Raw genomic sequence first — 262,405 nt, forward strand, 5'->3', positions numbered from 1 at the left:
TGAACATCAACTGAACTAATGAGATAGATTCAACAATAAAAATACAGAAATCAATTTTGCAAGAGTTTCAATCACAACGTTGTGTACCTCAGGTTTGAGTTTGGCGCCGCCATCTTCATCGCCTGGGGCGGCTCCCTCCTAGACGTCCTGGGCGGAGCCATGTTGGCCGCCTCCTGTCCACGCAAGAAACAGGTGTCCAAGTACCCGTCCATGGTGACCAGTTCCCGCTCCGGTCCGCCGAGCAGCACTAAAGAATACGTCTGAGAATGTGCCCCCCTACGGCTCAGGACACCAACAGAAGCTGACAAAGAAGGAGTAAACCTGAAGGTGTGAATCATAGAGGCAAAGAATTACTGACTTTTCCTTTTTCTTCAGGCAGACCTTTGATAACCCCTTTGATTATCATGCAGCACTGTCAGTTGTTTCATGAATGATGTCTCTCACCCCGTCCACACATTCCACATTTGTTTACAAGTGATCTCTCGCAAATACATTATAATTGGATCCCCTGACTTAATAGACAAGCCCCTCGGGGTGTAACCTGTTGAATTGTACCCTAAATGGTGGATTATAGCCAACACTTGCACCTCCACGTTAGAACCAGCATCTATTAGTATTTGCCATGTAATTGAAAGTAATCAATTCGGTGTCTAGGCTGCGACTCAGGGGCTCCGTACAACAGAGACACAGGGTGACAATACGGTGTTTTATATTAACTGTTGGTGGTCCGAAAATAGATGTTTCGATGAGCAGGGTGTGACTTCACACACAGGGCTCACTGTGTAGGGTGGCCCGCAACACACAGGCCTTTTACTACAGCACTCACTACAGGCTCTTCATACCAGTCTGTTACAAACCCTGCTCAGATATGAAATACTTTATCATGTAGTCACCGTGCCGTTATCACTCTAATAGCTTCCATATCAGCCACTATGAGATTAAGCTGCCTCTATTTATTTTGACACAATGTAGGATGAAGTTTTGGCTCCTGTGTAGGTTTTTTATGTAAGAGGTAGATCACTGTGGCTCAGTAGCTTTCAGACATTATAAAGTTTCTATTAAGGTGTTTTATGCTCTGAACGGTGTTTTTTTAAATGTCATAGTTTTATAAATGTGGCTCATTTAGCAGGTAAAACAGTTTTTAACATGTCCAATTGTACTTAAATAATAAAGATATTACAACTTTGGTAATTGTGTGGTGGTCATAGGAGCTGATTATATAGTATTTTCTCTTCATTGTTAGACACAAAGAGCCCAGTTTCTCTCAAAGACAGAACTGTAAAATCCTCACTCAAGACAGCAAATAGAAAAACAACCTTATTTTTCATCAAATCATAACTTTACAGTTTCTCAGTGGTGATAAACAAAAGAGAAAATAAATTGTATTTTGCTTATTGTTACTTACTTGCATGTTTGAGCCTGACACGACGCAAGACGGTTGTTTTCACATTCATCTGCTGAAGGAGTAAAGTTTCTAGTATTAACATGCTAAATTTTATACATAATATAAACAAATACATACAAAAAAATAAATAAATAAAATAAAAACAATACAAATTTTCGCATCACCTTATCTTGAATAGCTGAACCAGCAATTTTGAAGAGATGTATGTTTGATAAATAATTTTTCATATTGTTTTTGTAAATCTGTTTTATACATGTGTTATTGAAAACATATACACATGTTAAATACTTTATAAATGAGACCAAATACATGCATTAATGCAGAGTTAACAGGCTTTTCCTCTCATCAGTAAAACAAACCGAATGTACGCTAGCCTTACATATTAGTAGATACGAACATTTAGGCTCCCTCATGTGGCTTAAAGGTGTACTGCAGATATACATGTAAATAATACTATGGAATATTTTTGGATTTTTAAATGAGGTTGTGCTCTCTAGATGTAATTTTAAGAATTTTTCCATCAAATCAGACATAAATTATTATTCAAAGCAGACTATGTTTGTATGTCTGAAGGGGATATTTACAGTAATTCAGTTAAATAAATGTCTGTTAAGTCACTATCTATCATTAGGAGGTAACACAATGGTGATTGAGCCTATGGCCGAGTGATGAAAGCCCTTACATTTGCAGTATAACGAAATGGGTATCTTGTGGCGACATTCCAGGGAAAAATCACAAGCAGCGCACACTTTTTTTGTCTGGATCTCTGGGAAGTGAGATCCAAAAACACACCAGCAATTACCGCTTATCCCCAAAGGTGCCGCCAAAGAGAACCAAACAGAGATCTTCCGAGATTGTAACTTTAAGCACAAAGTATTTAAGTCTGTTTACTGCTCAATATCTTGCCTGTAATTTGCATTAGGCCACATCACACTACCGTAACATTAAGCTTAAAAATGCCTTACGACTGCCGTGGTGTCATCACAGGTAAGTTAGACCACTGAAAAACTCTTGATGTTTTGGATGGAGCCTCTCCTGAACTGTTTTTTCTACTTTACATTTGAATTTCACCTACATCTTAAATGCATTTCTTATTGTCTTCGCTTCTGTTTTTGTTTTTACATATAACTGTATACTGTCAAACGTACCTCTGCATATGTCCACACAATGAATGAGTCACCACAACAGAAAAAAAAATTCCATTGGGAATACAACATGTGAAAGTTGTGTTAAAGTTAAAAGAAATGTGTGGGAAAAAAACAGAAAGCATTAAAGGGATAGTTCGGGTGTTTTGAAGTGTGGTTGTATGAGGTACTTCAATAGTCAGTGTATTACCTACAGTAGATGACGGTCGGTATGCCTCCAGTTTGTAGAAGCAGACAAGAGTACCAGCACGGGAGCAAAGTAATGTACTGCTGTGGACGGGGGCAGCAGCAAAATGTATTTTAGACACCTAAAAAAATCAATATCAGTTTAAGTGTACACTATATTTAGAATATTGTCACCGCTTTACATGGCCGCCAGACAGCCCTTTCTGACGGGGAACTGAGACCGCTATCTATGCTCTCTTCAAAGCCACCAGACTCCATTGACAAAAACATTAATTTTACCTCGCAGAACACAGGAGTTGCTGGTCTACCGCTGCCTCGATCGGTTAGTTTGTTTGTGTTATTGTATGAATTTGGTGTTTTAAATGGTTAGTTCAGATTCACCAAAGTCACACAATAACACAACAAACTAACCGATCGAGGCAGCGGTAGACCAGCAACTTCTGTGTTCTGTGAGATAAAATTACTGTTTTTGTCAATGGAGTCTGGTGATTTTGAAGACAGCATAGATGGATATAACAGCTTCAGTTCCCCCGTTGGAAAGAGCTGTCTGACGGCAAAGTATAGCAGTGAAAATATTCGAAATATAACATACACATATACCGTATCCCTTTTTACTGCTGCCTTCGTCCACAGCAGCACTTTGCTTTGCTCCTGAGCTGGTATTCCTGTCTGTTTCTCTAAACTGGAGGCGTGCCGACCCTCATCTACTGTAGGTAATACCCTGACTATAGATGAATACCTCATACAACCCCACTTCAAAACACCTAATCTATCCCTTTAACAGTTATCTGAATGCATTTGAATTTTTACAACACAATTAGCAACAAGTGCATCAAAACAACAGATCTCCACAAAGACTCCACAAAGATTCATCTTTAATTTCCCGAGATGCATTATGAAAAGTCGACCATTTCCATGCAAATGGTATAGCCACAACCAACAATCTTTGAGTCAGAGAACGGGCTGTGAAATGCAGTGCTTTTCATGACGAAAGAAAAAAAAAAAAAAAAAGTGACTATAGTAACAATTTCACAGCCAGCTAAGTAACATGACATCAGCATGAGCCTCAATAGCATGTCATTTCAAGGTCCACTGCAATCTTTAAAAAACCTCTAAACGACCTCCACAAAAACATCAGTGTTAAGATTGTCTCAGCGGTGAGAGCTGCTTGTTTTCATTATCTCATACTGTAATTGTAAAGTAAAGGTTATCTTCTGAAAGACACTATGACGCCATCTGGGTGTAGCTTAAGCAGATTACTGCTGTAAATATTAATACAAAGTAAGTGTTCATTACGACATATCTGTGTGCCAATCCATTTAAATTATCAATCTGATACAGCGTCAAATATCATTTTGATTTCTGTCTTTTATCAGTTGTCTGGCCAACTGGGAAACCCGAACAAAACCCTCCATAAATCTGTTGTTGTTTTATTTAACTGCTGAGTCTGCAGCCCGAGCCAACAATGAGCTTAGGAAAATGTCGACTCGGCGTGATCTAAAGAGCATAACGGCGCCGTGGTTTGAAATACTACTACATTAGCCCTTAATAACGGGATACCAGTTACGCGTTTTTGATGCTTCAACAGACTCCATGCATAGAATTCTGCAACATGTCACTGCACATAACAGGCATTCCCACAAAAGTGCACCATTTTGGAAACATAATAAATCTCAGTTACAGTTGACTGAAGCGATTTTCCATTCAGAAACAAGTAAAAAACATGTAGAAGCCATAACAACACAACAAAGTGTTTTTCATTTTTTTTTTTTTAAAACAATAAATAATTAGCAGTAGTTTTTCTTCAGTAAATAGCGAGCGTTCATCCACTGGATATTAGTACACCACTGTGTGTGAGAGTAGAGAATGATAGTCATTGCACAACCAAAAAGCTTAACATTTCACCTGTGTGTTACACATTAAACAGGCGCGTGTTCCCTCACACAACCGACCCACGGACAATCAGAAAACCCTCACCGGAAAACAGGCAGGCGAGAGGCTGCTTTTCATCGAACCGTTTTGCTCAGTGCAACTTTAGAAATGTAGCCCTTGTTAAGAAGCGCTGAAAAATATAGACACTTCCTCCTCTCGAGTCCTGATAATCTACTACTGCCTACCGAGGTATAGAGTAGAGAGCGATGCAATACAATCCATTCACAGTCTGACCAAAGGTGAGTTAAATAAACACTATGTACAATCAATCAGGGCCTAGGCTTCAGCTGCCGCTAAATGAGGCGGGCTTTTTTTGTGCCTGGTTGAGCCGTCAGAAGCTTCAGTCGGACACATGACAGGATCAAGGCCAAGATCTCTGACAGGGAGGTTTGGCGTCCTGGGGGATTTTTTTTTTTTTGGCACTTCTTGGTGAAGTTTAGGAGATGGGCGACAGGGATACAGGACACTGGCCGTTGTTGTTCATGATGTCATCCAGGTCTTCGTCGTCCAAGTCCACTGAGGAGGAAAGAGTCAAAGGTCAGGAATGTGTGCCTCTTAAGTGAAGAATGCATTGAAATAAACATCTATTTTGTCCGTTTAGAGAGATGGATCAGTTCTCTTTAAGGTATAATATGTGACTTAATAAATGATAATGTACAGCGAGCCGGTCATTGTTGTGAAAGAAACCTTGACAGGGCGACCTGAAGGGGATTCTTTCATCACAGCAATGACCGACTAGCTGTACATTATCCCGCTTATTACACGGCTACTTACTGAAGAAATCAATAATTTGACACAAAAAAGGGTCCACCAGAGTCCGACATCAGAACTGCGCCCATAGCAACAGTCTGCTATACATAGCAACGGTCTGTTATACATAGCAACGGTCTGGTATACATAGCAACGGTCTGTAATACATAGCAACGGTCTGTTATATATATAGCACCGGTCTGTTATACACAGCACTGGTCTGGTATACATAGCAACGGTCTGTTACACATAGCAACGGTCTGTTACACATAGCAACGGTCTGTTATACATAGCAACGGTCTGTTACACATAGCAATGGTCTGTTACACATAGCAACGGTCTGTTACACATAGCAACGGTCACACATAGCAACGGTCTGTTACACATAGCAGCAGTCTGTTACACATAGCAATGGTCTGTTAAACATAGCAACGGTCTGTTACACATAGCAGCGGTCTGTTACACATAGCAATGGTCTGTTAAACATAGCAACGGTCTGTTCCACATAGCAACGGTCTGTTAAACATAGCAACGGTCTGTTCCATATAGCAACGGTTTGTTACACATAGCAACGGTCTCTTATACATAGCAACGGTCTGTTAAAATGGTCTAAAAACGTCTGTTATATACTTTGTTGAAATGTTTCCGACAATTTTCAAACCTAGAAAAAAATATATTTTTAATAAAGGTAAAGGTACGTTTCATTTGTTCAATGGTGTAATATCCCCTTTGCACATGCATCAGCGTTGTGTTTGTCTGTCATAAATTTAATTTTTTATTCTGTTTTAAGCCACATTTTTACGATATACTTTTTACATCTTGGTCATTTTTAACTCTATATTTTAGCCGGATAAAGTATTTTAGTCATTGGATGTCTTAATCGTATAAGAATAGTTTGAAGTGGGGTTGTATGAGGTACTTATCTTGTCAGTGTATTATCTACAGTAGATGACGGTCGGCGTTCCCCCAGACTCAAGAAACAGGCAGGAGTAACGACACCGGAGCAAAGCAATATAGTGTTGTGGACGGGGGAACTGAACTGAAAGTGAAACTTATCTATGATCTCTCCAAAGCCAGCAGGCTCAGATGACAAAAGCAGGATAGATATGTTTCACTTTCAGTTCAGTTCGCCGTTGGAAAATATTCTAAATATAGCGTACACTTAAACAGATATTGGAGCCTTTCTTTTAGGTGTCTAAAATACATTTTTCTGCCGTCCCCGTCCACAGTACTGTATTGCTTTGCTACAGTGTCGGTACTTCTGCCTGTTTCTCCAAACTGGGGGCGTGCCGACCGTCATCTACTGCAGGTAATACACTGACTATGGACCTCATACAACACACACTTCAAAAAATCGGAGCTATCCCTTTAAATTATCAGAGAAACAAGCTGAGTGTCTGCCAAACACCATTGGAGAAACACCGATTTTTAAGTGAAACTGCTTTGTTCAGTGTTTTTACTGGTTTTTAATCACGGGGTCTGTTTGTTTTGGAGAGCAGGAGAGATCTACAGATAATTCGGCTCTCGGTAAAAACCTCCTGACCGATGAACACTGAGGGAATCCTAACTAATCCTAAGAAGCTGACTGCAATGACTGTGATGGTGGTGAAGACAACAACTTCCATGATCCCACGCTACTTCACGACGTCACCAAACACGCGGCAGAAAATTACATATTATGCATTTAATGGAGTAGTTTGACATTTTAGGAAAGTTGCTCATTCGCTTAGTCAGGCTAGCTGTTTCCTCTCCCATGAACAAAATAGTCATACATTATGTCATTGTGTTACTTATGGATGGAGTTATAATGAAATTAAATTATGCCCCTTTTACCGGGGACCCACTGGAACCCTCTTAAGGATCCCTGCGGGTCCCCAGACCCCACTTTGAAAACCACTAGCTGTATATGAAGCGGATAAACGTGACAGTGGTATCAATCCTGTTGTCTAATTCTCTTTAAAACAACAAATAAGCACATTTCCCAAAATGTCAAACTATTCCTTTGAGATTAGCATCCCTGCTTCAGAGCCTTGCTGACATTTAGGGCTGCAACTATCAGCTACGTTTTGAAAAATCAACTGAATAATCTTCAAAAAAATCCCAATCAAAGTTTGTCTTCTTGCTTTCTGAGGATAAGCAAAGAAAGGAGGTAATACAAAGTGGTGTTATTATTAAATCGTAGAAGTGGTGTTATTGCTCTCCAAATGATTAGATCATCACTGCAGCACCTATAAACCGTGCATGTGCCAAAAATGAGTAACGATTGTGTGCATTAGTAATTCCTGCGTGGTACGAGGAGATTTTAGATTTCTTTATTGTCCCAGAGGGAGGTTTGTTTTCACAGCCAGTAGCCTACAACATGGTGCACAGGTATTCATGGTTTGTTCTAATTATTGGCGTTTTTCAATAACAAAAGTATAAACTGTTTCCTTGCTGGACAGGGGTTCACATTATTGTACATCGTAGACCATCACTCCCATTTATAAAACCTGCTTTAGGGGTCCCTGAACATGCATTATAATAAGAAGATTGATTTTTCTCCCTTTGTGTATTTCAACCCAAAAAAACTACAAATGATATCTGCTCTGAAGAGCCCTGCTGGCACCAATGTGTGAGCCACTTGATGTTAAAAGCAGATCACTGTATCCATTACTTGTATTTATCTAAAATATGTTAATGACGAACCTCTTCTAGACTCGAAACAGAAACGAAACGTACCGTCATATGTTGATGTAGAAATAGCATTTCACTCCCTCGACAGATCGAAAATAGTCTATCTAGTTTAAGAATATTACTGAAAAAGCATCGTCCGAAAAGAAACTTCAAATTTAGTTTTTGCCCTTTTACATTTTGTCTTTATAATAACTGATTTATAGAGTAGCTAGGGCTGGAGAAAATCAAATATCACGAGATTTTTTGACCAAATACCTGTAGGGTTGACTATTGGTGCTTTCAGAAAATGACATAAATGTACTGTGATGCAGCCTTTATTACGATATCTAGTCTCATATCACAATATGGTAACACTTCATTTTACAGGTCTGCAAAGTTCATGGTAATTTGGTGATAACTAGCAAGTAACCTATTTGAAATTTCTCTGGAATTACTGCCAAATTACCCCAATATTTACCTCAAAATTTATCCAAAATGACTTTATTATAAACAAAAAAATAGGGCCCGTAGGCTTGAGAAGCGGCTGCTCTTCATCGGAGGTGGAAAACTAATAGCAGACACTTCTGATCAGGCACAAATGTCACCATTGTGTGACTTATTGTCTACACAAATGTAACCTGGTAGCTAATGTCATGATTCAGGGAGTTTGTTTTATACAGAAATTTCAATTAATGCTAATTATTATCTATTTACCAGCAGACATGGAAATAAAGCATATTAATTAGCTTTGCATTCATTTCCCGGAAACGTATTAAATAAATTACCAGCTATTGGGACATAGCGGAATATAATTATTAAATAATGTTTATAATAATAACAATAAATCTTGAGGTAAATATCGGGGTGATTTGAAGTGTTACCCACAATATAGATATATAGGCCGGCCCTAATAGTACTTCATTTTCCACAGTTTGTGTCTATTTTCTCGAGTTTTAATTGGATATAATGTCCTTCTAGTGAATGAAGGTAGTGTTTATATGGGTGCAGCTGTTGTTAATGACATGTAATTGATCCAATTAAACAAACATAACCTAGAACAACATGTTCTCAACATGTCCAACTCGTCACATACTGCCGCTTTGATACCGGATACCAGGTACCCAGGTACCCCCAGCATAACCCATGTGGGGCCCATCATAACCATGTTGACTTGATAGTAATATACTGTACGTTCTTTGCCACATTTATGAGAAGTCGGTGTTACAAACTGAGGCTCTAAGGAGTTGTGGAGGAAAATGTGGGCACTGAGCAGTCAGGACGGGTCTACAGAGAAAGTGGTACCGGTCGTCTCATGTGAAATGCTTTGGACTAAAAGTCAGAATATCTCACTTCTGCAGCACCCTATTACTTCATGGAACTACACTAAAATATGGTAGTTAATGTTTGCATTTCTACATATCATCCTTAGACTGTCTATAACACCATGCTACTGACATGTTAAAGAAGAAAACTGCTGCTGAGCTGATGAGAATGTGTGGATGCTGGATACCGGTATCTGGTTTTGGCACCAAACCCACTATAGTTAAGTAGTTACCAGTCAGTCACATGTTTAAAGGTAGATAGTGCATGTTTAAAGGCAGATAGTGCATGTTTAAAGGCAGATAGTGCATGTTAAAGGCAGATAGTGCATGTTTAAAGGCATGTTTAAAGGCTGATAGTGCATGTTTAAAGGCAGATAGTGCATGTTTAAAGGCCGATAGTGCATGTTTAAAGGCCGATAGTGCATGTTTAAAGTTCTTAAAGTCATAGTTAGTAGGTAGTTACCAGTCAGTCACATGTTTAAAGGCAGCTAGTGCATGTTTAAAGGCATGTTTAAAGGCAGATAGTGCATGTTCAAAGGCAGATAGTGCATGTTTAAAGGCAGCTAGTGCATGTTTAAAGGCAGCTAGTGCATGTTTAAAGGCATGTTTAAAGGCCGATAGTGCATGTTTAAAGGCCGATAGTGCATGTTTAAATGCAGATAATGCATGTTTAAAGGCACGTTTAAAGGCAGATAGTGCATGTTTAAAGGCCGATAGTGCATGTTTAAAGGCAGATAGTGCATGTTTAAAGGCATGTTTAAAGGCAGATAGTGCATGTTTAAAGGCATGTTTAAAGGCAGATAGTGCATGTTTAAAGGCATGTTTAAAGGCAGATAGTGCATGTTTAAAGGCATGTTTAAAGGCAGATAGTGCATGTTTAAAGGCATGTTTAAAAGGCAGATAGTGCATGTTTAAAGGCACGTTTAAAGGCCGATAGTGCATGTTTAAAGGCAGATAGTGCATGTTTAAAGGCATGTTTAAAGGCAGATAGTGCATGTTTAAAGGCATGTTTAAAGGCAGATAGTGCATGTTTAAAGGCATGTTTAAAGGCAGATAGTGCATGTTTAAAGGCATGTTTAAAAGGCAGATAGTGCATGTTTAAAGGCACGTTTAAAGGCAGATAGTGCATGTTTAAAAGGTAGATAGTGCATGTTTAAAGGCACGTTTAAAGGCAGATAGTGCATGTTTAAAAGGTAGATAGTGCATGTTTAAAGGTAGATAGTGCATGTTTAAAGTTCTTAAAGTCATAGTTAGTAGGTAGTTACCAGTCAGTCACTCACCTTTCTTGGTTCGACCGATCGCTCCCAGTTTGGGTGCCCTTTGGCCGAGTCTCTGCGGGTTGGCCCCTCCGTCGCCCCCATTGACCTGGGGGTGTCCCGGGTTGTACTGGCCCTCCGGACCGGCCTGCCTGGGCGGCCCAGTGGGCGGTATGAGCTCTGGGATGCCTGAAGCTCCGTACATCTCCAGAGAGTCCAGATCCAGCAGATGAGAGGAGGTGCACTTCTCCTGATCAACCACTAGATGTCCGCACTGCCCAAAGCTCTGCTCTGTGCTCTGTGTCTGAAAGCTGCTGCTCACTTCCGCAATGGCATTCAACACAATGAATGTATGAAACGACACACAGAATGCTTTGGAAATAATGACAAGAGAGAAAGTCCTGGTAGCCTGTGAAAGAAAGTAAATACACTGTGCGTCAAAAATAGCTCTCATGCGTCAGAGCGCGTCTGGCTTTTGGCAAAGTGCGCACAAACACTTCTCGGCTGTTTATACTAGAAATAAGCTTCCTATTCGTGTGTTTGTTACTATACTAGTAGCTTAATGCCTTCCTGGAAATCACAATAGCTGAGCAGCACAATAACGTGGCTTCCTTTTGGTGTCCTCGCTGTAATAAACTGCCTGCTTCTAAAAAAATCAACATTTAACAGGTCGATTTCCTCTTCAATCCTCCAGGAATCTGGTTAAATATGATGATTAATATCTCACCACTTCTTCAGCTTAGCCGCAGTAAAGAGATGAATCCGGTAAAAGCAGCTTCTGAGAAGAAGAATCGTGTTGTTGTTTATCAGAGCTCTCTCTCTCTCTTCGTCTCTCTCTTCGTGTCTCTCCCTCTCTCTCTCTCTCTTGGAGAGGAAGCGTGGATTTAAAGGGGCCTCTCGTCGTTTTCTCAGCCTTGGGGATTTCCTCGTATTGTGTCTTGACTCATAGCAGCATGTGGACGTCATATAAGGGACAGTTGCTGCTGACACTTCGGATTATACAGCGAGGAGGTGTTGCCTTCAGTGCGTAATTACGCACCTTTGGTAATGAGAGCGTGACTCAGGCAGCCAGACAATGACAGACAGACTCGGCTCAGTAATCCCCCATGCAGAAAACACATGTAATGCTTTTATGTCAGAGGCAACAGGTCACGTCAGCTCACTTAAGTGCAGCTCTTGTTGTCCATAAACATCAATATGTTAGACAGAAAAACAATAATAAATATATAGAGAGTATAGAAAAATCAGTTCAGTGTGGTGGTGTATATGATCTAAAAGCTTCTAGTCGTAAATCTGAAAAAAAAAATATTAAAATAAATTGTGAAAGTGTATAAGGGTTTAGAACATGATGATAGAAGTTTATGATGGTCATCCCCATGCTCTATTATGTCTCTGTTTTTTGGGTTGATACCATTTGTTAAACAGATTTGGTGCTAAATTTAACCATTTTGTATCACTCGAGAATTGATAAAAAATGATCAAAATCCTTCCAAGATACCACATTAAAGGGGAACTATACTTTTCACAATTCATACATGTTATTCCTATGGTCTAAGACAGTACATAAAATAATAATAGACATGAACAACTCTCTCCTAAATCCAAAAACTAGAGTGCTAAAACTCAAACTTGTGATGTCATAGGGTATAAAGTGTGGAGCTGCTCCATAGACAATGAATAGGGAGAGATGTTGTAGATGACACTAAGAGCACCCAGAGGAATGTTCTGAGAATATGGGAACATTTTCTGTTTCACAACTGAGAACACTACAATATAATACAGCTCATTTGGGTATAAAAAAGACAATTCATCGTCTATGGAGCAGCTCCAGACTTTATACCCTGTGACATCACAAGTTTGAGACTTACTCCTTTGGTTTCTGGCTTTGAGAGAGAGGATCTCGTGTATTGAATTGGATTGACTATTGACTGAACTTTCCTAGGCCATGGAAATAACATATTCAAATTCTTAATTAATGCTGTGGATTTGGTATCAAAAACTTTTGACATTTAGAGATTTCTGTAAGAATTGCATTTTTCGGCGATTGGATGACGAGCACTTCTGCTCTGGAAACTGCTCAGAAACCCCCTTATCGTCAATCTAGGTAGGAAAGCCATCCATCCTCTGAATGCTCTAGGTCTCTAGTTTGTGGCTGTAAAGTTTCATAAGGCTGTGATTATCCTAGAGGTCACCACAGGTCATTTTATACAGTGAGGTCAAATTTCAAAAAATGGTCCCGCTACAATGAAATGTCTCCTATGGGGACTAACATCATCACACATGAATACAGTTGGGCTCATTGGATCTACAAGAGTCTCAGCTTTACAGTGATACCCAATTTATGTGATTCAAGACTGTTTAGGGACCCCAGTATGCAGAAATATTCAAATACACCATTTTAGAATAGGCAACAATTTGTACTGCATTCAAAAAACTGCATGTGATTATCATAAAGTGGGCATGTCTTTAAAGGTTAGAACCTATTTTCATTCACATATCTTGAGGTCAGAGGTCAAGGGACCCCTTTGAAAATGGCCATGCCAGTTTTTCCTCGCTAAAATTGAGCCTAACTTTGGAGCGTTATTTAGCTAGCTCTAAAACGGAGCCTGCTACTGAGGGACAGTAAAGTCGGCCGGGGCCGCCCTCAAGGAGTTGAAGAGGTTAAGTCGTTCAGTGCTCAGTGATTTATTGACTAGATTATTTGCTCAGTTAGTTCTTTGTCAACAACTGCAGCTTGTTAGTTTGAACTCAGTGATTTTGAATCCGTGTCAAAGTCTGTTTCCTCATTGATTTGAGTTTCCCCTTACCTCAGCCTGAACCTTACCCTAACGGTTTGGGTAAGTGTTGCAGAAATGAGTGTTTTTTCTCGTTGCAGTTCCTGGTTTGACTTTTCCCTGTAATTATGATGCAAATAGTGTCAAAATGATCCAAAATTAGTCAACTCTGGTATTAGGCATAGGGCTAGCAAACCCTTCAACCTAATGGACACTTTTAAACGTATGCTGTTCAGCCAATCAAACCTACAGCACTTTGAATTTCTATTGGAGATCCAAAAGCTTTCAACGATGCCAAAGATTTCAGGCTGAGTTTGGGGGAAATGTACACACAATACATTGTATAGCTTCAAGGAAGAATAAGCTAATACATAAGTGGCTACTGAAAAACTGTAAAAAGCCAGGACTGTTTATAAAGCAGCGATTTCCAGTCCGGGTGCATGTACTCCAGAGCGTACCTCTGCAATTATCAGGGGGGACCTGAAATTTTTTTTGAGTAATTCAGCTAATTTGAAAAAAAATATATTATGATTTGGTAAAAAAAATACAAGCATAGTCATATTTTTGTGTCCAGGAGGGAAATAAACAGCCAAATAGTATTATAAATTGGTGATTTTAGTACATTTTATTGTCACTAAAACCAGTAACCTTCCACCTACAATAAACCAACTGCACAGGACAACATCTTGGTTAAAAGTTCAACCCATATTTTTGTCCTTTTGTTCATTGCCGTCTGTAGGAATGTTATCTCTATTATTCATCACTGTAAGGATGAATCCATGCACAGTTGAAAGATTACCCCATAAAATCCCCCCTTAAGTCTTGCCAAGACTGATCTGCCCGAAGATCAAACTCTGATGACCCACATGGACGTGAACGGGGTTGGTATATAATTGTCAGAGTTTCTCTTTTCCTGTAGAACGATCGAACACTTTGTCGTGAACGGAGCAGAAACACACTGCCATCATGTCCAGGATCATAAGTGTTGCTCTCCTGCTCATCGTTCTGGTTGACACCTTCTACGACAGCAGCGCAGGTAAAATACAAAGAGAACCGTTTCTGCATTATGCGTCTTATGATCTCACCAACACTGGAAAATGTTATTCGCCGGTTGATGGGTAATATATTATTGTTTCACACAAATGATTTCTTTCTTTTTTTCCACTGTGTGCAGCTTCACATGCTGGATTTCATGTGTCCAAAGTGCACATCCGCGAGTGCAGGTGCAGAGGTGAGTGTCCGTTGGTCATTCATACATTTTGGTTAAAGATTTGCACAGAGAAAGAGCCTGATCAACGGGGCTGTTATGACAGTATTGGGTCTCCGATTGGCCAAAAAGATCGGTGTTCTCCAGACTCTACAATACTACAGTCTGTTGTCAGGTAAAGCAGACAATAAAGGCATTGAAAGTGGTGATAATCGGAGTTTCTATGGTGTGAATTTCAATGACCACCTCTGCTCTCTTCGCAGTTTTTCCCAGCGGAAAGATAAAGTGTCGCTACCCACTGTTTCCCAAAAACCACGTAGAGAAACAGAATCTGATCAAATGCTTCTGCAGCAAAACAAACCAACACAGTGAGTGAACTGTGACATTGTATATGTGGGTGTGAGATAGATGGAGAGATGTTTCTCTTTTCTGTGCTAATATTCACAGTAAAGATGATTAATTTGTTTTTCTCTTAATTTTTTGTAGAGTTTCCAGAGTTCAAGACAGCCTGCAGTACGTGGCGTCCTGATTTTCCAATCTCCCTGGTATGAAGGAGTGGAATTATACAGACAGAAGGACCTTGAACACGGCTCATTATTAATCATATCATATCACACAAGATGATCACATGATGTTAACCATTACATTCTATAATGTCATGTCACACAACAGTCACAACATGACATCACATTATGAATCACATTGTTCTTGTAATATACTATGGATGTTTGTCATACATTGTAAATAAAGACATTTTCTATTACAGACACTTTGTTTTTCTTCTTTGTGTATATTTGAATTTAAGCGGAGCTCAGCAATAGTTTGCCGTTCTGGGAAATATGCAAATTCACTTTCTTGGTGAGAGTTAGATGAGAAGATCGATACCACACTAATGTGTGAGATTGTATCAATCTTCTTCTCGTGTATAATATTATATAAAGTTCTGATAGCGTTTTTTATATTTATTGTCAAGTAGCCAAATAAAGGCATTGTCAGTTATTTCTATATATTTCTATATTAGGGCTGTCAAAGTTAACATGATAATAACGTGTTAACATAAATTTGTTTTAACGCCACTAATTTCTTTAACGCATTAATGCAACTTGCAATTTCTGAGGTTTTAGTGGGCTCAATTCAGCTAAAATTTTGGCGAGGAAAAACTGACATGGTGATTTTCAAAGGGGTCCCTTGACCTCTGACCTCCAGATATGTGAATGAAAATGTGTTCTATGGGTACCCACGAGTCTCCCCTTTACAGACATGCCCACTTTATGATAATCACATGCAGTTTTGGGGCAAGTCATAGTCAAGTCAGCACACTGACACACTGACAGCTGTTGTTGCCTGTTGGGCTGCAGTTTGCCATGTTATGATTTGAGCATATATATTTATGTTAAATGCAGTACCTGTGAGGGGTTCTGGACAATATTTATCATTGTTTTGTGTTGTTAATTGATTTCCAATAATAAATATATACATACATTTACATAAAGCAAACATATGTGTCCACTCCCATGTTTATAAGAGTATTAAATACTTTTGAACTGAATGAAATATGCGATTAATTTGTGATTAAATCACGATTAAGGATGGACAATCATCAATCATGCCATATATATATATATGTATATATATACGTATATATATACACACACGTATATTATAAATTCCCTATAATTTACTTGATTTCCTCCTTTCTTTTATCTCCTCCTACATACAGTATACTGTAGAAAATAAATTGTCGTTGTCAGTTTTGACTGTGAATCATCAGGTTCTGTATTTTTTGGTTGATTCTCACCCACCATGAATGTCACCTTTGTTAATCCTCTGTATGATCATCGGTGTCAGCTGCAGCCCTTATGGAAGAGGAGACCGGTTTCGTTTGATAGGGGTGGGATTCACTCCACTGGACCTTTCCTGTTTCACACAGTGCAACGAGAAATCAGATATTACATTAGAGGCATTTTTTATGTTGCGCTGCTTCAAAGAAAAAACCTTAAACATGGTGCAATTTCATATGGTGGCTTGTGTACATGTTGTAATGTATACTGAGGAGAGTACTGAAAATAGGAATTGTAATGAACATTAGCATATCTCACTTTTCAAAACACACAAAAACCCCCCCAGAAAAAACAATGGTCTTTGTAATTCATGTTATTACTAAATGATATGACGCACTGTTGTATAATAGTGCTCTGTGATGACATTTTGTGATTTCTTGAGCCTCTTACTCAACTGATACAGATCAGGAGTGCCTGGTGGTGTAACTCTAACTAAACCAAAACACTCTTCTTTTCCATGGGGGCAATAACTGATAAAGTGGACTTGACCTTGAACACATGTAATTCCACTGACTAGTGAACTAAAATTCATAGTTTCTGGACATCCTTTTAGACATCTCTCACTGAGGTTTCAAAGGGTCAGCTGAGTTAACTGTCATGGGAGCTTTGTGCCTTGTTTACCCACCTTATCTGGCAGTTTCATATTTACACCAAAACACTGCAGTCAAGCAAAGAGCACACACACAAGAGAGAGAAAAAGTCCCACAGCCATAACAAAACTGTAACCGGTACTTCTGGGATTTTGATAACTAAACTCTCAGACAGGTAAGTCATCTATTATTTATTTTCAGTGATACTGATGTAAATCATTGTTTAGAGTACAGCAGGTTGGCTCTGAGTCACGCATGTTCCAGGAAAAGGGAGCTAAGGAGCAGAGCTAAACAATAACTCGAGTCAGGAGACAGCGGTGTTAAATCCTTAGTGAGTGAGGGGCGTGGACGTTTGTTCTGAGCGAACACCTCGCTGGTTTGTTCAGCTTATCTTTTGACTGAGATAATGGTTTCCTGTGGTCAATATTATGGATCACAGATACAAAGTTTACTGCTTTGTATCCTCTTTTTTCTAACTGGTGTTAATGTGTAGAGGTGATAGATCGCATGATGCATCAATCAGTTCTTCAAGTAAAGTTTCCTTCAGATGCAAACTAGTAGATCAAACAGTAACTTAGTCTCTTATTAGTAGTATTTACTACTTATCTGTTTTGCCAGATGTGTTTTTTCGAGGAACTGCTTTCTAGATTCCTTGCAACTTCAAAATCAGGAAGTGCTGACATCAAACAATCTCAGTGGCGGTTTGTAAATGCTGTACTTTTTGTACAATTTTGAGGTATTTGTGCTCAACTCACGTATATCAATTTTATGCCACTTTATATTTCTACTCCATTACATTTCACTCCATTACTTTACAAATTTAACATAGCCTACAAAGCATATCATCAGTGATACATTGTTTTAATTCTAACTACCCAACTTTATAATTAGTTAAAAATAGCTCTGTCTTGATCAGATGCCATATTAAAATGATCCTTGTATGCTCCAGTAACAATAAACCTATATTATGATATATAATAACTTATTATAATAACCATTCGGATGCACAATGACTACTTTTACTTTTGATACTTTAAGTAAATTTTACTGATAATAATTCTTTACTTTTATTTCAGTAACATTTTGAATGCAGGGCTTATAGTAGGTGATTCTAAAATGATGGTATTGCTATTATACCTAATTAAAGGGTCTGAATACTTCTTCCATCACTGGACAATCTTTCTCTAACCTTAACCAAATACTTTGAGAAGTCTAAAGATAACCAATATAAAACATTCATGATGCTGAACAAAACATATTTGCTAATGTAAACTAGATGTATATGCAGGGTTGCATGATTAAAAAGGCACATAACAAGCCTCCATCATTCAATTTTCTTTAAATTAGAAATTCCAATTCAATGCATGCTGGGAAAATTTTTTGTCCATGAACATATTGAACATATAGCATGAAGAGCATCAAAACCATAATGTAACCTCACCTCTCCTTCATGGATGTATAGAGGGCCAGCTCAGCAATGTATCAACAGGTGGTCCAGGTCCAACCGGAGAGCAGGATTCAGGAGTTCAATGGTCAATGGAGTACTGGCCTGTGTGAGTGCTATAAAGACATGGGAGACTGTAAGTGTCCAAGCATGATACACAATATGATACAAATTGTAGTATTTTTGCTGAATGCAAAAAAATGCTGAAATCATGAAACATATCATGTTTTTGTGTGTTGTGAGTTTATCCTATACATGTTAATGTGTGTGTGTGTGTGTGTTTGTGTGTGTGTGTGTGTGTGTGTGTGTGCAGGCTGCTTTGCCCTGTGCTGCCTCCCAGTGTTTACCTGTAAGGTGACCAGTGCAGTGGGCGCCTGTCCCTGCCTGCCTCTGCTGGATTGTATCGGCTGCGTATCGCCGGCCTCTCTTGCCATGAGGGCGTCTGTCAGGGAACGATACGGCATACCAGTAAGATTATAAAAACATCATGTAGTATTTTACATGTTGTGAGATTGTGGTGTGATATACAGTAGATAAAACTTTGCTTTCTTTCTGTTCAAAGTATAATTCCACAAAATTATGCAGTGTGAGCATCCACGTGATGATTGATCGATCAATCCGCCTGTCAAGTTGCAGTTTACATCCATGTTTGTCCAAAATGTCATCACTGCATCATTTTATCCTGTTAAACATTTGTGTGAAATTGTCATAATTAACAAATGAATTCTTGAGTTATGGCCAAGAATGTGTTTTGTGAGGTCACAGTAAACTTTGACCACCAAAATCTAATCAGTTCAGCCTTGAGTCCAATTAGACGTTTGTACCAAATTAGAAGAAATTCCCTCCAGGCGTTCCTGAGATATTGAGTTCACAAGAATGGACCTGACATATGGACGGACAACCTGAAAACATAATGTCTCTGACCGCGGCTGTCGCCGTCTGCGGAGGCATAAAAACAGCAAAGAGAGTCACAGCATGTTGCCTACATTGAGTGGACAGTATGTATTTTTAAAGGGTCTTGGACTTTGGATTATCTTTGGAACATTTAAGTTGTCTTCTATTGACTTCCATTGTTTTGGGTTTACCTTTACAATACATTCATACTAATGGGAAATATTAGAGGTGCTTACACTAAGGTTTGCATCCGAAATTCCATATGAACATGCCATTTAGTATGCTGAAACAGTATGTGAGATATTTTAGTATGTCTGAAACCTTAAGCCAATAGTACGCAAATTGCATACTATTTACGGTGAAATATTACAGTATGCAACGCTGGACACTATGGCGGCATAAATATCCCACAATGCAATGCAGTAGTGACGACTATGTTCATAACAGACAGCTCTGTAACATCAATAACGCTTCAATTCAAGTGTAAGTATAAAATTTCAATTTGCTAGGCGTCACATATATTTTAAGTTAATTCAGACTTTGATTCTCACAAACCGTCGTTTTGGTCACATGAGGTTGATACAGGTTACCATGGTTACACGATACCAACCGGTAAGGAGGCTTTTAGGAAGTGACGACGTAAATTACAGCTCAGTGCATCCGAAAACATAGATGATACTGTTTATATACACAAAAGTATGTTGAACGATAGTACACCTGTTGAGTATGTAGTGCATAGCATGTGATTTCGGATGTCACTGTGTTCTGATATCATTTCAACACTACTAATTAAAGTAATTGGTTTGACTACTTTGACAGATAACTAACATTTGATAGCTAACTTGACAGCTTTGGTCATGTAGCTTTATCATTTTGTTTCAGAAGAAGAAGTGACCGTGAATAATCCAGAGTTTCCCTGAGACGTTTACCTAGCTGGGGTTGGGAATGCGAGAGATATAAATGTGTGATTAAATTCTCTCAGTCTGGAGTGGCCCCTGTCGTTGTGATGTGGTGAACAATGCAGCTGATTGCGTACCACACTGTGTCCCCAGCTCAATTACACCGAGCTGCTGGAGCTCTGGGTAATTATGATTGCCGCTGAGACGATGGAGACGTTTTAGTGATGAAACACAATAACAGCACACGGGGGAAATAGCTGCAACATCACGTAGGTGTGCCTAATGACACAGGTTATTACTTTAGCAATGCAAACAATGTTTTCAGTCTGTGCAGTGACATCAGATGAAGCTTAGATATATGCTGAGGATGCAGTGAAATCAGGCCACGTTTATTAAATTAATAAATCTGCACTAGAGCCATAAATAACTTAATGAATAAACAACTAGCTGTTAGTGCCTTTAAGATACAGCAATCTGCTCAGGCTGCCCACCCACCGCTTCGGTGTTTGTCCACACTTAACACTCCGCACACCTGCGTGCACGTCTCAACAGACATCAGGTCACTGATCAGTGCACGTAACCAATACGAAACAGATGTTCGACATGCAAACAGCACATGCCGGGGCCAAGTTGTGCGAACTTGATGTTGGATAAGCCGGTCGTTTCTGGGACAGTGAAGAGAAGGAGAGATAAGGCAGGAGGTGGGAGTGGTTGGAGGCCAGGCAGGCAGAAGCTGGAGCGCTGCCATCGGAGAGAAGGAGGTGGTTGGTAATGTTGGCTTCTCTGGAGGTGGAGTGGGCCGTGGATCGCTGTCAATACTGCAGAGCATGAGCTAGGGAAGGTGCCAGAAGTTCTTATGAAAACAAGTCCCAGCATGTAGGTTGTTTGTAAAGCAAACTCTCTCATGGGTGCGTAACATTGTGTATCATGAGACTTAAACTGTGGATTCAGGTTGATTACTTCAGCCATTTGGATATGCATTCAAAGTTCTGGATCATCTTTCTGTGTATGAAGTAGTTTTCTAGTCTACATCTCCTGAAAATATAGTGACTTTAGTATACTAAGCCTAGCGGCATGGCTCTAGGGATGGCAGCATTGGTTGGTCGGTCCACCACTTTGGTCCAGACCCAAATATCTCAACAGCTATTAGATGGATTGCCTTAAAATCTTCTACAGACATTTATGGTCCCCAGGTGTCTGTCTGAAACGTCTCAACAACTATTGGATGGATTACCGAGAACTTTGGTACGCATTCATGTTCCTCTTGGGATGATTTGTAGCCATAGACTGTATATTAGAAGTAGACGTAGTCATCGGCATATAGAAGTAAAGAGACGAAACTCTGGTGTTTCTTTGACAACAGCTGCTGCTGCCATTTTGGCCTGGACTTATTATATTTATAATATTTTATTGCTCAACAACGGCCATCTCGGTAGAATATGACAATAGAAGAGAAATAATTTTGTTTTACTTTCGTGCAGCACTTTTTAGGCGGACGTTTTACTGGTGTCCGGTAGTCGCCTTCAGTCCAAAGTGGCGAAAGCGTAGCTCTGCTGCTTGGCGCTGATGGTGCAATGGAACGAACAATTGACTTTCACTTCTTGGCAATTACATTCTTTGCTGTCACAATCTTGTTTTTTTGCCACCAGAAGTGACACGAGAGGGTGGAGCTAAGTACAACCAAACGCTGAATAAGATATTTTCAGGCGACCAAAAATGTTATAATTAACTTTCATGAAGTGAAAACACACCGTGAAAGGGTTAAAGTTCTAAGACGAAAACACGGACAACTCCCAGACCGGACAACGTCGTGGTTTTCATATGCATGTAAACTTTAAATCCCACAGTTGCATGTTGGATTCAGACCTGTAATGATGTTTGGGGGCGTAGCGATAATTTTAGTTGTGAATGTCACCCTCCCACATTGAATTCACAAGGGAGGCGGCGCAGCACGGGGAAAGTGTGCTACTGAGCAGCAGATCTCAGGTCTGTTGCTCAAGAAAGACAAGCGTGTAAATCTTAAGATTGTTTTTGCTGCTCACCAGCACTTATAACACAGTAATATCAGCATCAAAAAGTTGTATTCAGATCCTGTAAAGAAGCTTGTGGGTGGAGAGATTACTTTGTTGGTTATATCACCTCCAACATTAAATTCACAGATTGTAATGTTGGTGTTACTGCTCCACGACTACTATAATATGTCGATAAAGGTCACCACTGCATTATGATCCAGCTGTTTCGACTTGACAACGATGAAGTAATTGATTAAAACTGGTCATCGGGCTCTAAATTACAGCGCTAACTCAGTATCATGAAGGAGAACTCACATGCTCAGGCTGCACATGCAACAATAGGAGCTGGTGTTTCTCAGACTATATTGATTTATCAGATCTCACCCGCCCAACATTTCCATCTTGACATTACTGACAAGCTCTTTATCCTGGTTGCTGTTGCTAAGAGCAAAGACTTGGCTGCAAGAAACTCGCTGTCCTCAGAGGGAGGATATTTATTGAAGCAGAAGAGCACGATTATTACTGTTACACTAACAAATGCACAAATGCCAGCTCTTCACTTCAAGCAGCCGCATTACTGTACATTTTTTGTTTGCTCCTTGATTAATGGTGTGCTTATTTGATCTTTTGTAACATAGAAAAGGAAGGTGATAAAACTAGGACAATTGAACTGTAGATTCTATACTTAAAGTCTGTTGATTACAATGGTCATGAGTTACTAGATTACAACAGGCAAATGAATCACAGATCTGCTGCATTGTACATCAGTAAAAATGTATTTTTTTTGTGCACCTAAATGCAAATGTTCACCTTTTGTTCGAGCCTCCCACCTGTGTTCAGGCCTCTCTCTCTCCGTGCATCTTACAGGGGAGTGTGTGGAGCGACTGCCTGTACGGGTGCTGCTGCTATCCGCTATCTTGGCTCCAGATCTCCAGAGAGCTGAAGAGAAGAGCAGCATCCCACGCCTCCTCCTCCTCGTCTTCCTCCTCCTCCTCCTCCTCAGCCAGATACACTGCTCTGACCTCCCTGCAGGAGGCGCACTTGGTCTAGACACACGTGTGGCACTCCTGGTCCTCTGGCGGCAGCCTGCCCTCCAGTGTACTGGAGTTGATTTAATCACACTTCCCGGTTACCTCTGAGGATTCTGCAGCATCTGTCCCACAGAGAGGACAGCTCAGTTTGTCACAAGATGAATGAGGAAGTACGATAAGAGTTGAATATTAGAGCAGAGGTAATGTTGCATGCAGAATAAACATAATGTATTATATTCTTTCAGTGGTGGAAAGTAACTTCAAGTACTGTACAAGTTGCAAGTGCAGCTTTGAGGTACTTCACTTGGGCATTTCAATTGTATGTTACTTTATACTTCTACTGCACATTTCAGAGGGAAATACTGTACTTTTACTCCACTACTCTGTCTGACAGCCATAGTTACTAGGAACCATTCAGATTAAGATTTTACTCACAGAAAAAACAAACAATTTAACCCTTTCTTGAATGAATTATGATAACCTCTGTCAGTATTTTTATTCCTCTGTAGGCATAAAAAAACCCAACTTTTTTTAAACGTGCATTTTTCAAGTTTTTCACGTGTATTAGTTTTCAACTAAAGAAATATGTATTTAGCAAATCAATGAATAAAATGATATATTCTGTGAAAACCATTAAATAATGTGTCTGTAATTAATCTTAAACCAGTGTGTTCACATATTTTAAACATATTCTAAGCTGGTTCCTAAGTCCTCAGTCTCTCCCCTCTCTCTTACTCCTGTCCTCCTCCTCCCTCCCTCATTCAGCTCCTCGCTCTCGACTCCTCTAAATATTTTTAATGAACATTTTCTACAAAAATAATAGAAAAATATTGTAAAATATAGTTTTTTGTTACAAAAAACTTCAAGTTGCAGTCTAATAATATAAATCAATTGATTTACAGCCCAAAAAAGTTACTGCAGATTGGGTTTTTAGTCGCAGTAATAAGTCCCGTTTCCACCGCAGGAACTTTCCCCGGAACTAAGAGGAACTCATTGAGTTTCAACAGCAGGGACCAGGGTCTAAATTAAGTTTTGGGGACATTTTACGGGGTCTTCCCCCCCCCAAAAAAGACCCTGGTCGGGGGGTAGGACTTTCTGAAAGTACTGGAACAGTGGGCAAATATTGGAAACCAATCAACAACACAAAACAATGACAAACGTTGTCCAGAAACCCTCACAGGTACTGCATTTAGCATAGAAAATATGCTCAAATCATAACATGGCAAACTGCAGCCCAACAGGCAACAACAACTGTCAGTGTGTCAGTGTGCTGACTTGACTATAACTTTCCCCAAACTGAATGTGATTATCATAAAGTGGGCATGTCTGTAAAGGGGAGACTCGTGGGTACTCATAGAACCCATTTTCATTCACATATCTAGAGGTCAGAGGTCAAGGGACCCCTTTGAAAATGGCCATGCCAGTTTTTCCTCGCCAAGAATTTAGCCTAACTTTGGAGCGTTATTTAGACTCCTTCTCAACAAACTAGTATGACATGGTTGGGACCAATGGATTCATTAGGTTTTGTAGTTTCATATGATGCCAGTATCTTCAATCTAGCTTTAAAACTCCAAATCTAAAAATCGCAAGTTGCGTTAATGCGTTTGACAAATTTGTGTTAACGCCTTAAACATATGATTTAACGTCATTGTAACATTCAAACAAAGGCATAGAGCCACATGTCAGGATAAGCATAGCACAAGATGTTCTCTTGTCTTATCATCACATACCTCTGTCTAAGAACACAGCAGCACACTTTAAATATGAGGTAATGGGCATTTTGTAGTACAATGACGTCTGAGATTTAAAAGGATACGAGACAGTCAGATAGTCTGATGTCTGACTGTCAAAAGGTGTTGACACATGTCAGACTGGACGGACCAGTCAGTGACATGCATCCCGTACTGTCCTGTCACATTCACCTCTCTGCTGCAAGTTTATAAAATGCAACGCTGCCCTGCAAATCCATCACTTCACTGAACTCCGCTCACAGTAAGGTAGGATCGACCAAACACCACTGAGGGATTGCAGCGATGACAGGTATATAGAAATATGGACAGCATGCATGAGAAGACACATCACATGAATTCAAATTAATTCTGAATTGTATTGTATTTTATCAAATGGTAGAGCTATTCCTTATAATAATTTGCGTTTTGAATCTAATTTCTTATTGGCATATGAGCATATGAGATTTCCAGGTGAGTAACTTCAGGTGAAGGATAGCGTGACCTCGTAGCTGTTAGCAGGAAATTCTGCAACTTGTGGATTTGTGAAACCTTTCAAAAGCAAGTTGAACTCTAACCTACAGACCTGTTCACCTGCTATCAAGTCTGCTTATCTTGTTTTCTGAAATGTCAAAGATACGAGGTGTTCGCTCGATAACGGTCATGACACCGGAGAGTTCAGTGTACTTCTGAGTGAGCACTTCTCTTTCCTAAAACAGAAAACCTCAGCTTTACATCGGTGACATCACCAGGATCTAAAATCTGGCACTGCCCAGTGCACCACATTAATTTCTTGCAACTCGCAACTTGTGATTTTTAGGTCGTAGTGGGCTCAGTTTTAAAGCTAGAGTGAAGATACTGGCATCATATAAAAATGTATTGTCTAAGAGGTAGAGGGCAAAACATTAGTTCAGTCACTGTAGAGCTGCTGTATATGGATTTCACTAGATAGAGAGGATGCAAAGACGGATTATGTGGCAGTTTTTTTCATATCCAATGAGAATATTCTTATCAAAAATGCATGAGATAGCATAGACATAATGGGGGGAAAGACATTTCACTAACCTACTCTCCTGATCTTGTTATCATGCCAAAATAGTAATGTCAGTGTTGTATCATTTACCACAATACACTGACATTACTATTTTGGCAAGAAAAGCCAGCAAAGATGTTGTCTTGACAGTTACTTTAATCTGTGTTTTTTGTCAGAATACACGCAGGAAACTATGGTTGTAAACCAACCGAGGCCCTTCATCAGGACCTCCGTATCCAACGAGTGGTCCTCTAACATCTGTGATTGCACCGAAGACCTGCCCCAGTGTAAGTGCACTTATGCGATTTGACCAACAGGTATAAATATTTTACAGGTGAATGATAAGGTGGTGTAATTTTTAGTACACATGTTGAGACAACAACTCATCCACCATCCATCTAAATCAACCCTCTCGTGCAAGTCGAAAACTTCATTCACGATGATCTGGGTTCAGAAATGCCAACAGATGGCAGATTGGAGATCAGTGGGTGTAGTGGCGTATTTTTAACACCATTCTTGATGCTCCATATGATAACGCAACCCAGCAGCAGCGATGAAACAAGATATTAAATCTCAAAACTGAAGCTCTGAAACATTCTGACTTGTTTACTATTTTTTCTGAGTGCAACATTAATGTGTGAAACCTACTGTTAATGGATGTGATGTGATTTCAGGCTGCCTCGCCTTATGGTGTCTTCCCTGCTTCACCTGTAAGACATCACACGAGGCCGGGGAGTGTCTATGTTTACCTCTGCTGGACGCTTTTGGATGCATCCCTCCGATGACCACAGCCCTCAGGGTGTCAGTACGCACACGATTTGGCATTGAGGTACTATGCTTTCCTAACCTGGTGTAAATAAAGTGCAACTGCGTTAGTACTTACAAACAGAGTTTTTACCCGCATAAAAGTCAGTGTTGCCTTCACTGTTTATCTGATCTCTGATTAGTCTTTAACCTGTTAAGCCTTTCGTCAGTGTGTCTTTACATTCCTAGGCAACATCCAGCAATTTATGTAATATGGTCATCAAAGGGCCACTATGTTCCTTTTTTGCAGCCGATTTGTTTAGGTAGACTTCGATAATGATTAATGTCTGTCACAAAAAAAAAACGGTTGTTTGGCCCCCGAAAAGTGCTGCTTGCAGCGTTGTCGTGGACCGCTCATCGCTCGTTGACTCCAGGGAAGTGAAAAATAAATCAGTTGTACGTTAGTATATCCAGCATGGTTGTGTCTAGAAGGTAATCCACAATTTGGGAAACTCTCGCAAGATAGTTAAGGTTAGGCATTGGCCTCGAATGGTTAAGGTTAGGATAGGTTGTCGGGCAGCGAGTCTTGCGAGAGTGTTTGCATGCAATTTGTGAGCTCCTTTCTAGACACGACCATCCAGCATCAAGCAGCAAAGGTGAACCGCGGGTCAATGAGCCGCGGCCTGTAAAGCCCTGAAACCCCACCCCCGCTGCTGCTCAGAGCGCGATCGCTTATTTACTCAAAGTTTTTTAATATTTATTGCATCCAAATTGCACCAAATTCGACAATGCACATCCTTGGGTCCCAAGCAACGAATCCTCCAAGTGTGAAGAAGATCAGATGAACGGTTCTCGAGATATGAGGAGGACACACACACACACACGCACATAAAAAAGCCTCTTTTTTTTTTCATTAATTGTTGCATGTCTAACATGTCTAACTTATTTCCTCGCCCAACTACACCTAACTGTCTCTGTCTTCACAGGACACAGTTTGCAATGACTGTGTGTACGGCTGCTGCTGCGGGCCCTGCACCTGGTGTCAAATAGCGAGAGAGATCAAAAAGAGGAAGAATACCATTACCTTCATCAACATGTCGTCCCGATAAGAACAAAATGCTGAAGTCACCACAGCATCATCGTCGCTTGTTATCGGTTTCGAGCATGTCTGCCTCTGAGGAATGTCGCTGAGCAACTGATTGACGATCAGCACATGAGGGGTCATAATTGTTGCATCACTTGATGACAGGAAGAAGAGATAAGCACGCACTCGGCCTCTATGACCTCCACTAACAGATAGTAATGAGAACCAGCCTGTGACGGTAAAGTGATGTACCGATGATAATTCTGGGTGAACTGAACTGTATTATATACAGTTTTTTGGGGGGTTACTGACATTGCACACAGAGATCTTTCAAATTTAATTGGGGATGTTTTTTTGTACTAGTTTTTTTTCTATTCCAATTTGTTTTATATGTTAATTTGGATAATTGATTGCTTTGTTCCTAGTATTGGTTGTTATCTTTTAGAAGTATCTATATCTTTATACATGGGCTCATTTTAACTTGTCATATAAAAAGCCACAGTTGTTCATTGTATTGAAACAGCTATTCATTAGATTGTTGTAATCGATTTCTTGTCAACTAATAAATTAATCGCCAACTAACTTGATAATCGATTGATCGGTTTGATAATTTTTTTAATGAAAAAAAAATAAAATTCTCTGATTCCAGCTTCTTCAATGTGAATATTTTCTGGTTTCTTTTCTCCTTTATGACACTAAACAGAATATATTTAAGTTGTGGACAAAACAAGACATTTGAGGACGTCATCTTTGGGAAACACTCATAGATTTTTTTTCCACCATTTTCTGACATTTTATAGACCAACAACTAATCGATTAATTGAGAAAATAATCGACAGATTAATCGACAATGAAAAATAAGCGTTAGTTGCAACCTTAATTGAGTGTATGGAAATTAAAGTACTGAAAATGATATAGTAATGTAATGAGTAACGTAAGTTATAACGTTTGATATCAAGTAATAAGTAAAGTAACATTATTACTTTTTAAAGAAATAAAAAGTAACTTTTTACACTTCCTGAGTAACATTCCCAACACTGCTTTTTTTGTATTGTATTTTAATACGTTTAGTGATATAATACTTTAGTTATGACCAAATACTTGCAAAAGGTATGACATTCCCATTAGCCTAAGCTGTACTTTGTGTTTAGTGCAAATGTTGGCATGTTAACATGCTAAACTACAATGGTGAACATGGTAAACATTACCTGCTAAACATCAGCCTGTTAGCATTGTCACTGTGAGCCATGGATGTATAATAAGACCTGGTTACAGACAATTTGTTCCAGTGGCCACTCCAGGTCTTATTGCAGCAAAAAAAACACCCCGGCTCAAAAAACATTTTCCTCACACACCACCATTGAAAAATAGAAGTCTGTAAAACTGTTGACAGAACACTTTGAACCGCAAAAAAGGTAGATTATGACTCTTTCTATTCTGAATTTTTGATCCATGGAGGTTTCATAATTGTTTTCGTAGAGCCGAGAAAATCGATTTAAACATCTATGATGTCATCACAATGTAAAGTCGAGTGGGAACTATTTTATTCCAACTAGAATACACTGTGATTGTTAATTAGAGGAAGTTGTACTACAGACGTATTTGTGATAAAACATTCATCATTTTTATTATACATTTATGTTCCTGAATTCTTCAGTCTGTTCAAGTATTTTGCAAGACATGAGTCCTCTTGAACACGGCAAAAAAACTCAAAGCCTGTCTGAAGTTCAATACAGTTAACCTCAGTGTATCCTATCCTATGCAAACCACACTTGCAAATCTGCCAAGGTTAAATCATGCCTTCAAGTGTTAAATACCAGCCTTTGCTCCATGTGATCAAACCGATGTCCTACATCAGTTAAGTGTTTATTAAAATAAAGTTAAAAAAGGTAAACTCTGTAGCATACAAAAATCTACAAACAATAGTCTTGTAGATGAGGCGGATGTTTTGATTAATAGCGATAGTACACGCTAGGCATGTGAGTAAATGGTTTGAACGCTGTCAAGGGGATTGAAATGAGCCATATCATGACTCAGAACAATTGAAGGAAGGAAAGGTTTTGAACCAGCGAGCGTCCCCGGGAGCTTTGTTCAGATATTTGGGCTTGAGGTCAACTTTGAAAAGGTGCAATGAATGTAGAAAGACTCCCATGAGAATAAAACGGTAATACATGTTTTCATTCTCAGGCCTTTTTTTCCTTATTTGAGTGATCACCATGGCAACACCACCTCTGAGTTTAGAGAGTGTTTCTGTCTCCCCCTGCTGGACATGCTGTGGGACAAACTTCAGATGGTGTTTGTCCAATGATGAACTCCACCTGTTTCCATGTCCATGAGGGTTTCAGCTGCTTCTCAGGGTTTCCTGACCTCTGGGGTCATGTGACTCCTGGTTCTCTTAAAACCTGCTGATTTTTATTTTATTTCTTTGCCTCTACATGTTATCAGACAATCTATAAACAGCAATACATCTGGGCCCAAAATATCTAATCTGTAAAATCAGTCCTAACCAGCCCAGAACTCCCATAGTGATGCATATTTGGGTCAACTTTTAGACTTAGATGTAAAAGAATACTGTGTCAACTGGCGTGACCAAAGTTTTAATAGTTTTAGACAACATATAATTCATGCCTTGATGCACATACATGATGCAATGTTTGTAATTCATTTCACTTTACCTGTATCAGATCAAATATGAGCCTGAAGGTGTTTAATCTACTCCTGATAAAAGCTAAAAGACGTCGTGATTAATATGATTTCATGTTACTGTGATGCCTTTTCTTTCTCAAATGAAATCTTCTACTGCTCGTTGGGAGGGTGCGTAGGAAGCTTCAGAAATAGCACTGATGTCCAGCTCTGAGGTAGGACTATTTTTAACTCTTGTTCGAAATGTAAAAATAAAATGATAAATATGGGTACTCAGTTGTTTTGTCAGCTCTGAAACTGGCAACTTCTACTGTTTGGTCAGCTGGTCAGCCCAGTTGTTTTAAGACCAATTGGTCTTAAAACAACTGGGCTCCTGTTTATCTAACTCAGTGTGGAATTTTGAACTGAAGTGAAAAAAGTAAAACATTTTCACTTTAAAGCTAGGGTTGGTAATTTTAAGAAACTAGCAAGGGTACGCTAGATGTTAAAAATGATCCAACTGAAAAAACGAGCCCAGTGTTGCCAACTCTTTTCCAATGAATGTAGCAAACAGCACTAGCTCGAAAAGTCCCTAAATCTATAGAGAAAGTCACCAAGTCGTCAACACTGACGGTCCGTCCCTTCAGGCCTCCCTCCAAAGACACTCCCCCCAAAATTATCAGTATGAATGTAAACAACGAACTTGGCTATTGTTGAGTCAGAGCATTTGATTTATTGATTGCTATCAGGATGTAATGAGAATTTCAACAAATATAAGATTACCTACTCTAGATTTAACTATAGAAGCTATTTAGGCTATCAAAATTATTTTGACTCTTTATTTAAGAAAGGTCTCTTATGTTGGTGAAGAGTCGTCTGTAGGGTCCCACGTGGCTTTGGGATGGACACAGAGTCAATCCCTCATTTCTGATTTTGGAATGACGTTCAAGGTGCAATCTATCATTGGTCATGATGAACACTATATCTGAAGAAATATGTTTAAATAATTCAATATAATAGTTTTATCGTACCAGTTGCAGCTGCTCATTCTTCATTCTTGTAAGTTGTCAAATACACTTCTGAAAGGATGTTGTTTTTTTGCATTTTTGCAAGAATAAAGCTGGCATTGATTTTCTTTAGCCTGCAATCTGACAACTAATGCAACAAAATTGTCTTCTGTACTTGTAAATTTGATGCAAACGTTCCCTTTATTATATGTTTTCTTCTCTACTAGCAGCAGACTTTCCTCCCTGCCCCAGTCTACGTTCTTTATAATGTCACTCAATTGAACAATCAAACTCAAAATTTACTTTAATAAGTTTAATCATACAGGCTGAGATGTTTTACAGAATGAACTGTCGATGAAATGCTTGTCTCTGATTGGCTGCTCTGAGCACATGCGTGATTAACTTACAAAAAGCTGTTCTTAAAGGTCACTGCTAGACTTCACTGTAAGTATGAGTGACATGCTTGTTATTGTGTTTTTTTACTTTACTTTAGACGAAGAACTCCTATGATCGCTCTTTCGAGGATTCTTGAGGGTAATTAAATAGTGATTCATACGAGCCCTGATCTTCTTGTGACTTGTAAACTCTTGAACTAAGCTGCATGTCTTTACATCTCTGCTGTTACCTCGAGCTGACTGTTGTTGCCTGGCTCAGGTTTATATAACTCCACAGAGGCAGAGGAGAGGAGGGGAAGGCTGCGGCTCACTGATATGACTGTTGAACACCGACTCGTGCTGTTATTGTAATCACCAATGCTCACTTTATTTTCCCTCCGCTGTGTGACCTTGCTGCTTCCTCCTTCCCTCGTTCCCTGCCACTCCCGTCTCACACACTCTGACTGTGTCCCTGTTTGGATTCTTCCCCTGTTCTCCCTGAGGTTTCCTCAACACGCAGATTGAAAAGTCCGCGCACTGAACTTGCCTGTGGGTACTCAAATATAGGAATCCATAAGAAATGAAAACTGTCATCCAAAGATGTGAAATGAGCAGCAATTTGGAGCTGGGCGGGAGATATATGCTACTGATGAGTAACTTGTTGAGACAAAATATTGTTTGGGCAAAAAACAGCCATTCAGCATTCACCTAAATCCATCTGATAACTGTATCTTGCACAGATTTTTCTTAAACTGCCACAACTGCTATGATCCCATTTGATTTATTTTTTTGAATTCTTTGCAATGGGAGTGCCAAAGTTTCATATGATGCTACAAGCGGCAGAAGCACGACGAGATGCTGAGCGTCTATTCTGCGCTGAGTGCTACCCATATGGTGTTTTTTTTCTGGTTGCCAAGAGTTGAAAATGTTCAACTTCGGGTAAAACTCCACAGAGACCAACCATCACATCCTACATGTACGCCACAAGTGTTAACAATGTGTCTTCATCATTGCAACCAGACGCAATCAAAGCGCCTCAACTGAAAAAAACGCTGCGAACTAATGCCCTTCTGTGTTCTGCATTTAACAATAAATAAGTGTTTAATTCGATTTGAAATTGTCATCTGTCATTTAAAAAGCAGCAATATACCAATAAAGCTTATGTATACAGCACTAAAATCAGGATATGTAAAGCTGTTTGCAAAAAAATAATGGGTTTATTCGTTCTGTAACAGCCACAGAGACCAGATTTTTATTTTATTTTTGTCAGAGCATTTGATTTATTGATTGCTGTCGGGATGCAATGAGAATTTCAATAAATATAACAAAAAAATGCACTCTACCGTACTTACATCATGCATGTAACATCGACCTTTGCCTCTTAATTACAGTGCACATAACTTTGTGAGTTACTTATAACCCACAAACGGGACTTTGACCTGGTTGAATGCGTGTAAAAGCTGCATGGAAACACATATCACATAATATCCTTGCTCACTCACTCAGAACCTGCAGCTCAAACCAAACTTCTGGATACAACAAGAACCAGGTGAGGCTTTTGATTCACTTTTAATTTTACTATTTACATAAAAAAAACATTTTAACTAAACACATTTTATGCCAATGCCACGGAACTATAAAGTATTTCATACAGTAAAATTAACAAGTTTCAGTGCCCAATCCCTGTTTTTAACACTTACAGGTATCTTAACACTTGACAGTTTAACAACCAGCAGCTGATAAGCGAGCCATCAGAGGAGGAATGTAAGCTACAGTACGCCAAAGTAGAATATACTGTAGGCTGCTACAATATATTTATATCTCACCAAACAGTAGAAGATCCACATGCATATGGTGTTGAAACAGCCTCCAGCGCCTTGTGACCCCGTCCAGTATAAGAGGCTTAGTAAATACTACAGATAGTCCACATGTAGCAGTAGTAGTAGCAGACCACATGGAGAGTTGCATGGGTAAAATACAGGACTTTCACTCAGGAGACCGCTGTTCATGTCCCGAGTGAAACTAAAAGTCAATATTGACTTACTTTGTCCGCAATTAGTCACGTGAATCGTTAGTCAGTCATGTTAATGTCAACCACAATCTTTTCCTAACCCGAACTAAGTAGTTTTGTTGCCTTAACCTAACTTGTAAAGATGGAAGTTTATTTTGAAATGACACTATTCACGTCATGACAAGCGTATATTGACACGCCGTCCCTGACACGTCCAAAACTGACGCTAGAGGCGTACCTAGTGCGCAGGCTTGGGGAGTAACGGATCACATGCGTTATTTAATTAGGATACAAAACCGTCGGCTTGGTGCGTCAGGGCCTTTAAAGTTACTGGGTTCTAATCAGTCTAATAATTTCTGTATGTTTCTCGCAGGAAATGTCCGGCATGATCCCTCTATTCCTGACAGGGCTCTGCTTCCTGTTGCTCGGTCCCACTTGTTGCAGCGGCAGCAGGATCCTGGTCGTGCCCGTTGACGGCAGCCACTGGATCAACATGGAGGTGATCCTCCGAGAGCTGCACTCCAGAGGCCACAACATCACGGTGCTGCGCTCTGCCAAGAGCTGGTACATCCCCAGTACCTCTTCCATTTATACCTCTATTAACGTGACCATGCTGGAGGACGAGTCGGACCTGAGCTACTACAATAAAATGCTACAGGATGTTATGGAATGCCGCAGGTCGGCGACCTTTATACGCACCTTCTGCCAACAGCGCCTGATCACAGCCATGTTGGCAAAGGGCCATGAGATCCTTGCCAGAGCAGCTGCTACAATGTTAGATGATCCTGTTTTTATGAAGAAGCTGCAGGATGCCGAGTTTGATTTAATATTAACGGATCCTGCTCTGACTCTCGGGGTTCTTCTGGGTAGCTATCTCAAGCTGCCGATGGTTTTCAACGTGCGCTGGATTAATAACGGGGAGGGCCATTTCACCATAGCTCCCTCTCCTGTCTCCTACGTCCCCGTGTCAGGAAGTGAACTGCACGATCGGATGGATATTCTGGACCGAACCAAGAATATGTTGCATTATCTCTATAGTTTTGTTGAAATCCACTTCTACATTAACCCAGCCTACTCAGATCTGCTCCAGCGACATTTCCCTCCTGGAACCGACCTGCTGTCTTTGGAGCATGCAGCTGCTATCTGGCTGGTGAGGACGGATTTTGTCTTTGAGTTCCCTCGCCCCACCATGCCCAACGTGGTCTACATAGGGGGGTTCCAGTGCAAAAAGGCCCGTCCCCTCACTGATGAGCTGGAGGCCTTCATGCAGAGCTCCGGGGAGCACGGGGTGGTGGTCATGTCTCTGGGGACGCTGGTGTCGGCGCTGCCTCGTGAGGCCACAGAGGCCATCGCTGCTGCTTTCGCTCAGCTGCCTCAGAAGGTGGTGTGGAGGTTTGTGGGTGAAAAGCCTTCATCCCTGGGGAACAACACCCTGCTGGTGGACTGGCTGCCTCAGAGAGACCTCCTGGGACACCCCAAGACTCGTGCCTTTGTAGCCCACGGAGGCACCAACGGCATGTACGAGGCCATTTACCACGGCGTTCCCGTTCTGGGCCTGCCCCTCCTCTTTGACCAGTTCGACAACCTACTCCGGCTGAAGGTACGCGGGGCGGCTCGGGTGGTGGAGGCCAAATCGCTCACCAAAGAAGACTTCCTGGAGGCTATAAAGGACATCCTGGAGACTCCCTCGTACCGTGAGAACATACAGCGTCTCTCACTGCTACACCGCGACCGGCTAATGGATCCCATGGACACCGCTATCTTTTGGATTGAGTACGTCATCCGGAACAAAGGAGCAGCCCATCTACAGTCAGTAGGTTTTAGTCTGCCCTGGTACTCCTACTATAGCCTGGATGTGGCTCTTTTTATTACGGCTCTCATTGGAGTCTTTGTCTGGGCTTCAGTCTTAGTCTGTAAGAGTCTCTGCTGCCGAAGGACCCGGAGAAAGACGAAAGCAGAGTAACGGATTCAAACATGCTTAGTGACTGCCCAGTGGAGTTTACCAGAGACTGACTCTCATTTACCTTTTGAATAAATAAAAGTCTTAATCATTGTGGAAATTGTTGCAAAATGTTTATTCTAATGCAAACAATCTAGTGATAGAAATGTTAAAATAAGTTATGGGTTGTTTCACCCCAAGGAGGTTTGTCAGTTTGGGGAAATACTATCACATGTCATATACCGGTAGTCCTACAGGCTTTAAAGGGGACATATCATGCTCATTTTCAGGTTCATACTTGTATTTTTGGTTTCTACTAGAACATGTTTACATGCTTTAATGTTCAAAAAACACATTATTTTTCTCATACTGTCTGTCTGAATATACCTGTATTCACCCTCTGTCTGAAACGCTCAGTTTTAGCGCATGTCTCTTTAAGACGCCCTGATTTGCTGCTCTGATTGGCTTGTTGAGCCCACAAAAATGGGCAATATATCTATATTATATACATCTATATCTATATATCGTGATGTGATATTAGATATCATCTTAGATTTTGGATATCGTAATATCGTGATATGGCGTAAGTGTTGTCTTTTCCTGGTTTTAAAGGCTATATTACAATAAAGTGATGTAATTTTCTGAACTTACCAGACTGTTGTAGCTGTTCTATTATTTGTCTTTTACACTTAGTCATTACATCAACATTACTAATGATTATTTATCAAAAATCTCATTGTGTAAATATTTTGTGAAAGCACCAATAGTCAACCCTACAATATCATCGCAATATCAATAGAGGTACTTGGTCAAAACTATTGTGATATTCGATTTTCTCCATATCGCCCAGCCCTAGTTGGTAGGCGCTCCAGATACTCAAATGTATATTAACAAGCACTGAAAAAGTGAGTTTTTTATGATATGTCCCCTTTAAAAGACATCCTCTGGAACTGTTTTGATATTATATCAAACCTTTATCATATTCGGCTCTTTTCAAGCTTCCTAGACATAGAAAATAATGTGCTTTTTTAAGCTTGTTTCCATCGTTGTAGTTCTATTTTGTTACTTGTTTTCATCACAATGTGCTCTGACCTGAGAATAAACATGGTGGTAGATGGTACATGTTGTCCAAACAGTAGTTTGCATCATAGGATTTGTTTACCTACATACTCTACGTATATCATCATATAATTCAAAGTTGTTTATCATAGATCTCACAGACAGAAATGGTGACCGTCTCTGACTGCTGGATCACAGTGAGATTATTATTAGTTCCACCCACTTCCTGTATGACACAAACTCTTTGCATGAAGAGAAACCCTCTGAGAGCTCACATGCACTGTGGAGACAAAATCTAAAACCTCAATCATTTATCCTTTTCATCCTTTATGTCTGCACAGCTCTTGCTTAACAAAATGCTGACAAATGTATGTATGTTATGCAATAATATTGGCCGAGTAGTTATAACAAACACTGCTATTATACCAACATTAGGGCCAATCGATTCAAATATTTAATCACGATTAATTGCATGATTCTCAAAAGTTAATCATGATTAATTGAAAGTTAATCATATTGTTTATCTGTTCAAAAGGTACCTTAAAGGGAGATTTGACAAGCATTTAATACTCTTATCAACATGGGAGTGGGCAAATTGAAGTCAGAGGTCAATGGACCCCTTTGAAAATGACCATGCCAGGTTTTCCTCGCCAAACTTTAGTGCAATTTCGAAGCATTATTTAGCCTCCTTTGTGACAAGCTAGTATAACATAGTTGGTACCAATGGATTCATTAGGTTTTGTAGTTTCATATGATGCCAGTATCTTTACTCTATCTTTAAAAATGAGCCCGCTACATTCTCCGAAAGATCAACCACAGCCCTTGATTTTTAAGAGGTTAATTAAAAATTGCAAGTTGCGTTAAAGCGTGCATAATAATGTCAACGACAATAATTTGTCATCAATCTAGTAATGTGAAAGGCATGTATGATGGGAAATGTCACACTATATGAATGCTATACTGCGCCTTTAAACAGACTGTAATTGCAAACACAAATGGAGTCTTATCATGAGAACACTTCAATGCACACCACAAACAAATGTGAGATTGTGGTGTACACGATTGTTTTTGTAGCTGCTAAATTTGGAAAAGAACCTCAGACCAGGTCAAGCAGAGGGCTCAAGAACTGAGGAGAAAAAAAGTACTGTGGTCACTAGACTGTAGCAGAAGGGAAAATGTTTCACAGTACTACGGTAAAATGTTTTTACAAGCCCGTTTACAATTTTATCTCAGCTGCGCAGATACAGACAGAAATAAAAAGGAAAACTAATGTTTCTGTTCAGTGATTGGGCAATGTATGGCTGTGATTCAGAGGAAAGATAAGAGCAAGAGCTGACGAAATGACATGGGAAATGGGTTGCATAATAACATATGTAGTACATACACAGCACATATTGCATTTCACACCTTTTTCACAGAGCCACCTACAGAGGGGACATGCCTTTATCTCCTACAGCTTCCAGGAGCTGAACAAGTAGATATTAGGAGAAAGAACATGATGTTTTTTAAATCCTGTCACCAGTACACTGACTTTTGAGTGGCAGAAAGATGTCGCAATAAGGTTGCTTCAGCTTCCTTTATGATTTTCATTTTGCAGAACTCTGTAGTTGTGTAAATTTGTCAAGTATTTTATACTCTCATCAACATGGGAGTAGACAAATATGCTTGCTTTATGCAAATGTCTTTATTATTGGACGTTATCATAAATTATCATTGCTCACTATCACTATCATAATAAAGTGGGCATGTCTGTAAAGGGGAGACTCGTGGGTACCCATAGTACCCATTTTCATTCACATGTCTTGAGGTCAGAGGTCAAGGGACCCCTTTCAAAATGGCTGTGACAGTTTTTCCTCGCCAACATTTAGCGCAAGTTTGGAGCTTTATTTAGCCTCCTTCGCGTCAAACTAGTATGACATGGTTGGTACCGATAGATTCTTTAGGTTTTTCTAGTTTCATACGATGCCAGTATCTTCACTCTAGCTTTAGAGCCCGCTACAACCTCCGAAAGATCGGTGGCCTGTCGTATTTTAAGAGGTTGATTAAAAATGTAAAGTTGCTTTAATGCGTTAAAGAAATTAGTGGCGTTAAAACATGTAACATGTTCTAACCCAAAATACAAGTATGAACCTGAAAATGAACACGATATGTCCCCTTTAAGCTTTGACCTTGATTGGCTCAGTGTTCACTATTGGGGTTCTAATAACCAAGTGCCTCCGATTGCCAGTGGTCAATGCCGACGAAGCTCATGTGGCAATGGCTTCATCCCAATCTTTCTATGTGCGTATAGTATGTACGACTCCCTATTCCATGACTAGATGAAATTCCAGCAGAAACCATCCTGCAGCCAGGCTGCTGCAGGCCCTACTGTACTTATCATGATGCCTCTCAACTGGGATCTTCTTCAGGGACACTGGAGGTGATTTAGTATCTATGCAGTGTATCTGTCTCTCCATGTCCAATGTAGTCTCTACAGGCCTACAGGGGGCATGGTGACCTTAATTCAGAGCTCTGGAGAGCACAGAGTGGTAGTAATGTCTCAGGGGACTAGTCGGTTTATTAGTAACAATCTTGGATTGTTCAATAACTCAGACATTGTTGACATTTTAAAGGAAACAAAGTGAGTGATTAGACCCTCCTCCCTTTGAAACCATGTGGTAAAAATACTGCCCAACACCCATTGTCTCAACAGACCCATTCTTCCCCAAAACAATTTCAATTGTGTACGATTTTTTTTTCTCCCAGTGGTCCGCGAGCAAAGTTCACCCTGGGTAAACCAAAATAAAACAAACTTCTCTATACAATAATGGAAAAACTAATCAAAATCTGCTAAATTCACAGTAAAAACAATATTAATGTGTGTTGAAAAGCATGTTTTAAAGACAGCATAGCAGAGGGGTTAATGTGTTTAATGGCACGTGGCCAACAGCCGACAATCTAAAGGGCATTAGTGGACACCCTACATCAGTTCCTTCCCCCACAGCTCCTGTCCACCTCAATCATCCTGTCTGCTACTGGAGCAAGAGAGCCGGAGACAGAGGGAAAGAGAGAGTATATGTTTTTGTTCTGGGGGAGAAAGGCGGGCTCCTGCTTCAGGATGTTGCCTTTAAAGCCAAAGAAGTGGGTTTCCTGTGGAGGAAACGATCACAGAATAGACGAGGCTTTGGTCGAGACACCGTGTTCCCAGCATTTCTTGAGCACAGGTCACCCAGCTGCAGAGCGGGAAGCAGACTTTTGTGGAACACAGTCGGACTCGCAGACTTGAGAGGTGAGTGGAAACGTCTTGGTTAGAGTTGTATGGTTTGCACCTGCTGATACTAAACCATCTAAGAATGCTCTTCTCTCTGCTTTGCAGGTCTCTCGATGGATCCTGGATGCTTTGGACACTGGTTGACTGACAGCACGTAAATCTGAGTTGGACCTTTTCCACAGGACAATGCATTTATAAATATTACGCAATGGAAAAATAAGTGGATGCATCAAACTGATAAGAGACTTTTGCTTTGTGTGAATGAATGGGTATAACTCATCATCCTGCAAGTATCGATCCATATCTGAGTAAGGTCACGTCTAGTTTCTCATGTCAGGCGCTTGACCAACAGAGACATGTCCAATGACAGCTGCAACCTCCCGTTGGACACGGACACGTTTGGCCTGACCTGTATCTATGGTCTGATCTTCTCTTTGGGTCTCCCCAGCAACCTGCTGTCTCTCTGGGGACTGTACCACCTGGGCCGCTCCGGTGGAGGAGGCTGCCAGCTGGTCTACATCCTCAACCTACTGCTGTCAGACCTCCTCCAGCTGCTCACCCTGCCACTGTGGATCCTCTATCTCCAAGGCGGGCACCGCTGGCCCTACGGCCAGCTAACGTGTGAGCTGGTGGGCTACGTGTTTTACGTAAACGTCTACGCCAGCGTCATGTTCCTGTGCCTGATAGCGCTGGACCGCTTCCTGGCCATTGTGTACCCGCTGAGCAGCCGCAGGGTGCGGACTGTTAGGGTGGCGGCGGTGTCCGGCGTTGCAGTTTGGACCCTAACTTTCCTGTTCTGCCTGAGCGGGCTGCTGCCGTCAGTGTTTGACTCTGACAGCCTGCTATGTCTGGAGCAGTACCCCGTCAGCCCCAAATACGCCCACTTCAAGATCACCACAGTGGCCCTGGGCTTCCTGCTGCCATGCTCCATACTCGGGTGAGTTAACACAAAGGTCCAAGTCCTGCATGTTGGGTTTCCAAAATTACAAATGAAAAAATTACTAATTTCTTTAATGCATTAAAGCAATCGATCTTTGGGCGGTTGTAGCGGGCTCAGTTTTAAAGCGAGAGTGAAGATATCACATGAAACTAGAAAGCCTAAAGAAACCATTGGTACCAATCATGTCATACTAGCTTGTCGCAAGAGATGTTAAATAACCCTCCAAACTTACTCTCAAATTTGCAGAGGAAAAAATGGCATGGCGACTTTCAGAGGGGTCCCTTGACCTCTGACCTCAAGATATGTGAATGAAAATGGGTTCTATGGGTACACACAAGTCTTTTGGGCAAGTCATAGTCAAGTCAGCACACTGACACACTGACAGCTGTTGTTGCTTGTTGGGCTGCAGTTGGCCATGTTATGATTTGAGCATATTTTTGATGCTAAATGTAGTACCTGTGAGGGTTTCTGGACAATATCTGTCATTGTTTTGTGTTGTTAATTGATTTCCATTAATAAATATATACATACATTTGCTTAAAACAAGCATATTTGTCCACTCCCATGTTGATAAGATTATTAAATACTTGACAAATCTCCCTTTAAGGTACATTTTGAACAGATAAAAATATAGATAAAGATAAAAATGTGTGATTAATCACGATTAAACATTTTAATCGATTGACAGCCCTAGTCTAATTAATTCAAGTTGTCAAATTTGTGCTACAGCAAAAGGGAAGCAGACTATTTACCAACCACAAATTGAAATAATCCCCAAAATCTTTTTGGAGATTATTGCAACAAACTAAAATGAAGGTTAAAACTGAAAAAAAAAAAAAAAAAAAAAAAAATTCAGGGAGCCCCTTGTGCCACTGAGCTAGTTTAAAGAGGACATATCATGCTCATACTTGTATTTGGGGTTTCTACTAGAACATGTTAGTTAGTTAGTTTTCCTCAGTCATCGCTCTTCACCACGGTTGAATTTCAGCCTACATGCATGTTTTCTCAGCTCAACATTGTTGAATCAGAGCAGCTAATATGGGTAGTGAGAGCAACAAGCTAGCTGACTGCGGAGTGCCGTCTCTCAGCGCACACAGACAGACTGTGTCCAAAGCTCAGTCTCCTTCCTCTGTGACACCCATGGGTGACACAGCGATCGGACGAGAGAGAGCGGAGAGAGGGAAAAAAAGTAAATGACAATAAAACCGTATTTTTGTAGATTACAGCACACTCTAATACACTGCAGAAGGATTTAGAACTTATTGAAATGATTATGTACCGAGGTGGGTCACACAGATACTGATATTGAAAAGATGCAGCTTTTTATATTGTAGACTGTTTTTTGAAACACTTTCTAAATTAAAAGGAACAATTTGAAAGTTTAAATGACAGTTGTCAGGGCATAAAACCAATGATCTGTTGATCTTTATGAATCAAGACTCCATAGTCTAACAACGCCATGTTTAAATCGAAAAATCAAGTCCATTCATGGCTTTAAAATCTAAAGTCAAATCGAATCGTGGATTTGGAGAATCCCGACACCCCTAGTAGGTATTATGCAAATGTTTTACTTGGTGACATCACCAAGTTACAGAAGAAAAGGCAGGACTTTAAGCAGGCATTTCAGGCAGTTGAGGAGCAGTGTTTCTGTGGGGGAGAGTAACTACCTTTGGCGTGGACTTTGTAACTTTGCAGACCTTTTACATTCACAATAAAATATATAAAACACTGAAGGAAAGAAAAAAGCACAAAAGCATACAAGTTCCTCTTTAACAAAAGAGAAATGGTGTAATGTCCTTAGGAGACATTATATAATTTAGTATAATGTGACGGCTGACAGGCTGAGTTCTCATGTGCAACTCTGCTTCCTCCCTTAGCTACACCTCAGCCCACATCGGGGTAACACTCCGACGATCTCCTTCCCTCTCCGACCACGAGCGGCGCAAAATCGTGGGCATCCTAGTCGTGATCACCGTCAACTTCATTGTCGTGTTTGGACCCTACCACCTCGTGGGCGGATACAGATTTGTGTCCTTGCTGCTGACTGACGAGCCGTGCGGGTTGGAGCGTTCCATTTTCCTCGTCTATCGCCTGTGCTACGGTCTGACCAGCCTCAACACCCTGCTGGATCCACTCTTCTACATCTTCCTGTGCCCTGACGCCCGGCTAGAGCTGCAGAGATCCCTGCCCTGTGTGGGAAGGGGGCAAAACGCCCGCAAAAAGATCGCCCTCAGCGCCAAAGCTTCCTCGGACAACCAGAGGGAGAGTGTATCTGGACATATTGATCTCCTAGCAATATAACTTGGATTTGACCACAGAGCTGGTATTTAGTCAAAGCAAGTGTGCCACCCAGTGGAAACGCATGTGTACAGTGTGTTTCAACTCTCACTGAATACATTCATCTTCCACTTCCACTAGCACACAGATCTCAAAGTGCAAAGACCTGAACTGTTGCTGACATAAACGCAACGCTATATAATTTAGTGCAAATATGTCAAATTCACTTTTTTTATATCAATATCCATAACCATTGTAGCCTTAAATGAAACATATACAACCCAAAGAAATACAATTCATCTGATTCATCTGTTTACTAGATCTGTTTTCTGACTAGTGTATGGAAATGTTCAGTCACACTTTTTTTTACCGTCATGTTTACGATTAAAAATTCATGTGTCATCACGTGTTTGCTGTCGGTAATTTTAAAGATAGAAAGGGTGTGAAGTAATGGGGGAAACACAGGCATGACTGTGAATGTCGTTGGGTGGCAAGTGTCATAAAAGTTTCAACACCAGAATACTTTCTCTTATGGTTTATTAATGTTTAGAAATGTCACAGCATTAAGACATATAGACATTACTGGAATGGAATGCAATAATGGACATTTAAGACATTTATTCTCTATTATAAGCAAAATGGGCGAATATATAAACATAACAAGAACATAATGTATCTTCAAAATGTTACTTGTGTCAGCTCCTGCAGCTACTGATAATATATAGTGAGTCATGTATGTGGACTTCAGAGTCCAAACTCTTTTTTTTTTTTTTTTTACAAAGCCATAAACGAGGTAGCAAAAAGCAATGTATGGGTCATTCCACAAAATATACCCATCAACCAAGCATCCAAGTCAAAAATAAGAAAATCATGCAAAATGTTGTATGTTGAATAAGAGTACACAGTGTAGAGTAATGTTGATTAAATCATTGAATGCTATTGGGAACAATGTATGCTACAGTGGTATCATAATTTATAAAATGCAAGCCAGTATAGCAGGGGGCATGGCTAGCTCAAACAAAACCCTGTCGCAAACAAAAAGAAAAGTAGAAAATAGAAAAGTCGAACATTGAGGAAGGATTGAATGATTTATAATCTAAAAACTCAGATGGTAAATTTAGCATAATGTACATTTCAACACCACTAATTCCATCAGTACAACAGTGCAGTGGATTTTCCTCTTCCATCTTTTGAAAAGGATTAAGTTTCCATCAATAAAATGTAATAATTCCTGCCCAAATTAAAAAGCCTACTCAAACAATGGTATTCGGGACGGCCCTAGACTGATGAGAGTGATAAAAGCTTGGCCGTTATTAGAAAATGTACCGTACGTTTTTGTTTAGCTCTGAGTCGGGTCAGCAAGACTTTTATCCTGCTCTCCTTTCAGATACAAGATTGTAACAGAATCCTTCCGCTTCTCAGTCTCGTTGGTGCTGAAAGAGGGGCGAGCGGTGCTGCGGCGTCGGGACAGCTCTGCCAGATCCTCAGCCAGAACGCTCTCCATCACCGCACCCACAGAATGTCTTATCTTCTTGCACAGGTCAGGGCAGCTGAACACGTACAGAACGGGGTTAAGGACGCTGTTGAGGAAGCCGATGGTTGCTGAGATTGGGAGGGCCTTGCGTGCAAATTCATGCGCTGGAAGCCCACTGGGAGCCATCACCTCTATGATGAAGAACAAGTGGTACGGGGCCCAGCAGAGTATGAAGCTCACCACCACGGCCACTACGAGCCGAACGAAACGGAAGGGTCGTCGGCAGCCTCTGCGAGCCAAGCTGTTATTCACGGCGGCATAGCTGAGGATGATGATCAGTAGAGGGATCAGGAAGGATACGAAGAGCTTCAAGAAGGCCAACGCCTCCTTGCGTTGCTTACATAAAGCTTCCCGGTCGAAGGGTTCAGCGGGGAGGAGTTGAGCATAATTGTAGTAACAGTGGATCTTGCCGTCAGGTGCGGTTATGGTGTCACGGAATATGAAGTAGGGGATAGTGAAGACCACAGCCAAGGCCCAAATCCCGCCACATATCCTCCCAACTAGCCTGACGTTCCTGTAGTTCTGGGCCCAGACAGGTCTCAGCACCACCAGGCAGCGGTCAATAGAAATGGCCGCCAGCAGGAAGCCACTGACAAACATGTTGAGAAAGAAGATGGAGGAATGGATGCGGCAGAAGGTCGTGCCCAAGGTCCAGGTGTTTCCGCGGGCCATGTAGAGGGTGAAGAAGGGCAGGGAAGAGGTGGCCAGCAGGTCAGAGAACGCCAGGTTCAGGATCCAGATGCTGATGACGGAGCGACGGACATGGAAGCCCACTACTCCGAGGATGAGGAGGTTTTCTATGATGCCGATCGAAGAGAACAAGCCGTGGAGGGAAATGGTGAACATAGTCAAAGAACTCATCTTGTCAGTTTGGTTTGATGGGTGATAAATGCTGATATTTGCCCTCGGGGTGACAGGACCGTACACCATCTTGGAGGGGGAACGTCTTGATGTCGTACTGAGCTGATGTCCTTTAACTTAGCCTTTTGCTTCACACTGCTGCGATCTACAACAGAGATTAGAACATGTAAAACAAAACAGACAATTCAGGGCTCAGAAGGAGGTTTTAGCTTATTTTTCTCTATGGCCATTGAGTCTCCCCTTTACAGAAATACCCACTTTATGATAATCACATGCAGTTTTGGGGCAAGTCATAGTCAAGTCAGCACACTGACACACTGACAGCTGTTGTTGCCTGTTGGGCTGCAGTTTGCCATGTTATGATTTGAGCATATTTTCTATGCTAAATGCAGTACCTGTCATAGTTTTGTGTTGTTAATTGATTTCCAGTAATAAATATATACATACATTTGCATAAAGCAGCATATTTGCCCACTCCCATGTTGATAAGAGTATTAAATACTTGACAAATCTCCCTTTAAGGTTAATTTTGAACCGATAAAAAAACTGAGATTACTTTTAACTATGGACAATCATGCGATTAATCGTGATTAAATATTTTAATCGATTGACAACCCCAATTTTAATCCTTTGTACAACCTTTAAAATTAATACTTTAAAAATCTTTAAAAGCTATATGTAATGGTGAATAAACTATTTATCAAGGCTTCACAGATCAGTAATAAGCATTTAATTAGAAAAACTTTTGGGTCGTCAGGTTGTGAAAAATCTCCGTCCAGCCAAAGGGATTTTTCGCAACCTGGAAATCCAAATGTTGATCTTCTTGGCTTTAAGGCATTAATAAGTAATTCATTAACAACTAAAAAACAACAGCATTAGTTACAACAAATTTTCCCGAGGAAAGAGGGCACCAACATTAGGTCCATCAGTTTATGACACCCCAAAAAACACCTTATTGCTAAAACCAAACTACCTCCAGTCAAGTAAAGTCAAGACTAAAGCAAATGCTCGATGCAACCAAACTATAAATAAAACATAGGCTATATGATTGGACACAAGTTAGCTCACGTTTAGACACCATTACTATCTTTCCGATGTGGTCAGCCTGCAATATGATAATGAGATGAAACAAGCGCCACAATGTCTCCCATTAACCTTATTGTACAATACGTGAATTAATAGACAGCTGTCCAAAATGCAGCGAGCAGACCTTGAGACAATTGTGTTTCATTGTAAAACTCCAATTTACTTGTTATACTGTATGTGAACCTTACGTTAAAGAACAACATTTTGGTCTGTTTCAAAGCTGCTGAAAGAGGAATTTATCTTTCTGTTTGCAGACTTTGCGGTGCCCGTGTGTCTTTGCAGTCTTATCTTTCACGTTGACCACATCCTCTCTATAATTCTGTTTGTGTAACGGTTAGCCCAACATTACAAGCAACTTGCTAAGTATCTCTGCATGTTAATAAGTTTTAACATACAGTAATAAACTCAAACGCTCAATAATTTCTGAATAAAATTTTTTGATAAGTATAATGCATGTGGCTTATATTTAAATGCTTGAACTGGAAATGCGCTCAGGACGAAAACCTGAGGCGTTCACATTTGAAATAAAAAGTGTAAAACTGAAAACAACTCAAAGTGAAAGCAAAGAAACACACACAAATAGAATTTTAAGTCTTGCGTTATATTTTAAAATTGACCTTTTGCTAAAAAAAAGAAATAATCAAATGACGTTTCACCTATTTCCGATGCATTCATTTGATTTGTAATATGCAAAAAAGTGGATTTATCTGTCTCATTGCAAGATTCTACCTTGTGAAAACAATGGCCTCTCTCTTAACCACGGCGCTAACCCCCTTGTGCAAAGCACTCACACTTTATCCACGCAAAAAAAAATCACTCACCTGTTCCTCCGTCTCCGGCAGGTCTGAAGAGATCTGTCATGTTAACGTATGGCACGGTACCCAGCACTAGCTTCGTAGGCGTGTACATGCAGAAATAGGAAGTCACAAACCACAAAAGGAACCTAAACTTGTTAGGGGATGTAGAGCTGAAGTGTGCAATCAACACGATATGACTCAACCTCTAAGAATCAGACCCTTGATATTAATAAAGTGTGCTTGGTCAACTGGTTTGTGAAAAGCAACTGCGGGAGGAAATGAATAATTGAAAGAGCTTCATGTACTATGATTGGAGTTGATAACAATGTCTAAATGCACAAAGATATTTATGGGTTATTATTTCATAAACATTTCATTTCCTGTTAGTCTAATCTGTTGATCTAAAACTTTTTTTTGAATGTTCTACTTTAGTTTTTGCTGAGCACATGTTGTTGGCATCATACAAGTGTCTGATGACATTTCACTAAAATCACTTCAATGACAGCAGTAGGAACATCAAAGGATGCCAATATGAACAGAACACACTGACCTGGATATGCTGAAATAACAGGAAGACAATTGTGACCATGCAGCATATATTGAAGATAAAAAATGTAGTTGTTTCAGTTAATCGGTTTAACTCAAACTCGAACTTGGCTCCAACAGGAAAAAGACGGAGAAATTCAAATAATAAGTGCTAGAAAATACTCTTCTTTATGAAGTGGAAACTTCACTCCCTGGACCACCAAATTACACTCAAATATAAAATGTTGGTAAACAGGTTGAGTTGGTTGAGTTGAACCGCCATTATGTGTTACTGTGTGACTTTGGTGATTTAAAAGGTTAGTTCGGATTCACCAAAGTCACACAATAACACAGACAAACTAACCGATCGAGGCAGCGGTAGACCAGCAACTCCTGTGTGCTGTGAGGTCAAATGATTGTTTTTGTCAATGGAGTCTGGTGGCTTTGAAGACAGCATAGATAACGGCTTCAGTTCCCCGTCAGGAAGGGCTGTCTGACGGCAAGGTAAAGCGGTGAAAATATTCTAAATATAGCCTACACTTAAACTAATGTTGATTTACCTCAACATTGCTGGTACTTCTGTCTGTTTCTCCAAACAGGGGGCGTGCTGACCGTCGTCGACTAGGGGTGTCATGATCCTCCAAATCCACGATTTGATTTGACTTTCGATTTTAAGGTCACTAATCGATTTGATTTAAACATGTCATTGTTAGAGTATGGAGTCTTGATTCGTAAAGATCAGCAGATCATTGGTTTTAGGCCCTGACAACTGTCATTTACACTTCCAAATTGTTCTTTAAAAAGAGAACTGAACTCCTTTTTTATTTAGAAAGTGTTTCAAAATTTAGACTACAACAGTCTACAATATAAAAAGCTGCATCTTTTCAATATCAGTATCTGTGTGACCCACCTCAGTACAGAATCATTGCAAAAACAAAACAGAAATCCTTCTGCAGTGTATTACAAGTGTGCTATCTGTGCTCATCTACAGTCGTCCGTCTATCTGTTATCTGTGCTAATCTACACTCGTCTGTCTGTCGGGCTTGTTTCTCTCTGCACAGAGCTGAGAGACGGCACTCGGCAATCCGCTAACTTGTAGCTCTCACTACCCATATCAGGTGCTCTGACTCAACAATGATGAGCTGATAAAAAATTGCATGTAGGCTTATATTCAACCGTGGTGTTGTTCTGTCTGGAGATGCAGTTACTTAATGTTAAACCAAGTAAGAGTAGAAGAGCAATGCTAGCTAACTAACTAACTAACTAACTAACGCTAGGCTAATTCATGTAATGTAAATGTCACAGATATACATGAAGTGTTACTGTATTGCACTGTACAGAAAATACAGTCTATTACAATTACTTCCTGTAAGTCTCTCTCCGAAATTGGCCTCCATTGTTGTGCACACCAAAGAGCAAACCTGAAACCTATTTATCAGGTTCAAGCTCTGACTTCTAAGTGATATACTTGGTTACAGGTGTTTTCACAGGTGCATTCTGGGTGCAGGGGATTGATAATTGAGTGTGGTGTTTCATTGTCAGTGTTTAGCAAACAACACACGCAGGCTTTTACAGTTATTTTTACAATTCCTAACAAGAGTTTACCTATACATGAGATACTTCTTCTAAACTCTTAACACAGCAACACACCATCACACAATAAGCCTGTTCAAAACGATGTTTTGTTCATTAAATATCAACTCTACATTTCAAAATGCAAAGTTCTCTACATACACTATGTCAAAACACGGCAAACGTGACTCATTGTCAAATCAGTTCTTTAAAAACACTCGCACGTTTTCTACCCAAGAGGAACATGACCGTGACTTTCAAAATACTAACAGCTGATGACATTACAAAAACTGCATTCATTTTCAGGTTTCAGTTCTATCTGCGTAAAATAGACAACATGAAATCCATTGTTTTTTACTGTAATGGTATGGTCCGCAACAGACGGATGTTGTGCTAATCGTGTTTAGAGTAATAGTGCCAAATGTACCAGTCTTTGTGTCTTGTCAATTGCAAAAAAAGACTATAATAGCTTACTTTGCATTTTGTAAGTGCAAGATTTAGTTAAGAAGGTGCTTCACTCCTGTAAGCACCATAAGAGAAAACACAATGTGTTTTAATAACACTAAAGACCTTAAGAAAAGAGAAAGCAAGCTGAGCAGAAGTTACCAAACACAGGAGCGAGCGAGCGAGGCTGTCTCATGGTGACACATGAGAGGGCATGTGCTAATTCCTCTTTTACATCAGTACCAAACGTTTGTGTAAATGCTACCTGCTGTGAGGATGTAAATGTCCGTGATGTGTCAGCACAGAGCAAATACAACCCTCAGGTTTGATGGTGTTGTGTTCTAGGTTTACACTGACACCTGCTGACTCTCTGGGGCGTTGACACATTTAGTTTTCTCAAAACGTTTTCTGGCAGTACCTCGTTGTGAGAAGCCATCAAAGCTTTAAGTTTCTCTTATTCTGTGTTGACGTAATACAAACGATGTCACCATGACTACAGGACAGACTTATAAACAATGTTCATACAGTGATTAAGCAAAAGATAAAGCGACATGCACTTACTTCTGCTTTTTGTCTCACTGTTAGATAGATATAGACAGTATGTCTGCATGTAATACTCAGACAGTGACAGGGCAAACAATCATGCAATCTCTGTTGATTTTGTAATGTTTAAACTTGCAACTCATTCACTTGCAGTTCAGTCACATGCCAAAACCACCAAACTGTTTGTCCTTGACACTAAAGAGCAAAATAATAGAGTAAAAATCACTTTCCTTAGCAAATATGAAATACTTGGAATATGACACGAATACAAATAATCAATACATCCATCCAAGCAGGGTCTGAAATGAGCTTTTTCTGCTGCCTGCCTTTCACATCTCTGCGCTAAATGAAGAAATCACATTTTATATCTGACATCTCATTCTGTAAAAAGGATGCCGTGTTGTTGGCGCCCCCTTCAGACAAATTAGTATAATGTTTAAATAAAGGAAGACAGTTATGTGAAGCATCATTTGCATGCATGAAAGCATGCAGACTATTAGTGCACACAAGACTGGTACACTTGTCTAAACCCGCAAAAACAATGTTCAGTCAAAAGCAGCAGAGGATGTTCTAGAAAGATTTTGGGTTAGTTATAGGGTCAACAGGCCAATCATCAAAGCTGCTGGAAAATCAGAGCTTCTCACTTCCTTCAGTAGGGGTGTTACCAGCCACAAAATCTGCACCACCTGGGTCACGCACAGACATTTTTCCGTTGACGGTGTTGCTTTTGTCGTCGACCCCTTTCACTGAAACCGCCATCACACTGGCAGAGTCTGAACAACGGAGATGTTCAAGTTTTACGTGCTCATGTTTCCCATCTTTAGAGCCTGTAAGTCAGTGCCAACAGTATTTTCTATGCTGAAGACGGTGCGATTCCAAAGCCTGCCAAGAGATTTTTTAAACTTTTAACATTTGTAAAGGGATATTTGCATTCACTGGTCATTAATGTATCTCTATTTGTGTTTCAGATGGCGCTCTGCTCTACGCTAACCCCGGACAAAATGTGATTTTACCGTGTTTCTACGCCTCTGACACCAAATATCTGTGTTGGTACAAGCAGGTTGCAGGGGAGCATCCTCAAATAATAACCTCTTTCTACAAACATTCACGAGACAAGAGCATCTTCCACAACCAGTTTAAAGACAACAAACGCTTTTCAGTTCATACTGGATTGGGGTACTACCATTTGAACATCTCTAATGTCCAGGACTCGGATTCAGCTATGTACTACTGTGGACATACCAGTATTACAGTCAGTGAATTTGATAATGGAACATTTTTGGTTTTAAAAGGTATTTTGTTTTGGATTTTTTACATACAAAACTATTCTCCACATTTGATTTTCCATTTTATAACCCTTTCTGAACATGTTTATTTCTCAGAGTCCAGTCGCAAGTCTTTCCTCCAGCAGCCGGCGTCCGACTCGGTGCAGCCAGGAGGCTCTGTGACACTGAACTGCACAGTGCACACTGGAACCAGTGACACAGAACACAGCGTTTACTGGTTTAAAAAGGAGGATTCAAGAAACTCACACTTGGGAATCATGTACGTCCACACACACAGGAGCAGTCAGTGTGTACGGAGCCTGGAGTCTCCTGCACAGAGCTGTGTGTACAGTCTATCGAAGAGGAATGTGAACCAGTCGGATGCTGGGACGTACTACTGTGCTGTGGCTTCATGTGGAGAGATACTGTTTGGGAATGGAACACGACTGGAGGTTGGAGGTGAGCAGCAATATTTAAAAAAAACAACTAAATTAAAGCCACTTCTTTTTCTTCTTTTTGCACATCTACATTGCTTTTTGTTTTCACAGGGAAACAGGATGACATTTTCCCTCTTTGGATGCAATGCGTGCTTGCAGCTCTCCTCGTGTCTGTTATCTTGAACATCATCCTAATCGGTATCCTCTGCAAAATGTCCAGAAGAAAACATCTACATTCTGGAGGTACAATTAATTTATAATTACCAGAGAAGAAGTCTGACATTCTGTCTGTTGTTTTGATGAAAACACGAGGAAAGATTCACACTAATTTCACTATTGTAGCCACGCAGATAGTTTTGATTTTATCTGACTCTTGTCTCCGCCTGGAATCTTATTTTTTGCCTTTGCTAGCATTTAAAAAAAAAAAAAGGGCTGACAAAGTTAACATGATAATAAAGCGTTAACGCAAATAAGTTTTAACGCCGCAAATTTCTTTAAATTTTTTTTAGCATTAACGCAACTTGCGAGTTTTAGGTTGTAGCGGGCTTAGTTTTAAAGCTAGAGTGAAGATACTGGCATCATATGAAACTAGAAAACCTAAGGAATTAAATATTTTATTTGATTGACAGCCCTTAAAAACATTTATTTAAAGTAGGGCTGTCTATTCATTAAAATATTTAATCACGATTAATCTCAAATTAATCACACATTTTTTTATCTTTTCAAAATGTACCTTAAAGGGAGATTTGTCAAGTATTTAATACTCTTATCAACATGGGAGTGAACAAATATGCTGCTTTATGCAAATGTATGTATATATTTATTATTGGAAATCAATTAACAATACAAGATAATGACAAATATTGTCCAGAAACCCTCACAGGTACTGCATTTACCCCGTTGAAAATGGCCATGCCAGTTTTCGCCTCGCCATAATTTAGCTGAAGTTTGGAGTTCTTTAGCCTCCTTATTTGGTACCAATGGATTCATTAGGTTTTTCTAGTTTCATATGATACCAGTATCTTCACTCTAGCTTTAAAACTGAGCCCGCTACAACCTAAAATTCACAAGTTGCGTGAATGCATTTAAGATATTAGTGGTGCAAAAATTAATTTGCGTTAATGCATTATTATTGGGTAAACTTTGACAGCAGCCTTAATTTAAAGGGGATATGTTGTGCTGATTTGGGGTTTCTACTAGAACATGTTTACATGCTTTAATGTTCATAAAAACACTTTATTTTTTCTCATACTGCCTGTCTGAATATACCTGTATTCACCCTCTGTCTGAACGCTCCATTTTAGCGCCTGTATCTTTAAGACCTCCTCCTGAAAAAGCCCAGTCTGCTCTGATTGGCTTGCAAAAAAAAAAAAATGATGCATCTTTGCAAAGGTAGTTCTCAAGTGTGACAAATGACTGGAAGGCAATGACTATAAAATCAGATGCTTTCATTATAGGGCCGCACGTCCACTCGAGTGTCCCAGAATACACCGCTAACAGTCAGGTAAGCTCACAAAATGTTCCCATCTTTTGGTTTATAGACACATTGCATATCTAACAAGTTTAGCATCTGGTAATAATAACTTAGCTTTCTTATTTCCTACAGAATGAGGAATCTGAAGCTTTGCAGTACGTAGCTCTGGACTTCAAAAAGAAGCAAGGCAAGGGCAGGAGACAGAGGAGCACAGAGGAGGGGACGATTTACTCTGGAGTTAGACTGTCAGTCCTGAAGTGACCAAAGTTTCTCCACCTCCCACTAACTCCTGTAATTTCAATTATTATTATATTAACTTCCAGCAACACTGGATCCTACATTTCACATAATGCAATTCTGCTGACATTGTCAGGGTTCGTTTTTCAGACTTTAGAAAGCTCCAGAGTCACAGGAGCCCATTTCCAAGTAGCTCTCTCCTGAAACTAAACTTCATACGTGAACTCGGTGGGGTGCTCCTTTAAATTCAGCCTCAGGCCTCGCTTCTATTCAGTAAGCTGTGTGCAGTTGAGCTCTCTGTCGGTAGGGAGCAGCAGTCCACCTACAGTCACATGTTTTACCTTTTTAAAATGATCAACACATTTTGTGAACAGACCACAGAGGCGGAGCATTTGAACATTTCAAAGACACTTGTGAGGTGTGTCCTGTTCGTTTCGAGGTAATGTTGTGGTCGACTGACATACAGTAAATATCTCGCCTCTGCCCCATTTTCAGAGACCTGGCGCACTGCCAGTATCATGACAGCAACATGTTACATCATTATGTTATCAGAAATGCTCAGTTTTATGGTTTCCAGCAGATGAGTTGGTTAAAATATACATTTATTTTGAAATTGTGGATTTTCAACTTTCCTCACTGAGTAGTTCAGCTTTTAATCATCTCAACTATGTATTATTATCATTTTTAATATTAAATATGTTCACTATGACAAATGTGTTTTTCCCATTCCTCCTCATCCTAAATCCAGTTGAGAACTACGTACATATCAAAGGTTGAGTGTTTTGTTCAACTTTTGACTTGTTCCTCTCAAACACTCATAAAGACAGTGATGTCTTTTCAAGTCCTGCAGCCGACTGACTTATAAGAAAAGAAAAAAACCTCTCGCTTCTGAGTTCCCGCTCTGGTCAAGGTCGCTCGCATTGAGTTCAACTCAAGTGGTTTTGTCGCCCTCCCCCCCCCCCCTGCCCTCCCGCCTTGACAGGATGTCTATGTGGTCTTATTTGTGATGCTGTTTGTTTGTTCCAGTCGCTTCACAATAACGCCTCCGCTTTTTCACTCCTCAATCTCATGCATATAGTAAAACTAAATAAATAAACTTATATGCAAATTAGCAGGTTAAAAGACAATAATGTCCCACTTCATATAAACAAAAATGTAGTAATTAAAAGGCATCAATGCAGCTGACTTGAAGCTGTGAGGAAGAAGGAGGAGTAGGAGGAGTGGGAGGAGGAGGAGGAGGAGCATTATGACAAGGTTATTCGGGGTCGAACATTGCTTTCTCTTCACTGAAACCGCATGTTTTTTTTATTCTAGCTAAAGCTTGTTTCTGTTTTTGAGACTTATTAAAGTTGTAAATAGTAAAATGCAGAAATGTGTTTTTTGTGTTTGTGCAAAACTACAGAGGAAGTACTGTACATCCACCTCTAACTGACCTGATTTACTTCTTTATTCCAAAGAAATCCAGTATTGCCACACAATGCATCTGCTGCCCAAGATGGTGCTCTGGTAGCCACACGGAGTAGTGGTAGTCACAGTGTTTCTGACCTATTTTCAACAGTTATGACAAACAAATTGATTACAGCATGCATAAATATTGACCCCTATAATGTCGAGTGTCTACGTTTTGGTGCAAAACAAGCATCAAGATACTAGATAAGATCATTTGGTATGAAGAGTGGAAATTGTGAAAATGAGATTAGATTGAAGCAGATGCTATTAACACTCAGGCGTCAGTAGCCAGCAATACTATTTACTAGGGCTGGGACGATAGATCTATCTACCGATTCAATACTATCATGATACTTGGGTGCCGATTCAATATGTATTGCTATATTTAAGTATTGCGATTTTACAACTTTTTTAACACAAGACCATGGGAAAAAGTTGAATCATACACTTCTAGGGACTTTTACTTTGGAGAGTATCTACATTGATAAAGTAAAAATATTTGATTTTCAGCATGTATGTATGTATGTATTTAGCCTCCTTCGTGACAAGATAGTATGACATAGTTGGTACCAATGGATTCCATTCATATGCTCAACCTGACAAAAACACAGTAAGCAATTTTTCTCCTTTTTCTATTCAATACATATGTTATTTAAGTAAAGGCTTTTAACATGCAGCACTTCTTCCTCTTTTCGTCGTCCGCCAAATGGTCTGACTCACATTCTCTTGAAACAAGAAAAGGGAGGATCTATTTTCCATTTTAGCTTTGACTCGTTTGAGAAACAGCGAGACATTAGGGCCGTCCCACCGTCGCTTTGCAAGACGCAGGAAGGGTGGGTTAAAGTGAGAGGAGTGTTGGTCAGTAGTGCCTCGTCTCTACCGAGTCAACAACCGTACAGCTTTCACCACAGCGAATGAACAGAATGAACATGCAGACCACAAACATCAAAAGACACATTTGAGTCACACGCAGTAGCCTGCTTCTGCTTCGTAAAGTCTATTGCATGAGTTGACAGTGCTGTTACTTCTATGTAGTGGCGTATTATGGTAGGCTTTGTGTATTGTGTGATGTGCATTATATTGTATTTCCGTATTTGTATTGTATTACGGTGTTATGATACTGAAAGCTGTATATTTTAATGACAAAGTACAGCATTACTGGGGACAGTAGCTATAAACTCTGCAGCACATCGGTTTCCTGCTCTGTGTTGGAACTATGTTAAATAGCATTGTTCCTATCAAATTGAATAAATTCAATTCAATGTATGTATGTTAAGAAATAGAGTAAAGTGTTATGTTCACTATGGTGGATTATGTGTTTTCTGAGGATTGCAAGTTGATTGTACCATACTGAAATGAAGTGAAACTAACAGCTGTGTGGGCAGTAACAATACATCGGTCACTCTAAAATGGTATGCTCCAGGAAATGGCTATAAAAGTTTGATTTGTAGTAGGCATAAGACATATTTTTATCACTTTATCCCATGTTATAGTGGTAAAACCAGCTTCCTCAGTGTGACTGACAAAATATAAGTTACAGTAACAATGGCTGTGTCCGAAATCACTCACTACTCACTATATAGTGAGTTCGCCGTTTTGTAGTGCTGTCTGAATTATTATACCTTTATATAGTGGACTCAAAGTATCCCACAATGCATCATGAAAAGTAGTGGTCACTATCCAAGAACTATATACCATCATGCATTGCGCTGAAGGAAAAATGGCAGACGAACGAGAGGAAATTGAGACAATTAGTGGACAGAAATTGCTGCAGCCATTGCAATCCCCAACGAGTATGCTATATATAGCTAGCTAACCATTGTCCCAAACGGAGCTACTTGCAAACTAACGTTAGCTACTGGAATGTTTGCTATTAGCCTACGAGCTAACCATACATTTCAGCTGAAGATTGCTGGCTTCAATCATATAAATCTGGCTGCAGTACTCGCGCCCTCTTTTTCGCTCATACATACATACACGTGTGTATTGATTTATATGATTGAAGCTATCAATCTTCAGCGGAAACATACAGTTAGCTCGTAGGTTAATGGCAAACATTCCAGTAGCTAGCGTTTGCTTGCAAGTATCTCCATTCGGAGCAGTGGTTAGTTATAGCTATAGCATACTTACTAGGGATTTTGAGGATTTTGCAGCAATTTCTGTACACTTTTTTCTCCAGTTTCTATTCTTGTAAATTTCCACCTGGAACAGGATGTGACATCATCTCAAAAGGAATCTAATTGTAGTAAATAGTGAGCCTGCAAAATCACCTGTCTTTGCAAAATGTTAAAGTCTGTGACTAAATCTCTGTGACTTAAGAGACATTGCCTTTAGATGTGAGAGGGTGTCAAACTTGCATCATGACTGAAGAATACAGCAAGTTTTTCCAGAATGAAAAAAGTCCCTTCTAAGCACTGTGCATGTTGTGGAGAAAAAACACTGACATACACCGACCTCTACGCCTCCATTCAAAATAATTTCCTTTTCATGGTATACAAACATTTCACACTTACTGTCTAACAAGGATGCAACCAAAGAGACTCAATCAACCCCAATTACACCTCTGGTCACCTGATCAGATTCATCTTTTGCAAAAGGACAAATCGCAAGTCTCACTGTAAACCAAACCAGTCAGCTTAGCCAATCACAAACTGCCTTCGTCTCCTATAAGAGTTGGGTGCGTCCGTCGACAGAAAGGATACACACTGCAGAGCTTCAGGGATGATGCCACTTTGCGTTTTTGTTGTGCTTCTCAGTCAAATCTGTGAGTATTTTACACCCTTTTACATTATTTCTATGTGCATGAATATCATTTTGAGTGGGGGAGGGATGTGGTTTTAAAAGCATAATACAATTTGATGCATTTCTCTTATGCAGGTCAGGTGCCAGCTGTTAACAAGACCTCAGGTATAACTCAGGATAGTGGGCTCAAAACCGCTAAAGTTGGGGAGACTGTGACTTTGAAATGCTTTTGTGGGGATGATGGTACAACTTTCCTCTCTTGGTACCAGCAAAGCTTGGGAGGCAAACCTCTCATCATATCAAATCGGCTGAAGTACAACACACAAGGGTCCATCTCCCCCATGTATGAAGAGAGGTTTCAAGTCCTGGCACAAGGAGATCAAAAATGCATCAACCATCTCATAATCAAAGATCTCCGCCTGTCGGATTCAGCAACATATTACTGTGGGATTTTAGAATTCAACGCAATTGAATTTGGACAGGGAGCTTTCCTTCATGTCAAAACATCACAGTCCGAAATCCACGCTGTCGTTCATCAGCCGGCGTTGGAGCTACTTCGGCCGGGAGACTCTGTGAATTTGAGCTGCACAGTGTACTCTGAACCGTGTGCGGGGGAGCAGAGCCTCTACTGGTTCAGACATGGTGCGGCTCAGCCGGCAATTGTGTACCACAGTGCGGGACAGTGCAAAAATCTCTCCACTGAAGAGCCTCACTTGAGAAACTGCACTTCAAGCCTCGCTTTAAAGTCCGTGAGCTCCCCTGATGCAGGGATGTACTACTGTGCTCTGGCCTCCTGCGGGGAGATTATGTTTGGAAGTGGAACGAGAGTGGAGATTGTGGGTAGGTGATAAAATCTGATGCACATGGTAGTTAAAAAATAGCCATTAAATTAACCATGTTTATGTATATTAGGGCTGTCAATTGATTAAAATATTTAATCTCGATTAATCGTATGATTGTTCATAGTTACTCGCGATTAATTGCACATTTTGTATCTGTTCTAAATGTACCTTAAAGGGAGATTTGTCAAGTATTTAATACTCTTATCAACATGGGAGTTGGCAAATATGCTGCTTTATGCAAATGTATGTATATATTTTCTTATTGTCTGTAAAGGGGAGACTTGTGGGTACCTATAGAACCCATTTTCATTCACATATCTTGAGGTCAGAGGTCAAGGGACCCCTTTAAAAATTACCATGCCAGTTTTTCCTCGCCAAAATGTAGCATAACTATGGAGTGTTATTTAGCCTCTTTTGCGACCAGCTAGTATGTGATGGTTGGTACCAATGGATTAGATTTTGTAGTTTCATATGATGCCAGTATCTTCACTTTAGCTTTAAAACTGAGCCCGCCACAACTTAAAAATCACTAGTTGCGTTAATGCGTTAAAGAAATAGTAGCGTTAAAATGAATTTGCGTTAACTTTGACAGCCCTAATGTATATCAATCAATATAAATATATAGAAGGGATTTGATATAATGTTTTCTCTCGCCTGCATGTTAGGAGGTTCTACTAAAGTCCCCCCTCTCCTGGTGTATTGCCTGATTGTGGCTTTGGCAGTATCCATTATCGTGCTCCTTGTCTTGGCTTTCATCATGTACAAGTTGAAAAAAAAGTTATGCTCTGACTGCAAAGGTAAGACTTTCAGAATAAAAGTATTTAAAAAAAAAAATTCTGTATTGACCCAGCTTGATCATTCTTGTGTCATTCATTGATTTTCAGGAACTGTTTCTCATCTCGCATGTTCTGCAGCTTCTGATGTCATGGTAGGTGAAATAACTGTATCATAAAAGTCATTGTGCGTTTCTGCAAGCGTGATACGAGGTATTTACGAAACCTTTTTTTGGGTTCAGAAACGTCAACATTTAACGTGTCCGTGGTTTGCAGAAACGTAAAGTGCCCAATTTTGTTTCTGGCGACTGGCTTGACATTTTATTAACAGCTATTATATCTATATACATCTATATTTCTCACATAATTTGCCATTGCTATTTTGTCATTACCAGAGCCAAGATGCAGACGGCCTCCATTATGCTGCTCTGAATGTGAACAGAACCAGCGAGCGTCATACTCAAGAGGACAACGTGGAGAGCGTTTGTGTATACTCTAGAGTAAAGACCAGGAAAGAGTGAAGTGGGACTTTACCTTCTCAACATATTATCTCACTTTCCTGTCAATCACTTGCAAGAAAACAACACTTTATCTGACTTAATGTACAATATAAAATAAAATATTTTCATCTGCAATATGTTTAATGTAAAATATGTTCCAAGAGTGTGCCACAGTCATATGTAGGGTTGTTAACGGTCAAGGTCAAGGGAACCCTTTGAAAATGGACATGCCAGTTTTTCCTTGCCAAACTTTTAATGTAACTTTGGAGCGTTATTTAAGCAAGAAGCTAGTATGACATGTTTGGTATCAATGGATCCCTTAGGTTCTAGGTTCAATCTTCACTTTAGCTTTAAAACTGAGGCGTGTCGTTAAAATTAATTTGTGTTAACACATTATTATCTACAACTCCTCAAGACCTAAGCCAAGTTACCGTGTCTTGCTTGTCACCTGCTGATTAAAGTGAAGGGGGTTAGCCCCGAAGTTAGCAACAACTTCAGCTCAGACTCACTTAAGGTGGGCTGTTATTGCTATTCAGCAACATACATTGGCTCCTATACAAGACTCCTCTGTATTTACATGTATGTCAATTGTCAGGCTCATTGCAATGACTCAAATGCAACACAGAAGATAGACTGGGTGTGTGTGTATCTGTGTGTGAGTGAGAGACTAATAATGATAAGAAGAATAAGAAGAAGAAGAAGAATGTAACTGATACACAGTTACATTATTATTATTATTATTATTCAGTACTTTTGAACATTTTAACAATAATAATACTGATAACCATGATCATTTTGGTCACTATCATTGTGATATGAAATTTTTAACCGGTTCATCATTCGTACATACTGGATACAGATATAGACAAAGCACGACCATGAAAATCCCCCACGATCTATTAATATCTTCTTTGGCCAGATACGTAAGCGCAGGTCGCACCTTTCAGTCTATAGTCGGTTCTCACCATTTGCCTTCTCACTCCTGTGGTGAAAGTGGTGTGAACTACAGTGTAAGTTTCCATTAGTGGAAACACAAGTCCTAGCAGAGCTTAAACACAGGAAGGCCACAGCGCCTTGCGCCTTGCACCTTACATCTCACTGAACTTTGTGCAACAAGCATCACGTCTTAGATGCAGAAAACATACTGTGCATATGATAAGAATAACAGCAGTATTTTGTCATTTGTCATATTTTGTCAAGAATTTTTACATACCCACAACTCCAACAGTCGCTCGTGCAAAGACTGGTCTGAGTGAAGCTTTTGATTCAGTCGATCAAATTATGTTTTAGTCATCAGCAACAGTTTAAGTTTCACAATTTCAGTTCCCTAAAACTCATATGTCCAAATGTGACCTAGAGTTAAGCTTTTTCTTAGAAAAATGCATCAAAATGACATGCCCACAACTCTAAGAAATATGTGTCACTTAAAACTGAATTTGATTCACATAATTTTAATTTGCATTGTTTAACTTGAATAATTGCATTGGAAAACTGAATCTGAAGAGCATGATTTGAAATTGAATTTTATTAGTTTGGAAGTGAGTTCCAATAAACTTGAAACTGAATGTAATATTATGAAACTGAATTCAGTTGCTCTGAAACTCTATTTGATCCTCACTGAAAAGTGAGACACGCATCCTGTCGTCGAGGAAGAGCAATCGAGTGCAGATTCACAGAACTCCGTACGTTTTGATAGTTTGTTTATTGATCAAATCCTGAATCCAAAGTGGCAGAAGGGAATGTCCATTTCCATGAAATATGACCGCTGCAGTAGCTTGGAAAATAGTGATAAGAGGGAATGAATTTGATGAATTTGATACTATGTGGTGTATTTATTAACCTGATGCATGTGTAATATGTGTCTTTTTGTCAGTAAGAAACAATAGGTCTAGATATACAAAACAGTAATGGGAGCAAGGTGAAGAGGAGGGGTATTTATGGTCTGAGTTCCTCCTCTTCACAACACATTCAAACCACAACCATTTTTTACAGTGTCATCTTAAAGGTGCAGTGTGTAGAATTTGGTGTCATCTAGTAGTGTAGTTGCAGATTGCAACCAACTGAGTACCCCTCTGCTCACTGCTCTCTTTCCAAGACTGCGATAACTTGGGCCGCCGAGTGCAAATCCGAGGTAACGCTGCTCGCTTTGCACTCTGTGGTTAACGTTACTGCAGTTTCACAAGCGTGTCGGAGAACTACGGGGACCTTCAAGTATTGTAAAAACCAAAGGCTGTAAAGAAGAAATGGATGTAGTCACCGTAACGTCACTCATTGGTTTGTGGACTGCCATTTTGAAGCCTTGAGTTTTGCATTTTGGCCGTCTCCATCTTGGGTTTTGGCCGTCGCCATCTTAGTACAAACGAACACTGAATAAGATATTTTCAGGCAACCTAAAGGGTTATAATTAACTTTCATGAACTAAACACACAATGTGAAAGGGTTAAAGTTCTAAGTCGAAAACACAAACAACTCCCAGACTGGACAACGCCATGGTAGCGACCTGTCAATCACAAGGTAGCCCCGCCCTAAAGCATCCCCTGCTTTATGGTCTATTAGACTCTAAATGGGACCGTAATTTACTAAATGAACATCATGCTGTATTGAAGAACACTTGAAACTAGTGATTGAGACCATAAACTCATGTTTACAATGTTTACTGAGGTAATAAATCAAGTGAAAAGTAGGCTCATTTTCTCATAGACTTCTATGCAATCAGACTTCTTTTTGCAACCAGAGGAGTCGCCCCTGCTGGTTATTAGAAAGAATGCAGGTTTAAGGCACTTCAGCTTTGGCTTCACTTCTCAGACCTGTAGGTAACCCACTGGTATAAAACACGAAACAATTGTACTTAAAGGGCTAGTGTGTATGATTTGACAACATCTAATGATCAGGTTCTGGGCCACTGTAGAAAACATGGCAGAGCAACATGGCATATTCCTTGAAGAGGACCCGCTCCCTATGTAGACATGAAAGACTCATTCCAAGCGATCAAAAACACGATTCTTACTTTCGGGTGATTATACACTAATGAAAACATAGCTTGAATCTTATATTCCATTTCTGCTAATAGATCCCCCATAATGCTACACACTTGCCCTTTAAGAGACATTTCAGAGTCTTCTAATTTTGGGCATTTAACACTGCTAAAGGTTATAAGGCCCACATTATACATTTTGTGTCCAATTTCCAAAATGAGTCCTCATAAGCTGCCAAATATTTTCAAATTCTGCTTGGATTTCCGTGAAAATTCTTTCTCAAAAGGCCAAAATCAAGGGACACCGACCATGTGATCATTCAGAGTCATCTCTGATTGGCCAATCAAACACAGTCTTGTCTCTGAAAAGCAGAAGACGTATAGAGATCCTCTCAAGTGTCCACGGCAATATCAACAAGATGACACCTCCAATGTTTGCTTTGTATTTGTCATGTCTGCTCTTGAGAACAATGGGTAAGTTGTAGCTCTTGTTAAGTGCATTTTGTCACTTTTTCTTCTGATGTTTTTGCAATACTTTTTGTGTGCTACAATATTCTCCCAGTCATGGTATAAAGTTAATTGTGTTGTTTCCATTTTCTCCTCAGCTGATACGACGGCTCCTAAACCATCATCACCTTTACGATTAGTATCGGTCAGCATCGGTGAAAACGTGACTTTGGAATGTTTCTATGAAGATACTGTAGCTGTGATGTTTTACTGGTATAAACAAGCTTTCGGACAGAAACCGCAGTTGGTGTCTAAAATCTACAAGCATGACAAAGATGCCACTTTGACTGGTGAATTTAAGAACGATCGACGCTTTGAAGTGGAAGCCAGCACTGGTAAAAATCACTTGAAGATCTTATATGTGCAACTTTCAGACTCTGCTAATTACTACTGCGCAATTAGTCATTCATACAAGTTTGAATTCATGGAGGGCTTTTTAGTCAGTGTGCAGGGTTCAGGTCTGAACGTCCCAGCTTTGGTCCAGCAGTCAGCATCTGAGACCGTCCAGCCAGGAGGCTCTGTGACTCTGAACTGTACAGTACACACTGGGACCTGTGATGGAGAACACAGTGTTTACTGGTACAGAAACTCTGAAGAATCTCGTCCAGGACTCATTTACACCCATGGAGGCAGGAATGATCAGTGTGAGAAGAAACCCAACACACAAACACACACCTGTGTCTACAACCTGCCAGTGGATAGCCTGAACCAGTCTCATGCTGGTACCTACTACTGTGCTGTTGCCTCATGTGGACACATACTGTTTGGGGATGGGACCAAGCTGGACTTTAAAGGTGAGTAACATTTTAGTAAATATTATCTCCTTTGTTAAATAGTGATGGATACTTTCTGATCAAATTTGATGAAAAAAAAGCTCTGTGTCCTCATGTTCATCTGCAGATGAGGAAGACTCTCTTGTCTTGGTGTATTTCTTGAGTGGAGCTTTGGCATTCACCACCATCCTGGTTGTTTTCCTGGCTTGCAAAACATATACAATGTACAAGACAAACAGCTGCCAATGCACAGGTAGGCTAAAGTGATATTTACTAGGGATGTAAATCGATTAAAATATTTAATCGCAATTAATAGCATGATTGTCCATAGTTAATCGTGATTAATCACGGATTAATCAAATTTTGTATCTGTTCAAAATGTACCTTAAAGGGAGATTTGTCAAGTATTTAATACTCTTATCAACATGGGAGTGGGCACATATGCTGCTTTATGCAAATGTATGTATAAATGTATTATTGGAAATCAATTAACAACACAACACAATGACAAATATTGTCCAGAAACCCTCAGAGGTACTGCATTTAGCATAATAGTCACATATCTTGAGGTCAGAGGTCAAGGGACCCCTTTGAAAATGGCCATGCCAGTTTTTCCTCGCTAAAATTTAGCGTAACTTTGGAGCCTTATTTAACCTCCTTCTCGACAAGCTAGTTTGACATGGTTGCTACCGATGGATTCACTCTTGGATAGATCTTCACTCTAGCTTTAAAGCTGACCTTGCTTACAACTTAATGCATTGAAGAAATCAGTGGCGTTAAAACAAATTTGCGTTAACGCATTAGTATCGCGTTGACTTTGACAGCCCTAGTATTTACATTTGATTCAATGTATACAATAATAAAGAAGGCAGAAACGAAGTGAATGAGAATTGGCCTTCTCACCATAGTGCATTTTAAAGAAGTTTTTCTGTTTTGTTTTTTCACAACCAGAATCTCAGGCCAGATCTCCAGCTGCTTCGGCTCCCAATGCAGAGGTGAGTGATTCAAAGCCAGAAAACAGAGATGAGGATGAGAGAGTATCACCTGTAAAATATCCGGTTCAATATATTGCAATAAAAACTACATACCCTTGTGAGGACTGATTGAAGATTGTGAAGCGGTGACCAATGGTCATCGCGCAAGACTGAAGTTGGTGCTATTGTTGTTTTGGATTGCATTATTTTTGGGCGTGTTTCTGTTATTTTGTCCACCGCTTGACATAAAAAAATATAATAAAATAGTAGAAAATTATTTTTGCATTTTAATTAGACTGTACAGATGTTAGTGATGCTGTTTTCAATACTTTTAAGTCATGAGACGTATACTATAATGGCAATTAACTATTTAATACTTTGTTACCAGGGTTGCCAAGATGCAGACAGCCTCCATTATGCTGCTATAAGGGTGAACAGGGCCACCAGATCAACGAGACAGAGAGACGACACCTGGAGTGAATGTGTGTACTCCGGTATAAAGCAGTAGAACTGGACATGTTTCATTTGTGTTACTAGAAGTGAAAATTTAGTCAAATTTCACCTCCATGTACTGAATGTAAAGATTTACCTTGCAAAGCACCAATTAAACACGTTCCCTCAGCTACAGTTAAACCAGGTCTCTTTGATGTGATTTCCACTCACGCTATACTTGTAGTCAACAATGCACAAACACACAACCACACACAAGTGATGTCTGTGGCGCCTGTGAGCTCAGATAAGAGAGAGAGAAAGTAAGTTTCCACTTTCACACAACACGCGTTATTTGGTTCTTGTTTGTGGTTACTTAAGCACATCAAACTCTCAGCAACACTATCTCAGAGTCAGTGGGACACAATCGGTACGGCATTACAAACACCCAGCATGTCTGACTCCTTCAAGCAGTGGTAGCGTGATCAGAAACATTAGAGCCAGGGTGACAACAAGATCCGCCAATGTGATAAATACTACTCCAGTGTATTGGCCCACTTGGCCCTTATGTCAAACGTAACTGTAGGAACCTTGCTGTTAAATTTGACCCTCAATTGAAATTCGAACACCAGGTCAATAAATTGGTTCAATCCACCACATGGCCTAGCTCCTGCCTACATTGCCAAGCTACTAAACCCTTACACCACTGAGATGCCACTCCACCAAAACCTTTTGGCTATACGACATGCTAACCAAAGGTGACTGCACTTTTGGTGTCCCAGCATCACAGATTTTGGAAAAATCTCCCACCTTCCATCAGATCAGCTGAGTATGTTGATTTTCAAAAAACATCTAAAAACCATCTTCTTTAAAGGAGCAGTGTGTAGGATCTGGCGGTATCTAGCGGTGAGGTTGCAGATTGCAACCGACTGAAGCCTCTCTGGAAGGTCAAATAGGACGTTAGTTCTTTAAGAAGTTAATTAAAAATCTATACAGTGTTTTGGAGAATCAATACAGTATCGCACAACATAATATCGCGATACTCATGTGTATCAATATTTTCATACACCCCTATTGTCAAATAGTAGGTTGCAATGACCGTGTGCAGCATCAAAAAACTTGTCCTGTTGGGCTGCCAGTTTCGAGCACCAACATCGAATATGACCCAGGAGGTTCTTGGAGGTACGGCTGACTAGTTTGCTAGCTAATATGACACGTAAATAAGACAGTTTAGGGGTTGTTAGAAGACTAGCTGTTTCCCCTTGCTTCCAGCATTTATGCTAAGCTAGGCTATAATGTTGCTAGACTTAACATAGAGAGATGAAAGAGACATGGATCTTCTCTGCAGTCCCAGTCATTTTTGTCACAGTGTTTTCAGAATAGGCCAGTTGACCAGGTCTTGGTGAGGTATGTTGGGAATGTCAAAGAACAGGGCGGAGTAATCAGGCTTTGCTTCCTGTGCCCAAGTTGGACAAAGCCTTATATGAAATAGCATGGTAAATTTAGTCACCATGTTTAACTGGCATTTTGTCTCTGTGTTCTGCTGTTAACGCAGAGATGAAGCCGTCATTTTACTGAGACCTGTTGACCTTTATCCCCATGCTTTCGCTGTGCATCTCTTTCATTGCAGCAGCGTTGGTGGTTTCCAGCAGGATGTAGAGGTGTTTGTAGAATGCGTTTTTGACTCAGCTCTGCCAGCGTCTTTAAGCATCTTCATAGTAAAAGTCTGACCTCGAAACACCTTCTTATACACCTTGACTAGGACTGTGTAACTGGGAGAACCATTATTAAAGTTACTGTTTTAGAAAGTTTGAGCCTGAGTTCTGCCCAAATCCACTGGTGGCAGTGGTGTAGTGGTGTCTTGGTAGGCGGATATACTGTAGCCCCAAGATGAAGTCAACATGCTTTGCTCTGTGTAGCTTATATCTAGTGTAGTTAAATATCTGGACAGGGGGACTCCAGCTACGAGCTACAGCCAATGAGAACGCAAGACACGGGTTGAGGGGAAACCTGGAGGAGGAGCGGTTGCCTGTAATAATAGGAACTTACTGTATGTGTTGCATTTGCAACCGGTGGTAACAGACTATTTTGTGAACACGTGCCAAAGACAACATCAGCAATGTGTCTTGCGTATCGTATCACATCATTTACCGTCTGTGTCCGAAATTAACTTTGACTCACCGGCCAAGGGGACTGGTAGATGAAAAAATCCACCTTCAAATAGGGATGTGACGGTGAGAAAATTTTCCCACTGGTTAATAAACTCGTGACAACACCGGTGTTACCGATTAGACCGGACATTTTACAAGAAAAGATGACGGTCATAACATGTAGCGCGTTTACTTTGATCTTTACCGTCGGGTGGCTGTGCGTCTCCCCGGTCCAGCTTTTGCTGCAGAGCAGCGCAGGTTTCCACCTGGAAGCAGGTTTCCACCTGGAAGCAGGTTTCCACCTGGAAGCAGGTTTCCACCTTGAAACCTGCGGGTTGCGCACGTTATAACGTGCATAACAACATAACGTTCCCTTATAGCATTCGGTTTAAATCTGAAAGATTTAGCAATAAACAACAAAAGATCGAAATTCAGTTTGTTCAGTTCCTTCCGCTGAAAGATCTTGTAGTGTGAAAACCACAACAACTTAAAGACTCCAGATTACAAGACAGCAAGTTAGTTACAGTGAAGAGTACAGCAATCTGACAACTTTGAAAATCTTGTAGTATGAAATAGGCACTAGTGCATGTCAGTCCCAGTGTGTGTGCCCCACTAGATCATATGGCAGTTACAGCTGATAAAGTCGTCCCGACCCACAGCTTTATCATGGAAGCGTAGTGTCCAACCTCTGGTTCCCCCCCAAGGTTAACACTGTTAGCACTGCTAAAGGTTACAATGCCCATATTATACATTTTGTATCCAATTTCCAAAATGAGTCCTGATAACCTGCCATTATTCATGAAAATTCTTTCTCAAAAGCAAAAAATCAAGGGACACCGACCATGTGATCATTCAGAGTCATCTCTGATTGGCCAATCAAACACAGTCTTGTCTCTGAAAAGCAGACGACATATAGAGATCCTCTCAAGTGTCCACGGCAATTTCAACGAGATGACACCTCCAATGTTTGCTTTGTATTTGTCATGTCTGCTCTTGAGAACAATGGGTAAGTTGTAGCTTTGGTTAAGTGCATTTTGTCGCTTTTTCTTCGAATGTGTTTGCAATACTTTTTGTGTGCTACAATATTCTCCCAGTCATGGTATTAAGTTAATTGTGTTATTTCCTTCTTTTCCTCAGCTGATACGACAGCTCCTAAACTATCATCACCTTTACGTTTCGTATCTGTCAGCATCGGTGAGGACGTGACTTTGGAATGTTTCTATGTAGATAGTGTAGCGGTGATGTTTTACTGGTATAAACAAGCTTTCGGACAAAAACCGCAGCTGGTGTCTAAATTCTACAAGCATGATAAAAATGCCACTTTGAATGGTGAATTTAAGAACGATCCACGCTTTGAAGTGGAAGCCGGCACTGGTAAAAATCACTTGAAGATCTTATATGTGCAACTTTCAGACTCCGCTACTTACTACTGCATAATTGGCTATTCACACGAGTATGAATTTGCGGAGGGCGCTATTGTCCACGTAAAGGGTTCAGGTCTGAACGTCCCAGCTTTGGTCCAGCAGTCAGCATCTGAGACCATCCAACCAGGAGGCTCTGTGACTCTGAACTGTACAGTACACACTGGAATCTGTGATGGACAACACAGTGTTTATTGGTTGAGAAACTCTGAAGAATCTCATGCAGGACTCATTTACACCCAAGGAGGCAGGAATGATCAGTGTGAGAAGAAATACAACACACAAACACACACCTGTGTCTACAACCTGCCAATAAAGAGCCTGAACCAGTCTGATGCTGGGACCTACTACTGTGCTGTTGCCTCATGTGGACACATACTGTTTGGAAACGGGACCAAGCTGGACTTTAAAGGTGAGGAACATACCTTTGTTAAATAGTGATGGATACTTCCTGATCAAATTTGATGAAAAAAAACTCTGAAAGCTCTGTGTCCTCCTGTTCATCTGCAGATGAAGAATACTCTCTTGTCTTGGTGAATTTCTTGAGTGGAGCTTTGGCATTCACCACCATCCTGGTTGTTTTCCTGGCTTGCACAATATATAAAATGTACAAGACAAACAGCTGCCAATGCACAGGTAGGCTAAACTGATATTTACTAGGGCTGTCAATCGAATCAAATATTTAATCGCAATTAATAGCATGATTGTTCATAGTTAATTGTGATTAATCGCAAATTAATCAAATTTTGTATCTGTTCAAAATGTACCTTAAAGGGAGATTTGTCAAGTATTTAATACTCTTATCAACATGGAAGTGGGCAAATATGCTGCTTTATGCAAATGTATGTATATATTTATTATTGGAAATCAATTAACAACACAACACAATGACAAATATTGTCCAGAAACCCTCAGAGGTACTGCATTTAGCATAATAGTCACATATCTTGAGGTCAGAGGTTAAGGGACCCCTTTGAAAATGGCCATGCCAGTTTTTCCTCGCTAAAATTTAGCGTAACTTTGGAGCCTTATTTAACCTCCTTCTCGACAAGCTAGTTTGACATGGTTGCTACCGATGGATTCACTCTTGGATGGATCTTCACTCTTGCTTTAAAGCTGACCTTGCTTACAACTTAATGCATTGAAGAAATCAGTGGCGTTAAAACAAATTTGCGTTAACGCATTAGTATCGCGTTGACTTTGACAGCCCTAGTATTTACATTTGATTCAATGTATACAATAATAAAGAAGGCAGAAACGAAGTGAATGAGAATTGGCCTTCTCACCATAGTGCATTTTAAAGAAGTTTTTCTGTTTTGTTTTTTCACAACCAGACTCTCAGGCCAGATCTCCAGCTGCTTCGGCTCCCAATGCAGAGGTGAGTGATTCAAAGCCAGAAAACAGAGATGAGGATGAGAGAGTATCACCTGTAAAATATCCAGTTCAATATATTGCAATAAGAACTACATACCCTTGTGAGGACTAATTGAAGATTGTGAAGCGCTGACCGATGGTCATCGCGCAAGACTGAAGTTGGTGCTATTGTTGTTTTGCATTGCATTATTTTTGGGCGTGTTTCTGTTATTTTGTCCACCGCTTGACATAAAAAAATATAATAAAATAGTAGAAAATTATTTTTGCATTTTAATTAGACTGTACAGATGTTAGTGATGCTGTTTTCAATACTTTTAAGTCATGAGACGTATACTATTATGGCAATTAACTATTTAATACTTTGTTACCAGGGTTGCCAAGATGCAGAAAGCCTCCATTATGCTGCTGTAAGGGTGAACAGGGCCACCAGATCAACGAGACAGACCGACAACAACGGGAGTGAATGTGTGTACTCCGGTATAAAGCAGTAGAACTGGACATGTTTCATTTGTGTTACTAGAAGTGAGATAGTCAGATTTCACCTCCATGTACTGAATGTAAAGATTTACCTTGCAAAGCACCAATTAAACACGTTCCCTCAGCTACAGTTAAACCAGGTCTCTTTGATGTGATTTCCACTCACGCTATACTTGTAGTCAACAATGCACAAACACACAACCACACACAAGTGATGTCTGTGGCGCCTGTGAGCTCAGATAAGAGAGAGAGAGAAAGTAAGTTTCCCCCCTCACACAACACGCGTTATTTGGTTCTTGTTTGTGGTTACTTAAGCACATCAAACTCTCAGTGGTAGCGTGCTCAGAAACATTAGAGCCAGGGTGACAAGAAGACCCGCCAATGTGGTAAATACTAATCCAGTGTATTTGGCCCACTTGGCCCTTATGTCAAACGTAACTGTAGGAACCTTGCTGTTAAAGTTGACCCTCAATTGAAATTCGAACACCAGGTCAATAAATGAGTTCAATCCACCACATGGCCTAGCTCCTGCCTACATTTCCGAGCTACTAAGCCGTTACACCACTGATATGCCACTCCACCAAAACCTTTTGGCTATACAACATGCTAACCAAAGGTGACTGCACTTTTGGTGTCCCAGCATCACAGATTTTGGAAAAATCTCCAACCTCCCATTAGATCAGCTGAGTATGTTGATTTCCAAAAAACATCTAAAAAAACCCACTTCTTTAAAGGAGCAGTGTGTAGGATCTGGCAGTGAGGTTGCAGATTGCAACCGACTGAAGCCTCTCTGGAAGGTCAAATAGGCCGTTAGTTTTTTAAGAAGTTAATTAAAAATCAATGCAGTGTTTTGGAGAATCAATACAGTATCTCACAACATAATATCGCGATACTCATGTGTATCAATATTTTCTTACACCCCTATTGTCAAATAGCAGGTTGCAATGACCGTGTGCAGCATCAAAAAACTCGTCCTGTTGGGTTTGCCAGTTTCAAGCACCAACATCGAATATGACCAGTGGTTCTTGGAGGTACGGCTGACAGTATGGATGTAGCTTGCCAGCTAATATGACACGTAAATAGAACAGTTTAAGGATTGTTGGAAGACTAGCTGTTTCCCCTTGCTTTCAGCATTTATGCTAAGCTAGGCTATAATGTTGCTAGACTTAACATAGAGAGATGAAAGAGACATGGATCTTCTCTGCAGTCCCAGTCATTTTTGTCACAGAGTTGTCAGAATAGTCCACTTCACCAGGTCTTGGTGAGGTATGTTGGGAATGTCAAAGAACAGGGCGGAGTAATCAGGCTTTGCTTCCTGTGCCTAAGTCGGACAAAGCCTTATATGAAATAGCATGGTAAATGAAGTCAGCATGTGTAACTGGCATTTTGGGCTGTGTTCTGCTGTTAACGCAGAGATGAAGCCGCCATTTTACTGAGACCTGTTGACCTTTATCCCCATGCTTTCACTGTGCATCTCTTTCATTGCAGCAGCGTTGGTGGTTTCCAGCAGGATGTAGAGGTGTTTGTAGAATGTATTTTTGACTCAGCTCTGCCAGCGTCTTTAAGCATCTTCATAGTAAAAGTCTGACCTCTAACACCTTCATATACACCTTGACTAGGACTATGTAACTGGGACAACTATTATTAAAGTTACTGTTTTAGAAAGTTTGAGCCTGAGTTCTGCCCAAATCCGCTGGTGGCAGTGGTGTAGTGGTGTCTTGGTAGGTGGGTATACTGTGGGCCCAAGATGAAGTCAACATGCTTTGCTCTGTGTAGCCTATATCTAGCGTAGTTAAATATCTGGACAGGGGGACTCCAGCTATGAGCTACAGCCAATGAGAACGCAAGACACGGGTTGAGGTGAAACCTGGGGGAGGAGGGGTCGCCTGCAATAATAGGAACTAACTGTATGTGATGCATTTGCAACCGGTAGTAACAGGCTATTTTGTGAACACGTGCCAAAGACAACATCAGCAATGTGTCTTGCGTATCGTATCACATCATTTACCGTCCGTGTCCGAAATTAACTTTGACTCACCGGCCAAGGGAACTGGTAGATGAAAAAATCCACCGTCCAATAGGGATGTGACGGTGAGGAACTTTTCCCAGCGGTTAATAAACTCGTGACAACACCGATGTTATCGATTAGATTGGACATTTTACAAGAAAAGGTGACGGTCATTACATGTAGCGCATTTACTGTGATCTTTACCGTCGGGTGGCTGTGAGTCTCCCCGGTCCAGCTTTTGCTGCGGAGCAGTGCTGGTTTCCACCCAGCGCACCTGCGGAGCAGCGCAGGTTTCCACCTTGAAACCTGCGGGTTGCGTACGTTATAACGTGCATAACAACATAACGTTCCCTTATAGCATTGGGTTTAAATCTGAAAGATTTAGCAATAAACAAAAAATGATCGAAATTCAGTTTGTTCAGTTCACTTCAGTTTTTCAGTTCCGTCCGCTGAAAGATCTTGTAGTGTGTGACCCCCTGTCGCTGGTAAGACATGTAGTGTGAAAACCACAACAACTTAAAGACTCCCGATTACAAGACAGCAAGTTAGTTACAGTGAAGAGTACAGCAATCTGACGACTTTGAAAATCTTGTAGTGTGAAATAGGCACTAGTGCATGTGAGTCCCAGTGTGTGTGCCCCACTAACTCATACTGTATGGCAGTTACAGCTGATAACGCCGTCCCAACCCACAGCTTCATCATGGAAGCGTAGTGCCCAACCTCTGGTGCCCCCCCAGGTTAACACTGTCAGCACTGCTAAAGGTTACAATGCTCACATTATACATTTTGTATCCAATTTCCAAAATGAGTCCCGATAACCTGCCATTTTTCATGAAAATTCTTTCTCAAAAGCCAAAAATCAAGGGACATCGACCATGTGATCATTCAGAGTCATCTCTGATTGGCCAATCAAACACAGTCTTGTCTCTGAAAAGCAGAGGACGAATAGAGTCCCTCTCAAGTGTCCACGGCAATATCAACAAGATGACACCTCCAATGTTTGCTTTGTATTTGTCATGTCTGCTCTTGAGAACAATGGGTAAGTTGTAGCTTTTGTTAAGTGCATTTTGTCGCTTTTTCTTCGAATGTGTTTGCAATACTTTTTGTGTGCTACAATATTCTACCAGTCATGGTATTAAGTTAATTTTGTTGTTTCCATTTTCTCCTCAGCTGACACGACGGCTCCTAAATCACCTTTACGTTTCGTATCTGTCAGCATCGGTGAGGACGTGACTTTGGAATGTTTCTATGAAGATACTGTAGCGGTGATGTTTTCCTGGTATAAACAAGCTTTCGGACAAAAACCGCAGCTGTTGTCTAAATTCTACAAGCATGATAAAGATGCTACTTTGAATGGTGAATTTAAGGACGATCAACGCTTTGAAGTGGAAACCAGCTCTGGTAAAACTCACTTGAAGATCTTATATGTGCAACTTTCAGACTCCGCTACTTACTACTGCGCAAATACAAATTCATACAAGTTTGAATTCATGGAGGGCTTTTTAGTCAGTGTGCAGGGTTCAGGTCTGAACGTCCCAGCTTTGGTCCAGCAGTCAGCATCTGAGACCGTCCAGACAGGAGGCTCTGTGACTCTGAACTGTACAGTACACACTGGGACCTGTGATGGACAACACAGTGTTTACTGGTTCAGAAACTCTGAAGAATCTCATCCAGGACTCATCTACACCCATGGAGGCAGGAATGATCAGTGTGAGAAGAAACCCAACACACAAACACACACCTGTGTCTACAACCTGCCAGTGGATAGCCTGAACCAGTCTCATGCTGGGACCTACTACTGTGCTGTTGCCTCATGTGGACATATACTGTTTGGAGACGGGACCAAGCTGGACTTTAAAGGTGAGGAACATTTTAGTAAATATTATCTCCTTTCTTAAATAGTGAAATTCAAATTTGATAAAAAAAAAAACCCTGAAAGCTCTGTGTCCTCATGTTCATTTGCAGATGAGGAAGACTCTCCTGTCTTGGTGTATTTCTTGAGTGGAGCTTTGGCATTCACCACCATCCTGGTTGTTTTCCTGGCTTGCACAATATATAAAATGTACAAGACAAACAGCTGCCAATGCACAGGTAGGCTAAACTGATATTTACTAGGGCTGTCAATCGATTAAAATATTTAATCGCAATTAATAGCATGATTGTCCATAGTTAACCGTGATTAATCGCAAATTAATCAAATTTTGTATCTGTTCAAAATGTACCTTAAAAGGGAGATTTGTCAAGTATTTAATACTCTTATCAACATGGGAGTGGGCACATATGCTGCTTTATGCAAATGTATGTATATATTTATTATTGGAAATCAATTAACAACACAAAACAATGACAAATATTGTTCAGAAACCCTCACAGGTACTACATTTAGCGTAATAGTCAGTGTGTCAGTTTGCTGACTTGACTATGACTTGCCCCAAACTGTATGCGATTATCATAAAGTGGGCATGTCTGTAAAGGAGAGACTCGTGGGTACCCATATAACCCATTTTCATTCACATATTCTTGAGGTCAGAGGTCAAGGGACCCATTTGAAAATGGCCATGCCAGTTTTTCCTCGCCAAAATTTAGCGCAACTTTGGGGCCTTATTTAACCTCCTTCTCGACAAGATAATTTTACATGGTTGGTACCGATGGATTCCTTAGTTTTTTTTAGTTTCATATGATGCCTACCTAATCCTGACTCTAGCTTTAAACCTGACCTCGCTTACAACTTAATGCATTAAAGAATTCAGCGGCGTTAAAACAAATTTGCGTTAACGCATTAGTATCGCGTTAACTTTGACAGCTCTAGTATTTATATTTGATAGTGTTCAATGTATGCGATATTGAAGAGAGCAGGAAAGAAGTGAATGAGAATTGGCCTTCTTACCATAGTGAATTTTAAAAAAGGTTTTTCTGTTTTGTTTTTTCACAACTAGACTCTCAGGCCAGATCTCCAGCTGCCTCGGCTCCCAATGCAGAGGTGAGTGATTCAAAGCCAGAAAACAGAGATGAGGATGAGAGATTATCACCTGTAAAATATCCAATTCAATAAATAAGAACTATATACCCTTATGAGGATTGATTGAAGATTGTTCAGAAAAGACTGAAGTTGGTGCTATTGTTGTTTTGGATTGCATTATTTTTGGGCGTGTTTCTGTTATTTTGTCCACCACTTGAAAACAAAAAAAATACAAAATCGTAGGAATTATTTTTGCATTTGAATTAGACTGTACAGATGTTAGTGATGCTGTTTTCAATACTTTCAAGTCATGAGACGTATACTATTATGGCAGTTAACTATTTCATACTTTGTTACCAGGGTTTCCAAGATGCAGAAAGCCTCCATTATGCTGCTGTAAGGGTGAACAGGGCCACCAGATCAACGAGACAGACCGACGACAACGGGAGTGAATGTGTGTACTCCGGTATAAAGCAGTAGAACTGGACATGTTTCATTTGTGTTACTAGAAGTGAAAATTTTGTCAGATTTCACCTCCATGTACTGAATGTAAAGATTTACCTTGCAAAGCACCAATTAAACACGTTCCCTCAGCTACAGTTAAACCAGGTGTCTCTGATGTGATTTCCACTCATGCTATACTTGTAGTCAACAATGCACAACCACACACAAGTGATGTCTGTGGCGCCTGTGAGCTCAGATAAGAGAGAGAGAAAGTAAGTTTCCACTTTCACACAACACGCGTTATTTGGTTCTTGTTTGTGGTAACTTAAGCACATCAAACTCTCAGCAACACTATCTCAGAGTCAGTGGGACACAATCGGTACGGCATTACAAACACCCAGCATGTCTGGCTCCTTCCATCAGTGGAAGCATTCTCAGAAACATTAGAGCCAGGGTGACAACAAGACCCGCCAATGTGGTAAATACTACTCCAGTGTATTGGCCCACTTTGCCCTTATGTCAAACGGAACTTTAGGAACCTTGCTGTTAAATTTGACCCTCAAGTATTCGAACACCAGGTCAATAAATTAGTTCAATCCACTACATGGCCTAGCTCCTGCCTACATTTCCGAGCTACAAAACCGTTACACCACTGAAAGGCCACTCCACCAAAACCTTTTGGCTATACGACAAGGCTAACCAAAGGTGACTGCACTTTTGTTGTCCCAGCATCCCAGATTTTGGAAAAATCTCCCATCTCCCATTAGATCAGCTGAGTATGTTGATTTTCAAAAAACATCTAAAAAAACACTTCTTTAAAGGAGCAGTGTGTAGGATCTGGCGGTATCTAGCGGTGAGGTTGCAGATAGCAAACAACTGAAGCCTCTCTGGAAGGTCAAATAGGCCGTTAGTTCTTTAAGAAGTTAATTAAAAATCTATACAGTGTTTTCGAGAATCAATACAGTATCGCACAACATAATATCGCGATACTCATGTGTATCAATATTTTCATACACCCCTATTGTCAAATAGCAGGTTGCAATGACCGTGAGCAGCATCAAAAAACTCGTCCTGTTGGGTTTGCCAGCTTCGAGCACCAACATCGAATATGACCAGTGGTTCTTGGAGGTAAGAGTGACAGTATGGATGTAGCTTGCTAGCTAATATGACACGTAAATAGAACAGTTTAAGGATTGTTGGAAGACTAGCTGTTTTCCCCTTGCTTCCAGCATTTATGCTAAGCTAGGCTATAATGTTGCTGGACTTAACATAGAGAGATGAAAGAGACATGGATCTTCTCTGCAGTCCCAGTCATTTTTGTCACAGTGTTGTCAGAATAGGCCTGTTGACCAACCGAGTTGGACAAAGCCTTCTTTAAAATAGTATGGTCAATTTAGTCACCATGTTTAACTGGCCTCTTGTTTCTGCTTCTGCTGTTAACGCAGAGATGAAGCCGTCATTTTACTGAGACCTGTTGACCTTTATCCCCATGCTTTCGCTGTGCATCTCTTTCATTGCAGCAGTGTTGGTGGTTTCCAGCAGGATGTAGAGGTGTTTGTAGAATGTATTTTTGACTCAGCTCTGCCAGCGTCTTTAAGCATCTTCATAGTACAACACTGACCTCGAATACCTTCTTATACACCTTGACTAGAACTGTGTAACTGTGAGAACCATTATTAAAGTTACTGTTTTAGAAAGTTTGAGCCTGAGTTCTGCCCAAATCCGCTGGTGGCAGTGGTGTAATGGTGTCTTGGTAGGCGGGTATACTGTGGCCCCAAGATGAAGTCAACATGCTTTGCTCTGTGTAGCCTATATCTAGCGTAGTTAAATATCTGGACAGGGGGACTCCAGCTATGAGCTACAGCCAATGAGAACGCAAGACACGGGTTGAGGGTAAACCTGGGGGAGGAGGGGTCGCCTGTAATAATAGGAACTTACTGTATGTGTTGCATTTGCAACCATTGGTAAAAAGCTATTTTGTGAACATGTGCCAAAGACAACATCATCAATGTGTCTTGCGTATCGTATCACATCATTTACCGTCCGTGTCCGAAATTAACTTTGACTCACCGGCCAAGGGAAATGGTAGATGAAAAAATCCACCGTCCAATAGGGATGTGACGGTGAGGAACTTTTCCCACCGGTTAATAAACTCGTGACAACACCGGTGTTATCGATTAGATTGGACATTTTACAAGAAAAGATGACGTCAATACATGTAGCGCATGTACTTTGATCTTTACCGTCGGGTGGCTGTGTGTCTCCCCAGTCCAGCTTTTGTTGCGGAGCAGCGCAGGGAGATTTGTCAAGTATTTAATACTCTTATCAACATGGGAGTGGGCAAATATGCTGCTTTATGCAAATGTATGTATATATTTATTATTGGAAATCAATTAACAACACAACACAATGACAAATATTGTTCAGAAACCCTCACAGGTACTGCATTTAGCATAATAGTCAGTGTGTCAGTGTGCTGACTTGACTATGACTTGCCCCAAACTGCATGTGATTATCATAAAGTGGGCATGTGTGTAAAGGGGAGACTCGTGGGTACCCATAGAACCCATTTTCATTCACATATCTTGAGGTCAGAGGTCAAGGGACCCCTTTGAAAACGGCCATGCCAGTTTTTCCTCGCTAAAATTTAGCCCAACTTTGGAGCCTTATTCAACCTCCTTCTCGACAAGCTAGTTTGACATGGTTGGTAATGATGGATTCTTTAGGTTTTCAAGTTTCATATAATGCCATCCTAATCCTGACTCTAATTTTAAAACTGAGCCCGCTAAGACTAAACACATTAAAGAAATCAGCAGCGTTAAAACAGATTTGCATTAAAGCATTAGTATCTCGTTAACTTTGACAGCCCTAGTATTTACATTTGATAGTGTTCAATGTATGCGATATTGGAGAGAGCAGAAAAGAAGTGAATGAGAATTGGCCTTCTCACCATAGTGAATTTTAAAGAAGTTTTTCTGTTTTGTTTTTTCACAACCAGACTCTCAGGCCAGATCTCCAGCTGCCTCGGCTCCCAATGCAGAGGTGAGTGATTCAAAGCCAGAAAACAGAGATGAGGAAGAGAGAGTATCACCTGTAAAATATCCGGTTCAATATATTGCAATAAGAACTACATACCCTTGTGAGGACTGATTGAAGATTGTGAAGCGGTGACCGATGGTCATCGCGCAAGACTGAAGTTGGTGCTATTGTTGTTTTGGATTGCATTATTTTTGGGCGTGTTTCTGTTATTTTGTCCACCGCTTGACATAAAAAAATACAAAAAAATCGTAGAAATTATTTTTGCATTTTAATTAGACTGTACAGATGTTAGTGATGCTGTTTTCAATACTTTCAAGTCATGAGACGTATACTATTATGGCAATTAACTATTTCATACTTTGTTACCAGGGTTGCCAAGATGCAGACAGCCTCCATTATGCTGCTATAAGGGTGAACAGGGCCACCAGATCAACGAGACAGACCGACGACAACGGGAGTGAATGTGTGTACTCCGGTATAAAGCAGTAGAACTGGACATGTTTCATTTGTGTTACTAGAAGTGAAAATTTAGTCAAATTTCACCTCCATGTACTGAATGTAAAGATTTACCTTGCAAAGCACCAATTAAACACGTTCCCTCAGCTACAGTTAAACCAGGTCTCTTTCATGTGATTTCCACTCACGCTATACTTGTAGTCAACAATGCACAAACACACAACCACACACAAGTGATGTCTGTGGCGCCTGTGAGCTCAGATAAGAGAGAGAGAAAGTAAGTTTCCACTTTCACACAACACGCGTTATTTGGTTCTTGTTTGTGGTAACTTAAGCACATCAAACTCTCAGCAACACTATCTCAGAGTCAGTGGGACACAATCGGTACGGCATTACAAACACCCAGCATGTCTGACTCCTTCCATCAGTGGAAGCATGCTCAGAAACATTAGAGCCAGGGTGACAACAAGACCCGCCAATGTGGTAAATACTACTCCAGTGTATTGGCCCACTTGGCCCTTATGTCAAACGTAACTGTAGGAACCTTGCTGTTAAATTTGACCCTCAATTGAAATTCGAACACCAGGTCAATAAATTGGTTCAATCCACCACATGGCCTAGCTCCTGCCTACATTTCCGAGCTACTAAACCGTTACACCACTGAGAGGCCACTCCACCAAAACCTTTTGTCTATACGACATGCTAACCAAAGGTGACTGCACTTTTGGTGTCCCAGCATCCCAGATTTTGGAAAAATCTCCCACCTCCCCTTAGATCAGCTGAGTATGTTGATTTTCAAAAAACATCTAAAAACCCACTTCTTTAAAGGACCGGTGTGTAGGATCTGGCGGTATCTAGCGGTGAGGTTGCAGATTGCAACCAACCGAAGCCTCTCTGGAAGGTCAAATAGGCCGTTAGTTTTTTAAGAAGTTAATTAAAAATCAATTCAGTGTTTTGGAGAATCAATACAGTATCGCACAACATAATATCGCGATACTCATGTGTATCAATATTTTCTTACACCCCTATTGTCAAATAGCAGGTTGCAATGACCGTGTGCAGCATCAAAAAACTCGTCCTGTTGGGTTTGCCAGTTTCAAGCACCAACATCGAATATGACCAGTGGTTCTTGGAGGTACGGCTGACTAGTTTGCTAGCTAATATGACACGTAAAAAAAACAGTTTAGGGGTTGTTGGAAGACTAGCTGTTTCCCCTTGCTTCCAGCATTTATGCTAAGCTAGGCTATAATGTTGCTAGACTTAACATAGAGAGATGAAAGAGACATGGATCTTCTCTTAAGGCAGCAAACAAAAGGATTTCCAAAAAAAGAAATCCTGCAATCATCACTTTAGCTGAGAAAATGCAGTCATTTTTGTCACAGCGTTGTCAGAATAGGCCAGTTGACCAGGTCTTGGTGAGGTATGTTGGGAATGTCAAAGAACAGGGCGGAGTAATCAGGCTTTGCTTCCTGTGCCTAAGTCGGACAAAGCCTTATATGAAATAGCATGGTCAATTTAGTCACCATGTTTAACTGGCATTTTGGCTCTGTGATCTGCTGTTAACGCAGAGATGAAGCCGTCATTTTACTGAGACCTGTTGACCTTTATCCCCATGCTTTCGCTGTGCATTTCTTTCATTGCAGCAGCGTTGGTGGTTTCCAGCAGGATGTAGAGGTGTTTGTAGAATGTATTTTTGACTCAGCTCTGCCAGCGTCTTTAAGCATCTTCATAGTACAACACTGACCTCGAATACCTTCATATACGCTTTGACTAGGACTGTGTAACTGTGAGAACCATTATTAAAGTTACTGTTTTAGAAAGTTTGAGCCTGAGTTCTGCTCAAATCTGCTGGTGTAGTGGTGTCCTGGTAGGTGGGTATACTGTGGCCCCAAGATGAAGTCAACATGCTTTGCTCTGTGTAGCTTATATCTAGCATAGCTAAATATCTGGTAAGGGGGACTCCGGCCACGAGCTACAGCCAATGAGAACGCAAGACACGGGTTGAGGGTAAACCTGGGGGAGGAGGGGTCGCCTGTAATAATAGGAACTCACTGTATGTGTTGCATTTGCAACCGGTGGTAACAGGCTATTTGTGAACACGTGCCAAAGATAACATCAGCAATGTGTCTTGCGTATCGTATCACATCATTTACCGTCCGTGTCCGAAATTAACTTTGACTCACCGGCCAAGGGGTCTGGGAGATGAAAAAATCCACCGGCCAATAGGGATGTGACGGTGAGGAAATTTTCCCACCGGCTAATAAACTCGTGACAACACCGGTGTTATCGATTACGCCGGACATTTTACAAGAAAAGATGACGTCAATACATGTAGCGCGTTTACTTTGATCTTTACTGTCGGGTGGCTGTGAGTCTCCCCGGTCCAGCTTTTGCTGCGGAGCAGCGCAGGTTTCCACCTGGAAGCAGGTTTCCACCTTGAAACCTGCGGCTTCGCACGTTATAACGTGCATAACAACATAACGTTCCCTTATAGCATTGGGTTTAAATCTGAAAGATTAGCAATAAACAACAAACGATCGAAATTCAGTTTGTTCAGTTCACTTCAGTTTGTTCAGTTCCGTCCGCTGAAAGATCTGGTAGTGTGTGACCCCCTGTCGCTGGTAAGACATGTAGTGTGAAAACCACAACAACTTAAAGACTCCCGATTACAAGACAGCAAGTTAGTTACAGTGAAGAGTACAGCAATCTGACGACTTTGAAAATCTTGTAGTGTGGAATAGGCACTAGTGCATGTGAGTCCCAGTGTGTGTGCCCCACTAGCTCATACTTTATGGCAGTTACAGCTGACAAAGCCGTCCCGACCCACAGCTTCATCGTGGGAGTGTAGTGCCCAACCTCTGGTGCCCCCCCAGGTTAACACTGTCAGCACTGCTAAAGGTTACAATGCCCACATTATACATTTTGTATCCAATTTCCAAAATAAGTCCTGATAACCTGCCATTTTTCATGAAAATTCTTTCTCAAAAGCCAAAAATCAAGGGACATCGACCATGTGATCATTCAGTCATCTCTGATTGGCCAATCAAACACAGTCTTGTCTCTGAAAAGCAGAGGACGTATAGAGTCCCTCTCAAGTGTCCACGGCAATATCAACAAGATGACACCTCCAATGTTTGCTTTGTATTTGTCATGTCTGCTCTTGAGAACAATGGGTAAGTTGTAGCTTTTGTTAAGTGCATTTATGTCGCTTTTCCTTCTGATGTTTTTGCAATATTTATTGTGTGCTACAATATTCTCCCAATCGTGGTATCAATTTAATTGTGTTGTTTCTATTTTCTCCTCAGCTGATACGACAGCTCCTAAACTATCATCACCTTTACGTTTCGTATCGGTCAGCATCGGTGAAAACGTGACTTTGGAATGTTTCTATGTAGATAGTGTAGCGGTGATGTTTTACTGGTATAAACAAGCTTTCGGACAAAAACCGCAGCTGTTGTCTAAATTCTACAAGCATGACAAAGATGCCACTTTGAATGGTGAATTTAAGAACGATCCACGCTTTAAAGTGGAAGCCGGCACTGGTAAAAATCACTTGAAGATCTTATATGTGCAACTTTCAGACTCCGCTACCTACTTCTGCATAAGTGGCTATTCATACCAGTATGAATTTGCGGAGGGCGCTATTGTCCACGTAAAGGGTTCAGGTCTGAACGTCCCAGCTTTGGTCCAGCAGTCAGCATCTGAGACCGTCCAGCCAGGAGGCTCTGTGACTCTGAACTGTACAGTACACACTAGGACCTGTGATGGACAACACAGTGTTTACTGGTTCAGAAACTCTGAAGAATCTCATCCAGGACTCATCTACACCCATGGAGGCAGGAATGATCAGTGTGAGAAGAAATCCAACACACAAACACACACCTGTGTGTTCAACCTGCCAATAAAGAGCCTGAACCAGTCTCATGTTGGGACCTACTACTGTGCTGTTGCCTCATGTGGACACATACTGTTTGGGGATGGGACCAAGCTGGGCTTTAAAGGTGAGTAACATTTTAGTAAAGATTATCTCCTTTCTTAAATAGTGATGGATAGTTTCTGATCAAATTTTATGAAAAAAAAAAAACTGAAAGCTCTGTGTCCTCATGTTCATCTGCAGATGACGAAGACTCTCTTGTCTTGGTGTATTTCTTGAGTGGAGCTTTGGCATTCACCACCATCCTGGTTGTTTTCCTGGCTTGCAAAACATATACAATGTACAAGACAAACAGCCGCCAATGCACAGGTAGGCTAAATTGATATTTGCTAGGGATGTCAATCGATTCAAATAGTTAATCGTGATTAATCGCAAATTAATCACAATTTTTTTTTTCTGTTCAAAATGTACCTTAAAGGGAGATTTGTCAAATATTTAATATTCTTATCAACATGGGAGTGGGTAAATATGCTGCTTTATGCAAATGTTTGTATTTATTTATTATTGGAAATCAATTAACAACACAAAACAATTACAAATAATTGTAATAATTTTCAGAAACCCTCACAATCAGTTTCATACTGACTTAGTAGAGAAGTGTTAATATTACTGTGATGTGCTGAGAGTGGTTAATTATATTGGGGATATGTTTGTTCACATTTAGCATAATAGTCAGTGTGTCAGTGTGCTGACTTGACTTTGACTTGCCCCAAATTGCATGGGGTTATCATAAAGTGTGCATGTCTGTAAAGGGGAGACTCGTGGGTACCCATAGAACCCATTTTCATTCACATATCTTGAGGTCAGAGGTCAAGGGACCCCTTTGAAAACGGCCATGCCAGTTTTTCCTCGCTAAAATTTAGCCCAAGTTTGGAGCGTTATTTAACCTCCTTCTCGACAAGCTAGTTTGACATGGTTGGTAATGATGGATTCTTTAGGTTTTCAAGTTTCATATAATGCCATCCTAATCCTGACTCTAATTTTAAAACTGAGCCCGCTAAGACTAAACACATTAAAGAAATCAGCGGCGTTAAAACAGATTTGCATTAAAGCATTAGTATCTCGTTAACTTTGACAGCCCTAGTATTTACATTTGATCGTGTTCAATGTATGCGATATTGGAGAGAGCAGAAAAGAAGTGAATGAGAATTGGCCTTCTCACCATAGTGAATTTTAAAGAAGTTTTTCTGTTTTGTTTTGTCACAACCAGACTCTCAGGCCAGATCTCCAGCTGCCTCGGCTCCCAATGCAGAGGTGAGTGATTCAAAGCCAGAAAACAGAGATGAGGATGAGAGAGTATCACCTGTAAAATATCCGGTTCAATATATTGCAATAAGAACTATATGCCCTTGTGAGGACTGATGATCATCGCTCAAGACTGAAGTTGGTGCTGTTGTTGTTTTGTATTGCATTATTTTTGGGCGTGTTTCTGTTATTTTGTCCACCGCTTGACATAAAAAAAATAAATAAAAAATCGTAGAAATTATTTTTGCATTTGAATTAGACAGTACAGATGTTAGTGATGCTGTTTTCAATACTTTCAAGTCATGAGACGTATACTATTATGGCAATTAACTATTTAATACTTTGTTACCAGGGTTGCCAAGATGCAGACAGCCTCCATTATGCTGCTATAAGGGTGAACAGGGCCACCAGATCAACGAGACAGACCGACGACAACGGGAGTGAATGTGTGTACTCCGGTATAAAGCAGTAGAACTGGACATGTTTCATTTGTGTTACTAGAAGTGAGATAGTCAGATTTCACCTCCATGTACTGAATGTAAAGATTTACCTTGCAAAACACCAATTAAACACGTTCCCTCAGCTACAGTTAAACCAGGTCTCTTTCATGTGATTTCCACTCATGCTATACTTGTAGTCAACAATGCACAAACACACAACCACACACAAGTGATGTCTGTGGCGCCTGTGAGCTCAGATACGAGGGAGAGAGAGTAAGTTTCCCCCCTCACACAACACGCGTTATTTGGTTCTTGTTTGTGGTTACTTAAGCACATCAAACTCTCAGCAACACTATCTCAGAGTCAGTGGGACACAATCGGTACGGCATTACAAACACCCAGCATGTCTGACTCCTTCAAGCAGTGGTAGCGTGATCAGAAACATTAGAGCCAGGGTGACAACAAGACCCGCCAATGTGGTTAATACTACTCCAGTGTTTCGGCCCACTTGGCCCTTATGTCAAACGGAACTGTAGGAATCTTGGCGCTCCCTATGTTGATATAAACGTCTCATTCTAATGTAACAAAAACACAACAATTCTTATTTTCACGTGATTATACACTAAAGAAAAAATATTTATTAATATTATATTCCATTTCTGACAATAGATCCCCCTAATTGTTACACACTGGTCCTTTAATTTGGCTTTTCTATCATTTCAAGGGTTAATCTGGGTGGTTGCTGTATGCTTTCTGTGTTCACAAGTGTGTTGCACTGTGTTCGTATGTATTTCAGATTTTTTTTTTCTCCTTTATGCACTTTGCGCTTGTACGCTTTCTGTACTGATGTTGATGTAAAGCACTTTGTAACCTGTATTAAAAAAAGGTGCCATATGAATAAAGTTTTACTTACTTACAATGTGATTTATATAATACACGTTGCCTGCAGCATTAACTGATCTGTGAGCGCCCGCCCTGAGTGTATCGACAACGCCTGTTGTTCTTAACAGGTTGTTTACTGACTGTAAATGAGCCGATTTCACACCTCTAACCCAGAGATGGAAGGATCTTTTTTAAGCCTCGGTGTGGTCGGCAGTCAAAGATTGGCTCTCAATACACTTCGGTCGTGCACTTCTCTAGGACCCTCTGCTCTCTTTGGGGTTTCATACAGGAAGTCTCTGCAGTGTTTTCATGCACAGCAGCCACACAGTATAACTCTAATGCCCAGACTATTGTAAGAAGATCAGAAGATCAGAGGATTATTTTAGCAATCTAACTAATATATTAATTTGTAAATATTTACCGACCAGCATTTCGACGTACAGACAGTTGATGATAACACACATGCATTCCATTTTTCGGTTGTGTCAACCAAAGAGTGGTAATGATGTGTGTGCTTTGGGAGGGAGCGAGTGAGTCAATCAACATCACTATATAACAAGTTACTCAGCAAAATAAGCAACATGTGTTGGCCTGTGTTTAAGCATCACAAAATCCGGAAACATTATATTCACCACTCCTCTATTCCACTCCATTCCTCTTATTTAGCCTCCGACAAGCTAGGACATGCTTGGTACCAATGGGATCCTCAGGTTTTCTAGTTTCACATGATGCCACTTCACTGTAGATTTAAAACTGAGCCCGCTACGACCTCTGGAAGGTCAAATAGGCTGTTTGTTTTTTAATAAGTTTTAACATAGAGAGAACATAGATTTAACATAGAGAGATGAAAGAGACATGGATCTTCTCTAAGGAGGCAAACAAAAGGATTTCCAAAAAAAAGAAATCCTGCAATCATCACTTTAACTGAGAAAATGCAGTCCCAGTTATTTAGTGTTGTCAGAATAGGCCAGTTGACCAGGTCTTGGTGAGGTATGCTGGGAATGTCAAAGAACAGGGCGGAGTAATCAGGCTTTGCTCCGTGTGCCTAAGTTGGACAAAGCCTTCTATAAAATAGCATGGTCAATTTAGTCACCATGTTTAACTGGCATTTTGGCTCTGTGTTCTGCTGTTAACGCAGAGATGAAGCCATCATTTCACTGAGACCTGTTGACCTATATCCCCATGCTTTCGCTGTGCATCTCTTTCATTGCAGCAGCGTTGGTGGTTTCCAGCAGGATGTAGAGGGTGTTTGTAGCATGCATTTTTGACTCAGCTCTGCCAGCGTCTTTAAGCATCTTCATAGTACACGACTGACCTCTAACACCTTCATATAAACCTTGACTAGGACTATGTAACTGGGAGAACCATTATTAAAGTTACTGTTTTAGAAAGTTTGAGCCTGAGTTCTGCCCAAATCCGCTGGTGCAGTGGTGTCTTGGTAGGTGGGTATACTGTGGCCCCAAGATGAAGTTAACATGCTTTGCTCTGTGTTGCTTTTAAGACAGAGTTTTGCATGGCAAAATGTTTTGGCACTGCCTCTCCTATGAATGCAGAAAAGAGACATTTTAACATTTACCCCGTGCTTTAGCTGTGTATCTCTGTCAGTGCAGCAGCTATTGTGGTTTTCAGCAGGATGTTGACGCGACTGCACTCCCACATAGATGTCCCTTAAGCCAGAGACCACTAAAATACCCCAGAGCAGTGGAGGGCTTAAAAATCTAATACTAACACTAATACCAGTAATACTAATACTAGTAATACCATTAATGGAAATTATTAGAACATTACTTGTTGAAATACTATTTAGAGTACTACTACATATAATGGATAGAATATACTAGTTGCATATGCATTTTGAAGCATCAGAACGTCAGAAACCGACATTTGAAATTGACCATTATCAATATTATTGTTATTAATGTTTAATGTGCTAAATTAAATATTCAGAGCATTAATATAGCAGCAAACAACTATGTGCTAAGTAAAGATATAGAGGAGTAATGTCTACCTGAGCAGAGAATGAAGTCGATCTCCCTCTGTGTGTGATGTAATCCGAGCTTGTTTACATAGCCGGTTCGGCCGCTAGGTCTGCACGATTGGTCGAATATTAATCGCGATTGTAAGTCTTGTAGTGTGAAATAGACACTAGTGCATGTGAGTCCCAGTGTGTGCCCTACGAGCTAGCTAATCGCCACCGCTCTGCACTGGGATCATATGGTTGGGCGCTACGCTTCCACGATAACCCACAGCGTCTTGGTGGAAGCATAGCGCCCAACCTCTGGTTCCCCCCCAGGTTAACACTGTCAGCACTGTTGTCGTTGTTTGCACTGTTAGTGCTGGCGGTGGGTCAGTCGTCGCCATCTGAAGAGCTGCGTGGAGGCAATCCCTCAATCATACTGTAGATATGCTGTGAATTTGGAATTCAGCACCTTTCGCACCATAAGAATAATAATAAAAATAAGATCTAAGCTCGTAGAAAGGTGATTTAAAGTATTTTAAACTTTCTCTAAAACCATATAGGGATAGATATTTAGATATTCAGAGTCAGCACTTCAGGACGATGCATCAACTCGGTCTATAGATATTTTTCATTTTTATAAAAACACATTACTATTACTGATGCTTTTTATTGGCAGGTAAATGATCAGACCTGCATTTGACTGTATATGTAGTGTATGTGAACCAAAACTTGGCTCTGTAAGTGACAGTAAAACTGTGATCAGGTTTCCTAAGTATGACATACAGTGTCACATCAGGTCGGCCAATCAAACGCAGTCTTGTCTCTTAAGAGTGGAGAAAGCATCTACGTTCTTTTCACTCAACACAGAAATTTGAACACGATGGCATCTCTAAAGTTTGTCTTCTATCTCACATGTTTGCTCTTGGGGAAAATGGGTGAGTTGTGTTTTTGTGACTGCAGTTTCTATCTTTTCTTTAGCAACTCTTCATAGAAATGCTTCTAATATATATTTATTATGTAATAATTATGCTGAATTCCATCAGATTTAATAATTAACTGTGAATTTATTTTGTCTCTCATTTCACTTCAGCTCATGTGACCGGTCTGATTTCTTCCTCGTCTGTTCGTCAACAGAGAGGTTTTGTATCAGCTAATGTTGGAAACGGTGTGACTTTGCAATGTTTCTATGAAGGTAGTGAGCCAGCATCGCTTTACTGGTACAAGCAAACACTGGGACAGAAACCACGACTGATCTCTTCCTCATATGTGTATGATACAACAGAAACTTTTTATCATGAATTCAACAATCCACGCTTCACACTGGATAGGGAAAACAGTAACAATCATTTGACAATTTTTGATTTGCGCATTTCAGACTCAGCTATTTACTACTGCGCAGCTGGTGCGTCAGCTCTCTTGTATTTTGCGGAGGGCACTCTAGTCAGTGTGCAGGGTTCAGGTCTGAACGTCCCAGCTTTGGTCCAGCAGTCAGCATCTGAGAACGTACAGACAGGAGGCTCTGTGACTCTGAACTGTACAGTACACACTGGGACCTGTGATGGACAACACAGTGTTTACTGGTACAGAAACTCTGAAGAATCTCATCCAGGACTCATCTACACTCATGGAGGCAGGAATGATCAGTGTGAGAAGAAACCCAACACACAAACACACACCTGCATCTACAACCTGCCAATAAAGAGCCTGTATCCGTCTCATGCTGGGACCTACTACTGTGCTGTTGCCTCATGTGGACACATACTGTTTGGAGACGGGACCAAACTTGACTTTAAAGGTGAGTAACATTCTAGCTCTAGTATACTTATTTATGGTTACTTTCCAATCAAACTGAACATGAACACCAGGGGTGGGGAAAAGATTAATTCACTTATGTATCGCAATTTCTTTTTTTACGATTTTGAACTAGATTTTTTTAGGTGTATCGTCTCAGCACTAATGAACACAGTGATAAAAGCTCTGTTTCTGGTGTCTGACTCTCTATAGATGAGGAAGACGCTCTTGTCTTGGTGTATTTCTTGAGTGGAGCTTTGGCATTCACCACCATCCTGGTTGTTATACTGGCTCTCTCAGTGTACAAGGTGAACAAGAGAAACAGCTGTCAATGTGCAGGTAAGTGTTACTGTTTGTATCTGATAGCTTGTACTCACTAAATATAACTTTTGAATAAAGAAGCATTTTCTGTGTTTCACATCCAGAGTCTCGCGGAAGATTATCAGCTCCCTCCACAGAAAATGCAGAGGTGACATCTATCTTAATAATCCACCTTTTTATTTCTCAACAACCAATTGTTTTGTGAATATTTCAATTTTGATATCATAATCCACTTCTATATATTGTGTTACCAGGGTTACAGAGACGCAGACAGCCTCCATTATGCTGCTTTACGTGTCAACCTGCCCAACAGATCACGGAGACCGAGGAACAACACCAATGATGAGTGCGTGTACTCCAGTGTAAAGCAATAGATCTGGACAGGTTTCATTTATACTTTTACAATAAAACCAGATTTAGTCGTATTTCAAGTGTTGTGTAGATTTAGAGGTAGATTATGAGATGTATGTGTATATCTTCCCTGTGGTCTGCAGTCAAAAGTTGCAGCTCAGTGTGCCTAGGAATTATGTTCATATTTACATCTCACGGTTTACGCTCGATGCCAACATTCAGTGCCAATGCAGGAAGAAGTGTGCACTTTACGTAGTGAGGCGGAGAGTACGGTGTGCGTCTAGGCTACAGTAGTGCATCAGACGTTAGTGCACAACACCGGAATTCACATCTATCCACAGACTAAATCTTATTAAGATCCGTACTGAACTGGGAAAAAGAGCATTTAAGTATGCGCTGCTTCCTCTTCTTCGAATCAGTTACAAATTGACCTGAATCTTTGAGAGCTGGTCTCACTGAATGTCTTTAAAGTGCTTCTAAAAGACTTGGAAGCGAGCACATCTGGCTGTAGAAATTTTGACTGCTGATGAATGTGTTTTCGATACCTTGTGATTCTGTAATTTGCTCTTTGTCTTTGTTTTGAATTGTTATGTGTGTTTTATGTCTGCAACCTTGTAACTGTGCTGCTGCCTATCGGCACTCTTGAAAAAGAGATGTTTAATCTCAAGGGCACTTTACTTCTGGTTGAATAAAGGTTAAATAAAATAAAATAATATAAAGACTTGTTGGTAATATTGTCCTTTTTTATTCAATCCACAAGCTTTCCTTAACCTCTTTTTATGTTTTGCATAACCAGGATCTTTCCTTAATATGAATTACACCATAGTTTCCATGCACACATACAGTATTGTAGAAAGCGAGTGCAGAGCTTTGATGTCCCTCCTACTCTTCATGGAAATCGAATAGATACAGTATAGCATTATAAGTACGGTAACACTTCATTTTACAGGTCCGCAAATTTCAAGGAAATTAGGTGATAATTAGCAAGTAACCTATTTGAAATTTGAAATTACTGCCAAATTACCCCAATATTATATAACACGAATAACAGTAATACAAATACTAATACTGGTAATACTATTAATGGAAATTCTCGGAACATTACTTAGTTGAAATACTATCTAGAGTACTGCTGCATATAATGGATAGAATATACTAGTTGCATATGCATTTTGAAACATCAGAACATTAGAAACCGATGGAAAGTCTTGTAGTGTGAAACAGGCACTAGTGCATGTGAGTCCCAGTGTGTGTGCCCTATGAGCTAGCTAATCTCCACGGCTCCGCACTGGGCTCATATGGTTGGGCGCTTCCACGATAACCCACAGTGTCTTGGTGGAAGCACAGCACCCAACCTCTGGTTCCCCCCCCCAGTTTAACGCTGTCAGCACTGTTGCCGTTGTTTGCACTGTTAATGCTGTTAGCATCGTTAGCTGCTAGCCGGTGAATCAGTTGTTGCCATTGGAAGAGCCGCGTGGAGGCAATCCCTCAATCATAGCTATGCTGTGAATTTGGAATTCAGCACCTATCATAATAATAATAATAAAAATAAGATCTAAGCTTATAGGCAGGTGATTTAAAGTCTTTTAAACTTCAGTTCAGAAAAATTCTCTAAAACCATATAGGGATAGATATTTAGATATTCAGAGACAGCACTTCAGGATGATGCATCAACTCGGTCTTTAGATATTCTTCACTTTTATAAATACACATTACTATTACTCATGCTTTTTATTGGCAGGTAAATGATCAGACCTGCATGTGACTGTATATGTACTGCATGTGAACCACAACTTGGCTCTATAAGTGACACTAAACATGTGATCAGGTTTCCTGAATAGGACATACAGTGTCACATCAGGTCGGCCAATCAAACGCAGTCTTGTCTCTGAAGAGTGGAGAAAGCATCTACGTTCTTTTCACTCAACACAGAAATCTGAACACGATGGCATCTCCAAAGTTTGTCTTCTATCTCACATGTTTGCTCTTGGGGAAAATGGGTGAGTTGTGTTTTTGTGAATGCAGTTTCTATCTTTTCTTTAGCAACTCTTCATGGAAATGCTTCTGATATATATTTATTATGTAATAATTATGCTGAATTCCATCAGATTAAATTATTAACTGTGTATTTGTTTCGTCTCTCATTTCAATTCAGCTCATGTGACCGGTCTGATTTCTTCCTCATCTGTTCGTCAACAGAGAGGTATTGTATCAGCTAATGTTGGAAACAGTGTGACTTTGCAATGTTTCTATGAAGATAGTGAGCCAGCATGGCTTTACTGGTACAAACAAACACTGGGACAGGAACCACGGCTGATCTCTTCCACATATATGCATACAACAGTCACTTTTCATCATGAATTCAAGAACAATTCCCGCTTCACAGTGGATAAGGAAAACAGTAACAATCACTTGACAATTTTTGTTTTGCGCATTTCAGACTCAGCTATTTACTACTGCGCAGCTAGTGAGTCAGTTACCTTCTATTTTGCGGAGGGCACTCTAGTCAGTGTACAGGGTTCAGGTCTGAACATCCCAGCTTTGGTCCAGCAGTCAGCATCTGAGACCGTCCAGCCAGGAGGCTCTGTGACTCTGAACTGTACAGTACACACTGGGACTTGTGATGGACAACACAGTGTTTACTGGTTCAGAAACTCTGAAAAATCTCATCCAGGACTCATCTACACCCATGGAGGTAGGGATGATCAGTGTGAGAAGAAACCCAACACACAAACACACACCTGTGTCTACAACCTGCCAATGAACAGCCTGAACCGGTCTCATGCTGGGACCTACTACTGTGCTGTTGCCTCATGTGGACACATACTGTTTGGAGACGGGACCAAGCTGGACATTGACGGTGAGTTTTTTTTCTAGCCAAGTTGTTGCATCTGATAAGTACTTCCTAAACAAACTTAGGATAAAAACCTGCTGAAAGCTACATGTTTCTGAAGTCCGTCTCTCTGCAGATGGGGTGGACTCTACTGTCTTGGTGTATTTCTTGAGTGGAACTTCGACATTCGCCTCCATCCTGAGTGTTTTACTGGCTTTCTCCGTGTGCATGATGAGCAAGAGAAGCAGCTGCCAATCTACAGGTAACTATTGTTTGTATTTGACAGCTCGTCTTCACTGAATTTGGCTTTTGAATAAAAGAGCTTTTTCCTGTTTCCCAACCAGAGTCTCAATCAAGACTTTCAGCTTCCGCCACAACAAATGCAAAGGTGAATAAAAACTGTTAAATTACCATTTTATGCACAATGCATTGTTTCCTGGATATTGTTTTCATTTCTGTCAAGCACTAAATAACGATCAACTGGTATATATTTTGTTACCAGGGTTACCAACACGCAGAAACACTCTACAACGCTGCTTTAAGTGTCAACCTGCACAACAGATCAAGAAGACAGAGGGATCCGACCTGGAGTGAATGTGTGTACTACAGCGTCAAGCAGTAGAACCGGGCATATTGTATTTGTACTTTTGAGTAAGACAGGGTTTTCTTCATGCCTCTTTTAAAGTGTAATATAGATGCATATCTAAGTTTGAAATAAATATGCTTTTAAAGCTTCTTTGTGGTCCTCAAGCAAAAAATAAATCACTCTTCTTTGCTAATGTGCTTATTTAGGATACAGAATTTTCTTTGTCTCCACAACGTTCTTGCAAATACACCATGAATCTAAAATGATCCTTTAATTATTAATTAATTTCATTAAGATTATTTTTAGTAAATATGAATACATGTTTTTTATGACTTACCCAGTGTATTAAGAAGCTCAGATTCATCGATGCTGTAAAAGTCACTCACATGCTTTTTGGATAGAGATTATTCTATACTTTTTCCTTATCCTCATTGTTTTTTTAACCAAATCATATGTGTGTTTTTGTATGTGAAATTTATATTTTTTGTGATCAAATAAACAATCAAAATTTGGAGCACTCTTGAGTTTGAAACAATATGCGTGTGCATGTTCATTCCAGCGGCTTCAACACACACAAGTGGCACATCGATCCTCAAACAACAGCTTGTATGATGTCTTACAAAAAGTTATTCCTCATTTTTCGTGCATTCTCCTACTAATGTCAAGCGTCAATTTCCGCACGTTACATGCATACAGTCTTTTCAAAATAAATTTCCGTCTTCACAGGAAACAACTTAGGTTTAGGCACAGGGTCTGAAATTCTCAGAAATTATATCTGCCACTTTTGAAATCTTTGCGCTAAATGAAGGAATAACATTTTAGATCTGATTTCATTCAATGTTCTATATATTTAACATAAAAAACATATGCATGGCAAATTGCAGTATTTGAATTACACTGCAGCTTTTACGGGGAGCCTTATTTTAGGGGGAGGGAGGGTGCTGTACACTGTACTGTACTGTACTTTGCTATTGTCATCTATAGTGGTTATTTACATTAAAACACACAGTTCAAATGATTATGATTATTTAAATATTTGCTTTGATTAAAAAAATCTTGGCAAGCTGTTAAGAAGTTAAACAGGTCATAAAGCTTTCACTAATATCTATTTTATATTATGATTACATTGATTAAATATGCAATCACAGTGCATTACTTTTCGTAGGTATAGCTCCGATTGGTGAATGAGAAAAGCCTGGGTTGCACCATGTTTATCAGAGAATGTGGCTGGCCTCACCCACCCCAATAAATGGCGAAACTCAATTGTTCTGGTGCTTAAAAGGGACTGTTTGTAACTTTTTAAGCGTATAAATGTACCAGGTTGGAACGCATGCGCACTCGCGTGTGGCTGAAGTCTCTGCTCCTCTGCCTGCTTGCCTTCACTCACAACGCGCGCGTTATCGCTCCACCTCTAGATGTGCATGCACGCTCACTCCACCCTGCAGAAGAGTTAGTTTCACTCTGAGAATATCTAGTGAATGTACAGTGGACATTTGTGCAGAAATAAATGCTGCAGCTCCTCCAGACCAACAGAGGTCTCCCGTGTCTTGTGAAGTGACGGGGCTCCGCAGAGAGAAACGTTATCACCGGCACCCGGTTGGAGGCGATAACGTTTCTCTTCCTGCTTCAGCCTCAAAGCCAACACTAGTATCAGCTTGGATTCATGGAGAGACCTTCGTCTGGTCAGCTAACATTACTGCCAAGCAGCTGAAATATAGTGATATTGTGGTTTTAGCTGACGTCTGTCGCCTCACTGTTTTGAGCGATGCTCGTTCAGGTATATTTAGAGCGAGCAAGCACGAGCCCGGTGCTGACTTTCGTTGACTTAACGGCTACAGGTGTCGCTGTTAACAAGTATTTCTGAAAGTTACAAATAGTCCCTTTAAGTAAGGTTTTTTTTATTGACCTAAAAGCATGATGCTCTACTAGTTTGCAATGTTAAGTTAAAAATTGTTAGTAATACACAGCTTACCTGTAGCCTCAGCCCCAAAACATTCAGGCCCAGTCAAGTTATCTTTATTGTCCCACAAGAGGAAATTATTTTCGCAGCAAGTCAGCATAAAACATAATTATGTAAACTAGGAATGGGTCATGATTTTTCGAATAGTTGTTAGATTATAAAAAATCAAATAGTTTATGCGACTACTCGTCCATTCTTCCACGATAACCGAAAGTGCATCGTGGAAGCCCAACCTCTGGTTCCCCCCCAGGTTAACACTGTCAGCACTGTTGCCGTTGTTTGCACTGTTAGTGCTGGCGGCGGCTCAGTCATCGCCATCTGAAGAGCCGTGTAGGGACCCACCATTACTGGTGGCAAAGACAATGAACTACGCTTCTCAGGATCCTTGAGTCATGCAGCCATTGGCTGTGGACCCAGCTCAGTAGCCATTGGCTACTGTAGAATTCACACATAGGTGTGAAATTCAACCAGGACAAAACCAGAGGAATCTCTTTGTTCCTCCTCTTTCTGTTCTTCATCTCCCTTCTCACCTCTCCTGACCTGTGGAGGTGAGCTGCTGCTCTCCAGACCGGAAGCAGCTCTGCTCTCTGATCTATGGCCTGTTAGGAAACAGACATAGGAACACAAGGAACCTCTAAGCAGAGGACGCGAGAGCCTGCCTTTTGACCAACTAACTTCAAGCAACAGCCGCAAGGAAGTTAGCACCAAGCTATCAAGCTGCTGGGAAGAAGTATTGGAGCGATCAGCTTCCTCCAATCTGCACATCTGGATTTGAGCACAGCAAAGACAACATCTTTGACTTGGAACCACAACTTAAACACATGGAATTACAAACCCCTTTTCTTCCATGGATTGGAAACGTACTGGGCTTACCTTAGCAGTAGCAATTGCACATGGCTGAGCAAGACTGTTCAACTTTGATTTCTAGAATGTACTTGTATTGATTTGGTTTAATGTTATTCATTGAGTTTGACGGTTGTGATATTATTTGCAGTTATGATATTCGGGTAGGTGGCTTCGCCACATCTGATGTGTTTAGTTTATGCTTCACATAGACAAGGTCTTGCATGCAAACTAACCATCTTTTCTAACCCATTGCATATCTGACACACATAAAGATCACATACAGAAACTGTGAATTAGTTAAACATAAACATACAGCTTCAGATAATTTTAACCCCACATCACCCCCCTCTCTGTCCTTCCTGAGCACACGTGCTCTGAAGAACAAAGAGGCCGTGCGGTGACATGTTGGCGGCCATCTTTGATCCCGCCATCTTTGTAGTTTTACAGTGCTCGCCCCTTTTTGTCTGTAGGCAGACATCTTGAGACAAGAAGCCATCTTGTCTCTCTCTCTCTCTCTCTCTCTCTCACACACACACACACACATGCATGCTTACACACTTGGTGTGGTTTGTTTGGTTTAGTTATTTAGTTAGATTAATATTGTGTTTTAAACCTTTATTATCTTGTAAATAAATGTTTGTGGAATATACATGCTGGTCTCTTTAATGTTGTACAAGAGTGAATAATGCCAACCTCTGCTATGTCAAGAACTCCGATATCCTTCAACCTTTACTATCTATTTTGGTTATAGTTATTAATTTAATTATTAATCAACGTTCCAAATTGACAGTTTAGTATATTTAATTAGACTATGTTAACGTTTTGGTTATTGGTCCCTGATTCCAGGGTGGTGCCCCGTTTATTATTAATGTGTATTGATAATTTTTATTATTATTAATAATTCTATTATTATTTATTAATAATTTGTTAATAACCAAACCTGTTACTGCCAAATCCCTAAAGCCGCGTGGAGGCAATCCCTCAATCATAGATATGCTCTGAATTTGGAATTCAGCACCTTTCATAATGATAACAATAAAAATAAAAATAAGAACTAAGGTTGTAGGCAGGTGATTTAAAGTATTTTAAACTTCAGTTCAGAAAAATTCTCTAAAACCATATAGGGATGGTGCATCAACCCGGTCTATAGATATTCTTAATTTTTATAAATACACATTACTATTAGTGATGATTTTTATTGGCAGGTAAATTATCAGACCTGCATGTGACTGTATGTGTACTGTATGTGAACCAAACTTGGCTCTACAAATGGCAGTAAACATGTGATCAGGTTTCCTGAATAGGACATACAGTGTCACATCAGGTCGGCCAATCAAACGCAGTCTTGTCTCTGAAGAGTGGAAAAAGCATCTACGTTCTTTTCACTCAACACAGAAATTTGAACACGATGGCATCTCCAAAGTTTGTCTTCTATCTGTCATGTTTTCTCTTGGGGGAAATGGGTGAGTTGTGTTTTTGTGACTGCAGTTTCTGTCTTTTCTTTAGCAACTCTTCATGGAAATGCTTCTAATATATATTTTTATGTAATAATTATGCTGAATTCCATCAGATTTAATAATTAACTGTGTATTTCTTTTGTGTCTCATTTCACTTCAGCTCATGTGATCGGTCTGAATATTTCTGTTCGTCAACAGAGAGATTTCGTATCAGCTAATGTTGGAGAAAGTGTGACTTTGCAATGTTTCTATGAAGGTAGTGAAATAGCATGGCTTTACTGGTACAAGCAAACACTGGGACAGGAACTACGGCTGATCTCTTCCTCATATAGTTATGATGCAGGAGTCACTTTTTATCATGAATTCAAGAACAATCCACGCTTCACAGTGGATAAGGAAAACAGTAACCATCACTTGAAAATTTGTGATTTGCACATTTCAGAATCAGCTATTTACTACTGCGCAGCTGGTGCGTCAGCTCTCTTGTATTTTGAGCAGGGCACTTCAGTCAGTGTACAGGGTTCAGGTCTGAACGTCCCGGCTTCGGTCCAGCAGTCAGCATCTGAGACCGTCCAGAGAGGAGGCTCTGTGACTCTGAACTGTACAGTACACACTGGGACCTGTGATGGAGAACACAGTGTTTACTGGTACAGAAACTCTGAAGAATCTCATCCAGGACTCATCTACACCCATGGAGGCAGGAAAGATCAGTGTGAGAAGAAACACAACAACAAAACACACACCTGTGTCTACAACCTGCCAATAAACAGCCTGAACCGGTCTCATGCTGGGACCTACTACTGTGCTGTTGCCTCATGTGGACACATACTGTTTGGAGACGGGACCATGCTGGACTTTAAAGGTGAGTAACATTCGAGCTCTAATATAGTTATTTATGGTTATTTTCCAATCAAACTGAACATGAACACCAGGGGTGGGGAAAAAGATCATTCACTTATGTATCGCGATTTCTTTTGTTACGATTTTGAAATAGATTTTTTTAATGCCAGAACTGGCGGAGGGTCCGCATGGATACGACCTGCACCCTCACATTTTATATCCAACGTGGTAAACTCCACTTTGGGTTTCAAACATTGCAGAAAAAGCAGAGCTAGACATCATCGTTAAAGCTGCATGCTAACTCTGTCATGGACAGGAAATGTTATTGTATTACGGTAATGTGCGGTCAAGCCAGCCGTCACTTCATGTTCAAATTAGCCAACGCTACAACTGTAGAGCACCCATATACTAACATTTATGTTAAATGCATTCAAACGGCCCCGATGAAAACATTTTTTTTTAAATAATGACAATGACTGATATATCTGACTTCAGGACATTTTTCACTACATACACGCTGAAAATAAAACATTTTTACAGTATCAATTTAGAGATTTTCCAAAGTAAAAGTCCTTAGAAGTGTCTGATTCATCCGTTTGTCATGGTCTAGTGTTAAAAAAGTTAACAAAAATCACTTGAAGAATCACAATACTTATCGAATCAGCACCCAAGTATCATGATAGTATGGAATCGGTAGATAGGTGTACCGTCCCAGCTCTAATGAACACAGCGATAAAAGCTCTGTTTCTGGTGTCTGACTCTCTATAGATGAGGGAGCCTCTCTTGTCTTGGTGTATTTCTTGAGTGGAGCTTTGGCATTCACCACCATCCTGGTTGTTATACTGGCTCTCTCAGTGTACAAGGTGAACAAGAGAAACAGCTGCCAATGTGCAGGTAAGTGGTACCGTTTGTATCTGATAGCTTGTACTCACTAAATATAACTTTTGAATAAAGAAGCATTTTCTGTGTTTCACATCCAGAGTCTCAAGCAAGATTATCAGCTCCCTCCACAGCAAATGCAGAGGTGACATTTATCTTAATAATCCACCTTTTTATTTCACAACAACCAATTGTTTTGAGAATATTTCAATTTTGATATCCTAATCCACTTCTACATATTGTGTTACCAGGGTTACAGAGACGCAGACAGCCTCCATTATGCTGCTTTAAGTGTCAACCTGCCCAACAGATCACGGAGACCGAGGAACAACACCAATGATGAATGCGTGTACTCCAGTGTAAAGCAATAGATCTGGACAGGTTTCATTTATACTTTTACAATAAAACCAGATTTAGTCGTATTTCAAGTGTTGTGTAGATTTAGAGGTAGATTTTGAGATGTATGTGTATATCTTCCCTGTGGTCTGCAGTCAAAAGTTGCAGCTCAGTGTGCCTAGGAATTCTGTTCATATTTACATCTCACGGATTACGCCCGATGCCAACATTCAGTGCCAATGCAGGAAGAAGTGTGCACTTTACGTAGTGAGGCAGAGAGTACGGTGTGCGTCTAGGCTACAGTAGTGCATCGGACTTTTGTGCACAACACCGGAGTTCACATCTATTCACAGACTAAATCCTATTAAAAGTCTGCACTGAACTGGGAAAAAGGGCATTTAAGTATACGCTGCTTCCTGTTTTTGGAATCAGTTACAAAATGACCTGAATCTTTGAGAGCTGGTCTCACTGAATGTCTTTAAAGTGCTTCTAAAAGACTTGGAAGCGAGCACATCTGGCTGTAGATGTTTTGAATGCTGATGAATGTTTTTCGATACCTTATGATTCTGTAATTTGCTCTTTGTCTTCGTTTTAAATTGTTATGTTTGTTTTATGTCTGCAACCTTGTAACTGTGCTGCTGCCTATCGACACTCGTGAAAAAGAGATTTTTAATCTCAATGAGTCTTTACTTCTGGTTGAATAAAGGTTAAATAAAATAAAATAATATAAAGACATGTTGGTAATATTGTCCATTTTTAATCAATCCACAAGCTTTCCTTAACCTCTTTTTATGTTTTGCATAACCAAGATCTTTCCTTAATATTAATCACACCATAGTTTCCATGCACACATACAGTATTGTAGAAAGCAAGGGCAGAGCTTTGATGTCCCTCCTACTCTTCATGGAAATCGAATAGATACAGTATAGCATTATAAGTACGGTAACACTTCATTTAACAGGTCCGCAAATTTCAAGGAAATTAGGTGATAATTAGCAAGTAACCTATTTGAAATTTGAAATTTCTGCCATATTACCCCAATATTATATAACACGAATACCAGTAATACAAATACTAATACTGGTAATACTATTAACGTAAATTCTCGGAACATTGTAGTGTGAAATAGGCACTAGTGCATGTGAGTCCCAGTGTGTGCCCTACGAGCTAGCTAATCGCCACCGCTCTGCACTGGGCTCATATGGTTGGGCGCTACGCTTCCATGATAACCCACAGCGTCTTGGTGGAAGCATAGCGCCCAACCTCTGGTTCCCCCCCAGGTTAACACTGTCAGCACTGTTGCCGTTGTTTGCACTGTTAGTGCTGGCGGTGGCTCAGTCGTCGCCATCTGAAGAGCCACGTGGAGGCAATCCCTCAATCATACTGTAGATATGCTCTGAATTTGGAATTCAGTACCTTTCATAATAATAATAATAATACAAATAAGATCTAAGCTCATAGGCAGGTGATTTAAAGTCTTTTAAACTTTAGTTCAGAAAGATTATCTAAAATCACATAGGGATAGATATTTAGATATTCAGAGTCAGCACTTCAGGACGATGCACCAACTCGGTCTTTAGATATTCTTCATTTTTATAAATACACATTACTATTACTGATGCTTTTTATTGGCAGGTAAATTATCAGACCTGCATGTGACTGTATATGTACTGTATGTGAAACAAAACTTGGCTCTATAAATGGCAGTAAACATGTGATCAGGTTTCCTGAATAGGACATACAGTGTCACATCAGGTCGGCCAATCAAAAGCAGTCTTGTCTCTGAAGAGTGGAAAAAGCATCTAGGTTTGTTTCACTCAACACAGAAATTTGAACACGATGGCATCTCCAAAGTTTGTCTTCTATCTCACATGTTTGCTCTTGGGGAAAATGGGTGAGTTGTGCTTTTGTGACTGCAGTTTCTATCTTTTCTTTAGCAACTTTTCATGGAAATGCTTCTAATATATATATTTTTATGTAATAATTATGCTGAATTCCGTCAGATTAAATTAATAACTGTGTATTTGTTTTGTCTCTCATTTCACTTCAGCTCATGTGACTGGTCTGAATATTTCTGTTCGTCAACAGAGAGGTTTTGTATCAGCTAATGTTAGAAACATTGTGACTTTGCAATGTTTCTATGAAGGTAGTGAGCCAGCAGCATGGCTTTACTGGTACAAACAAACACCAGGACAGAAACCACGGCTGATCTCTTCCTCACATGTGTATAATACAAGAGTCACTTTTGATCATGACTTCAACAATCCACGTTTCACACTGGATAGGGAAAACAATAACAATCATTTGACAATTTTTGATTTGTGCATTTCAGACTCAGCTATTTACTACTGCGCAGCTAGTGCGTCAGGTCTCTTGTATTTTGCGGAGGGCACTTTAGTCAGTGTACAGGGTTCAGGTCTGAACATCACAGCTTTGGTCCAGCAGTCAGCATCTGAGACCGTCCAGACAGGAGGCTCTGTGACTCTGAACTGTACAGTACACACTGGGACCTGTGATGGACAACACAGTGTTTACTGGTACAGAAACTCTGAAGAATCTCATCCAGGACTCATCTACACTCATGGAGGCAGGAATGATCAGTGTGACAAGAAACTCAACAACAAAACACACACCTGTGTCTACAACCTGCCAATAAAGAGCCTGAACCGGTCTCATGCTGGGACCTACTACTGTGCTGTTGCCTCATGTGGACACATACTGTTTGGAGACGGGACCAGGCTGGACTTTAAAGGTGAGTAACATTCTAGCTCTAGTATAGTTATTTATGGTTACTTTCCAATCAAACTGAACATGAACACCAGGGGTGGGGGAAAAGATCATTCACTTATGTATCGCAATTTCTTTTTTTACGATTTTGAACTAGATTTTTTTAATGCCAGAACCGGCAGAGGGTCCGCATGGATACGACCTGCACCCTCACATTTTAAATCCAACATGGTAAACTCCACTTTGGGTTTCAAACATTGCAGGAAAAGCAGAGCTAGACATCACGGCTAAAGCTGCATGCTAACTCTGTCATGGACAGGAAACGTTATCGTATTGCGGTAACGTGCGGTCAAGCCAGCCGTCACTCTCATGGCCAAATTAGTCAACGATATAACTGTAGAGCACACATATAATGTAGGGGTGTAACGATTCATCTACTATATCGATGTATCGATTTATATTCCTACGATACAACTACATCGATATGTACTCGGCAAGTTGTCCTTAACAGGAGACGTATATCGGTATAAAATCGATTTGAAACGCAAAAATCGATTGTATTGATATTAAGGATGTGCACCTTGTATTTAAGGGCGACAAACATAATATGAAAGTGTTTTTAGTACTTGTATTAGAAAAGAAATACGAACATTAGAAACATAACTCCGGTTCTCCAGACCTGCGCCAGCTCTGCTCTCTGCAGCGCGAGCGTGCATCCACAGCGTGTATTCAGACAAACAGAGGTAGCGGCTGGAGGGAGATGAGCAGCGGTCTGCATGAGACGAGGGCGGCTTCACCTACAGGAGCTTTCCCCGTGCACTGTCGGTTTTTCATTCAGAGAAAATGACTTTCCTTTCCCCCGTCATGATATCTACTGTATGTAAACGCAGCATCATCAGCCTCACGTATCCAGCCGGAGAGAAGACGGTCCGCGAGGTGAATTATCACGACGGGAGTAAAGTAGAAAACAAAACAGATATTCAACTAACATTAGTCTGACGTAGTTTTAAAATGTTTTTCCAGATGTTTTCATGTATGAAAAGACCCCAAATGAACACTGTAGGTGGAATATTTGATTACTATAAGCAAATTATTTGAACAGTGTTAGTATAGGAATGATTAGTGTCCCAAGCTGTTTGATCACTATCAGCAGTTGATCTCTGTATTATTGATCTACTGTTTATACTGAAAATGAGGACAGAAGCAGCAGGTTAAATTACTGTTCATTTAACTTGAATAGAAGTTGGTTTATTATATTTTTTGTTAAATATTACACTGCCTTGTATCTTGACAACTGAATCAGCAGGTGTATGTATTTGCCATTTATCGTTGTTTACTTGTTTATATCCATAATTAATTTATCCCTGATTCCCTTACTAGAAAAACTTTGAGGAATCTTGACCTGCTCTGTACAGTATCAGCTATTTATTTCACAGTCACAATGATTGAATTTTGGGCAAAAAAAGTTACTATATCGATTTCAAATCATTGAATCATAATCGTATCGCTCTAGATGAGCCAAATATCGTCCTGAATCGTATCGGAACCATGGAAATCGTATCGTATCGTAGTAAAAACGTATCGTTACACCCCTAATATACTGACATTTATGTTAAATGCATTCAACAGGCCCCGATGGAAAAATACATTAATAAACAATGACAATGACTGATATATCTGACAACATACATGCTGAAAATCAAACATTTCTACAGAATCAATTTAGAGATTTTCCGAAGTAAAAGTCCCTAGACGTGTATGATTCAACCTTTTGTCATAGTCTAGTGTTAAAAAAGTTAACAAAAATCACAATAAATCATAATATGGAATCGCAATACATATCGAATCAGCACCCAAGTATCATGATAGTATGGAATCGGGAGATAGGTGCATCGTCCCAGCCCTAATGCACACAGCGATAAAAGCTCTGTTTCTGGTGTCTGACTCTCTATAGATGAGGAAGCCTCTCTTGTCTTGGTGTATTTCTTGAGTGGAGCTTTGGCATTCACCACCATCCTGGTTGTTATACTGGCTCTCTCAGTGTACAAGGTGAACAAGAGAAACAGCTGCCAATGTGCAGGTAAGTTGTACCGTTTGTATCTGATGGCTTGTACTCACTAAATATAACTTTTGAATAAAGAAGCATTTTCTGTGTTTCACATCCAGAGTCTCGCGGAAGATTATCAGCTCCCTCCACAGAAAATGCAGAGGTGACATTTATCTTAATAACCCACCTTTTTATTGCTCAACAACCAATTGTTTTGTGAATATTTCCATTTTGATATCCTAATCCAATTCTACATATTGTGTTACCAGGGTTACAGAGACGCAGACAGCCTCCATTATGCTGCTTTAAGTGTCAACCTGCCCAACAGATCACGGAGACCGAGGAACAACACCAATGATGAATGCGTGTACTCCAGTGTAAAGCAATAGATCTGGACAGGTTTCATTTATACTTTTACAATAAAAAACGGATTTAGTCGTATTTCAAGTGTTGTGTAGATTTAGAGGTAGATTTTGAGATGTATGTGTATATCTTCCTGGTGGTCTGCAGTCAAAAGTTGAAGCTCAGTGTACCTTGGAATTCTGTTCATATTTACATCTCACGGTTTACGCCCGATGCCAACATGCAGTGCCAATGCAGGAAGAAGTGTGCACTTTACGTAGTGAGGTGGAGAGTATGGTGTGCGTCTAGGCTACAGTAGTGCATCAGACTTTTGTGCAAAATACCGGAGTTCACATCTATTCACAGACTAAATCCTATTAAAAGTCTGCACTGAACTGGGAAAAAGGGCATTTAAGTATACGCTGCTTCCTGTTTTTGGAATCAGTTACAAAATGACCTGAATCTCTGAGAGCTGGTCTCACTGAATGTCTTTAAATTGCTTCTAAAAGACTTGGAAGCGAGCACATCTGGCTGTAGATGTTTTGAATGCTGATGAATGTTTTTCGATACCTTGTGATTCTGTAATTTGCTCTTTGTCTTCGTTTTAAATTGTTATGTTTGTTTTATGTCTGCAACCTTGTAACTGTGCTGCTGCCTATCGACACTCGTGAAAAGGAGATTTTTAATCTCAATGAGTCTTTACTTCTGGTTGAATAAAGGTTAAATAAAATAAAATAATATAAAGACTTGTTGGTAATATTGTCCTTTTTTAATCAATCCACAAGCTTTCCTTAACCTCTTTTTATGTTTTGCATAACCAGGATCTTTCCTTAATATGAATTACACCATAGTTTCCATGCACACATACAGTATTGTAGAAAGCTAGTGCAGAGCTTTGATGTCCCTCCTACTCTTCATGGAAATCTAATAGATACAGTATAGCATTATAAGTACGGTAACACTTCATTTTACAGGTCCGCAAATTTCAAGGAAATCAGGTGATAATTAGCAAGTAACCTATTTGAAATTTGAAATTACTGCCAAATTACCCCAATATTATATAACACAAATACCAGTAATACAAATACTAATACTGGTAATACTATTAATGGAAATTCTCGGAACATTACTCAGTTGTTATACTATTTAGAGTACTACTGCATATAATGGATAGAATATACTAGTTGCATACATTTTGAAAGATCAGAACATCAGAAACCGATTGAAAATCTTGTAGTGTGAAATAGGCACTAGTGCATGTGAGTCCCAGCGTGTGTGCCCCACGAGCTAGCTAATCGCCACGGCTCTGCACTGGGCTCATATGGTTGGGCACTACAGCGGCTCAGTGGTTGCCATGTGGAGAGCCCTGTGGAGGCAATCCCTCAATCATAGATATGCTCTGAATTTGGAATTCAGCACCTTTCATAATAATAATAATAAAAATAAGATCTAAGCTCGTAGAAAGGTGATTTAAAGTCTTTTAAACTTCAGTTCACAAAAATTCTTTAAAACCACATAGAGATAGATATTTAGATATTCAGAGTCAGCACTTCAGGATGATGCATCAACTCGGTCTATAGATATTCTTCATTTTTATAAATACACATTACTATTAATGATGCTTTTTATTGGCAGGTGAATTATCAGACCTCCATGTGACTGTATATGTAGTGTATGTGAACCAAAACTTGGCTCCATAAATGGCAGTAAACATGTGATCGGGTTTCCTGAATAGGACATACAGTGTCACATCAGATCGGCCAATCAAACGCAGTCTTGTCTCTGAAGAGTGGAGAAAGCATCTACGTTCATTTCACTCAACACAGAAATTTGAACACGATGGCAGCTCTAAAGTTTGTCTTTTATCTCACATGTTTGCTCTTGGGGGAAATGGGTGAGTTGTGCTTTGTGACTGCAGTTTCTATCTTTTCTTTAGCAACTCTTCATGGAAATGCTTCTAATATATATTTTTATGTAATAATTATGCTGAATTCCATCAGATTTAATTATTAACTGTATATTTGTTTTGTCTCTCATTTAACTTCAGCTCATGTGACCGGTCTGATTTCGTCCTCATCTGTTCGTCAACAGAGAGGTTTTGTATCAGCTAATGTTGGAAACAATGTGACTTTGCAATGTTTCTATGAAGATAGTGAGCCAGTATCGCTTTACTGGTACAAACAAACACTGGGACAGGAACCACGGCTGATCTCTTCCTCTTATATGCGTGATACAAGAGTCACTTTTTATCATGAATTCAAGAACAATCCACGCTTCACAGTGGATAAGGAAAACAGTAACCATCACTTGAAAATTTGTGATTTGCGCATTTCAGACTCAGCTATTTACTACTGCGCAGCTGGAATGTCAGCTCTCTTGTCTTTTGCGGAGGGCACTCTAGTCAGTGTGCAGGGTTCAGGTCTGAACGTCCCGGCTTTGGTCCAGCAGTCAGCATCTGAGACCGTCCAGCCAGGAGACTCTGTGACTCTGAACTGTACAGTACACACTGGGACTTGTGATGGAGAACACAGAGTTTACTGGTTCAGAAACTCTGAAGAATCTCATCCAGGACTCATCTACACTCATGGACGCAGGAATGATCAGTGTGAGAAGAAACACAACAACAAAACACACACCTGTGTCTACAACCTGCCAATAAAGAGCCTGGATCCGTCTCATGCTGGGACCTACTACTGTGCTGTTGCCTCATGTGGACACATACTGTTTGGAAACGGGACCAAGCTGGACTTTAAAGGTGAGTAACATTCTAGCTCTAGTATAGTTATTTAGGGTTACTCTCCAATCAAACTGAACATGAACACCAGGATTGGGGGAAAAGATTAATTCACTTATGTATCGCGATTTCTTTTTTTACGATTTTGAAATAGATTTTTTATTAACGGCAGAACCGGCGGAGGGTCCGCATGGATACGACCTGCACCCTCACATTTTAATTCCAACGTGGTAAAGAATACACATCCAGTAAAGTATGGAAACACTCTGGGTTTCAAACATTGCAGCAAAAGCAGAGCTAGACATCACAGCTAAAGCTGCATGCTAAACGTTATCGTATTGAAGTAACGTGCGGTCAAGCCAGTCGTCACTCTCATAGCCAAATTAGCCAACGCTACAACTGTAGAGCACCCATATACTGAAATTTATGTTAAATGCATTCAAACAGTCCCAATGTAACATTTTTACAGTACCAATTTACAGATTTTCCGAAGTAAAAGTCCCTAGAAATTCATCCTTTTGTCGTGATCTAGTGTTAAAAAAGTTAACAAAAATCACTTGTAAAATCACAATACATATCAAATCGGCACCAAAGTATCATGATAGTATTGAATCGGGAGATAGGTGCATCGTCCCAGCTCTAATGAACACAGCGATAAAAGCTCTGTTTCTGGTGTCTGACTCTCTATAGATGAGGAAGCCTCTCTTGTCTTGGTGTATTTCTTGAGTGGAGCTTTGGCATTCACCACCATCCTGGTTGTTATACTGGCTCTAAACAGCTGCCAATGTGCAGGTAAGTGGTACCATTTGTATCTGATAGGCTGTAGTCACTAAATATAACTTTTGAATAAAAGAGTTTTTTTATTTCACAATCAGAGTCTCAAGCAAGACTTTCAGCTTCCTCCACAGCAAATGCAAAGGTGAATAAAAACTGTTAATTTAACTCCTAAATTACCATTTTATTGCACAAAGCTTTGTTACCTGGATATTGTTTTAATTTCTGTCAAGAACTAAATAACGATCAACTGGTATGTATTTTGTTACCAGGGTTACCAACACGGAGAAACATTCTACAACGCTGCTTTAAGTGTCAACCTGCACAACAGATCACGAAGACAGAGGGATCCGACCTGGAGTGAATGTGTGTACTACAGCGTCAAGCAGTAGAACCGGACATATTGCATTTGTACTTTTGCGTAAGACAGGGTTTTCTTCGTGCCTCTTTTAAAGTGTAATATAAATGTATATCTAAGTGTGAAATAAATATACTTTTATAGCTTCTTTGTTGTCCTGCAGCAAAAAATAAATCACTCGTCTTTGCTAATGTGCTTATTTAGGATACAATGTTCTTGCAAATACACCATGTATCTAAAATGATTCTTTAATTATTAATTAATTTCTTTCAGATTATTTTAGTACATATGCATAAATGTCTTTTTATGACTTATCCAGTGTATTAAGAAGCTCACATTCATCGATGCTGTAAAAGTCACTCGCATGCTTTTAGGATCAAGATCATCCTATACTTTTTATCTATCCTCATTTTTTTTTTTGACCAAATCATATGTGTGTTTTTGTATGTGAAATTCATATTGTTTGTGATCAAATAAAAAATAAAAATTTGGAGCACTCTTGAGTTTGTAACAATATGCGTGTGCATGTTCATTCCAGCGGCTTCAACACACACAAGTGGCACATTGATCCTCAAACAACAGCTTGTATGATATCTTACAAAAAGTTATTCCTCATTTTTTTCGTGCATTCTCCTACGAATGTCAAGCCTCAATTTCCGCACGTTACATGCATACAGCCTTTTCAAAATAAACTTCCATCTTCACAGGAAACAACTTAGGTTTAGGCACAGGGTCTGAAGAGAGTTGGGGGTTATGCAGCGATTTTTGAATAATAATCAGCTAATTCCCAGTGACTTTCCAATAGTATTTTTGCTTGGAATGCACATCCCTAATGCAAACCATTTTCCACCTCAAAGAGCCTGCTGTGATTGCTATGTGGACAACACAGTCCGTAGGGTCAGACTGTTCATGTATGTATGAGGCTTATGTTTGATCCCTTATCTCACCTTGACCATAAATCTGCCTCAAAACAGCCATGTTTCCATTTTCAATTGTCAAACAAATTTTAGTCGAAATTTTAAAATGTTGCAAAAAAGAAATGCGAAATAGAGGAGTGTTTCCACCAACTGGTTTGGAGCGAATAAACTAGGCTGCATAGTATTGTCAGACGTTGGCGCTATAGGCTATGCATGGCCGTAATCTGCCAGTAAACAGAGTAGAAGAAGTAAAAAAACAACACCTGTGCGAATTAATATAATTCAGTAAAATAGCTCTGAAATACTGCATACAGTAGCTGTTTGGTCTTTTCCACTATGGGAACTTACCGACCCATAACCTGGACCTGGTTCTAGGTTCTGCCTTGAATTTCCACTGTGTGTACAAACCAGAACGTTTTGGATATATGTCATTGTAAAAGCAGTATGCCAAATGAGCTACATGTGTAGTTATGGGTCGTCTTGTTCCCGTAGTGGGAATGGCCTATTTGTAAAGCGCAAAGGTACCATTTCTTCAAGCACTGTTATATCATTGTGGATTATAGAGGTGTTGCTATGTATCAGACAGGTGATGTGTATTAATATGATGATTAAATATTAAAAATAATATTTAACAAGGATTACCAAGATTCAGTCGACCTCCATTACGCTGCTTTGAGGGGACACAAGGTCAACAGATCAACATGACAGGGGGACAACACACAAAGTGAATGTGTGTACTCCAGTGTAAGGCAGTAGAGCTGGGAACTTTTCATTTCTACTTTGTTTCTGTGTAAGAAAAGATTATACATTCATGCCTCTATCAAGCTGTATAATGTATTCTTTTTCTCAAATAGGAGCATTGCAGCTAGATTTCACCTCAATATACCGAATGTAAAGTCTTGCCTTGCAATAAACTAATAAAACAAGTGCTTTCCACAGCCGGGCTCTTATTGAGAGTGTGTGCATGATCACAGGAACTGACCACATCCGTCTGTTTACTACCACCTACTGACTAGGGGACGCTTTGTCATAGTTATATCTCATTTCCTGGGCATCATTTAGACCCTGACACTAATACAGTGAGCACACTGGAAGATGAGCTGATGTAATGGGGCAGCACATTGTGCAATTTGTGTATACACAGGCTTGTTAAAAAATGTAAGGGTTTTCTTTTAAGCCTCTGGGTGGTCGGCAGTCAAAGATTAGCTCTCCATATACTTTGGTCACACACTTCTCTAGGACCCTCTGCTCTTTGTTGTTGTGGTTTCAAACAGGAAGCCTCTGCAGTGTTTTCATGCATAGCAGCTATAGCAGTATAATTCTAATATCCAGACTTTTCTAGTAGATTATACCAATAAATAAATCAGTGTCAAAAGGCTAAAAAAAAATGGTTTTATGAAATAATACTACTGTAGTAATCTACACATAACAACATTTTTCATCGAACAACATAATATCGCGATACTCATGTATCGATATTTTCTTACACCCTATTGTAGAATAGCAGGTTGTAATGACCGTGTGCAGCATCAAAAAACTCGTCCTCTTGTTGGGTTTGCCAGCTTCGAGCACAAACATTGAATATGACCAAAGTGGTTCTTGGAGGTACGGGTGACAGTAAGGTAAATTATCAGACCTCCATGTGACTGTATATGTACTGTATGTGAACCACAACTTGGCTCTATAAATGGCGTTAAACATGTGATCAGGTTTCCTGAATAGGACATACTGTGTCACATCAGGTCGGCCAATCAAACGCAGTCTTGTCTCTGAAGAGTGGAAAAAGCATCTACGTTCTTTTCACTCAACACAGAAATTTGAACACGATGGCATCTCTAAAGTTTGTCTTCTATCTCACATGTTTGCTCTTGGGGAAAATGGGTGAGTTGTGTTTTTGTGAATGCAGTTTCTATCTTTTCTTTAGCAACTCTTCACGGAAATGCTTGTAAATATATATTTTTTATGTAATAATTATGCTGAATTCCATCAGATTAAATTATTAACTGTATATTTGTTTTGTCTCTCATTTAACTTCAGCTCATGTGGCCGGGCTGTTTTCTTCCTCATCTGTTCGTCAACAGAGACGTTTTGTATCAGCTAATGTTGGAAACAATGTGACTTTGCAATGTTTCTATGAAGGTAGTGAGCCAACATCGCTTTACTGGTACAAACAAACACTGGGACAGGAACCACGGCTGATCTCTTCCTCTTATATGCGTGATACAAGAGTCACTTTTTATCATGAATTCAAGAGCAATCAACGCTTCACAGTGGATAAGGAAAACAGTAACCATCACTTGAAAATTTGTGATTTGCGCATTTCAGACTCAGCTATTTACTACTGCGCAGCTGGAATGTCAGCTCTCTTGTCTTTTGCAGAGGGCACTGTAGTCAGTGTGCAGGGTTCAGGTCTGAACGTCCCGGCTTCGGTCCAGCAGTCAGCATCTGAGACCGTCCAGCCAGGAGGCTCTGTGACTCTGAACTGTACAGTACACACTGGGACATGTGATGGAGAACACAGTGTTTACTGGTACAGAAACTCTGAAGAATCTCATCCAGGACTCATCTACACCCATGGAGGCAGGAATGATCAGTGTGGGAAGAACACCAACACACAAACACACACCTGTGTCTACAACCTGCCAATGAACAGCCTGAACCGGTCTCATGCTGGCACCTACTACTGTGCTGTTGCCTCATGTGGACATATACTGTTTGGAAACGGGACCAAGCTGGACTTTAAAGGTGAGTAACATTCTTGCTCTAGTATAGTTATGTATGATTACTTTCCAATCAAACTGAACATGAACACCAGGGGTGGGGGAAAAGATTAATTCACTTATGTATCGCGATTTCTTTTGTTACGATTTTGAAATAGATTTTTTTAATGCCAGAACCGGCGGAGGGTCCGCATGGATACGACCTGCACCCTCACATTTTAAATCCAACGTGGTAAACAATACACATCCAGTAAAGTATGGAAACACTTTGGGTTTCAAATATTGCAGCAAAAGCAGAGCGAGACATCATGACTAAAGCTGCATGCTAAATGTTATCGTATTACGGTAACATGCAGTCAAGCCAGCCGTCACTCTCATGGCCAAATTAGCCGACGCTACAACTGTAGAGCACCCATATACTGACATTTATGTTAAATGCATTCAAACGGCCCTGATGAAAAAAAAAAAACTGTAATAAATAATGACAATTACTGATATATCTGACTTCAGGACATCTCTGATTATATACTGTACATGCTGAAAATCAAACATTTTTATTGAATCAATTTAGAGATTTTCCGAAGTAAAAGTCCTTAGAGGTGTATGATTCATCCTTTTGTCATGGTCTAATGTTAAAAAAGTTAACAAAAATCACTTGTAAAATGTGGTGCATTGTCCCAGCACTAATGAACACAGCGATAAAAGCTCTGTTTCTGGTGTCTGACTCTCTATAGATGAGGAAGCCTCTCTTGTCTTGGTGTATTTCTTGAGTGGAGCTTTGGCATTCACCACCATCCTGGTTGTTATACTGGCTCTCTCAGTGTACAAGGTGAACAAGAGAAACAGCTGCCAATGTGCAGGTAAGTGTTACTGTTTGTATCTGATAGCTTGTAGTCACTTAATTTAACTTTTGAATAAAGAAGCATTTTCTGTGTTTCACATCCAGAGTCTCAAGCAAGATTATCAGCTCCCTCCACAGAAAATGCAGAGGTGACATTTATCTTAATAATCCACCTTTTTATTTCACAACAACCAGTTGTTTTGTGAATATTTCAATTTTGATATCCTAATCCACTTTTACATATTGTGTTACCAGGGTTACAGAGACGCAGACAGCCTCCATTATGCTGCTTTAAGTGTCAACCTGCCCAACAGATCACGGAGACCGAGGAACAACACCAATGATGAATGCGTGTACGCCAGTGTAAAGCAATAGATCTGGACAGGTTTCATTTCTACTTTTATAATAAAACTGTATTTAGTCGTATTTCAAGGTAGATTTTGAGATGTATGTGTATATCTTCCTTGTGCTCTGCAGTCAAAAGTTGCAGCTCAGTGTGCCTAGGAATTCTGTTCATATTTACATCTCACGGTTTACGCCCGATTCCAACATAAAATGCCAATGCAGGAAGAAGTGTGCACTTTACGTAGTGAGGCGGAGAGTATGGTTTGTACAGCATTGCATCAGATTTTTGTGCACAAGACCGGAGTTCACATCTATTCATAGACTAAATCCTATTAAAAGTCCGTACTGAACTGGGAAAAAGGGCATTTAAGTATACGCTTCTTCCTCTTCTTGGAATCAGTTACAAAATGACATGAATCTCTGAGAGCTGGTCTCACTGAATGTCTTTAAAGTGCTTCTAAAAGACTTGGAAGCGAGCATATCTGGCTGTAGAAGTTTTGAATGCTGATGAATGTTTTTTCGATACCTTGTGATTCTGTAATTTGCTCTTTGTCTTCGTTTTAAATTGTTATGTGTGTTTTATGTCTGCAACCGTGTAACTGTGCTGGTGCCTATCTTGGCCAGGACACTCTTGAAAAAGACATTTTTAATCTCAGTGAGTCTGACCTCTAACACCTTTATAGAGCTATGACTAGGACTATGTAACTGGGAGAACCATTATTAAAGTTACTGTTTTAGAAAGTTTGAGCCTGAGTTTTGCCCAAATCCGCTGATGGCAGTGGTGTAGTGGTGTCTTGGTAGGTGGGTAAACTATGGCCCCAAGATGAAGTCAACATGCTTTGCTCTGTGTAGCTTTTAAGACAGAGTTATGCATGGCAAAATGTCTTGTTTTGGCACTGCTTCTCTTATGAATGCAGAAAAGAAATGAAGCAGTCATTGCATTGAGACCTTTTAACATTTACCCCGTGCTTTAGCTGTGTATCTCTGTCAGTGCAGCAGTTATTGTGGTTTTCAGCAGGATGTTGACGCGGCTGCACTCCCATATAGATGCCCCTTAAGCCAGAGACCACTAAAATACCCCAGAACAGTGGAGGGCTTATTACGTCACATTTGATCACACAGGAAAATCTAATATTAACACGAATACCAGTAATACAAATACTAATACTGGTTATACTATTAATGGAAATTCTTAGAACATTACTTAGTTGAAATACTATTTAGAGTACTACTACATATAATGGATAGAATATACAAATTGCATACGCATTTTGAAACATCTGAACATCAGAAACATATTTAAAATCTTGTAGTGTGAAACAGGCACTAGTGCATGTGAGTCCTAGTGTTTGTGCCCAACGAGCTAGCTAATCGCCACCGCTCTGCACTGGGATCATATGGTTGGGCGCTACGCTTCCACGATAACCCACAGCGTCTTGGTGGAAGCATAGCGCCCAACCTCTGGTTCCCCCCCAGGTTAACACTGTCAGCACTGTTGCCGTTGATTACACTCTTAGTGCTGGCGGTGGCTCAGTCGTCGCCATCTGAAGAGCCACGTGGAGGCAATCCCTCAATCTTACTGTAGATATGCTCTGAATTTGGAATTCAGCACCTTTCATAATAATAATAATAATAAAAATAAGATCTAATCTTGTAGGCAGGTGATTTAAAGTATTTTAAACTTTCTCTAAAACCATATAGGGATAGATATTTAGATATTCAGAGACAGCACTTCAGGACGATGCATCAACTCGGTCTATAGATATTCTTCACTTTTATAAATACACATTACTATTACTCATGCTTTTTATTGGCAGGTAAATGATCAGACCTCCATGTGACTGTATATGTAGTGTATGTGAATCACAACTTGGCTCTATAAGTGACACTAAACATGTGATCAGGTTTCCTAAATAGGACATACAGTGTCACATCAGGTCGGCCAATCAAAAGCAGTCTTGTCTCTGAAGAGTGGAAAAAGCATCTACGTTCTTTTCACTCAACACAGAAATTTGAACACGATGGCATCTCTAAAGTTTGTCTTCTATCTCACATGTTTGCTCTTGGTGAAAATGGGTGAGTTGTGTTTTTGTGACTGCAGTTTCTATCTTTTCTTTAGCAACTCTTCATGGAAATGCTTCTAATATATATTTATTATGTAATAATTATGCTGAATTCCATCAGATTAAATTATTAACTGTGGATTTGTTTTGTCTCTTATTTCACTTCAGCTCATGTGACCAGTCTGAATTTTTCTGTTCGTCAACAGAGAGGTATTGTATCAGCTAATGTTAGAAACAATGTGACTTTGCAATGTTTCTGTGAAGGTAGTGAGCCAGCATGGCTTTACTGGTACAAACAAACACCGGGACAGAAACCACAGCTGATCTCTTCCACATATATGTATGATACAAGAGTCACTTTTCATCATGAATTCAAGAACAATCCACGCTTCACACTGGATAAGGAAAAGAGTAACAATCACTTGACAATTTTGGATTTGCGCATTTCAGACTCAGCTATTTACTACTGCGCAGCTAGTGCGTCATACGTCTTGTATTTTTCGGAGGGCACTCTAGTCAGTGTACAGGGTTCAGGTCTGAACATCCCGGCTTTGGTCCAGCAGTCAGCATCTGAGACCGTCCAGCCAGGAGGCTCTGTGACTCTGAACTGTACAGTACACACTGGGACCTGTGATGGAGAACACAGTGTTTACTGGTACAGAAACTCTTCAGAATCTCATCCAGGACTCATCTACACCCATGGAGGCAGGGATGATCAGTGTGAGAAGAAACCCAACACACAAACACACACCTGTGTCTACAACCTGCCAATAAAGAGCCTGAACCGGTCTCATGCTGGGACCTACTACTGTGCTGTTGCCTCATGTGGACACATACTGTTTGGAAACGGGACCAAGCTGGACTTTAAAGGTGAGTAACATTCTAGCTCTAGTATAGTTATTTATGGTTACTTTCCAATCAAACTGAACATGAACACCAGGGGTGGGGAAAAGATTAATTGACTTATGTATCGCAATTTATTTTTTTACGATTTTGAAATTGATTTTTTATTAACGCCAGAACCGGCGGAGGGTCCGCATGGATATGACCTGCACCCTCACATTTTATATCCAGGTGGTAAACACTACACATCCAGTAAAGTATGGAAAGACTTTGGGTTTCAAACATTGCAGGAAAAGCAGAGCTAGACATCATGACTTAAGCTGCATGCTAAATGTTATCGTATTGCGGTAACGTGCGGTCAAGCCAGCCGTCACATTCATGGCCAAATTAGCCGAAGCTACAACTGTAGGGCACCCATATACTGACATTTATGTTAAATGCATTCAAACGGCCCCAATGAAAAAAAAAATAATGATAAATAATGACAATGACTGATATATCTGATTATATACATGCTGAAAATTAAACATTTTTACTTAATCAATCTAGAGATTTTCCAAAGTAAAAGTCCCTAGAAGTGTATGATTCATCCTTTTGTCATGGTCTAGTGTTAAAAAAGTTAACAAAAATAATTTGTAGAATTGCAATACATATCAAATCAGCACCCAAGTATCATGATAGTATTGAATCGGGAGATAGGTGCATCGTCCCAGCCCTAATGAACACAGCGATAAAAGCTCTCTTTCTGGTGTCTGACTCTCTATAGATGAGGAAGCCTCTCTTGTCTTGGTGTATTTCTTGAGTGGAGCTTTGGCATTCACCACCATCCTGGTTGTTATACTGGCTTTCTCAGTGTACAAGGTGAACAAGAGAAACAGCTGCCAATGTGCAGGTAAGTGGTACCGTTTGTATCTGATAGCTTGTAGTCACTAAATATAACTTTTGAATAAAGAAGCATTTTCTGTGTTTCACATCCAGAGTCTCGCGGAAGATTATCAGCTCCCTCCACAGAAAATGCAGAGGTGACATTTATCTTAATAATCCACCTTTTTATTGCACAACAACCAATTGTTTTGTGAATATTTCCATTTTGATATCCTAATCCACTTCTACATATTGTGTTACCAGGGTTACAGAGACGCAGACAGCCTCCATTATGCTGCTTTAAGTGTCAACCTGCCCAACAGATCACGGAGACCGAGGAACAACACCAATGATGAATGCGTGTACTCCAGTGTAAAGCAATAGATCTGGACAGGTTCCATTTCTACTTTTATAATAAAACTGGATTTAGTCGTATTTCAAGTGTTGTGTAGATTTAGAGGTAGATTTTGAGATGTATGTGTATATCTTCCTTGTGCTCTGCAGTCAAAAGTTGCAGCTCAGTGTGCCTAGGAATTCTGTTCATATTTACATCTCACGGTTTACGCCCGATGCCAACATTCAGTGCTAATGCAGGAAGAAGTGTGCACTTTACATAGTGAGGTGGAGAGTATGGTGTGCATCTAGGCTACAGTAGTGCATCAGATATTTGTGCACAACACCGGAGTTCACATCTATTCACAGACTAAATCCTATTAAAAGTCTGTACTGAACTGGGAAAAAGGACATTTAAGAACGCTGCTTCCTGTTCTTGGAATCAGTTACAAAATGACCTGAATCTCTGTGAGCTGGTCTCACTGAATGTCTTTAAAGTGCTTCTAAAAGACTTGGAAGCGAGCACATCTGGCTGTAGAAGTTTTGACTGCTGATGAATGTTTTTCGATACCTTATGATTCTGTAATTTGCTCTTTGTCTTCGTTTTGAATTGTTATGTTTGTTTTATGTCTGCAACCGTGTAACTGTGCTGGTGCCTATCTTGGCCAGGACACTCTTGAAAAAGAGATTTTTAATCTCAATGAGTCTGACCTCTAACACCTTCATAAATCTATGACTAGGACTATGTAACTGGGAGAACCATTATTAAAGTTACTGTTTTAGAAAGTTTGAGCCTGAGTTCTGCCCAAATCCGCTGATGGCAGTGGTGTAGTGGTGTCTTGGTAGGTGGGTAAACTATGGCCCCAAGATGAAGTCAACATGCTCTGTGTAGATTTTAAGACAGAGTTATGCATGGCAAAATGTCTTGTTTTGGCACTGCTTCTCTTATGAATGCAGAAAAGAAATGAAGCAGTCATTGCATTGAGACCTTTTAACATTTACCCTGTGCTTTAGCTGTGTATCTCTGTCAGTGCAGCAGCTATTGTGGTTTTCAGCAGGATGTTGACGCGGCTGCACTCCCACATAGATGCCCCTTAAGCCAGAGACCACTAAAATCCCCCAGAACAGTGGAGGGCTTATTACGTCACATTTGATCACACAGGAAAATCTAATATTAACACGAATACCAGTAATACAAATACTAATACTAGTAATACTATTAATGGAAATTCTTAGAACATTACTTAGTTGAAATACTATTTAGAGTACTACTACATATAATGGATAGAATATACAAATTGCATATGCATTTTGAAACATCTGAACATCAGAAACCGATTTAAAATCTTGTAGTGTGAAACAGGCACTAGTGCATGTGAGTCCCAGTGTTTGTGCCCTACGAGCTAGCTAATCGCCACCGCTCTGCACTGGGTTCATATGGTTGGGCGCTACGCTTCCACGATAACCCACAGCGTCTTGGTGGAAGCATAGCGCCCAACCTCTGGTTCCCCCCCAGGTTAACACTGTCAGCACTCTTGTCGTTGTTTGCACTGTTAGTGATGGCGGCGGCTCAGTCGTCGCCATCTGAAGAGCCACGTGGAGGCAATCCCTCAATCTTACTGTAGATATGCTCTGAATTTGGAATTCAGCACCTTTCATAATAATAATAATAATAAAAATAAGATCTAATCTTGTAGGCAGGTGATTTAAAGTATTTTAAACTTTCTCTAAAACCATATAGGGATAGATATTTAGATATTCAGAGTCAGCACTTCAGGACGATGCATCAACTCGGTCTATAGATATTCTTCATTTTTATAAATACACATTACTATTACTGATGCTTTTTATTGGCAGGTAAATGATCAGACCTCCATGTGACTGTATATGTAGTGTATGTGAACCACAACTTGGCTCTATAAGTGACAGTAAACATGTGATCAGGTTTCCTGAATAGGACATACAGTGTCACATCAGGTCGGCCAATCAAACGCAGTCTTGTCTCTGAAGAGTGGAGAAAGCATCTACGTTCTTTTCACTCAACACAGAAATTTGAACACGATGGCATCTCTAAAGTTTGTCTTCTATCTCACATGTTTGCTCTTGGGGAAAATGGGTGAGTTGTGTTTTTGTGAATGCAGTTTCTATCTTTTCTTCAGCAACTTTTCATGGAAATGCTTCTAAATATATATTTTTTATGTAATAATTATGCTGAATTCCATCAGATTAAATTATTAACTGTGGATTTGTTTTGTCTCTCATTTCACTTCAGCTCATGTGACCAGTCTGAATTTTTCTGTTCGTCAACAGAGAGGTTTTGTATCAGCTAATGTTGGAGACAGTGTGACTTTGCAATGTTTCTGTGAAGGTAGTGAGCCAGCATGGCTTTACTGGTACAAACAAACACCAGGACAGAAACCACAGCTGATCTCTTCCACATATATGTATGATACAAGAGTCACTTTTAATCATGAATTCAAGAACAATCCACGCTTCACACTGGATAAGGAAAACAGTAACAATCACTTGACAATTTTGGATTTGCGCATTTCAGACTCAGCTATTTACTACTGCGCAGCTAGTGCGTCATACGTCTTGTATTTTTCGGAGGGCACTCTAGTCAGTGTACAGGGTTCAGGTCTGAACATCCCGGCTTTGGTCCAGCAGTCAGCATCTGAGACCGTCCAGCCAGGAGGCTCTGTGACTCTGAACTGTACAGTACACACTGGGACCTGTGATGGAGAACACAGTGTTTACTGGTACAGAAACTCTGAAGAATCTCATCCAGGACTCATCTACACCCATGGAGGCAGGAATGATCAGTGTGAGAAGAAACCCAACACACAAACACATACCTGTGTCTACAACCTGCCAATAAAGAGCCTGAACCGGACTCATGTTGGGACCTACTACTGTGCTGTTGCCTCATGTGGACACATACTGTTTGGAAACGGGACCAAGCTGGACTTTAAAGGTGAGTAACATTCTAGCTCTAGTATACTTATTTATGGTTACTTTCCAATCAAACTGAACATGAACACCAGGGGTGGGAAAAAGATCAATTCACTTATGTATCGCAATTTCTTTTTTTACGCTTTTGAAATTGATTTTTTATTAACGCCAGAACCAGCGGAGGGTCTGCATGGATACGACCTGCACCCTCACATTTTATATCCAGGTGGTAAACACTACACATCCAGTAAAGTATGGAAACACTTTGGGTTTCAAACATTGCAGGAAAAGCAGAGCTAGACATCATGACTTAAGCTGCATGCTAAATGTTATCGTATTGCGGTAACGTGCAGTCAAGCCAGCCGTCACTCTCATGGCCAAATTAGCTGACGCTACAACTGTAGAGCATCCATATACTGACATTTATGTTAAATGCATTCAAACGGCCCTAATGAAAAAAAAAATGTAATAAATAATGACAATGACTGATATATCTGATTATATATATGCTGAAAATTAAACATTTTTACTTAATCAATCTAGAGATTTTCCGAAGTAAAAGTCCCTAGAAGTGTATGATTCATCCTTTTTTCATGGTCTAGTGTTAAAAAGGTTAACAAAAATCACTTGTAAAATCGCAATACATATCAAATCAGCACCCAAGTATCATGATAGTATGGAAACGGGAGATAGGTGCATCGTCCCAGCTCTAATGCACACAGCGATAAAAGCTCTGTTTCTGGTGTCTGACTCTCTATAGATGAGGAAGCCTCTCTTGTCTTGGTGTATTTCTTGAGTGGAGCTTTGGCATTCACCACCATCCTGGTTGTTATACTGGCTCTCTCAGTGTACAAGGTGAACAAGAGAAACAGCTGCCAATGTGCAGGTAAGTGGTACCGTTTGTATCTGATAGATTGTAGTCACTAAATATAACTTTTGAATAAAGAAGCATTTTCTGTGTTTCACATCCAGAGTCTCACGGAAGATTATCAGCTCCCTCCACAGAAAATGCAGAGGTGACATTTATCTTAATAATCCACCTTTTTATTGCACAACAACCAGTTGTTTTGTGAATATTTCAATTTTGATATCCTAATCCACTTCTATATATTGTGTTACCAGGGTTACAGAGACGCAGACAGCCTTCACTATGCTGCTTTAAGTGTCAACCTGCCCAACAGGTCACGGAGACCGAGGAACAACACCAATGATGAATGCGTGTACTCCAGTGTAAAGCAATAGATCTGGACAGGTTCCATTTCTACTTTTATAATAAAACTGGATTTAGTCGTATTTCAATTGTTGTGTAGATTTAGAGGTAGATTTTGAGATGTATGTGTATATCTTCCTTGTGGTCTGCAGTCAAAAGTTGAAGCTCAGTGTACCTTGGAATTCTGTTCATATTTACATCTCACGGTTTACGCCCGATGCCACCATTCAGTGCTAATGCAGGAAGAAGTGTGCACTTTACGTAGTGCGGCTGAGAGTATTGTGTGTCTAGGCTACAGTAGTGCATCAGATATTTGTGCACAACACCGGAGTTCACATCTATTCACAGACTAAATCCTATTAAAAGTCTGTACTGAACTGGGAAAAAGGACATTTAAGAACGCTGCTTCCTGTTCTTGGAATCAGTTACAAAATGACCTGAATCTTTGAGAGCTGGTCTCACTGAATGTCTTTAAAGTGCTTCTAAAAGACTTGGAAGCGAGCACATCTGGCTGTAGAAGTTTTGACTGCTGATGAATGTTTTTTCGATACCTTATGATTCTGTAATTTGCTCTTTGTCTTTGTTTTAAATTGTTATGTGTGTTTTATGTCTGCAACCGTGTAACTGTGCTGGTGCCTATCTTGGCCAGGACACTCTTGAAAAAGAGATTTTTAATCTCAATGAGTCTGACCTCTAACACCTTCATATACACCTTGACTAGGACTATGTAACTGCGAGAACCATTATTAAAGTTACTGTTTTACAAAAGTTTGAGCCTGAGTTCTGCCCAAATCTGCTGGTGGCAGTGGTGTAGTGGTGTCTTGGTAGGTGGGTATACTTTGGCCCCAAGATGAAGTCAACATGCTTTGCTCTGTGTAGCTTTTAAGACAGAGATATTCATGACAAAATGTCTTGTTTTGGCACTTCTTCTCTTATGAATGCAGAAAAGAAATGAAGCAGTCATTGCATTGAGACCTTTTAACATTTACCCCATGCGTTAGCTGTGTATCTCTGTCAGTGCAGCAGCTATTGTGGTTTTCAGCAGGATGTTGACGCGGCTGCACTCCCACATAGATGCCCCTTAAGCCAGAGACCACTAAAATCCCCCAGAACAGTGGAGGGCTTATTAAGTCACATTTGATCACACAGAAATATCGAATACTAACACGAATACCAGTAATACAAATACTAATACTGGTAATACTATTAATGGAAATTATTAGAACATTACTTATTTGAAATACTATTTAGAGTATTACTACATATAATAGATAGAATATACTATAAAATTACTTACATACTGAAACATCAGAACGTCAGAAACCGACATTTAAAAATGACCATTATCAATATTATTTTTATTAATATTTAAGGTGCTAAATTAAATATTCAGAGCATTAATATAGCAGCAAACAACTATGTGCTATGTTAAGATATTGAGGAGTAAAGTCTACCTGAGCAGAGAATAAAGTCGATCTCCCTCTGTGTGTGATGTAATCCGAGCTTGTTTACATAGCCGGTTCGGCCGCTAGGGCTGCATAATTAGTCGAATATTAATCGCGATTGAAAATCTTGTAGTGTGAAACAGGCACTAGTGCATGTGAGTCCCAGTGTTTGTGCCCCACAAGCTAGCTAATCGCCACCGCTCTGCACTGGGTTCATATGGTTGGGCGCTACGCTTCCACGATAAGTGTCTTGGTGGAAGCATAGCGGCCAACCTCTGGTTCCCCCCCAAGGTTAACACTGTCTGCACTGTTGCCGTTGTTTGCACTGTTAGTGATGGCGGCGGCTCAGTCGTCGCCATCTGAAGAGCCACGTGGAGGCAATCCCTCAGTCATACTGTAGATATGCTCTGAATTTGAATTCAGCACCTTTCATAGTAATAATAATAATAAAAATAAGATCTAATCTTGTAGGCAGGTGATTTAAAGTATTTTAAACTTTCTCTAAAACCATATAGGGATAGATATTTAGATATTCAGAGACAGCACTTCAGGATGATGCATCAACTCGGTCTATAGATATTCTTCATTTTTACAAATACACATTACTATTAATGATGCTTTTTATTGGCAGGTAAATGATCAGACCTCCATGTGACTGTATATGTAGTGTATGTGAACCACAACTTGGCTCTATAAGTGACACTAAACATGTGATCGGATTTCCTGAATAGGACATACAGTGTCACATCAGGTCGGCCAATCAAACGCAGTCTTGTCTCTGAAGAGTGGAGAAAGCATCTACGTTCTTTTCACTCAACACAGACATTTGAACACGATGGCATCTCTAAAGTTTGTCTTCTATCTCACATGTTTGCTCTTGGGGAAAATGGGTGAGTTGTGTTTTTGTGACTGCAGTTTCTATCTTTTCTTCAGCAACTCTTCATGGAAATGCTTCTAATATATATTTTTTATGTAATAATTATGCTGAATTCCATCAGATTAAATTATTAACTGTGTATTTGTTTTGTCTCTCATTTCACTTCAGCTCATGTGACCGGTCTGATTTCTTCCTCGTCTGTTCGTCAACAGAGAGGCTTTGTATCAGCTAATGTTGGAAACAATGTGACTTTGAAATGTTTCTATGAAGGTAGTGAGCCAGCATGGCTTTACTGGTTCATGCAAACACTGGGACAGAAACCACGGCTGATCTCTTCCACATATATGGATACAACAGCCACTTTTTATCAGGAATTCAAGAACAATCCACGCTTCACAGTGGATAAGGAAAACAGTAAAAATCACTTGACAATTTTTGATTTGCGCATTTCAGACTCAGCTATTTACTACTGCGCAGCTAGTGCGTCACTTGCCTTGTATTTTGCGGAGGGCACTCTAGTCAGTGTACAGGGTTCAGGTCTGAACACCCCGGCTTTGGTCCAGCAGTCAGCATCTGAGACCGTCCAGCCAGGAGGCTCTGTGACTCTGAACTGTACAGTACACAATGGGACCTGTGATGGACAACACAGTGTTTACTGGTTCAGAAACTCTGAAGAATCTCATCCAGGACTCATCTACACTCATGGAGGCAGGAATGATCAGTGTGAGAAGAAACCCAACACACAAACACACACCTGTGTCTACAACCTGCCAATAAAGAGCCTGAACCGGTCTCATGTTGGGACCTACTACTGTGCTGTTGCCTCATGTGGACACATACTGTTTGGAAACGGGACCAAGCTGGACTTTAAAGGTGAGTAACATTCTAGCTCTAGTATAGTTATTTATGGTTACTTTCCAATCAAACTGAACATGAACACCAGCTCTGTTTCTGGTGTCTGACTCTCTATAGATGAGGAAGCCTCTCTTGTCTTGGTGTATTTCTTGAGTGGAGCTTTGGCGTTCACCACCATCCTGGTTGTTATACTGGCTCTCTCAGTGTACAAGGTGAACAAGAGAAACAGCTGCCAATGTGCAGGTAAGTGGTACCGTTTGTATCTGATAGCTTGTAGCCACTAAATATAACTTTTGAATAAAGAAGCATTTTCTGTGTTTCACATCCAGAGTCTCAAGCAAGATTATCAGCTCCCTCCACAGCAAATGCAGAGGTGACATTTATCTTAATAATCCACCTTTTTATTGCACAACAACCAATTGTTTTGTGAATATTTCCATTTTGATATCCTAATCCACTTCTACATATTGTGTTACCAGGGTTACAGAGACGCAGACAGCCTCCATTATGCTGCTTTAAGTGTCAACCTGCCCAACAGATCACGGAGACCGAGGAACAACACCAATGATGAATGCGTGTACTCCAGTGTAAAGCAATAGATCTGGACAGGTTCCATTTCTACTTTTATAATAAAACTGGATTTAGTCGTATTTCAAGGTAGATTTTAAAATGTATGTCTATATCTTCCTTTCGCTCTGCAGTCAAAAGTTGCAGCTCAGTGTGCCTAGGAATTATGTTCCTACTTACATCTAACGGTTTACGCCCGATGTCAACATTCAGTGCCAATGCAGGAAGAAGTGTGCACTTTACGTAGTGAGGCGGAGAGTAACGTATGTATGTACAGCATTGCATCAGATTTTTGTGCACAAGACCGGAGTTCACATCTATTCACAGATATAATCCTTTTAACTGTCCCTAAAGTCTGTACTGAACTGGGAAAAAGGGCATTTAAGTATACTGCTTCCTCTTCTTGGAATCAGTTACAAATTGACCTGAATCTTTGAGAGCTGGTCTCACTGAATGTCTTTAAATTGCTTCTAAAAGACTTAGAAGCGAGCACATCTGGCTGTAGATGTTTTGAATGCTGATGAATGTTTTTCGATACCTTATGATTCTGTAATTTGCTCTTTGTCTTTGTTTTAAATTGTTATGTTTGTTTTATGTCTGCAACCTTGTAACTGTGCTGCTGCCTATCGACATTCTTGAAAAGGAGATATTTAATCTCAATGAGTCTTTACTTCTGGTTGAATAAAGGTTAAATAAAATAAAATAATATAAATACTTGTTGGTAATATTGTCCTTTTTTAATCAATCCACAAGCTTTCCTTAACCTCTTTTTATGTTTTGCATAACCAGGATCTTTCCTTAATATTAATCACACCATAGTTTCCATGCACACATATTGTAGAAAGCAAGTGCAGAGCTTTGATGTCCCTCCTACTCTTAATGGAAATCGAATAGATACAGTATAGCATTATAAGTACAGTAACACTTCATTTAACAGGTCCGCAAATTTCAAGGAAATTAGGTGATAATTAGCAAGTAACCTATTTGTAATTTGAATTTACTGCCAAATTACCCCAATATTATATAACACGAATACCAGTACTACAAATACTAATACTGGTAATACTATTAATGGAAATTCTCGGAACATTACTTAGTTGTTATACTATTTAGAGTACTACTACATAAAATGGATAGCATATACTAGTTGCATATGCATTTTGAAACATCAGAACATCAGAAACCGATTGAAAATCTTGTAGTGTGAAATAGGCACTAGTGCATGTGAGTCCCAGCGTGTGTGCCCTATGAGCTAGCTAATCTCCACGTCTCCGCACTGGGCTCATATTGTTGGACGCTACGGCGGCTCAGTGGTCGCCATGTTGAGAGCCCTGTGGAGGCAATTCCTCAATCATAGATATGCTCTGAATTTGGAATTCAGCACCTGTCATAATAATAATAATAAAAATAAGATCTAAGCTCGTAGGCAGGTGATTTAAAGTCTTTTAAACTTCAGTTCAGAAAAATTCTCTAAAACCATATAGGGATAGATATTTAGATATTCGGAGTCAGCACTTCAGGACGATGCACCAACTCGGTCTTTAGATATTCTTCACTTTTATAAATACACATTACTATTACTGATGCTTTTTATTGGCAGGTAAATTATCAGACCTGCATGTGATTGTATTTGTAGTGTATGTGAACCAAAACTTGGCTCTATAAATGGCAGTAAACATGTGATCAGGTTTCCTGAATAGGACATACAGTGTCACATCAGGTCGGCCAATCAAACGCAGTCTTGTCTCTGAAGAGTGGAAAAAGGATCTAGGTTTGTTTCACTCAACACAGCAATTTGAACACGATTGCATCTCTAAAGTTTGTCTTCTATCTCACATGTTTTCTCTTGGGGAAAATGGGTGAGTTGTGTTTTTGTGACTACAGTTTTTATCTTTTCTTTAGCAACTCTTCATGGAAATGCTTCTAAATAAATATATTTTTTGTCATAATTATGCTGAATTCCATCAGATTAAATTATTAACTGTGTATTTGTTTCGTCTCTTATTTCACTTCAGGTCATGTGACCGGTGTAGGGACCCACCAATGTGACTGGTGGGAGGTGACCACATGAACTCAGTAACATGATCCTTGACCCATGGACTCAGCTCAGCAGCCATTGGCTACTGTAGCATTCACACATAGGTGTGAAATTCACCCAGGACAAGACCAGAGGAATCTCTTTGTTCCTCCTCTTTCCTGCTCCTTCTCCTCACCTCCTGACCTGTGGAGGTGAGCTGCTGCTCTGATCTATAGGAACACAAGGAACCTCTAAACAGAGGACGCGAGAGCCTGCTTTTGACCTACTAACTTCAAGCAACAACCGCAAGGAAGTTAGCACCAAGCTATCAAGCTGCTGGGAAGAAAGTATTGGAGCGATCAACTTCCTCCAATCTGCACAACTTGATTTCAGCACAGCAAAGATGACATCTTTGACTTGGAACCACAACTTCAACACATGGAATTACAAACCCTTTTCTTCCATGGAGTGGTAATGTACTGGGCTTACCTTAGCAGTCGCAATTGCACGTGGCTGAGCAAGACTGTTCAACTTTGATTTCTAGAATGTACTTGTATTGATATGTTTAATGTTATTCATTGAGTTTGACTGTTGGGATATTATTTGTAGTTATTTGTATTTGGGTAGCTGGCTTCGCCACATTGGATGTGTTTAGTTTATGCTTCACATAGACAAGGTCTTGCATGCAAACTAACCATCTTTTCTAACCCACTGCATTATCTGACACACATAAAGATCACATACAGAAACTGTGAATTAGTTAAACATAAACATACAGCTTCAGATAATTTTAACCCCACATCACCCCCCTCTCTGTCCTTCTTGAGCACATGTGCTCCGAAGAACAAAGAGGCCGTGCGGTGACATGTTGGCGGCCATCTTTGATCCCGCCGTCTTTGTAGTTTTACAGTGCTCGCCGCTTTTGTCTGTAGGCAGACATCTTGAGACAAGAAGCCATCTTGTCTCTCTCTCTCTCTCTCTCTCTCTCTCACACACACACACACACACACAACACACGCATTTTGTCTCTCTCCCCCTCTCTCTCTCTCTCACACACACACACACACACACACACACACACACACACACAACACACGCATTTTGGTTTGTTTAGAAGTGGAATACGACATTTTTGTTTTTGACCAAAAATTATGCTGAAAATGAATATTGCACAATTATGAACAATTTGCCTACAATAATAATATGCCTCACATGGGGCACCAACATGTAGGGATTTGGCAGTAACAGGTTTGGTTATCAGCAAATTAATTACACACTTTGTTTGGTTTGTTAAGTTCAGTTATTTAGTTAGATTAATATTGTGTTTAAACCTTTATTATCTTGTAAATAAATGTTTGTGGAATATACATGCTGGTCTGTTTAATGTTGTACAAGAGTGAATAATGCCAACCTCTGCTATGTCAAGAACTCCGATATCTTTCAACCTTTACTATCTATTTTGGTTATAGTTATTAATTCAATTATTAATCAACGTTCCAAATTGATAATTTAGCATATATAATGAGACTATATTAACATTTTGGTTATTGGTCCCTGATTCCAGGGTGGTGCCCCGTTTATTATTAATGTTTATTGATAATCTTTATTAATATTAATAATTCTACTATTATTTATTAATTAATTTGCTAATAACCAAACCTGTTAATGCCAAATCCCTACACCGGTCTGTTTTCTTCCTCATCTGTTCGTCAACAGAGAGGTTTTATATCAGCTAATGTTAGAAACAATGTGACTTTGCAATGTTTCTATGAAGATAGTGAGCCAGCATCGCTTTACTGGTACAAGCAAACACTTCAGCCCCTTTCATAGTAATAATAATAATAAAAATAAAATCTAATCTTGTAGGCAGGTGATTTAAAGTATTTTAAACTTTCTCTAAAACCATATAGGGATAGATATTTAGATATTCAGAGACAGCACTTCAGGACGATGCATCAACTCGGTCTATAGATATTCTTCATTTTTATAAATATACATTACTATTACTGATGCTTTTTATTGGCAGGTAAATGATCAGACCTGCATGTGACTGTATATGTACTGTATGTGAACCACAACTTGGCTCTATAAGTGACAGTAAACATGTGATCAGATTTCCTAAATAGGACATACAGTGTCACATCAGGTCGGCCAATCAAACGCAGTCTTGTCTCTGAAGAGTGGAAAAAGGATCTAGGTTTGTTTCACTCAACACAGAAATTTGAACACGATGGCATCTCTAAAGTTTGTCTTCTATCTCACATGTTTGCTTTTGGGGAAAATGGGTGAGTTGTGTTTTTGTGACTGCAGTTTCTGTCTTTTCTTTAGCAACTCTTCATGGAAATGCTTATAAATATATATTTTTATATAATAATTATGCTGAATTCCATCAGATTAAATTATTAACTGTGTATTTGTTTCGTCTCTCATTTCACTTCAGCTCATGTGACCGGTCTGATTTCTTCCTCATCTGTTCGTCAACAGAGAGGTTTTGTATCAGCTAATGTTGGAAACAGTGTGACTTTGCAATGTTTCTATGAGGATAGTGAGCCAGCATCGCTTTACTGGTTCATGCAAACACCGGGACAGAAACCACGGCTGATCTCTTCCTCATATATGCATACAACAGCCACTTTTTATCATGAATTCAAGAACAATTCACGCTTCACAGTGGATAAGGAAAAAAGTAACAATCACTTGACAATTTTTGATTTGCGCATTTCAGACTCAGCTATTTACTACTGCGCAGCTAGTGATTCATTTGCCTTGTATTTTGCGGAGGGCACTCTAGTCAGTGTACAGGGTTCAGGTCTGAACGTCATAACTTTGGTCCAACATTCATCATCTGAGACCATCCAGCCAGGAGGCTCTGTGACTCTGAACTGTACAGTACACACTGGGACTTGTGATGGAGAACACAGTGTTTACTGGTTCAGAAACTCTGAAGAATCTCATCCAGGACTCATCTACACTCATGGACGCAGGAATGATCAGTGTGAGAAGGAACCCAACACAGAAACGCACACCTGTGTCTACAACCTGCCAATGAAGAGCCTGAACCGGTCTCATGTTGGGACCTACTACTGTGCTGTTGCCTCATGTGGACACATACTGTTTGGAAACGGGACCAAGCTGGACTTTAAAGGTGAGTAACATTCTAGCTCTAGTATAGTTATTTATGGTTACTTTCCAATCAAACTGAACATGAACACCAGGGGTGGGGAAAAGATCATTCACTTATGTATCGCAATTTCCTTTGTTAAGATTTTGAAATAGATTTTTTTAATGCCAGAACCGGCGGAGGGTCCGCATGGATACGACCTGCACCCTCACATTTTAAATCCAACGTGGGAAACAATAAACTTAAAGTAAAGTACAGAAACACTTTGGGTTTCACATAGGGTTGGAACGGTTCGTGTATTTGACCCGAACCGTTCGGTTCACGACGTTCGGTTCGGTCCGTGACATCCTTTCGGTTCCCCGTTATCCAAACAGAAGTTTATGTTTACTGTTTTTACTCGGAACTAGAATCTCTGGAGCGTGAGTTTTACCCGGAAAGTTTTGGCAGCGCACCAGGAATCTTAGCAGCGCTGTAGCGCCCAGTAGCTCATGAAGTCAGGCTAAACTGACAACTATTTGTGTCAAACTGTACGCCGACACTGTTCAACTGAAGTCGGGTTCATATGTGGACACTTGAAACATTTAATTACGACGGCATCACCCGAATGTGTCGATTAGCGGAGCGAAACAAAAGCAGACTGGACGGAGAGTCCGTTCCCCCACAGCATTCAGACAGCCTCCCACTGCAGATTCAAACCGTGCCAAAGTAATATCTAATGCTATAAGTGTTTATCGCTGCATATACGACCACACTCCATCGTAAACAATACAGAATTAAAGCATATGATCAAAGAGCGTGAGCCTTCACGTGTGGATTTTAGTCTGTTGTGCCTGCCCTGTATAAACTAGCATAAGCAGCAGTTGAGGATTTACCAACAGCCTTAAGATGGAACATTACATTACAGACATTTTTGATTTTATTTTTGTAATTTCTTTTTTCTTATTGACAATATGTCAGTATTTGAGTGCCTTAACTGTTATAGTAAGAATTATGACCAATGAGCCACTGTTGAATGAGCTGTAAGCTCACAGCTCACAGCTTATTCATAGCTCATTCATAAAAGCTATAAGTTTTTTAGCGTAGTTCTGGTTGAGCTTATGTTTCAATGTATGGCCTTAGTTTAGAATTTCATCATATTTATATGAAAATAACAAAGCTGCATTTTTTTGTTGTACTAGTTACTGTAGAAGACCTATTCTTTCAATTGAGATTTGTCAATGAAGAAGTGTATTTGTTCTTTATGTAAGCCATACTTTCGTTAAGGTTAACATTTGATTACTTATTTTTGCCAAATAAATAAAAAGCATGTTGAAATCAGAAATTGACCTCCTTCTGTAACAAATATACCGAACCGAAAATCGTGACCCCAAAACCGTTATATGAACCGAACCATGAATTTTGTGAACCGTTCCACCCCTAGTTTCACACATTGCAGCAAAAGCAGAGCTAGACATCACGGCTAAAGCTGCATGCTAACTCTGTCATGGACAGGAAATGTTATCGTATTGCAGTAACGTGCGGACAAGCCAGCCGTCACTCTCATGGCAAAATTCTTAAAAAATTTAATAAATAATGACAATGACTGATATATCTGACTTCAAGACATCTCTGACTACATACATACTGAAAATTAAACATTTTTACAGTATCAATTTAGAGATTTTCCAAAGTAAAAGTCCCTAGAAGTGTATGATTAAACCTTTTGTCATGGTCTAGTGTTAAAAAGTTAACAAAAATCATTTGTAAAATCGCAATACATATCAAATCGGCACCCACGTATCATGATAGTATGGAAACGGGAGATAGGTGCATCGTCCCAGCCCTAATGAACACAGCGATAAAAGCTCTGTTTCTGGTGTCTGACTCTCTATAGATGAGGAAACCTTTCTTGTCTTGGTGTATTTCTTGAGTGGAGCTTTGGCATTCAACACCATCCTGGTTGTTATACTGGCTCTCTCAGTGTACAAGGTGAACAAGAGAAACAGCTGCCAATGTGCAGGTAAGTTGTACCGTTTGTATCTGATAGCTTGTAGTCACTAAATATAACTTTTGAATAAAGAAGCATTTTCTGTGTTTCACATCCAGAGTCTCGCGGAAGATTATCATCTCCCTCCACAGAAAATGCAGAGGTGACATTTATCTTAATAATCAACCTTTTTATTACACAACAACCAATTGTTTTGTGAACATTTCAATTTTGATATCCTAATCCACTTCTACATATTGTGTTACCAGGGTTACAGAGACGCAGACAGCCTCCATTATGCTGCTTTAAGTGTCAACCTGCCCAACAGATCACGGAGACCGAGGAACAACACCAATGATGAATGTGTGTACTCCAGTGTAAAGCAATAGATCTGGACAGGTTCCATTTCTACTTTTATAATAAAACTGGATTTAGTCGTATTTCAAGGTAGATTTTGAGATGTATGTCTATATCTTCCTTGTGCTCTGCAGTCAAAAGTTGCAGCTCAGTGTGCCTAGGATTTCTGTTCATATTTACATCTCACGGTTTACGCCCGATGCCAACATTCAGTGCCAATGCAGGAAGGAGTGTGCACTTTACATAGTGAGGTGGAGAGTATGGTGTGCGTCTAGGCTACAGTAGTGCATCAGACTTTTGTGCACAAGACCGGAGTTTAACATCTATTCACAGACTAAATCCTATTAAAAGTCCGTACTGAACTGGGAAAAAGGGCATTTAAGAACGCTGCTTCCTGTTCTTGGAATCAGTTACAAAATGACCTGAATCTCTGAGAGCTGGTCTCACTGAATGTCTTTAAAGTGCTTCTAAAAGACTTGGAAGCGAGCACATCTGGCTGTAGAAGTTTTGACTGCTGATGAATGTTTTTTCGATACCTTATGATTCTGTAATTTGCTCTTTGTCTTTGTTTTAAATTGTTATGTGTGTTTTATGTCTGCAACCGTGTAACTGTGCTGGTGCCTATCTTGGCCAGGACACTCTTGAAAAAGAGATTTTTAATCTCAATGAGTCTGACCTCTAACACCTTCATATACACCTTGACTAGGACTATGTAACTGCGAGAACCATTATTAAAGTTACTGTTTTACAAAAGTTTGAGCCTGAGTTCTGCCCAAATCCGCTGGTGGCAGTGGTGTAGTGGTGTCTTGGTAGGTGGGTATACTTTGGCCCCAAGATGAAGTCAACATGCTTTGCTCTGTGTAGCTTTTAAGACAGAGTTATGCATGACAAAATGTCTTGTTTTGGCACTGCTTCTCTTATGAATGCAGAAAAGAAATGAAGCAGTCATTGCATTGAGACCTTTTAACATTTAGCCCATGCTTTAGCTGTGTATCTCTGTCAGTGCAGCAGCTATTGTGGTTTTCAGCAGGATGTTGACGCGGCTGCACTCCCACATAGATGCCCCTTAAGCCAGAGACCACTAAAATACCCCAGAACAGGGGAGGGCTTATTAAGTCACATTTGATCACACAGGAAAATCTAATATTAACACGAATACCAGTAATACAAATACTAATACTGGTAATACTATTAATGGAAATTATTAGAACATTACTTAGTTGAAATACTATTTAGAGTATTACTACATATAATAGATAGAATATACTACAAAATTACTTACATACTGAAACATCAGAACGTCAGAAACCGACATTTAAAAATGACCATTATCAATATTATTTTTATTAATATTTAAGGTGCTAAATTAAATATTCAGAGCATTAATATAGCAGCAAACAACTATGTGCTATGTTAAGATATTGAGGAGTAAAGTCTACCTGAGCAGAAAATGAAGTCGATCTCCCTCTGTGCGTGATGTAATCCGAGCTTGTTTACATAGCCGGTTCGGCCGCTAGGGCTGCATAATTAGTCGAATATTAATCGCGATTGAAAATCTTGTAGTGTGAAACAGGCACTAGTGCATGTGAGTCCCAGTGTGTGTGCCCTACGAGCTAGCTAATCGCCACCGCTCTGCACTGGGTTCATATGGTTGGGCGCTACGCTTCCACGATAACACACAGTGTCTTGGTGGAAGCATAGCGCCCAACCTCTGGTTCCCCCCCAGGTTAACACTGTCAGCACTGTCGCCGTTGTTTGCACTGTTAGTGCTGGCGGTGGCTCAGTCGTCGCCATCTGAAGAGCTGCGTGGAGGCAATCCCTCAATCATACTGTAGATATGCTCTGAATTTGGAATTCAGCCCCTTTCATAGTAATAATAATAATAAAAATAAAATCTAATCTTGTAGGCAGGTGATTTAAAGTATTTTAAACTTTCTCTAAAACCATATAGGGATAGATATTTAGATATTCAGAGTCAGTACTTCAGGACGATGCATCAACTCGGTCTATAGATATTCTTCACTTTTATAAATACACATTACTATTACTGATGCTTTTTATTGGCAGGTAAATGATCAGACCTCCATGTGACTGTATATGTAGTGTATGTGAACCACAACTTGGCTCTATAAGTGACACTAAACATGTGATCAGGTTTCCTAAATAGGACATACAGTGTCACATCAGGTCGGCCAATCAAACGCAGTCTTGTCTCTGAAGAGTGGAAAAAGCATCTAGGTGTGTTTCACTCAACACAGAAATTTGAACACGATGGCATCTCTAAAGTTTGTCTTCTATCTCACATGTTTGCTCTTGGGGGAAATGGGTGAGTTGTGTTTTTGTGACTGCAGTTTCTATCTTTTCTTTAGCAACTCTTCATGGAAATGCTTCTAATATATATTTTTTATGTAATAATTATGCTGAATTCCATCAGATTAAATTATTAACTGTGTATTTGCTTCGTCTCTCATTTCACTTCAGCTCATGTGGCCGGTCTGATTTCTTACTCATCTGTTCGTCAACAGAGACGTTTTGTATCAGCTAATGTTGGAAACAATGTGACTTTGCAATGTTTCTATGAAGATAGTGAGCCAGTATCGCTTTACTGGTACAAGCAAACACCGGGACAGAAACCGCGGCTGATCTCTTCCTCATATATGCATACAACAGCCTCTTTTTATCATGAATTCAAAGACAATTCACGCTTCACAGTGGATATGGAAAACAGTAACAATCACTTGACAATTTTTAATTTGAGCATTTCAGACTCAGCTATTTACTACTGCGCAGCTAGTGAGTCACTTGCCTTGTATTTTGCGGAGGGCACTTTAGTCAGTGTACAGGGTTCAGGTCTGAACATCCCGGCTTTGATCCAGCAGTCAGCATCTGAGACCATCCAGCCAGGAGGCTCTGTGACTCTGAACTGTACAGTGCACACTGGGACTTGTGATGGAGAACACAGAGTTTACTGGTTCAGAAACTCTTCAGAATCTCATCCAGGACTCATCTACACCCATGGAGGCAGGAATGATCAGTGTGAGAAGAAACCCAACACACAAACACATACCTGTGTCTACAACCTGCCAATAAAGAGCCTGAACCGGACTCATGTTGGGACCTACTACTGTGCTGTTGCCTCATGTGGACACATACTGTTTGGAAATGGGACCAAGCTGGACTTTAAAGGTGAGTAAAATTCTAGCTCTAGTATAGTTATTTATGGTTACTTTCCAATCAAACTGAACATGAACACCAGGGGTGGGGGAAAAGATCAATTCACTTATTTATCGCAATTTCTTTTGTTACAATTTTGAAATTGATTTTTTTAATGCCAGAACCGGCGGAGGATCCACATAGATACGACCTCAACCCTCACATTTTAAATCCAACGTGGTAAACAATACACGTGCAGTAAAGTATGGAAACACTTTGGGTTTCACACAGGGTTGGAACGGTTTGTGTATTTGACCCGAACCGTTCGGTTCAGGACGTTCGGTTCAGGACGTTCGGTTCGGTACGCGACATCCTTTCGGTTCGCCGTTATCCAAACAGATGTTTATGTTAACTGTTTCTACTCGGAACAGAAACTGTGGAGCGTGAGTTTTACCCGGAAAGTTTTGGCAGCGCGCCAGGAATGTTAGCAGCGCTGTAGCGCCCAGTAGCTCATGAAGTCAGGCTAAACTGACTAGTGTGTCAAACTGTATGCCGACACTGTTCAACTGAAGTCGGGTTCATATGTGGACACTTGAAACATTTAACTACGACGGCATCACCCGAATGTGTCGATTAGCGGAAAGAAACAAAAGCAGACTGGACGGAGAGTCCGTTCCCCCACAGCATTCAGACAGCCTCCCACTGCAGATTCAAACCGTGCCAAAGTTATATCTAATGCTATAAGAGTGTTTATCGCTGCATATACGACCACACTCCATCGTAAACAATACAGAATTAAAGCACATGGTCAAAGAGCGTGAGCCTTCACGTGTGGATTTTAGTCTGTTGTGCCTGCCCTGTATAAACTAGCATAAGCAGCAGTTGAGGATTTACCAACAGCCTTAAGATGGAACATTACATTACAGACATTTTTGATTTTATTTTTGTAATTTATTTTTTCTTATTGACAATATTTCAGTATTTGAGTGCCTTAACTGTTATAGTAAGAATAATGACCAATGAGCCACTGTTGAATGAGCTATAAGCTCACAGCTTATTCATAGCTCATTCATAAAAGCTATAAGTTTTTTAGCGTAGTTCTGGTTGAGCTTATGTTTCAATGTATGGCCTTAGTTTAGAATTTCATCATATTTATATGAAAATAACAAAGCTGCATTTTTTTGTTGTACTAATTACTGTAGAAGACCTATTCTTTCAATTGAGATTTGTCAATGAAGAAGTGTATTTGTTCTTTATCCATACTTTCGTTAAGGTTAACATTTGTTTACTTATTTTAGTCAAATAAATGAAAAGCATGTTGAAATCAGAAATTGACCTCCTTGCTGCGAACTGAACTCAAAACCGTGTTATGGTCCGAACCATGAATTTTGTGAACCGTTCCACCCCTAGTTTCACACATTGCAGCAAAAGCAGAGCTAGACATCATGGTTAAAGCTGCATGCTAACTCTGTCATGGACAGGAAATGTTATCGTATTGCAGTAACGTGCGGTCAAGCCAGTCGTCACTCTCATAGCCAAATTAGCCGACGCTACAACTGTAGAGAACACATATACTGACATTTATGTGAAATGTATTCAAACAGCCACAATGAAAACATTTTTAATAAATAATGACAATGTCTGACATCTCTGACTATATACATGCTGAAAATTAAACATTTTTACTGTATCAGTTTAGAGATTTTCCGAAGTAAAAGTTCCTAGAAGTGTATGATTCATCCTTTTGTCATGGTCTAGTGTTAAAAAGTTAACAAAAATCACGTGTAAAATCGCAATACATATCAAATCGGCACCCAAGTATCATGATAGTATAGAATCGGGAGATAGGCGTATCGTCCCAGCTCTAATGAACACAGCGATAAAAGCTCTGTCTCCTGGTGTGTGTCTCTCTGCAGATAAGGTGGACTCTCTTGTCTTGGTGTATTTCTTGAGTGGAGCTTTGGCATTCACCACCATCCTGGTTGTTATACTGGCTCTCTCAGTGTACAAGGTGAACCAGAGAAACAGCTGCCAATGTGCAGGTAAGTTGTACTGTTTGTATCTGATAGCTTGTAGTCACTAAATATAACTTTTGAATAAAGAAGCATTTTCTGTGTTTCACATCCAGAGTCTCGAGCAAGATTATCAGCTCCCTCCACAGAAAATGCAGAGGTGACATTTATCTTAATAATCCACCTTTTTATTGCACAACAACCAATTGTTTTGTGAGTATTTCAATTTTGATATCCTAATCCACTTCTATATATTGTGTTACCAGGGTTACAGAGACGCAGACAGCCTCCATTATGCTGCTTTAAGTGTCAACCTGCCCAACAGATCACGGAGACCGAGGAACAACACCAATGATGAATGCGTGTACTCCAGTGTAAAGCAATAGATCTGGACAGGTTCCATTTCTACTTTTATAATAAAACTGGATTTAGTCGTATTTCAAGTGTTATGTAGAGTTAGAGGTAGATTATGAGATGTATGTGTATATCTTCCTTGTGCTCTAAAGTCAAAAGTTGCAGCTCAGTGTACCTAGGAATTCTGTTCATATTTACATCTCACGGTTTACGCCCGATGCCAACATTCAGTGCCAATGCAGGAAGAAGTGTGCACTTTACGTAGTGAGGCGGAGAGTAACGTGTGCGTGTACAGCACTGCATCAGATTTTTGTGCACAAGTACGGAGTTCACATCTATTAAGTATGCGCTGCTTCCTCTTCTTGGAATCAGTTACAAATTGACGAATTTTTGAGAGCTGGTCTCACTGAATGTCTTTAAAATTCTAAAGTATTGTCTTGCAATAAAATAAAATAAGTATTTCTAAAAGACTTAGAAGCGAGCACATCTGGCTGTAGAAGTTTTGAATGCTAATGAATGTTTTTCCGATACCTTGTGATTCTGTAATTTGCTCTTTGTCTTCATTTTGAATTGTTATGTGTGTTTCATGTCTACAACCTTGTAACTGTGCTGCTGCCTATCTTGGCCAGGACACTCTTGAAAAAGAAATTTTGAATCTCTTTACTCCTGGTTGAATAAAGGTTAAATAAAATAAAATAAAATAAATAATATAAAGACTTGTTGGTAATATTTTCCCTTTTTACTCAATCAACAAGCTTTCTTTAATCTCTATTTATGTTTTGCATAACCAGGATTTTTCTTCAATATTAATGACATCATAGTTTCCATGCACACATACAGTATTGTAGAAAGCGAATGCAGAGCTTTGATGTCCCTCCTAATCTTAATGGAAATCTAATAGATACAGTATAGCATTACATGTACAGTTACACTTCATTTTACAGGTCCGCAAATTGGTAATTAGGTGATAATTAGCAAGTAACCTATTTGAAATTTGGAATTACTGCAAAATTACCCAAATATTTACCTCCAAATGTATTGAAAAAATAAGTTATTATAAACATTATTTAATAATTATATTCCACTATTTCCCAATAGCTGGTAATTTATCTAATACATTTCGAATAAAAAGTTAATTGATATGCTTTATTTCCATGTCACCACGAAAAGCAAGAAGAAACCAAACTAATCGACGTGTTCTGTCTCGTCTGGCCGTCTGTCGATCTCCTCCCCTCCGTTTCAGTACCACGGACAGCGCCACACCTACAGTAGACAAGCTACCCGGCCCTTACACACAAACAGCGCTGTCCATGGTTCTGAAACAACAGCTGAGCGATAGTCACATGTATCTCGGCCAATAAATGTATTGTTTTTGCTATTTGTCTATAGATACATAAAGCTTAAACAAAGGGAGCAAAAAATACAACTGAGCGGGCTGAGTCCCCTTAAGACCCTTCGTAGCGCCGGGCGGACCCAAAGGTAGTTAGTAGTACCAGTGATTCTCAAAGTGGGGTCCGAGGACCCCCAGGGGTACGTGGCAATCTCTCAGGAGGTCCGCGAAATAATTTGCTATAAATTATAAAATTGTGTTGAATATGTGTGAATATCAACAAATAGGGACCATTTGCGCCAATAAAACAAGCATATTGTGTCCTTTAGTCCCACCAACAACTAAGAGTACAAATGGTAGTAAACATTATGCTTAATCGGCGTTACGATTATAAGGGGTCCTATGAATATTTTCCCTGGCCCCAAAAAGTTTGAGAACCCCTGGTTTACACAAGTACACTGACTGTGTATTGAGCTGCGTCTGAGTGTACAGCAGCACTGAGGCTGATACTGACGAAGACTGCAGCTGCTGCTTTGGCCACACAGCGGATGTAGGCCAGGTGTAATAAAAGCAAAGCCTTTAAGAGATACAATAGTTACTGTGTGCTAAAATATTTTGTCACTATGAACTACTACACTATGAACATACGTAGAAAAGAAATAAAGCATTCATTACTCTCGGACCTGTGATATTTTCAACCCCCCTTACTTTTTGTATTTGGTACATTTTGTGGTTTTCAGCAGGATGTAAGAGTGTTCGCACCCTCGGTTCGATTTGTGATGTTGGGCTAAAGTTTAAAGCATGTCAAACTTTATGCCCAGTGGTAGTTATGCATGTAGATAGAACTGATTTTATTTGACTTCTGCTGCCAGTCCAGTACAATGGAGGTCAATGGACCTTTTACTTGTTTTAAATCTAATGCCAAGATGGAGAGCTGTTATGGTCTTCATATATCTTTCACACCTTGTGGTCCTTTTCTAAAAAAAAAATACTTGACTCTACAGATGGCAGTGAACATTTGACGCCTCCTAAGTAGGACATACATACTGCGTCACATGAGGTTGGCCAATCAAGCGCAGTCTCGTCTCTAAAGAGTGGAGAAAGCATCTACGTTCTTTTCATTTCCCACAGCTATTTGAGCACGATGACATCGACAGTGTTTGCTCTCTATCTCGCATGTCTGCTCTGGGGGGAAATGGGTGAGTTGTATTCATATATTCAAACTTTCAGTGTATGATCACTCGTCATACGAATGTTTCTAAGATTTTTAATTTTGCTGAGTTCTGCCACATTAAATCAAATTTATATTTGCTTTGTCTCTTACTTCACTTCAGCTCAGACGACCGATCTGAAATCCTCCTCGTCTGTTCGTCAAGAGAAAGGTTTTGTATCAGTTAAAGCGAGGGAGAACTTCACTTTGCAGTGTTTCTATGGAGGCATTGTTGGTGCAAGGATTTACTGGTACAAGCAAACACTGGGACAGAAACCAAGGCTCATCTCCAACTTCTATATGTATGATAAAAAAAAATATTTGTATGGCGAATTCAAGAACAATTCACGCTTCACATTGGATACTGAAAATGGTAAAAATCACTTTACAATTGCAGACATGCGCAATTCAGACTCAGGTACTTACTACTGCATAAGTTGCTATCTATACGCGTTGGAAGTCTTGGCGAGCATTCTAGTCAGTGTAGAGGGTTCAGGTTTGAACATCCCAGCTTTGATCCAGCAGTCAGCATCTGAGACCGTCCAGCCAGGAGGCTCTGTGACTCTGAACTGTACAGTACACACTGGGATATATGATGGAGAACACAGTGTTTACTGGTTCAGAAACTCTGAAGAATCTCATCCAGGACTCATCTACACCCATGGAGGCAGGAATGATCAGTGTGAGAAGAAACCCAACACACAAACACACACCTGTGTCTACAACCTGCCAATGAACAGCCTGAACCGGTCTCATGCTGGGACCTACTACTGTGCCGTTGCCTCATGTGGAAAGATACTGTTTGGAAACGGGACCAAACTGGACGTTAAAGGTGAGTAGCCGAGGTTGTTGCATCTGATAAGTACTTCCTAAACAAACTTAGGATAAAAACCTGATGAAAGCTCCATGTTTCTGAAGTCCGTCTCTCTGCAGATGGGGTGGACTCTACTGTCTTGGTGTATTTCTTGAGTGGAACTTCGACATTCGCCTCCATCCTGAGTGTTTTACTGGCTTTCTCCGTGTGCATGATGAGCAAGAGAAGCAGCTGCCAATCTACAGGTAACTATTGTTTGTATTTGACAGCGCGTCTTCACTGAATTTGACTTTTGAATAAAAGAGCTTTTTCTTCTGTTTCATAACCAGAGTCTCAAGCAAGACTTTCAGCTTCCTCCACAGCAAATGCAAAGGTGAATAAAAACTGTGTAACTAAAAATTACACTTTTTATTGCAGAATGCATTGTTTCCTGGATATTGTTTTAATTTCTGTCAAGAACTAAATAACGATCAACTGGTACATATTTTGTTACCAGGGTTACCAACACGGAGAAAAACTCTATTATGCTGCTTTAAGTGTCAACCTGCACAACAGATCAAGAGGAGAGAGGGATCCGACCTGGAGTGAATGTGTGTACTACAGCGTCAAGCAGTAGAACCGGACATATTGTATTTGTACTTTTGCGTAAGACAGGGATTTCTTCATGCCTCTTTTAAAGTGTAATATAAATGTATATCTAAGTTTGAAATAAATATGCTTTTAAAGCTTCTTTGTTGTCCTGCAGCCAAAAATAAATCACTCTTCTTTGCTAATGTGCTTATTTAGGATACAGAATTTTGTCTCCACATTGTTCTTGCAAATACACCATGTATCTAAAATTATTCTTTAATCATTAATTAATTTTATTTAGATTATTTTTAATACATATGCATAAATGTTTTTTTTATGATTTATCCAGCATATTGAGAAGCTCACATTCATCGATGCTGTAAAAGTCACTCACATGCTATTAGGATCAAGATCATCCTATACTTTTTATCTATCCTCATTGTTTGTTTGTTTTTTAAACAAATCATATGTGTGTTTTTGTATGTTAAATTTATGTTGTTAATGATCAAATAAACATATTGAAAATTTGGAGCACTCTGATTTTGAAAAATGTGTGATGTCACAGGCTAGAGTACTGCAACATGGCAGCGCTCTTGCCACGAAAGATAAAATTAAGCTTCTTTTTCTTTTAAATGCTGACATTTCCCATGTTTGTTATCTAATTGTTCATTAGAGTGGAAACCAATTTAGTAAACCAGCTTAACTTTGTCGACTGCTTCATCTCCACTTTAAGCCCCACAAGAGTTTCACACCTATTGTTGTAAGTGAGGTCAACCACATTCTCATTCTCTTTCACGGTTTGTTTTCAATTCATGAGAGTTAATTTTAACATTTTGGTGACCTAAAAAAATCGTATTCAGTTGTACTTAGCTCCACCCTCTCGTGTCACTTCTGGTTTCGAAAAAAACAAGATGGCAAAGGACAAAAAAACAAAAATAGCTACGACCAAAATGCCGAGCACGAGGCTTCAAAACGGCAGTCTGGGTGACTACGTCCACTTCTCATATAAAGTCTATGTATGGTCCAACCATATTTTCATCTTTTGATATGTTTAGATATATTTTCTTTTCTTCTGTACTATTTTTTTGTAGGTATTTCATTGTTTTTATTGGATTGTTTTCCACTGTTTGGTTAGGTTTTTCTGCACATTTTGTGTACTTCTTGTTGTTGTTTAACTTTTGTTGTATTTTTAAAATTATGTTAGTTTAGATTTTTCTTCCTCTTTTGTTATTGTTTTTTTCTCTCCTGGGGTTGGTGGGGGGGTCATTTGTATAAGCTCTTGACCTCTCCTGACACATTTCTTGTTTTATTTTTTTCTCATTGACTGGATATGGTGAAGTTTTATATATGTGCAAATAAATAAAAAATAAATAAATAAATGAAATATGTGAAGTTATTATGGTTTGTGTAGCTAATCAATAAGGTGATAACGTCTGTCTCTAATTATTCTACATGTCAAAAGAATAATGTAGATTATTGCAAGTTATTCTTTCTAGGGATGGTGAAGGTTCTCTAAATATTGTTGTATTAAAAAACTCAACTTGTCAACCTGAAAATATATTTATTTTCCTCTTCACATTTTTGCATTTGTAAGGTTAATATTATTGATACATTTATCGGTATCAGCCACAACAAACAGACAATTATCGGTTATCATTATCTGCCCTAAAATTCCATATTAGTGCATCTGTAGTTGTATTTATTTCCTGTGTTAGGTGCTTTTTGACTGTCATTCTCATCTTTGAATCTGGTTCCAATGAGCAGACTGCACAGTGTTTTTGTCAGAACTGGGGGTTGACATATCGATTGTTCTTTCTGGCCCTCTCTCTACGAGGTTTCTACGAGGCTTTTTTTTCTTTTACCACATTTCTTTCACTCTGCTGTCTATATATATTTTTATCCATGTCCTGCCACCCCCTCTTCCTGTACACAGTTTCCACGTGGTATGACACACACTTGTCATTTGTTGATGAAGCTTAGGGTTATAGATAGGCCAGAAATGAGATTGGGATTTTATTTTTGATTAATCGTACAGCCCTAGATTAATCAAATTTGTATTGATTATTGTAAAGAAAAGATACCTCTTGACTAAAGCACATAGTACAGTGTTGTTTTGCCGTACTACAGTTCGAAAAGAGAGTCAAGTATATCAGTATACTGTATATTATCAAGTATGGATGGTTGGATGGAGCTGCTCAAAATAATTTTTTGTTACCTTTTTGTTAAATATACCAAATATTGCACATGAATGTACTGCACTGTGTCTTGTTACAGATATGTATATATTGGATACAGAGATTTTTCAGCGACTTAAACCATTATATTCTTCATATATCTCTCAACATGTGAACCAAATTTCACACTATATACTGTATGTAGGTGGCAGCGAGCATGTCATGAAGTTTCCTAAATAGGACGTACAGTGTCACTTCTGGCTGTCCAATCAAACGCAGTCTTGTCTGTGACAAGTGGAGAAACGAGATTTAGTTTTCATTCAGCACGACAATTTGAACACGATGACATCTCCAAAGTTTGTCTTCTATCTGACATGTATGTTCTTGGGGAAAATGGGTGAGTTGTTTTTTTTGTGACTGCAGTTTGAATCTTCTAAAGTATATGACCACTCCTCATGACATTGCTTCTGATGTTTCTTTGTGTTTTTCATGTGTTCATAAAGTGCTTTGTTATTCCTATCTTTAGCTCAGATGACGGATCTGAAATCCTCCTCATCTGCTAATCAAGAGAAAGGTTTTGTATCCGCTAAAACTGGGGAAAACTTGACTTTGCAATGTTTCTCTGAGAGTAATATTGCTGCAAGGCTTTACTGGTATAAACAGACTCTGGGACAGAAACCAAGGCTCCTCTCTACCTTCTACAAGTTTGAAACAAATGCAAAATTTCATGATGAATTCAAGGATCCACGCTTCACATTGGATACTGAAAACAGTAACAATCACTTGAAGATAACAGAACTGCAAATTCCGGACTCAGCTACTTACTACTGCGCAAAAAGCCATTCATACAAGTTTGAATTCATGGAGGGCATTTTAGTCAGTGTGCAGGGTTCAGGTTTGAACATCCCGGCTTTAGTCCAGCAGTCAGAATCTGAGACCATCCAGCCAGGAGGCACTAAGACTCTGAACTGTACAGTACACACTGGGACCTGTGATGGACAACACAGTGTTTACTGGTTCAGAAACTCTGAAGAATCTCATCCAGGACTCATCTACACCCATGGAGGCAGGAATGATCAGTGTGAGAAGAAACCCAACACACAAACACACACCTGTGTCTACAACCTGCCAATAAAGAGCCTGAACCAGTCTCATGCTGGGACCTACTACTGTGCTGTTGCCTCATGTGGACACATACTGTTTGGAAACGGGACCAAGCTGGACTTTGAAGGTAAGGTTATTAAGTATAATACTTCCACAGGCAAAAACTTTTTTCATGTACTGGTCAGTTCTGAGATTTTGTGCTATTTTGCTTCCATAACATGTCTTCTTTCAGATTAGTGGAAAGAAAGCATCCAAAATACACATTTAAGTGTTTTATTTTACTACACTTTGTCTATCTGTCTGTAGATTTCTCCTAAAATCACCAAAAGTTAGCATTAGATAATGCCTCATTTGCATATTTAAACATAACAATCCAGAAAACTTGTAATTAAGGCTGTCAAAGTTAAAGCAATAATAACGCCTTAACGCAAATTTGTTTTAACGTCACTAATTTCTTTAACATATTAATGCAACTTTAAAATTTTAGGTTATAGCGGGCTCAGTTTTAAAGTTTTAGAGTGAAGATAGTGATATCATATGAAATTATTGGTACCAAACATGTCATACTAGCTTGTCGTGAAGGAGACTCAGTAATGCTCCAAACATGCGCTAAATTTTCAAAGGGGTCCCTTGACCTCTAACATCAAGATATGTGAATGAAAATGGGTACTATGGGTACCCACGAGTCAGCCCTTTACATACATGCCCACTTTATGATAATCACATGCAGTTTGGGGCAAGTCATAGTCAAGTCAGCACACTGACACACTGACAGATGTTGTTGCTTGTTGGGCTGCAGTTTGCCATGTTATGATTTGAGCAAATTGTTTATGTTAAATGCACCTGTGAGGGTTTCTGGACAATATTTGTCATTGTTTTGTGTTGTTAATTGATTTCTAATAATAGGTATATACATATATTTGCATAAAGCAAGTACATTTGTCCACTCCCATGTTGATAAGAGCATTAAATATTTGACAAATCTCCCTTTAATGTACATTTTGAACAGATAAAAAATGTGCAATTAATGTAAGATTAATTGCAGTTAACTATAGACAATATGTTTGAATTGATTGACCGCCTCACTTGTAATACAAAAAACAATTGTCTTAATGTGAGTAATCAACTGGGGAAGTTTCATGGTGATTTCTATTAGTTAAAATGTTTTACCCTCTTCACCTGTAGTGTCTTGCAAAATGTTAGAAATTTACAATACATATCTTTAAAAGCTGTTTTCTCATAATCTGAGCCAGAAATCTCCACTTCAGTAGCAAGTACATACACCAAACTTTCCAGTTTCATTCCTCATCTATATTCTGAAGGTTTTTACAGAAGAGTTTGTTCATATATCATTCATAGCCTGATTTATAGAAACAAAATTTCCTAAAAACATGGCAAAAATTGTTTTTTTTTGTAATGGTTGTTGACAGTATCTTCTGATTTATGGAGTGATAAAAAGAGATATCCAAAATTCCCTCTATAAAAACCTTTGACTCTAATATATCAACAAATTAAATTTTTAACCTGGCTTTATCCAATGTTCAGAATTCTGTTTTTGGACATTTTTAAAATTTGCATATATATAATATTTATAGCATATTTTAACAAAATTTAAGTAATGTAAGTAATGACGTGGGGAAGTTTCATGGCGATATCTATTAGTTAAAATGAGTTCAAAAGGCTCTGTAATGTCTCCTGGTGTCCGTCTCTCTACAGATCAGGTGGACTCTCCTGTCTTGGTGTATTTCTTGAGTGGAGCTTTGGCATTCACCACCATCCTGGTGGTTTTACTGGTTTTCTTACTGTGCATGATGAAGAAGAGAAACAGCTGTAAATGCGCAGGTACCGTAACTACTATTCTTTGCTGACAGTTTGTACGTGCTTTATAGTAAGAGCATTATAGTGAGGGCAACTTTCTTTCTTTTTCAGAGTCGCATGCAAGACTTTCAGCTCCCTCCACAACAATGCAGGTATGTTTTGTGTAGATTAGCTATTGTATTACCATTCAAACGTTTTCATGACAGCAATTTTTTGGACGGTTTTTATCTCTCTCAAGAACAATACTGTGGTTTATATTTTATTAACAGGGTGGCCAAAATGAAGAAAACATCCTTTACGCAACTGTAAGGGAACACCAGGTCAACAGATCTACAACAAGAGACAACAGCGACCACACTGAATGCACGTACTCAAGTATAAAGCTGTAGAAGTGTACATGTTTTATATTTGTTTGTGTGTAACACGACTAATAAAAGTTTATAATGCCTGGGCCAGACTGGGAACGTCAGCAGCGCGTGGTGGCTGCCTCACTGAACTGCTGCGTCTCTCACGTCAGCGTTTCTTCTGCTGCTGCACTGCTACCACAAGCCCTTTTTTTCTACATAGAGTTTGCCTTTCATAATGGCCATTTCATTTAATTATACAGTAAATGTCTTTTATATTACATTTTTGTACATTTATATTTGTAAATAATCAGTCACTGCATTTTCCACAGCACTCCTGCAAATATTTCAGAATAAAAGCCATTAACAAATGAAAGAATTGTGTCCACAGAACATTTTTTAGAGGGCTTTTCTTTGTGTGTCTGTGACATATTCTACAGATATAGACACTGAAACAGTAGTAGTGTTGCTGGTATGATGCCAATATACGGTCAAAAGATCAATTTAACTGTATATTTTTGCTGTCAACCTTGTGGCACTCGGAAAAAAATTAGGTGAGACCTCAGATCTCTAGAAGAGATGCAGCCGACACGCAGTCGAGCAGCGCCTGAGCCGCGCTGCTCACGCGGGCTGTGTGGCTGCTCTCACCTGTTAACATGGGAGCTGAAATAAAAAAACAACAGGTTCCACGACGCACACGCGCTGCTCACGCAAGCGGTCTGGCCCGGCCCTAAGTGTTTCTATACAAGCCCATAAGACAATGAGGTCATCTTATCATTATTTCTTTCTTGTGACTTGAAGCAGCCAGTGCCTATTTTGCTCCTTTCCATGAATCCTATGTGTTGATTCAAACTGTTATTTTAGGGCTTTGGTTTGGCGTTGGGTTGGACTGCATTCATTATATTAAAAAAGAAAATGTTTAAAATGTTCTGTCCTCCAAGGTAAAGTTTTAGCAAATCAGATAGCTAATAGATCTCATGGGATTGTGTGTAAATAGCATGCCACTTTTAAGGACATTCCGCATGTTATTATAATGCATTTTAAGCTTTTTGCGCATCTATTCTTATTTCTATTTTTCTTATAACTGCTCTATGTGTTTATATATCTTTATTCTAAAATGGAACAACTGTAATTTCCCCCTAGGGATCAATAAAGTATTACTTATTAAACCGTGTTTAATAAGGCTTTTTTTGTAAAAAAAAAAAAAGAAGAAAAATGAAGACCCACAAAACGATAATAAGTTCAGATGAAGTGCTGTGAGAAGTTGATGAGAGAAAAGCTGCTAAAATAGCCATAGGAATTTAGTTAGTGATGCTCACAGGATTGAAAAAAAATAAATAAAGAAATTCAGCAGAAGCATATTTCCAAATAGTGTCCTCATGAAAACTGGGGTCACTGTTTCTGGAAAGAGAGGATGCAGTTTTTTATATTTTCTAGAACGCTCTAGTCACCCACTTGGCTCACGTCATCCAGGTCAGTGCAACCGAATATTATGGTACAGCTGCTGTTACATAGATATGTATCTGTTACCCACATGTTGCATGTAGACACACTTTCAGTTTGAGGACTCATGACCTCTGTAATACCTTTGAAAATTCAACAAACAATCAATGACGTCCTGCATTCTTCTGGAAAGTATGCATCTAAATTGTAGTTTCCATTTTACCAACCTCATTGTGGTTTACCTGTGTGTGTTGCCATTTAATATCAAAGAGGTGATGACTTATTGTCTCTATACACAGAGTGAGCATATTCAAACTGTTTTTAAACTCTGCTGACGTCTGCTGATGTCGAAACAGGCCAACATGATGTTTTTTTTTTTGCTTCAATGTGAACCAGCCAATGCATGTACTGCAAGGTGAGGATGATGAACCAATCAGACCTGACGGATATGCCTGAATGTAGGACAAGTGTCAAATCTGTTAAGTCTGCTGTTGCTTCAGTAACTCAGAACTGCTGCGGAGTAAGAAGCCGGACCAGTGAAGACAGATAGAAAAAACAGAAAAGATGGTGCTGTACTTTGTGAAAGCTTTCCTGCTCTGGTCTTTGTGTAAGTAGCAATCCACTCCTTTTTATGAGCGCCGTCACACACAAAGCCGACTCTATCTCTGTCTGTATGTTTCAGGTGCGGCACAGTTAAGTGACGTCCTTCAACCTGTTCCTTTCCAAACAGTGAAGCTCGGAGACCCGGCTACTATTGAATGTCACATAAAGAGTGAACTGAAAAAACGAGTGTGGTACAAATTCACTATAGGGAAGAGACTACAGCTTGTGGTAGCATTCAATAATTTTTATAAACAGAGTGAATCTTCTGATGAATCTCATTATTCAGTCAAATTTGACACAATCAACAGTCATCTGAGCGTATCGGCAACAACATGGGAAGACGTTGGAACATACTTCTGTGGAGTCTTGCACTTCAAAGACATTCAGTTTGGATCAGGAACCTTTCTGATGGTGAAAGGTATTCATTCTCTGTAGTTTATCATTAAAGCACCCGTAATTGCTGATGGCAGTGTGATGCTAATGATCATAATCATTTGATTTCTTCCCAAAGGTGCGAACATGAGCAGTGACTCTGTCGTCCAGCGGGTAGAGTCTAAATCAGTCCAGCCAGGAGACTCTGTGACTCTCAGCTGTTCTGTTCACACCAGCCACTGTGCAGCAGAACACACGAGTGTCACGTGGCTGAAAAACTCTGTTCATTATGCCCTGCAAATGATTTACACCTCTGGAGATAAGATCTGCCAGAGGACTGAGAGCGGAGGAACTACCTGTGTTTACAGCCTTCTCATGAGGAACCTCAGCTCTGACGATGCTGGAACCTACTACTGTGTTGTGACTTCATGTGGACAGACGCTGTTTGGAAACGGGACCAGGATTAATATTCACAGTAAGACAGAAACTGTCACTATACGTGTACTTCCAATTCATAACAAATAGGGATGTTAATAATCAACCGTTTAAACGTTGACCGACATTAAGAATTATATTTGATCAATGTTATCGGATAAACGGTTAAAATAAATATAAAAAAATTATTAAAAAGCTAGGCAAAACTCAGAAGAGCGGCTTGTCACTTTAAGGAGAATAGCTGGTCATCCTTAACAGTCCACCTTAAGAGAGTCTGAGCCAATGTTGCAGGATACAGGAAGTTGGCCTCGGGTCTTGAGGAGTTGTAGCATTTATTCACCGACAAATAACACACACTGCTACAGCTACGTTTACAGCTATAACGCCACCGACAACCCCACACACAGTCTGTCGGACACTCGCTAACGTTACGCTCTTTGTTTTAACGCATTAACGCAATCGATCTTTCGGATGTTGTAGCGGGCTCAATTTTAAAGCTAGAGAGAAGATACTTGTATCATATGAAACTAGAAAACCTAATCCATCGGTACCAACCATGTCATGCTAGCTTGTCGGAAAGGAGGTTAAATAACGCTCCAAACTTATCCTAAATTTTGGCGAGGAAAAACTGTCATGGCCGTTTTCAAAGGGGTCCCTTAACCACGAGTCTCCCCTTTACAGACATGCCCACTTTATGATAATCACATGCAGTTTGCGGCAAGTCATAGTCAAGTCAGCACACTGACACACTGACAGCTGTTGTTGCCTGTTGGGCTGCAGTTTGCCATGCTATGATTTGAGCATATTTTTTATATTAAATGCAGTACCTGTGAGGGTTTCTGGACAATATTTGTCTTTGTTTTGTGTTGTTAATTGATTTCCAATAATAAATATATCCATACATTTGCAAAAAGCAAGCATATTTGCCCAATCCCATGTTAATAAGAGTATTAAATACTTGACAAATCTCCCTTTAAGGTTAATTTTGACCAGATAAAAAACTTGATTTATTTGCTATTAATTATGGGAAACATGCAATTAAATATTTTGATCGATTGACAACCATAAAAATGATATTAAGCACTGTTTGTTTATTTTCCTTTTGCAGACAATGTGGTCACCAAACCAGCTGAACTGAGTCTAGCCGTTATTGCTCTCACGTTGTCAAACATCCTTCTTGGGATTGTGACACTCATCCTTATATGGACACTTTGCAAGAGTCGGAGGAAAGATTCCACCACAGGTATTCAAAACAACATTAGTCACCTGGTTACAGTCTGCACTATCTGTAAATGACTATAGTTATCTCTTTGTTTCTTCAGAAGCAACGGATGGATCTTCTGAAGGCAATCAGGTACGAGTTTGTCTTGGCACCCACAGTGTCATTTGTCAGCTGGATGTGACCCTTCTGTTTGATTTACACCATGTCTTTCTATGGCCAGCTTTCAGAGCAAGTCTTAATTATTATAATTTCCATTTCTCACAGACTAGTGATGCCGTCGCCTATGCAGCTGTGTGTTTGCCCCCAAGAGGCTTCCCCCCTCGACAAGCTACAGGGAAATACAGTGGAGACTCTGTAGTTTATTCCACCATCAGCTACTGTCAAAAGAACCGAGAAATGTCATCTTGAGAACGCAGACAAACCAGGGAGATTGAAGACCGATGGAGTAGGAATACCTAAATGTATATCTCCTATTTAGTAGTACATAAAAAAGGTTAAAATATGACCAAAGAGCTCTTTAGCAAATATGAGGCAGTCTGCCACTGGAGCTTTTTCATGATTATAATCAAAGCTGCAGGTCACATCTTTGCAGCTCAATATATAGAGTATATTTGAACACTGAAGACTTGAATGTGCAAAATCCAATAAGATTTTTAATGGTCATATTTACCAACCAGCTTAACTGTAATGGACTGGAAATGTATTGATCACAGCAGCCTACTCAAAGCTGATGCTTCAGAACCTTTTGATTTAATTGTATTCTTGAAATTATATTCAGTACTTTGTTTTTACGAACTCTTCTGTGGAGTGCTTTACCAATGTGATATACTGTAGATTGTGCTGTGCTGTGGTACTTAGCAAAAGGCCAGTCAGTGGACTATAGCATATACTACTGTAACATGGAAATAAACTGTTATAATTTAGTAACATTCATTGTTGGGTCTGTGCTGTATTGTGAAAGAAAATATTTTTTTGCTTTTTAAATCTTTGAAAAATGACAACCCAATAAATCAAAGAATAAAGACATTTCCTTCACAAATTAGTGGTATTTTACTTTTAATGTATAAGGGACGTGTAATGTTTTATACTTCTGGTGAATATAATCCAATCAATCATATTTCCATATATGTATTTTGTATATGCAGTTCCCTCGCGATACATTAGGTTAATCGAAAAAGTTTCAAAGATTATTCAAGTTTTTGGGGAATAACCGACATCATTTTGAGAAATATTTTTTTTTTGTGCACGCACAAACATCCACTGTCTGCCTCAAGAATCTCAAAGATATAAAGCTATGTAGTTTCTGTGTGAATGTATGACCACAATGATTGGTCGTGGAATTGGCTGCGATGCAAGTGGCACCAGCTAAAATCTTGCCTATAGGGCACCAAATTGGTGAGGGCCGGCTCTGTAGAGACACCAATCTCAAAACCTCAACAGATAAAACTGAAACTACATGGTATATAAGGATGGGTGGAAGAATATGTGTTTGTAATTTTAGTAAACTGGCCCTTTAATGTAGCATAGCATAACAGATGCAGACAAAAGAAAATGAAAACATTATTAAGTACTCCTAAAAACGATCCATTCACCCACTTCAGCTGGAAGCTTCACAAAGGACAGGAAACGGAAAAAGCTAAACTTACAACACAAAGTAATCAACAGCAAACAGCAGTACATTAAAAAAAGGGAATCAGCTGAAAACTTTTGTGTCAAAGGTGCAGTCTAGGTGTGCAACGTAAAATGTGTGTGTGCCAAAAGAAAATAATTAATATACAGCATTGGATGCAGATGTAGGCAGAACAAGCTCAAAAATCCCCTCTGGTCTATTAATACCTTCTTCTAACTAGAAATGTAAGCGGAGGGTGCAACCTTTAAACCAGAAGTCTCTCTGCATTTCGCTCTTGTTCTGACGGCTGTGGTGAATACAGTGTGAACTACTGCGAACAGGTTTCCGCTGGTGGAAACTTAAGTCCTAGCTTGAGCACAGGAAGACTGGCCTGTGGTCTGCAGGCCACGACGTATAGCGGCGCAGTCAGAAACCAAGAGCAAAGAGAAGACATTTTAAAGGGGCAGCTGTATGAAATGAGGGTCATGTCTTAAATGCACAGAACATGCTCTGCACACAAATGGGCAATACAAGTCATCACAAGGAAAAAACGGTGTTAAGAATGGTTAACGCTGTAATAATGCAGTGGGAAGTAAGATAAAAAAATCTTCTTATGTTGAGTTAACTACTATTATAACAACTCAATTATTGTAGTGTTTCCAGACTACCCCATTAACTGTATCAACATCTGTGTGTTTTTTAAATACCAGGAAGCCATTGAAAATGATTTGAGACAAACATCACGCACCCTTATGTACAGTTTTTATTGTTCACAAATTTGGCACAAGTTTATTTTTGTGTATTGCATGTCAGTTTTTATTTTTCATTTGCCAGATTAGTAGGCTGCATGTGTTGCGAAATCACGAAAATTCCCTATTGACTGTAGATAGGTATGGATCTATGTGAACACACAATCACATGTCTATTTTTAGTTATACTTGTTAAAGGTGCTAAATGCGAGATTGGGAACATTTCTATTGTCTCCGCATGGCTCTCAGAGTCTCAACATGGCGACGGCTGAGCCGCTGGCTCACAGCCATGGATGTATAAAGAGAACTGGATACAGCGTTGTAGGCGGGCTCCTGTTCATTCCTACGAGAGTTGCTCAGTGGCGCATGAAGCCAAAATGGGTGGACTACCAAGTGCTTAAGTACCCGGATCATCCGGTGATCTTCCACATCCATTTGTCCCATAGAGCAGGCGCAGTAGCGTTTCCTTTAACTCCGCCTCCCAGCCTTCGCTCCAGCCTCGGTCTCGATCTCATTCACATGAACGGAGGAAGGGAAATAACTCTGGATTCGGCTATTAGTGCATTTTACATCTTTTAGGACCTAGAAATTTAAATAAGGGCTATTCAAGTGTTCATACTGAAGTTGATTTACCTAAAATAAAAAAAAATGATCCGCTGAGTTACAGATGTCTCTTTCCCAATGTAAGTCTATGGGAAAAAGTCTTTTTGGGCCCAATGGCGTCATGTGACAGACACGGAAGTTGTAGTACCACCGTTTGGCCACTACAAAAATGAGCTTCAAAGCCCGTCACTCACAGCTAAGGGTGCTAACAGCGCTAAGAGTGAAAACAAAGGCAATACTGTAGACAGAGCTAACAGTGTTTACCTGGGGGGGAACTGGATGGTGGGTGCTACGCTTCCACGACAGCGTCGGTCGGGACGGCGTTATCAGCTGTAACCGCCGTATGATAGCAGTGCAGAGTGGAGGCCATGAGCTAACCAGTGGGGCACGCTCACATGCACTAACATGCACTAAAAATCTGTGCGACGGCCCGGCTATGTCAACAAAGCAAGGAGAAACTCAGATTACCACACGCACAGAGGGAGAGTTCATGCTCTGCTCAGGTAGACATAACTCCTCTATATCTTTACATAGTAAATAGTTGTTTGCTGCTATATTAATGCTCTGGATATCGTAGCTTATAGAGCATCTTAAAAGGACTAACATTGTCAAAATAGGGGCCGCTGAATATGTGTTCACTGCTTCCAAAATAGGACATTCAATCTGATTGGCCAATCAAACACAGTCTCCTCTGTTAAGAGTGGAAGACATACAGAGATACGATTCATTCACCACAGCATTTGAAGCACGATGACACCTCCAAACTTTGCTTGGTACATCACATGTCTGTTTGTGGCAAATATGGGTAAGTTGTGTTTGTTACTGCTTATTTTTTACCCCAAACTATGACCATGTTTGTTTGTAACATGTTTGCATGCATTCTTTACATATTAGCGTTAAATTACTTGTGTATTTACTTTGTCTCTTAATTTTCTCCTCAGCTCGTACGGCAACTTTAGAACAATCATCATTACATTTTCAATCAGATAATGTTGGGGAAAGTGTGACTCTGCCATGCGTCTGTGAAGATAAAGCTGCGGTGATGTTTTACTGGTATAAACAAACTCTGGGACAGAAACCAAAGCCGGTGTCTACATTCTATGTGCATAATAATAACGGCACCTTTAATGATGAATTTAAGAACAATCCACGTTTCTCACTGGATACTAAAAACGGTAAAAATCACTTGAAGATTTCAGATCTGCAAATTTCAGACTCAGCTTCTTACTACTGCGTAGGGAGCAATTTAATTAGCTTTGAATTTTGCGAGGGCGCTACGGTCAGTGTAAAGGGTTCAGGTCTGAACATCCCAGCTTTTGTCCAGCAGTCAGAATCTGAGACCATCCAGCCAGGAGGCTCTAAGACTCTGAACTGTACAGTACACACTGGGACCTGCGATGGACAACACAGTGTTTACTGGTTCAGAAACTCTGAAGAATCTCATCCAGGACTCATCTACACCCATGGAGGCAGGAATGATCAGTGTGAGAAGAAACCCAACACACAAACACACACCTGTGTCTACAACCTGCCAGTGGATAGCCTGGATCCGTCTCATGATGGGACCTACTACTGTGCTGTTGCCTCATGTGGACACATACTGTTTGGAGACAAGATCAAGCTGGACTCTGACGGTAAGTTAATGTCTAGCAGGGGTTGTTTCATTTAATAAATAGTGATGATAACTACTTAAAGGATAGGTTTGCTCACATGCCAATAGGAATTACTGGTCACTGTAATCACTATTTATGTTTATAGTGGCCATGAAGCATTTCCTCCACTGTGGGAGACAAGAGACAAAATCTACAGTCCTTTTAGCATGCAAATATATATTCCAAAGTTTAGCCAAAGCTAATATGAGGCATCAGCATTCTGAGTTAGCCAGATGAAGTGGATATATTTGTTCTGCTAGCATCTCTTTGGTGCAAGTCAGCAAGGAAATCCTTTCCATGGAAAAACAAAGAGAGGATTTTGAACTAAAAATACTAATATTGGAAGATGGACGGGGGATTTTGTCCCCTAGTTTTTAACAGCAGTAGTGCTAGGACGAATTCTTCACTGGCCGTGAACCGTTGATCAACATGTCTTTCAATTGGCATCTGAGTATTTGGAAGCAACCCAGTCACCAGAATAAAAACGTTGGCACCGTACGTTTCTGCAAACCACAGATACGTTGAATTTCTGTATTTCTGAACCAAAAATCCATTTCCTATCAACATTTCTACATTGTGTGTACATAGGACTGCACAATTAATTGAATATTAATCGCTATCACGATTTTGGCTTCCGACAATTAAATGAACATGATCGTACAAATGGGCATGTTATTATTGTTTTTTCAGATATAATTGAAAAAAAAAAAACCTAATCCTTTAATCAACATTAAGAAAAACATCTAAAAGCCCTGTACTGTCTCCTGGTGTGTGTCTCTCTGCAGATAAGGTGGACTCTCTTGCCTTGGTGTATATCTTGAGTGGAGCTTTGGGATTCACTATCATCCTGGTTGTTTTACTGGCTCTCTTAGTGTACAAGATGAACCAAAGAAACCGCCAATGTATAGGTAACCGTTACTCTTTGAATCTGACAGCAAGTATTGAGTGCATATTGTATTTGAATAACATCAGGACTTTCATTTTGTGTGTCACAACCAGATAACGGAACATTTTCAGCGACTTCTACTCCAAATACAGCGGTAAGTATCATTTTCTATTGAAAAATAAACTATTCGCACGGCAATATCTTTATTTTTCTTTACGTGTCGGTTGCTGCTATGACTTAACTTATTGTCAAGTTGTCACAACTTATATTGAAAACTTGACTGTATGTGTCTTGACAAATGTTCACACAAATGATTAATTTGAGAGCATGGATTCGTTTTTTTTATCCATGACACCTGCCAGGTCTCTCTTGTGCTGTATCGTTTATAATAGCAATTAATCATTTTATATTTTGTCACCAGTTATGTCAAGACGCAGAGAACCTTCATTATGCTGCTTTAAGCAACGGCAACAGGTCAAGAAGACAGAGGGACAACACCATGACTGAATGTGTGTACTCCGATGTAAGGCAGTAGCGCTGGACTAACCCGGTCTCACGGGAAGGCGTATAAATACCACGACATTACATGGACGTTCACTCATGTAACTTACAAAACCAAAACACCAGTCAACAACGGTCTCGAACACGAGTCACCTGGTTCAAACTCCGGTGTTTGTTGGGCCCATCCACGTCCCCACCTGCCCATCATAAGTGGTCTTTCTCGCTTTTTATATTACGTTGCTAACTCTTACCGTAGCGTTTATACGATGATGCATTTACATTGCAGTCAATACAGGATACACGGCTTACAAATGACGTGCGAAGGGGCTGGGACATGTTTCTGTGCTTTGTTTCTGTACCAAAAAAAAATTGTAACACGAACGCTTCAATAAATATAAAGGCTTGTCTTGCAATAAAAGCTCTTCTACTGAAAAAACACTTCTCTTCCTTCAGAGGGTTTCACTGACTGTCATTGTACGACTTGTTGCCAAAGTTAAAAGCACTCACACCTCTGCGGTGCTGGTAGGGTTGGCTACACTGACATTTTCCATAAATCTAACACGCCCTGCATCATTGACATCAAATGTGTATATACATATAGGCCAAAGCCACCACAGAACACTCTTTGTAGGTAAGAAGCTTTTTGCAGTAAACAGAAAAGAGAAGAGATCTCAGACCCTCTCGTGTCTTTATCTTTGTCTCTGTGGTTAGAGGCAGGATGTTTCCACATCACTGTTTCTCAATTCTTCTGCCCTATATACTAAGGTGGGTTTGTTTTGCGTGACAAGCACTGCTCATTAATGTTACTATGTTTCGCCTTTCCCCGACGTGATGTAATTAGATGGAAAAAGAGTCCAGTCATAAAAAAAAGCTTTGAATCTCAGCTATAGATCCTATGCAGATTTTTGACAGAAATAATATTTAGAAGCAGAGATGCTACAATGTTAGTGTAAGTACTGCATTGAAATTGTAATTTAAAGGGGAACCCATGAAGTTCAGTTAGATCATGAGCCGATGTGATCTCATGGGAAGGTGTATAAACAGCCCTTAATCATGAAAGCCGAGGCTGGCATGGTAAAGTGAATCAAACCCATGGCTTACCTTTTAGATGAGTTTCAGGGGGCGGCTGTTGGTGCTGAACCTCCAGAGAGCTGTGTCCTTCCACACAGTTTCGGGTTAAAAAGTCCCTCTCAAACGCAAGCTGAACCAACCGGGCCTGTCTTTTTTTGTGGAGTAATAGCATCTGTGGTCCCCAAAAGTTCAATCAAATCCCCAAATCTCGCTCCACCGCATCTTACCAGTTAACGCAGGGGTCAGCAACCTGCAGCTCCGGAGCCACATGTGATTCTTCAGCTCCTCTCCAGTGGCTCCCTGTGGGTTTATAAAGATGGAAATTAATAACTGTTTTTTTCTTTACATTTCCATTTTTATTTATCATTGTTGTAGGTCTAAGGTACGACGGAGTATTACGGACACATTGAGGAAAAAAAAGAAATCTGAGATTTTGAGAATAAAGCCGTAATATTATAAAGTAGTCATATTACGTGTTATTTTCTTTTTTTCTCGTAAAGTTATGACTTTATTTTCGTAATATTACGACTTTTTTTCTCGTAAAGTTATGACTTTATTTTCGTAATATTATGACTTTTTTCTCGTTAAGTTATGACTTTATTTTCGTAATATTATGACTATATTCTCGTAAAGTTATGACTTTATTCTCATAATATTATGACTTTTTTCTCGTTAAGTTATGACTTTATTTTCGTAATATTATGACTATATTCTCGTAAAGTTATGGCTTTATTCTCATAATATTACAACTTTTTTTCTCGTAAAATTATGACTTTATTCTTGTAATATTACAACTTTATTCTCGTAAAGTTATGGCTTTATTCTCGTAATATTACAACTTTTTTTCTCAAAATGATGACTTTATTCTGTAAATCTCAGATGTTTTTTCCCTCAATGTGACCCTAACACTCTGTATTACATTGTCTCTTTGGCCCTCACTGCATTAGACTTATATACTATATACTTAGACTATAAACTGTGTTACCTTCATCACAATGTGACGGTGCTCGGCGCATTTGCTCCCTCTTCTGTAGGTAGAGTAGATGGAGGACGAGGCGTCGAATAAGCAGCACCGTGTAGCCATGTGTTCTTATATCCATGTGGAAGTGGAGTCTGATAACCGTTAGCTCTCACTGGAAAACATATTTACCTTCTGCGCGCTTGTCTTGACGGCATGACGACATAGGTCAAAGGTCAAAGGTCAAGCACCTGACCAATGAGCACACTTCCTCAAATGTGACCTTTTTATTATTATTTTATTTTGGGAGATTCGAATTTCTTTTTTTCATTTAGCCAAATTGTTTTCACTTTTAATATGATACGTATTAATTAATAAAACGCAAAGGTTGGCGTCTGTACTTTTTCACATCCTGCTTTATATATACTATAGACTTTTATTTTAATATTGTAAACAATACGAAGAACAATTAAATCAATAAATAGGTAAACAATACATATAAATGAAATAAAGGGATAAATAAAAACAAACAATAAAATTAAATAAATAAATAAAAGTAACATAAAAAACTAAACATGCCAGGGGTTATTATAAATAATTAAATAAATAATAGTAACTTAAGTAAAGCATTAAAATGGGGGCACAAACTCACTGCTTTACTAGCCTTTTTGTTTTTTGCAGAGGATATTGTCTTAATGTATAGCTCCATTTCTTTCTTGAAAACATTAAAGTGAAGTTTAACTCTCGCAAATTTGCATTTATATATTGCATATATATATAAGTTTACATAGTTGTAGTATGAAAAGGATGTGGTTTATTATTTATATATTTATTATTTTAATTAATATTTTTCAAATACCTAAGTAAAAAAAAAACATTAATTAAAAAATATAAATACATTTATATTTATAAATATATATATATATATATAATATATATATATATATATTATATATATAGGCATATCTTGAATATCAATCAAATTTGATCACAAAAAAAATAATATTTGTTGTGTGTCCTCATGTACATTCGCTGAACAAAACATAAGAGCGAGAACATTAATCTGTATATTTTCTGTGGTGTGTTATGTTCCATGACATCTCAGCTTCACAACAGGCCACACCGTTCATAGTCGGCGTCTTTTTATAGCAATGTTGTGGTCGGCAGTAAAAGAAGAGAACTTTCTATACATTGGTAGAGTGAGTGTGATGCCTATATAGGACCCTGCGCTCTCTTTGTGTTTGTGTGTAGGTGGTTTCAAGCAGGATGTCCTCATTTTGTTGCGAGGGACCTGTGTAACTCCACCCCTGAGGCTTTCAACAGATCACATGACGCGTCTATCTTTGTGATCAAACTATGTGTTTAGAAGCAGCAGCTCATTGATGTTCCACAACACAGCGGGTGTCTCTGTGGTTAGAAAAACCTGAACAAAGTTTACGGTTAGATTAGACAATAGAATCAAAGTATACTCACTGCTTTGATTTCTTTTTAGTGTTCACAAATGAATTGTACGCTTTACTTATATCTGCACCAACAAACACAGTTGCTTTTATTAAGAAAAGTGTAATACAGCCAAACAATGTGTATCTAACAATCATACTGTAACAGAGATTCATGAACATTTTGAGCCAAACTCTGACTTCACCTCCGCTTACTGATATAAACCGAGAAACAAATAGTTACAAAGAACAAGACGATCCCAGCTCTAATGATGGAGAGCCAGACGAAGATTTTCATCTGTGCCTCTTGGTCTGCACCATCACCGTGGACGAGCAGCTTGCTTCCTTCACCGAGCAGCACCTCCCCGCAGGAGGCCACGGCACAGTAGTAGGTTCCAGCATCAGAGGAGCTCAGGTTCATCTTCTGCAAATGGTACAAGCAGCTCTGTGAAGGAGAACCCGGCGGCGTGGGGACGCGTTTGCACCGATCCCCGTGTGCGTGAAGGATCCCTTGGCGAGATCCGTGTCGGAACCAGTAAACGCTGTGTTCTCCATCACAGGTCCTAGTGTGTACGGTGCAGTTGAGAGTCACAGAGCCTCCTGGCTGAATGGTCTCAGATACCGGCCTCTGGACTATTTCTTTGAGGTTGGTTCCTACAATCCACACGGGAAAAACATTATAAAAAAACGTATATGTTTAGGTCATATAATTTTTCTTTATTTTTAATGGATTTAATATGAGAATTAGCCTTTTTTAACAGTTATTTTTCTGTCAAATTTAACGTGATAACACGTTAACGCAAATTTGTTTTAAGGCCACTAATTTCTTTAACACATTAACGCAACTTGCAATTTTTAGGCTGTGGCGGCTCATTGAAGATACTGGCATCATATGAAACTATAAAACCTAAGGAATCCATTGGTACCAACCATGTCATACTAGATTGTCGTAAAGGAGGCTTAATAACGCTCTAAACTTACACTCAATTTTGGCGAGGAAAAACTGGCATGGCCATTTTCAAAGAGGTCCCTTGACCTCTGACCTCAAGATATGTGAATGTAAATGGGTTTTATGGGTACCCACGTGTCTCCCCTTTACAGACATGCCTGCTTTATGATAATCAAATGCAGTTTGGGGCAAGTCATAGTCAAGTCAACACACCGACACACTGACAGCTGTTGTTGCCTGTTGGACTTGAGTTTGCCATGTTATGATGATTTGAGCATATTTGTTTATGGTAAGTGCAGAACCTGTGAGGGGTTCTGGACAATATTTGTCATTGTTTTGTGTTGTTAATTGACTTCTAATAATAAATATATACACACATTTGCATAAAGCAGCATATTTGTCCAATCCCATGTTGATAAGAGTATTAAATACTTGACAAATCTCCCTTTAAGGTACATTATGAACAGATAAAAAATGTGCGATTAACTATTTTAATGGATAGGCAGCCCTAGAGTACATATATGAAAACTGATAAGCCTTATGAACAATATATTTAAAATTGATATGACTAAATCTATGAAGCATTATATCATCTGTATTGCACATTTACTTGTTTAAACACTTACGGTCTTAATCTCCAGCAACTTGTGCATTTCATCTAAAGTCAAAACCAATGAAAAATTAAAGCCCAATACCTTTGACGCTTAGAAAGACCCCCTCTCCAAATTCCACTATGTTGGAGTGTGAGCTTCCACATAAGTATGTGGCTGAATCTGAGACGTGGAGGTCAGAGATGTGTAAATGATTCACCCCTATCTTCCTTTGCACGGAGAACCGGGGGTTCTTTTCCATCCAGGTGTAGACTTTGGATGGTTCATCAAACTTGTAAACAATAGACAGCAGCTCAGGTCCACCTCCTAAGGCTTGTCGGTACCAGGAGAAGTGCATCGCCACTTGGCTGCCGCCGTGAAAGCAATGTAAAGTCACATTGTCCCCAACACTGGCGGATACAACCCCAGTGACCTGCTTGACTGCTGCCGACTGGATCACCGCCGACAGGTAAACTGGGTCAAAAAGAGATAATATTATAGAAGCATAAGCTGACATTTCATTTTTAGCCTTAATTGAAATAATACAGAGAGAATATTGTACATTAAAGAGACTTACAGACTCCACAGAGGATCATATACAGGTGCATCGTCTCAGAGGTGTCAAGAAATGAAGGTTTTGAGCGAAAGAGCAGACACCAGCCTAGAAATGTGGTTACGTTTGATTGGTCGCTAAGAGGGTCAAAATGTGTGACATTTCAAACATCCGCCTCGGCCTCAGTGGAAAATTAATTAACATAACAGGAATAGAAAACATGAAAAAAGCAGTTTATTTTAAGATTCTCATGCGGCAAACTGTCAAGTTAGACAATTACACTGTTTGCTATACAAATATAGCACCAAAGAATTGAAACTTATGAACTTATAACAGTAATATTTTAAACACATTTTCCTCTCCTGATTGGAGAATAGTGTAATTTGTGTAAAAGAAAGGGTACTTTTTGGTCTTTTTTACAGTAAGAGGGCTTTAAAGAGTGGCTATGAGGCTTCATGAAACATTATATTTGCTCCAATTACAATTATTATACTTGTTTATTATTTATTTTTGTGAATATTTTGTGACATAAAACTGATTTGTTTTCATTCCTGGACACATATATAATATTTATAATATTTTCGAAATATACTGTAAAGTATACTCTGTCTGATATGGTTTGGTTTTGATTCGACAAAGAAGTCCAATAGAGTTAAAAAATGATTAAAATTGCATCTACTATTTACGCCATCTTCTCTCAGAATCTATGAAGTTGCAAATATTTTATATTTCAAATGTTTAACTGCTGGACGCAGGGTGTCTCCTACTTCAAGAGTATGTGCGCCGGAGGTTTCAAGTTTCCACATCACACTTGTGTAAGTTACACATTTGACCACATTGACTCTCAAATTTGTTGTGATGTCACAAATTCCTGCTCGTACGTACTTTCTTTAAACTTAAACTGAGATTTAAGGTGAGCACATACTACAGTTTTAACAGACAGAAAGACATTTACTAACTGCATGATGCAGGGTTGTAGACAGAGATCTGTAGTACCACCTAGAGGGGACTAGTTGAACAATATGTGTTGAGCAGGAGTCTGGTAACTCAAGAAGAGGGAGGATGGCAATGTGCACATGAGCAGCGGCTCCTCTGATCTGATAAAAGAAGCTGTAGGTAAAGTGCGTTTTGTTCTACCCATGTGGTCAACACATCCCTCTGTCACTGGTTTTGGATTTGACAGACTCAACTCAGGAGAGTTTATGGCAATACATCTCTAGCTCCATCACGAAATGTAGAGTTTCCGCTTGTTACATGCACAGTACCTTTTCAAAATAAACTTCAATGTTCAAAGGAAACAGTTTCCGCTCATAACATGTATGGTGTCTTTTCAAAATAAACTTCCGTGTTTACAGGAAACATACAGTTTCCGCTCATTACATGCATAGTGTCTTTTCAAAATAAACTTCCATGTTCACAGGAAACGTAGAGTTTCCGCTTGTTACACGCACAGTGCCTTTTCAAAATAAACTTCAATGTGCACAGGAAACAGTTTCCGCTTGTTACATGCATGGTGTCTTTTCAAAATAAACTTCCATGTTCACAGGAAACGTAGAGTTTCCGCTTGTTACATGCACAGTGCCTTTTCAAAATAAACTTCAATGTGCACAGGAAACAGTTTCCACTCGTTACATGCATAGTGCCTTTTCAAAATAAACTTACGTGCTCACAGGAAACATACAGTTTCCGCTTGTTACATGCATAGTGTCTTTTCAAAATAAACTTCCAACGTAGGTTTACTTAGTTTTAAGTTAACTTGGTTAGGTTTAGGCAAAAATATTGCTTAGTTAGGTTGAGGAAAAGATCGTGGTTTGGGTTAAAATGAGTACTTTGTTATGTAAAATAAGTATGCTTGTTACGTAACTTGGCGTTAGTTAAGTATGTACGTTACGTAACAAAATTAAGGTAAAATAAGTCAACGTTGATTTAGTTTCACACGGGACACGAACAGCGTTACAAGGATATTCCGCGTGTCATGAGAACGCATTTCAGCCTTTTCCGCGTTCAACAAAACTACAGTAAAGGGCGCACAAAACCACTTAGTTAGGTTTAGGAAAAACATCATGGTTGGGCATAAAACAAGTACGTAAACGAAGTAAAATACGTACGGAAACAACATAACAGAAGTACCAAAAACACGTCACAAACGTCTAATAACTTAACTAACGTAGCACCGGTCTCCTTGTTGAAAGTCCAGTGTTTGTTGGACCCATGAATAATAACAAACATGTGATTTATGCTTGTCTGCCAAATAAGACTGCTCAAATTGCATGTGGTAGATATTTCTGACTGAGCTTCCTTTCATGAACTACTCAAAACCCGCCCCTTTCCAATGAATGCCCCTTTACAGTGATATAAACTGCCCTTGCTGTGACACGGTTAAACGCACAATGGAGAGCTTCACCTTAATAACAGCTTTGCTCCTCTGCAGCCTCAGTAAGTACTGATATTGGACTATTTTGAGCAGCAAATACAACTCTAATCTCTCTTTTATACAGAAACTCACCTTTATCTTTTTACTTGCAAATGAGTTAGTATTGAACTAATTTAGATGTTTTGATAGCTGAGGACTAAATCTGTTGATGTCTCTGCTGTTTGTTTCAGGCTGGATCTCCGTCTCTGGTTCTGAGTCTCAGACTGTGGAGGTTCAGTCTGGTGATGAAGTCACACTGACGTGCACCAACATTACCAGCGGTCCAGGTCAGACGGAGTGGTTCAGACTGATCAACAGAACCAAGCCCAGCTGCATCTCCTCAAAGTACAAGTCTGATGATGAAGCTGCGTATTGTGTTGGATTTAAAAATGGATTTGAAATGAGCTCCAACAACTCCACTGTCTTTCTTAAAATCAAGCGATTGGATTTATCTGACTCTGGAGTGTATTTCTGCGGATTCTACGTGGACCAACATACCGTCATTGGCGATGCAACAATTTTAATTGTTCAAGGTAAGACTGTCATATTTACAGTACATCTCACATTTATTGCATCAAAACAGTATAAAGACAAATAAGAAACCAATACGTGTCAAAAAATGTTTTTTTAAAGGTGATGGTGAATCTGATGGTAAAGTGGATTTTAAGGCTGGAAGTAAGATTCTCCTTTTTCATTGTGCAAGTTACCACCGAGCCAGTAATTTCAATCTTAACCACGCCTTTAAAAAATAGAGTCTAATTCTATAATCGTTCTTGTAGAGGAGTTTGATGGAACGGCAAACCTAATGAGTTTGATCCTGGGTGGTCTGACCGTTTCCCTCACCATAGTCGTCGTTGTTCTGGCTGTTAAAGTCAGGAAACTTCAGACAGGTACAGCAGATTTAGAATTTGTTACACATGATGGAAAAATCTAAATCACAGTATATGATCAGTAATAATGAACTAATCACACTTTCGTCTTTTGCCATTTAGCTGTGAATGAGGAGCCGCAGGCAGAAAGAAACAAGGTGAACTCACCATTTACTTAAATAAAATTGTGTTATGGTTTTAAAGTTGCATTTAAACACATGATATGTCTGTTAATGATCTTTGTCCCGAGTTTTAACAGTTGAGGTTCATTAACTTTAATTTAATCTCAATCTAATTTTTTTGTGAAGAAAGAGTTTCCGCCATGCCGTTACATACAGTTACAAAACTGTTATTTAAAAATGTTTAATATCACCAATCATTTTTAGTTCTGTTGATGAGCTTTTGTCATACAATCTGGCCAATACCCTATTGTTTGAACAACTTTCAATCAGTAAACAGAATTTTTCCTATTTTTAATGTAAAGGGCGGATCCATTATTTTTGTTTGTTTAAGGTTTTTATATCATCCTGTAGCTTCCCAGTGGTGTTACTTATGTATCCAAATCTGAACAATCAAATTTTGGTCAAAGTACGTATGTTTCAGCGTCAACATGCTATTTTCCCAAGCCCTTCTAAAGACTTTTTCCCCTGTGACCTGACGTAGGTTTCTTCATGATGACACTGCTACATGTACAGTATATATACATCCTTATAGTCAGCGTATTAACGTTACATACAGTAACTTAGATGACGGTTGGCACGCTCCAAGCTTGGAGAAGCAGACAGGAGTACCGGCACAGAAGCTAAGCAATGTACTGCTGTGTGAAAGCCACGTTAGTTTGGCGCTGAAAGTCACACAATAACACAAACAAACTAACCGATCGATGCAGCGATAGACCAGCAACTCCTGTGATCTGCGAGGTAAAATTACTGTTTTTGTGAATGGAGTATGGTGGCTTTGAAGAGAGCAATATAACGGCTTCAGCTTCCCGTCGGAAAGGGACTCCATTCAAGAAAACAGTAATTTCACCTTGCAGATCGTGGGAGCATACATACAACTCCTAAGGTTCCTAAATCCTATGTTTAAATGATTCCTTTGTGGAACAACCCACAAATACAGATTTTTGGAAGACTCAGCTGTGTGTGTGTGTGTGTGTGTGTGTGTGTGTGTGTGTGTGTGATACCGTATGTGACTCTAAATACTCTGAATTACAGAATATGGGCTCAGATGAACTGAACTACGCAGCTCTAAGTTTCCAGGCAAAGCCAAAAAGAAGCCGCAGGCCTGCACCTGAGAGAGAGATGGAGCCACATGTTGTGTACGCTGCCACCAGATAGACCCAGGAAGCAACAGAAACTCATGCTTTATGTCATTAATCTTATTAGTTGCTAGTCTAATTAGCTGTTCGTGGGGTGATTCAATGGAAAGAAATACATTTAAAATAATGTCTCTGTATTTTCTCGCTCATGATTCTTTCACTTTCTCTCTCGTGTCTATATTTCTTATTTTTTTCTGAGAGGACAAGAGTGTGCTTAATGTGTGATGGAGGACTCAGAAAGGACACTGATGACTTCAAACTTACTTGGTCTGTGGACGGAGGAGGGAGTGGCGTACACATCACTTGTTTGACAGGAAGAGACACAGTGTGGTCTGAGAACTACTGTGGTGAAAATCATGAGGCATTTGAAGTCAAAGCTCTGTGGAAACTATAAAAAGAACGTGTGAAAACTGCCCTACGACAAAATGAAACTAGCTGCTGTACATGTATGTAGACCTTTTGGAGAAATAGTGGAGCAATAAAAACAGTATAGACCAGCCAACCTGGGTTGTCAAACATTTTCTGAGTCAAGTATAAAGTCTCCACCACATGCAGTCTTCAGCAGTGACCATAAACATTAACAGAACTGATATTCTCAAAAACAAGAATAACCATCCCTTAAAACATGTATACCAATCTCTTCTGACGTTGTTGAATCACTCCACTCCTCATCACTTCACACAAACTTATTTAACTGCTTTACTTGCTCACACACCACATCAACATCTGGATTCAAAAAGGAGCAGCCCACAGGAGACCGGAGGCCTGCATTACGAAGCAGGATTTAGGGTTAGCGAGGTCACTTTAGGGTTAACCTTCAGGGTTTTCCGTCCTACGACGGTGGTTCACTTCTTTACCGGGATAGATGGCCATGGTAACTGATGCTGAACACCTAACCTGCTCCGGAGCAGGTTATGTTCCAGATAAGAGATCAAAAGCACCGCCTACTGACCAATCAGAGCTCGGTGCGCAGATCGTATGATATTATTACACAAATATGAAGAAGTTACAGTCATAATCCAGACTAAAAACAACACAGCTTAAACTGACAAATGCAGGAAGGACAGCTGGCTGTATGTTGTGGGTGTTTACCGCTTTGAATTATGTTTTTATATTTATTTTTTTACTTGTTCTCAAGTCCGTTTCACACCGCCGGAGTCGGAGACATAGCTGAAAGAGGGCTGAAATATTCATACACGCCACATTGGGCGAAATGAAGTGTATTTTATTCATCCGTTATCCTCTTAAAGCTTTTTATAATATCACTGCCCCATGTGTTTAACTTCTTCGTATTTGTGTAATATTATAGTTTGTAAAATGTGCCGCTCGAAGAAGGCTAAATAACGCTCGAAACATTCATACATTTTTGGCGAGGAAAAACAGGCATTGCCATTTTCAAAGGGGTCCCTTGACCTCTGACCTCCAGATTTGTGAATGAAAATGGGTTCTCTTTGTACCCACGAGTCTCCCCTTTACAGACATGCCCACTTTATGGTAATCACATGCAGTTTGGGGACAAGTCATAGTCAAGTCAGCACACCGACACACTGACAGCTGTTGTTGCCTGTTGGGCTGCAGTTTGCCATGTTATGATTTGAGCACATTTTGTATGCTAAATGCAGTACCTGTGAGGGTTTCTGGACAATATTTGTCATTGTTCTGTGTTGTTAATTGATTTACAATAATAAATATTTACATACATTTGCATAAAGCAGCATATTTGCCCACTCCCAAAACACAAATCTAAAACAGTGCATCCGGACATCGCAGCATCAAGCATAAAAATATTACGCGACAGGTGCGTCGCTTTGTTTTCTTGTCATATTTCATACAGTATGTCATACCAGAGTAGACTGTTAAGGGTTAGGTGAGGATGCTTTCAGTGACAGCTGTAGGAGTCGTGTTGTTTAAGCATCTATAATTCTTTGTGGCCCCTTTTGTTTCAAATAGCGTCTGACACAGATATAACTTTGACTCTCCTACCACCAAACTTTCCTGTGAAGTCATATTTCAAAGTTTTTGCATTCGGGTAAAGGTGAGCAGCAAGATGAAAAACAAACCCCGCCTCTCTAAACCCTTTTATAAGAGCTCAGCGGTATAAACTATCCCTGCAGTGACGCGATTAAACGCACAATGAGGAGCTTCACCTTGATAACAGCTTTACTTCTCTGCAGCCTCAGTAAGTACTGACACCAAACCATGTAACCAGTAACCCACCAGAATATGAACTTGCAAATTAGAACTGAATATATTCTTGTTGTTGTTGTCTTATTACAGTAACTGTTGCATTACAAGCTTAGGGTTGTTTGTTTCAGGCTCCATCTCAGGTTCTGAGTCTCAGACTGTGGAGGTTCAGTCTGGTGAAGAAGTCACACTGACGTGCAACAACATTTCCAGCAGTCCAACTCATCTGGAGTGGTTCAGACTGATCAACAGAACCAAGCCCAGCTGCATCTCCTCTATGTACTGGTTTGATGGTGAAGCTAGATTCTGTGTTGGATTTCAAAAGGGATTTGAAATGAGCTTCAACAACTCCACTGTCTTTCTTAAAATCAAGCGAGTGGATTTATCTGACTCTGGACTGTATTTCTGTGGATTCTACGAGGACGCACATATAGTCATTGCCGATGCAACGCATTTAATCGTTCAAGGTAAGAATGTCATATTTACATACATCTCACATTTATTGCATTAAAACAGCATAAAGACAAATAAGAAACCAATACAATATTTATTTATTTTTTAAAGGTGATGGTGAATCTGATGGTAAAGTGGATTCAAAGTCTGAAAGTAAGATTCTCCTTTTTTCATTGTGCAAGTTACCACCGAGCCAGTAATTTCAATCTTAACCACGTCTTTAAAAAATAGAGTCTAATTCTATCATCGTTCTTGTAGAGGAGTTTGATGTAACGGCAAACCTAATGAGTTTGATCCTGGGTGCTCTGACTGTTTCCCTCACCATAGTCGTCGTTGTTCTGGCTGTTAAAGTCAGGAAACTTCAGACAGGTACAGCAGATTTAGAATTTGTTACACATGATGGAAAAATCTAAAGCAAAGTATCTGATCAGTAATAATGAACTAATCACACTTTCATCTTCTGCCATTTAGCTGTGAATGAGGAGCCGCAGCCAGAAAGAAACAAGGTGAACTCACCATTAACTTAAATAAAACTGTGTTATGGTTTTAAAGTTGCATTTAAACACACAATATGTCTGTTAATGTTTTTTGTCCCGAGTTTTAACAGTTAAGGTTCATTAACTTTAATTTAATCTCAATCAAATTTTTTTGTCAAGAAAGAGTTTCCTTCATGCCGTTACATACAGTTACAAAACTTTTATTTAAAATGTTTTAGTATAACCAATCAATTTTAATTCTGTTGATGAGCTTTTGTCATACAATCTGGCCAATATCCTATTGTTTGAACAACTTTCAATCAGTAAACAGAATTTTGGTCAAACTATGTATGTTTTAGCGTCAAATGCTATTTTCCCAAGCCCTTCTAAAAATGTTTTCCCATGTGACCTGACATATGTCTCAGCATGATGACGATGCTACATATACAGTATATATACATCCTTATGTTCCGATATTAACATTACAAACAGTAACTTAGATGGTGGTCAAGCTAAGCAATGTACTGCTGTGTGAACGCCACTTTAGTTTGGCGCCGAAAGTCACACAATAACACAAACAAACTAACCGATCGAGCAGCGATAGACCAGCAACTCCTGTGATCTGCGAGGTAAAATTACTGTTTTTGTGAATGGAGTCTGGTGGCTTTGAAGACAGCAATATAACGGCTTCAGCTTCCCGTCGGAAAGGGACTCCATTCAAGAAAACAGTCATTTTACCTTGCAGATCGTGGGAGCATACATACAACTCCTAAGGTTCCTAAATCCTATGTTTAAATGATTCCTTCGTGGAACAACTCACAAATACAGATTTTCGGAAGACTCAGCTGTGTGAGTGTGTGTGTGTGTGTGTGTGTGTGTGTGTGTGAGAGATACCATATGTGACTCTAAATACTCTGAATTACAGAATCTGGGCTCAGATGAACTGAACTACGCAGCTCTAAGTTTCCAGGCAAAGCCAAAAAGAAGCCGCAGGCCTGCACCTGAGAGAGAGATGGAGCCACATGTTGTGTACGCTGCCACCAGATAGACCCAGGAAGCAACAGAAACTCATGCTTTATGTCATTAATCTTATTAGTTATTAGTCTAATTAGCTGTTCGTGGGGTGATTCAATGGAAAGAAATACATTTAAAATAATGTCTCTGTATTTTCTCGCTCATGATTCTTTCAGCTGTCTCGTGTCTATATTTCTTATTTTTTTTGGAGAAGAAAAGAGTGTGCTTAATGTGTGATGGAGGACTCAGAAAGGACACTGATGACTTCAAACGTACTTGGTCTGTGGACGGAGGAGGGAGTGGCGTACACATCACTTGTTTGACAGGAAGAGACACAGTGTGGTCTGAAAACTACTGTGGTGAAAATCATGAGGCATCTGAAGTCAAAGCTCTGTGGAAACTATAAAAAGAAAGTGTGAAAACTGCCCTACGACAAAATGAAACTAGCTGCTGTAAATGTATCTAGACCTTTTGGAGGAATATTGAAGGAATAAAATAAACATTAGCCAACCTGGGTTGCCAAACATTGTCTGAGTCAAATATAAAGTCTCCACAACAGGAAGTCTTCAGCAGTGACCACAAACATCAACATAACTGATATTCTCACAAACAAGAATAACGCTCCCTTAAAACATGTATACCAATCTCTTCTGACGTTGTTAAATCACTCCACTCCTCATCACTTCACACAAATTTCTTATTTAACTGCTTTACTTCCTCACACACCACATCTACATCTGGATTAAAAACGGAGCAGCCCACAGGAGACCGGAGGCCTGTACTACGAAGCAGGATTTAGGGTTAGCGAGGCCACTTTAGGGTTAACCTTCAGGGTTTTCAGTCCTACGACGGTGGTTCACTTCTTACCGAGATAGATCACCATGGTAACTGATGCTGAACACCTAACCTGCTCCGGAGCAGGTTATGTTCCAGATAAGAGATCAAAAGCACCGCCTACTGACCAATCAGAGCTCGGTGCGCAGATCGTATGATAATATTAAACAAATATGAAGAAGTTTAAGTCATAATCCAGACTACAAACAACACAGCTTAAACTGACAAATGCAGGAAGGACAGCTGGCTGTATGTTGTGGGTGTTTACCGCTTTGAATTATGATTTTATATTTATTTTTTTTACTTGTTCTCAAGTCCGTTTCACACCGCCGGAGTCGGAGACGTAGCTGAAAGAGGGCGGAAATATTCATACACTCCACATTGGGCGGAATGAAGTGTATTTTATTCATCCGTTATCCTCTCAAAGCTTTTTATAATATCACTGCCCCATCTAGCCAACTATATCTGACTTTTGAGTATTGGGTTAAATTAATAAGTCTGTTATTTTACGTATTCACACATCGGCAATTCTTTCTTTTGCCAGCTGTCCTTCCTGCATTTGGCAGCGTCAACTGTGTTACTTTTAGTCTGGATTATGTGTTTAACTTCGTTGTATTTGTCTAATATCAGTTTGTAAAATGTGCCGCTCGAAGGAGGCTAAATAACGTTACAAAGTTATGCTAAATTTTGGCGAGGAAAAACTGGCATGGCCATTTTCAAAGGGGTCCCTTGACCTCTGACCTCCAAATGTGTGAATGTAAATTGGTTCTATGGGTACCCACGAGTCTCCCCTTTACAGACATGCCCACTTTATGGTAATCAGATGCAGTTTGGGGACAAGTCATAGTCAAGTCAGCAAACCGAAACACTGACAGCTGTTGTTGCCTGTTGGTCTGCAGTTTGCCATGTTATGATTTGAGCAAATTAGTTTTTTCTTGTCATATTTCATACAGTATGTCATACCAGAGCAGACTGTTATGGGTTAGGTGAGGATGCTTTCAATGACAGCTGTAGGAGTCGTGTTGTTTAAGCATCTACAATTCTTTGTGGCAACTTTTGTCTCAAATAGCGTCTGACACAGATATAACTTTGACTCTCCTACCACCAACCTTTCCTGTGAAGTCATATTTCAAAGTGTTTGCATTGGGGTAAAGGTGAGTAGCAAGATGAAAAACAAACCCCGCCTCTCTAAACCCTTTTATAAGAGCTCAGCGGTACAAACTATCCCTGAAGTGACGCGATTAAACGCACAATGAGGAGCTTCACCTTGATAACAGCTTTACTTCTCTGCAGCCTCAGTAAGTACTGACACCAAACCCTGTAACCAGTAACCCACCAGCAGATAAACTTGCAAATTAGAACTGAATTTACTCTTGTTGTTGTTGTTGTCTTATTACAGTAACTGTTGCATTACAAGCTTGGGGTTGTTTGTTTCAGGCTCCGTCTCAGGTTCTGAGTCTCAGACTGTAAAGGTTCAGTCTGGTGAAGAAGTCACACTGACGTGCACCAACATTACCAGCGGTCCAATTTTTACGGAGTGGTTCAGACTGATCAACAGAATCAAGCCCAGCTGCATCTCCGCTATGTACAGGTTTCATAGTAAAGCTTCGTACTGTGTTGGATTTCAAAAAGAAAAATTTGAAATGAGCTCCAACAACTCCACTGTCTTTCTTAAAATCAAGCAAGTGAATATATCTGACTCTGGACTGTATTTCTGTGGATTCTACATGGACGCACATATAGTCATTGCCAGTGCAACACATTTAATCGTTCAAGGTAAGACTGTCATATTTACATACATCTCACATTTATTGCATTAAAACAGCATAAAGACAAATAAGAAACAAATACTGTCAAAAAACATTTTTTTTTTTAAAGGTGATGGTGAATCTGAGGGTGAAGTGGATTTTAAGGCTGAAAGTAAGATTCTCCTTTTTCATTGTGCAAGTTACCACCGAGCCAGTAATTTCAATCTTAACCACGTCTTTAAAAAATAAAGTCTAATTCTATCATTGTTCTTGTAGAGGAGTTTGATGGAACGGCAAACCTAATGAGTTTGATCCTGGGTGGTCTGACCGTTTCCCTCACCATAGTCGTCGTTGTTCTGGCTGTTAAAGTCAGGAAACTTCAGACAGGTACAGCAGATTTAGAATTTGTTACACATGATGGAAAAATCTAAAGCAAAGTATATGATCAGTAATAATGAACTAATCACACTTTCGTCTTTTGCCATTTAGCTGTGAATGAGGAGCCGCAGCCAGAAAGAAACAAGGTGAACTCACCATTAACTTAAATAAAACTGTGTTATGGTTTTAAAGTTGCATTTAAACACATGATATGTCTGTTAATGATCATTGTCCCGAGCGGATGCAGTCGTCTTTAACCTTATGTAAAAATGATCTATTAACTTCCTACTTTTAAAATCTAATTTCAGATATGATCTTTGAACTTTAACAGTTGAGGGTCATTAACTTTAAATTTAATCTCAATCTAATTTTCCTGTCCTATTGTTTGAACAACTTTCAATGAGTAAACAGAATTTTTCCTAGTTTTAATTTAAAGGGCGGATCCATTATTTTTGTTTGTTTGAGGTTTTTATATCATCCTGCAGCTTCCCAGTGGTGTTACTTATGTATCCATATCCGAACAATAAAATGTTGGTCAAAGTACGTATGTTTCAGCGTCAACATGCTATTTTCCCAAGCCCTTCTAAAGACTTTTTTCCCATGTGACCTGACGTAGCTTTCTGCATGATAACGCTGCTACATGTACAGTATATATACATCCTTATAGTCAATGTATTAACGTTACATACAGTAACTTCGATGGCGTTCAGCGCGCTCCAAGTTTGGAGAAGCAGACAGGAGTACTGGCACGGAAGCTAAGCAATGTACTGCTGTGTGAACGCCGCGTTAGTTTGGCGCCGAAAGTCACACAATAACACAAACAAACTAACCGATCGATGCAGTGATAGACCAGCAACTACTGTGATCTGTGAGGTAAAATTACTGTTTTTGTGAATGGAGTCTGGTGGCTTTGAAGAGAGCAATATAACGGCTTCAGTTTCCCGTCGGAAAGTGACGCCTGATGGCAATGTAAAGCGGTGAAAATATTCTAAATATACATTTAATCTGATATTGAATTTTTTAGGTGGCTAAAATGTGTTTTTCTGCCGTTCCCGTCCACAGCTGCTTTACCTCGCCGTCAGGGAAATGAAACCGTTATCTTTGCTCTCTTCAAAGCTACCAGACTCCATTCAAGAAAACAGTCATTTTACCTTGCAGATCGTGTGGGCATACATACATACAACTCCTAAGGTTCCTAAATCCTATGGTTAAATGATTCCTTTGTGGAACAACCCACAAATACAGATTTTTGGAAGACTCAGCTGTGTGTGTGTGTGTGTGTGTGTGTGTGTGTGTGTGTGTGTGTGTGTGTGATACCGTATGTGACTCTAAATACTCTGAATTACAGAATCTGGGCTCAGATGAACTGAACTACGCAGCTCTAAGTTTCCAGGCAAAGCCAAAAAGAAGCCGCAGGCCTGCACCTGAGAGAGAGATGGAGCCACATGTTGTGTACGCTGCCACCAGATAGACCCAGGAAGCAACAGAAACTCATGCTTTATGTCATTAATCTTATTAGTTGCTAGTCTAATTAGCTGTTCTTTGGGTGATTCAATGGAAAGAAATACATTTAAAATAATGTCTCTGTATTTTCTCGCTCATGATTCTTTCAGTTTCTCTCGTGTCTATATTTCTTATTTTTTCTGAGAGGAAAAGAGTGTGCTTAATGTGTGATGGAGGACTCAGAAAGGACACTGATGACTTCAAACTTACTTGGTCTGTGGATGGAGGAGGGAGTGGCGTACACATCACTTGTTTGACAGGAAGAGACACGGTGTGGTCTGAGAACTACTGTGATGAAAATCATGAGGCATTTGAAGTCAAAGCTCTGTGGAAACTATAAAAATAAGGTGTGAAAACTTGTTTACGACAAAATGAAACTAGCTGCTGTACATGTATTTAGACCTTTTGGAGAAATAGTGGAGGAATAAAATAACAAACATTTTCAAAGGGGTCCCTTGACCTTTGACCTCCAGATTTGTGAATGAAAATGGGTTCTCTTTGTACCCACAAGTCTCCCCTCTACAGACATGCCCACTTTATGGTAATCACATGCAGTTTGGGGACAAGTCATAGTCAAGTCAGCACACTGACACACTGACAGCTGTTGTTGCCTGTTGGTCTGCAGTTTGCCATGTTATGATTTGAGCACATTTGTTATGCTAAATGCAGTACCTGTGAGGGTTTCTAGACAATATCTGTCATTTTTCTGTGTTGTTAATTGATTTACAATAATAAATATATACATATATTTGCATAAAGCAGCATATTTGCCCACTCCCAAACACAAATCTAAAACAGTGCATCCGGACATCGCAACATCAAGCATAAAAATATGACGCGACAGGTGCGTCGCTTTGTTTTTCTTGTCATATTTCATACAGTATGTCATACTAGAGCAGACTGTTACGGGTTCGGTGAGGATGCTTTCAATGACAGCTGTAGGAGTCGTGTTGTTTAAGCATCTACAATTCTTTGTGGCAACTTTTGTCTCAAATAGCGTCTGACACAGATATAACTTTGACTCTCCTACCACCAAACTTTCCTGTGAAGTCATATTTCAAAGTTTTTGCATTCGGCAAATGTGAGCAGCAAGATGAAAAACAAACCCCGCCTCTCTAAACCCTTTTATAAGAGCTCAGCGGTACAAACTATCCCTGCAGTGACGCGGTTAAACGCACAATGAGGAGCTTCACCTTGATAACAGCTTTACTTCTCTGCAGCCTCAGTAAGTACTGGCACCAAACCATGTAACCAGTAACCCACCAGAATATGAACCTGCAAATTAGAACTGAATTTACTCTTGTTGTTGTTGTTGTCTTATTACAGTAACTGTTGCATTACAAGCTTAGGGTTGTTTGTTTCAGGCTCCGTCTCAGGTTCTGAATCTCAGACTGTAAAGGTTCAGTCTGGTGATGAAGTCACACTGACGTGCAACAACATTACCAGCCGTCCAACTCAGACGGACTGGTTCAGACTGATCAACAGAACCAAACCCAGCTGCATCTCCGCTATGTACAGGTCTCAGAGTAAAGCTTCGTACTGTGTTGGATTTCAAAAAGAAAAATTTGAAATGAGCTCCAACAACACCACTGTCTTTCTTAAAATCAAGCGAGTGGATCTATCTGACTCTGGACTGTATTTCTGTGGATTCTACGTAGACCAACATAGTCATTGCCAGTGCAACACATTTAATCGTTCAAGGTAAGACTGTCATATTTACATACATCTCACATTTATTGCATTAAAACAGCATAAAGACAAATAAGAATCCAATACGTGTCAATGAAAATCTTTTTTTTTAAAAAGGTAATAGTGAATCTGATGGTAAAGTGGATTTTAAGACTGAAAGTAAGATTCTCCTTTTTCATTGTGCAAGTTACCACCGAGCCAGTAATTTCAATCTTAACCACGTCTTTAAAAAATAAAGTCTAATTCTATCATTGTTCTTGTAGAGGAGTGTGATGTAACGGCAACCCTAATGAGTTTGATCCTGGGTGGTCTGACCGTTTCCCTCACCATAGTCGTCGTTGTTCTGGCTGTTAAAGTCAGGAAACTTCAGACAGGTACAGCAGATTTAGAATTTGTTACACATGATGGAAAAATCTAAAGCAAAGTTTATGATCAGTAATAATAAACTAATCACACTTTCGTCTTTTGCCATTTAGCTGTGAATGAGGAGCCGCAGCCAGAAAGAAACAAGGTGAACTCACCATTAACTTAAATAAAACTGTGTTATGGTTTTAAAGTTGCATCGAAACACATGATATGTCAGTTAATGATCTTTGTCCTGAGCTTTAACAGTTGAGGTTCATTAACTTTAATTTAATTGATTTGTAAAAACAAAATAGTTTTAATATGGTGTAAAAGTAATATGTATATGAAACAATTCAATTTTAAATAATGTCATATTATAATTGAATTAGCTCATGTTATGTATCTCAACATTGGAATCACAGTTGTAGGACACAAAGAAAAGTTCTGTTTGGACCCATAAAATGCTTCATATATTTGATTAAATTACATTATTAGTTATTATTTGTTATGTCAAGATGGATAATAACACTATATTTATCAAGCATTGCACTGCAAAGTTTAACATAAATCCCAAATTTCATTGATGGGACTTAAAAATGCCCATATTTGCAGAAACACTCAGTTACAGTATGTGACCCTAAAAAACACTTTATTGATTTACAGAATCTGGGCTCTGATGAGCTGAACTCTGCAGCGCTGAGTTTCCTTCCAGAGACAATAAGGAACAGGAGGCCTGCATCAGAGAGAGAAGTGGAGACTCGTGTTGTTTATGCTGCCAGTAGATAGACTCCGGAAGACACTGTATTGAGGCGTTAATGCAAATTTGTTTTAACACCACTAATTTCTTTAACTCATTAACGCAATCAATCTTTCGGAGGTTGCAGCGGGCTCAGTTTTTACAGCTACAGAGCTATGAAAGAAGATACTGATATCATTAGAAACTACAAAACCGTAGGAATCCATCAGTACCAACCATGTCATACTAGCTTGTCATGAAGGAGGCTAAATAACGCTCCAAACTAGTGCTAAATTTTGGCGAGGAAAAACTGGCACGGACATTTTCAAAGGGGTCCCTTGACCTCTGACCTCAAGATATGTGAATAGTCATAGTCAAGTCAGCACACTGACGGCTGTTGTTGCCTGCTGGGCTGCAGTTTGCCATGTTATGATTTGAGTGTATTTGTTATGCTAAATGCAGTACCTGTGAGGGTTTCTGGACGATATTTATCATTGTTTTGTATTGGTAATTGATTTCCAATAATAAATATATACATGTATTTACATAAAACAGCATATCTGTCCACTCCCATGTTGATAAGAGTATTAAATACTTGACAAATCTCCCTTCAATTTGATTAATTTGTGATTAATCACGATGAAGAATCATGCAATTAAATATTGTAATCGATTGACAGCCCTGTAGAAACGGATGCTTTATCTTATTAATCTACTGCCAGAGTCCTAGGCTGGTATTTTGTTAAATAAAGTTCCTATACTCATGGTCAGTTTCATCCCTCTTTCTTTCTGTCTCTCTCTCTCTCTGCAAAAAGTCTCCATCTTTATTATTTTGTCTGCCTCCCATCTTCATCAAGCATCAAATATGTTTGATGAGGAGGAGCCACAAGGGACACTGATGATGGTGAAGTCAAGACTTAGGCGCTGTTCACACCTGGTATTAACATGCGTCCTCAGTGATCGGATCACAAGTGGACAGCTCTAAATACAGGTGTGAACACACTCAAGACGCATTGAGGACGCATTGAGATCTGATCTTTGTATTGAAGTCATATTTCAAAGTTTTTGCATTCGGCAAATGTGAGACGAATTTTAATGCCAGGTGTGAACAGACGTACTTAAAGCTGTCCACTTGTGATCGGATCACTGAGGACGCATGTTAATACCAGGTGTGAACAGGGCCTTACTCACATGGAGAGTCAAATGGTCTGGCGGGGGGGGGAGTGAGTGAGATACGCATCACTTCACAGGAAGAGGCAGCAGAGTGTGGTCTGCGCACAACTGACATGAAAGCCACGAGGCCCGGCTTGCAGAAAAGAAAAAAAAGGAACAGTGCAAAGTGACCCACTTAGGTTTAAATAGTATCAGCCTCTGTATTCGTACACACTGCTGGAAAAAATAGTAAAGAAAATAAATGGTAATAGAATAAATCAGCTACCTGTGGTGACAAACATTGTCTGTATGAGTAAAAAATAAAGTCTCCGGCTTATCAGGAAGGCTTCAGCCATGACTACAAACATGAACACAAAATGTTATTGGGTCAAACTAGGCAGCGCTGATCAAATATGAATCAATATTCTGTTACTGTAATACCTATTTCTCTCCTCAAATGTTTTCAGAAACATCTTGTAGTGTACTGTTTAGCTGTAAAATGAGAAAGTCTTTGACCCGGCAGCCATGTTGAGATCAAGTTCAGGAAATACCAAGCACCGCCCACCAGCCAGAGCACACTTTCTCATTTTACAGGTCTCATCAGAGCTGCCTAGTTTGACGGTTTGATCTTAGGTGGCGAGTGATTGACAGCTGCCTCTGTTGAATGACCAGCCAATAGGAACGCTCTCTATCTCTCTGAAATGACCTGTGATTGGCCAAAGTCTTTCATCACGGGCTAGATTTTTTAAAGCCTGAAAACAGAGTCATGAGGAGGTTCAGAAGTCTAGTTATGGCTCAGAAAACTTGAATTGGTGAAAGGTTATTATGGATTTTTCTGACCAATGATGCCAAACATATTCTGCCTTTTGCCACTTTAATGTGTCTAAAATCTAATTTTATAAAACAAAAAGATTAAATGTATCATTTTGATTGTATTTTTCTATGAATATACTGACTTTTAAAGACTTCATAACTTGATTCTATGCTGACACAGTGAACGTGTATATATAAATATGTGTTTGCATGTACATGTGGGTAACAAGTTCTGTGCCCCCTCCCCCTGTCATTTTCCACTGCGGTGAAAACACTTTGTGCATGGCCTAAAGCGAAAGCCACAGAAAGACTGGCCCTCAGCTCTCTGCAAATAAAACCACATGCATCAACAACTGCACAACTTTCTCACAAAAGCTTCACTGCTGTCTCTTAAAATGTGACGGTATCTCTGTTGTACATGCAGGAATGCATTAAGTAAGAATTCCATCAGCAGTTTCGCCATCACTTCTCAAAATGTCACTTTCTATACCGACGACACTGACCAATTTCCTCACACTCATTTCGCTCTTTATACATCAGCTCCCTGCTTGCAGAAAAAACTGCCTCATGCAGCCTCATGCTTGCACAGCCAGAAGACAGTGTATTCCTCATTAAACTGAATTGATGTTGTAAAACTGTTGAAGTATTTTTTTTTGTTTTGTAAACATGCATTAGCATAAAGCAAGCATATTTGCCCACTCACATGTTGATAAGAGTATTAAATACATGACAAATCTCCCTTTAAAGTACATTTTGAATAGATAAAAATAACAATTAACTATGGACAATCATGCGATTAACCACGATTAAATATTCAAATATCAAACATTTGGGTACATCCCTAGTTTTTTTGCATCTTTATTGCTCCCTTCATTTGGCAAAATCTTTCTATCACCTTGCCTTTTTGGACACAGATGACTGTCTGACAGAGGGGAGGAGTGAGTGAGGTACACAACACTTGTTGACAGGAAGAGACAGACAGCAGTGGTGTCTGAGCGCAACTGAGGTGAAATATGAGAAGTCAGAAATCTGTAATAAAAAAAAAAAAAAGTAAGTACAGTAAACGGTTAGCCTACCTAGCCTTGGTCATAAAGAAAAAAGCAATACAATCTGTGGCTAGATGTTTTGGAAAAACAGAGTGTAGATGCTAACCAGCAGGCAAAAATAGAAGCAGTAAAGTCTCAACCACAGGAAGACTGGTTTTCAGCCATAACCACACACATCAAAGGCCTCGCAGCTGCTTAATAAGTTTCCATCAACCTCTTCTGACACCGTTTCACTGCTGCACTCATCACTCAAACGGACTAATTCACCTTCAAGAGACATGTCTTTCAATATCTGCTTTCAGACTTGTGAAATGTACAAACTCACAACCTTTATGAGAGCATTTAAATGGTAAATGGACATGTATTTATATAGCGCCTTTCTAGTCTTCCGACCACTGCATGTCAACATTCACACATACATTCATACACTGATACACTGCAGAGGCAGCCATGCAAGGTGCCAACCTGCTGCTGCAACACAGACTTTCTATTTGATTCGCGTACATAGACACATGTTTCCCTTTAATATCATGGCGCTCATTTTCTTCCTCGATATATCTTTGTATATCATTGCATTTGATGTACTTTGGTGTGGAGATATTTATCATGACATAACATTTTCTGAAAAATAACTTTGCGTCAATACTCATTTTCAACTTTAAACACAGGCGTATTTATTTGGTGGCAATCTGAACCACTCGCAAGGAGTTGTGTCTAAAAGGTAACCTGCAAAAATCTGATCTGAGATCTGTAAAAATTTCCATAAACTCTTGCAAGACTCACTGGCCGACGACCTATCCTAACCTTAACTATTAGAGGTCAATGCCTAACCTTAACTATTAGAGGCCAATGCCCAACCTTAGCTATTAGAAGCCAATGCCTAACCTTAGCTATTAGAGGTCAATGACTAACCTTAACTATTCAAGGTCAATGCCTAACCTTAGCTATTAGAGGTCAATGCCTAACCTTAGCTATTCAAGGTCAATGCCGAACCTTAGCTTTTAGAGGCCAATGCCTAACCTTAACTATTAGAAGCCAATGCCAAACCTTAGCTATTAGAGGCCAATGCAAAACCTTAGCTATTAGAGGCCAATGCAAAACCTTAGCTATTAGGGGCCAATGCCAAACCTTAGCTATTAGAGGCCAATGCCAAACCTTAGCTATTAGAGGCCAATGCCAAACCTTAACTATTCAAGGTCAATGCCTAACCTTAACCATTCAAGGTCAATGCCTTCTAGACACAACCGTGTAATGAATGGACAATAATAAGTAATCACCAGTCCTAGAACAACAATAAATACCACAGTTAAATTTGGGCTGCACTCTCCAATTGCAGAATATTTATCTCAGTTTTGCTTGTGTGCTGCTGGGCGCTGATGTTGCAATAGAACAACCAATTGACTTTCACTTTTTGGCAATAAACGTTCTTTATCCATGTGGACACTACAGGTTCCTTGCTATATCACAGCCACAATGTGTGGCAGCTAGTTTCAGGGCAACAGATGGACTACACTTGTAATATTTCATCTTGGTTTACCTCTACAGCACATATTACCATCAGAGGGAGACAATATCCTCCATCTAAACGCTGCCAGGCATTAACATGTTAACTTTCACCTGTCGAGAGGCTCTAAAGCAATATGTTTTCTGACACCTCTGAGCCATTTCATGAGGTTGTGTGCATAATTTTCTTCCTCGATATATCTTTGTATATCATTGCATTTTATGTACTTTAATGTGAAGATATTTATTGTGACATAACATTTTCTGAAAAATAACTTTGCGTCAACACTCATTTTCCTGAAAGCATGTATGACACCAATCTGTCAAGCTCCTTAAGTTTGCGGACGACACCACCCTCATCGGCCTCATCTCCGAGGGTGACGAGTCTGCCTACAGATGGGAGGTTGACCATCTGGCATCCTGGTGCAGCCAGAACCACATGGAGCTGAACGCCCTGAAGACAGTGGAGATGGCAGTGGACTTCAGGAGGAACTCAGCCCCGCTCCCCCCTCTCATCCTGCGTGGCTCCCCAGTCAACACGGCGGAGTCGTTCCGTTTCCTGGGCACGACCATCGCCCAGGACCTCAAGTGGGAGCTAAACATCAGCTCCCTCACTAGTAAGGCCCAGCAGAGGATGTACTTCCTGAGGCAGTTGAAGAAATTCAACCTGCCACAGACCATGATGGTGCACTTTTACTCGGCCATCATCGAGTCCATCCTCACCTCCTCCATCACCGTCTGGTTCGCCGCTGCCACCGCCAGGGACAAGGCCAGGCTGCAGCGGGTCATCCGTGCTGCAGAGAAGGCGATCGGCTGCAACCTTCCCTCCCTCCAGGAGCTGTACACCTCCAGGACCTTAAGGAGAGTAGGGAAGATTGTGGCCGACCCCTCCCATCCTGGACACCATCTTTTTCAGACTCTACCATCTGGCAGGAGGTTAAGGTCCATCAGGACCAAAACCTCACGCCATAAAAACAGTTTCTTCCCCATGGCAGTGGGGCTCTCCAACAGCCCATCCGCCCCCCTGTGACTGTCTCTCCCTCACACACACACTACTGCCCCCCCTGCCGACACTGACTCTCCCCCCTCTCTCAATATTTGCACTATCTTTATATCATGTTTATAGCTTATTTGTAATTTGTAAATTGTACATTTTTATTATTTTATTCTAACGTTTTTATCTATTCTTTTATCTATTCTTTTGTTTTTATCCATTCTTTTGTTATTATATTATACTGTTTGTCTCGCACCAAAAATGCCAAAGAAAATTCCTAGTGTATACCTCTTACACCTGGCAATAAACACCATTCTGATTCTGATTCTGATTCTGATTCTGATTCTGATTCTGATTCTGATTCTGATTCTGATGAGGTCAGTTTGTTCAACAGGATAAGCACAACAAAATTCCTTCATCAGATGACTGATTAGAAATCTGCATGTTTAACACCCCGCCTCTTTACTTTGAAAGCACCCTGACTGGAGCTCAGTTCAGTTACGGATATTGCAGAGCTTCAGTCACACGCACCATGAAGACCTTCACCTTGATAACAGCTTTAACTCTCTGCAGCTTTAGTGAGTACAACTGCATCTATAACTTTGGTAACTTTAACCCACCAGATTGGAAACTATTCACTTATTAAAATGTTTATTTAAAGGAATCGCTCATGTTAATTTTGTTTAATTGAGAGTAAATCTGCTGTTTGTTTCAGGCTGGATCTCTGTCTCAGGTTCTGAGTTTCAGACTGTGGAGGTTAAGCCTGGTGAAGAAGTCACACTGACGTGCTCCAACATGTCCAGCTATGATTCTATGACATGGTGGTTCAGACTGGTGGACGGAACCAAGGCCAGCTGTATCACTGTTATGTTCGACGCTAAGAGCGATGTTAAATACTGTGATGGAGTTAAAAATTGGAAATTTGAAATGAGATCCCACACCTCCACTCTCTTTCTCAAAATCAAAGACGTGGATTTATCTGACTCTGGACTGTATTTCTGTGGATTTTACTCACGTGGCCGTCCAACTTTCAGTGAAATACATACATTAAATGTTGAAGGTAAGGTCATTCTAAAGTCTTGTCTTTCTTTTGGTACCCATTCTTCGGTCATTTATGTTTATACATTTAATATACTGTAGGTTGTCTTCTAACAAAACAGACAACAAAGTGACTATTTGAACATTGACAAAATGTGATTATGATGCAAATATGTCAAAATTAAATAAAGACTAAAGTTATCTTAATTTCAGTAAAAGGCAGCAATGAGACACATGATGACGTGGACAGCCAGTGTGAAAGTAAGATTCTCCTAAAGATTTCTATCATTGTGCAGATTATCAAATGTTTGAGGGTAAAACAGTTCAGCTGAATTCAGTTTGGTCCATTTTAAATTTGAGCCAGATCTCAAGTCTCTATAGAGTCTAACTTGATGATCTTTCCTGTATAAGTGAGTGACGGAACAGCAAAGCTGACGAGTATGATCCTGGGCGGTCTGACTGTCTTCCTGGTAGCGGTCATCGTCGGTCTGGTTGTTAAAAACAGGAAGCTGCAGACAGGTACTGTTTCTGTTTGGTTTAGTTGCTGCTGTAATTTCTCTTGAAGTTGTGTCAAAATGTAAAACTGACCAGATGTTTTGTTTCTGTCTCTTAGCTGATGAAGAAGAACAGAATCCAGAGCAAAGAGAGGTGAATACAAAGTTATCCTTTACTTTTATATATTGTTTAATAAAGTTTGACCCCAAAACAGCCGGGACTACAGTACATTGTATCGTCTAATATTAGCTTGTCCCTAAAATGATACAGTATTTGTATATGGGCCGATAAGTAACAAGAAATTGCAGTACGGAAATGCTAAAATTATGTTTGAGCTACTTTAGAGCAGTGATTCTCAAAGTGGGGTCCGTGGCTCTCTGTCAGGGGGTCCACAAAATAATTTGCTATCAATTATAAGATTGTGCCGTATCATTATAAAGTACATATCTACAGATGGGGACCATTTGCACAAATAGAACAAGCATGCTGTGTCCATTACTACCACCCAGGTTAGCTCTGACCCAATAGAAACAATCAATCTGTCATGAATCAGTCACTTCACTCAGAACGCAACGGACCGTTCCTGCAGCAGCTTAGCTTAGTTTATTAGAAAGCTACCTAGCTGGTGAGCATGGAGAAATGTTTGAGTCAGTCCACAAGCGACGCTAAGCCAAGTGACGCTTGGGAATTTAAATCATGTCAAGTCACCACATTAAGACTGTAAATACTTTTCTTACAGAATGTGGACTCTGATGAACTGAACTACGCAGCAGTGACATTTCAACAGAGAGCAAAAAGAAGACAGCCGGAGCCGAATGTTATTTATGCTGCTACCAGATAAGACTCAGGAGATAACTGGAGCTGAAGCTGCAATAATATCAATATGCTTTGGAGCTTTTGTAGAGCTTGTTGGTGAGAGGAAGAACCACTCTTGCCAAAACATTTCATTTTGCAATAAAGATCCGTTGCATGCAGAGCTTTCATTCTGAGTATTTCCTTTCTCTCAGTTCACTGCCCCATTTAGCCGACTATATCTAACTTTTGAGCATCGGGATAAATTAATAAGTCTGTTAATTTACGCATTCACACATCGTCAATTCTGTCTTTTGACAGCTGTCCATCCTGCATTTGGCAACTTCAACTGTGTTACTTTTAGTCTGGATTATGTGTTTAACTTCTTCGTATTTGTCTAATATTATAGTTTGTAAAATGTGCCGCTCGAAGAAGGCTAAATAACGCTCCAAACATTCAGTAATTTTTGGCGAGGAAAAACTGGCAATGCCATTTTCAAAGGGGTCCCTTGACCTTTGACCTCCAGATATATGAATGAAAATGAGTTCTCTTTTTACCCACGAGTCTCCCCTTTGCAGACATGCCCACTTTATGATAATCACATGCAGTTTGGGGCAAGTCATAGTCAAGTCAGCACACTGACACACTGACAGCTGTTGTTGCCTGTTGGGCTGCAGTTTGCCATGTTATGATTTGAGCACATTTTGTATGCTAAATGCAGTACCTGTGAGGGTTTCTGGACAATATCTGTCATTGTTCTGTGTTGTTAATTGTTTTCCAATAATAAATATATACATACATTTGCATAAAGCAGCATATTTGCCCACTCCCAAAACACAAATCTAAAACAGTGCATCCAGACATCGCAGCATCAAGCATAAAAATATGACGCGACAGGTGCGTCTCTTTGTTTTCTTGTCATATTTCATACAGTATGTCATACCAGAGCAGACTGTTAAGGGTTAGGTGAGGATGCTTTCAATGACAGCTGTAGGAGTCGTGTTGTTTAAGCATCTATAATTCTTTGTGGCCCCTTTTGTCTCAAATAGCGTCTGACACAGATATAACTTTGACTCTCCTACCACCAAACTTTCCTGTGAAGTCATATTTCAAAGTTTTTGCATTCGGGTAAAGGTGAGCAGCAAGATGAAAAACAAACCCCGCCTCTCTAAACCCTTTTATAAGAGCTCAGCGGTACAAACTATCCCTGCAGTGACGCGATTAAACGCACAATGAGGAGCTTCACCTTGATAACAGCTTTACTTCTCTGCAGCCTCAGTAAGTACTGACACCAAACCCTGTAACCAGTAACCCACCAGAATATGAACTTGCAAATTAGAACTGAATTTATTCTTGTTGTTGTTGTTGTCTTATTACAGTAACTGTTGCATTACAAGCTTAGGGTTGTTTGTTTCAGGCTCCATCTCAGGTTTTGAGTCTCAGACTGTGGAGGTTCAGTCTGGTGATGAAGTCACACTGATGTGCAACAACATTACCAGCAGTCCAACTCATCTGGAGTGGTTCAGACTGATCAACAGAGCCAAGCCCAGCTGCATCTCCTCTATGTACTGGTTTGATGGTGAAGCTAGATTCTGTGATGGATTTCAAAATAGATTTGAAATGAGCTCCAACAAGTCAACTGTCTTTCTTAAAATCAAGCGAGTGGATTTATCTGACTCTGGACTGTATTTCTGTGGATTCTACGAGGGCAGACATACCGTCATTGCCGATGCAACGCATTTAATCGTTCAAGGTAAGACTGTTATATTTACAGTACATCTCATATTTATTGCATTAAAACAGCATAAAGACAAATAAGAAACCAATACAATATTTATTTATTTTTTAAAGGTGATGGTGAATCTGAGGGTAAAGTGGTTTGTAAGACTGAAAGTAAGATTCTCCTTTTTTCATTGTGCAAGTTACCACCGAGCCAGTAATTTCAATCTTAACCACGTCTTTAAAAAATAGAGTCTAATTCTTTCATCGTTCTTGTAGAGGAGTGTGATGTAACGGCAAACCTAATGAGTTTGATCCTGGGTGGTCTGACCGTTTCCCTCACCATAGTCGTCGTTGTTCTGGCTGTTAAAGTCAGGAAACTTCAGACAGGTACAGCAGATTTAGAATTTGTTACACATGATGGAAAAATCTAAAGCAAAGTATCTGATCAGTAATAATGAACTAATCACACTTTCGTCTTTTGCCATTTAGCTGTGAATGAGGAGCCGCAAACAGAAAGAAACAAGGTGAACTCACCATTAACTTAAATAAAACTGTGTTATGGTTTTAAAGTTGCATCGAAACACATGATATGTCAGTTAATGATCTTTGTCCCGAGTTTTAACAGTTGAGGTTCATTAACTTTAATTTAATCTCAATCTAATTTTTTTGTCAAGAAAGAGTTTCCGCCATGCCGTTACATACAGTTACAAAACTGTTATTTAAAATTTTTTAATATAACCAATCAATTTTAGTTCTGTTGATGAGCTTTTGTCATACAATCTGGCCAATATCCTATTGTTTGAACAACTTTCAGTCAGTAAACAGATTTTTCTTAGTTTTAATTTAAAGGGCGGATCCATTATTTTTGTTTGTTTGAGGTTTTTATATCATCCTGTAGCTTCCCAGTGGTGTTACTTATGTATCCATATCCGAACAATCAAATTTTGGTCAAAGTACGTATGTTTCAGCGTCAACATGCTATTTTCCCAAGCCCTTCTAAAGACTTTTTCCCATGTGACCTGACGTAGGTTTCTGCATGATGACGCTGCTACATGTACAGTATATATACATCCTTATAGTCAATGTATTAACGTTACATACTGTAACTTAGATGGCAGTCGACACGCTCCAAGTTTGGAGAAGCAGACAGGAGTACCGGCACAGAAGCTAAGCAATGTACTGCTGTGTGAAAGCCACGTTAGTTTGGCGCCGAAAGTCACACAATAACACAAACAAACTAACCGATCGATGCAGCGATAGACCAGCAACTCCTGTGATCTGCGAGGTAAAATTACTGTTTTTGTGAATGGAGTCTGGTGGCTTTGAAGAGAGCAATATAACGGCTTCAGTTTCCCGTCGGAAAGTGCCGCCTGATGGCAATGTAAAGCGGTGAAAATATTCTAAATATACATTTAATCTGATATTGAATTTTTTAGGTGGCTAAAATGTGTTTTTCTGCCGTTCCCGTCCACAGCTGCTTTACCTCGCCGTCAGGGAAATGAAGCCGTTATCTTTGCTCTCTTCAAAGCTACCAGACTCCATTCAAGAAAACAGTCATTTTACCTTGCAGCTCGTGGGAGCATACATACATACAACTCCTAAGGTTCCTAAATCCTATGGTTAAATGATTCCTTCTTGGAACAACCCACAAATACAGATTTTTGGAAGACTCAGCTGTGTGTGTGTGTGTGTGTGTGAGAGATACCATATGTGACTCTAAATACTCTGAATTACAGAATCTGGGCTCAGATGAACTGAACTACGCAGCTCTAAGTTTCCAGGCAAAGCCAAAAAGAAGCCGCAGGCCTGCACCTGAGAGAGAGATGGAGCCACATGTTGTGTACGCTGCCACCAGATAGACCCAGGAAGCAACAGAAACTCATGCTTTATGTCATTAATCTTATTAGTTGCTAGTCTAATTATCTGTTCGTGGGGTGATTCAATGGAAAGAAATACATTTAAAATAATGTCTCTGTATTTTCTCGCTCATGATTCTTTCAGTTTCTCTCTCGTGTCTATATTTCTTATTTTTTTCTGAGAGGACAAGAGTGTACTTAATGTGTGATGGAGGACTCAGAAAGGACACTGATGACTTCAAACTTACTTGGTCTGTGGACGGAGGAGGGAGTGGCGTACACATCACTTGTTTGACAGGAAGAGACACAGTGTGGTCTGAGAACTACTGTGGTGAAAATCATGAGGCATTTGAAGTCAAAGCTCTGTGGAGACTATAAAAAGAACGTGTGAAAACTGCCCTACGACAAAATGAAACTAGCTGCTGTAAATGTATTTAGACCTTTTGGAGAAATAGTGGAGGAATAAAATAACAAACATTAGCCAACCTGGGTTGTCAAACATTGTCTGAGTCAAATATAAAGTCTCCACCAAAGTAAGTCTTCAGCAGTGACCATAAACATCAACAGAACTGATATTCTCAAAAACAAGAATAACGCTCCCTTAAAACATGTATACCAATCTCTTCTGACGTTGTTGAATCACTCCACTCCTCATCACTTCACACAAATTTAATATTTGACTGCTTTACTTCCTCACACACCACATCAACATCTAGATTAAAAACAGAGCAGCCCACAGGAGACCGGAGGCCTGTACTACGAAGCAGGATTTAGGGTTAGCAAGGTCACTTTAGGGTTAACCTTCAGGGCTTTCAGTCCTACGACGGTGGTTCACTTCTTACCGGGGTAGATCGCCATGGTAACTGATGCTGAACATCTAACCTGCTCCGGAGCAGGTTATGTTCCAGATAAGAGATCAAAAGCACCGCCTACTGACCAATCAGAGCTCGGTGCGCAGATCGTATGATAATATTACACAAAGACGAAGAAGTTACAGTCATAATCCAGACCAAAAAACAACACAGTTTAAACTAACAAATACAGGAAGGACAGCTGGCTGTATGTTGTGGGTATTTAACGCTTTGAATTATGTTTTTATATTTATTTTTTTACTTGTTCTCAAGTCCGGTGCACACCGCCGGAGTCGCAGACGTAGCTGAAAGAGGGCTGAAATATTCATACACGCCACATTGGGCGAAATTAAGTGTTTTCTATTCATCCATTATCCTCTGAAAGCTTTTTATAATATCACTGCCCAATCTAGCCGACTATATCTGACTTTTGAGTATTGGGTTAAATTAATAAGTCTGTTAATTTACGCATTCACACATCGGCAATTCTTTCTTCTGCCAGCTGTCCTTCCTGCATTTGGCAGCTTCAACTGTGTTACTTTTAGTCTGGATTATGTGTTTAACTTCTTCGTATTTGTTTAATATTATAGTTTGTAAAATGTGCCGCTCGAAGAAGGCTAAATAACGATCCAAACATACATTAATTTCTGGCGAGGAAAAACTGGCATTGACATTTTCAAAGGGGTCCCTTGACCTTTGACCTTCAGATATGTGAATGAAAATGGGTTGTCCTTGTACCCACGAGCATCAAGCATAAAAATATGACGCGACAGGTGCGTCGCTCTGTTTTCTTGTCATATTTCATACAGTATGTCATACCAGAGCAGACTCTTACAGGTTAGGTTAGGATGCTTTCAATGACAGCTGTAGGAGTCGTGTTGTTTAAGCATCTACAATTCTTTGTGGCAACTTTTGTCTCAAATAGCGTCTGACACAGATATAACTTTGACTCTCCTACCACCAAACTTTCCTGTGAAGTCATATTTCAAAGTGTTTGCATTCGGGTAAAGGTGAGTAGCAAGATGAAAAACAAACCCCGCCTCTCTAAACCCTTTTATAAGAGCTCAGCGGTACAAACTATCCCTGCAGTGACGCGATTAAACGCACAATGAGGAGCTTCACCTTGATAACAGCTTTACTTCTCTGCAGCCTCAGTAAGTACTGACACCAAACCATGTAACCAGTAACCCACCAGAATATGAACTTGCAAATTAGAACTGAATTTATTCTTGTTGTTGTTGTCTTATTACAGTAACTGTTGCATTACAAGCTTAGGGTTGTTTGTTTCAGGCTCCGTCTCAGGTTCTGAGTCTCAGACTGTGGAGGTTCAGTCTGGTGATGAAGTCACACTGACGTGCCCCAACATTACCAGATTTCAAACTCTGACGGAGTGGTTCAGACTGATCAACAGAGCCAAGCCCAGCTGCATCTCCTCTATGTACAGGTTTGATGGTGAAGCTAGGTTCTGTGATGGATTTCAAAATGGATTTGAAATGAGCTCCAACAACTCCAATGTCTTTCTTAAAATCAAGCGAGTGGATCTATCTGACTCTGGACTGTATTTCTGTGGATTCTACGTGGAGTTACATACCGTCATTGCCAATGCAACACATTTAATTGTTCAAGGTAAGACTGTCATATTTACATACATCTCACATTTATTGCATTAAAACAGCATAAAGACAAATAAGAAACCAATAAGTGTCAAATGAAATTTCATTCCCATCTTTTTTTTTTCTAAAGGTAATGGTGAATCTGATGGTGAAGTGGATTGTAAGACTGAAAGTAAGATTCTCCTTTTTCATTGTGCAAGTTACCACAGAGCCAGTAATTTCAATCTTAACCACGTCTTTAAAAAATAGAATCTAATTCTATCATCGTTCTTGTAGAGAAGTTTGATGGAACGGCAAACCTAATGAGTTTGATCCTGGGTGGTCTGACCGTTTCCCTCACCATAGTCGTCGTTGTTCTGGCTGTTAAAGTCAGGAAACTTCAGACAGGTACAGCAGATTTACAATTTGTTACACATGATGGAAAAATCTAAAGCAAAGTATCTGATCAGTAATAATGAACTAATCACACTTTCGTCTTTTGCCATTTAGCTGTGAATGAGGAGCCGCAGCCAGAAAGAAACAAGGTGAACTCACTATTAACTTAAATAAAACTGTGCTATGGTTTTAAAGTTGCATTTAAACACATGATATGTCTGTTAATGATCTTTGTCCCGAGTTTTAACAGTTGAGGTTCATTAACTTTAATTTAATCTCAATCTAATTTTTTTGTCAAGAAAGAGTTTCCGCCATGCCGTTACATACAGTTACAAAACTGTTATTTAAAAATGTTTAATATCACCAATCATTTTTAGTTCTGTTGATGAGCCTTTGTCATACAATCTGGCCAATACCCTATTGTTTGAACAACTTTCAATCAGTAAACAGAATTTTTCCTATTTTTAATGTAAAGGGCGGATCCATTATTTTTGTTTGTTTGAGGTTTTTATATCATCCTGTAGCTTCCCAGTGGTGTTACTTATGTATCCAAATCTGAACAATCAAATTTTGGTCAAAGTACGTATGTTTCAGCTTCAACATGCTATTTTCCCAAGCCCTTCTAAAGACTTTTTCCCCTGTGACCTGACGTAGGTTTCTTCATGATGACACTGCTACATGTACAGTATATATACATCCTTATAGTCAGCGTATTAACGTTACATACAGTAACTTAGATGACGGTTGGCACGCTCCAAGCTTGGAGAAGCAGACAGGAGTACCGGCACAGAAGCTAAGCAATGTACTGCTGTGTGAAAGCCACGTTAGTTTGGCGCCGAAAGTCACACAATAACACAAACAAACTAACCGATCGATGCAGCGATAGACCAGCAACTCCTGTGATCTGTGAGGTAAACTTACTGTTTTTGTGAATGGAGTATGGTGGCTTTGAAGAGAGCAATATAACGGCTTCAGCTTCCCGTCGGAAAGGGACTCCATTCAAGAAAACAGTCATTTTACCTTGCAGATCGTGGGAGCATACATACAACTCCTAAGGTTCCTAAATCCTATGTTTAAATGATTCCTTCGTGGAACAACCCACAAATACAGATTTTTGGAAGACTCAGCTGTGTGTGTGTGTGTGTGTGTGTGTGTGTGATACCGTATGTGACTCTAAATACTCTGAATTACAGAATCTGGGCTCAGATGAACTGAACTACGCAGCTCTAAGTTTCCAGGCAAAGCCAAAAAGAAGCCGCAGGCCTGCACCTGAGAGAGAGATGGAGCCACATGTTGTGTACGCTGCCACCAGATAGACCCAGGAAGCAACAGAAACTCATGCTTTATGTCATTAATCTCATTAGTTGCTAGTCTAATTATCTGTTCGTGGGGTGATTCAATTGAAAGAAATATATTTGAAATAATGTTTCTGTATTTTCTCGCTCATGATTCTTTCAGTTTCTCTCTCGTGTCTATATTTCTTATTTTTTTCTGAGAGGACAAGAGTGTGCTTAATGTGTGATGGAGGACTCAGAAAGGACACTGATGACTTCAAACTTACTTGGTCTGTGGACGGAGGAGGGAGTGGCGTACACATCACCTGTTTGACAGGAAGAGACACAGTGTGGTCAGAGAACTACTGTGGTGAAATCATGAGGCATTTGAAGTCAAAGCTCTGTGGAAACTATAAAAAGAACGTGTGAAAACTGCCCTACGACAAAATGAAACTAGCTGCTGTAAATGTATTTAGACCTTTTGGAGAAATAGTGGAGGAATAAAATAACAAACATTAGCCAACCTGGGTTGTCAAACATTGTCTGAGTCAAATATAAAGTCTCCACCACAAGAAGTCTTCAGCAGTGACCACAAACATCAACAGAACTGATATTCTCAAAAACAAGAATAACGCTCCCTTAAAACATGTATACCAATCTCTTCTGACGTTGTTGAATCACTCCACTCCTCATCACTTCACACAAATTTAATATTTATCTACTTTACTTCCTCACACACCACATCAACATCTAGATTAAAAACGGAGCAGCCCACAGGAGACCGGAGGCCTGTACTACGAAGCAGGATTTAGGGTTAGCAAGGTCACTTTAGGGTTAACCTTCAGGGCTTTCAGTCCTACGACGGTGGTTCACTTCTTACCGGGATAGATCGCCATGGTAACTGATGCTGAACATCTAACCTGCTCCGGAGTAGGTTATGTTCCAGATAAGAGATCAAAAGCACCGCCTACTGACCAATCAGAGCTCGGTGCGCAGATCGTATGATAATATTACACAAAGACGAAGAAGTTACAGTCATAATCCAGACCAAAAAACAACACAGTTTAAACTGACAAATGCAGGAAGGTCAGCTGGCTGTATGTTGTGGGTGTTTACCGCTTTGAATTATCTTTTCATATTTATTTTTTTACGTGTTCTCAAGTCCGTTTCACACCGCCGGAGTCGGAGACATAGCTGGAAGAGGGCTGAAATATTCATACACGCCACATTGGGCGAAATTAAGTGTTTTCTATTCATCCATTATCCTCTGAAAGCTTTTTATAATATCACTGCCCAATCTAGCCGACTATATCTGACTTTTGAGTATTGGGTTAAATTAATAAGTCTGTTAATTTACGCATTCACACATCGGCAATTCTTTCTTCTGCCAGCTGTCCTTCCTGCATTTGGCAGCTTCAACTCTGTTACTTTTAGTCTGGATTATGTGTTTAACTTCTTCGTATTTGTCTAATATTATAGTTTGTAAAATGTGCCGCTCGAAGAAGGATAAATAACGCTCCAAACATACATTAATTTCTGGCGAGGAAAAACTGGCATTGACATTTTCAAAGGGGTCCCTTGACCTTTGACCTCAAGATATGTGAATGAAAATGGGTTGTCCTTGTACCCACGAGCATCAAGCATAAAAATATGACGTGACAGGTGCGTCGCTCTGTTTTCTTGTCATATTTCATACAGTATGTCATACCAGAGCAGACTGTTAAGGGTTAGGTGAGGATGCTTTCAATGACAGCTGTAGGAGTCGTGTTGTTTAAGCATCTATAATTCTTTGTGGCCCCTTTTGTCTCAAATAGCGTCTGACACAGATATAACTTTGACTCTCCTACCACCAAACTTTCCTGTGAAGTCATATTTCAAAGTTTTTGCATTCGGCGAATGTGAGTAGCAAGATGAAAAACAAACCCCGCCTCTCTAAACCCTTTATAAGAGCTCAGCGGTACAAACTATCCCTGCAGTGACGCGATTAAACGCACAATGAGGAGCTTCACCTTGATAACAGCTTTACTTCTCTGCAGCCTCAGTAAGTACTGACACCAAACCATGTAACCAGTAACCCACCAGAATATGAACCTGCAAATTAGAACTGAATTTATTCTTGTTGTTGTTGTCTTATTACAGTAACTGTTGCATTACAAGCTTAGGGTTGTTTGTTTCATGTTCCGTCTCAGGTTCTGAGTCTCAGACTGTGGAGGTTCAGTCTGGTGATGAAGTCACACTGACGTGCAACAACATTACCAGCCGTCCAGCTCATATGGAGTGGTTCAGACTGATCAACAGAACCAAGCCCAGCTGCATCTCCTCTATGTACAGGAATGATGATGAAGCTTCGTTCTGTGTTGGATTTCAAAAAGAAAAATTTGAAATGAGCTCCAACAACTCCACTGTCTTTCTTAAAATCAAGCGAGTGGATTTATCTGACTCTGGACTGTATTTCTGTGGAATCTACATGGACCCACATACCGACATTGCCGATGCAACGCATTTAATCATTAAAGGTAAGACTGTCAAATGTCATATTTACATACATCTCGCATTTATTGCATTAAAACAGCATAAAGACAAATAAGAAACCAATACGTGTCAAAACAATTTTTTTTAAAGGTGATGGTGAATCTGATAGTGAAGTGGATTTTAAGACTGAAAGTAAGTTTATCCTTTTTCATTGTGCAAGTTACCACCGAGCCAGTAATTTCAATCTTAACCACGTCTTTAAAAAATAGAGTCTAATTCTATCATCGTTCTTGTAGAGGAGTGTGATGTAATGTCAACCCTAATGAGTTTGATCCTGGGTGGTCTGACCGTTTCCCTCACCATAGTCGTCGTTGTTCTGGCTGTTAAAGTCAGGAAACTTCAGACAGGTACAGCAGATTTAGAATTTGTTACACATGATGGAAAAATCTTAAGCAAAGTATCTGATCAGTAATAATGAACTAATCACACTTTCGTCTTTTGCCATTTAGCTGTGAATGAGGAGCCGCAGCCAGAAAGAAACAAGGTGAACTCACCATTAACTTAAATAAAACTGTGTTATGGTTTTAAAGTTGCATTTAAACACATGATATGTCTGTTAATGATCTTTGTCCCGAGTTTTAACAGTTGAGGTTCATTAACTTTAATTTAATTGATTTGTAAACACAAAATAGTTTTAATATGGTGTAAAAGTAATATGTATATGAAACAATTCAATTTTAAATAATGTCATATTATAATTGAATTAGCTCATGTTATGTATCTCAACATTGGAATCACAGTTGTAGGACACAAAGAAAAGTTCTGTTTGGACCCATAAAATGCTTCATATTTTTGATTAAATTACATTATTAGTTATTATTTGTTATGTTAAGATGGGTAATAACACTATATTTATCAAGCATTGCACTGCAAAGTTTAACATCAATCCAAAATGTCATTGATGGGACTTAAAAATGCCCATATTTGCAAAAACACTCAGTTACAGTATGTGACCCTAAAAAACACTTTATTGATTTACAGAATCTGGGCTCTGATGAGCTGAACTCTGCAGCGCTGAGTTTCCTTCCGGAGACAATGAGGAACAGGAGACCTGCATCAGAGAGAGAAGTGGAGACTCGTGTTGTTTATGCTGCCAGCAGATAGACTCCAGAAAACACTGTATTGAGGCGTTAATGCAAATTTGTTTTAACACCACTAATTTCTTTAACGCATTAACGCAATCAATCTTTCGGGGGTTGCAGCGGGCTCAGTTTTTACAGCTACAGAGCTACGAAAGAAGATACTGATATCATTAGAAACTACAAAACCGTAGGAATCCATCAGTACCAACCATGTCATACTAGCTTGTCATGAAGGAGGCTAAATAACGCTCCAAACTAGTGCTAAATTTTGGCGAGGAAAAACTGGCACGGACATTTTCAAAGGGGTCCCTTGACCTCTGACCTCAAGATATGTGAATAGTCATAGTCAAGTCAGCACACTGACGGCTGTTGTTGCCTGCTGGGCTGCAGTTTGCCATGTTATGATTTGAGTGTATTTGTTATGCTAAATGCAGTACCTGTGAGGGTTTCTGGACGATATTTATCATTGTTTTGTGTTGGTAATTGATTTCCAATAATAAATATATACATACATTTGCATAAAGCAGCATATTTGTCCACTCCCATGTTGATAACAGTATTAAATACTTGACAAATCTCCCTTTAAATTTGATTAATTTGTGATTAATCACGATGAAGAATCATGCAATTAAATATTGTAATCGATTGACAGCCCCATAGAACAGATGCTTTATCTTATTAATCTACTGCCAGAGTCCGTGGCTGGTACTTTGTTAAATAAAATTCCTATACTCATGGTCAGTTTCATCCCTCTTTCTTTCTGTCTCTCTCTCTCTCTGCAAAAAGTCTCCATCATTCTTATTTTGTCTGCCTCCCATCTTCATCAAGCATCAAATATGTTTGATGAGGAGGAGCCACAAGGGGCACTGATGATGGTGAAGTCAAGACTTAGGCCCTGTTCACACCTGGTATTAACATGCGTCCCAGTGATCGGATCACAAGTGCACAGCTCTAAATACAGGTGTGAACACACTCAAGACGCATTGAGGACGCATTGAGATCTGATCTTTGTATTGAAGTCATATTTCAAAGTTTTTGCATTCGGCAAATGTGAGACGAATTTTAATGCCAGGTGTGAACAGACGTACTTAAAGCTGTCCACTTGTGATCGGATCACTGAGGACGCATGTTAATACCAGGTGTGAACAAGGCCTTACTCACATGGAGAGTCAAATGGTCTGTCGGGGGGGGAGTGAGTGAGATACGCATCACTTCACAGGAAGAGGCAGCAGAGTGTGGTCTGAGCACAACTGACATGAAAGTCACGAGGTCCGGCTTGCAGAAAAATAAAAAAAGGAACAGTGCAAAGTGACCCACTTAGGTTTAAATAGTATCAGCCTCTGTATTCGTACACACTGCTGGAAAAAATAGTAAAGAAAATAAATGGTAATAGAATAAACCAGCTACCTGTGGTGACAAACATTGTCTGTATGAGACAAAAATAAAGTCTCAGGCTTTACAGGAAGGCTTCAGCCATGACCACAAACATGAACACCAAATGTCATTGTGTCAAACTAGGCAGCGCTGATCAAATATGAATCAATATTCTGTTACTGTAATACCTATTTCTCTCCTCAAATGTTTTCAGAAACATCTTGTAGTGAACTGTTTAGCTGTAAAATGAGAAAGTTTGTGGCCAGGCAGCCATGTTGAGATCAAGTTCAGGAAATACCAAGCACCGCCCACCAGCCGGAGCACACTTTCTCATTTTACAGGTCTCATCAGAGCTGCCTAGTTTGACGGTTTGATCTTAGGTGGCAAGTGATTGACAGCTGCCTCCGTTGAATGACCAGACAATAGGAACGCTCTCTCTCTCTCTGAAATGACCTGTGACTAAAGTCTCCCATCACGGGCTAGATTTTTTAAAGCCTGAAAACAGAGTCATGAGGAGGTTCAGAAGTCTAGTTATGGCTCAGAAAACTTGAATTACAATATGCTGAAAGGTTATTATGGATTTTTCTGCCTAATGATGCCAAAAATATTCTGCCTACTGCCACTTTAATGTGTCTAAAATCTAATTTTATAAAACAAAAAGATTAAATGTATTATTTTGATTGTATTTTTCTATGAATATACTGACTTTTAAAGACTTCATAACTTGATTCTATGCTGACACAGTGAACGTGTATATATAAATATGTGTTTGCATGCACATGTGGGTAACAAGTTCTGTGACACCCTCCCCCTGTCATTTTCCACTGCGGTGAAAACACTTTGTGCATGGCCTAAAGCGAAAGCCACAGAAAGACTGGCCCTCAGCTCTCTGCAATAAAACCACATGCATCAACAACTGCACAACTTTCTCACAAAAGCTCCACTACTGTCTCTTAAAATGTGACAGTGTCTCTGTTGTCCATGCAGGAATGCATTAAGTAAGAATCCCATCAGCAGTATCACCATCACTTCTCAAAATGTCACCTTCTTTACTGATGACACTGACCAATTTCCTCACACTCATTTCGCTCTTTATACATCAGCTCCCTGCTTGCAGAAAAACTGCCTCATGCAGCCTCATGCTTGCACAGCCAGAAGACAGTGTCTTCCTCATTAAACTGAGTTGATGTTATAAAACTGTTGAAGTATTTTTTTTCTTTTGTAAACATGCATTTAGCATAAAGCAAGCATATTTGCCCATACCTGACAAATCTCCCTTTAAGGTACATTTTGAATAGATAAAAATAACAATTAACTATGGACAATCATGCGATCAACCATGGTTAAATATTTTAATTGATTGACATCAAACATTTGGGTACATCCCTAGTTTTTTTGCATCTTTATTGCTCCCTTCATTTGGCAAAATCTTTCTATCACCTTGCCTTTTTGGACACAGATGACTGTCTGACAGAGGGGAGGAGTGAGTGAGGTACACAACACTTGTTGACAGGAAGAGACAGACAGCAGTGGTGTCTGAGCGCAACTGAGGTGAAATATGCGAAGTCAGAAATCTGTAATAAAAAAAAATAAAAGGTAAGTACAGTCAACGGTTTGCCTACCTAGCCTTGGTCATAAAGAAAAAAGCAATACAATCTGTGGCTAGATGTTTTGGAAAAACAGAGTGTAGATGCTAACCAGCAGGCAAAAATAGAAGCAGTAAAGTCTCAACCACAGGAAGACTGGTTTTCAGCCATAACCACACACATCAAAGGCCTCGCAGCTGCTTAATAAGTTTCCATCAACCTCTTCTGACACCGTTTCACTACTGCACTTATCACTCAAATGGACTAATTCACCTTCAAGAGACATGTCTTTCAATATCTGCTTGTGAAAGGTACAAACTCACAACCTATATGAGAGCATTTAAATGGTAAATGAACTTGCATTTATATAGCGCCTTTCTAGTCTTCCGACCACTGCATGTCAACATTCACACACACATTCATACACTGATACACTGCAGAGGCTGCCATGCAAGTTGCCAACCTGCTGCTGCAACACAGACTCACGGCATCTATTTGATTCGCCTATATAGACACAAATTTCCCTTCTTTGTATATCATTGCATTTTATGTAATTTGGTGTGAAGATATTTATCATGACATAACATTTTCTGAAAAATAACTTTTCGTCAATACTCATTTTCAACTTTAAACACAGGAGTATTTATTAGGTGGCAATCTGAATCTGAACCACTCGCCAGGAGTTGTGTCTAAAAGGTAACCTGCAAAAATCTGATTTGAGATCTGTAAAAATGTCCATAAAATCTCGCCCGACGACCTATCCTAACCTTAGCTATTCGAGGTCGATGCCTAACCTTAGCTATTCGAGGTCGATGCCTAACCTTAGCTATTCAAGGTCAATGCCTAACCATAGCTATTAAAGGTCAATGCCTAACCTTAACTATTAGAGGCCAATGCCTTACCTTAACTTTTCAAGGTCAATGCCTAACCTTAGCTATTAGAAATCAATGCCTAACCTTTACTATTCAAGGTCAATGTCGAACCTTAACTATTAGAGGTCAATGTCTAAACTTAACTATTAGAGGCCAATGCCTAACCTTAATTATTAGAGGTCAATGCCTAACCTTAGCTATTCAAGGTCAATGCCTAATCTTTACTATTCGAGGTCAATGCCTAACCTTACCTATTACAGGTCAATGCCTAACCTCAGCTATTAGAGGCCAATGCCTAACCTTAGCTATTCAAGGTAACTGCCTAACCTTAACTATTCGAGGTCAATGCCTAACCTTAGCTATCAGAGGTCAATGCCTAACCTTAGCTATTCGAGGTCAATGCCTAATCTTTACTATTCGAGGTCAATGCCTAACCTTACCTATTACAGGTCAATGCCTAACCTCAGCTATTAGAGGCCAATGCCTAACCTTAGCTATTCAAGGTAACTGCCTAACCTTAACTATTCGAGGTCAATGCCTAACCTTAGCTATTAGAGGTCAATGCCTAACCTTAGCTATTAGAGGCCAATGCCAAACCTTAGCTATTAGAGGCCAATGCCAAACCTTAGCTATTAGAGGCCAATGCCTAACCTTAACTATTCAAGGTCAATGCCTAACCTTAACCATTCAAGGTCAATGCCTTCTAGACAGAACCGTGTAATGGATGGACAATAATAAGTAATCACCAGTCCTAGAACAACAATAAATACCACAATTAAATTTGGGCTGCACTCTCCAATTGCAGAATACTTATCTCAGTTTTGATTGTGTGCTGCTGAGCGCTGATGTTGCAATGGAACAACCAATTGACTTTCACTTTTTGGCAATAAACGGTCTTTATCCATGTGGACACTACCGGTTCGTTACTATATCACAGCCACAATGTGTGGCAGCTAGTTTCAGGGCAAGAGATGGACTTCGCTTGCAATATTTCATCTTGGTTTAACTCTACAGAACATAATCCCATCAGTGGGAGATAATATCCTCCATCTAAACGCTGCCAGGCATTAACATGTTAACTTTCACCTGTCGAGAAGCTCTAAAGCAATATGTTTTCTGACACCTCTCAGCCATCTCATGAGGTTGTGTGCATCATTTTCTTCCTCGATATATCTTTGTATATCATTGCATTTTATGTACATTGGTGTGAAGATATTTATTGTGACATAACATTTTCTGAAAAATAACTTTGCGTCAACACTCATTTTCCTGAAAGCATGTTTGAGGTCAGTTTGTTCAACAGGATAAGCACAAAAAAACCACCCCGCCTCTTTACTTTGAAAGCACCCTGACTGGAGCTCAGTTCAGTTACGGACACTGCAGAGCTTCAGTCACACGCACCATGAAGATATTCACCTTGATAACAGCTTTAACTCTCTGCAGCTTTAGTGAGTACAACTGTATCTATAACTTTAACCTACCAGATTGGAAACTATTCACTTATTTAAATGTTTATTTAAAGGAATTGTTCATGTTCATTTTGTTTAATTGAGAGTAAATTTGCTTGTTTGTTTCATGCTGGATCTTTGTCTCAGGTTCTGAGTCTAAGACTGTGGAGGTTCAGTCTGGTAAAGAAGTCACACTGACGTGCTCCAACATGTCCAGCTATGGATCCATGACATCGTGGGTCAGACTGGTGGACGGACCCAAGGCCAGCTGTATCACTGTTATGTTCGACGCTAAGAGCGATGTTAAATACTGTGATGGAGTTCAAAATTGGAAATTTGAAATGAGCTCCAACACCTCCACTCTCTTTCTCAAAATCAAACCCGTGGATTTATCTGACTCTGGACTGTATTTCTGTGGATTTTACTCAAATGGCCGTCTAACTTTCAGTGAAATATATACATTAAATATCAAAGGTAAGGTGATTCTAAAGTTTTTTGGTTTAGTTAAGTCCTGCTTTCACTGCAAAATAATTAATAAGTTAATGTTTAGAATTATAAGAATTTGCGTAAAAAAACATCATGTATGCAGGAAATTTGTAATTTTGATGTGATTCTGCCAAATCAGAGACTGATCTCTTCATCAATGAGACGCATGATGACGAGGACAGCCAATGCAGCCAGTGTGAAAGTAAGATTCTCCTAATGATTTCTATCATTGTGCAGATTATAAAATGTTTGAGGGTAAAACAGTTCAGCTGGATTCAGTTTGGTCCATTTTAATTTGAGCCAGGTCTCAAGTCTCTATAGAGTCTAACTTGATGATCTTTCCTGTATAAGTGAGTGACGGAACAGCAAAGCTGACGAGTATGATCCTGGGCGGTCTGACTGTTTTCCTGGTAGCGGTCATCATCGGTCTGGTTGTTAAAAACAGGAAGCTTCAGACAGGTACTGTTTCTGTTTGGTTTAGTTGCTGCTGTAAGATCTATTCAAGTTGTGTCAATATGCTGGAAATATGCAAAACTGACCAGATGTTTTGTTTCTGTCTCTTAGCTGATGAAGAAGAACAGAATCCAGAGCAAAGAGAGGTGAATACAAAGTTATCCTTTACTTTAACAGCCGGGATTACAGTACATTTTATCATCTAATATTAGCTTGTCCGTGAAATGATATAGTATTTGTTTGTATGTATATAGTTGTATTGCGTATACTGTATATGGGCCAATAAGTAACAAGAAATTGCATGTTTGAGCTACTTTAGAGCATTTATTCTCAAAGTGGGGTCCGTGGCTCTCTGTCGGGGGTCCACAAAATAATTAGCTATGAATAATAAAATTGTGGTGTATCATTAAAAAGTACATATCTACAGATGGGGACCATTTGCGCAAATAGAACAAGCATGCTGTGTCCATTACAAACCACCCACGTTAGCTTTGGGCCGATAGAAACAATCAATCTGTCATGAATCAGTCACTTCACTCAGAACGCAACGGACCGTTCCTGCAGCAGCTTAGCTTAACTCAGCTTATTAGCCAGCTAGCTAGCTGGTGAGCATGGAGAAATACTTGAGTCAGTCCACAAGTGACGCTTGGGAATTGAAATCATGTCAAGTCACCACATTAAGACTGTAAATACTTTTCTTACAGGATGTGGACTCTGATGAACTGAACTACGCAGCAGTGACATTTCAACCGAAAGCAAAAAGAAGACAGCCGGAGCCGAATGTTATTTATGCTGCTACCAGATAAGACTCAGGAGATAACTGGAGCTGATGCTGTAATAATATCAATATGCTTTGGAGCTTTTGTAGAGCTTGTTGGTGAGAGGAAGAACCACTCTTGCCAAAACATTTCATTTTGCAATAAAGATCTGATGCATGCAGAGCTTTCATTCTGAGCATTTCCTTTCTCTCAGTCAAAGAATACATGTTTGGTGTTTGATGGAGGACGAGCCTGTCCAGAGTCTCTTATACTGAGGGGTTAGATGGAGGTCGGCAGCAGTGAGTGAGGAACACATCACTTGTCTGACAGGAAGAGGCATTACAGTGTGGTCGGAGCACAACTGAGGTGAAAATCATGAGGCCTGTTAACGGTTTCTAAAAAAAAATATGTCTGAGACAATTCAACACCTCAAGAGCCGGATAGAAGAAGAACCATACAGTACATATAGTCAAAACAGAGTATTTTGATTGCGATAACACAACACGTGTGAAATGAATTAAAAACGCAACGTATAAAAAATGGATTACCACTGGCAGGCAGGAAGATGGGTTGAGGTTCAGGAGGCTGGAGAGCAAAGGAACGAAGCAAAGTTGACGATCTGGCAACTGACGGTGGAAAAGGGGGCTGGTATTAATACCTCCATGGTGATTGGAGAATGAGACTCAGGTGAGCAGGTGGATGTGGGAGTCGGGTAGGAAAGTCTGAGTGCATCTGGTGGACGGATGGAGAACGGCAAAGACTGAGTGAATGCTGTCAGTCAATGTGGTGTAAAACGCTTCGAGCGAGGCGCTATATAAATGCAAGTCCATTTACCACCAGACGTCATGTAAGCAGCTATTCTATTAGGTACTAAATATATCTATATTTTTAAAAATCAATGACTTAATTCAGCTGTCATGGATAGAACAAACAAACATGACCAGCATCTGTATGGTAAACCACTGAAGTCTTCATCTGTACATAACACATAGAAAATAGAAGGTTCTTCACTTACATATCGTGAGAACGTTCAACTGATGAGAGACTCACGGTTTACGTCTTTCCTTCATCAGATAACTAATTAGAAATCTGCATGTTTAACACCCCGCCTCTTTACTTTGAAAGCACCCTGACTGGAGCGCAGATCAGTTGCGGACATTGCAGAGCTTCAGTCACACGCACCATGAAGACCTTCACCTTGATAACAGCTATAACTCTCTGCCGCTTTAGTGAGTACAACTGCATCTATAACTTTGGGAACTTTAACCCTCCAGAATTGAAACTAGTTTATCTAAAGGAAATGTTCATTTTGTTTAATTTAAACTAAATCTGCTGTGTGTTTCAGTCTGGATCTCTGTCTCAGGCTCTGAGTCTCAGACTGTGGAGGCTCAGTCTGGTGAAGAAGTCACACTGACGTGCTCCAATATGTCAAGCCATGATTCTACGACATGGTGGTCCAGAATGGTGGACAGAACCAAGGCCAGCTGTATCACTGTTATGTACGATGCTCATGGTGGCTTTAAATACTGTGATGGAGTTCAAAATTGGAAATTTGAAATTAGCTCCAACATCTCCACTCTCTTTCTCAAAATCAAAGACGTGGATTCATCTGACTCTGGACTGTATTTCTGTGAGTTTTACTCACGTCGCCGTCCAATTTTCAGTGTAATACGTTTAAATGTTGAAGGCAAGGTCATTCTAAAGTCTTGTCTTTCTTTTGGTACCCATTCTTCGGTCATTCATGTTTCCGCATTTAATATACTGTAGGTTGTCTTCTAACAAAACAGACAATAAAGTGACTATTTGAACATTGACAAAATGTGATTATGATGCAAATATGTCTAAATTAAATAAAGACTGAAGTTATGTTAATTTCAGTAAAAGGCAGCAATGAGATACATGATGACGTGGACAGCCAGTGTGAAAGTAAGATTCTCCTAAAGATTTCTATCATTGTGCAGATTATCAAATGTTTGAGGGTAAAACAGTTCAGCTGAATTCAGTTTGGTCCATTTTAATTTGAGCCAGATCTCAAGTCTCTATAGAGTCTAACTTGATGATCTTTCCTGTATAAGTGAGTGACGGAACAGCAAAGCTGATAAGTATGATCCTGGGCGGTCTGACTGTCTTCCTGGTAGCGGTCATCATCGGTCTGGTTGTTAAAGTCAGGAAGCTGCAGACAGGTACTGTTTCTGTTTGGTTTAGTTGCTGCTGTAATTTCTCTTGAAGTTGTGTCAAAATGCAAAACTGACCAGATGTTTTGTTTCTGTCTCTCAGCTGATGGAGAAGAACAGAATCCAGAGCAAAGAGAGGTGAATACAAAGTTATCCTTTACTTTTATATATTGTTTAATAAAGTTTGACCCCAAAACAGCCGGGACTACAGTACATTGTATCGTCTAATATTAGCTTGTCCCTAAAATGATACAGTATTTGTATATGGGCCGATAATTAACAAGAAATTGCAGTACGAAAATGCTAAAATTATGTTTGAGCTACTTTAGAGCAGTGATTCTCAAAGTGGGGTCCGTGGCTCTCTGTCAGGGGGTCCACAAAATAATTTGATATCAATTATCAAATTGTGCCGCATCATTAAAAAGTACATATCTACAGATGGGGACCATTTGCACAAATAGAACAAGCATGCTGTGTCCATTACTACCACCCACGTTAGCTCTGGGCCAATAGAAACAATCAATCTGTCATGAATCAGTCACTTCACTCAGAACGCAACGGACCGTTCCTGCAGCAGCTTAGCTTAGTTTATTAGAAAGCTTCCTAGCTGGTGAGCATGGAGAAATGTTTGAGTCAGTGCACAAGCGACGCTAAGCCAAGTGACGCTTGGGAATTTAAATCATGTCAAGTCACCACATTAAGACTGTAAATACTTTTCTTACAGAATGTGGACTCTGATGAACTGAACTACGCAGCAGTGACATTTCAACCGAGAGCAGAAAGAAGACAGCCGGAGCCGAATGTTATTTATGCTGCTACCAGATAAGACTCAGGAGATAACTGGAGCTGATGCTGTAATAATATCAATATGCTTTGGAGCTTTTGTAGAGCTTGTTGGTGAGAGGAAGAACCACTCTTGCCAAAACATTTCATTTTGCAATAAAGATCCGTTGCATGCAGAGCTTTCATTCTGAGCATTTCCTTTCTCTCAGTCAAAGAATATATGTTTTTAATGCTTGAAGTGAGGTTTGTGTTGGAACTGTATATATAGAATATTGAACATCCTGTAAGCTTTAAATCAGTCTCAAAATTATCACCACTTCCCTCATTGCAAGTCACATGTCAAACTCACACCCCTGCTTTATCTTCGCATACAGTAGTGCAGCGTCTCTTACAAAGATGTTTGTGAAGCAGTGTGACACTTGTACAGTCAGACAAAAAAAGCATTTACGATCAGGACCGACATTTTATTAAATCGACATTTTAAACTTACATATCCCAGGGTGATTGGAGAATGAGACTCAGGTGAGCAGGTGGATGTGGGAGTCAGGTGGGAAAGTCTGAGGACATCTGGTGGACAGATGGGGAACAGCAAAGACTACAAAGCTTCATACAAATGAGTCTTAAAGAGGACCTGGAATGCTTATTTTCAGGTGCATACTTGTATTTGGAGTGTGTTGAACATCGCAGAGCTTCAGTCAACAAAGCAAGGGGAAACTGGGATTACAACACAAACACAGAGGGAGAGCGACTTTATTCTCTGCTCAGGTAGACATTACTCCTCTATATCTTTATATAGTTGTTTGCTGTTTTACTAATGATCTAGATATTGTATACAGTTTATTTAATTCAGCTGTCATGAACACAAACATGACCAGCACCTGTATGGTAAACCACTCAAGTCTGCATCTGTAAATAACACATAGAAAATAGGAAGTTCCTCACTTACATATCGTGACAATGTACAGCTGGTGAGAAACTGACGGTTTGCATCTTTCCTTCATCAGATGACTGATTAGAAATCCGCATGTTTAACACCCCGCCTCTTAACTTTGAAAGCACCCTGACTGGAGCTCAGGTCAGTTGCGGACATTGCAGAGCTTCAGTCACACGCACCATGAAGACCTTCACCTTGATAACAGCTTTAACTCTCTGCAGCTTTAGTGAGTAAAACTGCATCTATAACTTTGGAAGCTTTAACCCTCCAGAATTGAAACTAGTTTATCTAAACGAAATGTTCATTTTGTTTAATTGAGAGTAAATCTACTGTTGTCTCTGTTGTTTGTTTCAGGCTGGATCTCCGTCTCACATTCTGAGTGTCAGACTGTGGAGGTTCAGTCTGGTGAAGAAGTCACACTGACGTGCTCCAACGTGTCCAGCGTTGCATCTTATACATGTTGGTCCAGAATGGTGGACAGAACCAAGGCCAGCTGTATCTCTGTTATGTACAACGCTCATGGCGACGTTACATACTGTGATGGAAGTCAAATTTCAAAATTTGAAATGAGCTCCAACACCTCTACTCTCTTTCTCAAAATCAAAGACGTGGATTTATCTGACCAAGGACTGTATTTCTGTGAGTTTTACTCAAGTACCCGTCCAACTTTCAGTATAATACGTTTAAATGTTGAAGGTAAGGTCATTCTAAAGTCTTGTCTTTCTTTACCCATTCTTCGGTCATTTATGTTTTATACATTTAATATACTGTAGGTTGTCTTCTAACAGAACAGGCAACAAAGTGACTATTTGAACATTGACAAAATGTGATTATGATGCAAACATGTCACAATTCAATAAAGACTAAAGTTATCTTAATTTCAGTAAAAGGCAGCATTGAGACATATGATGATGTGGACAGCCAGTGTGAAAGTAAGACTCTCCTAAAGATTTCTATCATTGTGCAGATTATCAAATGTTTGAGGGTAAAACAGTTCAGCTGAATTCAGTTTGGTCCATTTTAATTCGAGCCAGGTCTCAAGTCTCTATCAAATCTTACTTGATGATCTTTCCTGTATTAGTGAGTGACGGAACAGCAAAGCTGACGAGTATGATCCTGGGCGGTCTGACTGGTTTCCTCGTTATGATCATCGTTGGTCTGGTTGTTAAAGTCAGGAAGCTTCAGAAAGGTACTGTTTCTGTTTGGTTTAGTTGCTGCTGGAAATTCTCTTCAAGTTGTGTCAAAATGCAAAACTGACCAGATGTTTTGTTTCTGTCTCTTAGCTGATGAAGATGAACTGAATCCAGAGCAAAGAGAGGTGAATACAAAGTTATCCTTTACTTTTATATATTGTTTAAGCACTGTCGCCTCACAGCAAGAGGGTCGCAGGTTAAAAAATCTGGCTTGGGGTCCTTCTGTGTGGAGTTTCCATGTTCTCCCCGTGTTAGCGTGGGTTTTCTCCGGGTTCTCCGGCTTCCTCCCACAGTCGAAAGACATTCAGGTTAGGTTCATTGTTTTACTCTTAATGTCCTGTGGGTGTGAATGTGAGTGTGAATGGTTGTCTGTCTCTATGTGTCAGCTCTATGGTGGTCTGGTTACCTGTCCAGGGTGGACCCCGCCTTCGCCAAATGTCAGCTGGGATCGGCTCTAGCCCCCCCCCACCATAATTTAGGACAAGTTTGTAACGTTATTTAAATATAAGTATATTTAAGTATCTTCACTCTAGCTAAAAACCACAAGTTACGTTAATGTGTTATAGAAATTAGTGACGCAAAAACAAATTTGCATGATCGCGTCAACTTTGACAGCCCTAATCTATTTATAAATTAATAATGGCCAAATATCAAAATGGGTGTCAGCCTCAAAAATCCAGTATCTGTGGGGCTACAGTATATTGTGGGAATTAAAATCGTGTCAAGTCACCACATTAAGACTGGAAATACTTTTCTTACAGAATGTGGACTCTGATGAGCTGAACTACGCAGCAGTGACATTTCAACCGAAAGCAAAAAGAAGACAGCCGGAGCCGAATGTTATTTATGCTGCTACCAGATAAGACTCAGGAGATAACTGGAGCTGATGCTGAAATTATATCAATATGCTTTGGAGCTTTTGTAGATCTTGTTGGTGAGAGGAAGAACCACTCTTGCCAAAACATTTAATTTTGCAATAAAGATCCATTGCATGCAGAGCTTTCATTCTGAGCATTTCCTTTCTCTCAGTTCAAAGAATACATGTTTTTAATGTTTGATGGAGGACGAGCCTGTCCAGAGTCCCTTATACTGAGGGGTTAGATGGAGGTCTGCAGCAGTGAGTGAGGAACACATCACTTGTTAACAGGAAGAGGCAGTACAGTGTGCTCGTAGCACAACTGAGGTGAAAATCATGAGGCCTGTTAAAGGTTTCTAAAAAAAAAATGTGTCAGACAATTCAACACCTCAAGAGCAGGATAGAAGAAGAACCATACAGTACATATAGTCAACACAGAGTATTTTGATTGCGATATCATAACACGTGTGAAATGAATTGAAAACGCAATGTATAGAAAATGGATTACCACTGGCAGGCAGGAAGACGGGTTGAGGTTCAGGAGGCTGGAGAGCAAAGGAACGAAGCAACGTTGACGATCTGGCAACTGACTGGGTTAAAGGGGGCTGGTATAAATACCTCCATGGGGATTGGAGAATGAGACTCAGGTGAGCATTTGGATGTGGGAGTCAGGCGGGAAAGTCTGAGGGCATCTGTTGGACGGATGGAGAACGGCAAAGACTGGGTGAATGCTGACATGTAGTGTAAAACGCTTCGAGCGAGGCGCTATATAAATGCAAGTCATTCTGTTTGAGCTGGTGGGCTCAGTTGGTTTGCCCCCCCTTTTGGAAATGACTAGAGTTTCCCAAGCTATCTGTGTCATCTTCCTTATCTCAAACAGTGAGGGGTTACCTTCATGCGTCCCGAGTACGACGTGAGTGCGTACACATGGGTGCATGTTCTGCAAAAACAAGGACTTGAAGATGGTGTTTTCTTCTAAGCCTGGCGCATTCTTACCTTGGAAGTATGCATGCCTTAAACGTTTGTAGTAATCTCTAGGATTCTCACTACGTGAATGTTTCATTTGAAGGGCTGCAAACATCGCTGAGGTCTCGTCAGCAGTAGAAGAGAATTCTTCTATCAGTGCATGACGAAGCTCACTATAGTCATTTCTGACACTGGGAGGTTGTGACTGTATAAACTTGTGCACAGCTTTAGAGCTGGTTTTCCACACAAGTTTAACTTTCTCTCTTTGGGTGGCATGTTGCAAGTCAATTAGATTGTGATCCAATTCCCCAAAATAGTCATCAATGTGTTGATCACAGTTGTTTGGATCAAAACATTCAATGTCTTTAGCTATGAAATCAAGCACTTCATGGCGGGGTCCCTGTGGGGTCCTTTCTGCTGAAGGCAAGACTAAATTAGCATTACAATGCACTCGTGCATCATATGCTAAAGTCCTCTCTGGCTGAGAAGCAGAGGCTGAACAGCTGTCATCACCCTTGTGACAGAGTGGAAAGGAGGCTGAACAGGCTGAACTTTTGGAGGGAGGAGCACAGAGGAACGTGTTATTTCTCAGTAGCTGAGAACAACATGGGGCAGAGTATCTTTTTGAAGATAAACTACATGTGTCTTCACTGTCAGTTTCAGAACATTAAGTAGTCAGGTAGCTGTTCACTCTTTCTCTCAGTGGAGGTTGAGGAGCTGACTTCATTCCCAAGGACTTTGAGTCGGTTGGAAATCCTTCACTTCTGAGTGGAGAGGGAGTTAACCTCTCATCAAGTGAGGAGTTCGAATCTGAGTAGCCAAAATCACAGTGACTGACAGACTGTAGTGGGGAAAGACATTCTAGTCTAAGCCCTAACAATTTCTCTTTGTATTGAAACAGATCTAACTCTGCTGAATGCAGGTCTTCTAAGTAACACATGGCTTTCTTATCAGCTGTCTGAACTTCATGGAGAAGACTAGCATTTTGCATTCTTAGGTTATCTACCTCTTTTTCCAGGGCTGCTTTGCTCTGAACGGCAAGACTAGTTTGCCTGTGGAAAATCAGAAGCAAGCATTTCAACAATGAGTCTTTGGATGCGGTCTGCGCATCACACCTGTCTGTGAGGGGCGATTCCATTTATTTCCTGCATTCACTGAAACTCAACCTGCTGATGAGTTCAGGGCAGCCAGGGTTTAGGCTCTGTGCTAGGGAGGAAATAAAAAGCTCTACACAGGGGTTCTCCATTGTTGTGCCTGGAATGGAGGGTGAAACTAAACAGGATGTCTAGCACAAAACAAAACAATGTTGGTGGCTATGGTGTTGTGTTGGCAGACACCTTGTAGTGTAGCTTGGCAGGTACACTAGCCTAACAACAATGCACTGGCCTACACTATGGGGGGTAGCTCCCTGTGGAGGAAGGGTAGCTACAGCGCAAACTAGTGACTAGTGGGCATCAAACAAAAGGGGCCAGTAAAGTAAATAAAGGTTTACAAAAGAAGTTTGCTTACACACAACATGCACTAACTGAGATGCAGGGCAGTAACAGTTGTGATGATGTCTCTTAAAGGTTACTCAAGCTGGAACACGTGGAAGTAACAGCTTGGTGCAAACTTATCACAGGGCTGGTAGCACACTGTGGCTCTATTTAACCCACTCAGGCTGGAATGCTTGGCAGTTACACAGCCAGGTACAAGCTCTCTATGTTACACAGGGCCGGTGGCACGCTGTGTCATTAAAGGAACACTTAGATTACAGCAAATATGACAACTAGACTAGATTGCATTGAATACTTGGTATTCAAATGCTGAACCAAAATTCTTTGAAGGTCTACAGCGTAGGTTATCTTGAATTAGCAGCAAAAGCAAGTTATTAAAATTAACACTATAAAGGCTTAAAGTGTTAATAATCAAACTCTCTCAAATAAAAATGTTCACCACAATGTACTTGTTTAAAAGTACAGCTGGACTTCTACTCCTGTGGAAGACTAGTGGTGTAGAATGTAAACACTTTTGGTTTGTTTAGAAGTGGAGTATGAAATTTTTGTTTTTGACCAAAAATTATGCTGAAAATTAATATTGCACAATTATGAACAACTTGCCAACAATAATACAATGCCTCACACGGGGCACCAATATGTAGGGATTTGGCAGTAACAAGTTGGGTTATTAGCAAATTAATTAATAAATAATAATAGAATTATTAATATTAATAAAGATTATCAATAAACATTAATAATAAACGGGGCACCACCCTGGAATCAGGGACCAATAACCAAAACATTAATATAGTCTCATTATATATGCTAAACTATCAATTTGGAACGTTGATTAGTAACTAAATTAATAACTATAACCAAAATAGATATTAAAGGTTGAAGGATATCGGAGTTTTTGATATAGCAGAGGTTGGCATTACTCACTCTTGTACAACATTAAACAGACCAGCATGTATATTCCACAAACGTTTATTTACAGGATAATAAAGGTTTAAACACAATATTAATCTAACTAAATAACTAAACTAAACAAACCAAACAAAGTGTGTAAGCATGTGTGTGTGTGTGTGCGTGTGAGAGAGAGAGAGGGGGGAGAAGGGGGGAGAGAGACAAGATGGCTTCTTGTCTCAAGATGTCTGCCTACAGACAAAAGGGGCGAGCACTGTAAAACTATAAAGATGGCGGGATCAAAGATGGCCGCCAACATGTCACCACATGGCCTCTTTGTTCTTCGGAAACACATGTGCTCAGGAAGGACAGGTTTATGTTTAACTAATTCACAGTTTATGTATGTGATCTTAATGTGTGTCAGATAATGCAGTGGGTTAGAAAAGATGGTTAGTTTGCATGCAAGACCTTGTCTATGTGAAGCATAAACTAAACACATCAGATGTGGCGAAGCCAGCTACCCGAATATCATAACTACAAATAATATCATAACCGTCAAACTCAATGAATAACATTAAACCAAATCAATACAAGTACATTCTAGAAATCAAAGTTGAACAGTCTTGCTCAGCCATGTGCGAGTGCTACTGCTAAGGTAAGCCCAGTACGTTACCAATCCATGGAAGAAAAGGGTTTGTAATTCCATGTGTTGAAGTTGTGGTTCCAAGTCAAAGATGTTGTCTTTGCTGTGCTCAAATCCAGTTGTGCAGTTTGGAGGAAGCTGATCGCTCCAATACTTCTTCCCAGCAGCTTGATAGCTTGGTGCTAACTTCCTTGCGGTTGTTGCTCGAAGGTAGTAGGTAAAAAGGCAGGCTCTCGCGTCTTATGCCTTAGAGGTTCATTGTGTTCCTATGGCTGATTCCTAACAGGCCATAGATCAGAGCAGCAGCTCACCCCCACAGGTCAGGAGGTGAGGAGAAGGAGCAGGAAAGAGAAGGAACAAAGAGATTCCTCTGGTTTTGTCCTGGGTGAATTTCACACCTATGTGTGAATGCTACAGTAGCCAATGGCCACTGAGCTTAGTCCACAGCCAATGGCTGCATGACTCAAGGATCCTGAGAAGCATAGTTCATTGTCTTTGCCACCAGAAATGATGGGTCCCTACACAACGGTCTGCTATACATATCAATGGTCTTTTATACATAGCAACAGTCTGCTATACATAGCAATGGCCTGTTATACATAGCAATGGTCTGTTATAAAGAAATAACAGAACGCAGAATGCCGTGATTGACCAATCAGAATGGAGTATTCAACACAGCCGTGTAATAAAGTGATGTTAACATGATTCACATTGAAATGTGTTTCTGTTTATCACTATCAAACTGATCTGAAGTATGCATAATCAGTGTTACAGTTATGAGAGGTCCTTGGAATATTTCCTCCCCTTTATGGGGCCCCTGGCCCCAAAACGTTTGAGAACCCCTACTTTAGAAACTCTCCTTTTTATAGTTTGTCCATTAGAGAGCACCAACAACTTTAAAATGTCCCTCTTTATAAATATTTTTGTCACCATCCTATAAGGGAGTCTTATTAACAACCTTTGTTAATCATATCTGCTGTATTTATGAATTAATATTATTATAGAATACAAAAAGCGTCTCAGCTAAAGATCAAAATGAGTTTCAGCCTCAAAAGTCCAGTATCTGTGGGGCTACAGTATATTGTGGGAATTAAAATCATGTCAAGTCACCACATTAAGACTGTTAATACTTTTCTTACAGCATGTGGACTCTGATGAACTGAACTACGCAGCAGGGACATTTCAACCGAAAGCAAAAAGAAGACAGCCGGAGCTGAATGTTAGTTATGCTGCTACCAGATAAGACTCAGGAGATAACTGGAGTTGATGCTGTAATAATATCAATATGCTTTGGAGCTTTTGTATAGCTTGTTGGTGAGAGGAAGAACCACTCTTGCCAAAACATTTCATTTTGCAATAAAGATCCGATGCATGCAGAGCTTTCATTCTGAGTATTTCCTTTCTATCAATTCAAAGAATACATGTTTGGTGTTTGATGGAGGACGAGCCTGTCCAGAGTCTCTTATACTGAGTGGTTAGATGGAGGTCTGCAGCAGTGAGTGTGGAACACATCACTTGTTTGACAGGAAGAGGCAGTACAGTGTGGTCAGAGCACAACTGAGGTGAAAATCATGAGGCGTGTTAAAGGTTTCTAAAAATAAAATGTGTTTGAGACAATTCAAAACCTCAAGAGCAAGATAGAAGAAGAACCATACAGTACATATAGTCAAAACTGAGAATGATCTGGCAACTGACTGGGTTAAAGGGGGCTGGTATAAATACCTCCAGGGTGATTGGAGAATGAGACTCAGGTGAGCAGGTGGATGTGGGAGTCAGGTGGGAAAGTCTGAGGGCATCTGGTGGACGGATGGAGAACGGCAAAGACTGAGTGAATGCTGACATGTAGTGTAAAACGCATCGAGCAAGGCGCTATATAAATGCAAGTCCATTTACCACCAGACGTCATGTAAGCAGCTATTCTATTAGTACTAAATATATCTATATTTTTAAAAATCAATGACTTAATTCAGCTGTCATGGATAGAACAAACAAACATGACTAGCATCTGTATGGTAAACCACTCAAGTCTGCATTTTTACATAACACATAGAAAATAGGAGGTTCCTCACTTACATATCGTGAGAATGTTCAGCTGGTGAGAAACTCACAGTTTAAGTCTTTCCTTCATCAGATGACTGATTCGAAATCTGCATGTTAAGCGCCCCGCCTCTTTACTTTGAAAGCACCCTGACTGGAGCTCAGTTCAGTTGCGGACATTGCAGAGCTTCAGTCACACGCACCATGAAGACCTTCACCTTGATAACAGCTTTAACTCTCTACAGCTTTAGTGAGTACAACTGCATCTATAACTTTGGGAACTTTAACCCACCAGAATTTAAACTAGTTTATCTAAAGGAAATGTTCATTTTGTTTAATTGAGAGTAAATCTGCTGTTTGTTTCAGGCTGGATCTCTGTCTCAGGTTCTGAGTCTCAGACTGTGGAGGCTCAGCGAGGTGAAGAAGTCACACTGACGTGCTCCAACATGTCCAGCGCTGCAACTTCAACATGGTGGTCCAGACTGGTGGACAGAACCAAGGCCAGGTGTATCACTTTTATGTTAAACGCTAATAGCAACTTTGAATACTGTGATGGAGTTCAAAAGTTGAAATATGAAATGAGCTCCAACATCTCCACTCTCTTTCTCAAAATCAAAGACGTGGATTTATCTGACTCTGGACTGTATTTCTGTGAGTTTTACTCAAGTGGCCGTCCAACTTTCAGTGTAATACGTTTAAATGTTGAAGGTAAGGTCATTCTAAAGTCTTGTCTTTCTTTTGGTACCCATCCATCCATCCATCTGCAACCGCTTATCCCGTTAGGGGTCGCGGGGGGGCTGGAGCCGATCCCAGCCGACATTGGGCGAAGGCAGGGTACACCCTGGACAGGTCGCCAGTCCATCGCAGGGCTGACACATAGAGACAGACATGTTTATACATTTAATATACTGTAGGTTGTCTTCTAACAAAACAGGCAACAAAGTGACTATTTGAACATTGACAAAATGTGATTATGATGCAAATATGTCAAAATTAAATAAAGACTAAAGTTATGTTAATTTCAGGAAAAGGCAGCAATGAGACACATGATGACGAGGACAGCAAGTGCAGCCAGTGTGAAAGTAAGATTCTCCTATAATATCATTGTGCAGATTATCAAATGTGGTGCAGTGGTTAGCACTGGCGCCTCACAGCTAGAGGGTTGCAGGTTCGAATCCGGCTTGGGACCCTTCTGTGTGGAGTTTGCATGTTCTCCCCGTGTTAGCGTGGGTTTTCTCCGGGTACTCCGGTTTCCTCCCACAGTTCAAAGACATGCAGGTTAGGTTAATTGTGGACTCTAAATTGCCCGTAGGTGTGAATGTGAGCGTGAATGGTTTGTCTGTCTCTATGTGTCAGCCCTGCGATGGACTGGCGACCTGTCCAGGGTGTACCCTGCCTTCGCCCAATGTCGGCTGGGATCGGCTCCAGCCCCCCCGCGACCCCTAACGGGATAAGCGTTTACAGATGGATGGATGGATGGAAGATTATCAAATGTTTGAGGGTAAAACAGTTCAGCTGAATTCAGTTTGGTCCATTTTAATTTGAGCCAGGTATCAAGTCTCTATAGAGTCTAATTTGATTATAATTCCTGTATAAGTGAGTGACGGAACAGCAAAGCTGACGAGTATGATCCTGGGCGGTCTGACTGTTTTCCTGGTAGCGGTCATTGTCGGTCTGGTTGTTAAAGTCAGGAAGCTGCAGACAGGTACTGTCTGGATATCTTATTTCTGGTTGATTGTTGTTATATATTCTGCATTAGTGTGTGTCAGTATGATGAAGAACTACAAAATCACAGCAAAGGATTGTAAATTAAGATTAAACATATTGTCTCTTTCATTCAGCTGCCAGTGAAGACCAGAACTCACAACAGTATGAGGTGAGTCAATGATACGTTCTAATACTTTAATGAGGTGGTGGTTTGTTATTCTCACAAACTCAGCTATTTGACACATGTTACCGTGTGCTCTCTTTACAGAATGTGGACTGTGATGAGCTGAGAGACGCAGCGCTGAGTTTGTATTCATCAGTGGGGAAGAGGAGGCCTGCCTCAGAGAGGGAAGTGAAGACTCGTGTTGTTCATGCTGCCAGCAGATAGACGGCTTTTATCATTTTAATCTGCTGCTGTGTTCTTTGTGTTCAAAGCTTTGTGGGAATAAAATCTGAAATCGAGCATTGAACATATTGTGTGCTGTCATAAAAACATAAAATGCATCAGTGTTAATTTGATGTGATATTATATCATGCATGTGTGTGAAGCTTTGCTAAATGCCTGAATAAAAAACAAATGTTTAAAAAATGTTTCATAGTTTTCTATTTCTTATAGACTCTTAATTCTAATAACTGTATTATTTTTGTCCTTTACTTGTTGATGACAGTCACACTGTGACAGGACATCACATCCATCATCTTCTACAACTAACTCATTATAAAATAACTGTTCTACTTCCTGTACTCCATAACAACAATGAACATCACTCATACTGTAATCATGTACTCTGTAATAACAGAATATTCTGTAGCTGTCCAGTAGTATAAATTGATTTAAGTTCCCACATTGTTACCCCCTTATTCCCTAGATAATTAATTTGATTATCTTAGAAAAATATTATATACATAAATTGATATGGCTTAAAAGAATACTTTATAGAATAATTTATATTTTTAAAGATACTGATTTTAAAACATATTTGACCATGATTGATAACTTAAAACTAAAAAATTCTAAATTGGCAATAACTATTAAATTAAAATTTATTCAAATTGTTTAACAGACCCTAATTAGTTTTTTTTTTTTTTTTATTTAGTTTTTATTCATCGTTTCCTTTCCTTACATTTTATTTGTTGCATAATTTATTTTATTTTAATATTATTTTTATACTGTAAAATATATTTGCAGAATTGTAATGAAAAATCTAAACATTTGTAATAAATAAATAAAGCATAGGGTATATTAGAAAAAAATAAATTGTTGATCTCAGTTGTTACAGCTTGTTTTCTTCCATTTTGGTGCGTTGAAGTTACTCCAGGAGGCTCCGACATCATAGTGTTGACAGTCAGCTGTTTGTAAAGTTAGACAATGTGTTTATGAACGGCTGAAACATAGAAACCCTCTCTGCCTGATGTTATGGAAGCTAACTGCTAACAGCTCAGTGTGAATGATTCCCCCTCTGACCCTCAGGACCTATTCCTCTAGTAAAACATTTAAAAGCAGTAGTGCAGAGTTGTGTAAACCTGGGGGAAGAGATTGGGCGTTATAAGGTGTAAGTGGGGCACGCTCACATGCACTAACATGCACGCACGGTCGGCCCGGCCATGTCAACAAAGCACGGAGAAACTGGGATTACAACACAAACACAGAGGGAGAGCGATTTCATTCTCTGCTCAGGTAGACATTACTGCTCTATATCTTTATGTAGTTGTTTGCGGCTTTATTAATGATCTAGATATCATATTAAGAACCTTTAATTCAGCTGTCATGTACTGTGTAAAACAAACAAACATGACCAGCCTCTGTATGGTAAACCACTCAAGTCTGCATCTGTAAATAACACATAGAAAATAGGAAGTTCCTCACTTACAAATCGTGAGAATGTTAAACTGGTGAGAGACTGGCGGTTTACGTCTTTCCTTCATCAGATGACTGATTAGAAATCGGCATGTTTAACACCCCGCCTCTTTACTTTGAAAGCACCCTGACTGGAGCTCAGTTCAGTTGCGGACTTTGCAGAGCTTCAGTCACACGCACCATGAAGACCTTCACCTTGATAACAGCTTTAACTCTCTGCAGCTTTAGTGAGTACAACTGCATCTATTCTACTCTACTTTTACTTATTTAAAAGTTTATCTAAAGGAAATGTTCATTTTGTTTAATTGAGAGTAAATCTGCTGTGTGTTTCAGTCTGGATCTCTGTCTCAGGTTCTGAGTTTCAGACTATGGAGGTTCAGTCTGGTGAAAATGTCACACTGACGTGCTCCAACATGGGCAGCCAGGATTCTATGATATGGTGGTCCAGACTGGTGGACAGAACCAAGGCCAGCTGTATCACTGTTATGGTCATTGCCAATGGCGTCGTTGAATACTGTGATGGATTTCAAAAGTTGAAATATGAAATGAGCTCCAACACCTCCACTCTCTTTCTCAAAATCAAAAATGTGGATTTATCTGACTCTGGACAGTATTTCTGTGAGTTTTATTCAAGTGCCCGTCCAACTTTCAGTGTAATACGTTTAAATGTTGAAGGTAAGGTCATTCTAAAGTCTTGTCTTTCTTTTGGTACCCATTCTTTGGTCATTTATGTTTATACATTTAATATACTGTAGGTTGTCTTCTAACAAAACAGGCAACAAAGTGACTATTTGAACATTGACAAAATGTGATTATGATGCAAATATGTCTAAATTGAATAAAGACTAAAGTTATCTTAAATTCAGGAAAAGGCAGCAATGAGACACATGATGACGTGGACAGCCAGTGTGAAGGTAAGATTATCCTATAATATCATTGTGCAGATTATCAAATGTTTGAGGGTAAAACAGTTCAGCTGAATTCAGTTTGGTCCATTTTAATTCGAGTCTAACTTGATGATCTTTCCTGTGTAAGTGAGAGACGGGACAGCAAAGCTGGTGAGTATGATCCTGGGCGGTCTGACTGGTTTCCTGTTAATGGTCATCATCGGTCTGGTTGTTAAAGTCAGGAAGCTGCAGACAGGTACTGTTTCTGTTTTGGTTTAGTTGCTGCTGGAAATTCTCTTCAAGTTGTGTCAATATGCAAAACTGACCAGATGTTTTGTTTCTGTCTCTCAGCTGATGGAGAAGAACAGAATCCAGAGCAAAGAGAGGTGAATACAAAGTTATCCTTTACTTTTATATATTGTTGAATAAGCACTGTCGCCTCACAGCAAATTATTCGTAAATTATTTGGGAGACTCGTAGGTACCCATAGAACCCATTTACATATCTTGAGGTCAGAGGTCAAGGGACCTCTATGAAAATGGCCATGCTAGTTTTTCCTCATCAAAATTTAGCACAGGTTTGGAGCGTTATTTAAACTCCTTCCTGACGAGCTAGTATGACATGGTTGGTACCAGTGGATTCCTTAGATTTTATAGTTTCATATGATATCAGTATCTTCACAACAATCTATAACAAGTTGCATTAATGTGTTAAAGAAATTAGTGGCGCTAAAACAAATTTGCATGATCGTGTTAACTTTGACAGCCCTAATCTATTTATAAATGAATAATGGCCAAATATCAAAAAGGGTGTCAGCCTCAAAAATCCAGTATCTGTGGGGCTACAGTTTATTGTGGGAATTAAAATCATGTCAAGTCACCACATTAAGACTGTAAATACTTTTCTTACAGAATGTGGAGCTGAACTACGCAGCAGTGACATTTCAACCGAGAGCAGAAAGAAGACAGCCGGAGCCGAATGTTATTTATGCTGCTACCAGATAAGACTCAGGAGATACCTGGAGCTGATGCTGTAATAATATCAATATGCTTTAGAGCTTTTGTAGAGCTTGTTGGTGAGAGGAAGAACCACTCTTGCCAAAACATTTAATTTTGCAATAAAGATCCGATGCATGCAAAGCTTTCAATCTGAGCATTTCCTTTCTCTCAGTTCAAAGAATATATGTTTTTAATGTTTGAAGTGAGGTTTGTGTTGTAACTATAGATATAGAAAATTGAACATCCTGTTAGCTATAAATCAGTCTCAAAATTATCACCACTTCCTTCATTGCAAGTCACACGTAAAACTCACACCCCTGCTTTATCTTCACATACAGTAGTGCAGTGTCTCTTACAAAGATGTTTCTGAATCAGTGTGACACTTGTACAGTCAGACAAAAAAAGCATTTACGATCAGGAACGACATTTTATTAAATCAACGTTTTAAACTTATATACCTCCAGGGTGATTGGAGAATGAGACTCAGGTGAGCAGGTGGATGTGGGAGTCAGGTGGGAAAGTCTGAGGGCATCTGGTGGACAGATGGGGAACAGAATAGACTACAAAGCTTCATAGAAATGAGTCTTAAAGAGGACCTGGAATGTTTATTTTCAGGTGCATACTTGTATTTGGAGTGTCTTGAACATGTTTACATGCTTTAATGTTACTTTTCTCACACCGGCTGTGCTGCACGGAACCTGCCTTATCCCCAAACTGCTCCGAAGGCTGTGCCATCGGTGTGTATTGAGATTAGATCCTGATGGGCAGGTCGGCATCTTGCATGACAGCTTCTGCCGTCAGTGTATGAATGTGTGTGTGAATGCTGACATGTAGTGTAAAACGCTTACCACCGGACGCCATGTAAGCAGCTATTCTATTAGGTACTAAAAATATCTATATTTCTTAGAATTAATGACTTAATTCAGCTGTCATGGATACCAACAGCTTGTGCAGAACTAACAAACAAACATGACCAGCATCTGTAAATAACACAGAAAATAGGAAGTTCCTCACTTACATATCGTGACAATGTTAAGCTGGTGAGAAACTGACGGTTTGCATCTTTCCTTCATCAGATAACTTATTAGAAATCCGCATGTTTAACACCCCGCCTCTTTACTTTGAAAGCACCCTGACTGGAGCTCAGTTCAGTTGCGGACATTGCAGAGCTTCAGTCACACGCACCATGAAGACCTTCACCTTGATAACAGCTTTGACTCTCTGCAGCTTTAGTGAGTACAACTGCATCTATTCTACTTTAAAGGAATCGTTCATGTTCATTTTGGGCAATTGAAACTAAATCTGCTGTGTGTTTCAGGCTGGGTCTCTGTCTCAGGTTCTGAGTATCAGACTGTGGAGGCTCAGCCAGGTGAAGAAGTCACACTGACGTGCTCCAACATGTCCAGCGATCAATCTCCGACATGGTGGTCCAGACTGGTGAAAAAAACCAAGGCCATCTGTATCATTGTTATGCACGGCGCTGCTGACGACATTAAAAAATGTGATGGAGTTAAAAAGTTGAAATATGAAATGAGCTCCAATATCTCCACTGTCTCTCTCAAAATCAAAGGCGTAGATTCTTCCGACTCTGGACTGTATTTCTGTGAGTTTTACTCAGATGCCCGTCCAACTCTCAGTGTAATACGTTTAAATGTTAAAGGTAAGGTCATTCTAAAGTCTTGTCTTTCTTTTGGTACCCATTCTTCTGTCATTTATGTTTATACATTTAATATACTGTAGGTTGTCTTCTAACAAAACAGACAACAAAGTGACTATTTGAACATTGACAAAATGTGATTATGATGCAAATATGTCAAATTAAATAAAGACTAAAGTTATCTTAATTTCAGGAAAAGGCAGCAATGAGACACCAGATGACGTGAACAGCCAGCGTGAAAGTAAGATTCTCCTAAAGATTTCTATCATTGTGCAGATTATCGAAAGTTTGAGGGTAAAACAGTTCAGCTGAATTCAGTTTGGTCCATTTTAATTTGAGCCAGATCTCAAGTCTTTGTAGAAAAAATAGAGTCTAACTTGATGATCTTTCCTGTATAAGTGAGTGACGGAACAGCAAAGCTGACGAGTATGATCCTGGGCGGTCTGACTGTCTTCCTGGTAGCGGTCATCATCGGTCTGGTTGTTAAAGTCAGGAAGCTTCAGACAGGTACTGTTTCTGTTTGGTTTAGTTGCTGCTGTAAACTCTCTTCAAGTTGTGTCAAAATGCAAAACTGACCAGATGTTTTGTTTCTGTCTCTTAGCTGATGGAGAAGAACAGAATCCAGAGCAAAGAGAGGTGAATACAAAGTTATCCTTTACTTTTATATATTGTTTAATAAGCACTGTCGCCTCACAGCAATTTAATTGCAATTTTTTTAAAAACCCATTTACATTCACATATCTTGAGGTCAGAGGTAAAGGGACCGCTTTGAAAATGGCCATGCTAGTTTTTCCTCGACAAAATTTAGCAGAGGTTTGGAGCGTTATTTAAACTCCTTCCTAACAAGCTAGCATGCCATGGTTGGTACCAGTGGATTCCTTAAGTTTTTTCTAGTTTCATATGATACCAGTATCTTCACAATAATCTATCACAAGTTGCATTAACGTGTTAAAGAAATTAGTGGTGCTAAAACAAATTTGCATGATCGAGATAACTTTGACAGCCCTAATCTATTTATAAATGAATAATGGCCAAATATCAAAATGGGTGTCAGCCTCAAAAATCCAGTATCTGTGTGGCTACAGTATATTGTGGGAATTAAAATCATGTCAAGTCACCACATTAAGACTGTAAATACTTTTCTTACAGAATGTGGAGCTGAACTACGCAGCAGTGACATTTCAACCGAGAGCAGAAAGAAGACAGCCGGAGCCGAATGTTATTTATGCTGCTACCAGATAAGACTCAGGAGATAACTGGAGCTGATGCTGTAATAATATCAATATGCTTTGGAGCTTTTGTAGAGCTTGTTGGTGAGAGGAAGAACCACTCTTGCCAAAACATTTAATTTTGCAATAAAGATTCGATGCCTGCAGAGCTTTCATTCTGAGCATTTCCTTTCTGTCAGTTCAAAGAATACATGTTTGGTGTTTGATGGAGGACGAGCCTGTCCAGAGTCTCTTATACTGAGTGGTTAGATGGAGGTCTGCAGCAGTGAGTGAGGAACAAATCACTTGTTTGACAGGAAGAGGCAGTACAGTGTGGTCAGAGCACAACTGAGGTGAAAATCATGAGGCCTGTTAAAGGTTTCTAAAAATAAAATGTGGCTGAGACAATTCAACACCTCAAGAGCAGGATAGAAGAAGAACCATACTGTACATATAGTCCAAACAGAGTATTTTGATTGTGATACCATAACACGTGTGAAATGAATTAAAATGTATAAAAAATGGATTACCACTGGCAGGTAGGTAGACGGGTTGAGGTTCAGGAGGCTGGAGAGCAAAGGAACGAAGCAACGTTGACAATCTGGCAACTGACTGTGGAAAAGGGGGCTGGTTTAAATACCTCCAGGGTGATTGAAGAATAGGACTCAGGTGAGCAGGTGGATGTGGGAGTCAGGTGGGAAAGTCTGAGGACATCTGGTGCTTATTTTCAGGTGCGTACTTGTATTTGGAGTGTCTTGAACATGTTTACATGCTTTAATGTTCAAAAAACATGTTACTTTTCTCACACCGGCTGTGCTGCATGGAACCTGCCTTATCCCCAAACTGCTCCGAAGGCTGTGCCATCGGTGTGAATTGAGATTAGATCCTGATGGGCAGGTTGGCACCTTGCATGCCAGCTTCTGCCGTCAGTGTATGAATGTGTGTGTGAATGCTGACATGTAGTGTAAAACGCTTACCACCGGACGCCATGTAAGCAGCTATTCTATTAGGTACTAAAAATATCTATATTTCTAAAAATCAATGACTTAATTCAGCTGTCATGGATACCAACAGCTTGTGCAGAACAAACAAACATGCATCTGTAAAACATTTTGTATGCTAAAAACAGTACCTGTGAGGGTTTCTGGACAATATCTATCATTGTTCTGTGTTGTTAATTGATTTCCAATAATAAATATATACATACATTTGCATAAAGCAAGCATATTTGCCCACTCCCAAACACAAATCCAAAACAGTGCAAGTGAAAGTCACACAATAACACAAACTAACTAACCGATCGATAAAGCGATAGACCGGCAACTACTGTGTCCTGCGAGGTGAAATTCCTGCTCTTGTGAATGGAGTCTGGTGGCTTTGAGGAGAGCAATATAACGGCTTCAGTTTCCCGTCAGAAAATGTCGCCTGATGACAATGTAAAGTGGTGAAAATATTCTAAATATACATTTAAACTGATATTGAATTTTTTAGGTGGCTAAAATAGTTTTTTCTGCCGTTAGGGAACTGAAGCAGTTATCTTTGCTCTCTTTAAAGCCACCAGACTCCATTCACAAAAACAGTAATTTCACCTTGCAGATCGTGGGAGCATACATACAACTCCTAAGGTTCCTAAATCCTATGTTTAAATGATTCCTTTGTGGAACAACCCACAAATACAGATTTTTGGAAGACTCAGCTGTGTGTGTGTGTGTGTGTGTGTGTGTGTGTGATACCATATGTGACTCTAAATACTCTGAATTACAGAATATGGGATCAGATGAACTGAACTACGCAGCTCTAAGTTTCCAGGCAAAGCCAAAAAGAAGCCGTAGGCCTGCACCTGAGAGAGAGATGGAGCCACATGTTGTGTACGCTGCCACCAGATAGACCCAGGAAGCAACAGAAACTCATGCTTTATGTCATTAATCTTATTAGTTGCTAGTCTAATTATCTGTTTGTGGGGTGATTCAATGAAAAGAAATACATTTTGAATAATGTTTCTGTATTTTCTCGCTCACGATTCTTTCAGTTTCTCTCGTGTCTATATTTCTTATTTTTTCTGAGAGGAAAAGAGTGTACTTAATGTGTGATGGAGGACTCAGAAAGGACACTGATGACTTCAAACTTACTTGGTCTGTGGACGGAGGAGGGAGTGGCGTACACATCACTTGTTTGACAGGAAGAGACACAGTGTGGTCTGATAACTACTGTGGTGAAACTCATGAGGCATTTGAAGTCAAAGCTCTGTGGAAACTATAAAAAGCAGGTGTGAAAACCTGTTTACGACAAAATGAAACTAGCTGCTGTAAATGTATTTAGACCTTTTGGAGAAATAGTGAAGCAATAAAATAACAAACATTTTCAAAGGGGTCCCTTGACCTTTGACCTCCAGATTTGTGAATGAAAATGGGTTCTCTTTGTACCCACGAGTCTCCCCTTTACAGACATGCCCACTTTATGGTAATCACATGCAGTTTGGGGACAAGTCATAGTCAAGTCAGCACACTGACACACTGACAGCTGTTGTTGTCTGTTGGGCTGCAGTTTGCCATGTTATGATTTGAGTACATTTTGTATGCTAAATACAGTACCTGTGAGGGTTTCTAGACAATATTTGTAATTTTTCTGTGTTGTTAATTGATTTACAATAATAAATATATACATACATTTGCATAAAGCAAGCATATTTGCCCACTCCCAAACACAAATCTAAAACAGTGCATCCGGACATTGCAGCATCAAGCATAAAAATATTACGTGACAGGTGCGTCGCTTTGTTTTTCTTGTCATATTTCATACAGTATGTCATACCAGAGCAGACTGTTACGGGTTCGGTGAGGATGCTTTCAATGACAGCTGTAGGAGTCGTGTTGTTTAAGCATCTACAATTCTTTGTGGCAACTTTTGTCTCAAATAGCGTCTGACACAGATATAACTTTGACTCTCCTACCACCAAACTTTCCTGTGAAGTCATATTTAAAAGTTTTTGCATTCGGCAAATGTGAGCAGCAAGATGAAAAACAAACCCCGCCTCTCTAAACCCTTTTATAAGAGCTCAGCGGTACAAACTATCCCTGCAGTGACGCGATTAAATGCACAATGAGGAGCTTCACCTTGATAACAGCTTTACTTCTCTGCAGCCTCAGTAAGTACTGACACCAAACCATGTAACCAGTAACCCACCAGAATATGAACCTGCAAATTAGAACTGAATGTATTCTTCTTGTTGTTGTTGTCTTATTACAGTAACTGTTGCATTACAAGCTTAGGGTTGTTTGTTTCAGGCTCCGTCTCAGGTTCTGAGTCTCAGACTGTAAAGGTTCAGTCTGGTGATGAAGTCACACTGACGTGCAACAACATTACCAGCAGTCCAACTCAGACGGACTGGTTCAGACTGATCAACAGAACCAAGCCCAGCTGCATCTCCTCTATGTACGGGTCTGAAGATGAAGCTTCGTACTGTGATGGATTTAAAAAAGAAAAATTTGAAATGAGCACCAAAGAGTCCACTGTCTTTCTTAAAATCAAGCAAGTGAATCTATCTGACTCTGGACTGTATTTCTGTGGATTCTACGTAGACCAACATAGTCATTGCCAGTGCAACACATTTAATCGTTCAAGGTAAGACTGTAATATTTACATAAATCTCGCATTTATTGCATTAAAACAGCATAAAGACAAATAAGAATCCAATACGTGTCAATGAAAATCTTTTTTTTTAAAAAAGGTAATAGTGAATCTGATGGTGAAGTGGATTTTAAGACTGAAAGTAAGATTCTCCTTTTTCATTGTGCAAGTTACCACCGAGCCAGTAATTTCAATCTTAACCACGTCTTTAAAAAATAGAGTCTAATTCTATCATCGTTCTTTTAGAGGAGTGTGATGTAACGGCAAACCTAATGAGTTTGATCCTGGGTGGTCTGACCGTTTCCCTCACCATAGTCGTCGTTGTTCTGGCTGTTAAAGTCAGGAAACTTCAGACAGGTACAGCAGATTTAGAATTTGTTACACATGATGGAAAAATCTAAAGCAAAGTATCTGATCAGTAATAATAAACTAATCACACTTTCGTCTTTTGCCATTTAGCTGTGAATGAGGAGCCGCAGCCAGAAAGAAACAAGGTGAACTCACCATTAACTTAAATAAAACTGTGTTATGGTTTTAAAGTTGCATCGAAACACATGATATGTCTGTTAATGATCTTTGTCCTGGGCTTTAACAGTTGAGGTTCATTAACTTTAATTTAATTGATTTGTAAACAAAAAATTGTTTTAACATGGTGTAAAAGTAATATGTATATGAAACAGTTCAATTTGAAATAATGTCATATTATAATTGAATTAGCTCATTTTATGTATCTCAACATTGGAATCACAGTTGTAGGACACAAAGAAAAGTTCTGTTTGGACCCATAAAATGCTTCATATATTTGATTAAATCACATTATTAGTAATTATTTGTTATATCAAGATGGATAATAACACTATATTTATCAAGCATTGCACTGCAGAGTTTAACATAAATCCAAAATGTCATTGCTGGGACTTAAAAATGCCCGTATTTGCAGAAACACTCAGTTACAGTATGTGAGATACAGTATGTGACCCTAAAAAACACTTCATTGATTTACAGAATCTGGGCTCTGATGAGCTGAACTCTGCAGCGCTGAGTTTCCTTCCAGAGACAATAAGGAACAGGAGGCCTGCATCAGAGAGAGAAGTGGAGACTCGTGTTGTTTATGCTGCCAGCAGATAGACTCCGGAAGACACTGTATTGAGGCGTTAATGCAAATTTGTTTTAACACCACTAATTTCTTTAACGCAATCAATCTTTCGGAGGTTGCAGCGGGCTCAGTTTTTACAGCTACAGAGCTATGAAAGAAGATACTGATATCATTAGAAACTAGAAACCTAAGGAATCCATCAGTACCAACCATGTCATACTAGCTTGTCATGAAGGGGGTTAGATACGATCCAAACTTCAGCACACTGACGGCTGTTGTTGCCGTCAGTTTGCCATGTTATGATTTGAGTGTATTTTTTATGCTAAATGCAGTACCTGTGAGGGTTTCTGGACAATATTTATCATTGTTTTGTGTTGTTAATTGATTTCCAATAATAAATATATACATATATTTGCATAAAGCAGCATATCTATCCACTCCCATGTTGATAAGAGTATTAAATACTTGACAAATCTCCCTTTAATTTGATTAATTTGTGATTAATCACGATGAAGAATCATGCAATTAAATATTGTAATCGATTGACAGCCCTGTAGAACAGATGCTTTATCTTATTAATCTACTGCCAGAGTCCGTGGCTGGTATTTTGTTAAACAAAATTCCTATACTCATCGTCAGTTTCCTCCCTCTTTATTTCTGTCTCTCTCTCTCTCTGCAAAAAGTCTCCATCTTTCTTATTTTGTCTGCCTCCGATCTTCATCAAACATCAAATATGTTTGATGAGGAGGAGCCGCAAGGGACACTGATGATGGTGAAGTCAATACTCAGGCCCTGCTCACACCTGGTATTAACATGCGTCCTCAGTTTTCAGATCACAAGTGGACAGCGCTAAATACAGGTGTGAACACACTCAAGACGCATTGAGGACGCATTGAGATCTGATCTTTCACATATGACCACATTGTTTTAGCAGTGGTTACGCAAATGCGTCCTGGGCCACATTAAGGTCCGCCTACTGATCTGATGTACAGCTGGGATCCACGGGATCACCGCGCCCCTCAGGTGAATAAACAGGCAGACACGGGGCGCTTGTCAGACAGGAAACGGCCTCTATGCTCTACTGTATGTAGACTAGGCACGCAAAGTGCATTATTATCATACTGTCGGAGATGTGTCGGTGTTTTTGTTCCTCTGCTTTGCACGGAGCTGACACCCGACCGCCCGCCCGCTTGTTCTCTGTCCTCCCTGGCTCTCTGGAGAGCTGTACCCCGCTGTTGTCTGGCAAAAGCAGCGGTGCCGGCACTGGCGGCGTGGACGTCCCGGTACAATAACCTTTTATTTTCATGTTAATACAATGTACCAGAATTAACAAATATGTAGGATATTACTACTGAAATTCATGTAATATTACGTCACAACGGCTGCTGTATTAGCCGTGTGTTTACTACGTATTTATTTGCATATGGGGCGGGGAAGTGAGATCGGATCACAAGTGGCCACTGAAGACGCATGTGGAGACGCATTTTAATGCCAGGTGTGAACAGACGTACTTAAAGCTGTCCACTTGTGATCGGATCACTGAGGACGCATGTTAATACCAGGTGTGAACAGGGCCTTACTCATATGGAGAGTCAAATGGTCTGTTGGGGGGGAGTGAGTGAGATACGCATCACTTCACAGGAAGAGGCAGCAGAGTGTGGTCTGAGCACAACTGACATGAAAGCCACGAGGCCCGGCTTGCAAAAAAAAAAAAAAAAGGAACAGTGCAAAGTGACCCACTTAGGTTTAAATAGTATCCGCCTCTGTATTCGTACACACTGCTGGAAAATATAGTAAAGAAAATAAATGGTAATAGAATAAATCAGCTACCTGTGGTGACAAACATTGTCTGTATGAGTCAAAAATAAAGTCTCAGGCTTTACAGGAAGGCTTCAGCCATCACCACAAACATGAACACAAAATGTCATTGTGTCAAACTAGGCAGCGCTGATCAAATATGAATCAATATTCTGTTACTGTAATACCTATTTCTCTCCTCAAATGTTTTCAGAAACATCTTGTAGTGTACTGTTTAGCTGTAAAATGAGAAAGTCTTTGACCCGGCAGCCATGTTGAGATCAAGTTCAGGAAATACCAAGCACCGCCCACCAGCCAGAGCACACTTTCTCATTTTACAGGTCTCATCAGAGCTGCCTAGTTTGACGGTTTGATCTTAGGTGGCGAGTGATTGACAGCTGCCTCTGTTGAATGACCAGCCAATAGGAACGCTCTCTATCTCTCTGAAATGACCTGTGATTGGCCAAAGTCTTTCATCACGGGCTAGATTTTTTAAAGCCTGAAAACAGAGTCATGAGGAGGTTCAGAAGTCTAGTTATGGCTCAGAAAACTTGAATTGGTGAAAGGTTATTATGGATTTTTCTGACCAATGATGCCAAACATATTCTGCCTTTTGCCACTTTAATGTGTCTAAAATCTAATTTTATAAAACAAAAAGATTAAATGTATCATTTTTATTGTATTTTTCTCTGAATATACTGACTTTTAAAGACTTCATAACTTGATTCTATGCTGACACAGTGAACGTGTATATATAAATATGTGTTTGCATGTACATGTGGGTAACAAGTCCTGTGCCCCCTCCCCCTGTTATTTTCCACTGCGGTGAAAACACTTTGTGCATGGCCTAAAGCGAAAGCCACAGAAAGACTGGCCCTCAGCTCTCTGCAATAAAACCACATGCATCAACAACTGCACAACTTTCTCACAAAAGCTTCACTACTGTCTCTTAAAATGTGACAGTGTCTCTGTTGTCCATGCAGGAATGCATTAAGTAAGAATCCCATCAGCAGTATCGCCATCACTTCTCAAAATGTCACCTTCTTTACCGATGACACTGACCAATTTCCTCACACTCATTTCGCTCTTTATACATCATCTCCCTGCTTGCAGAAAAACTGCCTCATGCAGCCTCATGCTTGCACAGCCAGAAGACAGTGTCTTCCTCATTAAACTGAGTTGATGTTGTAAAACTGTTGAAGTATTTTGTTTTGTTTTGTAAACATGCATTTAGCATAAAGCAAGCATATTTGCCCACTCCAATGTTGATAAGAGTATTAAATACTTGACAAATTTCCCTTTAAGGTACATTTTGAATAGATAAAAATAACAATTAACTATGGACAATCATGCGATTAACCACGATTAAATATTTTAATTGATTGACATCAAACATTTGGGTACATCCCTAGTTTTTTTGCATCTTTATTGCTCCCTTCATTTGGCAAAATCTTTCTATCACCTTGCCTTTTTGGACACAGATGACTGTCTGACAGAGGGGAGGAGTGAGTGAGGTACACAACACTTGTTGACAGGAAGAGACAGACAGCAATGGTTTCTGAGCGCAACTGAGGTGAAATATGAGAAGTCAGAAATCTGTAATAAAAAAAATAAATAAAAAAAAGTAAGTACAGTTAACGGTTAGCCTACCTAGCCTTGGTCATAAAGAAAAAAGAAATACAATCTGTGGCTAGATGTTTTGGAAAAACAGAGTGTAGATGCTAACCAGCAGGCAAAAATAGAAACAGTTAAGTCTCAACCACAGGAAGACTGGTTTTCAGCGATAACCACACACATCAAAGGCCTCGCAGCTGCTTAATAAGTTTCCATCAACCTCTTCTGACACCGTTTCACTGCTGCACTCATCACTCAAACGGACTAATTCACCTTCAAGAGACATGTCAATATCTGCTTTCAGAATTGTGAAAGGTACAAACACAACCTATATGAGAGCATTTAAATGGTAAATGGACTTGCATTTATATAGCGCCTTTCTAGTCTTCCGACCACTACATGTCAACATTCACACATACATTCATACACTGATACACTGCAGAGGCAGCCATGCAAGGTGCCAACCTGCTGCTGCAACACAGTCTCAAGGCATCTATTTAATTCAAGTACATAGACACAAATTTCCCTTTAATATCATGGTGCTCATTTTCCTCCTCGATATATCTTTGTATGTCATTGCATTTGATGTACTTTGGTGTGGAGATATTTATCATGAAATAACATTTTCTGAAAAATAACTTTGCGTCAATACTCATTTTCAACTTTAAACACAGGCGTATTTATGAGGTGGCAATCTGAACCACTCGCCAGGAGTCGTGTCTAAAAGGTAACCTGCAAAAATCTGATCTGAGATCTGAAAAGATTTCCATAAACTCTCGCAAGACTCGCTGCCCGACGACCTATCCTAACCTTAACTATTCGAAGTCAATGCCTAACCTTAGCTATTCGAGGTCAACGCCTAACCCTAACTATTCGAAGTAAATGCCTAACCCTTAGCTATTAAGGTCAATTCCTAACCTTAACTATTCAAAGTCAATGCCTAACCTTAACTATTTGAAGTCAATGCCTAACCCTTAACTATTAGAGGTCAATTCCAAACCTTAGCTATTGGAGGCCAATGCCTAACCTTTACTATTAGAGGCCAATGCCAAACATTAGCTATTAGAGGCCAATGCCTAACCTTAACTATTCGAAGTCAATGCCTAACCTTAGCTATTCAAGGTCAATGCCTAACCTTAGCTATTAGAGGTCAATGCCTAACCTTAACTATTAGAGGTCAATGCCTAACCTTAGCTATTAGAGATCAATGCCTAACCTTAACTATTCAAAGTCAATGCCTAACCTTAACTATTCAAGGTCAATGCCTAACCTTAGCTTTTAGAGGTCAATGCCTAACCTTAACTATTAGAGGTCAATGCCTTCTAGACACAACCGTGTAATGGATGGACAATAATAAGTAATCACCAGTCCTAGAACAACATGAAATACCACAATTAAATTTGGGCTTCACTCTCCAATTGCAGAATATTTATCTCAGTTTTGCTTGTGTGCTGCTGGGCGCTGATGTTGCATTGGAACAACCAATTGACTTTCACTTTTTGGCAATAAACGGTCTTTATCCATGTGGACACTACCGGTTCGTTACTATATCACAGCCACAATGTGTGGCAGCTAGTTTCAGGGCAACAGATGGACTTTACTTGCAATATTTCATCTTGGTTTAACTCTACAGCACATATTCCCATCAGAGGGAGACAATATCCTCCATCTAAACGCTGCCAGGCATTAACATGTTAACTTTCAACTGTCGAGAGGCTCTAAAGCATTATGTTTTCTGACACCTCTGAGCCATCTCATGAGGTTGTGTGCATCATTTTCTTCCTCGATATATCTTTGTATATCATTGCATTTTATGTACTTTGGTGTGAAGATATTTATTGTGACATAACATTTTCTGAAAAATAACTTTGCGTCAACACTCATTTTCCTGAAAGCATGTATGAGGTCAGTTTGTTCAACAGGACAAGCACAAAAAAAAATCCTTCATCAGATGACTGATTAGACATCTGCATGTTTAACAACCCGCCTCTTTACTTTGAAAGCACCCTGACTGGAGCACAGTTCAGTTACGGACACTGCAGAGCTTCAGTCACACGCACCATGAAGATATTCACCTTGATAACAGCTTTAACTCTCTGCAGCTTTAGTGAGTACAATTGCATCTATAACTTTGGAAACTTTGACCAACCAGATTGGAAACTATTCACTTATTTAAATTTTTATTTAAAGGAATCGTTTAGGTTCATTTTGTTTAATTGAGAGTAAATTTGCTGTTTGTTTCAGGCTGGATCTCTGTCTCAGGTTCTGAGTCTCAGACTGTGGAGGTTCAGTCTGATGAAGAAGTCACACTGACGTGCTCCAACATGTCCAGCTATGGATCCATGACATTGTGGGTCAGACTGGTGGACGGAACCAAGGCCAGCTGTATCTCTGTTATGTACAACGCTCATGACGACGTTAAATACTGTGATGGAGTTCAAAATTGGAAATTTGAAATGACATCCAACATCTCCACTCTCTTTCTCAAAATCAAATACCTGGATTTATCTGACTCTGGAGTGTATTTCTGTGGATTTTACTCAAGTGGCCGTCTAACTTTCAGTGAAATATATACATTAAATGTTGAAGGTAAGGTCATTCTAAAGTATTTTGGTTTAGTTATGTCCTGCTTATACTGCAAAATAATTATTAAGGTAATGTTTAGAATAAGAATTTTCATAAAACAACATCATGTATGCAACACAATTGTAATTTTGATCTCTACTATGAGACAGGTTTCTACAACTATGAAGATTTCTTCATCAATGAGACACATGATGACGTGGACAGCCAGTGTGAAAGTAAGATTCTCCTAAAGATTTCTATTATTGTGCAGATTATCAAATGTTTGAGGGTAAAACAGTTCAGCTGGATTCAGTTTGGTCCATTTTGATTTGAGCCAGATCTCAAGTCTCCATAGAAAAAATAGAGTCTAACTTGATGATCTTTCCTGTATAAGTGAGTGACGGAACAGCAAAGCTGATGAGTATCATTCTGGGCGGTCTGACTGGTTTCCTGATAGCGGTCATCATCGGTCTGGTTGTTAAAAACAGGAAGCTGCAGACAGGTACTTCATGAGAGCTGCTGGATATCTCATTTCTGGTTGATTGTTTTTTATATATTCTGCATTAATGTGTGTCAGTATGATGAAGAACTACAAAATTGCTTTAAATGTAATAACAGCAAAGGATTGTACATTAAGATTAAACATATTGTCTCTTTCATTCAGCTGCCAGTGAAGACCAGAACTCACAACAGTATGAGGTGAGTCAATGATACGTTTTAATACTTTAAAGAGGTGGTGGTTTGTTATTCTCACAAACTCAGCTATTTGACACGTGTTACTGTGTGCTCTCTTTACAGAATGTGGACTGTGATGAGCTGAGAGACGCAGCGCTGAGTTTGTATTCAAAAGTGAGGTACAGGAGGCCTGCCTCAGAGAGGGAAGTGGAGACTTGGGTTATTTATGCTGCCAGCAGATAGACGGCTTTTATCATATTAATATGCTGCTGTGTTCTTTGTGTTCAAAGCTTTCTTGGGAATAAAATCTCAATGGAGCAGTGAACGAATTGTGTACTGTCATAAAAACATAAAATGCATCAGTGTTAATTTGATGTGATATTATATCATGCATGTGTGTGAAGTTTTGCGAAATGCCTGAATAAAAAACAAATGTTTAAAAAAAGTCATTGTTTTCTATTTCTTATAGAGTCTTAATTCTAATAACTATAGTATTTGTGTCCTTTACTTGTTGATGACAGTCACACTGTGACAGGACATCACATCCATCGTCTTCTACAACTAACTCATTATAAAATACCTGTTCTACTTCCTGTACTCCATAACAACAATGAACATCACTCATACTGTAATCATGTACTCTGTAATAATACAATATACTGTAGCTGTCCAGTAGTATAAATTAATTTAAGTTCCCACATTGTTACCCCCTTATTCCCTACATAATCCATTTGATTATTACCTTAGCAAAATATTTTATACGGATTAAAAGAATACCTTCCTTTTATATTTTTAAAGATACTGATTTTAAAACATATTTGACAATGATTGATAACTTAAGTCAAAAATTATAAATTGGCAAAAACCATTAAATTGTTTTTGACATTTAAAATGTATTCCAATTGTTTAACGGATAGCCTAATTGGTTTTTGTTTGTTATTTTATTTTGTTTTTATTCATCTTTTCCTTTCCTTACATTTTATTTGTAGTATTATTTATTTTATATTTATATTATTTTTATACTGTAAAATATATTTGCAGAATTGTAATGAAAAATCTAAACATTTAAAATAAATAAAGTATAGTTTTGAAGTATATATTTTTTTTAAAATTAGTTGATCTCAGTTGTTACAGCTTGTTTTCTTCCAAATTGGTGCGTTCAAGTTACTCCAGGAGGCTCCGACATCATAGTGTTGATAGTCAGCTGGTTGGAAAGTTAGACAATGTGTTTATGGACGGCTGAAACATAGAAACCCTCTCTGCCTGATGTTATGGAAGCTAACAGCTAACAGCTAACAGCTAACAGCTCAGTGTGAATGATTCCCCCTCTGACCCTCAGGACCTGTTCCTCCAGTAAAACGCTTAAAAGTAGTAGTGCAGAGTTGTGCAAACCTGGAGGAAGAGATTGGGCGTTAGAAGCTGTAACCGCCGTATGAGAGCAGTGCAGAGAGGCGGCCGTGAGCTAGCAAGTGGGGCACGCTCACATGCACTAACATGCACGCACGGTCGGCCCGGCCATGTCAACAAAGCACGGAGAAACTGGGATTACAACACAAACACAGAGGGAGAGTGACTTCATTCTCTGCTCAGGTAGACATTACTGTTCTATATCTTTATGTAGTTGTTTGCTGCTTTATTAATGATCTAGTTATCGTATACAGAACCTTTAATTCAGCTGTCATGGATACAAACATGACCAGCACCTGTATGGTAAACCACTCAAGTTTGCATCAGATAACACATAGAAAATAGGAAGTTCCTCACTTACAAATCGTGAGAATGTTAAACTGGTGAGAAACTGCCGGTTTACGTCTTTCCTTCATCAGATGACTGATTAGAAATCTGCATGTTTAACACCCCGCCTCTTCACTTTGAAAGCACCCTGACTGGAGCTCAGTTCAGTTGCGGACATTGCAGAGCTTCAGTCACACGCACCATGAAGACCTTCACCTTGATAACAGCTTTAACTCTCTGCAGCTTTAGTGAGTACAACTGCATCTACAACTTTGGGAACTTTAACCCTCCAGAATTGAAACTAGTTTATCTAAAGGAAATGTTCATTTTGTTTAATTCAGAGTAAATCTACTGTGTGTTTCAGGCTGGATCTCTGTCTCAGGTTCTGAGTCTCAGACTGTGGAGGTTCAGTCTGGTGAAGATGTCACACTGACGTGCTCCAACATGTCCAGCGTTCCATCTTTCACATGGTGGTCGAGACTCCCAAACACAAATCTAAAACAGTGCATCCAGACATCGCAGCATCAAGCATAAAAATATGACGCGACAGGTGCGTCGCTTTGTTTTCTTGTCATATTTCATACAGTATGTCATACTAGAGCAGACTGTTAAGGGTTAGGTGAGGATGCTTTCAATGACAGCTGTAGGAGTCGTGTTGTTTAAGCATCTACAATTCTTTGTGGCAACTTTTGTCTCAAATAGCGTCTGACACAGATATAACTTTGACTCTCCTACCACCAAACTTTCCTGTGAAGTCATATTTCAAAGTTTTTGCATTCGGGTAAATGTGAGTAGCAAGATGAAAAACAAACCCCGCCTCTCTAAACCCTTTTATAAGAGCTCAGCGGTACAAACTATCCCTGCAGTGACGCGATTAAACGCACAATGAGGAGCTTCACCTTGATAACGGCTTTACTTCTCTGCAGCCTCAGTAAGTACTGACACCAAACCATGTAACCAGTAACCCACCAGAATATGAACCTGCAAATTAGAACTGAATTTATTCTTGTTGTTGTTGTCTTATTACAGTAACTGTTGCATTACAAGCTTAGGGTTGTTTGTTTCAGACTCCGTCTCAGGTTCTGAGTCTCAGACTGTGGAGGTTCAGTCTGGTGATGAAGTCACTCTGACGTGCACCAACATTTCCAGCAGTCCAACTCGTACGGAGTGGTTCAGACTGATCAACAGAACCAAGCCCAGCTGCATCTCCTCTATGTACGGGTTTGATGGTGAAGCTAGATTCTGTGTTGGATTTCAAAATAGATTTGAAATGAGCTCCAACATCTCCACTGTCTTTCTTAAAATCAAGCGATTGGATTTATCTGACTCTGGACTGTATTTCTGTGGATTCTACACGGACAGACGTACCGTCATTGCCGATGCAACGCATTTAATCGTTCAAGGTAAGAATGTCATATTTACATACATCTCGCATTTATTGATTAAAACAGCATAAAGACAAATAAGAAACGTGTCAAAAAAATAATTTTTAAAGGTGATGGTGAATCTGATGGTGAAGTGGATTTTAAGACTGAAAGTAAGATTCTCCTTTTTCATTGTGCACGTTGTGAATGGAGTCTGGTGGCTTTGAAGAGAGCATTATAACGGCTTCAGTTTCCCGTCGGAAAGTGCCGCCTGACGGCGAGGTTAAGCTGTGAAAATATTCTAAATATACATTTAAACTGATATTGAATTTTTTAGGTGGCTAAAATACGTTTTTCTGCCGTTCCTGTCCACAGCTGCTTTACCTCGCCGTCAGGGAACTGAAGCCGTTATCTTTGCTCTCTTCAAAGCTACCAGACTCCATTCAAGAAAACAGTCATTTTACCTTGCAGATCGTGGGAGCATACATACATACAACTCCTAGGTTCCTAAATCCTATGTTTAAATGATTCCTTCGTGGAACAACCCACAAATACAGATTTTTGGAAGACTCAGCTGTGTGTGTGTGTGTGTGTGTGTGTGTGTGTGATACCGTATGTGACTCTAAATACTCTGAATTACAGAATCTGGGCTCAGATGAACTGAACTACGCAGCTCTAAGTTTCCAGGCAAAGCCAAAAAGAAGCCGCAGGCCTGCACCTGAGAGAGAGATGGAGCCACATGTTGTGTACGCTGCCACCAGATAGACCCAGGAAGCAACAGAAACTCATGCTTTATGTCATTAATCTTATTAGTTGCTAGTCTAATTAGCTGTTCGTGGGGTGATTCAATGGAAAGAAATATATTTGAAATAATGTTTCTGTATTTTCTCGCTCATGATTCTTTCAGTTTCTCTCTCGTGTCTATATTTCTTATTTTTTTCTGAGAGGACAAGAGTGTGCTTAATGTGTGATGGAGGACTCAGAAAGGACACTGATGACTTCAAACTTACTTGGTCTGTGGACGGAGGAGGGAGTGGCGTACACATCACTTGTTTGACAGTAAGAGACACGGTGTGGTCAGAGAACTACTGTGATGAAAATCATGAGACATCTGAAGTCAAAGCTCTGTGGAAACTATAAAAAGAACGTGTGAAAACTGCCCTACGACAAAATGAAACTAGCTGCTGTAAATGTATTTAGACCTTTTGGAGAAATAGTGGAGGAATAAAATAACAAACATTAGCCAACCTGGGTTGTCAAACATTGTCTGAGTCAAATATAAAGTCTCCACCAAAGTAAGTCTTCAGCAGTGACCACAAACATCAACAGAACTGATATTCTCAAAAACAAGAATAACGCTCCCTTAAAACATGTATACCGATCTCTTCTGACATTGTTGAATCACTCCACTCCTCATCACTTCACACAAATTTAATATTTGACTGCTTTACTTCCTCACACACCACATCAACATCTAGATTCAAAACGGAGCAGCCCACAGGAGACCGGAGGCCTGTACTACGAAGCAGGATTTAGGGTTAGCAAGGTCACTTTAGGGTTAACCTTCAGGGCTTTCAGTCCTACGACGGTGGTTCACTTCTTACCGGGATAGATCGCCATGGTAACTGATGCTGAACATCTAACCTGCTCCGGAGTAGGTTATGTTCCAGATAAGAGATCAAAAGCACCGCCTACTGACCAATCAGAGCTCGGTGCGCAGATCGTATGATAATATTACACAAAGACGAAGAAGTTACAGTCATAATCCAGACCAAAAAACAACACAGTTTAAACTGACAAATGCAGGAAGGTCAGCTGGCTGTATGTTGTGGGTGTTTACCGCTTTGAATTATCTTTTCATATTTATTTTGTTACGTGTTCTCAAGTCCGTTTCACACCGCCGGAGTCGGAGACGTAGCTGGAAGAGGGCTGAAATATTCATACACGCCACATTGGGCGAAATTAAGTGTTTTCTATTCATCCATTGTCCTCTGAAAGCTTTTTATAATATCACTGCCCAATCTAGCCGACTATATCTGACTTTTGAGTATTGGGTTAAATTAATAAGTCTGTTAATTTACGCATTCACACATCGGCAATTCTTTCTTCTGCCAGCTGTCCTTCCTGCATTTGGCAGCTTCAACTCTGTTACTTTTAGTCTGGATTATGTGTTTAACTTCTTCGTAGTTGTCTAATATTATAGTTTGTAAAATGTGCCGCTCGAAGAAGGATAAATAACGCTCCAAACATACATTAATTTCTGGCGAGGAAAAACTGGCATTGACATTTTCAAAGGGGTCCCTTGACCTTTGACCTCAAGATATGTGAATGAAAATGGGTTGTCCTTGTACCCACGAGCATCAAGCATAAAAATATGACGCGACAGGTGCGTCGCTCTGTTTTCTTGTCATATTTCATACAGTATGTCATACCAGAGCAGACTGTTAAGGGTTAGGTGAGGATGCTTTCAATGACAGCTGTAGGAGTCGTGTTGTTTAAGCATCTATAATTCTTTGTGGCCCCTTTTGTCTCAAATAGCGTCTGACACAGATATAACTTTGACTCTCCTACCACCAAACTTTCCTGTGAAGTCATATTTCAAAGTTTTTGCATTCGGCGAATGTGAGTAGCAAGATGAAAAACAAACCCCGCCTCTCTAAACCCTTTTATAAGAGCTCAGCGGTACAAACTATCCCTGCAGTGACGCGATTAAACGCACAATGAGGAGCTTCACCTTGATAACAGCTTTACTTCTCTGCAGCCTCAGTAAGTACTGACACCAAACCATGTAACCAGTAACCCACCAGAATATGAACCTGCAAATTAGAACTGAATTTATTCTTGTTGTTGTTGTCTTATTACAGTAACTGTTGCATTACAAGCTTAGGGTTGTTTGTTTCAGGCTCCGTCTCAGGTTCTGAGTCTCAGACTGTAAAGGTTCAGTCTGGTGATGAAGTCACACTGACGTGCCCCAACATTACCAGCGGTCAAACTCAGACAGACTGGTTCAGAGTGATCAACAGAACCAAGCCCAGCTGCATCTCCTCTATGTACGGGGTTGATGGTGAAGCTTTGTACTGTGTTGGATTTCAAAATGGATTTGAAATGAACTCCAACAAGTCCACTGTCTTTCTTAAAATCAAGCGAGTGGATTTATCTGACTCTGGACTGTATTTCTGTGGATTCTACGTGAAAGCACATACCGTCATTGCCGATGCAACACATTTAATCGTTCAAGGTAAGACTGTCATATTTACATACATCTCGCATTTATTGCATTAAAACAGCATAAAGACAAATAAGAAACCAATACGTGTCAAAACATATTTTCTTTTTTTTTAAAGGTGATGGTGAATCTGATAGTAAAGTGGATTGTAAGACTAAAAGTAAGATTCTCCTTTTTCATTGTGCAAGTTACCACCGAGCCAGTAATTTCAATCTTAACCACGTCTTTCAAAAATAGAGTCTAATTCTATCATCGTTCTTGTAGAGAAGTTTGATGTAACGGCAAACCTAATGAGTTTGATCCTGGGTGGTCTGACCGTTTCCCTCACCATAGTCGTCGTTGTTCTGGCTGTTAAAGTCAGGAAACTTCAGACAGGTACAGCAGATTTAGAATTTGTTACACATGGAAAAATCTAAAGCAAAGTATCTGATCCGTAATAATGAACTAATCACACTTTCGTCTTTTGCCATTTAGCTGTGAATGAAGAGCCGCAGCCAGAAAGAAACAAGGTGAACTCACCATTAACTTAAATAAAACTGTGTTATGGTTTTAAAGTTGCATTTAAACACATGATATGTCTGTTAATGATCTTTGTCCCGAGTTTTAACAGTTGAGGTTCATTAACTTTAATTTAATCTCAATCAAATTTTTTTGTCAAGAGAGAGTTTCCGCCATGCCGTTACATACAGTTACAAAACTGTTATTTCAAATGTTTTAATATAACCAATCAATTGTAGTTCTGTTGATGAGCTTTTGTCATACAATCTGGCCAATATCCTATTGTTTGAACAACTTTCAATCAGTAAACAGATTTTTCCTAGTTTTAATTTAAAGGGCGGATCCATTATTTTTGTTCGTTCCCAGTGGTGTTACTTATGTATTCAAATCCGAACATTCAAATTTTGGTCAAAGTACGTATGTTTCAGCGTCAACGTGCTATTTTCCCATGCCCTTCTAAAGACTTTTTCCCATGCGACCCGATGTAGGTTTCTGCATGATGACGCTGCTACATGTACAGTATATATACACACCCTTATAGTCAATGTATTAACGTTACGTACAGTAACTTAGATGGCAGTCGGCACACTCCCAAGTTTGGAGAAGCAGACGCTAAGCAATGTACTGCTTTGTGGACGCCACTTTAGTTTGGCGCCGAAAGTCACACAATAACACAAACAAACTAAACGATCAATGCAGCAATAGACCGGCAACTCCTGTGATCTGCGAGGTAGAATAACTGTTTTTGTGGATGGAGTCTGGTGGCTTTGAAGAGAGCATTATAACGGCTTCAGTTTCCCATCGGAAAGTGCCGTCTGACGGCAAGGTTAAGCTGTGAAAATATTCTAAATATACATTTAAACTGATATTGAATTTTTTAGGTGGCTAAAATAGTTTTTTCTGCCGTTAGGGAACTGAAGCAGTTATCTTTGCTCTCTTTAAAGCCACTAGACTCCATTCACAAAAACAGTAATTTCACCTTGCAGATCGTGGGAGCATACATACAACTCCTAAGGTTCCTAAATCCTATGTTTAAATGATTCCTTTGTGGAACAACCCACAAATACAGATTTTTGGAGGACTCAGCTGTGTGTGTGTGTGTGTGTGTGTGTGTGTGTGTGTGTGTGTGTGTGTGTGATACCGTATGTGACTCTAAATACTCTGAATTACAGAATATGGGCTCAGATGAACTGAACTACGCAGCTCTAAGTTTCCAGGCAAAGCCAAAAAGAAGCCGCAGGCCTGCACCTGAGAGAGAGATGGAGCCACATGTTGTGTACGCTGCCACCAGATAGACCCAGGAAGCAACAGAAACTCATGCTTTATGTCATTAATCTTATTAGTTGCTAGTCTAATTAGCTGTTCGTGGGGTGATTCAATGGAAAGAAATACATTTAAAATAATGTCTCTGTATTTTCTCGCTCATGATTCTTTCAGTTTCTCTCTCGTGTCTATATTTCTTATTTTTTTCTGAGAGGACAAGAGTGTGCTTAATGTGTGATGGAGGACTCAGAAAGGACACTGATGACTTCAAACTTACTTGGTCTGTGGCCGAAGGAGGGAGTGGCGTACACATCACTTGTTTGACAGGAAGAGACACAGTGTGGTCTGAGAACTACTGTGGTGAAACTCATGAGGCATTTGAAGTCAAAGCTCTGTGGAAACTATAAAAAGCAGGTGTGAAAACCTGTTTACGACAAAATGAAACTAGCTGCTGTAAATGTATTTAGACCTTTTGGAGAAATAGTGAAGCAATAAAATAACAAACATTTTCAAAGGGGTCCCTTGACCTTTGACCTCCAGATTTGTGAATGAAAATGGGTTCTCTTTGTACCCACGAGTCTCCCCTTTACAGACATGCCCACTTTATGGTAATCACATGCAGTTTGGGGACAAGTCATAGTCAAGTCAGCACACTGACACACTGACAGCTGTTGTTGCCTGTTGGGCTGCAGTTTGCCATGTTATGATTTGAGTACATTTTGTATGCTAAATGCAGTACCTGTGAGGGTTTCTGGACAATATTTGTAATTTTTCTGTGTTGTTAATTGATTTACAATAATAAATATATACATACATTTGCATAAAGCAAGCATATTTGCCCACTCCCAAACACAAATCTAAAACAGTGCATCCGGACATCGCAGCATCAAGCATAAAAATATGACGCGACAGGTGCGTCGCTTTGTTTTTCTTGTCATATTTCATACAGTATGTCATACCAGAGCAGACTGTTACGGGTTCGGTGAGGATGCTTTCAATGACAGCTGTAGGAGTCGTGTTGTTTAAGCATCTACAATTCTTTGTGGCAACTTTTGTCTCAAATAGCGTCTGATACAGATATAACTTTGACTCTCCTACCACCAAACTTTCCTGTGAAGTCATATTTAAAAGTTTTTGCATTCGGCAAATGTGAGCAGCAAGATGAAAAACAAACCCCGCCTCTCTAAACCCTTTTATAAGAGCTCAGCGGTACAAACTATCCCTGCAGTGACGTGATTAAACGCACAATGAGGAGCTTCACCTTGATAACAGCTTTACTTCTCTGCAGCCTCAGTAAGTACTGACACCAAACCATGTAACCAGTAACCCACCAGAATATAAACCTGCAAATTAGAACTGAATGTATTCTTGTTGTTGTTGTTGTCTTATTACAGTAACTGTTGCATTACAAGCTTAGGGTTGTTTGTTTCAGGCTCCGTCTCAGGTTCTGAGTCTCAGACTGTAAAGGTTCAGTCTGGTGATGAAGTCACACTGACATGCAACAACATTACCAGCAGTCCAACTCAGACGGACTGGTTCAGACTGATCAACAGAACCAAGCCCAGCTGCATCTCCTCTATGTACAGGTTTGATGGTGAAGCTTTGTACTGTGTTGGATTTCAAAATGGATTTGAAATGAGCTCCAACAAGTCCACTGTCTTTCTTAAAATCAAGCAAGTGAATCTATCTGACTCTGGACTGTATTTCTGTGGATTCTACGTAGACCAACATACAGTCATTGTCAGTGCAACACATTTAATCGTTCAAGGTAAGACTGTCATATTTACATACATCTCACATTTATTGCATTAAAACAGCATAAAGACAAATAATAAACCAATACATGTCAATGAAAATCTTTTTTTTTTAAAGGTAATAGTGAATCTGATGGTGAAGTGGATTTTAAGACTGAAAGTAAGATTCTCCTTTTTCATTGTGCAAGTTACCACCGAGCCAGTAATTTCAATCTTAACCACGTCTTTAAAAAATAGAGTCTAATTCTATCATCGTTCTTTTAGAGGAGTTTGATGTAACGGCAAACCTAATGAGTTTGATCCTGGGTGGTCTGACCGTTTCCCTCACCATAGTCGTCGTTGTTCTGGCTGTTAAAGTCAGGAAACTTCAGACAGGTACAGCAGATTTACAATTTGTTACACATGATGGAAAAATCTAAAGCAAAGTATCTGATCAGTAATAATGAACTAATCACACTTTCGTCTTTTGCCATTTAGCTGTGAATGAGGAGCCGCAGCCAGAAAGAAACAAGGTGAACTCACCATTAACTTAAATAAAACTGTGTTATGGTTTTAAAGTTGCATCGAAACACATGATATGTCTGTTAATGACCTTTGTCCTGGGCTTTAACAGTTGAGGTTTATTAACTTTAATTTAATTGATTTGTAAACAAAAAGTAGTTTGAATATGGTGTAAAAGTAATATGTATATGAAACAATTCAATTTGAAATAATGTCATATTATAATTGAATTAGCTCATGTTATGTATCTCAACATTGGAATCACAGTTGTAGGACACAAAGAAAAGTTCTGTTTGGACCCATAAAATGCTTCATATATTTGATTAAATCACATTATTAGTAATTATTTGTTATGTCAAGATGGATAATAACACTATATTTATCAAGCATTGCACTGCAGAGTTTAACATAAATCCCAAATTTCATTGCTGGGACTTAAAAATGCCCATATTTGCAGAAACACTCAGTTACAGTATGTGACCCTAAAAAACACTTTATTGATTTACAGAATCTGGGCTCTGATGAGCTGAACTCTGCAGCGCTGAGGTTTCTTCCGGAGACAATAAGGAACAGGAGGCCTGCATCAGAGAGAGAAGTGGAGACTCGTGTTGTTTATGCTGCCAGCAGATAGACTCCAGAAAACACTGTATTGAGGCGTTAATGCTAATTTGTTTTAACACCACTAATTTCTTTAACGCAATCGATCTTTCGGAGGTTGTAGCGAGCTCAGTTTTTACAGCTACAGAGCTATGAAAGAAGATACTGATCATTAGAAACTAGAAACCTAATGAATCCGTTGGTACCAACCATGTCATACTAGCTTGTCACAAAGGGGGTTAGATAACGCTCCAAACTTATGCAAAATTTCGGCGAGGAAAAACTGTCATGGCCATTTTTAAAGGGGTCCCTTGACCTCTGACCTCAAGACATGTGAATAGTCATAGTCAAGTCAGCACACTGACACACTGACACACTGACGGCTGTTGTTGCCTGTTGGGCTGCAGTTTGCCATGTTATGATTTGAGTGTATTTTTTATGCTAAATGCAGTACCTGTGAGGGTTTCTGGGCGATATTTATCATTGTTTTGTGTTGGTAATGATTTCCAGTAATAAATATATACATACATTTGCATAAAGCCGCATATTTGTCCACTCCCATGTTGATAAGAGTATCAAATACTTGACAAATCTCCCTTTAATTTGATTAATTTGTGATTAATCACGATGAAGAATCATGCAATTAAATATTGTAATCGATTGACAGCCCTATAGAACAGATGCTTTATCTTATTAATCTACTGCCAGAGTCCGTGGCTGGTACTTTGTTAAATAAAATTCCTATACTCATGGTCAGTTTCATCCCTCTTTCTTTCTGTCTCTCTCTCTCTCTGCAAAAAGTCTCCATCTTTCTTATTTTGTCTGCCTCCCATCTTCATCAAACATCAAATATGTTTGATGAGGAGGAGCCACAAGGGGCACTGATGATGGTGAAGTCAAGACTTAGGCCCTGTTCACACCTGGTATTAACATGCGTCCCAGTGATCGGATCACAAGTGGACAGCTCTAAATACAGGTGTGAACACACTCAAGACGCATTGAGGACGCATTGAGATCTGATCTTTGTATTGAAGTCATATTTCAAAGTTTTTGCATTCGGCAAATGTGAGACGAATTTTAATGCCAGGTGTGAACAGACGTACTTAAAGCTGTCCACTTGTGATCGGATCACTGAGGACGCATGTTAATACCAGGTGTGAACAGGGCCTTACTCATATGGAGAGTCAAATGTTCTGTCGGGGGGGAGTGAGCGAGATACGCATCACTTCACAGGAAGAGGCAGCAGAGTGTGGTCTGAGCACAACTGACATGAAAGCCACGAGGCCCGGCTTGCAGAAAAATAAAAAAAGTAACAGTGCAAAGTGACCCACTTAGGTTTAAATAGTATCAGCCTCTGTAGTCGTACACACTGCTGGAGAAAATAGTAAAGAAAATAAATGGTAATAGAATAAATCAGCTATCTGTGGTGACAAACATTGTCTGTATGAGACAAAAATAAAGTCTCAGGCTTTACAGGAAGGCTTCAGCCATGACCACAAACATGAACACAAAATGTTATTGGGTCAAACTAGGCAGCGCTGATCAAATATGAATCAATATTCTGTTACTGTAATACCTATTTCTTTCCTCAAATGTTTTCAGAAACATCTTGTAGTGAACTGTTTAGCTGTAAAATGAGAAAGTTTGTGGCCAGGCAGCCATGTTGAGATCAAGTTCAGGAAATACCAAGCACCGCCCACCAGCCGGAGCAAACTCTCTTATTTTACAGGTCTCATCAGAGCTGCCTAGTTTGACGGTTTGATCTTAGGTGGCGAGTGATTGACAGCTGCCTCTGTTGAATGACCAACCAATAGGAACGCTCTCTATCTCTCTGAAATGACCTGTGATTGGCCAAAGTCTTTCATCACGGGCTAGATTTTTTAAAGCCTGAAAACAGAGTCATGTGGAGGTTCAGAAGTCTAGTTATGGCTCAGAAAACTTGAATTACAATATGCTGAAAGGTTATTATGGATTTTTTTGCCCAATGATGCCAAAATATTCTGCCTACTGACACTTTAATGTGTCTAAAATCTAATTTTATAAAACAAAAAGATTAAATGTATTATTTTGATTGTATTTTTCTCTGAATATACTGACTTTTAAAGACTTCATAACTTGATTCTATGCTGACACAGTGAACGTGTATATATAAATATGTGTTTGCATGTACATGTGGGTAACAAGTTCTGTGCCCCCTCCCCCTGTCATTTTCCACTGCGGTGAAAACACTTTGTGCATGGCCTAAAGCGAAAGCCACAGAAAGACTGGCCCTCAGCTCTCTGCAAATAAAACCACATGCATCAACAACTGCACAGCTTTCTCACAAAAGCTCCACTACTGTCTCTTAAAATGTGACAGTGTCTCTGTTGTACATGCAGGAATGCATTAAGTAAGAATCCCATCAGCAGTATCGCCATCACTTCTCAAAATGTCACCTTCTTTACTGATGACACTGACCAATTTCCTCACACTCATTTCGCTCTTTATACATCAGCTCCCTGCTTGCAGAAAAACTGCCTCATGCAGCCTCATGCTTGCACAGCCGGAAGACAGTGTATTCCTCATTAAACTGAGTTGATGTTATAAAACTGTTGAAGTATTTTTTTTCTTTTGTAAACATGCATTTAGCATAAAGCAAGCATATTTGCCCACTCCCATGTTGATAAGAGTATTAAATACCTGACAAATCTCCCTTTAAGGTACATTTTGAATAGATAAAAATAACAATTAACTATGGACAATCATGCGATTAACCATGGTTAAATATTTTAATTGATTGACATCAAACATTTGGGTACATCCCTAGTTTTTTTTTGCATCTTTATTGCTCCCGTCATTTGGCAAAATCTTTCTATCACCTTGCCTTTTTGGACACAGATGACTGTCTGACAGAGGGGAGGAGTGAGTGAGGTACACAACACTTGTTGACAGGAAGAGACAGACAGCAGTGGTGTCTGAGCGCAACTGAGGTGAAATATGAGAAGTCAGAAATCTGTAATAAAAAAAAATAAATAAAAAAAAGTAAGTACAGTTAACGGTTTGCCTACCTAGCCTTGGTCATAAAGAAAAAAGCAATACAATCTGTGGCTAGATGTTTTGGAAAAACAGAGTGTAGATGCTAACCAGCAGGCAAAAATAGAAACAGTAAAGTCTCAACCACAGGAAGACTGGTTTTCAGCCATAACCACACACATCAAAGGCCTCGCAGCTGCTTAATAAGTTTCCATCAACCTCTTCTGACACCGTTTCACTGCTGCACTCATCACTCAAATGGACTAATTCACCTTCAAGAGACATGTCAATATCTGCTTTCAGACTTGTGAAAGATACAAACTCACAACTTATATGAGAGCATTTAAATGGTAAATGGACTTGCATTTATATAGCGCCTTTCTAGTCCTCCAACCACTCTAAGCGCTTTACACTACATGTCAACATTCACACATACATTCATACACTGATACACTGCAGAGGCAGCCATGCAAGGTGCCAACCTGCTGTTGCAACACAGTCTCAAGGCATCTATTTAATTCAAGTACATAGACACAAATTTCCCTTTAATATCATGGTGCTCATTTTCCTCCTCGATATATCTTTGTATATCATTGCATTTGATGTACTTTGGTGTGAAGATATTTATCATGACATAACATTTTCTGAAAAATAACTTTGCGTCAATACTCATTTTCAACTTTAAACACAGGCGTATTTATGAGGTGGCAATCTGAACCACTCGCAAGGAGTCGTGTATAAAAGGTAACCTGCAAAAATATGATCTGAGATCTGAAAAGATTTCCATAAACTCTCGCAAGACTCGCTGCCCGACGACCTATCCTAACCTTAACTATTCAAAGTCAATGCCTAACCTTAGCTATTCGAGGTCAACGCCTAACCCTAACTATTCGAAGTCAATGCCTAACCTTAACTATTTGAAGTCAATGCCTAACCCTTAACTATTAGAGGTCAATTCCTAACCTTAGCTATTAGAGGCCAATGCCAAACCTTTACTATTAGAGGTCAATGCCTAACCTTAGCTATTAGAGATCAATGCCTAACCTTAACTATTCGAAGTCAATGCCTAACCTTAACTATTCAAGGTCAATGCCTAACCTTAGCTTTTAGAGGTCAATGCCTAACCTTAACTATTAGAGGTCAATGCCTTCTAGACACAACCGTGTAATGGATGGACAATAATAAGTAATCACCAGTCCTAGAACAACATGAAATACCACAATTAAATTTGGGCTGCACTCTCCAATTGCAGAATATTTATCTCAGTTTTGCTTCTGTGCTGCTGGGCGCTGATGTTGCAATGGAACAACCAACTGACTTTCACTTTTTGGCAATAAACGGTCTCTATCCATGTGGACACTACCGGTTCGTTACTATATCACAGCCACAATGTGTGGCAGCTAGTTTCAGGGCAACAGATGGACTTTACTTGCAATATTTCATCTTGGTTTAACTCTACAGCACATATTCCCATCAGAGGGAGACAATATCCTCCATCTAAACGCTGCCAGGCATTAACATGTTAACTTTCACCTGTCGAGAGGCTCTAAAGCATTATGTTTTCTGACACCTCTGAGCCATCTCATGAGGTTGTGTGCATCATTTTCTTCCTCGATATATCTTTGTATATCATTGCATTTTATGTACTTTGGTGTGAAGATATTTATTGTGACATAACATTTTCTGAAAAATAACTTTGCGTCAACACTCATTTTCCTGAAAGCATGTATGAGGTCAGTTTGTTCAACAGGACAAGCACAAAAAAAAATCCTTCATCAGATGACTGATTAGAAATCTGCATGTTTAACAACCCGCCTCTTTACTTTGAAAGCACCCTGACTGGAGCACAGTTCAGTTACGGACACTGCAGAGCTTCAGTCACACGCACCATGAAGACCTTCACCTTGATAACAGCTTTAACTCTCTGCAGCTTTAGTGAGTACAACTGTATCTATAACTTTGGAAACTTTGACCAACCAGATTGGAAACTATTCACTTATTTAAATTTTTATTTAAAGGAATCGTTTAGGTTCATTTTGTTTAATTGAGAGTAAATTTGCTGTTCGTTTCAGGCTGGATCTCTGTCTCAGGTTCTGAGTCTCAGACTGTGGAGGTTAAGTCTGGTGAAGAAGTCACACTGACGTGCTCCAACATGTCCAGCTATGGATCCATGACATTGTGGGTCAGACTGGTGGACGGAACCAAGGCCAGCTGTATCACTGTTATGTACAACGCTCATGACGACGTTAAATACTGTGATGAAGTTCAAAATTGGAAATTTGACATGAGCTCCAACTCCTCCACTGTCTTTCTCAAAATCAAATACCTGGATTTATCTGACTCTGGACAGTATTTCTGTGGATTTTACTCAAGTGGCCGTCTAACTTTCAGTGAAATACATACATTAAATATTAAAGGTAAGGTCATTCTAAAGTTTTTTGGTTTAGTTAAGTCCTGCTTATACTGCAAAATAATTAATAAGTTAATGTTTAGAATAAGGATTTTCGAAAAACACCATCATGTATGCAAGAAATTTGTAATTTTGATTAGATTCTGCCAAATCAGAGACAGATCTGTTCATCTATGAGACATATGATGACGAGGACAGCCAATGCAGCCAGTGTGAAAGTAAGATTCTCCTAAAGATTTCTAACCTTCTGCAGATTATCAAATGTTTGATCTGGATTCAGTTTGGTCCATTTTAAATTTGAGCCAGGTCTCAAGTCTCTATAGAAAAAATAGAGTCTAACTTGATGATCTTTCCTGTATAAGTGAGTGACGGAACAGCAAAGCTGACGAGTATGATCCTGGGCGGTCTGACTGTTTTCCTGGTAGTGGTCATCATCGGTCTGGTTGTTAAAAACAGGAAGCTTCAGACAGGTACTGTTTCTGTTTGGTTTAGTTGCTGCTTTAAACTCTTTTAAAGTTGTATCAAAATGCAAAACTGACCAGATGTTTTGTTTCTGTCTCTTAGCTGATGAAGAAGAACAGAATCCAGAGCAAAGAGAGGTGAATACAATATAAAGTTATCATTTACTTTTACAGTATATATTGTTTAATAGAGCTTGACAGTCCCAAAACAGCCGGGACTACAATACATTGTATCGTCTAATATTAGCTTGTCCCTGAAATGACACAGTATTAGTATAATGGCCGATAAGTAACAATAAATTGCAGTACGAAAATGCTAAAATGATGTTTGAGCTACTTTAGAGCAGTGATTCTCAAAGTGGGGTCCGTGGCTCTCTGTCAGCGGGTCCACAAAATAATTAGCTATGAATAATAAAATTGTGCCGTATCATTAAAAAGTACATATCTAAAGATGGGGACCATTTGCGCAAATAGAACAAGCATGCTGTGTCCATTACTACCACCCAGGTTAGCTCTGGGCCAATAGAAACAATCAATCTGTCATGAATCAGTCACTTCACTCAGGACGCAACGGACCGTTCCTGCAGCAGCTTAGCTTAACTTATTAGCCAGCTAGCTAGCTGGTGAGCATGGAGAAATATTTGAGTCAGTCCACAAGTGACGCTTGGGAATTAAAATCATGTCAAGTCACCACATTAAGACTGTAAATACTTTTCTTACAGAATGTGGACTCTGATGAACTGAACTACGCAGCAGTGACATTTCAACCGAAAGCAAAAAGAAGACAGCCGGAGCCGAATGTTATTTATGCTGCTACCAGATAAGACTCAGGAGATAACTGGAGCTGATGCTGTAATAATATCAATATGCTTTAGAGCTTTTGTAGAGCTTGTTGGTGAGAGGAAGAACCACTCTTGCCTAAACATTTAATTTTGCAATAAAGATCTGATGCATGCAGAGCTTTCATTCTGAGCATTTCCTTTCTCTCAGTCAAAGAATACATGTTTGGTGTTTGATGGAGGACGAGCCTGTCCAGAGTCTCTTATACTGAGGGGTAAGATGGAGGTCTGCAACAGTGAGTGAGGAACACATCACTTGTTTGACAGGAAGAGGCAGTACAGTGTGGTCGGAGCACAACTGAGGTGAAAATCATGAGGCCTGTTAACGGTTTCTAAAAATAAAATGTGGCTGAGAGAATTCAAAACCTCAAGAGCAGGATAGAAGAAGAACCATACTGTACATATAGTCAAAACGGAGTATTTTGATTGCGATAACACAACACGTGTGAAATGAATTAAAAACGCAACGTATAAAAAATAGATTACCACTGGCAGGTAGGAAGACGGGTTAAGGTTCAGGAGGCTGGAGAGCAAAGGAACGAAGCAACGTTGACGATCTGTCAACTGACTGGGTTAAAAGGGGCTCGTATAAATACCTCCAGGGTGATTGGAAAATGAGACTCAGGTGAGCAGGTGAATGTGGGAGTCAGGTGGGAAAGTCTGAGGGCATCTGGCGGACGGATGGAGAACGGCAAAGACTGGGTGAATGTTGACATGTGGTGTAAAACGCATCGAGCGAGGCGCTATATAAATGCAAGTCCATTTACCACCGGACGTCATTTAAGCAGCTATTCTATTAGGTACTAAATATATCTATATTTTTAAAAATCAATTACTTAATTCAGCTGTCATGGATAGAACAAAGATGACCAGCATCTGTATGGTAAACCACTGAAGTCTGCATTTTTACATAACACATAGAAAATAGGAGGTTCCTCACTTACATATCGTGAGTGAGAAACTCACGGTTTGCATCTTTCCTTCATCAGATGACTGATTAGAAAGCTGCATGTTTAACACTCCGCCTCTTTACTTTGAAAGCACCCTGACTGGAGCTCAGTTCAGTTGCGGACATTGCAGAGCTTCAGTCACACGCACCATGAAGACCTTCACCTTGATAACAGTTTTAACTCTCTGCAGCTTTAGTGAGTACAACTGCATCTATTCTACTCTACTTTTATTTGTTCAAAAGTTTATCTAAAGGAAATGTTCATTTTGTTTAATTGAGAGTAAATCTGCTGTTTGTTTCAGGCTGGATCTCTGTCTCAGGTTCTGAGTCTCAGACTGTGGAGGTTCAGTCTGGTGAAGATGTCACACTGACGTGCTCCAACATGTCCAGCAGTGATTCTATGACATGGTGGTTCAGACTGGTGGACGGAACCAAGGCCAGCTGTATCTCTATTATGTTCGACGCTAATAGCAACTTTAATTACTGTGATGGAGTTCAAAATTTGAGATTTAACATGAGCTCCAACATCTCCACTCTCTTTCTCAAAATCAGAGACGTGGATTTATCTGACTCTGGACAGTATTTCTGTGGATTTTACTCAAGCGGTAGTCCAACTGTCAGTGTAATACGTTTAAATGTTAAAGGTAAGGTCATTCTAAAGTATTTTGTGTCTTTTGGTTTGTTTAAGTCCTGCTTATACTGCAAAATAATAAATAAGGTAATGTTAATAATTATAAGATTTTTTTAAAAAAAACATCATCTATGCAACAAAATTATCATTTTGATGTGATTCTGCCAAATCAGAGACTGATGAGACACATGACGTGGACAGCAAGTGTGAAAGTAAGATTCTCCTGAAGATTTCTATCATTGTGCAGATTATCAAATGTTTGAGGGTAAAACAGTTCAGCTGAATTCAGTTTGGTCCATTTTAATTTGAGCCAGATCTCAAGTCTCTATAGAGTCTAACTTGATGATCTTTCCTGTATTAGTGAGTGACGGAACAGCAAAGCTGACGAGTATGATCCTGGGCGGTCTGACTGTCTTCCTGGTAGCGGTCATCATCGGTCTGGTTGTTAAAGTCAGGAAGCTGCAGACAGGTACTGTTTCTGTTTGGTTTAGTTGCTGCTGTAAATTATCTTCAAGTTGTGTCAAAATGTAAAACTGACCAGATGTTTTGTTTCTGTCTCTTAGCTGATGGAGAAGAACAGAATCCAGAGCAAAGAGAGGTGAATACAAAGTTGTCCTTTACTTTAACAGCCGGGACTACAGTACATTGTATCGTCTAATATTAGCTCGTCCCTGATATTATATAGTATTTGTATGTATGTATATAGTTGTATTGCATATACTGTATATGGGCCGATAAGTAACAAGAAATTGCATGTTTGAGCTACTTTAGAGCAGTGATTCTCAAAGTGGGGTCCGTGGCTCTCTGTCATGGGGTCCACAAAATAATTTGATATCAATTATAAAATTGTGCCGTATCATTAAAAAGTACATATCTAAAGATGGGGACCATTTGCGCAACTAGAACAAGCATGCTGTGTCCATTACTACCAACCAGGTTAGCTCTGGACCAATAGAAACAATCAATCTGTCATGAATCAGTCACTTCACTCAAAACGCAACGGACCGTTCCTGCAGCAGCTTAGCATAGCTCAGCTTATTAGCCAGCTAGCTAGCTGGTGAGCATGCAAAAATGTTTGAGTCAGTCCACAAGTGACGCTTGGGAATTTAAATCATGTCAAGTCACCACATTAAGACTGTAAATACTTTTCTTACAGAATGTGGACTCTGATGAACTGAACTACGCAGCAGTGACATTTCAACCGAGAGCAGAAAGAAGACAGCCGGAGCCGAATGTTATTTATGCTGCTACCAGATAAGACTCAGGAGATAACTGGAGCTGATGCTGAAATAATATCAATATGCTTTGGAGCTTTTGTAGAGCTTGTTGGTGAGAGGAAGAACCACTCTTGCCAAAACATTTCATTTTGCAATAAAGATCCGATATTCATTCATTTGCAAGAATACATTTTTGGTGTTTGATGGAGGACGAGCCTGTGCAGAGTCTCTTATACTGAGTGGTTAGATGGAGGTCTGCAGCAGTGAGTGAGGAACACATCACTTGTTTGACAGGAAGAGGCAGTACAGTGTGGTCAGAGCACAACTGAGGTGAAAATCATGAGGCGTGTTAAAGGTTTCTAAAAATAAAATGTGGCTGAGACAATTCAAAACCTCAAGAGCAGGATAGAAGAACCATACAGTACATATAGTCCAAACAGAGTATTTTGATTGTGATATCATAACACATGTGAAATTAGTTAAAAACGCAACGTATAAAAAATGGATTACCACTGGCAGGCAGGAAGACAGGCAGATATATAGGTTGAGGTTCAGGAGGCTGGAGAGCAAAGGAACGAAGCAACATTAAAGATCTGGCAACTGACTGGGGGAAAGGGGGCTGGTATAAATACCTCCAGGTTGATTGGAGAATGAGACTCAGGTGAGCAGGTGGATGTGGGAGTCAGGTGGGAAAGTCTGAGGGCATCTGGTGGACGGCTGGAGAACGGCAAAGACTGAGTGTATGCTGACATGTATTCTAAAACGCTTCGAGCAAAGCGTATATAAATGCAAGTCCATTTACCACCAGACGTCATGTAAGCAGCTATTCTATTAGGTACTAAATATATCTATATTTTTAAAAATCAATGACTTAATTCAGCTGTCATGGATAGAACAAACAAACATGACTAGCATCTGTATGGTAAACCACTGAAGTCTGCATTTTTACATAACACATAGAAAATAGGAGGTTCCTCACTTACATATCGTGAGAATGTTCAGCTTGTGAGAGACTCACAGTTTAAGTCTTTCCTTCATCAGATGACTGATTCTCCATGTTTAACACCCCGCCTCTTTACTTTGAAAGCACCCTGACTGGAGCTCAGTTCAGTTGCGGACATTGCAGAGCTTCAGTCACACGCACCATGAAGACCTTCACCTTGATAACAGCTTTAACTCTCTGCAGCTTTAGTGAGTACAACTGCATCTATAACTTTGGAAACTTTAACCCTCCAGAATTGAAACTAGTTTATTTAAAGGAAATGTTCATTTTGTTTAATTGAGAGTAAATCTGCTGTTTATTTCAGGCTTGATCTCTGTCTCACGTTCTGAGTCTCAGACTGTGGAGGTTCAGTCTGGTGAAGAAGTCACACTGACGTGCTCCAACATGTCCAGCAGTGATTCTATGCTATATTGGTCCAAACTGGTGAACAGAACCAAGACCAGCTGTATCACTTTTATGTTCAAGGCTAATAGCAACGTTAAATACTGTGATGGATTTCAAAAGTTGAAATATGAAATGAGCTCCAACACCTCCACTCTCTTTCTCAAAATCAAAGACGTGGATTTATCTGACTCTGGACTGTATTTCTGTGAGTTTTACTCACATCGCCATCCAATTTTCAGTGTATTACGTTTAAATGTTAAAGGTAAGGTCATTTTGGTAATTCTTTCTTTTGGTACCCATTCTTCGGTCATTTATGTTTGTACATTTAATATACTGTAGGTTGTCTTCTAACAAAACAGGCAACAAAGTGACTATTTGAACATTGACAAAATGTGATTATGATGCAAATATGTCAAAATTCAATAAAGACTAAAGTTATCTTAATTTCAGTAAAAGGCCGCAATGAGCGACATGATGACGTGGACAGCCAGTGTGAAAGTAAGATTCTCCTAAAGATTTCTATCATTGTGCAGATTATCAAATGTTTGAGGGTAAAACAGTTCAGCTGAATTCAGTTTGGTCCATTTTAATTTGAGCCAGATCTCAAGTCTCTATAGAGTCTAACTTGATGATCTTTCCTGTATAAGTGAGTTACGGAACAGCAAAGCTGATAAGTATGATCCTGGGCGGTCTGACTGTTTTCCTGGTAGCGGTCATCATCGGTCTGGTTGTTAAAAACAGGAAGCTTCAGACAGGTACTGTTTCTGTTTGGTTTAGTTGCTGCTGTAAACTCTCTTCAAGTTGTGTCAATATGCAAAACTGACCAGATGTTTTATTTCTGTCTCTTAGCTGATGAAGAAGAACAGAATCCAGAGCAAAGAGAGGTGAATACAAAGTTGTCCTTTACTTTAACAGCCGGGACTACAGTACATTGTATCGTCTAATATTAGCTTGTCTCTGAAATGATACAGTATTTGTATGTATGTATATAGTTGTATTGCGTATACTGTACATGGGCCGATAAGTAACAAGAAATTGCATGTTTGAGCTACTTTAGAGCAGTGATTCTCAAAGTACATACATTTATACACTGATACACTGCAGAGGCAGCCATGCAAGGTAACAACCTGCTGCTGCAACACAGTCTCAAGGCATCTATTTAATTCAAGTACATAGACACAAATTTCCCTTTAATATCATGGTGCTCATTTTCCTCCTCGATATATCTTTGTATATCATTGCATTTGATGTACTTTGGTGTGGAGATATTTATCATGAAATAACATTTTCTGAAAAATAACTTTGCGTCAATACTCATTTTCAACTTTAAACACAGGCGTATTTATGAGGTGGCAATCTGAACCACTCGCAAGGAGTCGTGTCTAAAAGGTAACCTGCAAAAATATGATCTGAGATCTGAAAAGATTTCCATAAACTCTCGCAAGACTCGCTGCCCGACGACCTATCCTAACCTTAACTATTAGAGGTCAATGCCTAACCTTAACTATTAGAGGTCAACGCCTAACCTTAACTATTCGAAGTCAATGCCTAACCTTAACTATTTGAAGTCAATGCCTAACCCTTAACTATTAGAGGTCAATTCCTAACCTTAGCTATTGGAGGCTAATGCCAAACCTTAACTATTAGAGGCCAATGCCTAACCTTAACTATTCGAAGTCAATGCCTAACCTTAGCTATTCAAGGTCAATGCCTAACCTTAGCTATTAGAGGTCAATGTCTAACCTTAACTATTCGAAGTCAATGCCTAACCTTAGCTTTTAGAGGTCAATGCCTAACCTTAACTATTAGAGGTCAATGCCTAACCTTAGCTATTCAAGGTCAATGCCTAACCTTAGCTATTAGAGGTCAATGCCTAACCTTAACTATTAGAGGTCAATGCCT

General features: G+C 39.7%; 32 protein-coding genes, 4 long non-coding RNA genes and 6 pseudogenes across 44 annotated transcripts in view; 37 read left to right on the top strand and 5 right to left on the bottom strand.

Annotated features, from left to right (window-relative positions):
• Window positions 1-1,186, top strand: part of cldn7a (claudin 7a) — a 9,102-nt gene extending 7,916 nt beyond the window's left edge. Inside the window, exon 4 of the mRNA XM_074623816.1 lies at window positions 93-1,186. Within this exon, the coding sequence (XP_074479917.1) occupies window positions 93-264 (172 nt within the window). The 3' untranslated portion in view covers window positions 265-1,186. The remainder of the gene's footprint in view (window positions 1-92) is intronic.
• A 13,147-nt stretch (window positions 1,187-14,333) lies between these two features.
• On the top strand, window positions 14,334-15,394 carry LOC141760288 (uncharacterized). The gene is made up of 4 exons (XM_074622946.1): window positions 14,334-14,458; window positions 14,597-14,653; window positions 14,893-14,997; window positions 15,116-15,394. Exons 1-4 carry the CDS (start codon window positions 14,389-14,391, stop codon window positions 15,178-15,180), a joined length of 297 nt encoding a protein of 98 aa, XP_074479047.1. The 5' UTR covers window positions 14,334-14,388; the 3' UTR covers window positions 15,181-15,394.
• An 885-nt stretch (window positions 15,395-16,279) lies between these two features.
• LOC141760548 (uncharacterized) lies at window positions 16,280-34,125 on the bottom strand. Of its 3 annotated transcripts, XR_012592393.1 has the most exons (5): window positions 33,758-34,125; window positions 23,120-23,410; window positions 18,852-18,946; window positions 18,502-18,620; window positions 16,280-16,546 (listed from the first exon to the last, which is right to left on the bottom strand). It is a non-coding gene; the product is annotated as an uncharacterized LOC141760548 (long non-coding RNA). The 3 variants fall into 3 exon arrangements; XR_012592394.1 differs by lacking the exon at window positions 23,120-23,410 and having other exon boundaries at window positions 33,758-34,115; XR_012592392.1 differs by lacking the exon at window positions 33,758-34,125 and having other exon boundaries at window positions 23,140-23,267.
• Window positions 18,533-23,359, top strand: LOC141760547 (placenta-specific gene 8 protein-like). Its single transcript, XM_074623435.1, has 3 exons — window positions 18,533-18,640; window positions 18,818-18,972; window positions 23,177-23,359. Exons 1-3 carry the CDS (start codon window positions 18,538-18,540, stop codon window positions 23,357-23,359), a joined length of 441 nt encoding a protein of 146 aa, XP_074479536.1. The 5' UTR covers window positions 18,533-18,537.
• ponzr4 (plac8 onzin related protein 4) lies at window positions 25,252-28,338 on the top strand. Its single transcript, XM_074623993.1, has 4 exons — window positions 25,252-25,380; window positions 26,277-26,387; window positions 26,775-26,929; window positions 27,831-28,338. The coding sequence occupies exons 1-4, from the start codon at window positions 25,374-25,376 to the stop codon at window positions 27,951-27,953; spliced, it is 396 nt and encodes a 131-aa protein (XP_074480094.1). The 5' UTR covers window positions 25,252-25,373; the 3' UTR covers window positions 27,954-28,338.
• On the top strand, window positions 33,364-36,075 carry ugt5g1 (UDP glucuronosyltransferase 5 family, polypeptide G1). The gene is made up of 2 exons (XM_074623434.1): window positions 33,364-33,480; window positions 34,316-36,075. Exons 1-2 carry the CDS (start codon window positions 33,379-33,381, stop codon window positions 35,903-35,905), a joined length of 1,692 nt encoding a protein of 563 aa, XP_074479535.1. The 5' UTR covers window positions 33,364-33,378; the 3' UTR covers window positions 35,906-36,075.
• LOC141760549 (uncharacterized) lies at window positions 35,924-36,698 on the bottom strand. The gene is made up of 2 exons (XR_012592395.1): window positions 36,213-36,698; window positions 35,924-36,160 (listed from the first exon to the last, which is right to left on the bottom strand). It is a non-coding gene; the product is annotated as an uncharacterized LOC141760549 (long non-coding RNA).
• Window positions 36,699-39,857: 3,159 nt separating this feature from the next.
• On the top strand, window positions 39,858-43,855 carry LOC141760521 (putative G-protein coupled receptor 132). The gene is made up of 3 exons (XM_074623386.1): window positions 39,858-40,208; window positions 40,296-41,127; window positions 43,008-43,855. The coding sequence occupies exons 2-3, from the start codon at window positions 40,547-40,549 to the stop codon at window positions 43,429-43,431; spliced, it is 1,005 nt and encodes a 334-aa protein (XP_074479487.1). The 5' UTR covers window positions 39,858-40,208; window positions 40,296-40,546; the 3' UTR covers window positions 43,432-43,855.
• Window positions 43,856-43,927: 72 nt separating this feature from the next.
• LOC141760518 (prostaglandin D2 receptor 2-like) lies at window positions 43,928-161,607 on the bottom strand. 6 transcript variants are annotated; one of them, XM_074623380.1, is made up of 4 exons: window positions 161,424-161,607; window positions 160,469-160,738; window positions 47,710-47,779; window positions 43,928-45,947 (listed from the first exon to the last, which is right to left on the bottom strand). In XM_074623380.1, the coding sequence occupies exon 4, from the start codon at window positions 45,869-45,871 to the stop codon at window positions 44,747-44,749; it is 1,125 nt and encodes a 374-aa protein (XP_074479481.1). In that variant the 5' UTR covers window positions 45,872-45,947; window positions 47,710-47,779; window positions 160,469-160,738; window positions 161,424-161,607; the 3' UTR covers window positions 43,928-44,746. The 6 variants fall into 6 exon arrangements, 5 of the variants coding, with proteins under 5 accessions (XP_074479481.1, XP_074479482.1, XP_074479479.1 ...); XM_074623381.1 differs by lacking the exon at window positions 47,710-47,779 and having other exon boundaries at window positions 160,666-160,738; XM_074623378.1 differs by lacking the exon at window positions 47,710-47,779.
• LOC141760801 (uncharacterized) lies at window positions 51,476-56,932 on the top strand. Its single transcript, XM_074623876.1, has 6 exons — window positions 51,476-51,598; window positions 51,738-52,061; window positions 52,152-52,493; window positions 52,583-52,714; window positions 53,929-53,975; window positions 54,078-56,932. Exons 1-6 carry the CDS (start codon window positions 51,556-51,558, stop codon window positions 54,204-54,206), a joined length of 1,017 nt encoding a protein of 338 aa, XP_074479977.1. The 5' UTR covers window positions 51,476-51,555; the 3' UTR covers window positions 54,207-56,932.
• Window positions 58,087-60,848, top strand: LOC141760497 (signal-regulatory protein beta-2-like). The gene is made up of 5 exons (XM_074623353.1): window positions 58,087-58,395; window positions 58,509-59,213; window positions 59,881-60,012; window positions 60,100-60,143; window positions 60,384-60,848. Exons 1-5 carry the CDS (start codon window positions 58,353-58,355, stop codon window positions 60,507-60,509), a joined length of 1,050 nt encoding a protein of 349 aa, XP_074479454.1. The 5' UTR covers window positions 58,087-58,352; the 3' UTR covers window positions 60,510-60,848.
• On the top strand, window positions 63,652-66,658 carry LOC141760882 (uncharacterized). 2 transcript variants are annotated; one of them, XM_074623977.1, is made up of 5 exons: window positions 63,652-63,936; window positions 64,068-64,763; window positions 64,870-64,995; window positions 65,694-65,737; window positions 66,105-66,658. In XM_074623977.1, exons 1-5 carry the CDS (start codon window positions 63,882-63,884, stop codon window positions 66,222-66,224), a joined length of 1,041 nt encoding a protein of 346 aa, XP_074480078.1. In that variant the 5' UTR covers window positions 63,652-63,881; the 3' UTR covers window positions 66,225-66,658. The 2 variants fall into 2 exon arrangements, with proteins under 2 accessions (XP_074480078.1, XP_074480077.1); XM_074623976.1 differs by lacking the exon at window positions 63,652-63,936 and having other exon boundaries at window positions 63,950-64,763.
• On the top strand, window positions 69,168-71,670 carry LOC141760883 (uncharacterized). Its single transcript, XM_074623978.1, has 5 exons — window positions 69,168-69,301; window positions 69,433-70,128; window positions 70,227-70,352; window positions 71,051-71,094; window positions 71,462-71,670. Exons 1-5 carry the CDS (start codon window positions 69,247-69,249, stop codon window positions 71,579-71,581), a joined length of 1,041 nt encoding a protein of 346 aa, XP_074480079.1. The 5' UTR covers window positions 69,168-69,246; the 3' UTR covers window positions 71,582-71,670.
• Window positions 74,560-77,120, top strand: LOC141760917 (uncharacterized). Its single transcript, XM_074624027.1, has 5 exons — window positions 74,560-74,614; window positions 74,746-75,435; window positions 75,541-75,666; window positions 76,512-76,555; window positions 76,895-77,120. Exons 1-5 carry the CDS (start codon window positions 74,560-74,562, stop codon window positions 77,012-77,014), a joined length of 1,035 nt encoding a protein of 344 aa, XP_074480128.1. The 3' UTR covers window positions 77,015-77,120.
• On the top strand, window positions 83,509-86,241 carry LOC141760489 (uncharacterized). Its single transcript, XM_074623343.1, has 5 exons — window positions 83,509-83,646; window positions 83,779-84,474; window positions 84,591-84,716; window positions 85,618-85,661; window positions 86,005-86,241. Exons 1-5 carry the CDS (start codon window positions 83,592-83,594, stop codon window positions 86,122-86,124), a joined length of 1,041 nt encoding a protein of 346 aa, XP_074479444.1. The 5' UTR covers window positions 83,509-83,591; the 3' UTR covers window positions 86,125-86,241.
• On the top strand, window positions 89,796-92,027 carry LOC141760637 (uncharacterized). The gene is made up of 5 exons (XM_074623642.1): window positions 89,796-89,869; window positions 90,025-90,729; window positions 90,939-91,064; window positions 91,151-91,194; window positions 91,301-92,027. The coding sequence occupies exons 1-5, from the start codon at window positions 89,815-89,817 to the stop codon at window positions 91,418-91,420; spliced, it is 1,050 nt and encodes a 349-aa protein (XP_074479743.1). The 5' UTR covers window positions 89,796-89,814; the 3' UTR covers window positions 91,421-92,027.
• Window positions 92,915-94,976, top strand: LOC141760641 (uncharacterized). The gene is made up of 5 exons (XM_074623647.1): window positions 92,915-93,397; window positions 93,553-94,257; window positions 94,367-94,492; window positions 94,575-94,618; window positions 94,733-94,976. The coding sequence occupies exons 1-5, from the start codon at window positions 93,343-93,345 to the stop codon at window positions 94,850-94,852; spliced, it is 1,050 nt and encodes a 349-aa protein (XP_074479748.1). The 5' UTR covers window positions 92,915-93,342; the 3' UTR covers window positions 94,853-94,976.
• Window positions 99,031-101,668, top strand: LOC141760639 (uncharacterized). The gene is made up of 5 exons (XM_074623645.1): window positions 99,031-99,085; window positions 99,240-99,941; window positions 100,688-100,813; window positions 100,900-100,943; window positions 101,050-101,668. Exons 1-5 carry the CDS (start codon window positions 99,031-99,033, stop codon window positions 101,167-101,169), a joined length of 1,047 nt encoding a protein of 348 aa, XP_074479746.1. The 3' UTR covers window positions 101,170-101,668.
• On the top strand, window positions 102,967-110,555 carry LOC141760635 (uncharacterized). Its single transcript, XM_074623640.1, has 5 exons — window positions 102,967-103,028; window positions 108,298-109,005; window positions 109,675-109,776; window positions 109,860-109,903; window positions 110,031-110,555. The coding sequence occupies exons 1-5, from the start codon at window positions 102,974-102,976 to the stop codon at window positions 110,148-110,150; spliced, it is 1,029 nt and encodes a 342-aa protein (XP_074479741.1). The 5' UTR covers window positions 102,967-102,973; the 3' UTR covers window positions 110,151-110,555.
• LOC141760638 (uncharacterized) lies at window positions 112,547-116,688 on the top strand. The gene is made up of 5 exons (XM_074623644.1): window positions 112,547-112,914; window positions 113,071-113,778; window positions 114,488-114,613; window positions 114,700-114,743; window positions 114,850-116,688. Exons 1-5 carry the CDS (start codon window positions 112,860-112,862, stop codon window positions 114,967-114,969), a joined length of 1,053 nt encoding a protein of 350 aa, XP_074479745.1. The 5' UTR covers window positions 112,547-112,859; the 3' UTR covers window positions 114,970-116,688.
• LOC141760640 (immunoglobulin kappa light chain-like) lies at window positions 116,946-119,110 on the top strand. Its single transcript, XM_074623646.1, has 5 exons — window positions 116,946-117,030; window positions 117,171-117,872; window positions 118,612-118,737; window positions 118,824-118,867; window positions 118,974-119,110. Exons 1-5 carry the CDS (start codon window positions 116,961-116,963, stop codon window positions 119,091-119,093), a joined length of 1,062 nt encoding a protein of 353 aa, XP_074479747.1. The 5' UTR covers window positions 116,946-116,960; the 3' UTR covers window positions 119,094-119,110.
• Window positions 121,073-125,338, top strand: LOC141760636 (uncharacterized). Its single transcript, XM_074623641.1, has 5 exons — window positions 121,073-121,158; window positions 121,315-122,016; window positions 122,755-122,880; window positions 122,967-123,010; window positions 123,117-125,338. The coding sequence occupies exons 1-5, from the start codon at window positions 121,104-121,106 to the stop codon at window positions 123,234-123,236; spliced, it is 1,047 nt and encodes a 348-aa protein (XP_074479742.1). The 5' UTR covers window positions 121,073-121,103; the 3' UTR covers window positions 123,237-125,338.
• On the top strand, window positions 125,485-126,980 carry LOC141760494 (uncharacterized). The gene is made up of 5 exons (XM_074623347.1): window positions 125,485-125,539; window positions 125,695-126,399; window positions 126,499-126,624; window positions 126,711-126,754; window positions 126,861-126,980. Exons 1-5 carry the CDS (start codon window positions 125,485-125,487, stop codon window positions 126,978-126,980), a joined length of 1,050 nt encoding a protein of 349 aa, XP_074479448.1.
• On the top strand, window positions 130,826-136,945 carry LOC141760522 (uncharacterized). Its single transcript, XM_074623387.1, has 5 exons — window positions 130,826-131,250; window positions 131,406-132,110; window positions 133,960-134,085; window positions 134,172-134,215; window positions 134,322-136,945. Exons 1-5 carry the CDS (start codon window positions 131,196-131,198, stop codon window positions 134,439-134,441), a joined length of 1,050 nt encoding a protein of 349 aa, XP_074479488.1. The 5' UTR covers window positions 130,826-131,195; the 3' UTR covers window positions 134,442-136,945.
• On the top strand, window positions 136,960-140,636 carry LOC141760523 (uncharacterized). The gene is made up of 4 exons (XM_074623388.1): window positions 136,960-137,595; window positions 139,479-139,604; window positions 139,691-139,734; window positions 139,841-140,636. The coding sequence occupies exons 1-4, from the start codon at window positions 137,067-137,069 to the stop codon at window positions 139,958-139,960; spliced, it is 819 nt and encodes a 272-aa protein (XP_074479489.1). The 5' UTR covers window positions 136,960-137,066; the 3' UTR covers window positions 139,961-140,636.
• LOC141760519 (uncharacterized) lies at window positions 142,337-144,377 on the top strand. Its single transcript, XM_074623384.1, has 5 exons — window positions 142,337-142,457; window positions 142,593-143,300; window positions 143,402-143,527; window positions 143,612-143,655; window positions 143,779-144,377. Exons 1-5 carry the CDS (start codon window positions 142,403-142,405, stop codon window positions 143,896-143,898), a joined length of 1,053 nt encoding a protein of 350 aa, XP_074479485.1. The 5' UTR covers window positions 142,337-142,402; the 3' UTR covers window positions 143,899-144,377.
• LOC141760876 (uncharacterized) lies at window positions 146,345-150,508 on the bottom strand. Its single transcript, XR_012592475.1, has 3 exons — window positions 150,308-150,508; window positions 148,409-149,899; window positions 146,345-147,716 (listed from the first exon to the last, which is right to left on the bottom strand). It is a non-coding gene; the product is annotated as an uncharacterized LOC141760876 (long non-coding RNA).
• On the top strand, window positions 146,363-149,396 carry LOC141760873 (uncharacterized). Its single transcript, XM_074623970.1, has 5 exons — window positions 146,363-146,423; window positions 146,553-147,257; window positions 148,847-148,972; window positions 149,060-149,100; window positions 149,218-149,396. Exons 1-5 carry the CDS (start codon window positions 146,369-146,371, stop codon window positions 149,335-149,337), a joined length of 1,047 nt encoding a protein of 348 aa, XP_074480071.1. The 5' UTR covers window positions 146,363-146,368; the 3' UTR covers window positions 149,338-149,396.
• On the top strand, window positions 150,430-154,483 carry LOC141760875 (uncharacterized). The gene is made up of 6 exons (XM_074623971.1): window positions 150,430-151,342; window positions 151,418-151,756; window positions 151,850-152,185; window positions 153,254-153,388; window positions 153,468-153,499; window positions 153,632-154,483. The coding sequence occupies exons 1-6, from the start codon at window positions 151,300-151,302 to the stop codon at window positions 153,773-153,775; spliced, it is 1,029 nt and encodes a 342-aa protein (XP_074480072.1). The 5' UTR covers window positions 150,430-151,299; the 3' UTR covers window positions 153,776-154,483.
• On the top strand, window positions 157,073-159,750 carry LOC141760520 (uncharacterized). Its single transcript, XM_074623385.1, has 5 exons — window positions 157,073-157,133; window positions 157,270-157,962; window positions 158,766-158,888; window positions 158,980-159,020; window positions 159,288-159,750. The coding sequence occupies exons 1-5, from the start codon at window positions 157,079-157,081 to the stop codon at window positions 159,399-159,401; spliced, it is 1,026 nt and encodes a 341-aa protein (XP_074479486.1). The 5' UTR covers window positions 157,073-157,078; the 3' UTR covers window positions 159,402-159,750.
• Window positions 161,608-162,927: 1,320 nt separating the features above from the next.
• On the bottom strand, window positions 162,928-165,057 carry LOC141760880 (uncharacterized). Its single transcript, XM_074623975.1, has 3 exons — window positions 164,952-165,057; window positions 164,480-164,848; window positions 162,928-163,489 (listed from the first exon to the last, which is right to left on the bottom strand). The coding sequence occupies exons 1-3, from the start codon at window positions 164,980-164,982 to the stop codon at window positions 163,038-163,040; spliced, it is 852 nt and encodes a 283-aa protein (XP_074480076.1). The 5' UTR covers window positions 164,983-165,057; the 3' UTR covers window positions 162,928-163,037.
• A 2,260-nt stretch (window positions 165,058-167,317) lies between these two features.
• LOC141761042 (uncharacterized) lies at window positions 167,318-169,614 on the top strand. Its single transcript, XM_074624251.1, has 5 exons — window positions 167,318-167,363; window positions 167,532-167,873; window positions 168,120-168,230; window positions 168,333-168,367; window positions 169,424-169,614. The coding sequence occupies exons 1-5, from the start codon at window positions 167,318-167,320 to the stop codon at window positions 169,544-169,546; spliced, it is 657 nt and encodes a 218-aa protein (XP_074480352.1). The 3' UTR covers window positions 169,547-169,614.
• A 2,046-nt stretch (window positions 169,615-171,660) lies between these two features.
• LOC141761051 (uncharacterized) lies at window positions 171,661-173,688 on the top strand (annotated as a pseudogene).
• A 2,052-nt stretch (window positions 173,689-175,740) lies between these two features.
• On the top strand, window positions 175,741-178,169 carry LOC141760993 (uncharacterized). The gene is made up of 5 exons (XM_074624169.1): window positions 175,741-175,786; window positions 175,926-176,264; window positions 176,513-176,623; window positions 176,726-176,760; window positions 177,963-178,169. Exons 1-5 carry the CDS (start codon window positions 175,741-175,743, stop codon window positions 178,083-178,085), a joined length of 654 nt encoding a protein of 217 aa, XP_074480270.1. The 3' UTR covers window positions 178,086-178,169.
• A 1,127-nt stretch (window positions 178,170-179,296) lies between these two features.
• LOC141761317 (uncharacterized) lies at window positions 179,297-181,482 on the top strand (annotated as a pseudogene).
• A 6,538-nt stretch (window positions 181,483-188,020) lies between these two features.
• LOC141760747 (uncharacterized) lies at window positions 188,021-188,895 on the top strand. The gene is made up of 2 exons (XR_012592439.1): window positions 188,021-188,080; window positions 188,667-188,895. It is a non-coding gene; the product is annotated as an uncharacterized LOC141760747 (long non-coding RNA).
• Window positions 188,896-189,951: 1,056 nt separating this feature from the next.
• Window positions 189,952-192,368, top strand: LOC141760746 (uncharacterized; annotated as a pseudogene).
• A 1,888-nt stretch (window positions 192,369-194,256) lies between these two features.
• LOC141761044 (uncharacterized) lies at window positions 194,257-196,452 on the top strand. Its single transcript, XM_074624253.1, has 5 exons — window positions 194,257-194,302; window positions 194,439-194,774; window positions 195,038-195,148; window positions 195,251-195,285; window positions 196,330-196,452. The coding sequence occupies exons 1-5, from the start codon at window positions 194,257-194,259 to the stop codon at window positions 196,450-196,452; spliced, it is 651 nt and encodes a 216-aa protein (XP_074480354.1).
• A 1,953-nt stretch (window positions 196,453-198,405) lies between these two features.
• Window positions 198,406-200,712, top strand: LOC141761322 (uncharacterized). The gene is made up of 6 exons (XM_074624661.1): window positions 198,406-198,451; window positions 198,573-198,926; window positions 199,033-199,074; window positions 199,152-199,289; window positions 199,392-199,438; window positions 199,924-200,712. Exons 1-6 carry the CDS (start codon window positions 198,406-198,408, stop codon window positions 200,044-200,046), a joined length of 750 nt encoding a protein of 249 aa, XP_074480762.1. The 3' UTR covers window positions 200,047-200,712.
• Window positions 200,713-230,385: 29,673 nt separating this feature from the next.
• Window positions 230,386-232,593, top strand: LOC141761323 (uncharacterized; annotated as a pseudogene).
• Window positions 232,594-244,478: 11,885 nt separating this feature from the next.
• On the top strand, window positions 244,479-246,845 carry LOC141761025 (uncharacterized; annotated as a pseudogene).
• A 1,147-nt stretch (window positions 246,846-247,992) lies between these two features.
• On the top strand, window positions 247,993-249,631 carry LOC141761163 (uncharacterized; annotated as a pseudogene).
• Window positions 249,632-262,405: the final 12,774 nt, after the last annotated feature.

This window comes from Sebastes fasciatus, chromosome 22 (genome assembly GCF_043250625.1).
Source record: "Sebastes fasciatus isolate fSebFas1 chromosome 22, fSebFas1.pri, whole genome shotgun sequence".
In the NCBI taxonomy this organism is placed as follows: Eukaryota; Metazoa; Chordata; class Actinopteri; order Perciformes; family Sebastidae; genus Sebastes; species Sebastes fasciatus.

Excerpts from the sequence above, each read along its gene's own strand:
- LOC141760288 (XM_074622946.1), top strand. The coding sequence starts at position 14,389 with ATGTCCAGGATCATAAGTGTTGCTCTCCTGCTCATCGTTCTGGTTGAC. Across the intron at positions 14,654-14,892 it reads CCGCGAGTGCAGGTGCAGAG|TTTTTCCCAGCGGAAAGATA; the intron begins GTGAGTGTCCGT and ends CTCTCTTCGCAG. Across the intron at positions 14,998-15,115 it reads CAGCAAAACAAACCAACACA|AGTTTCCAGAGTTCAAGACA; the intron begins GTGAGTGAACTG and ends AATTTTTTGTAG.
- LOC141760547 (XM_074623435.1), top strand. The coding sequence starts at position 18,538 with ATGTATCAACAGGTGGTCCAGGTCCAACCGGAGAGCAGGATTCAGGAG. Across the intron at positions 18,641-18,817 it reads CTATAAAGACATGGGAGACT|GCTGCTTTGCCCTGTGCTGC; the intron begins GTAAGTGTCCAA and ends GTGTGTGTGCAG. Across the intron at positions 18,973-23,176 it reads GGGAACGATACGGCATACCA|GGGAGTGTGTGGAGCGACTG; the intron begins GTAAGATTATAA and ends TGCATCTTACAG.
- ponzr4 (XM_074623993.1), top strand. Across the intron at positions 26,388-26,774 it reads CACCGAAGACCTGCCCCAGT|GCTGCCTCGCCTTATGGTGT; the intron begins GTAAGTGCACTT and ends ATGTGATTTCAG. Across the intron at positions 26,930-27,830 it reads GCACACGATTTGGCATTGAG|GACACAGTTTGCAATGACTG; the intron begins GTACTATGCTTT and ends CTGTCTTCACAG.
- ugt5g1 (XM_074623434.1), top strand. The coding sequence starts at position 33,379 with ATGCGTGTAAAAGCTGCATGGAAACACATATCACATAATATCCTTGCT. Across the intron at positions 33,481-34,315 it reads CTGGATACAACAAGAACCAG|GAAATGTCCGGCATGATCCC; the intron begins GTGAGGCTTTTG and ends TGTTTCTCGCAG.
- LOC141760521 (XM_074623386.1), top strand. The coding sequence starts at position 40,547 with ATGTCCAATGACAGCTGCAACCTCCCGTTGGACACGGACACGTTTGGC. Across the intron at positions 41,128-43,007 it reads CTGCCATGCTCCATACTCGG|CTACACCTCAGCCCACATCG; the intron begins GTGAGTTAACAC and ends TTCCTCCCTTAG.
- LOC141760518 (XM_074623381.1), bottom strand. The coding sequence starts at position 45,871 with ATGGTGTACGGTCCTGTCACCCCGAGGGCAAATATCAGCATTTATCAC.
- LOC141760801 (XM_074623876.1), top strand. The coding sequence starts at position 51,556 with ATGTTCAAGTTTTACGTGCTCATGTTTCCCATCTTTAGAGCCT. Across the intron at positions 51,599-51,737 it reads GTTTCCCATCTTTAGAGCCT|ATGGCGCTCTGCTCTACGCT; the intron begins GTAAGTCAGTGC and ends TTTGTGTTTCAG. Across the intron at positions 53,976-54,077 it reads AATACACCGCTAACAGTCAG|AATGAGGAATCTGAAGCTTT; the intron begins GTAAGCTCACAA and ends TATTTCCTACAG.
- LOC141760497 (XM_074623353.1), top strand. The coding sequence starts at position 58,353 with ATGATGCCACTTTGCGTTTTTGTTGTGCTTCTCAGTCAAATCT. Across the intron at positions 58,396-58,508 it reads TGTGCTTCTCAGTCAAATCT|GTCAGGTGCCAGCTGTTAAC; the intron begins GTGAGTATTTTA and ends TCTCTTATGCAG. Across the intron at positions 59,214-59,880 it reads AACGAGAGTGGAGATTGTGG|GAGGTTCTACTAAAGTCCCC; the intron begins GTAGGTGATAAA and ends CCTGCATGTTAG.
- LOC141760882 (XM_074623976.1), top strand. The coding sequence starts at position 63,983 with ATGTTTTTGCAATACTTTTTGTGTGCTACAATATTCTCCCAGTCATGG. Across the intron at positions 64,996-65,693 it reads AAACAGCTGCCAATGCACAG|AATCTCAGGCCAGATCTCCA; the intron begins GTAGGCTAAAGT and ends TTTCACAACCAG. Across the intron at positions 65,738-66,104 it reads CTTCGGCTCCCAATGCAGAG|GGTTGCCAAGATGCAGACAG; the intron begins GTGAGTGATTCA and ends CTTTGTTACCAG.
- LOC141760883 (XM_074623978.1), top strand. The coding sequence starts at position 69,247 with ATGACACCTCCAATGTTTGCTTTGTATTTGTCATGTCTGCTCTTGAGA. Across the intron at positions 69,302-69,432 it reads TCTGCTCTTGAGAACAATGG|CTGATACGACAGCTCCTAAA; the intron begins GTAAGTTGTAGC and ends TCTTTTCCTCAG. Across the intron at positions 70,353-71,050 it reads AAACAGCTGCCAATGCACAG|ACTCTCAGGCCAGATCTCCA; the intron begins GTAGGCTAAACT and ends TTTCACAACCAG.
- LOC141760917 (XM_074624027.1), top strand. The coding sequence starts at position 74,560 with ATGACACCTCCAATGTTTGCTTTGTATTTGTCATGTCTGCTCTTGAGA. Across the intron at positions 75,436-75,540 it reads GACCAAGCTGGACTTTAAAG|ATGAGGAAGACTCTCCTGTC; the intron begins GTGAGGAACATT and ends GTTCATTTGCAG. Across the intron at positions 76,556-76,894 it reads CCTCGGCTCCCAATGCAGAG|GGTTTCCAAGATGCAGAAAG; the intron begins GTGAGTGATTCA and ends CTTTGTTACCAG.
- LOC141760489 (XM_074623343.1), top strand. The coding sequence starts at position 83,592 with ATGACACCTCCAATGTTTGCTTTGTATTTGTCATGTCTGCTCTTGAGA. Across the intron at positions 83,647-83,778 it reads TCTGCTCTTGAGAACAATGG|CTGATACGACAGCTCCTAAA; the intron begins GTAAGTTGTAGC and ends TTTTCTCCTCAG. Across the intron at positions 84,475-84,590 it reads GACCAAGCTGGGCTTTAAAG|ATGACGAAGACTCTCTTGTC; the intron begins GTGAGTAACATT and ends GTTCATCTGCAG.
- LOC141760637 (XM_074623642.1), top strand. The coding sequence starts at position 89,815 with ATGGCATCTCTAAAGTTTGTCTTCTATCTCACATGTTTGCTCTTGGGG. Across the intron at positions 89,870-90,024 it reads TTTGCTCTTGGGGAAAATGG|CTCATGTGACCGGTCTGATT; the intron begins GTGAGTTGTGTT and ends ATTTCACTTCAG. Across the intron at positions 91,065-91,150 it reads AAACAGCTGTCAATGTGCAG|AGTCTCGCGGAAGATTATCA; the intron begins GTAAGTGTTACT and ends TTTCACATCCAG.
- LOC141760641 (XM_074623647.1), top strand. The coding sequence starts at position 93,343 with ATGGCATCTCCAAAGTTTGTCTTCTATCTCACATGTTTGCTCTTGGGG. Across the intron at positions 93,398-93,552 it reads TTTGCTCTTGGGGAAAATGG|CTCATGTGACCGGTCTGATT; the intron begins GTGAGTTGTGTT and ends ATTTCAATTCAG. Across the intron at positions 94,619-94,732 it reads CCGCCACAACAAATGCAAAG|GGTTACCAACACGCAGAAAC; the intron begins GTGAATAAAAAC and ends TTTTGTTACCAG.
- LOC141760639 (XM_074623645.1), top strand. The coding sequence starts at position 99,031 with ATGGCATCTCCAAAGTTTGTCTTCTATCTGTCATGTTTTCTCTTGGGG. Across the intron at positions 99,086-99,239 it reads TTTTCTCTTGGGGGAAATGG|CTCATGTGATCGGTCTGAAT; the intron begins GTGAGTTGTGTT and ends ATTTCACTTCAG. Across the intron at positions 99,942-100,687 it reads GACCATGCTGGACTTTAAAG|ATGAGGGAGCCTCTCTTGTC; the intron begins GTGAGTAACATT and ends GACTCTCTATAG.
- LOC141760635 (XM_074623640.1), top strand. The coding sequence starts at position 102,974 with ATGGCATCTCCAAAGTTTGTCTTCTATCTCACATGTTTGCTCTTGGGG. Across the intron at positions 103,029-108,297 it reads TTTGCTCTTGGGGAAAATGG|CTCATGTGACCGGTCTGATT; the intron begins GTGAGTTGTGCT and ends ATTTAACTTCAG. Across the intron at positions 109,006-109,674 it reads GACCAAGCTGGACTTTAAAG|ATGAGGAAGCCTCTCTTGTC; the intron begins GTGAGTAACATT and ends GACTCTCTATAG.
- LOC141760638 (XM_074623644.1), top strand. The coding sequence starts at position 112,860 with ATGGCATCTCTAAAGTTTGTCTTCTATCTCACATGTTTGCTCTTGGGG. Across the intron at positions 114,614-114,699 it reads AAACAGCTGCCAATGTGCAG|AGTCTCAAGCAAGATTATCA; the intron begins GTAAGTGTTACT and ends TTTCACATCCAG. Across the intron at positions 114,744-114,849 it reads CCTCCACAGAAAATGCAGAG|GGTTACAGAGACGCAGACAG; the intron begins GTGACATTTATC and ends TTGTGTTACCAG.
- LOC141760640 (XM_074623646.1), top strand. The coding sequence starts at position 116,961 with ATGGCATCTCTAAAGTTTGTCTTCTATCTCACATGTTTGCTCTTGGTG. Across the intron at positions 117,873-118,611 it reads GACCAAGCTGGACTTTAAAG|ATGAGGAAGCCTCTCTTGTC; the intron begins GTGAGTAACATT and ends GACTCTCTATAG. Across the intron at positions 118,868-118,973 it reads CCTCCACAGAAAATGCAGAG|GGTTACAGAGACGCAGACAG; the intron begins GTGACATTTATC and ends TTGTGTTACCAG.
- LOC141760636 (XM_074623641.1), top strand. The coding sequence starts at position 121,104 with ATGGCATCTCTAAAGTTTGTCTTCTATCTCACATGTTTGCTCTTGGGG. Across the intron at positions 121,159-121,314 it reads TTTGCTCTTGGGGAAAATGG|CTCATGTGACCAGTCTGAAT; the intron begins GTGAGTTGTGTT and ends ATTTCACTTCAG. Across the intron at positions 122,881-122,966 it reads AAACAGCTGCCAATGTGCAG|AGTCTCACGGAAGATTATCA; the intron begins GTAAGTGGTACC and ends TTTCACATCCAG.
- LOC141760494 (XM_074623347.1), top strand. The coding sequence starts at position 125,485 with ATGGCATCTCTAAAGTTTGTCTTCTATCTCACATGTTTGCTCTTGGGG. Across the intron at positions 125,540-125,694 it reads TTTGCTCTTGGGGAAAATGG|CTCATGTGACCGGTCTGATT; the intron begins GTGAGTTGTGTT and ends ATTTCACTTCAG. Across the intron at positions 126,400-126,498 it reads GACCAAGCTGGACTTTAAAG|ATGAGGAAGCCTCTCTTGTC; the intron begins GTGAGTAACATT and ends GACTCTCTATAG.
- LOC141760522 (XM_074623387.1), top strand. The coding sequence starts at position 131,196 with ATGGCATCTCTAAAGTTTGTCTTCTATCTCACATGTTTGCTTTTGGGG. Across the intron at positions 131,251-131,405 it reads TTTGCTTTTGGGGAAAATGG|CTCATGTGACCGGTCTGATT; the intron begins GTGAGTTGTGTT and ends ATTTCACTTCAG. Across the intron at positions 134,216-134,321 it reads CCTCCACAGAAAATGCAGAG|GGTTACAGAGACGCAGACAG; the intron begins GTGACATTTATC and ends TTGTGTTACCAG.
- LOC141760523 (XM_074623388.1), top strand. The coding sequence starts at position 137,067 with ATGCATACAACAGCCTCTTTTTATCATGAATTCAAAGACAATTCACGC. Across the intron at positions 137,596-139,478 it reads GACCAAGCTGGACTTTAAAG|ATAAGGTGGACTCTCTTGTC; the intron begins GTGAGTAAAATT and ends GTCTCTCTGCAG. Across the intron at positions 139,735-139,840 it reads CCTCCACAGAAAATGCAGAG|GGTTACAGAGACGCAGACAG; the intron begins GTGACATTTATC and ends TTGTGTTACCAG.
- LOC141760519 (XM_074623384.1), top strand. The coding sequence starts at position 142,403 with ATGACATCGACAGTGTTTGCTCTCTATCTCGCATGTCTGCTCTGGGGG. Across the intron at positions 143,301-143,401 it reads GACCAAACTGGACGTTAAAG|ATGGGGTGGACTCTACTGTC; the intron begins GTGAGTAGCCGA and ends GTCTCTCTGCAG. Across the intron at positions 143,528-143,611 it reads AAGCAGCTGCCAATCTACAG|AGTCTCAAGCAAGACTTTCA; the intron begins GTAACTATTGTT and ends TTTCATAACCAG.
- LOC141760873 (XM_074623970.1), top strand. The coding sequence starts at position 146,369 with ATGACATCTCCAAAGTTTGTCTTCTATCTGACATGTATGTTCTTGGGG. Across the intron at positions 146,424-146,552 it reads TATGTTCTTGGGGAAAATGG|CTCAGATGACGGATCTGAAA; the intron begins GTGAGTTGTTTT and ends TCCTATCTTTAG. Across the intron at positions 148,973-149,059 it reads AAACAGCTGTAAATGCGCAG|AGTCGCATGCAAGACTTTCA; the intron begins GTACCGTAACTA and ends TTTCTTTTTCAG.
- LOC141760875 (XM_074623971.1), top strand. The coding sequence starts at position 151,300 with ATGGTGCTGTACTTTGTGAAAGCTTTCCTGCTCTGGTCTTTGT. Across the intron at positions 151,757-151,849 it reads AACCTTTCTGATGGTGAAAG|GTGCGAACATGAGCAGTGAC; the intron begins GTATTCATTCTC and ends TTCTTCCCAAAG. Across the intron at positions 152,186-153,253 it reads GACCAGGATTAATATTCACA|ACAATGTGGTCACCAAACCA; the intron begins GTAAGACAGAAA and ends TTCCTTTTGCAG.
- LOC141760520 (XM_074623385.1), top strand. The coding sequence starts at position 157,079 with ATGACACCTCCAAACTTTGCTTGGTACATCACATGTCTGTTTGTGGCA. Across the intron at positions 157,134-157,269 it reads TCTGTTTGTGGCAAATATGG|CTCGTACGGCAACTTTAGAA; the intron begins GTAAGTTGTGTT and ends TTTTCTCCTCAG. Across the intron at positions 158,889-158,979 it reads AAGAAACCGCCAATGTATAG|ATAACGGAACATTTTCAGCG; the intron begins GTAACCGTTACT and ends TGTCACAACCAG.
- LOC141760880 (XM_074623975.1), bottom strand. The coding sequence starts at position 164,982 with ATGCACCTGTATATGATCCTCTGTGGAGTCT. Across the intron at positions 164,849-164,951 it reads TATGATCCTCTGTGGAGTCT|TTTACCTGTCGGCGGTGATC; the intron begins GTAAGTCTCTTT and ends TTTTTGACCCAG. Across the intron at positions 163,490-164,479 it reads GGTCTTTCTAAGCGTCAAAG|GAACCAACCTCAAAGAAATA; the intron begins GTATTGGGCTTT and ends TGTGGATTGTAG.
- LOC141761042 (XM_074624251.1), top strand. The coding sequence starts at position 167,318 with ATGGAGAGCTTCACCTTAATAACAGCTTTGCTCCTCTGCAGCCTCA. Across the intron at positions 168,231-168,332 it reads AGTCAGGAAACTTCAGACAG|CTGTGAATGAGGAGCCGCAG; the intron begins GTACAGCAGATT and ends TTTGCCATTTAG. Across the intron at positions 168,368-169,423 it reads CGCAGGCAGAAAGAAACAAG|AATATGGGCTCAGATGAACT; the intron begins GTGAACTCACCA and ends TCTGAATTACAG.
- LOC141760993 (XM_074624169.1), top strand. The coding sequence starts at position 175,741 with ATGAGGAGCTTCACCTTGATAACAGCTTTACTTCTCTGCAGCCTCA. Across the intron at positions 176,265-176,512 it reads AACACATTTAATCGTTCAAG|AGGAGTTTGATGGAACGGCA; the intron begins GTAAGACTGTCA and ends TTGTTCTTGTAG. Across the intron at positions 176,761-177,962 it reads CGCAGCCAGAAAGAAACAAG|AATCTGGGCTCAGATGAACT; the intron begins GTGAACTCACCA and ends TCTGAATTACAG.
- LOC141761044 (XM_074624253.1), top strand. The coding sequence starts at position 194,257 with ATGAGGAGCTTCACCTTGATAACAGCTTTACTTCTCTGCAGCCTCA. Across the intron at positions 194,303-194,438 it reads TTTACTTCTCTGCAGCCTCA|GCTCCGTCTCAGGTTCTGAG; the intron begins GTAAGTACTGAC and ends TGTTTGTTTCAG. Across the intron at positions 195,149-195,250 it reads AGTCAGGAAACTTCAGACAG|CTGTGAATGAGGAGCCGCAG; the intron begins GTACAGCAGATT and ends TTTGCCATTTAG.
- LOC141761322 (XM_074624661.1), top strand. The coding sequence starts at position 198,406 with ATGAGGAGCTTCACCTTGATAACAGCTTTACTTCTCTGCAGCCTCA. Across the intron at positions 198,927-199,032 it reads AACGCATTTAATCATTAAAG|GTGATGGTGAATCTGATAGT; the intron begins GTAAGACTGTCA and ends TTTTTTTTAAAG. Across the intron at positions 199,290-199,391 it reads AGTCAGGAAACTTCAGACAG|CTGTGAATGAGGAGCCGCAG; the intron begins GTACAGCAGATT and ends TTTGCCATTTAG.